Source organism: Sabethes cyaneus, chromosome 3 (assembly GCF_943734655.1).
Source record: "Sabethes cyaneus chromosome 3, idSabCyanKW18_F2, whole genome shotgun sequence".
NCBI classification, from domain to species: Eukaryota; Metazoa; Arthropoda; class Insecta; order Diptera; family Culicidae; genus Sabethes; species Sabethes cyaneus.
In genome coordinates this window covers 154,115,696-154,381,948 of record NC_071355.1, presented here as the reverse complement: position 1 = coordinate 154,381,948, position 266,253 = coordinate 154,115,696, and the positions used below count along the sequence as shown (strand labels likewise).

Here is a 266,253-nt window from a genome sequence, read left to right as displayed (position 1 = left end):
CTTGGTGATAATCATCTAAATATGTAGAGATAGATACGAAAAGCTTTAAGGAACAAACGAAACAAGCACTGATGGAGAACAAACCAACTAAACTATTTCTTTTTATTTCCTCTAGAAATCATTTTATTAAATTGAGCTTCGAATATAAGATGCTAGTATTTATAAACCCATCTAGATATAGCTAGTTCCACATGAAAGAAGCAAACACTTAAGTATGTTAACGACAGTGAAGTAATTGTTTTAGACAGAAATAAGATACATATTTCAAAGCGACGAGTTCGATTGTCTTCAATTAACGGAGCAACGGTGATAAAAACGTAGAGTATTTGTGTCGTCTGGATCGTTTAGGAAATGTGGAAAGATGGCTTCAAACTACTAGCTATCGGAAACAACACAACACAGTTGAATATTTGTATAGTGTAAACTAAATGATAGACTCAACATTCGATAAGAGCTGTGAGTGTATAACGAATGCACAGCGTTTGAATTTAGAAATGTCCCGATTTTTGGTTTTTTGCATCTAGGTCTCATCGTCATCTGATATATTGCCAGTTTGCGACAGTGGAAACATTATGCAGCTACCTGGCTAATGTAAATTGATTGTAAAATAGCGTTTTCATATATTTATTACGCTATTTGAATACGTAATAATAATGTAGATAATAAAGAATATCTATTTCAAAACTATTTATGTCGTGCCTATTACAATTCGAAAGAAATTCTTATTAAAAGTAATACCTTTAAAATTAGGCCAAACAAAAATAAGTGTAAATTGATCAAATTTTTTACCTAAATATCACATTAGTTTTACTTTTTAAGTTCCACTAATATAAATCATTAAACAAAATATTCAGCTAAGCTTCTGGTTGACCAAATTTGATTTGCCGGGCCTTTCGTTTAGCTTCTACCATCAGAATCTGTACAGCGTCTTCATCCACGTTGTTCAGTTTACCTCAAATTGCTTCTCACTCACTTCCAATAGTTCGAGTCGAGTCTTTTTAAGCTTCCTTTTGACGATAATGGCCAAGTTTGTCTTGAATTGGTGTATCTCAGGCAGGTCCTGCATGTTGTTGGCGGCATGCCGCTCTATGGACTTTGTTCCGTAATGACACGATACCAAATCCGACCAAAGCAACACGAACCAATCGTGAAAGCACTAGCCGTTTTTGAACGTTGTGTGTTTAGGAGCATCTTCGGCGGTGTATGGAGGAGAAGGATGAACCACGAGCTGGGGCAGTTCTTTGGGCGAACTCAGTTTCGAGAAAGTTGTTAAAACTGGAAGGGTATAATGGACGGGACATGATATGAGAATATCGAACAACAACCCCGCCAAAATGGCGTTGGTATCAGACGCAGAGGTGCGCAGCGTGCTCGATAATTAGACCAAGTGGAGCAAGACCTGGGAAGTGTGGGGCATTCTAGAAATTGGAGACGGACAGTCATGGACCGATTCCGCTTCGACGTATGAGTTAGACGGATGTTAATGGACGTCTGGACGGTTCTCCATCAAACGTCGTTTGTCAAACATATGATTTTTGACACAAAATAATCAGCGCAGTGGGTTCGACGGATTCTTACTACGAGGAAGGTTCAAAGGGGTAAAAGGGTACGTTTCTCTTACATTTGGAACGACAGCAGTTGTACAAGCAAAGCAAAGCCATGGGTATAAACGTCCTATTGAGAACTTGACTCTTGGAAATTAAATAAAAAGAAAACTTATCCAATTTAATTCTACTATGTTTTATTCTTGACAGATACGTATTTCGCCTACGACTTGCAGGCTTCCTCAGTGTCTGTTTTCGAACTTCAGTCAACTTGACCCTTCTTTATCGACAGATTTCGCAGCCGGTTATTAGAGTACAGGACAATTACGGGGCTAGTGCAACGATCCTACTGACTCTATAGCAGCACCTCCCATCCGAGATTCGAACGTACGACGACTGGCTTGTTAGGCCTGCATCGTACCCCGAAGCTAAATGGGTGGGCTATAGCAGTGTATAAATTATTGGATTTCAAAAAGGGAGAATAGGCTGGCCATTAATAAGGGGGAGGTTCAAAAGCGTAAAAAAGGTTTTGTGTCAATGTGTAGGGATTATCTAGAAGGCAGATTTACAAGTGGCTGGGGAATAACAAGAGGGGAACTGACTCTTACAAAGGGAGTAGACACATTCAAATGAAGAAAAAAGGGTGCTACTTGCATTATGAGAGTGCTCGTTACAATAACAGATGTACAAGTGACTGAAAGACAAAGAGGCCCCGAGTAAGATCGGGCAATCAGCTAGTTGTAAATAAAAATGCAGATCTACGTTAAAGTTTGTTCCAAAACGTTGATTATTTTCCTAGAAAGAGGTACACAAAGTTTGAAAGTAGTATTTTTACAGGAGTGGCATTTTATTACGAATTTGATTCGCACGGCACTGGAACACCTAGCATGTGTATGAATGTTTTTTATCCACTTCCCGTGGTCGGATTATTACAATATTAGAGTATCCAAATAAGCGAAATTATTTGAAAAATCTGAAACAAAAAATAGCGATTTTTCAAAATTTTAAGTCTTTTATGTCCTGTTGAGTAGTATTGCAAAAGCAGATAAAAAATATGAAGATGAAACATATGAATTTCGGTTTGGTTTCGATAGGCTGATAGAACATAAAAAATATTCACACATCTGTTTGACCAGGTGATTGCTCGGCTGATTGTGCTAATCCTATCATTTGACTCTCCGAAAAGCTCATCGAGTTCTCTTCAAACATATTCTCATTCAGTGGCTTTCTCTCCGTGAGAAATTAATGTGTGAGCATGAGTGTGCAAAGTTTGAGAGTGAGTGTCACGCCAGGCTGCTTCGCATGGTCCGTTTGAGCTATTGTACATTTCAGATGATCGCCGGCCGTTGATCTTGGCGGGAGGCCAGTTTGACGTTGAAGCCCTAGTGTAAAACAGTTCATTAAAACGAATTTGCCGTTGTTTCTTTATTTTCGCTTTTGTTGTACGCTGTGTTTTTCGCGTTCAATGGTTGAAGGGGTCAAGATAAGGTCCTTGCCTTGATACAGTACCATATACCATGTGTCTGGATCTGGACTCGGTGCCAGTTACGTTGTTATGTTTCAGTTCAGCGATAGGATTCGCGGGAAGGGAAAATCGAAAATGGCAAATCGAGATGTATAGATAGAATGTGAGTGAAACAAGTGGAAAAATTTAATATGAGGCGTGGAAGAGAAATAAAAATTAAGCCCAACGAAAGTGTTGCGGGAAAAGGCATTCAATGTGATATTGGTTTAGTAGTTTATTGAAGAGGTATATACAAGGAATGAAATATATCGTTTACGTGGAGCGAATCACTTATTAATCTTTTGAACAACATTTTGCTCGTTGCAACATTTTGGTCTGGGTCGATTGTCTAGCAGGAATATCACATAATTTGATGTGCATTATTTCTTCGGCGAAAGTTTCGCGAAAGCAAAAGCGACTGAGGCATCTATATGCGTTAAACTCTGCGAAGTCTTTTTGGATTCTCATAATAATATGTTCGTGATACACTAATCTACTGTCAGTATTAATTCATTAACTAAGTACCGCAGTGCATTCGAAGTGTTTACCCTATCCTTCACCGAGTCGTGCCGGTGTCTTCCGGCCAGGGGGACGGAGGCTGATTAATAGCACCATCCGTCGGTTACCTTCCTTTTGCCATGCACAGAGTATCACGAATGCAGTTACATTTTGATGCTCAGGTAAAAGGGGTAGAGAAAAATCACGCGGCGAATGTACTGCTTTTTGCGAAACACACGCATGCTGGAAGCGATGTACCTTTGTCGGGTGTTAATGATAGGGTTATTTTCTGTTGCATTCTCGTTACTTACCCGGCAACCATTTCGCCTTCTTGTTGTTGATGGTGAGCATCCTATTAATCATAACGAAATTAATTTGCGACGCGTGTGCGCACATGTGGATTTTTTTTTCTGCACGCTTAGGCGTAAAATGTAGGCTCAAGCGACTAGGAATTCTCTCAGCGTATAAACTAAGATTCTAAGAAAAAGCATTATATTTATATTAGAATATTACCTATCAATTTCCTATATTTAGACTACCTACTTTTGAATTTTTCCATCAATTTTGGATTTTAAACTAATATAAATATAAAATAAATTTAGTGATGGAATATTACAGTGAATAATTGACCAATATTTTTCTTCTTATCCACACGAGGTTTGAAATTAGATTTTTTCTAATAAAAATTGCTTTGGATCATGGTAGTAAAAATCAAATTTAAACAAGAATTTAAGAATTGCGTCAGACTAGTTTAATTTGTACTAGTAACAGGAAGTATAAGGTTAAAACTGAATCTTTCGAAAAATAGAGTCAATCACTTGAAAGAATTAACAATTTTTTCAGATGTTTAGTTGTCAAAAGTTGTTATAGAGTAATATTTGGGGCTTAAATAATCAGAGATTTCATTACTTAAAAACACAGAGGAAAGCAAAATAACTTTGCTTATGTCTCGATAATAATGGCTTTCCCAATACTAGTTTCCTAATAGCCGTACACCTTCCAATTATTTTTTGCCGACACAGCAGAAAACTCTGTGTTCAACGCGAATGCAAATTTAATATCTTGTTTCCCGGAGGACTATGATTTATAGTCGGTAGACATGTAAACATATTTGTTCGTGTAAACGCATCTATAAAAAATGCTTGGCAGTCACCGATCGGGAGCTTTGTACACTTCATTAATATAAAAACTGATTTACATGAGAGCCAAGCAAACAATGTATGCCAAGTTCGATCAATGCTTATTTCAACTTATGGTTTTTTGTCGACAGTATTCGCTGTCAGATTTGCTGATTTGTTAATTAATATTGACAGAAACAGTCGTAATCGTAACTACGCAATATCGCGAGTATATCATAATATTCCAATGTCCATATTTCATAAATATAGCTGGGCCCATTACTAGGTACATATATTATGGCACGAATACTTAACTACTTTACAATAAATGATATTATTATTAACCTTGATGATGCTATTCAATAGACTGGGAAGTCCCTTGGTTGGAAAAATATAACGAACTACGAACCTGATAAGCGTGCTTCAAATGACCCTGCTATCATCGAATTTTTCAATTTTTCCGACTCACGTCTTGTGCTATCCTAAGGATACTATTCACTTCTTTATTTCATTATTTTCTTCTTTCATTTCCGTCATTTAATGTTAAGGTTACCGTTATAAAAAAAATAGATCTCAACTAATTCTCTTACACAAAAATAAAATCGTCAACTGGAGTTTCGTTACATATAACAAACCCATTTTTGATGAATTCTTAGAGTAAAACCAAATTCCAGAACGTTTTGTAACAATCTAAATAAATAAATAAATAAATAGATATATAAATAAATAGCATAGAGTTAGGGTGAGTCATGCTGTTTCAAGTAGTCGGCTCTATTCAACTTGAGCTTGACATAATGTTTTCTAACTTCACTTCACGCAATCGCATCGCAACCACCGGATATTTATAGATTTTAATCTCAAGAAAGCTTACGAAAACGATGCAAAAAGTTAGGGGAACTGTGGGTAAGACGAACAGAGTGGGTAAGACGGACAGGTGGTTGATTCTACCAGTTAAGCATTAAAATTCGTAAATATTTTGATGGGCATCCAACCGTCTTGCTATCTCATGATGTCTGAACGTTCCCATCATCATTTAGAACTTTCAAATTTTGATAAAGTACAGAAAAACTGAAAATTGGAAGTGATTCTGCGTTTGGATGTAACTTTTTTGCCATCGAAATTAAGCTTTTTGAGTGGTTTAATTCTAAATTTTTAACCATAACATGAAGTATTTCGATTTTATACCTTTTCAAGTAACGTCTGCATTGAAATAATACGTAATTTCATTTGCGTATGAAAAATTGTGAACGCTTTAAAAAAATGTATAATGATGGGGTGAAATGGACAACTGCTAGTGTGGGTAAGATGGTCAGTGAACATATTATAATAAAATTGTGGATTTTGCTTCTTAGTGATATCTCAAGCATATAAACGAAAATTTAACCTGCAAACGTGAACTTCAAACAAATTAGCAGCGGCCAGGCATGAAACAGTATTTGGAATGCTTGTTCATATTGCCGCTGCCAAAAAAGTTTGTATTGGTTGCCTCTAGTGGGAGGGGGTGGACTGCCCCCTTCATTTTTTGCACGCTACACCACTATATTTTACATATTCAATTTGTTAAAGGTCAACAATAATAATATGCTTTCAGTTGGGGCGATTTACAACACCTGTCCATCTTACCCCCACACATTGTCCGTTTCACCCGCAGCACTAAAAAAACACACTTTTTCGGACCATTTTTAATACTCAAAATACACATTGAAAAACATGTTTTGCTAAATATTTCACTAGCTGCTTTTGAAAACAATATATTGAACTGAAGTAAACTGTATTTAGGTTTTATAAATCATAAGTTCTCTGTATTATATTAGCTGTTCTTCTTAACCTGTTCGTCTTACCCAGAGTTCCCCTACATCAAAAGCTGTTAAAAACAAATTTATTGTTCTTTTGATTTTACAGCCAGTAACAACTGTCAAACTTGCGTAGTAGGCTGTTTTCATCGAATTTAAAGGTTTATCGTTGGTTTTGCATTTTAACTCGTGTTAGTGTAGAAATAAACAAACTGGGGCGTATTGTCCAGGTGGGGCACATTATACATGTCCATCATCCTATTAAAGTTATCTGCAAAGTCTAGGAGTTGGCTACTTTTACTGAAGATCGTATTTCGAATCCCCCCTTCTAAAACGATGTTGAATAGCATGCAGGATAAGCCGCCACTTTGTCTCAACCCTCACCGTGTCTCGAAGGGATTCGAAACCATCCCTGAGATGCGCACGAATCGCTCAATCCAATGTAGCTCTGATCAGTATTTGTGTATTATTTGCTATAGCGGATCTCGATCGACTCTATCGTATGCTGCATTGAAATCGATAAAGGTATGATGCGTGGGCACGTTGTACTCCCGACATATAGGGCACTGTAGGGTATTTTCAGCGCGCTACTAAATTCAGCCTACATTCCCTTTCTTTTGCTACGCTTTCCCAAATAAAAACTTTACCACTATATTACAATACTGGAACGAATGTAGCATTCATAGGCTTTAATGTTCTTCTTCTTCTTCAGCAGCATACAGCCGGGGTGGTGTGTGGACCTGCCAGGTTACACGGGGAGTCTATCAACTATACGTCTTACCTCGTCAGTAGTCCGGGGAGAAAAGAGGACGATTCTACCGTGGAATTTCACAGCATGCTTCGATGCTTGAATTTGCAGCACATCCTAAGATCTACGGAATTTCGTGTCGGAGTTGCTGCTGTGTAACAATCACGCACATACAGTATGCACTCATTTATTGGTGCAATTGTTGCCTGGTATTTTATACCTGCCACACATCCCCCTTTCACTCCGGTAAAATGTTGTGAAATTGTTGTTAATTCATTTAACTAGTGACTTAATTATTCATCGCTATTTAATCTGTTTACTAAACAATAAATTGTGGATAATATAATATGAATAATTTGGGCCCGCTGTCAAATCTCCGGGTCATGTTATTTATTGCCTAGGGGTGGGTGTGGCCATCAAGCTCACACATTTTCCTTGCACTTCTCACCAGTACTAAACTTTTGACTCTGGCACCCACCATGACCACTCCGCTTTCCTTATAACGATCGGAAAGGCGCACGATTTACTCCCACATAAAAAAGATACAGCACAATACTAAGTCCTGAAAATTATCCGTTATCATGTCACATAACATGTAAGATGTAACAATGCTGAAATTTCCCTTTCTGGGATGCCAACGTTGCGTTCAAAGGCTTGTAATATTTCTGGCTAATTCATCATATCAAAGTGATCCGTCTATTCGATATCCGCCTTTGTTGGACGACTTTAACATTATACTAATCATGTTACCCACTTAATGACCGGATGGGGCAAAACTTCAACTTAATTCCGAATTAATTACAGACGAATTTTCCTATCATGTGATGAATAAGGTAAACCACTCCTACGACCTGAACATTCCCCAATTGCTGTTTAATGATAATATTCACGTTGTTGCATGTGTCATTACTCTTCAGTGGTCTGTCGGGAATATGCATAGCATCGCAAATAAGCTTAACCGACATCCGATATTTTTGCAAGGTCCAACTCAGTGAGATTTTTACAATTTATAAGCGCACATAGGCATTGATCCAAATATCCATTCGGCAGCTTTCGTAAATTGTAGATAAGGCATCCATGCAAACTTTGATCATGTGGTAATTTTGTCGGCCTTCATTTAATGCTATCGCGCACATGAATCCTATCAGCTTGTTTGAAACCATACGATTATTCATGTCTCCCGAAAATAGATGTTTTGGATCGAATTCGCACACTTCATTTAGGGTTTCCAATCATGCGACACTCAACCAAGATTAGCACTCCGTCAAGGCATCGAAAATTTTCCATAAGATGTTTCATGTGGAAAACAGTTACCTGATCCTTTCTTATTTCGCCAATCAGCCCTTTTAGAATTGTGCTACTTCAAATCTCATTTATAAACTTCATCAACATAGTCAGCAAATCCAAAAACATATGTATCTCCTCATCCAACAACACATGGCAATGTTTAAACTATGATACGCACAACAGAATGGAAGCGGTCAGAGCTTGTAGAACACCCCTAAAGGTTTGCCCAAGGTACCCGCTATTGGGCCTGAAATCTTCCCAGCAATGCTCAGTAACACGCCGGCTCATCTGAATATTGCCGTTCAAACTATTCAACTCGACACTGTTGAATTCAAACGAATTTCAATACTATAAGCAAACTTTCACCTTTGTCGATTGGTTCGCACACCGATGTTACTCAAACGCACTTTGCAAGACATGTTCCACTGAAGGCGGCAAATAAATTCAATATGCGCCGAAAAACTGCATCTTGTTTAGCAGTGTCAACCACATCCTCCAATTGCCTATTTCGTCACAATCGCTCAAGCATATGGATGAACACAAACGTCCTACACAAAACCAACCAAGTCGACAGCATTCATCGATTCCGATGCTGATATTTAGCTCCATCGCTCCATGTAGGTAATCAAACCAATCAAACCGAGCTGCATAAAATCAACACATAGCATCAACTTTATCCAGCTCTCTTGAACCGAACTCTTTTCATGTGAGGTATGGTTCTGCATTTGACAGCAATCCAGCAATTTTCTTTATTCATCCCGAATGCGACTCACTTCCTCAACATCATTGACGTAATCCTTCAAATCTCACGTTAATTCTAAGATGCTTCAATGAACGTCTCGTTCCATCACTTCTCTACTGTTTTTAATGGACAGAACTTTGATGGACGTCTCGTTATATGAAGTCTTGTTTATCGATTGATGACTCGAATGTCTCGCCCAATCGAGCTATTGGTTTTTCCTTTTCATTTGGTTTGAACTCAATACTGCTCAGATGGGCGTCTCATTCGGTCCTAGTCGGAACCAAAGGTTCACCGATGGACGTCTCGTAACACCGAACCATCTTCAAGTATCAGCGATACCGTGGTGTACGTCTCGTCACATCTATCCGCAGCGACAAATTACTATGCTGCACAGCGTCAACGCAAGTCGCCGGCGTTGGTTAAAATGACACAGCAAGCGTTGCATTAACAACGCAAGCAACGCTAGTTAAGAAAATTTGATTTAAAGAAAATCAAACGTGTTTGATAAAACTCCCTGCATATTTTCATTTCTTTTCTTCATATGTATCTTAAATTAAGATGCACAGAAGGTCAGAAACCCAACAGGATCGCCATTGTGTGGACCTGCCAGGTTACACGGGGAGTCTATCAAATATACGTCTTACCTCGTCAGTAGTCCGGGGAGAAAAGAGGACGATTCTACCGTGGAATTTCACAGCATGCTTCGATGCTTGAATTTGCAGCACATCCTAAGATCTACGGAATTTCGTGTCGGAGTTGCTGCTGTGTAACAATCACGCACATACAGTATGCACTCATTTATTGGTGCAATTGTTGCCTGGTATTTTATACCTGCCACACAGGTGGCTCGTGCTGTTTCGAGCTTATGTGTCCATGTCCGCCGGTCCGGCAGAACAAAGGGATGAAATCAGAGATCTCCACTGCTGACGGTTACCCGCCATGGCTTTTACCTGTCGCCAGGACAGGTTCTCGTCTACAGCCCGGATATCGTTGGCTAAGCTCCGTCGCCATGAGCCTCTAGGTCTGCCTCTTCTACGCTGTCCTTGTGGATTCCAGTCGAGTGCTGTTCTGCAAACCTCGTTCGCTCCTTTCCTCAAGGTATGTCCGATCCACTTCCACCTACGTTCACGAATTTCTGTGGCTATCGGCCGTTGATGACACCGACGATGGAGTTCGTCATTGGATATCCAATTGTCAGGCCACCAGGCACGAATAATGTATCGCAGGCACCGGTTAATGAATACCTGCAGTTTTTGCGTTGTCTCCGCTGAGACGCACCACGTTTCGCAGGCATACAGCAGTACGGATTTAACGTTTGAATTAAAGATTCGGGTTTTCGTACGTAGAGTGATCTGGTTTGAGCGCCAAATGTTTCGCAGACCTGCAAAGGCACCCCTGGCCTTCCTGATTCGTGTGGCTATATCAGTCTTGGTACCACCATCGGGCGTTGTTTGGCTACCAAGATATTGAAAGGCGGCTACCTGCTCAACTTGTTGTCCCGCTACTGTGTTCACCATAGACTTAGTTTTCGCTACATTGACTGTGAGACCTGCTGCCTGGGAGCTCTCGGAGAGGTCGTCTAACTTGCTCTGCATATCGTTTCGGCGTTGTGCGAGCAAGACAATGTCGTCGGCTAGGTCGAGGTCATTTAGCTGCTCCATCGTTAGAGGATTCCAAGGCAATCCTCGATTTGGTCTACTGTCAATTGCTCCAACTAATATCTCATCCATAACGATGAGAAACAGAAGCGGTGATAAAATGCAGCCCTGTCTCACGCCAGCAGTAACCCTTATGGGGTCGGACAAGACGCCGTCGTGCAAAACCTTGCACGAGAACGCCTCGTACTGGGCCTCGATGAGATGGACTAGCTTATCTGGAACTCCTCTACGCCTAAGTGCGCCCCAGATGTTTTCGTGATTGAGTCGGTCGAACGCCTTTTCGAAGTCAACGAACACCAGCAGTAGAGAGTCCTGGAATTCGTTGATCTGCTCCAATATAATGCGGATCGTTATGATATGGTCTACACATGAGCGGCCAGCACGGAATCCTGCTTGCTGCCGCCGGAGAGTAGCGTCGATCTTCTCCTGGATCCGGTTGAGGATTACCTTACAGAGTACTTTGAGAGTAATACAGAGCAACGTGATGCCACGCCAGTTACCGCATTCCGTTAGGTCTCCTTTTTTAGGGACTTTGACCAATATGCCCTGCATCCAGTCCACTGGAAAAGTTGCGGTTTCCCAAATATTGCTGAAAAGCTGATGCATCATCTGGGCTGACAAAGATGGGTCAGCTTTGAACATTTCGGCTGAAACACCATCTATCCCTGGCGCTCTATTGGATTTCATACTCTTGATGGCTGCTACAATTTCATCCAGCGATCGCGCCTCCGAGTTCACGCGATTTATTCGACGAACTGTAAGCGTCGTACGCTGCTGGTTTTGTTGGTCTCTTATATTTGAAACTCGGAAGAGTTGTTCAAAATGTTTAGTCCATCGCTTAAGCTGTTCTGTACGGTCAGTCAATAGCTGACCAGCTCTGTCCTTTAGCGGCATCTTTGGTATTCATCCTGGCACCACTAAGGCGGCGAGAAATTTCGTACAACAAACGGATATCACCATTGGCGGCGGCGGTTTCTCCTTGTTCGGCTAGGGAGTTAGTCCAGGCTCTCTTGTCCCGCCTACAAGCACGTTTAACAGCCCTCTCCAGTTCGGCGTATCGTTGACGGGCAGCTGTCTTAGCCGATCTGGTCCGCGCTGTTTCGAGCATTCGTCTCCATTCAACTCGGTCTTGGTCCACTCGTCGCCAATTTCCTAGTCGTCTCAGAAGTCGCAAATCGCCTTCGACCTGGTCGAGTCATCGTGCGCGTTGGGCCCCCTGTTCCTGGTGCCGGTGGGGTTGTTGAAGAGGACTATTTTCGTCGCACTGTCGTCCGGCATTCTTACGACGTGTCCGTCCCACCGTAGCCTGCTAACTTTCGCTAGATGTACGATGGGAGTCTCCCCAAGCAGTGCCTCGTGATTCATACGCCTCCGCCACTCTCCGCTTTCAGTTTGTACTCCGCCAAATATCGTCCGCAGAACTTTCCGCTCAAACACGGCAAGGGCGCGTCCATAAAGAACTACCGGTCTAATAATGGTTTTCTACATTGTTAGCTTCGTGCGGCGGCGTATGCTTCCTGGTCGAGCGTTTTCAAAGGGCAAAGTAGACCCGATTTCCCGCTTGGATGCGCCGCTGGATCTCCTTACTAGTGTTGTTGTCCGCGGTCACCAGCGATCCCAAATACACGAACTCCTCTACCACTTCTAGTTCGTCGCCGTCAACGGTTAATGTGTTAAAACTATTTTCATAAAAACGTAAGTAATAGGCTAATTTTTATTTAATAAACAATACACAAAAATTCCACTCTGAAATGAAATTATAAATTAATTTTCATTCACTAGTGATTTGCAGCATTTTGTTTTTAATTTTAGCCTAAAATGAGGTGCACCTTTTACACTAGTGCAAATGTACAAGGCAGATGCGCCTAGAACGCTAATATCATGTTGATATAGCTAGTTTTTGAGTGACAACCACTTGCATCTGGTGCTACTGTATGTGACGATTTAATGTACACTAGCGCCAGAATCAAGCTGTTGTCACTGCAAAACTACACGCAGAAAAATAAATTGTAAATGCAAAAGAATTCTGTATAAATTCAACAAAAAATATTGTAGACTGAAGGCTAACCCAGATATTTTTTTGATTCTAACTGTTTGACCTTTTAGTTCAACAATAAGGTTTGTTATTTCGAATAATAGTTAGTTTCTATCAAAGAAAAAATTGTAGAATCAAAAATAGGTATTTTTGGGTTTATAAACGATCTAGTAGAAGCAAAAGGAGTATGAATTCCGTTTAAAAAATATTTTTTTACACATATATCAACGTCTGTTGTGCAATGCTCCCAGCAAGTCTGAATATTTTAATGAACAGTGCAGCCGAAACGCATTTTTTTAAACTCAACATTCGTGATTTGGTGAAAAAAAATTCAACATTCTTGAAAAATCGTAGTAAATTCTAGAGTCAATAAAAAAATTGTCACTCGTATTGGGAAGAAGATAAGAAGGGGTATGATCTGATGGAAAACCTCTATTGATATAAAAATCTTGTCTCGAATAAATATAGTTTTAACGTATTACCTGAATATTGTTCAGGCTTCCGCTTAATGTCCGAAAATACCCACACATACCCTACACAAGTTTTGCCAGATGACAAAAATTTGGCCCATAGCTCCCAACCGCCCGTCTGGTTTCTCCCACTGCGATCTGGAATATCTCCGGTAAAAGGGAACCATAATTTATCAACTTATTATTTCATTAAAGGCCAATCTAATGTGATTCTTTTAAGACTAATTGCATAAAAATCGAATGAAAATAAGTGCAGATAGAGCCAAAAGTGTAACTGCAAGTACCATCATTTTTGATGTTGGGGACGTAAAGGTTAACTGGTTCCTTGCTCGTCAGTATTCGGTCAAGTTCTCCCTAGTTGAAGCACGTAACTCCTTGGAAGAAGGTAGGATCTCACCCAGTATTCGCGCGTAGTGTTCGACATATGACGTTCGACAAACGCTTACCTATTAAAAAAAATAGTCAATCAACAGCTTTACCTGAAAGTATCACAAGTCGGTAAACAGATACAGGTAGGTACACAAAATAGGTAATATTTCGGTTAATTTATTATTAGCAATATTTTTCATTTATACTTTGCCAAAAGAGAACGAGAGCCTAATCCTGTGTTGACCAGTTATTAAATTACAGTGCATAAGCAAGTGTTTTTATATTTTATTACTATAAAAATTTAGAGCTAGAGATGGCGCGCAACCCCACCCCCATGTTTAAGTTACTCATACTGGGGGACAGTGGCGTCGGAAAGTCTTCGCTGATGCTACGATTTGCCGACAACGATTTTTTGCCATCTTTCCTCACAACGGTTGGAGTTGACCTGAAAATACAAAATATGATGATCGACGGGACACGTGTAAAGGTGCAAATCTGGGATACGGCCGGACAGGAACGTTTTCGGACCATCACCAACACCTACTATAGGGGAGCTCACGGAGTGATTATCGTATACGATGTGACCAACGGAGAATCCTTTACGAACGTCAAGCGGTGGATACACGAAATCGACTCCAACTGTGATGCCGTCTGCATGGTACTGGTAGGCAACAAAAATGATCAACTAGGGCAAAAGGTAGTCCTAACTGAGGATGCTAAGCGATTTTCTGATCAAATGAAAATTAAGCTATTCGAGACATCTGCCAAAGAAAATATTAATATTGAAGAAATGTTTTTTGATATAACAAAACAAGTACTGATGCAGAAGAAGCGAATGTTACAGGGATCAACAGCAGATGCAGCTTCTGTTAAGCTGGAAGAACCTAAGACAAGGACGAAAAAGAATAAGTGTTGTTAACAATTGATTTTATGATATTGAACGATATTTTTTCACAGTGACCATTTGCTAAACTATATTGGATACGAATAAAAATTGTGTACGCTAAACATAATTTGAATCGAATTTAGTAAACTGAGAAAATAGTTAAAAAAACTAAACGTAACAACAGATGATTTTGTTTAAATCCGTGAAAAACAGAAAATTAAATTCAATTTCCAATGTTAGCTCAATCCATCAGAAAACTCTAATGATATATAAATAAATAAAACATAATTCAAACCAGCCAAATTTCCTATGTTTTTTCGTGCGACGAAGAAGAAAATGTCGACTAATCGTTTTAATTTCCGTCATTCATAAAGGCATTGTCGTTATTCTACACCAAGGAAAACTTGCCTGACCTGCAGAAATTTTGCAGAATAACATTTGTCTTGTCGTCCTACACAAATACATGCGTGTTAGCTTCGTAAACATTGTTGTGATTTTTAGTTCGGACGATGAAAAATTTTGATGGATGGATTTTAAAACGGTACGACGAATTTAACCCATTAAGCCCCACACTTTTCCCAGCAGGAATAGAAAGTTGAAACTTTCAGGAAAATTTTCTTTTAGGTCAACTAAGAAAAAGCCGCTGACATGTATTTTTAATTTTGACCCTGTGTCCCCCAACGCTACGTTGCGAAAACGCAACGCTGGGCGTTAAGGGTATACCGTTTTTGCTTACCTTCATTGTTATGCATATAAATGCTTCATACTTTTTAACCGTTAAATCAAATTTGTGATATTTTTTGTGATTTTGAGTATTTATAAAGTTTAAATGAACGACATAGAGTATTACTTGTTACGTTTTATGATAGATATCGAAACATTTGGGTTGGAGACCATCTTTGCTCTAGATGCATAGTATGCAGTTTGAATGCTAAATGCATGTCATCGCAGATGATTAAATGCCTACCAACACGTTCCAGAAAGGTTGTTACATTAAATTTGGGTCCATGAAACTGTCGTTGCCATCACTCAATTCCTCCAGATATTCCGGAGGCAAAGGTACTTTAACAATTTTATTACGCTCTCATTACAACGGCTTCTCCATCTGCCATCAGTGTTTGAAGCTGCGAATTCTATGTTATGTTTCCGGGATATTTTAAATAAGCGAAAGATAAGGTTTACATTCATTCGTTTACTAAAAGCAACAATATCAAATGAAACACCGCAACGAACGAACGAAAACAAACGTTCCCGTTGCAAATTTTGAATATCGTTACTTCCTAGCGTTGCGTTTTCGCAACGCAAAGCTTCAAACCTATCTTAAAATTACAAAAATAATCAAAATTATGAAACAAAGTTTTTTTTGGCAAGCAACCGATTCTTACTAACACTGATTGATAGGTCAGGCGTTAATAGAGGTAAAATAGAGTTTTATGAGCATTTTTCCTTAACCGTCTGAAAAATAGCAAAACCTGTTGTTTGTCACAGCTGTAATTATGTTACATGTAACATCTGATCTTTGAGCAAAAACAGATCGATTAGATTTTTTTCCAATCTTTCTTTGTTTCTTAGGGTCCAAGTTGATATCTTAAACCGGGCCTTCTCTAGAATCGAATGAAATTGCGTTGCGTTTTCGCAACGCTGGGAGGAAATGGGTTAAGAAATAAAGTCAGTTGCGTAATTTCAATACAGGCCGGACTCGATTATCCGGGGATTCGATTAACCGGGGATTCGATTATCCGGGTTTTTAGACTCGATTATCCGGGTGAAAAAAAAAAAAATTTTTTTTGCTGTATCTGTAGCTGTAATCTAAGATTACACTTGGTTCGACTCATGCACCTTCCAGTATTGGACAAAAGGTAGGAGTCAAAATGACTACTTGTCAAGCATAGCTACCAATACCCCCCCCCCCCCCCCCCCTTCCTTTCCGCTCTTCCCCACCTTCACCAAAAAATTTTCATCTTTCCCTACCGTCCCTTCATCAATTGTAGAACCATCGTTTCAAAAAAAAATATTAATATATATGTATGACCGCATTTCAAGGTCAAGACTAAAAACTTGAGATTAGTCTAAAGAAATTGTTGCTAACTAGTAAAAGGGGAAATAGGGGCTCAGGTTTGAAGGTTGTTCTTCTTTCTCTAACAAATAAAAAATACACGCACACCACACACACAAACACGCGAACCATATATACACACGCAGGCATAAATACACATACACTTACGCATATACAATATTGAGGCTCGTACAATATACGCGAATCACGGGAACTTAGGAGAAAATTTGGCTTTGGAGCCGGTTATAATTGGCTCCCAATATAGCTTGGTTCGATCAGCGAAACCCCCAACTTGGGTAAAGAGAAACGTTATACAAACTCAATAAGCGTTGTTTCAATGACCCTTCCATACCTGATTTTCTGCTCTTTTCCCACCATGCCTTGTCAACCCTGAGATACACAGATACCTTGATGTTCTAATCAAAAAGTTATTTCTGAGCGTCTTAGCGGAACCTCAGTGCTATGCTGCGTTGTAGAAGCCTGTAAGTATTAAGTAACAGCTGAGCACTGAAGAAGGCGGTTAATGTGATATTTTTTAATTATTCGCCAAGTGATTATTGTGATAGATTTTTGAAGCAGAATTTATTTCACTCGAGACCGTCCATATTGTAAACCTTTTAGTCGAAACCGCGTATTTACAGTTTTTGTTTAAAATTTTCAATGAACATTTTTGAGCACAACCTTTGGCTAGATGACATGGTCCATAAATTGCTGAGAATATTTGCCTGTAAATTCAATAAAAAAAAAACTCATTTCGACGATGCTTGGCTCATGGGCTATGATTTTTGCCTTTCTACTATATAAATATGTCTTCTATACCTATAAAGAAGGATGTCTGTCTGTCTGTCCGTATGTTCCTTATAGAATCGAAAACTACTGAACCAATCAGCATGAAAATATGCATGTAGAGGTTCTTTGGGGCCAGGAAAGGTTTTAGTGATGGTTCGAAACCCCTCCCCCCACTAAGAGGGGGGGCTCCCACACAAATGAAACACAAATTTCTGCATAACTCGACAACTAATCAAGCAAATAGAACAAAATTTGGCATGTGGGTGTTTTCGGTGACAAGAATTTATTCTATGGTAAATTGAGACCCCTCCCCTCTTTATAAGGGGAATTATAACTCCTCTCCTCTTTAAAAAGGGGGGCTTCCATACAAATTTCCTCATAACTCGAGAACTAATCAAGCAAATGGAACCAAATTTGGCATGTGAAGGTTTTCGAGGGCAAGAATATTTTCTATAGTAAATTAGGACCCCTCCCCACTTTAAGAGGGGGGGCTCCTGTACCAAAGAAACACAATTTTCCTCATAACTCGAGAAGTAATTAAGCAAATGGAACCAAATTTGGCATGTGGGTGTTTTTGGAGACAAAAATTTTTTTCTATGATGAATTAGGACCCCTCCCCGTTTTAGGAGGGGGGGATCCTATACACATGAAATACAAATTTCCTCATAACTGAAGAACTAATCAAGCAAATGGAACAAAATTTGGCATGTGAAAGTTTTCGAGGGCAAGAATATTTTCTATGGTAAATAAGGACCCCTCCCCACTTTAAGAGGGGGGGCTCCAATACAAACGAAATACAAATTTCCTCATAACTCGAGAACTAATCAAGCAAATGGAACCAAATTTGATATGTAAGTGGTTTTGGACGCAAGATTTTTTTCTATGGTGAATTGAGACCTCTCTTCTTTAGAAAGCGAGTTATGGCCCATCTCCCCTTTAAGAGGTTGGGCTTCCATACAAATGAAATGCAAATTTCCTCTTATCTCGAGAACTAATCAATCAAATGGAACCAAATTTGGCATGTGGGAGTTTTAGATGGCAGAAATTTTTTCTATGGTGAATTACAACCCCTTCCCCTTTTAAGAGGGGAGCTCCCATACAAATGAAATTCAAATTTTCTTATAACTTGAGAACTAATCAAGCAAATGGAACCAAATTTGGCATGCGGGAGATTTTGGAGTCTTGAATTTATTTTACGATAGTTAGAGACCTCTCACCCCTATGTACTCTCATACAAATAAAACAGAAATTTTTGCGAAACTCAAAAACTAATCGAACTCGAGAAATTCGAGACTCTTTCATAAAACATTAGTCAATACAAGACCACAAAAACTATCTATAGTAACACTAGATCATTCAGGACGAGACGGTCGCGAGTGTTGCCGGTGACCCGCCGTCGGAAGCGCCGCCCACTGGGGGGCTTGCAAAACTCGAGATTGTGACAAAGATCATCCGAGATTCATGATTTATGTACAACACAGGTTAATTTGTGGCAATACGAAGTTTGTCGGGTCAGCTAGTATAGTATAAAGGTATATAAATCACTCGGAAAACCGAAAATGGAAAGAAGGTCCTGCGGGCCGAATATCATATACCATTCGACTCAGTTTCGAAAACTGAGCATTTTCTGTGTGTGTGTGTGTGTGTGTGTGTGTGTGTGTGTGTGTGTGTGTGTGTGTGTGTGTGTGTGTGTGTGTGTGTGTGTGTGTGTGTGTGTGTGTGTGTGTGTGTGTGTGTGTGTGTGTGTGTGTGTGTGTGTGTGTGTGTGTGTGTGTGTGTGTGTGTGTGTGTGTGTGTGTGTGTGTGTGTGTATGTATGTATGTATGTATGTATGCGTGTGTGTGCGTGTGTATGTGTGTGTGTGTATGTAACGCTTTTAATCTCACTCACTTTTCTCGGAGATGGCTGGACCGATTTTAATGTTCTTAGTGTCAAATGAAAGGTCTAGGTGTCCCGCTATTGAATTTCATACTGATCGGACTTTTAGTTCAAAAGTTATGTATAAAAATACGAAAAATCTGGGACTTCATTATCTCATAGGTCCCTTAACCGATTTGAACAAAATTGATTGCATATGAAAGAGGACGCTTGCAAACCCTTAACTTCCAAATTTCATAACGATTGGGCTTATAGTTTGAAAGTTACATAAATAAATGTGAAAAAATAATATTTAAAACATATTTTTGTAACATATAAACATTAATTCAATGAAAAACATCACGCATATTATTATTTTTGAAAACTACTGCTGAGATCTATCAAACGAAACCGAGTTATTTGAAATCGAACGGTTCATTCAAAAGTTATTAAAACTTTAACACTCAAGCACCGTATATTAAACCGTTAAAATGTGTGAAATCAAAACATATCAATCAAATGTTGATTGTATGCAATGTGTGTGTGTATGTATGTATGTATGTATGTATGTATGTATGTATGTATGTATGTATGTATGTATGTATGTAAGTAAGTAAGTATATATGTATGTATGTATGTATGTATGTATGTATGTATGTATGTATGTATGTATGTATGTATGTATGTATGTATGTATGTATGTATGTATGTATGTATGTATGTATGTATGTATGTATGCATGTATGTAAGTGTGTATGTATGTGATGACAATTTGCAATTTTTAAATTTGCATTGAAATTCAAGGAAAGTGAGAAACATGTCAAGTTTTTGAAGCCTCTTAGTGGAATACGAAATCGCGACAGATACGTATACGCTTTGAAATAAGACACAGATGAATCACGACGTGCCGGCGAACTTCGTATATGTTGCAAATAAATATTAAATAGTGGGATTCAATCGAAAAGTTTTTTCTTTTCTTTGATTTCAGATTTCAATTGTCATTTTCTTCACTTGCTGTTACTCACACTCACAATTGTACAGTAAAAGCAAAAAGCGAAGAAAAGCAGTTAATTTAGGCATATAGGTATAGTGGTATATAGGCACAGACTGGTATTCTAGCTTTGCCCAGCTAGCTTCGAGGTACGATGCTGGTCTGACAAGTCAGTCGTCGTATGTTCGAATCTTGGCTAGGCGGTGCTGTTAGATACAGTCAGTAGGATTTTTTGCACTAGCCCTGTAACTGTCTTGTACACTAATAGCCGGCCGCGAAGTCTGTCGATAAAGTAGGGTTAAGTCTTAGATAGACATTTCAGCCCGCAGCTTTGCTTTGGTATTCTAGCTGAGGGCTAGAGTGGAAGGGAAATTGTATTTTGATTGGATGTTTGTGTGTTTTATCGAGTATAGTATTCCTGCATATGCGTGATTACTTTTATACTTTAGTTTATTGATTTATAAGCGCTTACCGTAAACGTATATCATTTTGGATAAAAAACTAAAAAGCAATTATGTGTGAAACTGCAAAAATGGGAATGTAAATCGACTAATTGCGTAATGGCATGTATTACTCATTTATGGGAATGAAGTGCAAGTTGAAACATAGTTTGACTACTGCGGAGGATAGTAAAGATTGACTCTCGTACAAGCCACTAAAGGAAACGAGGTGTGTTGATTGTATTCTTATGTAAATGATACACAGGGAACGGCGCTTCGTAGAGCCCATTGAAAAAAGATATTGGCGCAGGGAGAATTGTGTTCGGATTAAAACCCAATAGCCAGGTCCGGCTTTTTGAAGCGTTTGCCGCAGCACAGCCTTCCGGAGCGGTCGGTCCTACTGCGGATGCAGCAGACCAGGTAAATATCGTATGCAGCGGAACGGTTGCTGATTTTATCGGTGCCATCTAACATGAGAAATACATACATTTTAAATATATTGTCATTATGTTGTGTTTCCCGATGCGACCGACGCGACGGTGGCATTTCTCGATTTGCTTCCGCATGAACAAAGATAAATTCGGTTTTTCCTACTGTTTATTTTTGAATCCTTTTGAATATTCCCTGCGACAGATGCGAAGTTTTTGCTGTTAGATTGGTAAATTTTGTGGTCATTCAACACTGAAAAAGACAGAGAAAAGCGAATTCGTTTCCAATTAGATCATACAGTTTTAGTTTTGCACTTTTCTGTATTTATTAATTGGAACTATTAATATTAACATTAACACTAATATTAACATATCTTTTAAATTTATTTATATCAGTTGAGACACAATACTGAATCTAACAGAACATTATTTTTTCGTATCGTTATCGTGCAGGGCACAGGTTGGTACAAGGATCAGTATAACTTTCAATACATTTCACTATTATTTACTACTTCTCTCGTTTTGATCTCTTCGAATATAGGCGTAAGTGTAATGTGGTTGATTTTTGTTTATTTATATATTTTGAAGAATGAGAAATGATAGTCCTTTAAATTTACTCGTTGATAGCCACACACATATGAGATTCATACCGCATTCAATGAACAATAAGTGATGACTTTCATTAGTACCATTATTGATTTATTTATACACGCATTTCTGAACGTATACATCCAATACAATAAACGTCGGAATGATCAGTTTATGGAGTTTGCATGAAGCGTTTTCACATTGCTGTCAACTTAGGACAAATCGCCAAGGCGTACGTCTCTTGTTGTTATGTTTGAAATTGATAGATCTATCTCGTGTCCGTGTCTAGTAGCTCAACAGACGGAGTTTGATCCAACAGATTGATTACATTGAATTCTACAGCAACCGTTCTCCTTCTGGGTTCCCACCGTGGTAGCTCAGGTTCGGCTTTGATTGACGTGTGTATGTAGGAGATTTAGCTCTTTACGTCCATTCAAAATATAGCGGCAGGAACGAAAAATGTTTAACTTGGGAACATTTTGTAAAGTTTGCGCACAATTCACAATATTCATGCAAGTTGTTGATCGTAGTCCGGGATATTTTTAGTGAAGATATGGAACCCAGGAGCAAAACAGAAAACTGCAAAGAAATATATTACTACTTTGATATTCCGTTAGCATGCTCAAATTGGGACAGTCTGGAATACCACATACAATTTTGCTCAAAGTTGTCTGTCCTTAAAAGAACTTTTACTTACGGTATAAAATTTACAGTGTTCCCAGAGTTGTCCTTAAACACTTGTATATTTCTTTGCTAGAGATTAAAAATTAGGTTATTCAATAGCAAAATATCCCATTATAATACAGTTTGATATTGTTTTTATATTATTTTGCTCTTCGCTCCTGCTCGGGACATACAATTTTGCTCAAAGTTGTCTGTCCTTAAAAGGACTTTTACTTACGGTATAAAATTTACAGTGTTCCCAGTGCTAGAGACACAATGACACAATGACCAAAATGAATCGAAATAAAATAAAATTCTAAGTCATAAATGAAAAAAAAAATAAGATAAAATTGGGGGAAAGTCTTGGAAGCTATAGACACTAAGACACCGAAATTTTTACACATAAATGATATCATTGAGTTAAAACTAGTGCAATACAAGTTAATTCAAATAATGCGGTCGTAAAATTGAGAAACATTGAAATAAGCAAATGTTAAATTGACTACCAGCTCTCCTAGTTTTTAACTTGGTAAAAAAATTTAAATCAAATAAAAACACATACTTTTTTCAAACAGTACCAATTGTTATTTCTCAAAACAAGTTACTTCGTCGTTTCGTTAAGGTATGTGGTTTTTTTAGGAACGCCAGATCTATAATATTTTCTGGAAGAAAGGAAAAAGGCAAGATGTTGTAAAAAGACGCAATTCATTGCATTGCTGTAAATGATAATAGACTTTTGATTAACGGAGTACTTTTTATGACTTCACGCCATTTATGTAGACTTTGACGAAGTAATTTCGTTTTCGTAACTGGCGCATCAATTACGTTAATTGCGCTACCCACCGGTTAGACATACTTTACTTATTTTATTGTGTACCTCATCTGCTAGACTATATATTAAAAAACTAAAAAAACAACTTGCTTATGTTAATGTCAGTCAGTGATGACAAACTTGTAATTCTTCAGATTTATAACCTACCATATAAAGCATTGTTGTTATGTGAAGCAAGTTTCGACCTGCGCGCACTGCGGGATATTGGGGCTTCGGTTGAACCCATCCGTACGAGAGCGGGAAGTCGTGGCGGGCCCTGGCAGGAAACATTAAGACGCGTAATTGATGGAAACATTTAACCTCGGCACCGATGTGGTCACCTGCGTAGATGATGGTAATTATAAGACCACAAGTGTACGGGTGCGAAGCGTCACGGGAATCGGACTAGGTTCTGTTCTTTCTGAATTCATAAACAACTCAATCTACTCCGACCCTTTTGTGGCGGCTAACGGGAGCGTTTTAGTCTGCTCGTCGCGGAGTACGCAGAGCTTTTTACGGTCGACCTACCACAGGTTGGCGATTTGGCGAGTAATGAATCCGTTGGCAAACGGAAGTGAATTGCTTGATTTGGGCGAAATTACAGTGCCTTCTGCTTCAACACCTTTCAAATCGGATGGGATGGTTTAGCTTTAACTTTCTAGAATATCATGTTTTGTTTATGGCAATCAGGTAACTTTAAATGTTGAACCACACTTAGTGAACTGGCAATGTATTTGAATTTATTATGCACTTATTCGTAAAAATTAACTTCTAAACCGCGTTTTTACTAAATATTCAATACAAATTTAAATCATATGTGTTATTAAAGTTATTTTATAAGAAAGATAACATTACACTAGCAAATCCAGTTTTATTCTTATGCAAATTCTGCGGGCTGGAAATAAAACCTATAAGCATGAATTGGTATGTAGCAGCAGTATAATTGAAAGTGATGCTAGATAATGTGGTATCTTTTTTTGAATTGGATTATATGCATTCATTCTAAGCGGCTTACGCGTTTGTGGGTTGATCTCCGCTACTATTGCTCTCAATTTGGCACATTAATGCGTTGAAAGGTCCATGCATGAATTCCGTTTAGAATAGCCTCCGGCGCAGACGGATCAGTTGAGAGGTATGAATTATGGCAATAATAAGATGCGTAATTCGGTAATAAATTATTTTCAATGATATTGCATATTCTTTGGAAATAAGTTCTCTTATGTGTTCCATTCTGTCTCTTTCGCGTTTTTAGTTAGATGTTGTTCGTTTTACCGTTCGATAAGTCGGTGTGTTAGCGTTCTGTAGACTGACCAGTGCACGATAAATGAACAGCAGCATACATTCAACTTTTTATCAAAATCAATTCATTTTACGTATTCGGTTTCAAGTTCTGTTGCCGTATGCTTGGGTTGTGTTTATGTTTGCGTTCAAAAAGAATGTATAAAAGAAGCATTCTCTACTTTGGTCCTGGAACGAAGGTAGACAAAAAAATATCATCATCATTATGAACACTTTATTCACGTCGATACCAAAAAATTAGCAGTGGGTGGCTTAGACAGAAATTGAATTTACACTTATAAATTATACTTTCTTCATGGTGCGAGTCAATTCAATGTGACCACGGAACAAGGCTGCCAGTAGTTTCTTATTGTTACTTTAATTGAGTATGTCATATTAGAGTTATCTAGTAAATCTAATTGCTTTTCTTCTCTTATGCTCAGAAATTTATTCTTAGGTGTCGTCGATTCTGGTGAAATTGATCACCAGCGACCAGCAAACAACTTACTTACTTACGTGGTTTGACGTCCTAAGACAAAGCCTGTTGAACAAATTTTCTCCATATAACTCGGTTGAGGGCTACCGCTCTCCAATTCCTCGGACACCGAATACTCTCCGCCAGATCTCGCTCCACCTGGTCTAACCATCTTGCTCGCTGCGCTCCTGATCGTCTTGTTCCTACCGGAACAAGGCGAACACCATCTTTGCAGGGTAGTTGTCCAGCATTCTTGCAACATGCACTGCCCAACGTATCCGTCTTGCTTTGGCCACCTTCTGGATACTTGGTTCGCCATAGAGCTGTGCAAGTTCACGGTTCATCCTCCGCCTCCATACTCCATTTTCGTGTACGCCGCCGAAGATCGTTCTTAGCACTCGTCGTTCGAAAATTCCTAGCACTCGCAGGTCCTCCTCGAGCATTGTCCATGTTTCATGCCCGTAGAGAACAACCGGTCTAATAAGCGTCTTGTACAGGGTGCGCTTTGTACGGGGAATTAGTCTGCTCGACCGCAATTGCTTGTGAAGCCCATTGTAAGCACGGCTTCCGCTGATAATACGCCTCCGAATCTCACGGCTTGCATCATTGTCCGCCGTTACCAGTGAGCCAAGGTAGACATCGCCGTCGATCAATATACTACTGCCTAAGCGGCGTCGTTCGGCCTCGGTTCCACTGGCCAGCATGTACTTTGTTTTAGACGTATTTACCTTCAACCCAATCTTTTCTGCTTCGCGCTTTAGTCTGGTGTACTGTTCAGCTACCGCCACAGATGTTCTGCGGATAATATCCATCCATGCCGAATTGACTAGATTTGTTGAATATCGTGCCCTGCGTGTTGATATCCGCTTTCATTCATAACACCTTGTAGCGCAATGATGAATAGCAGGTATGAGAGACCATCAGCAATCCACCCGAGATCCGAACACAGCTCTGTGTACCATCCATCGTACATTTAATCAGTTTTATGAGCTTCCCGTCCATGATTTTCCATATCGATCGATGGTATCATATGCGGCTTTGAAGTCAACGAACAAATGATGCGTGGGAACTCTGTATTCAGGGCCCTTTTGGAGGATTTGCCGCAGTGTAAATATTTGATCCGTTGTAGACCGACCTTCGACGAAACCGGCTTGATAAGTTCCCACAAATCTGTTCGCAATTAGTGATAGTCGGCGGAAAATGATTTGGGACAGCACTTTATAGGCGGCATTGAGAACGGTGATCGCACGATAGTTCTCAGAGTCCAGCATCCTTACGACGTGACCGGCCCACCGTAGCCTACCGACTTTCACCAGATGTACTTTGGGAGTTTTTCCAAGTCCATGGCTCGTGATTCATACGCCACCACCACTTCACGCCAATGGTGGACTCCGTCAAATATGGCCTGCAGCACCTTCCGCTACGTCCTTCGTCAGCATCGTCACAGTTTCAAGTTCATAAAGAACTACCGGTCTAATAAGGGTTTTGTATATTTTCAGCTTCCTACGGCGGCGTATGCTTCTTGATCGCAGCGTTTTGCGAAAGGCAAAGTAGGCCCGATCTCCCGCTTGAATGCACTGCTGGATCTCCTTACCAGTGTTGTAGTCCGCGGTCACCAGCGATCCCAAGTACACGAATTCATATACTGCACCCTACCTCGAAATCCTTATGGTAGCGAAGCTGACCCTATGAGCTATACGAGTCATTGTATTAGCTCTATTTCAGAGTTCAGATAGAGAGAGATAGATAGATAGATAGATAGATAGATAGATAGATAGATAGATAGATAGATAGATAGATAGATAGATAGATAGATAGATAGATAGATAGATAGATAGATAGATAGATAGATAGATAGATAGATAGATAGATAGATAGATAGATAGATAGATAGATAGATAGATAGATAGATAGATAGATAGATAGATAGATAGATAGATAGATAGATAGATAGATAGATAGATAGATAGATAGATAGATAGATAGATAGATAGATAGATAGATAGATAGATAGATAGATAGATAGATAGATAGATAGATAGATAGATAGATAGATAGATAGATAGATAGATAGATAGATAGATAGATAGATAGATAGATAGATAGATAGATAGATAGATAGATAGATAGATAGATAGATAGATAGATAGATAGATAGATAGATAGATAGATAGATAGATAGATAGATAGATAGATAGATAGATAGATAGATAGATAGATAGATAGATAGATAGATAGATAGATAGATAGATAGATAGATAGATAGATAGATAGATAGATAGATAGATAGATAGATAGATAGATAGATAGATAGATAGATAGATAGATAGATAGATAGATAGAGAGATAGAGAGAGAGAGAGAGAGAGAGAGAGAGAGAGAGAGAGAGAGAGAGAGAGAGAGAGAGAGAGAGAGAGAGAGAGAGAGAGAGAGAGAGAGAGAGAGAGAGAGGGGAAATTTATTCGTCGCCAATTCATTAAGCGTCTCAACGCACGCAAGTCGGCTTCAACCTGTTCGTGCCATCTAGCACGCTGAGCCCATCTTTTCCTGGAGCTGGTGGAGTGCCTGCAGAGAACGAATTGCACTGCATAGTCGCCCGATATCCTTGCGACGTAGCCGGCTCACCGTAGTCTCTCAACTTTCGCCAGGTGTACGATGAGAATCTCTCCAAGTAGTGCCTGCAACTCATGATTCATACGCCTTCACCAGTCTCCGCTATCCATTTGTACTCCGCCAAAAATAGTTTGCAACACCTTTCGTTCGAATACAGCAAATACAAGTATATCTTCCGTAAACACAGCTACTGTCTCAAATCCCCTGAGGATTACCAGTCTGATTAGCATTCGTCAGTCTTGTGCGGCGGCGTATGGACTTTGAACGAAGCGTCTTGCGAAGCCTCCTTACTCGTATTATTGTCGGCTGTGACCAGAGATCCCAGAAATAAACGGACTCGTCCACCATTTCCAGTTTATCGTAGTCAATAGTCACTATCCGTGGGAGGCACACGTTATTTTCTCTGGAGCCTCTTCCTACCATATATTTGGGTTTCGACGCATTAATTTGTAACCTAATCCTCCTAGCCTCCGTTTTTAATCCGGCGTAGATTACATCCCGGCATCACAAGGTTTCTAGTAACGACGTCGAGGACATCTGCGAAGGCTAGGAGTTAGCTACTGTTGCTGAAGATCATTCCACTCGCCGAATCACACCTTCAACAGCGATATTGAATAACATACAGGACAGGCTATCTCATTTTCGCAATCCTCTACGCGAATCGAAAAGATTCTAGATTGCTCCGAAATAGTCACGTAACACATCACTCGCCCCAGATTAGCTTTGATCAGCCGCGTCGGTTTGTCCAGAAAAACATACTCGTGCAATATCTGCCATAGCTGTTCGTACTCTACTGTATCGTATGCTGCCCTGAAATCCTGGAAAATGATGCGAGGGCACTTTTGCTTTTGTTTTAAATTATGGTGTCTTGGTATCGGGTTCCTATAAAACTAGTTCATCTGCTATCCAGGCCAACTTTTGATAGATTTATTTCCTCGTCATCAGGAAATCATCAAAACATTTTGAATTGCGTTTTTTGTCAAGTTTGGTAGGGTGGGTTTTTGTTACATTGGTCGAACTACAACAATCCTTTCCTGTACACATCGCAATACGGTTATGAAACCGAAACACAGCGCTGTAAACATTTGTTTACAGCGGGTTTTGGCGCCACCTGGTGACAAACTTATAAAATCCCAAACGAAAGGCCTTAACCTACTGATTAACTTTGCTGAAGACAGTAACTTTCTATATAGCCAGGATTCCGAGATATTCCGAGATACAACGCGCGAGTGTCCGTGTTCTAAAAGTTGGCGCGAGTAACGGAAGGTTAACTACGGTACGAAATGGCCGGCAAAGTTGTAATTCATATGTACATTAGCAAAAAATATTTTTATGTACAGTTTTGGTTTATTGTGTAGTAGTTCTGAACAGCCCTGGATTCGCAACCGAATCGATTGTCGGATTGTTGTCGAAAAAAAGTAAAAGTGAGTCTTGATACCTTAATAACTTATCAACTTTTTAATGATAATAATGGTCTTATAATAATTTTATTGTCTAATTCAAACGTTGCACTTAGCTGACTGTGAAATGAGTGGATTACATGTGAAGCGTTTGATCAAGTTTTTCACTATGACTTTGTAAATAAAAATTTGAAAATTTTATTTGTTTGGTTAGGTCTCTCAAACATAATATGTCCATTAAAGAGCCCTAGTACCTACTGTATTTACTGTAGGTATGCGGATAACTGTATAGCTTGGACATTGTCGCGTCGACAGCAGCGGGATATCATATCTTTTTTACGGAGAACATTTTCTCATCTGTCAGGAATATCACGTGCTACCGGTTACCGGCGGCTGGCTGTGTTTTGATTTTATATGAGCTGTGCGGTATCGTGAAGAGAGGATTATCGACTGAAAACAGAGAGCTTTTTTTTAAAGGAAAAAGAGTGACTTTGATATTATGATGGAGGAGAGTGAGTTCTGCGGTGCCCATCAGCTACCTGGGAGAAGAGTACGATCAATCAAGTGGGCAGTTCAAAGGAAAACCTTTGGATTGCTTTTCTTTAGATAGTCGCAAGACTTTGGCCGATTCGGATGGTTGATGTTGTTTTGATAGTTTTTTTTGTTTATTTTCTTAACTTTTCGAGCAATCCTTTGTACACCGGGTGGTAGAGTGATCGGTTTGCGCCGTGCATTGACTGCGGTTTTTTTCTCGGTTTTCGGGAATGCACAGCGACTTTTCAGTTTACGCGGAAATCGCAAATTGGAGGAAGCATGGAGCGAGATTTCTTCTAGATCAAGTGAGGGAGTGATAAGTGTGGAAGATCAAAGGTGAAGCATATGAACATGCTCCATAAAAGTGTATCAAGCGAAGCATCAAGCATTTACGTGGTAAATTAAAGTGTGTATTTTACATCCAGAAAACGAGGTGTTTCGATATAGAGAATTTGCTGGAGCGCAGTCTCGAGTCGAAACGTAAAGTGATTTTACCAGTGGATTCCATCGACTGCAGGGGCTGCGTGAGAGGTCATGCCGCGGAACGAGATAAAGCGCTGAAAGTGAACCGCGTGCAAGTGCAGCATATCTTCGTTGCTGAATATTGCAAACACGACGTGGATGACGGAAAAGTATGAAAGACACGATTTGGATGAAATTAAAAGTTGACTTGATACGGCGGTTTTGCAGGAGCTAAGGGTGAGCACTTTCTACTTTTCTCTATGTTCGGTGTAAATCAAACCTTTTGATGTGATTATGATTTGTTCAAAATATAATTTCCAATATTTACACAAAGAAATCCTTGATCGAGCAATTATGTTTTGTACTTCAGTTCATGCTGTTGTGTAATACACTTTCCAGTCTATTGGAAAATAAACGTATTTTTCATGCCGTTATAATCAAGTTTACACCTGTGGGTTATAATCAAGTTCGCTCCGCTGGGTAAACTAATTATAACCCAGGTGCACCTTGTAAGTGCATCTGGTTTTTGTTCATACACGTCATGGCTCTGTTAAATACTCTCGAATAAAACATATACTAATGAGAATAAACAACATTGCATTCGTAGTTTTTTCTCTCTAAAACTTCGGAGATTTTGAATCTCAAATGTTCTATTGATCGGTAATTGAAACAAGCTGTGTTTTCTTGTAAGCCGAGTCACACAAATATGTACTATCGGTGAGGTAAATCGGACTTTAATCGTTTTTTCTGCAGTCTTATTCGTCCGAAGGTAACAAGAATTACAATATAATTACGTTAAGTGATTAAGTATTATTAAACAACCAGCTATTAGATATTTATTTTAATTATTGAGACGTTCGTTAAGTAACGGGTAAGTACTTGAGTACTTTATACTTTTGCCAACTTACAAGTGAAAAACATAATAACGTAAACAAACAGAAGAAAATAGTTAGCTAGTTGTTTAATCAATAAGCAAAAATGTTGATTTGTCGGTTTTCCTTAAACATTTATTGCATGTTCAATTCACAATTTACAGATATGTAACACATATAAAAGTTTATACCGCACCAGAAAGCGTACATTTCTGACTGCAAGGTTAAGGTTTAAGTTCACGTTCATATTCCGTCGGGTGAATGGCATCTATCACCGTTCAAAAGGAAGGCATCGGCGCCTTTCAGGCAGAATCTTTTGTAACTGGCGTTCGAGAGGGTTACACTAGAAACAGAAATTGCAACGTAGCAATAGGCTTCCCACTCTAACTCACTCGAATGGCAGTTGAACACGGTCGCAAGATTTATGGCCCATTCCGTGGATTCACTCGTTCATAACCGGGCCGTTTTTCCCGATCCGAATGCGGTTGCTGCTGCTGTTGAGGGTGGCGGCTGGTGTTCAAGTAATTTCATTTATTATTTTCCCATCATAAATCTACCACCACTCGTTTGGTTGGTAGAGACGAATCACCCAATTGCCGAGCTGCATTGCTGGCGGTTAACAGCGTCATTTACAGCGTGTCGGCTGACGATCGTATTCGAATTCGATTATTCCGATATGTAGGCTAGGTCCAGCAGCAACATGTTTTCGAACACATCTCTACCCTCCCGTGTTGTATTTAAGGAATTCATAAATCACCAGACATACGGCGTACGATCGTTTTGCACGCTTCTCTTTCGAAAAATTGCTGGTTTTCCTTCAGGGGGTTTCCACCCACCTTGCCGTAAATGTTTAAACGTTTCGCCGTCTATATCGCTGTTCTGATGTTGGAGATTTCTTTTTCGTCTCTCACATATCACGAATCGCCACAAAATATCACGGTCCGTCTTGATTCTTTCCTCGTGGCTATCACTAAAGCAGGGGGAAACGGTTCCAAATTATGGGTTGAGCCAACCATATATAAAATGATTGAGATGCTGGAAACGTTTCAGAACTAGGAAAAGTCCGTGGCGTCGCGTTTTAGGTTTTAAGTTCTTCTGCGAACTTTGCTTGAATTACTGTTAATAACGTAGGCTTTACTGAGGTTTTATTGAGTTTGTTACACTTCCCAATGAAGTCTAATTCTCAATACAGAACTATACCTTCATGATCATTGATGATCATTTTCATGATCAGAAATAATGATTAACTGCGACCCTACGCATTTTCTCTAAAGTAGGGGAATGTCCCCGGTTATGAAACAGGTTTTGTTTTTTGGTCATAGCTTTTGAACGGATTATTTAATTCCAAATCTTTTCAAAGCATATGAAAGATTGAAGACTTACGTATGTTTTGGCTAAAGACAGCATACATTTTTTGCTTAAAACAAAATAGTTATAGCGAAACTGGGAGGCATAGAATTTTTTGACCAAAAAAAAGTGTCCCCGGTTGTGAAACATTTCGAAAAATCCATAAAAGAAAATAAAAATAAAGAATAAAATAAAGAAATACGAAATGATAATGAAATATTACATTCATTTATTAACGCAAAACACCTTAAATGCAAAGTAATTTATCAATTTCTTCATTTAATCATCTAAATTGTAATCATTGTATGTAAAAACTGGAAGTTCGAGATCTCAAATATGCGGATTTGGCTCTCATGTGCCTGAAAAGTGTGTTGAAAATGTTTATGATCATTAAAATACTGAATAATCGTTTTTCTGAATTTTTCATAACCGGAGAACTTCACTGTTTCACAACCGGGGCGAACGACGAGTTTGTAAAAATTTTTGTAATAGTTTTTGAGTAAATCGTTTCATTTGAAATTTGTCTGTGTAATGAAATAGAGGTCCAAAACTAAGGTTATAAGCATTTTACTGCCTTTTTCTATTTTATTTCATAGACCAAAAAATCAATCCCAAAATATTCTAAAAAACTTTTTCGGGCATGCTTTTCGAACACATTTCCTACAAAACATTCTAAAAGCTGTATTTTGATTGTTGTTTGCTCAAAAGGTAGAGTACAATGAGACGATCCGTTGGTTGTAATTTGGTAGTGCTAATTTAATAAACACGTCAAAAACGATGGGTGTTTCACAACCGGAGCCGTTTCACAACAGGGGACAGTCCCCTATTCAAAACAATTATGGTACAATTATATGCTTATCAATACCAATGCCAACATTAGATTTCTGAAGCAATGGTCCAAAGAACATTTTTGATTTTGTTTTTAAGCATGTTCCACGGTATTAGTTATATAAGAGTCGAATAAACTACTCTTAAACAAAAAAGTTTGTTGGAGGATTTGTATCAAACTGTCATTACCGTGAACGCAGGTAATTCCGATGAATCAACTAAAGTAGTTGATTTTTAGAAGATTAAATCAAAAGCTACAGTTAATAAGAATTCATGTCCTTGGGTACGAAAGTAACCCCGTTGACTTTGTACCACTTTGAATAGTGGCATGAAGCTAGATACGGCCAGAAGATCGTAGGGCCCTCGTATGGCTTTGACAGAGGAAGCAGACGCTTCTGTAGACTCTCCTTGAGGTAGATCTGTCCGTTTACAGTCCCGGTAGTTACGAACGGAGCACTCCGTTTGCCACATGAACAAATCGCTTGCCAAATCATGTATGTATTTCTTGGAAAACTATGTAGAGTTTCTGCATCCTTACTTCCTTCGGGATATCAAATTTGTGCTGGGCGGTGAAGTACAGTAGTTCGGAAGCTGCCGGAAGTCCGCCTTGACGTAAGTCTCATCATCCATTATGAGAGAGTTGAGGATTTTCCAGGTGTTTGCGCAAAATAAATTCACGATGTTGCTTTTTGGGTGACGCCATTTTTTCCAATTTTCGAAAAACCGACCACGATAAAATTACAGTGTAAACAATACACTCTGAATTACTTCTACCCAAATTTTCAAGAGAAAATATCTAATGGGTAATTTTCTGCAGCGTTTTTTACGTGGTGCAATTTGATGTGGGACACCCTTTAGATGTTCCGCAGTTTAATTTTCGAGGTGACTGAAGCGACGAGAGTCGCTTATAATTTTCCCAGCTATTTTAGGTGATATTTACTTGCAGCAGAAAGTACGTAAATCCTTTTTAGACAGGCTAAGAAGTTTCTGCGTCATTGTTTTATTAGGAGATATATATTTCTTTGATTGTCGAGCTATTAAATTATTTTTCCATTCTAATGGTACATTCTGAGACCCAACAGAATGATTCTGGTCCAATGAAGATTTAATCGATCCAGTTTTTGCCAACTGATCCGCTTTTTCATTGCCTTTAATTCCACAATGCCCAGGGATCCAAAAAAGATTTACTGTGCTTTTTCTAGCCACTTGCTGAACCAGAACTTAACGTTAAACTTAAAATTTTGTTTGAAACTGGGTTTCAAATTGGATTTAAAACTAGACTTGTAATTGAATTTGAAATCGGAAATGCAATTGAACTCGAAATTGGACTTGCAATGGAACGTAAATTGTTCAAGTGGATGACTATGGACCAGAGATTTACTTCAAATTGTACCTGAAATATGACATAAAATCGGTCTTGAAATCGAATTTGGCATTGGACGTGAAATTGAAGTTGAAATTGTGCTTGTATTTGTGACTTTGAACTTGAAATTTGGTAAATTGGTAAATGGTTCTATAATACATAAAACAGACCCCGTATAATACGTAAAACAGACAGAGCCTCTTATCCAGCAACTCCTATCCCTACCTCCACGTGATATCAGCCGGAATACGAGCAACCTGAACAGAGATCGGGTACCCAACTCCGGTGGAAACTAAGGTCGTATACCAACAGGGAAGGAGGCACAGTGTTATCTCGACACTATAAGATGGCAGCCCCATCACGAGACTCGGTAGCGTAGGCTCCGAGTACGGCCACCTATCTAAACCAAACACACTTAAAAGATCTAGATAATTTTACTCGGAATATTCGGCATCGGAATAAGGCGACGAAATAAGGACATGGAATGGAAACTTGATTTCTGGAACTGCAGATCGCCAAATATTGTTGCTGGCGACAAGGGGCTGCTCGATCAGTTAGAACTCCAAAAGCTCGGTATCGTGGCACTGCAGGAGATCGGTCGCAAAGGCGACAAGGTGTGGAGGATCCGTGGCGGCAAAGCACCGACTTTACCAGAGGATGCCAGATCGCGTAATGGACTGGACAGCGATCAACGAGAGGATGCATGTTAAAGATAAAAGGCCGATTCTTCAGCTACACCATCATTACCGTGCATTGTCCATACGAAATTTGACTCGACGACGATGAGAAGGAAGCGTTCTATGCGCAGCTAGAGGCAACTTACGACAGCTGCTCACCACAGGACATCAAGATTGTTATCGGGGATATAAACGCTCAGATCGGCAGGGAAGCAGATGTATAGGTGATCCGGATCCATAGCCTGAACACCGGTTCGAACGATAATGGCCAGCGATTCATCAACTTTGCAGCTTCCCGAGGCTTGGTGATCAGAAGCACTTCCTTTCTCCTCAAAGTCACCTGGAGATCACCTGCCCAACGAACCTCATCGAGGGCCGGTTTTCCCCGAACATCACCAACGTACGCTCCCTACGGGGTGCGGATGTCGACTCGGACCATTATCTAACAGCAGTGCATATGCGCTCAAAACTATCGACGGTTTATACGTCACGACAAAGCCGCCCCCCTCGGTTAATCATTCGATACTTAGAATACTCGAGATGCTGAAAACTACACGCGCGTACTGGATGAAGCTCTGCATTTCTTTGTGGAACTAGATGCTTCGACCCTCCAGAACGGATGAAGTGCGAGACGCTCGACCGTCAACGAGGCCGCAAACGCGGTGCTGGTTGGGGAAACCTCGAGCGCACGAAATGATTGTTTTGACGAGGAATGCCAACAAGCCATAGAGAGGAAAAACAGCTTGGCGCCAGAAGGGGGACAAATCGTGAGGAGCTGGAACAACTTTTCCGGGCTAACGACACGCGCGGATTTTACAAGAAGGTTAACCAAACTCCCATACGGAAGTGTAACGCGCGCATGTCGAGAGCACGTCGAATGCGCACGTTACAGTCGTGCGTCGAAAACCAAATATATAGTAGGAACAGGCTGCAGAGAAAACAACGTTTGCCTCCCCCGGGCAGTGACTATTGACGGCGATAAACTGGAAGTGGTTGATGAATTCTTATATTTGGAATCTTTGGTCACCGCTGACAATAATACGAGTAAGTAGATTAAATGACGTATTCAAGCTGGAAATCAAGCTTACTTTTCCGTCCGCAAGGTGCTTCGATCAAGGAGCATTCGCCGCCACACAAAGCTAACGATGGACAAAACGCTAATCAGACCGGTAGTCCTCTATGGACTTCAGACAGTAACTTTGCTTACGGAAGACATACGTGTACTTGCCATTTTGCGGACTATTTTTGGTGGAGTACAAACGGATAGCGGTTTCAGGCACTACTTGGAGTAATACCCATCGTATCACCAGGCGAATGTTGGGAGACTACGGTGGACCGGCCACGTCACAAAGATGCCAGACGACTGTGATAGTGAAATCCGATCTCTTCATGAACCCCACCGACATCAGGAATAGAGGAGACCAACGCGCGAGATGGCTTAACCAGGTTGAAGCCGGCTTGCGTGTGCCGGGACACGCAACAATGGAGGACGGAGTGCAATCGAGAGGATTTCTTGATACGGCAAGAGCCACCCGGCTCTTGGCTGGTAAAGTGAATAAGTAAGTAAGTAAGTAAGTTGAAATTTAACTTGAAAAAGAACTTAAAGCTGGATTTAAAATTGAAGTTAAAACGCGACTTTTAATGGAATTGGAATCGAACATGAAATAGGATACGCAATTGAAAACAGGGCTTGAAATGTAAAATGTAAAAGCAAATGTAAAATGAAGAGTGTAAACTAGAGAATCTGACAAAGAGAATGGCCAAAGCAACTCAGTAGCTCGCGAGTATTTGCCATTATTAAGCCATCGACACTCGGTTTTGCTGGAATTTCCATCACCAATGAGTGTCGTTGGTTTAATGATGCAAGTTATTGAGGGATTTGGTCATTCTCGCAATTTAGCTTTCTCTTGTGTAAATTGCAAGTGTGCCATATTCTTTCGTTTCTCTTTTTGTTTCCAAATCGGCTACCCACAGTGAAAGTTTGTCACCATGTGTCAGTTCGACACAAGCAAAATATTCGTTTGTATCGGACGGCGTCAGACCCACCTCTTTCATGCACATGTATTAGTTGACTTTTTTGTAGTATTAAATCATAGGATAGCGCGGTTGTTTTTCGTTAGTGTATTTTGTAGTCATGCGCTGTTCCAAATGATCAAGAAAACTTGATCGGAGCAAAAGTTTAAATAAGATCAGAAAGCATTCGTTTTGCTGTATAATCGGAGGTATGACTATGCGAACTAAAACTGGATTTGAAATTACTTAATATTACTTATAATTTAACTTGCAATTGGATTTGAGGTTGGATAAAATAGGACTTAAAATTTTGCTTAAAATTGGACTGCCAGGTTATACTATGAGGAGTTGTTTTATATTGCACAGAATTTTAGAGACAAGTTGGCGCACGTGCACCAGTATGTCTAGTATGCCCGAGCATACAGAAACTTGAGTTCCTTATGGTTTGAAGCCAAGGAACCTTGTGCATCGTTTTATCGTCTATGCGCAAGTCCAGTCCAGCGGTAAAACCGGAATGCTTACCTTAATCTCATCATGAATGGCAATGAAAAATGAATTAATTGCAGCAACCCAAAAAAAAGTTTTGAAGGTTGCTCGGTCAAGCTTGGTCGTCATTGGCTTGGCCAAATAAGTATTTGGTGATGCCAGGTCGGTGTTATTTACTTTGAGCTGTTGATAACGAACGAAACCATCACTGGGGAATGGTATCGAGTTCAATTGATTGCATTGCATCACTCGAATACTGCGAGCAAAATGGCCAAAATTCGAGCAGACGCACAAAAAGATGATTTTACAGGATGACAATGCTCGTTACCAAACGAAAACACAAAGATACACTTCAAGAAGAATTATTCCGTTGAAATTAAGTAAAAATAAATGAATAGCTAAACAAATTTTAATAATAAAAACTGTTAAGGTTTAATTACGCACTTAATCGAATTCACCTACTTTCCTGTTTGTTTTGGATTTACTAAGTGTTTTCGTATGCTTTCGTACTCATTGGTAAACTTTCCTACCCATAAAGTTTTGCGAACGAAAAAAACGTTCGTCAGTTTCTCTTTGCAGGTATAAAGTAACTGATTTCTCAATCTCGACGGGTTTTTAGACGGAGTTTTCCTCTGCCACCATATTTTCATCAAAAATAGTTGGTAACGCTTCTTGTGGGTACAACCGAACCGGACAGGAAATTCATAACAAACGGCTCGTCATCGACCCTGGCAGGGTGCCAATTATGGTAAAATCGGGTGACTGAGTTTAGTCCGTCTGGCACGATTAGGTTTCTCGACTGTACACAGTGTGCTAGTCCGGTAGAGGGTGGCGGCTTTCAAAGCCTGTGTCTAAGCGGGTCTACGTTAATTTATCACTGATGTCTCAATACCCGACAGTCAAACATTTCCCAACGACAGCTTGTCGTACTTTTGCCATAAACCGGTAGTCGATTTAACCAGTACGCTTTGGACCGCCTAGTGACAGATTTCGAACAGCAAAATGCCAGCGATGTTCGATCCGCTGAATGATCGATCAGCTGAATCTCAAGCGAAAATGGGACCGAACGGGAAACAGGTTGATCAAGCAATTGGTCGAATCTCGCACCAATGAATTGATTAAATCCGGCCTCCACTCGAATCTGAATCCGCTGGCCGTGCTCATGTTACTGCCCACCGACAAGCGCATATTTTCGTAGTACAGCTTCAAATTGATTATATTTTGCGCGCACCCTGAGCACGGTAAAAGGGTTTTGTGGTAATGAGTTTAAAGCAAGGTACTTTTATCGCTCAATTACTATTCGCATTTAATTATGATCATTTTTCAACACTTTGGTGGTCACCAGAGGTAGTTAGCAGTGAAGGTTAGTGCATGCAAGTGCTGGACTCGAAAAACTGACAGAAAACTGTGATTTAAGGTTGGTTCTCTCGACGGTGGCGGTGTAAGCTGCAGGTTTCCACCGTGCTAGTTTATTTCATAGCGATAGCAAGTGTTGCAAAGTGATAGTAGACTGAAATGCCACACGCAACTTATGAGATCAACTGATATATATAATGCCTCAATAAGGCATTTTACACGATTCTGGTGAATTAAAATGCTAATGAAGCCTGCTAAATGGTGTTTGAAAAATTGGCTTGTATCTTGTAATAACGGACACGTAATATAAATCCATTAAACACTATTACCATAAGTGAGACGTTTTATTACTTAGCAAACACTTTTAATGGCGGTTATGAAATGGTTTAGCAGGTGACAATCGATAATAAACAATCTGCAGTTCTTTTAATGTAACGTGGCAGATGCTGTCTAGGTTAGTGTTTTCTCAAATTTCTAAAATGCGACAAGATGTCCATTATAAAGCCTTTAAGTTTAGCTAAGGTTTTCTAATGTTTCAAAGTCTAATCATTGCTATGCGTGAAAATAAGACAGACACGACACGAATGTCTTGTATTTTGATCTATCACTTTCCATCATATTGGTCTCGGAAATTGGTCGGTTTGACATTTTAGTTTTGGTGCTGGTTTTGCTGTGTATCATCAATCACATAAAGACAGATTGTTATTTCGGTTTTTAAGTACTACTTACCATTGGAATTATTTCGGAATCGCGTTGATTCCAGCTTTTTTAGGGTTCAACCACATATAATTTCAAGTTGTCTATAATATTTTTTTTCCTAACCTTACTGTTTAGTGAAATTTTATTACAAGTTCAAAGCCGGATCCAACAAAAGAGAATGTTTAATGTCGTTTCATTTTACATAAATACTCGATAGTATCCAATACCACATCGTCTTGAACTATTGATTGACACGCCGAGTAGAGAGGGGTAAAAAAGAAGTTTTGTATAGACATTTGTTATAACCACCGGTTGGTTTGATATCAGCATTCAACCGGACTGCAGGGTCTTTTCTATCATCGATAAAGGTATTTAATCATCGATCATCGTGTGTGTTTTGTACCTGTTTCCCTTTTCTACCTACCTTCTTATGTTGGTTTCAACGAGAAATGCTACGGAGCACACAAACAGGTCGTGATGGATCGGACACAATCATCAAATCTGTCACATGAAATAATAAGACCTGACAGTAAACATATTCGCGCGTATCGAAATCCTCCAATGACGTGGGATTACGGAGTAAGCCCGTTGAAAGGAGACTGACAGTTTCAGTTGGTGTGGGAGAATGGTTCACGGCGGTGCGGTGTGTTTAGTTTTTAAATATTTGAGATGTTTTGTTTTCAAATTAGGATCGTTTTTTTGTTTATACCTAGCTTGTTTTTTGTTTTGTGAAGTTATTAGGTTATTAGCGTGATTTGTTAATAACAATTAAATTAAACGTTTAATTATGTTTACCTCCTATCATTAATATGTAAGTACCTAAATGTGATTAGGATTGCCATTGAGCGAATGACATGCGCAAACTTTACGAAAAGGTGAACCAATTTCGTAAGGGCTATACACCGAAATCTGACATGTGCAGGGACGAAAGGGGGAATCTAACTACAAAACGAATGCGAGGTGGTCGACAGGTGGAAGCAGTTCCTCGATGAACACCTCAATGGCAAAGTTGCAGAAGGAGGCGAAACGGAAGTTAACCTACGAGTGCCCATGGAAGATAATAATGTCCCAGTACCTGATCTCCAAGAAGTCAAACGAGAAATGGTTGCTGAAGACCAACAAAGCCGCTGGTAAGGATCGCCTACAGACAGAGCTTTATAAACATGACCGAGAAAGGCTGGCAACGGCTCTATACTGGGTATAGAGCCTTTCCAATACACGATCGAGCACAGTAGAATAAAGTATTAAGACAACGGTGTTAATAGTATCACCAGGGCAAGACAAGACTTGAATACCTCAATGACCCATAATTTTCCGCTTTTTTCCCTTCAAGTCTTGTCTCATCTTGGAGATACTATCAACAACTTTGTTTCATTTCTTTCTTTTAGCGTTCCTCTACGTCTATTTCAAAGACTAACGTTATAAAAAATACGCGTTAATTTACATAATTTACACGTTTTTCAAATAATTGTTTGATAGTTACTTTAAAATTTATATTTAACTCGATGTGTATCAGGCAGGTGAGTTCATGAAGAATTTAACAAAAGTATTTTTCTTGGAAATTGTTTAGAAAATGTCAATTCCTACACATCACACGAATTATTTCAGTCTGTTGTCCCCTACGTAACTTGGTCTTGAGACTAAACTAGACGAGAAGTGAGAAATACCGATCGGCAAACGTACAGAACAAGGAGCTGTCAAAATTTTAACGCTGTGTTGATTCATCTATTTCACGTATGTAAATTAGGATGTCGAACAGTTTTGAACTGTGGACTCGATTTAACTTAGCCGTCAAGCAACAAATCAATTCAATTAATATCTGGTTTGGGTTGAATTTTGATTTCATGGGAAATTATGACGACGAAATTAAATGATTGAAATGTTTATATTCGAATTAATCTTCTTCGAAAATGTGTATGCCTTTTGTATTGCGACTAAATATTTTTCGTTATAAAGGTGTGTTATATAAGTATGAATCACGGTTTTTATGGAAATACGTACAATTTTATGAATTGCAGTTCCATATATATTGGATATGGATACTTGGTCATATAAATATGGTGTCTTTTACAATGTTGTGGATAAGACATTAGACTTTTTGAAGAATATACTTTTTTTCTCAAATTTATGCTATGCCAATCACAATGAAAAGTTAGACGATCTTCTTATTTATTCAGCACAAATTAAACTGTGTTGTACATAAATCGTGAATCTCGGATGACCTTTGTCACAATTTCGAGTTTTGCAAGTTTCTGGGGAGTTCATAGGTGTTTTAATATACAAATTTTCCTCACAGTAAAGTAGAAAACAACTCCCCCATTGCATAGCCCGATAAAATAAAGCGGATAGCATTTAAATATTCGCCATCATTACAAACCATTTCGCCGAATGCCATTTTGCGGAACACCAATTCTCGGTTGACCATAACGCGGAATATAGAGTTCCGCAGAATACCATTTCGCGAAAAACCTTACGCGGGATGTACCATTTCACGGAAAATCTTTTCGTAGAAAGCACCATTTCGCAGGGGTAACCCAACTGAAGGAAAGTAATAGAGGTCAGTAGATCTAGGAAAATAAATAAACCTAGATAGAGGTGATCTCTACGGGGGGGCTTCCGACGGCAGGTCGCCGACAACACTCGCGGCCAGTGTCCGTCTCGCCCTGAGTCAACTAATTTAACCATTGATAGTTTCTGGTGATCTTGTTATTTACTAATGTTTTATGAAAGAGTCTAAAATTTCTCGAGTTCGATTAGTTTTCGAGTTATGCAAAAATTTCTGTTTTATTTGTATGAGAGTCCTTATCCCCCTACCACAGGAGCGAGGGGTCTCAAACCACCATAAAAAAAATCTTGCCCCCAGAACCCCCCACATGCCAAATTTAATTCCATTTGCTTGATAAGTTCTCTAGTTATGAGGATATCTGTATTTCGCTTGAATAGGAGCCCCCCCACTATTGAAGGGGGGAGGGATCATAATTCCCCTCCTAAAGAGGGAAGGGGTCTCAATTCACCATAGGAAAAAAATTGTCTCCAAAAACACCCACATGCCAAATTTTGTTCCATTGCACAGTGGTCCAAACAGCGAAATACGTGATCGTTTGATATAGCGCCGAAACGTGAAGTTTTTCGCATATAGTGTCTTTAGAAACATTTCTTGGTATAATAAGCCCCTTCTTGTGAGAGAAATCTTTGGGTGATTAATTCCGTTACAAGTGAGATACGAAATTTATTTTCTCGTACATTCAAGATACAGGTTTGGTACTTTCAGCAAAGTTGTAGTAAATATCAATACAAACAACTTTGTCAAAGACACCATACTTGTATCTTTTCATGGAAATTATCTATGAAGCGTTATTCGTGGACAAACCCTTCATAACAGTTTTTAAGCCCTGGCTTATTCTGGTCAACTTCTATGTGTTCATAGTGTTCTAGAATGTTGTTTATCTTGCTAAAATCAACGTTTTTGTAGAACATTGTTATACGCGATTTTCTGCAGTTTCGGAGATTTTGAGCATTTTTGTTGAAAAATAGTACTAATTTGAGCCTCAATATTTCCCAAGGTGGCAAATCGTGGCAGACCAAACAACTCCTACTTAAAAGTACAACAAAAAACCTTTAAAAGCAAGTGTCAATTGTCTGTATCCGTTTGTATCCTCAAAAGTTATAGTTGTTTTAAAAATCCATCTCAGTCATGTTTATAGAACAATTAAAATGTACTTCGGATGCAATAAACGCCACTTTGTTTACGTTGACAATCTCTTTCTAACAAGTTGAGTTACCAGCAATTTTTTCGCCTATTTTCGAGTCGAAAATGAATGTAGACTTAAAATTATTTGCCGCAATTAATAAGAGCAAGACTTCCAAATAACTAACTTAAGTCTATTTTGTTCACTACCTTCGATTGGTGTCTTTTCAAAAGATCACACTCATAATGGACTAGTACCGAATGGCCGTAACACAAATGGTCGAATCACGAATGGCTGAAATCCAAATGGCCGAATTTCAACAACAGTCACAGAAGGCCGAATTTTCTCGGAATGACTAAATAACTATTTAATTAGAAAACACGAATTAACAAGCAGTTAACAATTAACTTTACTCAAACCAAAAATAAAATAAGCAACACATCTTTTTGTTGTACTTTTAAGTACGAGTTGTTTGATCTGCCATCATTTGCCACCTTGGGAAATATTTAAGCTCAAAAAAGTACTATTTTTCATCAAAAAAGCTCAAAATCTCCGAAACTTCAGAAAATCACGTATAACAATGTTCTACAAAAACATTGATTTTAGCAAGATAAACAACTTTCTAGAACACTATGAACATGTAAAATTTAACCAGAATAAGTCAGGGTTTAGAAACTGTTTTAAAGGGTTTGTCCACGAATAACGCTTCATAGATAATTTCCATGAAGAGATACAAGTATGGTGACTTTGACAAAGTTGTTTGCATTGATATTTACTACAACTTTGCTGAAAGTACCAAACCTGTATCTTGAATGTACGAGAAAATAAATTTCGTATCTCACTTTTAAGGAAATTAATCACCCAAAGATTTCTCTCACAAGAAGAGGCTTATTATACCAAGAAATGTTCCTAAAGAAACTACATGCGAAAAACTTCACGTTTTGGCGCAATATCACACGATCACGTATTTCGCTGTTTGGACCACTGTGCATTGGCTTGATTGTTTCTCGAGTTATGCAGAAATTTGCGTTTCATTTGTATGGATGCCCCCCTCTTAGTGGGGGAAGGGGTCTTTAACCATCATAAGAACCTTTCCTGGCCCCAAAAACCCCTAAAGAGGGAGAGGTCACAATTCACCATAAAAAATGTGACTACAAAAACACCCACATGCCAAATTTGGTTCCAATTGCTTGATTACTTCTGGAGTTATGAGGAAATTTGTATTTCATTTGTATGGGAGCCCCCTCCTAAAAAGGTTAGGGGTCCTAATTCATCATAGAGAAAATTCTTGCCTACAAACATACCCACATACCAAATATGGTTCCAATTAATTGTTTAGTTCTCGAGTTAAGAGAAAATTTGTATTTCATTTGTATGGGAGCCCTTCCCCCTCCTAAAGTGGGAAGGGGTTGTAATTCACCATACAAAAAATTCTTGCCTCTAAAAACCTTCACATGCCAAATTTGGTTCCATTTGTAGATTAGTTCTCTAGGTATGAAGAAATTTTTATTTCATTTGTATGGAAGCCCCCTCTCTTAAAGGGGAGAGGGGTCATAATTCCCCTCCTAAAGAGAGGAGGGGTCTCAATTCACCATTGAAAAAAATGTGCCTACAAAAACACCCACATGCCGAATATGGTTCCGTTTGATTGATTAGTTCTCGAGTTATGAGGAAATTTGTATTTCATTTGTATGGAAGCCCCCCCTCTTAAGAGAGAGAGGAGTCATAATTCCCCTTCTAAAGAGGAGAGGGGTCCTAATTCACCATGGAAAAACATTTTGTCTCCAAAAACATCCACATGCCAAATTTTATTCCATTTGCTTGATTATTTATCGAGTTATGCAGAAATTTGTGTTTCATTTGTATAGGAGCCCCCCTCTTAGTGGGGGGAGGGGTCTCTAACCATCATAAGAACCTTTCCTGGCCACAAAAGCCCTACATGCAAATTTTCTCGCTGATCGGTTCAGTCGTTCTCGATTCTATAAGGAACATTCCGACAGACAAACAGACAGACAGAAATTCATTTTTATAGGTATAGACTAGCTGACCCGACAAACTTCGTATTGCCACAAATTAAACTGTGTTGTACATGCATCGTGAATCTCGGATGACCTTTGTCACAATCTCGAGTTTTGCAAGTTTCTGGGGAGTTCATGGGTGTTTTAATATACAAATTTTGCTCACAGTAAAGTAGAAAACAAAATACCAATTCTCGGTTGATCATAATGCGGAATATAGCATTTCGCAGAATACCATTTCGCGAAAAACCTTACGCGGGATGTACCATTTCACGGAAAATCTTCGTAGAAAGCACCATTTCGCAGGGGTGGCCCAACTGAAGGAAAGTAATAGAGGTCAGTAGATCTAGGAACGTAAATAAACCTAGATAGAGGTGATCTCTACGGGGGGCTGCCCCCCGCAGTGGCCGGCGCTTCCGACGGCAGGTCGCCGGCAACACTCGCGACCTGTGGCCGTCTCGCGCTGAATTATCTAATGTTACAATTGATAGTTTTTGGTGGTCTTGTTATTGATTAATGTTTTATGACAGAGTCTAAAATTTCTCGAGTTCGATTAGTTTTTAAGTTACGCCAAAATTTATGTTTTATTTGTATGATAGTCCTTATTCCCCTACCACAGGGGTGAGGGGTCTCTAACCAACATTAAAAAAAATCCTGCTTCCATAACCCCCACATGCCTAATTTGCTTGATTACTTTTCGAGTTATAAGGAAATTTGTATATTTGTATTTGTACAGACAGACAGATAGACAGACAGACAGACAGACAGACAGACAGACAGACAGACAGACAGACAGACAGACAGACAGACAGACAGACAGACAGACAGACAGACAGACAGACAGACAGACAGACAGACAGACAGACAGACAGACAGACAGACAGACAGACAGACAGACAGACAGACAGACAGACAGACAGACAGACAGACAGACAGACAGACAGACAGACAGACAGACAGACAGACAGACAGACAGACAGACAGACAGACAGACAGACAGACAGACAGACAGACAGACAGACAGACAGACAGACAGACAGACAGACAGACAGACAGACAGACAGACAGACAGACAGACAGACAGACAGACAGACAGACAGACAGACAGACAGACAGACAGACAGACAGACAGACAGACAGACAGACAGACAGACAGACAGACAGACAGACAGACAGACAGACAGACAGACAGACAGACAGACAGACAGACAGACAGACAGACAGACAGACAGACAGACAGACAGACAGACAGACAGACAGACAGACAGACAGACAGACAGACAGACAGACAGACAGACAGACAGACAGACAGACAGACAGACAGACAGACAGACAGACAGACAGACAGACAGACAGACAGACAGACAGACAGACAGACAGACAGACAGACAGACAGACAGACAGACAGACAGACAGACAGACAGACAGACAGACAGACAGACAGACAGACAGACAGACAGACAGACAGACAGACAGACAGACAGACAGACAGACAGACAGACAGACAGACAGACAGACAGACAGACAGACAGACAGACAGACAGACAGACAGACAGACAGACAGACAGACAGACAGACAGACAGACAGACAGACAGACAGACAGACAGACAGACAGACAGACAGACAGACAGACAGACAGACAGACAGACAGACAGACAGACAGACAGACAGACAGACAGACAGACAGACAGACAGACAGACAGACAGACAGACAGACAGACAGACAGACAGACAGACAGACAGACAGACAGACAGACAGACAGACAGACAGACAGACAGACAGACAGACAGACAGACAGACAGACAGACAGACAGACAGACAGACAGACAGACAGACAGACAGACAGACAGACAGACAGACAGACAGACAGACAGACAGACAGACAGACAGACAGACAGACAGACAGACAGACAGACAGACAGACAGACAGACAGACAGACAGACAGACAGACAGACAGACAGACAGACAGACAGACAGACAGACAGACAGACAGACAGACAGACAGACAGACAGACAGACAGACAGACAGACAGACAGACAGACAGACAGACAGACAGACAGACAGACAGACAGACAGACAGACAGACAGACAGACAGACAGACAGACAGACAGACAGACAGACAGACAGACAGACAGACAGACAGACAGACAGACAGACAGACAGACAGACAGACAGACAGACAGACAGACAGACAGACAGACAGACAGACAGACAGACAGACAGACAGACAGACAGACAGACAGACAGACAGACAGACAGACAGACAGACAGACAGACAGACAGACAGACAGACAGACAGACAGACAGACAGACAGACAGACAGACAGACAGACAGACAGACAGACAGACAGACAGACAGACAGACAGACAGACAGACAGACAGACAGACAGACAGACAGACAGACAGACAGACAGACAGACAGACAGACAGACAGACAGACAGACAGACAGACAGACAGACAGACAGACAGACAGACAGACAGACAGACAGACAGACAGACAGACAGACAGACAGACAGACAGACAGACAGACAGACAGACAGACAGACAGACAGACAGACAGACAGACAGACAGACAGACAGACAGACAGACAGACAGACAGACAGACAGACAGACAGACAGACAGACAGACAGACAGACAGACAGACAGACAGACAGACAGACAGACAGACAGACAGACAGACAGACAGACAGACAGACAGACAGACAGACAGACAGACAGACAGACAGACAGACAGACAGACAGACAGACAGACAGACAGACAGACAGACAGACAGACAGACAGACAGACAGACAGACAGACAGACAGACAGACAGACAGACAGACAGACAGACAGACAGACAGACAGACAGACAGACAGACAGACAGACAGACAGACAGACAGACAGACAGACAGACAGACAGACAGACAGACAGACAGACAGACAGACAGACAGACAGACAGACAGACAGACAGACAGACAGACAGACAGACAGACAGACAGACAGACAGACAGACAGACAGACAGACAGACAGACAGACAGACAGACAGACAGACAGACAGACAGACAGACAGACAGACAGACAGACAGACAGACAGACAGACAGACAGACAGACAGACAGACAGACAGACAGACAGACAGACAGACAGACAGACAGACAGACAGACAGACAGACAGACAGACAGACAGACAGACAGACAGACAGACAGACAGACAGACAGACAGACAGACAGACAGACAGACAGACAGACAGACAGACAGACAGACAGACAGACAGACAGACAGACAGACAGACAGACAGACAGACAGACAGACAGACAGACAGACAGACAGACAGACAGACAGACAGACAGACAGACAGACAGACAGACAGACAGACAGACAGACAGACAGACAGACAGACAGACAGACAGACAGACAGACAGACAGACAGACAGACAGACAGACAGACAGACAGACAGACAGACAGACAGACAGACAGACAGACAGACAGACAGACAGACAGACAGACAGACAGACAGACAGACAGACAGACAGACAGACAGACAGACAGACAGACAGACAGACAGACAGACAGACAGACAGACAGACAGACAGACAGACAGACAGACAGACAGACAGACAGACAGACAGACAGACAGACAGACAGACAGACAGACAGACAGACAGACAGACAGACATTAGTTAAGATTTATTATTTAAGTAAACGTACAAATCCGTAAGTGTATATTCTAAATTGACCGGGAAAATGCGCAAGTGTGATTATTGCTAAAGTCAGTTGGGTTGTAGCGTGAGACCTGCAGTTGTCCTTTTCACTGTCAATTGACAGCGAAGTCTGCCAAATATGGGGTAATTTTTTGTAAGGTCCCTCATCGAATTTCGATTTCTGATAACTTTGTGATATTGACGTTCACAAATCATTATATCATATTACCTACTCATTCCTCAAAGCCAATACTAGAAAAAGGTACATATCTGTCTGGTTCGTCATACAAAATCCTGATCAGATCCAATTATTTGAAATCTCATTTCAATCGAACTGAGGGCCTTCAGCAGATAATTTCCTAATTCCATTAAAGGAGAAGAGAGTCATCAGAATGTCAATCTTCAATTCACTTATTGATGGAAATTTTATATATTTGTTCCATTTTGCAAATACAGCAATATTGTTCATGCAGAAGTAATTGCAAAAATTCGGCGTGATTTAACACATTTTCGCAAGTTTTAGTTTCATGTCTGCGAACCAATACCTACCTCTTATAACCGTCAATTTTCCAAATTCTCATCACGATTTTTCATCCTTACGCTCATAACCGTGCGATGGCAGAAATGGCCTAACATCTCCGGCACCGCTTAGTTTTGGCACGAAGTCAGTTTCGATTGCTGGTTACTGCTTTTATATCGGCGATACAACTCGTGGTTGCATTTTTTTACCTGCGGCCGTTTAATTTTAAGAACCATTTTACCACTTTGCTTCGTTCGTTTCGAGCGGCGAAGGTTGTCTGTAGCCCGAAATGAGTGCGTGCGCTAAACACAGAGTGTGCATTAAGTACACCCGCAAGTGGTTCTCACGCCATCCCTTACCGATTGTTTGGCACATCATCGTCGACGACGGATTATTTGAGGAAATTTGTACAATTGTGTTAGCTTTACGCTCTGGCATTAAAATTATCAACTGTTTTTGAATATACTCCATAGTGACGATGATAACACATTTGTCGGTAATTGTACTAGTTTAGATTGGTGCTAAAAATTCTCGGGTCAAATTTGGCTGAAATCATTATAGATTGCTTAAGACACTTCAACAGATTTTCAAACGATTACGTCAAGGAAAAAAATCATTAGAATTAATTCTGCAGATTTTGAAGAAGAATGCAGCACTAAGGATGTCCCGATCAAAATTTGGTCAAACAAGAATGCGTGTAAATTGGTTAAATTTGCTATTAAGGAGAAAATTTCAAGAGTCGCTCGGTGGTGTAAAGAAAATACACTTGACCGGTATTCGAGAGTTCTGGCTTCGAGCCCATCCTGCCCTAATTCAATGTATTTTACTTTATTATGTTTATAAAAATTATATGTCGATCCGACCTGAGGACGTGAGTAAAAAATATCATCCATTCATCATCCATCATTGTCCAAAAATTAAAATAGAAAATAGTATTACTTTTAAGGAATTATCTTTTGGAAATACACCTTGCAGCAAGAAACTTCTGTAATTCTTTTTAGCATTACGAATCTTCCCTGACTTGGTTTCGAACATTTCTGGCTTTAGTTTTCAGAAGGTCGTATAATAAACCCTTTTGCATACATTATGCGACCTTTTGAAAACTAAAGCCAGATTTGATCATTATATGATATTTTACTATTTTTCTATTTAAAAGATACTCCTTTTATAGCATTTCCTACTAATTTCAGATTTTCTGCAGCACCAGCAGCATCTATCGTGCTCAACCTGTCCACTGAAAAACCAACAACGATGCTCGAAGCTCTTAGGCGGAATTAGCTAAAAGGGTTTGTGACACAACTGTGCTATTTTACATGTTCATATGTTTATAATTTGCTATGAGCAAAGAGCGAAAATGAGTGATTATTATAGTGTGTCTTGTTGCGATCAGTGAAATTGAGAAACGATCGGTTTTAAGTTTGCATCCTCGTCCTGCTACGATTTAGCACTTAGTAATACGTTAGTGAAACGATAATTGACGGCTTTTAGTAGAAAAAAATAGCTTCACCTCCTTCAAGAAGCTGTTTGTTCAACAGGGTGTTGTTTTCGAGTGAATAATTTAGCCTCTGGAGCAGCAGCGAAAAATATTTCCTGTAACGTGGAGATATTTGTTAAGCGGAAGTTTTGAGGTAGGTGAAATAATATTTTATACTTATCTAAACATTTTGAATATTCAGAGTTAATGTATGTATTAGTAATTATGAATGTACGTTTATTTTCTGGTTATCTGTATGTTAACCGGCGTCGAATCATAGAAGATTATATTTATTTCAAAATTTTAATAAATTTCTAAAACTAATCTAATGGCAATCAATAATAAGACATGATAACATGATATTTCTTGTATAGAAAAATATTTTATATTAAATAATACTATTATTGCATAGTGTTTGATGGCTATAACTATCAATTACATTATTAGATAATTATTTAGTAAACTATAAATTGAACGGAACAAGGCGATTAACTGTTCAATTGTATCGATTTACACAGTAGGGTTAGACCTTATTGTATGAAATTTGAGCTCACCTCGAACATACCACACAGAAGGGCATAGATCAAATTATAGTACTTGATCCTCCGCAAGTAACTGTGATCGTCCGGTCCCACTGCTAAGTATGCCTTTTTCTCCACTGCATTGGTTTGCGCGGTTGATCGAGTTTTCCATTTCACTGGAAAGAGGTGACACTGGCTCAATCCGTGCGGCGTCGAAAGGGAATCCGGTCCGATGACTAATCACGGCGGGCTGACGAACATAGACGATGCGACGTACGGATGGACCGGATTGGAATCCGTGTTACACGCATCGTCCCGACGTGGGTATTGATGTCTGGTTGATGGCTGGATGGTAGGCTTCTCGTGTGATCTGAGCCGGTATCGGTTCCACACGATCGCACAGGGACAGCATTTTCCCGTTGCGTCGCATGACGTTGCTGATAACAGAAGCTCCCGTGCGGAAGACGCGCAGATAATCGAAAGTAGTATCTTATTTGTAAATTGACACTTTGATATTTAACTGACAATACAGCATCCTGCCTTGAGGTTGAAAACCTAACGTTAAATGCTTTGCGATAGCTCAATGAATAAAAATTTATTTGCAATCGTAATCAAACTGTTCTGGTTACATACTTAAAGAAACTGGTTCTCTTGATTTCACTTATTAACTATCTCTTAAAATTTTCAACAAACTTTAATTTCAACTCCCTATCAAATATCCACAGTCCCTATCAAACAAGCCGAAGCCGCACAATTGTAGCTTTTTCATCAAACGTGAAAAACCCAACAATAAGAGCATTAGCATGTGAATGAGCACACAAGTTCGAGCACAAGCAATTCGTGGAATGTTAATGTAGCCAGTTTAAAAGAAAATTTTTCGATAACGACATATTTGTCCAACATTATCCTACCATTACGCTCGCTGGTGGTGTGATCTAGCCTTGAGAAATGTTCGACTTGACCTCGTATTCCTTCGCAAAACATTTTATTGCTATCGGAGTATTTTTTTCAGCATTCGCTGCCTTTCTTGTAGCGTGATTATCGGGGCCGCTCTTTCGTCAGTTACAGGTTCAACTTCAATCCTGACGAGATTGTTGGCCAACAGTGCGCCGATAAAGTAGTGTTCTGTACATATGGTCCTGCTTCGTTTACCGCATCATCCGTCGATTCGTGAGCCTCCTCCGCTTGTGTTCTAGACGTTCATCTGACTACTCTCATCTTGGTGTGCTTCGCATTTCCTTTGGCTCTCCGGAAAGGCCAACTCGCCGCAAAGCAACAACCCATTATGTGGGTCCGTATGGGATAGCTGCAGTAAAGGAAAAAAATACCTAAGCACTATATGTATACATGCACACCGAGGTTCGCTCCGTGGAAAGCCTACGAGGGCGAAAATAATGATATTATTGAGATGCGATCTGGTGTGTTGCTTTTTCGTTAAAGTTGTGTGTTCGCGAATAGAGACGATCGTCCGGTCAGCCAGCGCTTTCTTTCCGTTCGTCACGGTTTTTCGTGGACCGATTACCTTTACCGGTCGGTTAGTTGCACTGGAAACAATCGATGATCGAACTGTAACTTGATGGGATATTAACAATAGCCGCCGGATATTCGTGAGATCTTCGGCAGGGACTTGCCGTACGTCTGCATCGATCGTCGCGGCAAGTTCTGCGCGCTGCTCACAATAAATACCGGCGAGATTATGCATGGATATTCATTTCCTTTAGATAAGATTGATGGATTTAATAGCAGGGTTGTTTCTGAAGTATGGTTTATGGGTACCGATAAGGTAAGAACTGTTTTCTCGCTAGTGTGCACAACGACAGCATGTGCAGCAGTTTGTTCACCACGTAGGAACTAAGTGCTGCATTGTAGCAATAAATTTGTTTTGAAGTTAGCTCATAAGCTGAGTTAGAAAATTTCAATTTATTTATGAGAAACAAATTGCAGTTGTACCGATAGTGACTTTGTTATTCTTAGACCATTTATTTTTTTACCTCACTTTTTGATAGTCATGGTTTTCTTTGCACGGTATTAGCATTTAATATAAGACCTTCATCGCACTAGTAATAATTAAATTGTTTTGGTTTTTAGTTCTCTGTCCTTATTATGAGAAACTTACACCTGACCTGCCACCATTTGCCACTTTGGGAAATATTTAAGCTCAAAGTCATCAAGTCAAAGTCATATTTTTCATCAAAAATGCTCAATATCTCCGAAACTTCAGAAAATCACGTATAATAATGTTTTACAAAAACGTTGATTTTAGCAAAATAAACAACTTTCTAGAACACTACGAACACGTAAAAGTTGACCAGAATAAGTCAGGGTTTAAAAACTGTTTTGAAGGGTCTGTCCATGAATAACGCTTCATAGACAATTTCCAGGAAGAGATACAAGTATGGTGTCTTTGACAAAGTTGTTTGTATTGATATTTACTACAACTTTGCCGAAAGTACTAAACCTGTATCTCGAATATACGAGAAAATAAATTTTTTATCTCACTTTTAAGGGAATTAATCACCCAAAGATTTCTCTCACAAGAAGGGGCTTGTTATACCAAGAAATGTTCCTAAAGACACTATATGCGAAAAACTTCACGTTTCGGCGCTATATCAAACGATCACGTATTTCGCTGTTTGGACCACTGTGCATCGTAGTAAAATCATGTGGTTTATTGTGATCATAATATCAAAGAAAATAGAAAGTTTACCCAAGTTTTTGTCCAATGTTTCTAATTCTCTGCAACTTACAAAATTGTTTTACTAATCATGAATACAATATTAGTGAACATAGCAAAAATTTTCCCCGATCGCTCTGTGTAAGTTGTTGTTGTAGTTGAGTTTATTATAGAGTGGTTTAACCGACAGGTCATTCACCACCTCTGTGTAAGTTAAATCCCGTTAAGTCGAAAGGTGAGAATAAAGAAAATACTGAAGATAGAAGAAAATACTGAAGTTTTTTTTCAGATGCGACACGGTATTGGTTATCTGTTTCCGTTTTAAAAATGTATTGCAATAATTAATTTGAATTGATAGACACATGTACAAGCAGTACAGGTTGGAATTTTATGAAAATAATTGAAATTGATATGTGTGTATACACGAAAATATGAAAAATTTTGAAGGTTGATTGCTCTGCGAATTATGAATGATTTCATCGTGATCGCCTTACTTCACAGGCAAGGACGGCGGTTTCGTTTACTTGGAGCAGGGAGCAGTTAAATACACCGTCGGCTTACTTAAGCAAAATCACGAATACTTGCCTCTCAGAAATAGTGTCAGAATCTCCTCGACTCAACAGGCCGAAAATTCTTTTACGGCGATTTAATCTAGGTCGATTTGATTTGATCTGTGTTGGAGAAGTACGCCAGAAAAAGGGATAAAGTTTCATCCTAACAAGTCGAAGATTTTTCTTTGCGTGCAACGATTTGATCTTCTGAGCTTGGCAAATATGCCAGAAGGAATAAGAAAATCTCCAAGCCGAAGATGTTCGGCTCGCTCAATTTCCAACCTAGCGCCTCCACACAAATCTAAATCAAATGATGACGATTGATGGCCTTACCTGGAAATGCTTCATGTATATACTGGAGCAGCTAAGCTAGGAGGTGCGTACTTGAGTGCCTGTACCTCATGTGAGGGGCGGCTCACACAGCGTCTGTCTCGGAGCGAGCGGCTGATTATGAAATGCAGTATCCCGGAAGCTATACCTAAGATGGCATACCCATCAGGGGGATGTAGGTATCGAGACCCCAAAAAGATAGTATACCGAAACTCACATTTACAACGAACAACGAAGAAGTAAATACAGAACGGGTCAATCGGTATAGGACACGGCAAGGAACAAGAAAACGAGTAATGGATAAAGATTGGAAACTTGGTATCTGGAATGTTCGAACTCTCCATGAACCGGTACGAGCTGGAGCGCGAGAGCTGCATCGACTCGGAGTGGAGATCGCTGCTATATAGGCAGTTCGATGGACAAATTTCGAAGAAGGGTAGTTCCGTGCAGTAGACCCTACTGTAGGCATTTCTTTCAAGTACCACAACTACTACAGTGGCGGTAGAAAAGCAGAATATGGTGTCGGTTTCGTAGTGTTGGGAAAGCAAAAGCAGCGAGTTCACCGGTGGAGGTCCGTAGATGACCGTATATGTGTGTTGAGAATGAAAGGTAACTACAGCCTAATGCTCACCGAGAAACGATAAGTCCGATGATGCTAAGGACGAGTTCTACGACAGGCTCGAGAGGACCTATGGAGAGCGCCCATGCCATGACGTGAAAATCATCATCGAAGATGCAAATGCGCAGATCGGGAGGGATGAATTCTTCCGTCCAGTCATTGGAAGTCATAGCCTTCATCTGTCGACCAATGATAATGGTCTGAGGCTCATAAATCTTGCCGCGGCCAGAAGAATGGCCATCTGTACCACCTACTTTCCACGTTTGAATATTAGGAAACACACCTGGATGCATCCAAATGCAGACTCTAGCTCTCAGATCGATCATGTCTTGATTGACGATCGACACTTTTCGAATATCATCGATGTACGGTCTTTACGGGGACCAAATATCGACTCTGACCACGATCTCGATCTCGTAGTGTGTAAGATTCGGCAAGGCTGCCGAACACGGCGAAGACTCGTACTGAGAGGACGCCGCGTTGCAACATTCAGCGGTTGACGGCAGATGGCGTGGCAGTGGGTACGCCTGGAAGCTTGATGAACGAATCACAGAACAGCAGGTAGAAGGAGAAGATATAAGTGGGCTGTGGAGGAACGTCCATGGTGCCATCGAAACAGCTGTGTGAGAGGTGGTAGGCACGACGCATGGAAGACAGCGTAACAGCTGATTTGATGCCGAACGCCAGAGAGTGACACGTGAAAAGAACCAGGTCAGGAGCCGCATGCTCACTGCGGCAAAGCGTCAAAACAGATAGAGGTACAGAAAGACTAGAGTTGCGGAAAAAAGAATCCATCGTCTAAAGAAACGCGAGTACGAGGAGCACGTGCTTGCGGGTGCAGGAATTTTGCCATGTCTGTGAAGTGATAGTGCTGGCAACCTGCTTTCCGTCAAAACAGTCGTAGCAGGTAGGTGGAAGGAGCACTTCCAGACACTGTTGAATGGTAAGGTAAACGGAAATCAGCAGGGACAGGATAAGAATTGTAAGCGATAGCCAAGCTATGGAGCCACCAACACAGGAGGAGGTTAAGAAAGCAATCAGTGAGCTGAGAAATGGTAAGGCTGCTGGGTATGACGGTATCCCGGATGAACTTCTAAAAGCGGGGAGCGAGCAGCTGTACCAAACAGTCCACCGGATCATTGTTAGGATCTAGGAGGAAGAACAAATGCCGGAGGAGTGGTTGGATGGCCTCATTTGCCCAACTTTTGAAAAGGGGCATCGACTCGAGTGTAAAATCTATAGCGGAATTACATTCCTCAATTCTGCCTATAAGGTGCTCTCCTGTATGCTGTTTTCCAGACTGAGACCCTTAGTGTAGTCCTTCGTCGGAGAGTACCAAGCTGGTTTTCGAAAGAGTCGCTTTACGACGGATCAGATGTTTACCCTGCGTCAGTTACTAGACATGTTCCAAGAGTACCACTTGCAGACATATCATCTGTTTGCGGACTTTAAGGCGGCGTACGATTCAGTCAAACGAAATGAGCTAACATGGTTTTCCGATGAAACTAGTTACGCTGATTCGCTGCGACGCTGGATGGGTTCAAATCATGCGTTAGAATAGCGGGTGAGACCACAGCCGCTGTTGTGACGTTGGATGGTCTGAAGTAAGGGGATGCACTCTCTAACCTGCTATTTAACATCGCCTTGGAAGGTGCAATACGAAGAGCAAACGTGGACGGAAGTGGAACCATCATCACGAAATCTCACATTCTACTTGACTTTGCGGATGACGTCGATATCATCGGAATCAACAGTAGAGCAGTGGAAGAGGTCTTCAGGCCTTTAAAAAAGGAAAGCGGCGAGATTGGGGCTTACCATTAACACCGCCAAAACGAAGTACATGACTGCTGGCAGGGAACGTGGGAGACCAAGCGGTGTTGGTGTCGAGGTGGAGTTAGATGGGGAACGATATGAAGTAGTGGAGGAATTTATATACCTTGGCAAGGCACAAATCTTGCACATGATTGTGAGGAACGTGCTGCTCGAGCCAAAGATGCTGATACCTTGGCACACTCCTAACATGTGATAATGATGTAAGCCGTGAAGTGAAACGACGAATTGCAGACGCGAATTGGGCTTTCTACGACTACGTAACCAGCTGTCCCCTAGTTTGCAAATTCGCACAAAACTGGCGCTCTACAGAACACTAATCCTACCGGTGGCCGTTTACGGACATGAATCATGGGCGCTTAAGGAACCTGGTCGTCGAGTGTTTGGGGTTTGTGAGCGTAAAATTCTGCGAACTATACTTGGTGGCAAAATGGAAAATGGAGTGTGGTGCAGACGTATGAACCACGAGCTGTAACAGTATACAAATATGCTGATATAGTGAAGGTAGTACAGTGTGGCAGGCTGCGGTGGGCTGGGCACGTGGCCAGAATGCCCGACGAAAGAGTAGCAAAAACTATTTTCAGCAGAGAACCAGGAAGAGTCCGTAGGCTCCGAGGCAGACCCCGCACCCAGTGGGTGTGTGCTGTCGAAGACGATCCCAAATGCAGCATTTTGTACGGTGATCACTAGCCTTGAAGTAAAACGAACTTTTTATAAAGGTAGCTTTAAGTTGGCAACAATTTTGATGTGTGGGTCGAAACAGTGTTGCATTCTGAAAATGTCACTGCTTGATGCCCTTTATGAACTGGTGGAACTATTGGCACATTTTACCTCAAAAATGATGCCGGTTAGAACGTAATAGTTAATGATGAACGCTGTCCTGATTTCACCGATTTTGAACTACAATTGAGTACATTCAATGAGGACGAGCTTTAGTTTCAACAAGATAACACAACATGCCACACCGCAAAGAAGGAAGATTCTGCAAACGTGTGAATGGGTCTTTAGTATTACGGGATTTAACACGAAAAAGACTATTTATTGTGGGGCTATGTGAAGTCTGGTCTACGCCGATAAACCTGTATTGAATTTCAATTTAAAATTCTTTGTTTCTATAAAAAACTTGCTTTGCCATATTGGTAAGGCCAGTCTAGGACAAGGAGTGACTCATAGAGTCGATGGGAGGATTCGTAACACCCGTCGCTAAAATTATCGAGTACACTGTCGGCTGATTGCGAAGTTTGTCGAATAAAAATAGAAGGACTAACTGTAAAAATAAAATGCGACACTAAAACTTTGCACTGGTTTGCTATGATGAGCAAGTTTATTTAAATTTACTTTGTAGTATATTCAGTCGATAAATGGTAACGCTGTTATTTAAAAGCCAATGAATCTCGGAATCAGAATGTTTTAGGCAAATTCCCAAAAATTTAAAATTACGAACGTTACGTTAGTTATTACTTTACGTTCGAGTTTAAGCACGAATAACTCAGCGATGATTTACTGAATTTTATTAGACAAAAATAAATAAACAGACATCTCTCTCGAAAATTAAATAGTAAGAAAAAAGATTTAAAATTGCTAATTTCTACTTGTTTCAGTTTTAATTGGTTATTGTAGTAATCATGTTGTAATTTATGAACGGAGCATAAAAAGTCTTTGTTACAAATTTCATGTTCCTTACAAAATCTAAATATGTTGTTCCCATGTGAGGTCAGTGCTGTAGCATAATTCGTTTTGGTTTAATTTGAACTTGAGAACATTCCTAGTTTTGTCTCTATAATTAACTCACCACACACCAAAAGAGTGCCGCCAATTTACAATGGTTTCATATTTAAAATACCTGCCTATATCTAATGGCATCGAATCAGTTCGTACGCTAAACTCCACCGTTAATGATCAACGCTCCACAGCAAACCAAGCGGTTGAAACCAAATTGGTCTCCAAGTTCGATTCTCACCTTGCTTGTTGGAACACACAGGTGCTGTAATCGCAGAATTGATTTTAGTTTTATTTGCTTTGAATCGAAAAACAGAATAAAGAGACATTCGGGATTGTCTGTTGGGCGAGAAGCGTCTGACTAGAAAGGAGAAAAATCAATTTAATTTTCGTTGGCGCTAATAGCTTCCGGTGAGTGTTGCTGTTTTTATACCTAGGCCCCCAGACACGGTTTTGTGTATACGTAGGCTACAGATGGACGAAAGCACAGGCCGCAAGTTCTTCTCTCTATTCTAGCGGCCCGACTGAGCTACAATTATCTGCTTAATGGAAAGATGCTTCCTACGAATAAAGAGTGTCTGGAAGGGCATGATGATAGAGCATGTTTACTGGAAGGTTTTTATTGCTAGCTACTGTAGTGGGTCATAGAATTCTGAATTATTTCATAGGATTAAACTGTCGGGTAAAGATTTTATACACGAAAAACGCAGCATTTCCTTAGAAGTAATTAACGTCTTTGCTGCAAGGTGTCTGTTTTGTAGCTAAATACGTTGTTTACTTGCTATTTATTTTTAGACAATCGACTTTTTTTATGTAATGGCTCACGTACATAACGAACAGTAAACACTGCAAATATTGACCGTTACAATTGACGCAATAACACTGAATATTTAGCAAACCATGGTGAAGGTATAGCGTGTCCCACAACTGCTCAGGTAGGTATCTTGAGGGCCAACTATCGATCCGATCAACTCCGGTAGAATATATTAATCGGAAAGCGTGTCCGAGCTGCATTAGTCTCGAAAACCAATCCAGTCACTTTTTGCGCCCCTGTGCAAGACATTAAACTGTCTGGATTGAAATCGGAGTAAAATTATGATCAGTTCGTGCAGACGCGTATTGGTACTTGCACGTATTGGGTGCAAGAGAGACCACTAAATGTCAATCACGTCAATCTGCGCTGCATTCATCAGGACTGGCGGCCTTGCTGACAATCAGTCGCAGCGAAATCACCGAATACGTTTCCAGTCATAGTGACCAAGCGGGCAGGTCGTTTCTGACGACCGACGACGGTCAAGCGATCATCATCGTATTTGTGCAGATTTTGTTGGATGGGCGGTTTTTTTTCCCGGAGGAGTTCAACGTGCAAATGGAACGGAAGCAACGAACCCCTTTTTGGAGTGAATTTTGTTTTAACAATTCAAGAGATAAAAGGTAATGAAAAACTGGGCTTGGGCTACCATCGGGAATGATAAGTGGAAACGTCGGACCCGTAACTAAACGCGTTATAATGTAAACATATGTAAAAGTGAAATTCACATTAACGGTTTCGTCTTTTCTTGCAGTGTGATATTTTTTTTACTACCAGGAGATGTTTTTGCCGTGCCAGTTTCTTATTGCCAAATGTTGAGTCCGATGAGAATTGTTTCTTTCGTCACTTTTTACGATGTCGATGTTATTAAATTGAATTATTTTTTTGTTTCCTGGGCCAAGTGCTTATTCGGTTGGTTGCAGGAGGTTCTCTCCGTTGCAATGTCGAAAAGTAGCTAATGAGACAATATTTAATCAATTAGCGTGAAGCACCTGTACAGGAATACGTATATACGTCGGCTTATATGTGTTATATACCTGGTTTCATCTCTTCATGTTTTTCTTAACCGACGATGCCGCCCATCAATGTCGAAACGACGAACGCAACACATTTTACGAGGGTCATCTAAAATTAAAATTATGTCTTTATACTAATTATTCCAATTTGAAACGGCAATAAAATTCGGAAAGGGAAATGGATTGCTCCGGTTGGAAGTCGGCGCATCGCGCAGTCACAGCTCAAGCTTCTCGTTTCGATGGTTACGCACATAATGTGTTAATTTTTTATCAAGACTGATAGTTCGCTTCCGGTATTGGAAACATTTCTCGTGTTATCCGTTCTGCATTTCTGTTTATTGGCAGCTTCAGCTTCTGGCGGAACTGAAACAAGATTTGTGAGTGCCTTCGGACTGACCAAACGGGACATCGTAGAACATTTAGCTTCGTTAATGAGCGGAACCTTCAGGTAGCCGGGTTGGCTCACTCCGAAATGGTGTTCCCTGTTGCGAAATAATTGCTACACTATTTGATTTTCCAGCGCCGGAGTTTTTACACAGATGTGTTTTGGCATTGGTTGTTTTTGTTACTGGTGGTGTTGATGATGATCAGGCTGTTGTCGTCAGAATCGGTGTGGAAGTGAAAATTTAATTACTGTAATCTCTCCGAAGAAGGCGATAAGTGGCGCCATTCACTCACCGCGCATTACTTTGGAACTGTGGCAATGCGCTTCTTGTTTGTATTACATTTAGACAAAAGACATTTAGAATTTAATGATTAACTTCATAATTATACTCCAAGCAGTTCTCGAGGATTGTAATCAGTATAAATTTTTTTCCAGTTCATTCAATTTCCATTTTACGTCAAAATACATTTTTGTTGTTGTGTGGATATCTATTAGTGCAGGGTGCGATAGAGTGCAGGGACTTGGCCGAAATAACGACGGAACAGGAGTTGAGAAGTGTACAGAAGGATCAGCGGGAGTTAAGCAACATACCATTGGTAATCCGGTTGAGAGTGGCTTACGGTGGAACGCAGACCGTGATAGTTCGTCTTTCGACGGCAGCAACGCCCTAGCTGCTGAAAAAGAGCCAAATTAAAGTTGGGTGATCAGTGTGCGTTCTAACAGACATCCCTCGCATGGCCAAGGAAACGGAGCGATGCTTCAAGGGCTGGGGCTTCGGACACCATCAGACTGTCAATGTTCGAACAGGTCCAAATCGTGTCGGAAATGCGGCAAGCGATTGCGCTAAGCCGCCGAAGTGCATGCTTTGCAAAAACGAATAGAGAAATGATTACACGATGGTGAGCTTCCAATGCCCAGCGTATAAGAAGACGAAGCAGTGATGGAGGTAACCGAGATTAATCTCAATCATTGCGACGCAGCACAAAATCTGTTGTGACAGTCGACAATGGAAACAATGTGTGACGTCGCAGTGATTGCAGAGCCGTACCGTATTCCACCCGGAAACGATAACTGGGCAGCCGACATAATAGCGATGGCTACGATACAGTCAATGGGTAAGTTTCCCATCCAGGAAATGGTATCGAGCACATATGAAGGTTTCGTGACAGTTAAAATCAACGGGATCTCTATATGCAGCTGCTACCCACCACCAAGATGGACCATGGAGCAATTCCACCAGATGCTGGATGCGCTCATCGGGTGAACGTCAATCATCATTGGAGCAGATTTCAATGCTCGTAATCAATGGCATCAATGGCGTAACCTTCGTCAGTCCGGCGCTAATGCCGAGCATGGACTGGAGAGTATGTGAGGATATTACACATAGTCATCATCAAGCGTTCAGGGGTAGCATTGGTCGGCGAAATTCGGTGGTTACACAAAGAGCTAAAACCTAGGAGAGAAAATAACGATAGCTTTCGACAAGGAGCTCTTTGTTCAGGCACTCCAGATGGACAGTGAAATACCGATCCTGACTGCGGACGAGTTGATGAATATCTTAGCGAAGATATGCGATGTTACTGTGCTGGTAGTCCGTGATACTTAGCAACCTCCGTGCTAGTTGTCTCAGCGCTAGAAGACGCGTCCAGAGAACCAGAACTGCAACAGATCAAGAAGAGCGTAGCGTGGAGTTCAGACTAGCCAGGGCTGAATTGAAACGGGAGGTAAAGCTGAGCAAAAGCAGTTGCTACAAGGAAATATGCCAGAAAGCTGAAGCCAACCCGTGGGGTGGCACATGCGTACGGCATTGTGATGGCAAAGATCGAAGGTCTTTTGACAACTAGGGAGCTATGTTCGGATAAGCTGAAGGCTATTGTGGAATGACTTTACCCCACGCACGGCCCTACGATGTGTCCACCAATGCCGTACGGTTTAGAAGAGGCGGATAACGCTGAACGTCTGCAAGTTTCTGATGATGAGCTATTGGCAGTAGCTAGACGACTGAAGATCAAGAATGCACCAGGTCTGGATCAATCACCAGGTCTGAAGGCAGTGCTACAGAAATGTGAATGGTCGCTTCTCGGACGGGTGGCAAATCCAGAAGCTAGTGCTGTTTTCTAAGCCAGGAAAGCCTGCAGGGGATCTAACGGGCTGGTACCGAATGGTCGAAACACAAATGGCCGAATCACGAATGGCCGAAATCCAAATGGCCAAATTCCAACAACAGTCACAGAAGGCCGAATCACGAAAGGCCAAATCGCGAAAGACCGAATCACGGAAGGCCGAATCACGAAAGGCCGAATTTTCCCGGAATCCCTAAATCAACAAAAATTTAATTGATCACTTTGTGAGATCTTACACATTTTGAATAAATTTTTTCGTCTATTTCTCTTCGCGAATTTGAAACATCCCCCTGAAAAACTTTTAAAATTTTCCCCTCTATTGCCTTTTGTTCCACTCACTGCTCTGTGATGATCCTCGTCATTGATAAGTGAAGGAAAACAGCTTTTCGTCAAATTCTGTGCCTTAGTTTCAGAAAAATAAGACATACTCTGCGTCTTATTTTTTATTTTGGTAGATAGAGCATAGGTGATTGATAGTTGTTTCTTCCTCAAAGCGTGGATGATTTACGTTTATTATAGGGTGCGAGGCCTATTGATCGTGCCAGTAGCAAATGTTTCCTAGATGATTCAGGGCGAGACGGCCGCAGACCCGCCGAAACCACTACTATTTAAGTACATGACACATTCCAGCGTTACGAGACACCATGAGCAACCGTTTTTTCGAAGCAAATTTGTTCATATCTTACCAACAGTCTGACGAATATCTTTCAAAATAGGTGTTTTGAGATGCTATTTAGTAGTACTTTCTCAATACGAGGGCGAAATATTTATTAGAATAAGCATCATTGAATAGTGGCGGAATACTTTTCGTTACGGGACACCATCACAGAAAATGCGTATTCTGAACATGATTCAAACATTTGTAAAACTCTGCTCTGTTTCAAGTTTTTCAAAGTCGACATGTTCCGAAAATTTTTAACTGAAGGCAGCCTGAAACTCAAAATGTAAAAGTATATTCAGGTTTTGTGTTTAGTTTTTAAGATATAATAAAAATCATTTCGTTACGGGACACCATGCGCTGTTGGGCAAACGGTATTCTGCAAATGGTGTCCCGTAACGGAAAAAATAAACTGCATTATATGGTTTATTTTCTCTAGATTTCTGTTCAGGCCGTCATATTTTCTATATCTGGTCTAAATTCACTATATTTTGTAACAATAGTGTACTGGTTTGGTGTGTAATAGTCTGGTAATAAGACATACGTAACGAAGTATATGTAAGGTAAAGTTTACTTCCAGGTAAAGAGAAATACTCATGTGAGAACTATACTGAAGTATTATAATGAAATGCTTGCCTAATCTTAGGGTTTGGACACATTAGTAATTAAAATGTAGGGGCTATGGATTGATTATGTACCGAGTTTTCCCCATTGTTGACTAATCGCCCCCTCCCCCTATGTAAGATTTTGCATGATATTGTCCAAAATAACAAAATTCAAAAATTTGATTTGAAAAAATTTAAAACGGTAAATGAGGTTCGTCTTGATGCGAAAGGTATGCTTTATTTGCGCAGCACGCCAAAATGGTATTAAATAGCAAATATTCGAAAATTAGGTATTTTGTTTTACTTCAGACGTATCAGTTAACGTATCATAACGCATAAATTTAAAAGTTTTTAAGCAACTCTAGTATTTCATGCAACATTAACAACTCATGTTGCGAACTATAACTATAACATAAGTTTCTATAAAAGACTAATTTTGCCTATTCTTGAAAATAACTTTGTTGATAACTTGCAAATTATTCTACAGTCATAAAACAGTTATATAAAATATAAAAAAATAAAACAGTTGAAAAGGGTCGTGAAAACTTTCAAAAAAGAAACGCTAAAAAAAGTAGCTGAAAATGATGCCGTTCGAAGTACGACACTTACTATGCATTTTGCAAGCTAAAAATGTTCTCTGGGGTAGGCTTTCTTGCTAGTGTGCTCAGCGAAGTCACTATAATTGCTAAAAAAGCTGACTAAACAACTTTCAGAAACGGAATTCCAAGTTTTTAGACTATTCAAGTATTTTAATGATAAAGTATTCAAGTAAGTCGCAATCGGCGTTAGGTATAAATGTCTTTAAGACTTAACCCTTCTTCTTTATCGAGAGACTTTCTTTCTTTTTCATTAACTTTTTTTTTTGTTTTCGGGTACAGTGGGTTGTTAGCCTCAGGTCCCTATCTCACTGTCGTGGCTGCCATCTTAAGGTGCGAGGAAGCCACTCTGTCCCCTTCACTGTTAGCCTACAGCTACCGAGATTGCGTACCCCAGCCGGCAACACGTGGACGTACGGGTAGAAGTTAGTAAACAGAGGTTATGGAATGCACATGTTCACCCTTTGCCAGGAGCCACCCTTAGTCGAGAGACTCTACAGCTAGTTATTAGAGTACAAAACAATTAGGTTGATTTGTCTATTTTGGATAGGCTTTACGCGTACTTTTTTTTGGTCACTTCTATTTGATTTTGCCGAAAATGTCCAAAATAACGTACGCGCAACGTCTGCCCAAAATAGATAAATCACTCTACGGGGCTTGTACAACGATCCTACTGACTTTGGCAGCACCATTCAGTCGAGATTCGAACATACGGCGACTGGTATCATACCTCGTTAGGTATTACTCATCAGGCATCACACCTTTTTTTGCGGTGTCCACCTTTCATATAATGTGTCCGTTTTTCAGTACAATGTCTAAAAAATGTGATTACTAGGTAATGTTTTTGATGTTAAAGTATAAGTTTTGAACAAAATTTAGTAGTAATATGGCTGTATCAAACAGAGATACTTGTGTAGATATTGAATTTTAATCTTGAGGTGCCCGTCTTTACCGCACATTCCTTAACCCTCTAACGGGCAACATCGTAAAAACGATGTGATCAAGCTAATGACTGTTTTATCATGAAAGTACACACAAAAGAACCTTAAGTTCTGATTTTCATGCAAAAACAATTATCTGGAGGAGCGCCAGGTTAGAAAAAGTCCAATTTCTCTTTTTCGTTTTTCATGTCTGACGCTCTACCCAGATATTTTTTCAATTTAAATGCATTGCAAAATTGATATAAAGCATGAAATTTACTCATAGAAAAATTTTAAGGTCAATCATTTCGTTCTAGATGTGCTTTTTCATCAAAAGTAAAAAAGGAAATATTCGTGCATTAATTATTTTCGAAATTTTTCGGAATTTTTGTTTTCGAAAAATGATAACTTTTGAATGCATAGTCATAATGTTGTGATATTAATATCAAAATGTCAAGAAATCTGTTCTGAACACATTTTGCATATTGTCAATTTAAAACAAATTTTGTATGCGGCTCTGGAGCTCCAAAAGCGAAGGCCGTCTACAGACGGCCTTACCCGTTAGAGGGTTAATATTACAATATATTATTATATTGTAATCATATTTATACATACTTATAGTAAATACATATTTACTTGCATTCGGTCATCAAAATAATAGATTTGTTATCGTCGATAAAGATTTGTTGAAACATGATGTGATAAGTGCTTTTTATTCAATTACTTTTTGCCTTAAAAAAACGTTACGGGACACCATTTTGAAGCACCTATTTTATTTTACATAGAAATGCTTATCAAAAGTCAAGCACAGCGCGATTTTGATTGTACATATATGATTAAAGAAAATCCATAGTTTCAAAAAATTTGGATTTAAACTCTCTGGTATATGGAAATAAATGCAAAATTTTCGTTACGGGACACCATTATAAAAGTACCTGTTTTTAAAGGTCGCTTATCTCGAAAATGCTTTCATTTTCCAAAAAACTCTGTATGAACAATATGTTACCCTAGTAATGAAACATGTTTTCACGATATACAGTTTTAAATTATTTTGGCTTAAAACTATTGACAGAGAATTAATTGCAGCCTTGCCTAAATGATGAAAAAATCTATATTGTTAACCTCCCACTTGTAAGGTGCATTTTAGCATGAATTGTCAATAAACAATATGACAATTCAGGATTTTTGTAAGCTTTATAGTATGTTTGAATATACTACGTCCAAATATTTTTAATATTACTACTTTGACAATTCGCTCTCATGGGATAGATGCGCTTGGAATGTGTCACATGCATTTTCCTAGGTTTACCGACTAGCAATGTTGCTATTCATCGATAAAAGTACTGATTCGGTTCGAAACACATTCAAAGGTGATTCCATAACGTCAAATTCTCTGGCAATGATTTTCTAGCTGAGAATTATTTAATGAGAGTGAGAGAAAAGCGAATTACCACTCACTCTTTTTCATGCATGATTTGATCGCTAGTGATGCAATCAAACACGAATAGCTCGTATTTGGCTCATCGCGATGATTTATCAATTTTGGAAAACAGGCAAAAGCGCTTTCGGATATTGAATTATACCGTCAAAAAAACTACCTAACACTTATGTTGGTTTTTCACCTGAGATATTTGGAATATACATTTTTGCGACATAATACATAAATGCACTTCAAAACACCAACGTTCTTCTACACCCAGAAGACTTTTAATCTCATAAAATTATTTTAACATGTTATTTATAAATTTTCAACATTCACGTTAAGTGCAGCATAAATCTTTTTTTCGTGACAATGACAAGCACCAGCAACGTTTGCAAATGTTTACAAGATATAAGCGATTTATCAGACATGTTGACAGGATCAAATTTTGAACAGTGACCGACGGTATTTTTATTATCCATCCACCAATTGATAATAATAATATTGCACCAGGTTTGCATTTCATTGAAACTAAATCTTGAAACTATTTTGTTTGTCCGTGTGCCGCTTAAAGTTACTGGTTGTGTATGGCGTCGCAAGTATATGTTGACGTTTGACAAGTTCAAAATTATTATATGTGATACGAATAACGTTTTATATTTGAACGAGCAATATTTTTTTTTGTAATTTGCCAAAAAATATGCTTGTTTACGTTTCATCGCAAAATACTTTCTTGGTTGGATGACAGCGATTAACGATGATTAGCGATGAGTGTGAGACAGAGATACCGAGCGAGTATTTGCGAGCGTAATCAATTCATATTTTGCTCACCAGTTTTTGCGTTGGCGATTCATCGCGAGCAATCAGGATACGATAGAGTTGCCAGTTGATTAAATTCAAATCGCTGACGAGCAGGTGATGAGCCTTCATCGTGATGAGAATTTGCAACATTGCTGACTAGTAGGGATTATCCCTTAGTTAAGTCCGAACGAGCGGCAACGAGTAAGGACAGCATATACCCAACATTTGTGCAGGGAATATGACGTTCGGCCATTCGTGTTTCAACCTTTTGTGATTCGGCCGTTCGTGATTCGGCCATTAGATATATTATGCCATTTGTTATTTCGGCCATTCGTAGGTAATCCGATCTAACATCATATAGACCGATATGTCCGCTGGATTCATGCGCAAATCTCCTAGAAAGAATTATCCTAAACAGGCTGACAATGTATACGGTCTGCCAAATGTGCAGTTCGGATTTTGCAAAGGGAAATCCACTGTAGAGGTAGACGCTGTTCGGGTAGTAGTCGAGCGAGCCGAACAATCAGCTAAATAGAAGCGAAGAGGAGATTATTTTTGCGGATTACCTACGAATGGCCGAAACACAAATGGCCGAACACGAATGGCCGAAACACAAATGGCCGAACACGAATGGCCGAAACACAAATGGCCGAAATAACAAATGGCATAATATATCTAATGGCCGAATCACAAAAAGCCGAAAAACGAATGGCCGAATGTCATAATTGGCCGAAAATATTCACGGGCTTGCACAAACATTGGGTACATGCTGTCCTTACTTGCTACCGCTCGTTCGGACTTGACTAAGGGATAATCCCTACTAGTCAATAAACCTAGGAAAATGCATGCACCTAAATAGAAGTGATTTCTGCAGGGGGCTGAACCTTCCCCCCACACCCGGCAGTAGCCGGCGCTTCCGACGGCGAGTTCCCGGCGAACAGTCGCGGCCTGCGGCCGTCTCACCCTGAATCATCTAGAAAACATTTGCTACTGACACGGTAAATAGGTCTTGCACCTTATAATGATCGCAAATGATTTGCGCTTAGGGGAAGAAAGAACTTTCAATCGTCTATACCCTATAGTGAATAGTTGTGTTGCTTATTGAGTTTTTTGTTTGATTAAAGTTATTTGTTAACTGCTTGCCAATTCAAGTTTTTTATTGAATAGTTATTTAGGCATTCCGAAAAAGTTCGGTCATTCGTGACTCGGCCTTTCGCGATTCGGCCTTCTGTTGTTTAATTTCGGCCATTCGGTACCAGCCCGTGTTTGCTTTTTATAGTAGGGGAAGGCCACCATCACTTCAAGGACTATACACTACCTTTTTGAATGCATCTAAAGATACAAAAAATTACATCATAATTACAATAGCTTTTTATAGCGTACAAATGCGCAGTTTTTCAAGGATTGTGTATTACGAGAAGTTCATTAATAAAATATAACCTACCAGAGTACCCGGCGCGCGTTGCTACGCCATTCTAAAAAGAGGGTAGATGCATAATGCTGAAGATTTACTTGATTGTAATCTTGTATAACCTATCTGTGGGTTGACTGTTAGTGACACCTTGGCCTGGTTTGTCGAATATCAAAAGAAGTTGCATTTGCTAGCGATTATATGTATTCACATTACACTATTACATAGTATGACGCTACTCAGGCCAAATGTTAGTCGGTAGTGACAGTAAAGAAGCTAACTCGTTGCTGCTGGCTTACCTGAATATGACTGCTATACGAAGAATATTAATATTGCCTCGAAACCTTTTCTACACTTCAGTATCGTTAAGTGCCAATCGGATTGGATTCTTCAGCTTTGCTACGACAGAGAAGCTAAACCAGATGTTGTAGGTGATGCAAAAGTGATAACATCCTGACGTTAATTAATACAAAGCAAATGCTACTTTAATAGTCAGCCATAAAAAATCTGTATTCCACGCAGCTTCTTCAAGACAACCGAGCATCGACTATCGACTGCGCGAATAGTGGTTTAGCAAGCTTCACACCGAGAGGATGGCGTGCAAATTGCAGCAAGTTTCAACTCTCGCAGTCACTACTGGCGGCAATGATGGCAATTGTTTTAATCCCACCAATTGATTAAAACCATAAAAATTACAATCCAAATTTATCGTCCGTCTTGGGTGGTCTATGGAAATTGATTTCAACTCGGTCAGACGAAGCCAATTTGTTTCAGCCATCACATATTTCAAAAAACCGATCGCCGGGCATGTGCATGCAGCACTTTGGGACTGGCCTGACCACACATTGACTAGCTGGTTGGAGTTCTCGCATGTAAAATTATAAAAATAAAACTTTTAATTTGCAATAAAGTCAGTGGGGAGTAATAAAGTGTTGATACTATACGTGGTGCTCAATATCCATGTATTATTTGACAGAATGTTCGCACACTACTAAACAATTATCATTTGTTCAATTTTGCATTCTTCGATTTTTTTTTCTTTCTTCTAGTCTTTTAAAGAATAGTTAAACTTGCGATGAGAACAACTTGTTTTAGCTTAACGTTGTTTTTTATTTGTGGTAAAGAAAATGTCCAGTTCCTGCGTTCGAAACAATTCTTAGTTTAATTGAAATACAACCTGCGTATGAGCTAATTGAAGAAGACAGTCAATTACGGAGCCAAGAAAATAAAGGGAAAAGCTATATAAAACAAATGCATTAAAAGGATGTTTTATAGTTCTCTAATTAGAAATTATATCGGGAAATGGTGAAATTAAATGTTACAATAAACATTCACGTTAAATGAATCATCTTCGTTTCCTTCGAAGGATGACAAACGTGTAGTCGAAACTTGGCTTATGATGTAAATAAAAACTGTTGCTTGTGAATATGTATGTGTTTTAACATGCACATAACGAGAATATCTGCAATGTCGTGTTTGAACCTCAACCCTATTCGAAATTGTATTGAGACTTTGATATCGAAATGAGGATATTTCTAGACAAATTTACTCTACACCTATTATTTCCGGGGTTATTCCTTGATTATAAGAGAACTGCACGTTTTATATTAGGTGGCTACTATAAAATCTGGAAAAAATGTTTGAAAATGTTAATCAAAAGCTTTCTGAACTTCTGATCACCGCTGATAGGTAGCCAAGTATTTACAAAATCGATTACTTAAAGTACCGCCGCTTAGAAATAAAACGTCCCACGACAATAAATACTCAAAAGCAAACCCATACAAAATTTATTTGCTTCACAAAGCGCAAATCTTCTGGCATCAAGCACTCTTCACCTTCTAAAGTGGCAAAGACGGTAAATAAAATTGTTACTTAATTACACTACTTGCCCCTGAGTAAGCACTGGCAGTCATACGCTGATCATCGTAATCACCGCGGGAAGTTTACAAGCGCGCAAACGGCTTCTCAACGGATTGAACGGTGAGATTCCGGGATGACACGAGCCGGCAAACTGTTCTGATCATCTGCAGCGCGAGCACCACCGGCATAGGAAAATCTTTACTATTTTCACGGTGGTGGAACAAAGCTGAGAGCGCTTTCCGATGCGATGGGGGAATTTCATGGAGTGGAGCCCAACCTGTCGGGAGACAAGCTGTTAAATAATATTCATTACCGATCATTAACGCACGTATATGGCGAGCATCGCGGCGCGACCGAGTCCTCACCATTCTTTCGCAGCGGGCATTGCACAACACAAGGAAAAGCTCTAGCGTCATAACACAGCTCACATACGTTTAAACAAGAAAGAAATAAAAGAAATTTATTTCTTGTTAGACCTTTACTATTGCTATGGTACGCACAACAAAAATCTAGTAAAATGAATGGCGTGCCGAACGAATCAAATCATCAAATTAATAAAAATCTAATTAGATAACGAGTTACTATGATTACGGCCCATCTCCGGATCCCCGTAATGGAGCAGTGTTGCTAGAAAATCCATCGAATCCCACGAGAAGAGGCTACGTTTATGTGCACTAGACCTGGCCCTAGCGACCAGTAATGAACTATCACTGGTGGTGAGCCTGAATGTGGGTTACGAGATCGCTGCCGACCAGTCCTAGCGGTAATTTGTCTAGTGTGCAACTATATTAGGAAGAGGCAGCAATCCGCCCATGACATGTGATAAATTATGCATAGGGGTATTTTTCACTTAACAAGTCATAGGAACACGTTTCTAGCTGTTGCTCTAATTGCAGCTAGCTAGAGTGTTTGTTCAGTCTTTGCTGAATAATGAAAAAATATAATGGATTTTTTTCAAACCAATTAAATTTAAGTATTGTACTGGTTTCGGCTGTGGATGGTATTTAGGTTGGATATTTGGCTTTAGCAGTCTACGAAAGTAATTTCATACGATATTTGTTGTATATATCTAATTGTATATCCAGGATATACAACAAGCATCGTTTGAAATCTTTTCGTAGACTACAAAAGCGAAATATACAACCTAAAAAACTAATTTTATGGATTTTCAGCCGCTTTTGCCACGAAAGTAAAGAAAGTAAGTTCATTTGTCATATTCTTTGTAGTATTAATTTTTTCGTCCCATCTGCTCAATTTGTCTTTTTATTCCACGTTAATCACTTCAAATCATAAAAAATAGAAATAGTATTACAATCCGGGTATGAAATGGGGAGAGTTCCCTGGAAGGAGTGTCAAATATAGCTCTGGCTCTCTTAAGTCTCTTCCCAGCGCCTCCTCGAAGATCTAAGTCAATGATGACGATCGAGGGCCGTACCTGGAAATGCGTCATGTACATACTGGAGCGGCTAAGCTAGGAGGTACGAATCTGAGCGCCTGTTTCACTGGGGCGGGGTGGCTCAAACAGCGTCTGTCTTGGAGCGAGCGGTTGAATATGAAACGCTGTTTCCTGCAAACTACACCTAAGATAGCAGACCCATCAGCGGGATGAAAGTATCAGGACCCCGGTACCCCGGTACGTACTGCTCGAGCCTGATGCTCGAGATGCTGATACCTGATACTATGATCCCGGTAAGGTAGTGTACCGAAACCCTCATTTCGAATGCCAAATTCCGGAGAAAGGGAGTTCCGCGCATTAGACCCAATTGAAGGCACTTCTTTCAAGTACCACATTTTCTACAGTGACGGAAGTAGGACAGAATATGGAGCCGCTTTGGTAGTGTTGAGAAAGCGAAAGCAACGAATTATTCGGTGGAAGCCCGTAGATGATCGTATATGTATGTTGAGAATGTTTAATTATTGCCTTTATTAATATATACGCATAATGAGTTCTACGACAAGCTCGAGAGGACCTATGACGAATGCCCAAAACATAACATGAGATGCAAATGCACAGATCGAGAGGAAGAAATTCTCCCGTCCTGTCATTGGAAGACATAGTCTTTATCTCTCGACCAACGATAACGGTCTGTGGCTCATAAAAGTCGCCGCGGTCAGAGGAATGGCCAGATTTTCACATAATCTATTTTCCACGTCTGAATATTCGGAGGCATCCAAATGGGGACTTTAGCTCTAAGATCGATCATGTCCTGATTGACGGTCGACACTTTTCGAATGTCTTCGATGTACGGTCTTTTCGAGGACCAACTATCGATATAGGTGTGATGAGAAGGAACCTCTGTGGTGCCATTGAAACAACTGCGAGAAAGGTGGTAGCCATGACGCGTGGAAGACAGCGTAACAGTTAGTTTGATGCCAAATGCCAGAGAGTGACAGATGAGACGAATCCAGGCAGGAGTCGCATGTTCACTGCGGCTATACATCAGTACAGAGAAAGGTATAGTTAGGTTAGGGCGGCGGAATAAAGAACCCACCGTTTGAAAAACCCGAGTACGAGGACCACATGCTCGCCGGTGCAGAGGAGAGATTCACCAGCAAGGACATATGGAGTTTCTACAAAACGGTAATGTGCAGGAATTGTGCTACGCCTGTGATTTGCAATACTAGTGCTGGCAACCACCTGCTTACTGACAAACAGCGATAGCAGCAAGGTGGAAGGAGCACTTCTAGATGTTCTTGAATGGAGAGATAAACAGGAAGATCAGCAGAAACAGGATAAGAATTGTGAGCGATGGCCAAGCTGTGGAACGACCAACACAGGAGGAGTTTAAGAAGGCAATCAGTGAGTTAAAAAACGATAAGGCTGCTGGGAAGGACAGTATTCCACCTGAACTTCTTAAAGCGGGGAGCGAGCTGCTGTACGAAGCAATCCACCAGATCATTTTCCTTACTTTCAAAAGAGGACATTGACTCGAGCGTAAAAGCTATCGAGGCATAACGTTGCTCAATTTGCTCAATTCTGCCTATAAGGTGCTTTCCTGTCCCATCATCTATTTGTGGACTTTAGGGCGGTGTACGATTCAGTCAAATGAAACGAGCTGTGGGAGATAATGCTAGAACATGGTTCTCTGGCGAAACGCAGATTCGGCTGGATGGATCAAAATCATGCGTCAGGGTAGTGGATAGACCTCAGCCGCTTTCGTGACGTTGGATGGACTGAAGCAAGGGGATGCACTCTCTAACCTGCTATTCAACATTGTTTTGGAAGATGCAATACGAAGAGCAAACGCAGAAAGGAACGGGACTATCATCATGAAATTTCGCATGATTCGTGGTATTGCGGATAACGTCGATATCATCGGAATTAACCGTAGAACAGTGGCAGAGGCTTTTAGGCCTTTTAAACGGTAAGCAGCGAGATTGGGACTTACCTTCAGCACTGCCAAAATGAAGTACATGGTGGCTGGCAGGGAACATGGCACCAATGGCATTGGTACCGTGATGAAGCTGGATCGGGAACGATTGAGGAATTCATATATCTTGGTATGCTCGTGACATGTGACAAAGATACATGTGACATGTGACAACGCGAAGTGAAACAACGAATGACAGTCGCGAATCAGGCTTTCTATGGATTGCGTAGATAGATGAAGTCCTGTTTTTTTTTTTTTTGCAAATTCGCACAAAACTGGCGCTCTAAAGAACAATCCTCCCGGTGGCCCTTTACGGACATAAATCATGGACGCTAAAGGAAGCTGACCGATTAGTGCTTGGGGTTTTTGATCATAAAATTTGTCGATCAATACTTGGTAGCACAATGGACAATGGAGTGTGGCACAGGCGCATGAGCCAGAAGCTGCATCAAGTATAGAAATATGCTGATGTAGTGAAGGTAGTACAATGCAGTGGCTGCGGGCGTGGCGGGCGTTTAGTAAGTGCCCTAACGACGACCATGAACAATATTTTTATTACCTAATTTTAACAGTGTTTAGGAACTCAGTAAGCTGAAGGTGATTTTTCATGAACAATTGGTCGCTGAAACCAAAAATGAGGTCAGAAAAATTTGAAGTGGAATAGTTTTTGAGATCTGTGCAAAATATGATATTTTGCTAAAAGAAAGAAAATACATGTACAGAAATGATCAAACATACCCTGCGGAAGTTAGTGAGCTATGCTGCACTATATTCTATACTATAAGCAAACAATTAGAAATTTTATGCTATTCTATAAACCAATTTACGATATTCCTGAAGAGCACTACTGGTGTGTTTCACACGGGTCTTCACTATACAGGTTTATTTTTTTGCTGCAAGACGAGCAGGACATCCGCACTTTATAAATCCGCTCTTTTTTATTCAATATATTGAATGTTTCAATCAACTAAACTAGCGGCAAAGCTTCTATTCTCGTTTTTACAGCGTTCAATAAAGCAACGAAATGTGATGGTGAATGTACCGCTCTTATGCTCCATGTCGTGCAGCTCCTACATACATACAAATCAATGTAACTGTCTCATCAGAATTCGATCAAGTAAAATTTTCACAATTACTATGCATATTGACTGTGATCGCTGCCGCTGCCGCTGCGCCGTACAGTAACCGGCATATTATCGCCGAGGTTAAGAGACCTGCTGTGTAATCAAGCATTTGTAAGCCATCATCAATTTTCCACGCAAAGGGATCATTAGGGTGGGCCGCGTAGTATATGTAATGGACCAATCAATACCTTCAGTGTGTTATTTGTCGAAACATTCAACTATCTAAAATGCATAGTGTTGAAAATGTTACAATAAACAGAGTTGCTACGTGAATTACGAAATTTTCCATAAATATTTAACGTATATAGTAGCAAATCGAAGAGTCTTGCAAAACTGAAATATGTTATGGGACAAAAGTAAAAACTAAACTAGTTTTGAATCCAATAGTTCAACTTGTTGAATATAACTAGCGGCTAACATTATTTCTGTGGTTACACAAATGCAACTATCATTCATCTACCTATAAAAATCATCATAAAATTCGTTGAATCATTCTATGTTTTTTTTCTCTCAGAATTTCAACCACCCTAATGATAGAGTTCGCCAATAAAAATCTCGATGAAAGATGATTCAGCGGCCGGCGCTGGGCCTGCGCCGTTCGTTATGCGACCATTACAATAGAAAGTGTGTGTACTTTTCCAATCAGACACGCTCGATTGCTTGATGGACTGACGGTGGTACGGTGGCTCGTTGCCTCGGAAGCTCTCGAACAGCTTTCTGGGCAGTCAGTGACGGCCAACAGGGGGAGACGGTACTATTTCTCAGTTAACGCGAAGTAGCTACCCGTTGTTAGCTGACCCCCGTGTAAATTGCGGGTTTTCTAATTATTTACAGTTAGTGTTGATTTAATGTACTGTATTTTACGGTTACTTTGCTATGCAATGGTTAATTTTAGTGGATTGTAAAAGCTCAACCCCCGACCGCAGTATGCATTATTTAAATATACGGCACTGTTCGAATCTCGGCTGAGAGAGGAGAAACTGTTATTGTCAACAGGATCACGGCAGGTAAAGGGTGTCCTCGGTAAAATTGCAACACACAAAATTAATTCGCAAAATTCGAGTTTTTATCCGATTGTCATCAAACTTTCATGGCATCAAATGAAACAATTTAACTTAGTTTTAGCGTTTTTATTTTATTAAATTTCGCCTCCGTATCCGAATGCCGGTACTTTGGCCTTTACTCCATCCATGTGATCTTGCACAACCTTAAAATCGACATGGTTTGTATATTTACGCATACTTTCTTCATTTCTTCATCTGTTTTGACTTGCTTCAGAAGATTCTGCTTCCTAATAGCCTAGTATTTCTCGATTGGCCGCAGCACCGGTGTATTTGAGGGGTTATGATCTTTCCACACTAAATCAACATTATTTGCCTTATGCCACTCCAGCACGACCTTTGCACAATGGCATGAAGTCAAACCCTACCAGAAGATCGTAGGATAGTTGTGAGACTTCAGAAGAGAAAGAAATCGCTTTTGGAGAAACTCTTTCAAACACACCTGTCTATGTTTATGGTACCTGGGGTACTCCGAAAAGTGTACTCCGCTTTCCACATGAACAAATTGCTTGTCAAATCAAGAATTTCTTGGCAAAGTTCGACATTTTCTGTTTTCAGAGGTTCTCTGGAACAGCAAACTTAACCTTTGCATTAGGTAGAATTGGGGATTCCCAACTTTTTACCGACGGCACGATGTGACAGATTCTGATTTTCGATGTATTTGTGGAACTTTTTCGCAAACAAGCTGTTTTTTCGACGGCATTTTTCATATATTTGCGCACTTGGTAAAAAGACTCACACAGTATAAACAATGCACTTTGAACTTTCTCTACGCAAATTTGCAGTTAATTATACTCAACGGTTCAAAAGTTAGAGCAATTTGAGTGTGTTGCAATTTTACCATGGTCACCCTAGTCCGACAGCTGGTACACTAACACTAATAGTTGCCTGTGAAGTCAATCGAAAAGAAGTAGAAGGTCGATATCAAATCAAAATCAAATGCAAATAAACGTGGGAGAAAATAATAACAGCAAACAAAAAACGAGATATCTCATCGTATCGAAAGTAGCCTTACCCTAAAGTGACCAGATTTGAATGCGGTGAATGCGGGACGTATTAAATGGCTTATTTGCTTGTCATTCGAAAAATTAGGGCTGATACCAGCATGTTTCGGTGAAAATACTGAATACTAACCGCTGTACTGAACGGCGAATCCGCCTCGGAATGGCTACGAGCAGGGCTGTCATTCGCTCACACTATGCGCCCAATGTTCCAATATTATGCCTTGTCGCACAGAGCGATTCGGCAACACACCTCTACAGCTAATATGCACACAGCGTACGAGCGAAAGCGGAGTGGGAGCGAACAACAGCACTCGGTGAAAATCGCCCAGTGAGTGATCATCCAAACAGCACTTGGTGCTGCCCTTTGCCACACTCCGTGCGGAATTGCGCAAAAAAATTGTTTTGTATTTACAAATTTTCTGCCCTTTTAAAAGTGAAAATACACGCTGCACTGAACAACTAATATGGTCTATGTTAAGTTAGTACGGATCAGGCACCGCAACAGTAAAAATGCTTTTTTTTAATCACACCACTTCAACTGACCCAGCGCAGGGTGTACAATCCAGCCGCGCAGAGTGCGGCTCTTGGTGTGGTAAAGCACGCAGCAAATTTATCACTCTGCGTTTGCGGCTGCCTTTTCTTGGTGCGCGTAAAACACGAAAGAGCGTGTTTAGCAAAAGAGACACTGAAGGGAATTTGTGGGCGAACACACACCGCATGGCGAGTGTTGTGTTGTTTAAGAATGTGTGTCTTTTGGTCTGCGCTGCGGTTTATGCCACCTCTGGCTACGAGTGTTACCGAGCAAGTGGGGAGCCCTACATAATCCTCAAACAATAAACAAAGGCTAGAATCCGGTTTCGCGGGCTACGCGGCCGGGTGATGACAAAACCAGTAGAATCGAGGGCGAAGATGAAGAAGAAAAGAAAGAGTAATGAAATTTTTTTATCTCAGTGCGCCACTAGGCCTCACGGGCAGCTGATTCCTCAGGAGTTATTTAACTCGCGAGTAAACTTAGCAGAAAGACGATGCGAGTATGTGCATGCGCGAGTGTGTGGGTAGTAGAATGTCTGCACACAGTACCGGCGGCTGTTTCTTTTATGTCTGCGTATGCGGCGTAAGCGTTAAATGCTATGTCTCTCATACTCTTTCACGTGTGTGTAGGCATGGTTGACTTCTCGCTCGCTTCGCAACGTTGGACGAAACGCGATACAGGTGTCTGACTCGATGATGAATAAGAATCAGAAAGGCCGATTTCAACCAAATGCGGTAGGGTTTGTAGCAGATTTTAGATTGGTTTTGGAGATGGGTTCGTGATAAAAGATCATGACTTCGCAAGGGATCTGTTTCATTGGCATCCGTGTGAAAACCGCTGTTTTTTGACGGATAAGAATTCGGATATACCCAAAGCCGTAGGTGCCTCACTAAGTGGATTATGCCCTTCATTAAGACCCATGATACCCTGCCGCAGTTTCATGCTACAATGGACAATGGACTTCAGTTCATCTCAAAAGAGCTGATTGCACCAAATTGTCCCCGGGTTCGTGCAGTATTGAAATACTGGGTGATAATGAAGCAAAAGCTGAAGATGAACAGAACAGTCACCAGTAACATAGTTTCCTATGTTTCATCCTTAGAAACTGTTTCGATTAAAAAATAATCAATGCGGGACAGTTTCCGGGACGCTTAGTAATCCGGGACAAGCCTTCCAAATCCGGGACAGTCCCGCATAATCCGGGACGTCTGGTCAGCCTACCTTACCCCCAGTTCCGCCCTATTGAGAACTACAGGGGAATCATGAAGAGGAGACTCAAGGCAAAGGGAAAAGTTGCTCATGCATCTCAGTTTCTTTTGTGTTTATCGCTAATCGCAATATAACGTTTGACACCTGAACCAATAAATAGTTGGTAAATATTGTTTTTATTTATTGCTTTCATGGTGCGAAATTTAATTTTTTCGAATTGAAATGTCGCAAACAGGGCTTTTCATAAAGCCCTATAAATGTACCTTTATAGGGCTTTAGCTTTTTAGGGCTCTCGGATGACTGGTAGTAAGATGCTATGGAGAGGTATAGGAAATGTTTGTTTTTTCTCAAAGTTAGGCAGAAATCATGAAAATTAAGTATAACAGAGTAACTATACCACAAATAAAATATAATTAGTGATTGTTTTTCAGGTAGGTAAAGATTTTGATTTTACTACCACTAGAGGAGAGGAGATTTTGATTTTACTACCACTAGAAAAGCGCCATCTCTTGAAAAGCAACGGTTCGTATGGTGTCCTATTTTGCTTGTACAACTAACTAACAGGCGCATTGTCGTGATGATCAAGCAGTATTTTCTTCTTCAAATGCGGTCGCTTTTCGGCGATTCCGATTTTCAATCGGTCCAATAATGATGAATAGTATGCTCCGGCTATGGTTTTACCTTTTTCAAGATAGTCCACGAATATTATGCAATGTGCATCCCAAAATACGGAGGCAATAACCTTTCCGGACCATTGTTACGTTTTTAGACGCTTCGAAGCACTTTGGTCCGGTAAAACCCACTGTTTTGCCTGTTGCGTTGACTCAGGAATGTAGTAATGGATCCAGGATTCATCCATGGTTATGAATCGGCGCAAAAACTTGGTCGGCTTACGCGAAAATAATACCAAATTCTGCTGGGAAGTTGTCATACGAATTCGTTTTTGGTCCACTGTGAGCAAACGCGGCACCCACCGCGCGCAGAGCTTCTTCATGCCCAAAACTGAATGCACGATGTTGCCCACGCGTTCCAATGACATGCCTACAGCATTAGCTACCTCTCTCAATTTCACTTTGGGATCATTCAATATCATATCATGGATTTTTTCGACGTTTTCTGGTGTAGTGACGTCTTTTGGGCGCCCAGATCGCTCAGCATCAACTGTGCTCGTACGGCCACAACTAAACTCGGTAAACCACTTATGAATCGTTCCAATCGACGGTGCAGAGTCCGGGTAATACTTATCCAGCTTGGCCTTGGTCTCGGATATCGTTTTCTTGCGTGGATAGTAGTGTTTGATCAAAACTCGAAACTCAAACTTTTCCATATTAAAAAATACTCGGAGGTTAGTTGTGATTCTCAGTGCTGTAACTTGTAAATGCATAAACATAAATGGCTGAAGTTTTGACAGGCGTCATTTGAAGGATCGAGCTCGACAAAAATGCTTTTCAGGTTGTTACGATACCGCATATATGGCAACACTGCCAACATCGCTTATGACGTTTATGTTGGTTAGAGGGTAAAAGAGGAGCGAAGATAAATAAAAAACGCCATCGCAAAAGTGCTCTGAAAAACAAATAGAAAGTGTTTCAAAGCTAATTCTTAATAATATCGACTATTTACCATTTTCAACGTGCGAAATAGCACCGGGTTCGCGAAACAGCGCCTGATAAGTGGTAGAAGTTAGTGTTTTGAGTGATACAGCAACCGTCGAAATACTAGTAGCCTGGGATACTTACCTGTAAAGAATAATCAACGTAACCAACCGTAAATCCGTTGTAAGTAGTCTAAAACAAATAAAACAAAAGTGTAAAAAAGTATACTTACCTGGTTCAATCCGTTCATAGTATCTACAACCGCGAAAGATAAAGTAGGGTAGCACACCCTAAGTTGACCTTAGGCAGAAACGTACTTACCAAACCGTAAGTTGTAATAAATTGTAACGTGAAATAAAATAAAGAAATTAGAATATTAATAGGTATACTGCGATCGGCGTTGTATAGGAAGAAGGTGTAAAGGATAGACAGTAAAACCACTTCTTGTAAGTCGAATGTATATTTTCCATAATTAATCTAACGCAAATATAATATTCTAGTTTGAGCATTACCGAAAAATAATCGGTTGCTACAAAAACTGGTTCATATCCGAACATTCTCAAAAAGAAGTGACTAAAACCGGTCATAAGAGATGTCGGACGTACCCCGTGATGCACCTTCCGCTCCTAGAGCTACATCGGAGAGCGAGTTTCTGGACTTAACTATGACCCCGTGCGAGATTTGCGGCCCGTCGACGTGTGACGAGCAAATGATTGGTTGTGACAGTTGTGCGAAATGGTTCCATTCCCGTTGTGTTGGAGTCACGGAAGATTCGGTTCCGGAAAAGTGGTACTGCCAAAGTAAAGCTTGTCAGCAGGAGTACCACAAGCAGCAAAAAGATGCCCAAAGGCAGATTCGCGGTAAAAAGGCCGTCGAAGAGTCTGACAAACCCAGTGCCGCCGTACGCAAGGGCATCTCCGACATCGAACAGAGGATGAAGGAGCTGGAGGAGAAGCGAAAGCGGCAGGACAAAGAGCTAGAGGCGGAAATGCTGCTGCAGCAGATGGAAAGTAGAATGCAGCGCGACTTCGAGAGAAAAAGGTTGGAAATGGAGATGAGATTGCGGGACGAAGAAGAAGAAGAAAGGAGTGCTCTGCATGAAGAGATACTGCAGAAGAAGAGGATGCAGATCGAGCGAATGAAAGCAAGTCAGCGGTCATTCGAGCAACAGGTGGCCGATCTCGACAGAGAATTGAAGGAGCTTTCTGTCATCAAAAACCCGAAGGTGGCCGCGAAACAGCCACAAAGGGTCTTTCCGAGCGAAAGCAAAAACGAAGCGCTGAAGCAGGATCAGGCGAACGCCAACAAGTTGGCTAGAGAAAGGGACGCAGTAGGGGAGTTCGATGACGATGAGTATGATGAGGATTCGGACTGCAGCCAGCACACCAATCCGTTCAGTGGCAACAATACACCGCAAAATTGCACGAAAGTGGGTGATGCCAGCCGAAACAGGCTTGGTAAACAAGTCGGACCTACACGAGCACAGCTGGTGGCAAGAAGCGGTTTGACGAGCAAGCTTCCGAAGTTTTCGGGCCATCCAAGGCAGTGGCCATTGTTTTATGCTTCCTACAAAGCATCGAACGATGCCTGTGGCTACATGAATCACGAAAATCTGGTTCGGCTGCAGGAGTGTTTGGAAGGTAGAGCATTGGAACTGGTGGCTGGTCAGCTGCTTCTCCCCGAGTCGGTTCCAAGAGTCATCGAAAAGCTCGAAAAGCTACGGCGGCATTATGGGCGTCCGGAGCAACTGCTTCAAGAGTTCTTGGATCAAGTCAACGAGCTAGAACCACCAAAACCTGACAACTTGAACAGTTTCATACCGTTTGGGAACACGGTGGAGCAGCTCTGTGAGCATTTGGAGGCTGCGGGACTTCGGCAACACCTCGTCAATCCGTTGCTAATCAAGAGTCTGGTCACAAAGATACCGGACCGCGAGAAGCGAGAGTGGGTACACTACCAAAGGCGGAATGCCGGTGGAGAACCAACACTACGAACGCTAACGGATTTCCTAATGGAAATAGTCGACGATGCCTGCGATGCGAACGTTGACGTGCAAGATACACGTAGTTACCAGTCCAGAGGTATTCCACAGTCTAGAATGGAGATGCCGGCCGAGAGAGGTTTGCTACTCAGCCACAGTGACGTTAGCAGTTCGGGTACTATTTCAACCGAACAAAAGGAGCTGAAGCCTTGCAAAGTATGTCACAGTACTGGACACCGCCTGCGGCACTGTGATAGTTTTGGGAGAATGACGTATGATGAACGTTTGAGGGTAGTTACCCGCGGGAAACTGTGCAATGTGTGCCTGAACGAGCATGGCGGTCAGTGTAAATTTCGGATACGCTGCAACATTGACAATTGTAGAGAGCGTCACAATCCGCTAATGCACCCCATTGGAAGCGCAGGGGGGATGAACGTGCCGGACAGGCGGACACCAGGACATCTGATGACTGCGTACAGAGACGTGGTACAGTGAACTTGGCGGTATTAGAGAATCTGTAAATCTAGAAATACCAGATGTTACGGGCGGGGGTGTTACGATACCGCATATATGGCAACACTGCAAACATCGCTTATGACGTTTATGTTGGTTAGAGGGTAAAAGAGGAGCGAAGATAAATAAAAAACGCCATCGCAAAAGTGTTCTGAAAAACAAATAGAAAGTGTTTCAAAGCCAATTCTTAATAATATCGACTATTTACCATTTTCAACGTGCGAAATAGCACCGGGTTCGCGAAACAGCGCCTGATAAGTGGTAGAAGTTAGTGTTTTGAGTGATACAGCAACCGTCGAAATACTAGTAGCCTGGGATACTTACCTGTAAAGAATAATCAACGTAACCAACCGTAAATCCGTTGTAAGTAGTCTAAAACAAATAAAACAAAAGTGTAAAAAAGTATACTTACCTGGTTCAATCCGTTCATAGTATCTACAACCGCGAAAGATAAAGTAGGGTAGCACACCCTAAGTTGACCTTAGGCAGAAACGTACTTACCAAACCGTAAGTTGTAATAAATTGTAACGTGAAATAAAATAAAGAAATTAGAATATTAATAGGTATACTGCGATCGGCGTTGTATAGGAAGAAGGTGTAAAGGATAGACAGTAAAACCACTTCTTGTAAGTCGAATGTATATTTTCCATAATTAATCTAACGCAAATATAATATTCTAGTTTGAGCATTACCGAAAAATAATCGGTTGCTACAAAACTGGTTCATATCCGAACACAGGTACTTATCAGACTACCAGTATATTAGGCGAAAATTCAGATGCTATTTAATTCTCCGTGAGTAATGTAATAGTCCGTGAGTGCATATGTCATCTGTTTGCAGCGGTATGAGCGAGCAAAACACGATGGAAAGTTTATCGACTATATCTAAGCCCCATTACCACTGGTGGGGTCCAAGCTCAGATTTTGTTATCAATTTACCCGCGTTGACCAAAATTAAGATCTTAGAATTTATCTCCTGTGAAGGTGCTACTCTCAGTTCAAATATTTTATTTAAAGTTTTCATCAAACGGACTTATGTAGAATCGTAAGTAACAGTGGAATCTTTGGCTTACTAAAATTTTGAATAATTTAATATCGATTTAAGTTCCTCTTAACTGTTACACCCGTCCTAACAAGCTTTTTATTTTTAACGTGTAACAATAAACATGAGCCCTCGTGGAGGTGAAATTCCGTTGATTGAGTGGTTTCTACTGCGTATCTAAAGAACTCTGCGCTGTAAGACAATCCCTTGTAATTCTAAAAATGAGTAATGCGATACCCCGATGTACCTGCAGCTCTAGATAGCACAGAAGGAAATCATGAAAACATCAGATTAGATCATGTCTAACAACCGCACGCTTTGCGTCCGATCGGCTGTCTGGCGCTGCCCGAAAGCAATTCGAGCTCGCTGTCTTCATTCATCTGGTACAGATATTTTCAACCGCAAACGCAGCCGGTGAAACCATGAAACTTGTTTGTTCCTTAGAACCACCCGTGAGATGAAATCTCGATAAATATCTTCCTAGCTGCCCCCGAACTCAATGAATATGCACGCAGTTCGGAGCAGCCGAAAAAAAATAAAACTGTTCAAAAATTCCAATTTCCATGAAATTTCAATTCGGATGATAATTTATTGCTAATCATTAATGCGGCAATAAGCAATTTTTGATCGGAAATCGGATACTAACTCCTATAGCTAAAGTCAGACCGAGTCGTGAATCTTTATGGAGAAAAAGGTTAACTTTCATCTCCAAAGTTGAACTTTAACTGTACTCCTATCACCGATTGAAAAATTTTCGATAAAATATGATACAGCCTAGAATACTAAAGATTTTTCAAGACGAAATCAAAGATAACGGAATAAAACCGTAGCTATTTTTAAACCAGCATCGATATCGGAAATCTTGTTGTAAATCAAACGCTCGAACAGGAGTTCATTAGAAATACTACCCCGTTTGAAAAAAGACAAGACTTAGTACTATCTGTTTTGTTTCCAAAATAAAAATTGATAATATTTTTAACAATTACTGTTAAAAAGTTCGCTATGTTATCGCTAAAACACTATCATTCAGCATCGGTAATAAACTGCCAAGTAGCTAAAAATAAAGGACAACTTTAAAACCCATTAATAGCATCATTAGCTGCATCGTAAAACGGTAAGCTGTGATAATTCAGCGTTGATTTACGACCTACCGATCACTTTTCCCGCGTCCATAATGGTTCTGTCAAAGCCGCTTTGATGCCGGCCGCATATCCGCAACGCCGCCGCCGACGACCGTGTTGTGAAACGGGTGACCCCACCGGACGATTCGCTGGGAAAGAATTCCTATCACCGGGCAGTGATCGTCCACACGATGCGAAGAGTTGCTGATTTTCGATGCCGTTTTTTTGGGGGGGGGGCTTTGAAATATTTGGAAAAAGATCTTTGGATATATATCTTTATCGCTGCGTCGCGACGGAGCGTTTTGTGTGGTCTTTTTCGAAAGAAGATTGTATAACACATCGTTAATTTGAGTCGCTCCATTTGTTTCCGATCATTGGTTCTGCTATGTTTGCTTCTGGAATTACATATTGATTGGACTCTTAGTTTTAACGAGTTCTTTATTTACGTGACGTAAAACAAAAAATCATGCGGAAAAGATGTTAAGCGGATATCTATTGCGATAGTATCAAATGTTCACATTTAATTTAAAACAGTGCAATGTGTAATGTTGAATTTATCTTTCGTAGGATAAAATCGAGCTCTTTTTCAACAAATTATATTTCACTTGAAGTGTGAACCGCCGGCCGGTTGCAAAACTGGTTTTCACACCCTGTTCTTAGCATAATATTTTTTTTTGTAAAATGTTAATGACACTTCGTTTGTGTGGAAATGAACATGAAAGTGGCACTGATTTGATAAAACGCGACCAGTTCATCTACTGCAGCTGATTCTGTTTAAGAAAGATTTCAATCGCAAAGCCAAAATTGCTCTTTTCGCCGCCTTCATCTAAACTGCGATTCCTATCGGACGAATTAATTTGCGGTGATATATTATGAAGACCATTTTGATACCACCGAACCGGTTTCCTTATCGCTCCTGTCCAATCGCAAAATTTATATATGCGATGGAAAGAAGAACAACTTGCCATTTGCGGAGAAATGCATCAACGTAGTAGAATATGTTCAGTTGAGAAGTCCGTTTTACTTTCTTCGCCGCACAGGTAGTGGCACGTAGCACACGTCGCAATCGGCACAGAAGTGATAATTTCCTGGGCAGTTTGTTTTATCGTGACGCAAGGAAATCCACAGCAGCATTTGAATGAGGGACCCGGACCAGTATTTGGAGGACATTCAACTGAAAAATAGAGATAGTAAAAAGATTCTTGTTATTACGATAAACTCGGTGTATTTTTATGATAAATGTTCCTCGTGTGATGTTGCTTTTACGTACAGACTTACTCTAAAGCAAGAAATGAAGAATTATAGGCTGAACTTTCTCGAACCGGAATTTTATTTTTTCATGTAGATCTTTAGAACATAGACTAGAACGGACTAGATTAGCAAGAGCGGATTATCCAATCAGTGGAGATCGCTAGCTTATCCCATTTTTATCATCTGTAATGACAAAATGATTTATAATAGAAAATTTTGAATTATAACGATTTCCCATTCGGGATGCATGTTGTTAAACATCAACTTCCACCACACGACAGGGGAGAACAACAAAACCATGCACCATCAGGGCGAGTATTGAAATATGTATAAAATTAAGTCAGTTAACCAGCCAATCTAAATTCCATTCCACATTTCGAATACCGTGAAGTTCTGCAACTGTTAGTCGCAGTTTCCAACTGTGGCAGCTCGGAGCAGTTTCACAGGCATGCAGGTCTCGGCGCGAGAATAAAATAAGTGAAAGAAGCCTCCGAACCAACTTGTTTGAATAATTGTAACAAACTCGAAGAAACAATTTTCCTGTCACGATTTCCATGTCGGTCGAGATTTAATGTTATAAGTGTTATTTTCTCCTTTTATTTCCGTGGTTCATCAGCATTTGACTTTGTCGATTGGTGGGAGCTTTATCCCGTCTCGCCACTCGGTTCGATCGACGGCTCAGAATATTGCAAAATTCTTCTCAACTGGTCGATACGAGCTGAAGCTGAACGAAAACTGCATCAAATATGTTCAAGTTGGATTTGCTTGCAAGTTTACTCCCTTTGTTGTTTCATTCTTTTCATTATTCTACCATGAAACCTCTATCTTAGTTGCCGGTTGCTCAGGTAGGTTGCGGTATAAATGTTTTTTTTTTCTTGAGAGTAAATAGCGTAATTGCCCCACAATGACCATCATGAACTTGGACCTCCATTCGACCGATCGAATAGTCGAAGTTTAACATGTTGTCTGTTTGCAAATACTTTACCAAGGTAATGAATATCCATAGTTGACATAGCTTCTATACATAGGAGAAGAATTGAGCGCCAATAACTTTATTTGTAGTTTTACAGCCACGTAGCCAGGGGGGGTGCCCTGGGGGCCTTGGCCCCCCCGAAATATTTTGGCTTACATTTAAAAAAAAATTCAATGCAGAATAACAATACACCCAATTCTTTTTTTGCACGGATTTTTTTTACACGGATTTTTTTTGCACGACTTTTTTTGCACGGTTTCTCGAAATAACACGGTTTTTCTAAAATTTCACCAACAACAGTTGTACACCCAATTCTTTTTTTACACGGATTCTAGTACGCGGAATTTTTTTTGCACGACTTTTTTTGCACGGTTTCTCAAAATAACACGGATTTTTTTACACGGTTTCTCGAAATAACACGGTTTATTTTTGCACGGTTTTTTTTACACGGGACGCATCCCCCGTGTAAAAAAAGAATTGGGTGTACACCAAGCTAAATCTGTAGCACAAGTATATTTTTGAAGAGTGCGCCTTTGAATAACAATATAACCGACATCGTTTTGTATCTCTCTTAGTCTGTGAAACTTCTCAACTATGTAGCTCTCCGTTACTTGGAGCATTCGGCATGAACAAAGGCGACAAAATAAGGACATGGAATGGAGACTTGGTACCTGGAACGGCAGATCGTTAAATTTTGTTGGTGGCGATAGAGTGCTGCTCGATTAGTTAGAACCGCGAAAGTTTGGCATCTGGCACTGCAGCGGAGACATGTCGCAAAGGCGAGAAGGTGTGGAGGATCCGTGGCAGTAAAGCCCAATTTTTTCAGAGCAGTGGAGCGACCAACGAGCTGGGAACGGGCTTCCTAATGTTGGGCAAAATGCAGAATCGCATAATGGGCTGGAAAACGATCAACGAGAGGATGTGCGTGTTGAGGATAAAAGGCCGTTTCTTCAATTACACTATCATTGACGTACACGAAGGTATACCCGACGACGAGAACGAAGCGTTCTATGCGCAACTGAAGGCAACGTACGATAGCTGCTCATGATAGGACATCAAGATCGTCATCGGGGCTATGAACGCCCCGGTCGGCAGGAAAGTAATGTATAGACCTGTGATTGGGCCCCATAGCCTGCACACTGACACAAACGACAACAGCCAGCAATGCATCAACTTTGCAGTTCCTGAGCACTTTCTTTTCTCACAAAGATATCCACAAAGCCACCTGAAGATCACCTGACCAACGAACTTCGGACCATATTCACATCGAGGACCGGTTTTTCTCGAACATCACCAACGTATGCTCCCTATCGACTCGGACCATTACCTAGTAGCAGTACATGTGCGCTTAAAACTATCGACGGTATATATCTCGCGACAAAGCCGCTCGTCTCAGTTAAACATTCGGCAGTTAGACAACCCGCCAGTTGCCGAAAACCACGCGCGCGTACTGGATGAAGATCTGCCTACTTTTGTGGAGCTAGATGCTTCGACCCTCGAAAACGGATGGAGTATGATACGCTCGGCCGTCAACTAGGCCGGTCAACGAGGCAACCATGGTGCGAGTGCACGAAATGATTGGTTTGACGGAAAATGCCGACAAGCGATAGAATTGTAGGAAAAAAAGAGCTTGGGAAAACTATCTAATCATATCCACGAGAGAGAATTTGGCCAAGAATCGGCGCGGAATGAGTTGACCATGATCCTGAGGAGGAAAAAGCGTCAGAAGGAGGACAGAGATCGTGAGGAGCTGGAACAACTATTCTGGGCTAATGACGCGCGCACGTTTCACGAAGAGATAAACCAAACTTGTGAGGGCTACACACCTAAACCTGACATATGTAGGGATGAGGATGAGGGGATCTAATGATGAGCACAAATGAGCACGAGGTGGTCGACAGATGGAAGCAGTATTTCGATGAGCACATCAACGGCGTTATAGCAATAGGAGACGCAACGGAAGTTAACCACGGAGTGCCCACAAACGACAACAGTGTGCCGGCTCCCGATCTCGAAGAGATCCGGCGAGAAATTCGTCAGCTGAAGAATAGGATTATCGGTCTGATTAGCGCTTTGTACATCGTCAGCTTTGTGCGGCATATCCTCCTTGATCGAAGCGTCTTGCGGAGGGAAAAGTAGGCTCGATGCGAGAGTGCCAGAAGCTAAGCAGTTTTTAAAAATATTGTAAACATTCTTCTCACCAGCAAACTAATTAGCAGAAATCATATTGTAAGCAAACTTATGAAAACCATTAGAAAGTTACTTGTGTTACATGAATACTTAGTTAAACAAATTAATTAATTAATTCGAAAGAACATTCTGTAACATAAGCATTAAATATATTTCTTAAACTAAAGGTTTTCTGCATACTAACTTGACCTACCTCCAGAGGCGAGTGTACCTCTTAAGTTTAAAACTTCTCTAATAAAAAAATGATTTGGCCCCCCCCCCCCCCAAACGAAAATCCTGGCTACGTCACCATTGTAGATATTCTAGAGTTAATCTTTTTCGGTTGACATAATTTTATTCGCGACAGTTTAACAGTCAGTATGAAGGCATCTGCAGACGAGGCAACAAGCGATAAGCGATAAACCTGTCTGTAGGGAACACTCTAATTTGTACATATGAAATAGCGACTTTTTATGTTTTTATATAGCGCCCAACTATATAATTTTCAAGGATTGTGTCTTTGGAAAAGTAAAAACCAGCAAAGCCTTGGATATAAACGTCTTTAAGACTTACTTCGCAGCCGGTTATTAGAGTACAGGACCCAGTAATTGACAGTGCAATGATCCTACTGACTCTAGCAGCCCCGCCCAGCAGAGATTTGAACATACGACGACTGGTTTGTTAGATCAGCATCGTACTTAGAAGCTAACTAGACTGCAGAAGTTCATTTATAATATTGCGGAGTTTCCACCTATTTAGAGTCCCACGCGAAAATTATTAGCGTGGTTATTTTCTGCGTTTACCACACATGTTTGCAAATTAGCAATTTGAACCATCAGTTTTTCGTTATTGTCTCCCCACTGCACCCCTCCTTGCTTGACAAGCATAGTTTCAGTGTATTTAGTAAGCACAGGATAATTATTATTAAAAAACGTATTTGCGTAGGACTCGTAAAATTGCTGCAAGGTACAATATATAGCCTATCTTTCTGCACCGCTAGGGTAATAGCACAGAAAAACAGACATAACTCTTGGAGGAAAAATCAACAAAAAATATCGTCTCGCACATTTTTCCTGAACACTACCATCTATGATCGACATTCCTAAATATTAACTTACAACAGGAACTTCGGTATTCTTCGAACAAGCAAGTATTTTTATGGTGCTTTCCCCTCCTTTCGTTAAAAAGCGCCACTTTGACGAACCCAACAACCAACAATAAATTTGAGATGACTGTTACAGCGTGCGACGAATTTGAGAGTGAGTGTTATGTCTGTTTGTTTGGAGAGGTTCGCATTTAATATCGTTGGCTAGGTTATGTCGCCTCCGAGCCTCTGAGTCTGCGTCTTTTGCGCTGTCCATGCGGATTCCAATCAAGTACCTCTCTGCAGTTTTTGACGTGCCAGAGGCAGCGCTATCGGGTGAGGAAGAGTTAAACGAAGTCCCTCTCGAGGAGGCTAGGATTAAAAGATTAAGGATTAAAGCAGCTATCAACAGCGCATTGAAAAATGCTGAGAGGAGTCGACGCAACGACTTGTTGGACGAGGAATACCAGATGATGTGAGACGTGAAGAACGTAACACAGGCATCGACACTGCAGCACGGGACCCGTCAAAACGTGGAACAATATAGACAGAAACGAGACTCCGAGATAAGAAGCGCCGCCTAGAAGAAAACAGCAGTAAAGATTTCAACACAAGTCGGGATGGAGAAATCTTGTCGGATGATTGTCGGATGAGTGATCGAATGGTGAAAGTAGCACTACAATGAGCACTTGAATGGTGGAGAGGCAGAATATCAAGCTGGCAGGGGGAATGATTACATCAGTAAGGTGGAGCTTATCAAGATGGGTCCGGATAGGTTGGCTACCTATCCGCACTGGCTGATATTCAGGATCTGAGAAACAGAACAGCTATCAGTGAATTAGAAGGTGGGTGCCCCATATAGAAGAAGACCGACAAGTTGAAATGTGGGAGCTACCGAGCGATCACATTTCTCAACGCCGTCTACCAAGTGACATCCCGCATCATCTTTCGCCGTCTTTCGCCGCTAGCTAGTAGATTTGTGAGAAGTTATCAAGCCGACTTTGTGGATGGGCAATCGACAACGGACCAAATCTTTGTGTCGCGCAAATCCTCCAAAAGTGACGCGAATACCAAATCCCTACCTACCACATATTCATTGATTTCAAAGCCGCGTATGATACTATCGACCGTGAAGAGCTATGGAAAATGATGGACGAAAACGAACTTCCCGGGAAGCGGACAATTCTGATCAAGGCCACAATGTATGGTGTACATCATGCTGTGTAAGGATATCAGGCGCGTTACCAAGCCCATTTGAAACATGCAGGAGACTTCGACAAGGTGTTGGTATTTCCTGCCTCCTATTCAACATCGCGCTAGAAGGTGTTATGTATCGTACGGGCTTCAATATGCGGAACATGATCTTTAATAAATCAAGACCAAGGATGGAAAAAATCACTTCTAATGATCAAGATCAGATTCATTGACATTACTACTTTATGGCATAAAAAGATCAATTTTTTCCCAACGGAATCCAGAGATATGGGCTTTTACATCTTTTCATGTCGTAAAACAGGGTCGTTTCACGGGGTCTTCGGGAGATTTTTCTTGGGCAAACTTTCAACCCTTTTGTACGTCTGGTCACTGGGCGTGTGCGAAGCGAATTTTTAAATATCACGTAGAGAACAACTGAACCTAATGGACTTTCATTACCATATTTGATGACACAAAAAAGCTTGGTTAGGCAGACCATACACTTTTTTTAAATTCTTTTGATAGGAGAGAGGGGGGGGGGTAACTTTGCATGCATCAAAGACGCTTACTTGTAGCACTTTTTTTGTTTTATTTCGTATATCACTGTTCGGTATCGGAACCAGGAACGGGACCGGAACTGACGACTGGAACGGAAACTGGCAATCACGATGGCAGAAACGACGCGAACGGGTCTAACGACGGGCATTGGCACTGAGCAGGCACGGGCACTTGTAAGCCGTATCGAGGGCGGCAACTCGGCCGTGTAACGGGTGGCCTACCGGGAGGGTCCGGGAGTGGTAACGTACGCACTATACACCTTCGCGAGCAACTTCGCACTGTCGATTGGGGTTTATAACGTTTTTTCGCGGTCGGGGCAATTCCTAAAGCACCAGTCCCCGGATTAGTCTCACTCAGCATCCAAAATGGCGGCCACCAACCTAATGCCGCACTCGCGGGATAACTGCAGTTTTATTCTTCTTGGGACTGGGCTTTCTAACGTGAACACTACACTTACCCCAATCGACTGATCCGGTCAGGAATTAACGTTCGTGTAGTTCTTCTGGCGGATCGTGCTACGGATCTACAAATCCCACTAAACTGTTCAATTACTGAAACGTGGTTCAAAATGACGGAACGACGCTGCCGCTGATCTTCACTTCCACGGACCGATTTTTATCAAGCAAAAAGACCTCGTTTACGCCATCGTGCCGCTTTTTATACCCTCTTGCGGTCATTAGTGTTCGTGATCGCTCCTCTCGATGACTCAGCAACTCGATGACAGTTCTTACGGCGGGCTAACAATATTAAGTTGGTGTCCCGAGCAAAACTAATTTAATGGTACTTTTATGGTAAATGTTGCATGCAGATTTTTTTTGATATTTTTGTGTAATTTTCTTGATCCTAAAACTGATTCTAAACCTAACTTGAACCAAAACTGAACTCAAAACTATTGCATGCAACAAACAAATAATTCAACAAAACTGAATAATTCTAATAAATAACACTAATATTCGCGGACACCAACTTCAGGCTAGCGAACACAGAATAAACGTCTCTCAAACATGCAAGCATGGAGGATCGACGTTTATTCTGCCGTCAGACATTTACTAACAATATTAACAACAAAAAAAATGACAATGTTTCACAGGGCCTAATTCAAGCTGGCCCAGTGACCAAAACGTATTGTGATCACAAGGTAGATCAAAGATCCACTGACGACGTGGCGTAGGCAATAATGTTATCGAAGTGGAGCTACAGAAGCTACCAGACAAAATATGATACGTGGTTCTAACTCCTTGAGAAAGATGTTAAATACATCGAAACGTCGGGCATAGAATAAATAAGTGTCGTTTTGCTTTGCCGTTTGACTGTCCTGCCGCAAACATAAGGTTGGCAATAATGTTGATATCGAGAGGGACGAGTTTGAGATGGTAGACGAATTTGTATACCCCGGGCATTGGTAACGTCAGATAACAACTGCAGCAGAGAAATACGCAGATGTATTCTTGTCGGAAGACATGCTTACTACGGACTTACTACGGTTTCACTTCTGTACTAAATGTATCATATACAAAACGCTAATAAGATCGGTAGTCCTGTACGGGCAAGAAACGTGGACAATGCTCGATGGAGACTTGCAAACTCTGACCTTTTTCGACATGTACCTAGGGTCATCTCTGGTGGGGTATGTGAGAAGGGTGCAAGCAACAATCATAAGTTGGTGCAGCTCTTCGGCGGATCCAGTATCCAAAAGGTCGCTAAGGCTAGAAGCTTACACAAGGCGGTACATGTTGTGAGATTGCCGCTCAACAACCACACAAAAACGCACGCAGACAAAGTCGAGGAAGTGTGGGATACTTAAGAAACTGCGAAAACGAACAGCCATGGACCGAGTATGTTGGTAGAACATTGCTATGCAGGTGAAATCCTGCCACCAGGATAAGTAACTAATATATAAAGAAGGGTAATGTTTAATGCCGGTTTAAGCTAACGACTTTGCTTTTCTTCTTCTTCTTCTTCTTCTACCATCAGAGAGTTGGGTGACTCTTGTCGTATCAAGAATCCCTTTTCACTGTATTCGATTGACCGTCTCGACTCACGCAAGTCGGTTTCTATTTGGTCGAATATCTAGCACTTTGAGCCCCTCTAATCCTGGTGCTGGTGGTTCTTGAAGAGAACGGATTTTACTGCGCAGCCACCGTAATCTCCCGACTTTCGCCAGTTGTATTTCGCCTATATTTCATGTTTCATACGTCTACGCTACTCTCCGCTATCCGTTTGTACTCCGCCAAGAATAGTCCGCAATACTTTTCCATCAAATACGGCAAGTGCATGTATGTCTCCCGGAAGCAAAGTTACTGCTTCAAATCCGTACAGGACTCCCTTATTAGCGTTTTGTACATCGTCAGCTGTGTGCGGCGGCATATGCTCCTTGATCGAAGCGTCTTGCGGAGGGAAAAGCAGACTCGACTTTCAGCTTAAATGCGTCATTGAACCATATTACTAGTATTATATACGAACTCATCAACCACTTCCCGTTCATCGGCGTCAAAAGTCACTGTCCGGAAGAGGCAAACGTTGTTTTTTTAAGGAGCGTCTTCCTACCATATAGGGCTCGTATGGGTATTTTCAGCCTATTTAGCTTAATGAATTACGTCGAAACTATATTTATTCGAGACAAGAGATTCAATTGAATGGATAACATTTCATGAACATCTGAGTGCATTTTGGTCCTAATAAAACTTTATTGAATTTGAGTTATAGCCGCGAGAAATGATAAGGGTGCTGCGACTATTTTGGTGTCTGTATGGTTTAAATTTCCAGCAGGCCGAACGCGCCTGTATAGTACAAACCATAACAGTCATAAAGCAATCCCCCGAATAACTCAATGGGCGGTACTGCGCGAGCGCCCACCGTAATTTCTTAGTTGTGCAGTGGGGTAAAGTGGGTTTTTAGCATATTGTTGAGCATGCCATAGGCTTATCACCTACCAAAAACCAGCTATATCTATTAGAAGAAACCTGAGAAATTGCGATGAGCAAACATCACCACCAAAGGGCGTACTCGGTGGATTGCTGTATTTCAACAGCAGACCAAAAGGGAATCACATGGTTTATATATCGGTGCTTTTGACGTAGGACTACGTCTTTATTTACTATATTGAGACTGGGTAGCACTTTGTGAAAATAGAAGTGTAACGTTTGAATGAAAGATTTCAAACGCTAATAACTACTAAACTACTGAATGAAACTGAACAATTTATATGTCGTTGGAAAGATAAAATGACCAGCAATTTTATGGAGGGGGTGAGAGAGAAATTTTAAGGAGGGCGTAAGAGAGGGGGGGCTCTTATACAAATGAAACATAAATTTCTTCATATCTCGAGAACTAATCATGTAAATGGTACCAAATTTGGCATTTGGTTTCAGAAGACAATAATTTTTTCTATGATGAATTGAGACCCCTCTCCTCTTTAGAAGGGGGAGATCCCATACAAATAATTTATACAAATTTCCTCATAACTCGAGAACTAAGCAAGCAAGAGGAACCAAATTTGGTATTTGGCGGTTTTCGGAGGTAAGATTTTTTTCTATGGTGACCCCTTCTATTGAGACCCCTTCCCTTTCCAAAAGGGGGGGCTTCCATACAAATGAAATACAAATTTCTTGACTCTAGAACTAATCATGCAAATGGAACCAAATTTAGCATGTGGGGGTTTTTCGAGGCAGGATTTTTTTCTATGGTGAATTAGGACTTTTGCCTTCTTTAAGAAGGGGGGATCCCATACAAATGTAATACAGATTTTCTCATAACTCGAGAAATAATCAAGCAAATTGAACCGAATTTGGCAAGTGGAGTTTTTTGGAGGCATGAATTTATTTTATGATGGTTTGAGACCCCTCACGCCTCACCCCTGTGGCAGGAGGTCCCTATCCTCATACAAATATCAAATATCAAATCTCATACAAATAAAACAGAAATTTTTGCATATATGCTATATTTTCTGCTATGTAACAAGCGGTAAGCTGTGAAAGTAAACTGGTAATACCTTCTCGGAGCAAAACACAGTGAATCGACGCTGCTAACTTACGTGCCTGTTGCCAAAACAGATATGTTGTACAAGCCAAAAGAGAAGGACATTCGAATGACGCGTCATACTTGTGAGGAACGTGCTTTGGCTTTAATGTTATTTGAAACCAATGGCCCTTTCAAAGGCCACCAGCGAGTTAAAATAAGATTATTGAAACATGTCAAACTACGCATAATCATATTTAATACAATAATCTGTTGGCTGGTAATTCATTACATTTTCAACCTTTATGATGCACATGTGATTTTTAAAAGAAATCTCTATGTCTCAATGGCTGCTAGCGTTGTACTTATGAACCCCTGCCCACGTATTATTAAAGCCACCATTGCATTCGATGATGAATTGAATCTGAATATTTCGCTCTTCTCTTTTAAACAATCACTTAAACAATGGCACTCACAGATTTTTATAAACATACATATGCCAGAAATACAGTTTACATTAGTCTTTGATCTAATGATCTGATATAGTCCTGCGTCACCCTTTCGTACAACCCTTAGGGCTGTATACCTTGCAGTTTTTGTAAAACATTCCTATTAGGAACAATGAGAAAAACAAACATACCGTTTGTGGGTAACGTGGGTAACACTGAGATAATGCTTTCGCCATGTTATTGTTTATTGTAAATTGTAAATCAATCTATATGAATTGAATGTAAATGAATTCTGAAGTGTAAGTTGAAATTCAGATGACCAAGATTAATCCTTCATATGAATATATATGTAAATATGTGGAAATGATCGGAATTTTTAATCATATTGGGTATCTTTTATAAACACAATACACAACACGACCTCTAAACTATTCTTTATAACCAAAAAAGAAAGTATAAATTGAATTGAAATATGTGCCTCAGTATTTAATATTTGTTTTCTCACTCTTCCCGCCTATTGGGGAATAGTGAGATAAAAGGACACCTTCACAATTGTGATTGTAACTAATCTAGCTTACAACCAAAACGACTGTAACTTTTTTTTTCAAAAAACTAGAAGGATATACCTTTCAAATGGATTGCAGAGCTCATTGGCAGTTATCATCAAAAAAATTTTAAAATGTTTGGAAGAAAAGTGTCTTGCTGTAGACTCTCCCTCCTCTATAATATAACTACAATGTCATAAAATATTGTTTGATATCTTGTTGTGATATTCATTCAAAACAAATTCCAAAAATTTCGAAATTGCGCTGAATTCAATAAATTTTTTATAAATAAATATTGTTCCATGGTTAGAAAAATGATTTTTTTTTGAGCAAGAAACTAATTTTTACCTTTGTCATCACGGATATCTTATGTTTTTGATATATCAAGCTATATTTGAGGTAAGCTTAAATGTTCAAATATGCAATTGATTTCTTCGGACGCTTATATTTTAGGTTAGTCGCTGTCAGTCCTTATATAGCAGTGGAATATTATAACTTGCAATCTGTACTCATCATTTTTGAACGCTACTTTTTGGTTTTTAAATTAATTGAATTTGGAACACAATAATTTTATCAATGGAATGTATTTTTTTTATAACAGCAACAACTACTGTACTGTAGAAGGGCAAATCCATGCTCTTATTTCACACCCCGGCATCTCGATAAACCGGTCCTCACCATTTCCGACTGAATAAAATGCATTTGTATTCCTAACTGATCTCACACGTCGTCGGTTAGTTTCCAGCAATTCATCATCACCAATGGACAACAACAACTTTGGCTTCCCGGTCTTATCTTTGCAGCTGGCAGTCACAACTTTTACCTCGTTTTGTTTATGATATTACTGGGAAACCGATTGAAATGCATTCAATTCCAGATAAAGAGAAGCTACGGTAGCCAACATACCAGCATGCCATCGTTGTCATTCCCTATTACCTTCCGCAGTCTGATAAGCATATTATGTCTATTTTCAAAATGTACGTAACTGGTTTAAAAAAAACTGTTGCATAAGGTAGATGAGTGCAAAAGAATTAATTTGTCTTGTTAAAAACTTCAACATTACATTAATTTTACATATTCATTAATTTAAATCGGGTTCCTATCTTTATTTCAACTAATTTTGTTCAAATGTACAAACCTCGAACGTTAAATTCTATTGCGCTTAATCAAGTCATATTTTTAATGAGTAATTTCCCTGCTAATCCAGTTCTACTCTGTTCGGAACAAAACGTATCATATTCCACGGTGCTACCGCGTATGCGTTTCCAGTAATTTAATTCAATGGAAGACAATCCTAAATAACCCATTGACTAGTTTTTCTCCTTTTTCTCAAGGGGTTTGCGGGCTACAGTTCTCGACGGAATAGAATCATCATCTTAATAGCAGTGATCTTTATAGCAACTGCAGCACATGGCGCGAGACGCCGATTTCGTATGTATTTATTCGTGTTTGTCAATAGAGCGGTTGAGCCGGTGCGGCGTTGTTTTTCTGCTTTTTCTTGTTGTTGATTGTAACATTTTATGCTTGCTCCCACATCGGAACTGTCTTCAATTAGTTCACGTTGAAAGGTACAAGGCAGAGATTATTTCCACCGTGAAAAAGCATAGACTCGGTTAGCATAGATCATCAACTACTTTACGACGCGGTTGCCGGCCTTCGTCGCTGAAACACTTCTGCTTCAGTTTTATTTTTCTTCGCGCTGGATACCACATTAAATGTAGGTACTTACTTCAGTCAATCGTACTTCGTGAAAATGGAACTTGACTGTTGTTGTAGTGATTTAAAATTCTCGTTTCATTATTCTTTTGATTTTCTCCGTTCCATTGTGATTCGGAAATCGAACCCGTTTGTTTTAATTCGAGTACAATCAGAACTAAGGCAACATAATCGCACGGTTCTTTAGCTCGCACCAAATAGATGGAGTATTCAGTACAGGTACTGCCTCACTGTAGGTATATCGCTCAAGAAGCAGTAGTGGTAGCAATTGTGGAGTTGGAAGGGATAAAATGGTTAGGTGGATTTTATGGAGTGCTCTGGGTTGCAAATGTTTTACCATATTTATAAACCGCTCGCTCCGGCATGAATAGTTGGGACGACGCGATGGACTAATGGAGCTTCCCTTTGTTTCCGTTCAGTACGAATAACTCACGCCCCTTCGGATGGTTGCCAAGCGCAAAAACCATCGACTAGCGTGTTATTGTTACTCTATTTTAGTTGAACATCAGTCATATTTGAAGATATACTTACTTGATTATTTTCTAATATTCTTTGCATAGCAGAAGATCTTGTTTTATTCATAAATAGGCTAAATTTAACTTTGTTGACGTTTACTGTTAACCACTTATTCTGGATATTTGAAATTGTACTTCGAATATTTCAATCTAAAATTTGTTATGGAGAAATTTTGCTAGTGTGACCACTCTTGTTCTCTAATGTACATTGAAGAGGCCTTTCTTATGATCTTGGACCAAATTTCACTTTTTTAAATTTTAGATAAGTTTAGTATTTCATTAGTTAAAAGGAAAAAAACTATGGTTAGACTACTAAGTCATTAAGCAATTAATTTTGTGTACTTCCACGAGGGTAAGTTTGCTCATTCAATACCAATAGCCGAGTTGATCCGGCTCACTGTGCGCTGAAAGGACCCATACTTTACGTTACGTTAATGTAAAATAAATGAATGCTGACGTGACGATACAAAATCGCATCAATTGGATTCCCAATGCCTGATGTTAAACCCCGCTTGGGATCGGGAGCATTTGCGAGTAGCCCACTGATGGCTGCAACTGGTCAAACAAATGTACCTACCTAGTTCCAGCGTGTCAGGCTTTGTCAAGCTATTAGACTGACTGACGGTTGATCGTTGACCACTGTTCAACGTTAAGTACAGGTTTTGACCATGCCCATCTCTATTGTAGTAAAGAGAACCAAGATCGATTAATGACAGGACGGATTCACCGCACACTCCCTTTCTCTTTCTCTCCTTGTACGACACGAGTACCGGCGTGTAACAATCAAGCAGGAGCACATAAACATAAATATCTGAGTGGTGGACGATGACTCTCGACTCGGAGTCCCACTTGAGTTCGTACAGCCATTGTTCGAATCGGGATGGAGTGGTTAATTTGCGGGAAATTTCCCGCTGATGGGCTGAGAAGTGCGGTTGATTGAAAAATTATTTTATTTCACTTCGGCGAATCAATCGACTGGTGAGAACCGTAGTGCAGTAATTATTATTCAATTTTTCACTAGATGATGTACTTAGGGATATTGATCTACTACCGCGCGCAACTGTTGGTTGTGAAAGTTAAGTCCAGTGCACAGGGGTCCAGCAGCGACAATTAAGTGGAAAGTTTTTTGTGGTTCAAAATGGCTCCCAACAATGTTCAACAAAGTTTTTCAACTCTGAAAGATAATTAATGTGAAATTAATTACAATTACACAATTAATTGAAAAGTTCCAGTTTGGCTTGTAAACACATAACAAATAATAACTTTTTGTAGAAAAGAGATAGAAGGATAATTTCTTCGACAAAGTTGTAACTAAAGATTATATAAGTAACTTTTCCAAAGACATAGTAGGCGTATTTTTTATAGTTTCTATCTCACAGGGCGTTTTATATAAAGACCTCTCAAAAATCACTACTTTCGCTAATTACTACTGGTTTTATTGCATCATAATGTTTTACAAAGTTGTTTCTCTTATCAAAAGACATATTTTTCTAGGACATTGTATGTTGAAAACTCATACGTATAACGAGCTGTAACGTTTTGCCTTTCTACTATATAAATATATAGTATAAAGGTATAGAAATCACTCGGAAAACCGGAAATGAAAAGAAGGTCCTGCGGGCCGAATGTCATATACCATTCGACTCAGTTTCGAAAACTGAGCATTTGCTGTGTGTGTGTGTGTGTGTGTATGTAACGTTTTCAATCTCACTCACTTTTCTCGGAGATGGCTGGGCCGATTTTAATGTTCTTAGTGTCAAATGAAAGGTCTAGGTGTCCCATAGGTCGCTATTGAATTTCATACTGATCGGACTTTTAGTTCAAAAGTTATGTGTAAAAATACGAAAAATATGGGACTTCATTATCTCATAGGTCCCTTAACCGATTTGAACAATTGCATATGAATTGATTGCATATGAAAGGGGAGCCTCTAAAAACCTTAACTCCCAAATTTCATGACGATTGGGCTTGTAGTTTAAAAGTTACATAAAGAAATGTGAAAAAATAGTATTTAAAACATATTTTTGTAACATATAAGCATTAATTCAATGTAAAACATCACACAATTTATTATTATTTGAAAATTACTGTTGAGATCTATCAAACAAAACCGAGTTATTGAAAATCGGACGGTTCATTCAAAAGTTATTCAAACTTTAACACTTAAGCACCGTATATTAAACCGTTAAAACGTGTAAAAGCAAAATATATCAATCAAATGTTGATTGTATTCAATGTGTGTGATGTATGTGTGTATGTATGTATGCATATATGTATGTATGTATGTATGTACGTATGTATGTACATGTGTGTATGTGATGACAATTTGCAATTTTGCAATTTGCATTGAAATTCAAGAAAAGTGAGAAACATGTCAATTGTCTGAAGTTTTTGAAGTCTCTTAGTGGAATGTGGAATACGAACTCTGAAATTAAAGAAAAGAAAAAACTATTTCCGACTAAATTCCACTATTTAATATTTATTCGCGACAGATACGTATACGCTTCGAAATAAGATACTGATGAAGCCTGCACGTTGTAGGCGAACTACGTATCTGTCGCAAAAAAATATTAAATACAGTAGGATTTCGAATTTGGCAAGAAATGCGTGTCACCTATGTTACCAAAATCGAAACCGTGCTAAGATCGAGATCTTTTTTTGATATGACAAAATCTTGAATGAAATTGACTAAATGTTATTAATCAACGATTGCTACCTTTTTATGTCAAAAAATCCCCCAAGAGCTATCCGTGCGGTGCAAGTAAGTTTTTGGCGACCTACGGTAAGACGTAGTCCTACGGCAATAAAAATATTATTGTTCGAAACATTCTATAACAGCAAACTTTTTTTCATGAACACACTTAGGCCAATAATTTTTCGTTATTTAAAGTAATGCGGAAACTGACTGATATTTAAGCATATTTTTGGAAGTAAAATGTTTTGTGTTGCCAAAAACGGATATTTTTGTTGCCAAAAGCGAACCATGCCAAATTCGAAATCCCCCTGCAGTGGGATTCAATCGGAAAGTTTTTTCTTTTCTTCGATTTCAGATTTCAATTGCCATTTTCTTCACTTGCTGTTACTCACAATTGTACAAGAAAACCAAAAGGCGAAGAAAAGCAGTTAATTTAAGCATATGTAGGTATAGTGGTGTATGGGATTAAAAATACTAGTGAGTTGATTTTTCCAAATAAACTTCAAACGATTTCAGTGCATCAATAGATGCTCTTTCCAATCAATAGATATTAGAGCTTAGAAATTTTATATGAAAAATAGGAGGAAAACATTGTACGGTAGTAATTTTGTACGATTTGTTTTCGTTAGTGACACTTTAAATGACAGAAATCTTATGTCATGTATCATATTTTAATGAATAAATCGAATTGACAAGCACTGGAAATCATATCTCCCATTTTCAAGCATGTTTATGGCGCAGCTTTTGCACTATTCGACCTCATCTTGTTTTCCTGACCCTCTAACGGGATACATTGTAAAAACGATGCGATCAAGCTAATGACTATCTTGTCATGAAAGTACATTCAAAATTTCAGTTATTTTTTCTAATTCAGGTATATGTATTACAAAATTGAAGCCAAGCAAACTAATAGTAAAATTTTGAGATTAATCATTTTGTTGTAGATATCCTTTTTCTTCAAAAGCGAAATATAATAATTTTTCTGAACTCTTGTTTTTCAAAGATACTAACTTTTGAACGCATGGTATTAATAGGGGAACTGTGGGTAAAATGAACAGGGGGGGTAAAATGAACAGGTAGCCAAATTGCCAGTAAACCGATTAAAATCTGTACCAGATCAATAGGTATCTTCTCCTAGAAGTATTTCAAGCTGTTTGAGACAATATGTGGTGATCATAAGCTTTCTAATGTGAAAAAAATTGAAAAAGTAAAAAATATTTGTTGAAATCTGACGCTGATGGTAATTTCCACTAATAGTATATAAGCTTTTTTGGCGAAACAAATTAAATTTCGACTATTGGTATCATTTAGTGTTGTTTGCTTATCACTGTCCTGCGTATCTGTCGAAAATTCCAAATATTTTTATCAACTGTTTGTTTATAATAAACACTAGAAAACAATTGGTGTTTTGGGGGAAAAATGAACACTTCACTATGGGGGCAAAACGAACAATGTGTATAATGATGTTTTATTTTCCATATATCAGCAGCCAGGACCTAATTACAATTCAATCAATAAAAATGATCGAGTCTCTCGAAAAATAACAGAAAATGACCGATGAAGCGAGTTGGAAGTCAAGCATTGTATGAACGTGGTGAAGATGCATTATGTTAACTTTGTGGAGTCTTATTTTAATTTTAGCAGCCTTGTTGAATATCTACAGCTTATGTAGAACAATAATAAGGTAAAATAATGTTTAATTTATCCAAACTGCATGTTAACTTTAGTTTTCTATGACATGTTCATTTTGCCCTCACTGCATGTTCATTTTACCCACACGAAAAAAATCAGGCTCGAATGTGACACTTTCGAAAATAAGGAATTTTTCATGACAAATCGTCCTTTTTCAAACATCTTTATATTTTGCTACGTGGAATATGAATCCAGCTTTCAATTCATGTAGTGCGTTCAGCATTTGGTTGGTTCCTGGGGAAGCAAATGACGACATTGCTAAGGGTGTTCATTTTCCCCCCAGTTCCCCTATGTTTTAAATATCAAAAAATCTGCTATGAACACATATTTCATATTGTCAATTCAAAACAAGTTTCGTATGTGGATCTGAAGCCCGAAAGTCAAGGCCGTCTGTAGACCCGTTAGAGGATTAATTTCTAATTTTATATGTTTATATATTCATTCAAGCTTGCAAAAATTATCTTTTGTGTTTACATTATGTTTCTATAAATCACGTAAATATTATAAAACTAAATAAGGTGTTCATCGAGTAACATAAATGACGCTTACAAGTATTTCTGCACCCAAGGAAAGAAAATATAATTATCGTACGCAATACGTTGTGAATTTTACTGACACATAAGGATTTTGAGGAATACAGAATGGATATTTAAAAATATAGTCAAGTTAATTATAGATGTTCCTGAGAAATTAAATAATGATTATTGCGTCAGTAGAAAGGTTAGGTCACGCCGCAAGGTGGATTAATTCGGGTGTTGGTTGTTAAAGTTGGTGAAAAAAGGTACCTAACTATTTTTTTCACAATCATTGGGATCTGATACATCCATAAAAAAGTTATGGTGGCATGTCTGGAGTCATATTTGGTTACAAAAATTTATTGAATTTGGCAAAGATTTAAAATTTTCGAAATTTCAAATAAACGTCAAAACAGGGCATCGAACAGTATCTCAGAGTAACGTTAAAATTTTATGACGAACAGCTTTGCCGAACAAAGTATGGACGTATGTTCAAATCTCGCTGAGGTATTCACGTTTATCTGAAGGCGGGACAAAACATATTTTCGCAATTTTCAAATTTTAGTAATTCCACGTGAAATAGGTAAATAACTTTATTTATAACGTATTTATTCTTCTACGTGTTTGATAGGAAGAAATATGCACCTTCCACAGAATTTAGCCCCATTTAGGCTCAAAAATCACTTTAAAAAAGGGCGTATTTATTTTAATAGGTATTATGTTTGAAAAATCGTATCTCCCGAAACTAGGGTTGCTCCAAAATTATGCCTAAGCGTGAGTTGTAGAAAATTAATTTTGAAACCTGAAAAAATAAACACTGAAATTTTTTTGACCCTTTTTGTACTGTCAGAGGATGGTAGAATCAGCCAGGTGTATTCAGACAAATTGAAAGGTAATATTTATTCTAGTTGTTAACTTGGTAATATAAAACGGATAACATTTGAAAAGGGCACGTTTAAAATTAAAAAAATAAAATATATTAAACTTTTTTTCTTCAAATATCTTAAATACGGCTGCATTTAAAAGCTAATCATTATTTTGAACACGTGTTGTCAAGCACATACGAAGTTGTTCTTCAAATTCAAATTACATATATGCATAATGAGAAATATAAGAATAATAATAAGAAATATAATAAAAATCTTAGGTTACAAAATATTCATAAAAGTCGTTGTTCTACAAAATCCTTTGATAAATGTTGCACCATTTTAGAAAAAGTCTCAAAATACATCAAATCACCACTATTTTTCCGAAAAAAACTCGAAGTTACCATTTCCTGTATATTTTAATTTTACATTTTTTCCTGACTTTAGAATATAGTGAATTTTTTTTCAGTGTTTATTTTTTCATGTTTAAAACTAAATTTTATCAAAAAACTCACGCTTAGGCTTCATTATGTAGCAAACCTAATTTCAGGAGATACAATTTCTCAAACATAGTACCTATTAAAATAAATACGCCCTTTTTAAAAGTGATTTTTGAGCCTAGATGGTGCCAAATTCTTTGGAAGGTGCATGTTTCTTCTTATCAAAAACGTAAGTGACGTTTAGAGTAAATAGTTCAAGTTTTTTCATTTACCTCTTTCACATGAAACTGCTAAAATTTGAAAATTACAGAAATGTGTTTTGTTCCGCCTTCAGAAAACGGTAAATATCTCAGAGAGATTTAAAGATACGTCCATACTTTCTTCGGCAAAGTTGTTCGTCATAAAATTTTCCATTTATACAGAAAAGCTACGTTGCTCTGAGACACTTTTCGATACCCTGTTTTGACGCTTATTTAAATGAAATTTTAAAAATTTTAAATTTTTCCCGAATTTAATAAATTTTTGTAACCAAATATGACTCCAGACATGCCACCATAACTTTCTTATGAATGTATCAGATCCCAATGATTGTAAAAAAATATTTAAGTACCTTGTTTCACCTACTTTAACATTTCTAAAAATATTTTTTTGAATTTACTCCTGAAAAATGCCATTTTTTTTTCATAAAACTCAAATGTGCGACCCCTAAATCGCGGCAACTTATGTTGACGTCATATAAAAGTTTTGTTGTGACACCCTAAGATATCATTTGAGGGGTGAGCCCCCGGGTTTTCTGACATAGTGATATTTTGGGACACTCTAATCTACATCCTTAACTTGGTCAAACTGAAGTATTGAGATGTGTTATGGTATAATCTAGATTGATGTCACAGAAACGTAAGACTCGTTCCATATCATTAATGTACATAATGAATAATAGGGGCCCTAATACACTCCCCTGAGGTACACTTAGAGTGTTCCTCACGGAATCTGAGATAAGAGAAGCGTGTTTCAAATCCAAAAACACTGCAACAATAGTATCTCCACATTCTCTTTTCATTTGGATAACACCAAATTCAATGCAGTTTCACAAGAGTGAACTTCCCGGTATCCTGATTGTTTTGGTATAAGCAAATGGTTATTATAAAGATAATGCAACAGCTGGTTTTTCACAACAAGCTTCAAAATTTTCTCTAAAATGTGCAACATATTAATAGGGTGAAACTCTTCGGCTTTAATCGTCCCAGCAATTTTTTTGATCGAAACAACCAACGATTCTTTCCATACTTGTGCCCAGTTTGAAATGATTCATCTATAAGGCTGGGCACGTCGTGGTTAATGATATCAAAGCAATCTTGTACGACTCTAAGGCTTGTTTGCGCTAAAATCTGGACACCTCAATTTTACAATAAAACAAATTTGCTAGAAGTTTAATCCATGAAACAATTTTACATCATTTATATGTGTATCGTTAATAATTATCAAACAAATTACTTATTTGGTCTGCATGAAAAATTGGCGAATTTTGGAGTTTACCCTTGCCATGAGGGTCAGTGCAGACTTGTTGGCAACCAATTTAGCAGCATTTGTCCAAGATTTTCGAAATTTATCTATATTTGTTGCTTGTTGTTTGTGCTGGGACAGCTCTCTCTTCACCAAAGCCCAATACCGCTCGATGAGGCGTAACTCTGGATAGTTAGGTGGATTCGCCTCCTTCGGTGTAATATGGACTCCATTAGCATCATACCATTCCAAAACATCTTTGGCGTAGTGACAGGATGCCAAATCAGGCCAAAACAGCGAGGGTACATCATGGCTGTGTAGGAACGGTAACAATCGTTTCTGCAGGCATTCTTCACAGTATATTTCCTTGTTAACCGTTCCCGTAGTGATGAAACTTTTGCTTGCTCGACCACAGTTGCACATGGCCTGCCATACTAAACATTTTTTGGGAAACTTGGCTTTCTACTTTGTCCTAAAATGCTCTGCAACACCATTCCGTTTCATGGCAGTGTAAAAAGACATACCAGGAAGCTGTTTAAAGTCTTCTAAGACATACTAAGTATTTTGCTTATCATTACGGTTTGGCACAGTCCTCACCTTGAAAGACTTCATGCCTTGTCGTTGCTTAGAAGTGTGCACGGATGTTGGCGACATTTTTGTTTTACGAGCAATGGTACGTACCGAAAGATCTGGTCTCCTCCGTAATATTTGTTTTACCTTCGCGTCCTTGTGGTGGTTCTTCAGATCCGTTTTTGTTCCACTTCCCTTCTTCCTAGCTGTTGTCAAGCGAGTATCGATCGATTTTAAAACACTGTGAACAGTGTTTGGAGAAAACCAAGTTTTTTGGCAAGTTTTCTTAACGAGAGATCCGGATTTTTATTGCGACCGCACACAATTGCTTTTCACACCTGCTCTTCTTTCGACGCCATTTTACGCTGAGCGCTTGTAATATAAACAAGTGTTATTGTGCCTTGCAGCAATTTTACGAGTCCTATGCAAATTCATTTTTTAATAAAAATTATCCTGTACTTACTAAATACAATGAAAATATGCTTGTCAAGCAAGGAGGGATGCATTGGGAAGGCAATAACGAAAAACTGATGGCTCAAATTACTTAATTGCAAACATGTGTGGAAAACGCAGAAAATAACCACGCTAATAATTTTCGCGTGGGACTCTAAATAGGTGGAAACTCCGCAATATATTTTCAGAAAGAACAGACATAGGTACGTCTACCACTCTGCAAAATATTTCACTCATAGTTAATGTATTTCTGTAGGTGTGTGTGTTTAGGGGTGTTCAAATTCTGTCGCGAACAAGCCTTAACGTTATCGTTATCAATTCCAGTCGTTTTTTGCAAAAAAAACAAATATTTCTAATTTCTAATAATGTTATTGGATAAACGTTAAAACAACAGTTAGTGGCAATCGGCTTTTATTTCATCTGGTTCATCAACTAATTCAGTAGATTGCCGTTAGAAATACTGCTGTTCGAACAAATCTATACTTCATAAAATTTATTTCAATCACCTCAATTCAACAAATAGAACTATGTATACAAGTTTATCTTCCTGGAAAGTTTCCAGTGGAAACATTCATTGCCTGTCTTATGATGCTACAAAATATAAGTTATCCTTTTCATCAAACTGACGATTTTATTAAGATTCAATTCATTGCATTAATCCAATGTTAATTTAAGGTAGTTTCCTGCAGTTTGGGGAACAGGTACAGGCACTTTTGTCGGCCATATTCGCGCATTAACTGAGATTTAGCAGATAACGTTATAACTTTGCGTGAATTAAAGAAAATATTCCATAAGTAGTAAGCAGATTTTATTCCCACGAATTATGAACATGTGGAGAGAAAAGCAATATAATAATTGCAACATCACGAAATATCGTGGATCATTTTACGGTAGAGTTTTGTATTGTTGGCAAGAGTTGCTTCGTAGCTTATGTTTTTTGCCATAATAATTGGTCCATATATTGCAAACATCGACTCAATTACTATAGGAAAAATCACATAAGCCCGTTCATTAATGCATAAATTTTAACATTACCTTAAAAAGCGTAAGGCGTCCATTCTCACGTAAATATCATGCTTCATTCGGCGGTAATGTACCGACAGCCCTGCGGGCAGCCAACAGCGTACCGGTCGACAGTATGTCGGCAGAATAGCAAAGATAGCAGTAGGCAGGTACTAGGTACGCATACGGTACAACATAACTACATGCTTGCATGCTGCGTCGGAAAATACATATCTTCAATTGGATATTCCATCATTGGGGCATGTCGCTGGAAAAAGGGGCGGCTCCTTGCATTGTTGTTCATTGCGATCGATGCTGTGTGGCGATCATTCGCATGTTTGCTGGGATTTTGCACGTCAATTTCTACACATTGTTAATTGTTGCATGCACATGCGTTAACGGTGCAGAATATTCACAACAAATGGTGATAGACCCCGTTGGTATGGAAAATCGTGGGAAATTAAAATGTTAAATTAAGAAATTCGAATTTGATTGGCAATGCAATGTAGCAGTTGTAATGGAGAGATTATCACGGCAGCAAAGGGTATACCTACTCGTGGCAATAGTAAGCTAATTAAATTTAATGCCACATTTTACCTGGTGTATTCAATTGTGGTCACTAAAGTTAGCATCTTAAATCAACTTGATCAACTTCAGACCTGCCAAACATCAACAGAATTGTAATATTACTTTGGATAAAATATTCCATTCCACCGGTGTAGTCAATACAGAAGAAACCTGTGAATTTATGGTTAATGTTTCGAAGCCATATCGTTTAGCGAATAAAAGGCATAACATTACAGTTATAAAACTTAATTTCTAATTATAAAGATACCCCATTCTGGTCAATGTCAACCGCCTAATAATTAGATCCGAAAGCATCCATTTCACACGTATATCAGTGGAAATGACATGAAATATCGTTTCGGTTACCTAATAAACCGCTCATTAACACGTATCTTCACGATCATTTTGTTTTGGCATTCATTCGATCCATTATAGATGCATGAATTGAGATGTTATCCTAGCGTCAGAATAGATAAATTATCATTCGAACCGTTTCCCCCCAACCTGTCTGCACTAGTAAATGAGAACGTCATGCTGTGCCTTTTTTTTGGAGAATTCACGGAGTCCCGGTTCAGAGTTGGGTGTCCGTCGGTAGAGCACAGCTTGTTGTTTTCCGAAAGCAATAGGAATGATTACAATTAATTATACAGCGAAGCAACGGTAGGGTTATTTTGGTCCGATCAGTATGGAATCTTCATGTATGTTTGTAACTTTGATATGGATATAAATAAGTTAAATTGGTAAAACATTTTAATTAGATCTATACCGGTATGATATCCAACAGTTTGGGACTGAAATTTGGTTAATAAAAATTTACCATGCGGTGCAGGAATTGTTGATATTTTGGTCCAGCCAAAAACTATTAGTAAAAATCAACGAAATATCAGCGGGTGCGACATCATAGGCACTGTGTCGACAAAAGCGGTAAAATCAATTTTACCGCAAGCAAAGTCATGGCGCTACATTCTGACTAAATTAGGAGTTGTGTTTTTCTTATTCGACAGACTTCGCAGACAACTAATAGTGTACAGCACAATTCCTAGATAGCACATGATCGTAATAGTTACTTACTTACTTAGGTGGCTTGCCATCCTAAGACAAAGCCTGATGAACAAAGATTCTCCATGTAACTCGGTTGAGGGTTACCGCTCTCCAATTCCTCGGATACCGAGTACTCTCCGCCAAATCTCGCTCCACCTGGTCTAACCATCTTGCTCGCTGCGCTCTTGGTCGTCTTGTTCCTACCGGATTTAAGGCGAACACCATGTTTGCAGGGTAATGGGTATGAAATGGGGAAGGCAAATGAGGAAGCGTCCAACATAGCTCCAGCCATCCCAAGCCCCTACCTAGCGCCTCCACGTGACCTTACCCGGTAATGCTCTATTGAGTAGCCAAGCTAGGAGTTGCGATGATGGGTGGTTCCCGGCTGCTTGATCTCAAAACTGCGGATTTGGATAATGGCTGAGCCACACGACCTTGTTAGTAGGTAAGCTTAACATAAGTTATTTTAATTATTTGTTTCGTTTTAGCTCATGGAGCAAGCACCTCCTACTGTACAGTGAAAACTCGGGCCGAAGAAAGTTTAAATAATGCTCATGGATACCAGAAGAAAAATTAAATTAATAATGGAAGCACTCATGTAAACTCGAATGATGCAACGCTATTCCATTCGAAGGACTGCTGGTGAGATTGTTCTATTTTTGTCCATATATCTTCATATCTTATATATAAAAATGGAAGTGAAAAAGTTCGACCGCGCATCACTTGAGAACGGAGCGTCCGATTTGAGCCGTCTTTTCTTTATTGTGTTGGTTTCCACCACCGCTATGTTTTTACGGCGAGAAAAGTTGAAAAATTTACTCGGAAGATAGGAAAACTCGAAAAATTAGTTTTCCATATAAAACCCGCAACGCATTGTATGCGCCATGTCGTTGGCTACTATGATCATCGTACGATTTTTTGCATCACCGTTGTCGTATTCAAACAAACACGTGGTTAGAATCGCCACATCTAACAATGCTATTAAACATTTTGGAGGTTTACAATTTCAGAAAATAACCAATCAATAGGTCCAACTTATTAATCAACCTAAACTCAAGCCTAAAGTGTCAGCAATAAAATTCGTTAATTTCATTCATTCGTTCATTCATATCAAATTTATGAAACAAACACGAATCATTTTTATTCCTTTTTACATCGGATGCGTAGCCAGAAGATGCAGGTTAGCAAAAGGTTTAAGCACTAAATTCACTAAATTGCCACTTCCCAATCGTCAAATGAAGAATACATTTTTCATATGTTAACGGATTATGAGCATATTCGGTTTAACTGAATATCAAGCTAATAAATCAACAGTAAGAGCATATGATTTAGAATTTTAAAAAAAATAGTGAACAAAGCAACTATTATACATCGTATTTAAGGGATCAGTCCCGGCGTAGTGGTTAGCATTCACGCCTTTCACGCCGAGGACCCGGGTTCAAATCCCAACCCCGCAGAAGTCACGAATGACCCAAGCTGGTTAAAGTGACTATAATCAAAACAAAAAACAATCGTATTTAACTTTCAGTCGATTTCATTTCGTATTAGACTCTTTAGAAGTGTAAAAAGGTTTATAAAATGACGCTTTTATGTTAAATTGTTTTAGTGCGTGAATTACCAAAGGAACAATACAGCGATCAATTGATTTTTTGGAATAATAAAATTTAGTTTGTTTTGAGAATTGAGAATAACAGTTATCGAGATTCAGCGATTCCTTTGGGTAATTCTTATCAATAGATTTATGAATCAAAAAAAAAAAAAAATCTGATGACTATTGATATTGAATACATATCAGAATATAAAATTGGCCCTTAAATTATCGAGAAATTCCAAAGTTGCAGCAGACGATATTAGCCGTCGTACCAAATTTTACAACAAATATATTAACATCCAGTATTACTATTTTTAACCAGCAGAGTTTATAAAACAAGACTCAATGCAACTACCACAAACACGACTGTTGATATTGCGGGGATTGGCAAACCAACTTTTACACCGATATGCATTTCTTACTAATGACTTAATACAGTTGTTAAATTTAGACATTCTCTGAAATCCCAGCGTTTAATAAACCAAACGCAGAACTCCTTAGACAACGGCAAAACTTGACTTATACCCAGAAAATATCCCTTTTTCTAAAACGCAACAGGAGTTCATCTGAAGTTTACATATCGTATATTTAGCCCAATTTGTGGCAGTACGAAGTTCGCCGGGTCTTCTAGTAATGTATATTCATATAACTCATATCTTATTACATTGCCATATACCATCATTATCGTAAAGGGGAAGGAGCATCAGGGTATCGAATCAATCGAAGTCTGTATGAGGGATGTGGTAACCAGCCTAAGTCATGTAAGGTCGGAGAGGATTTTGACGCGTCCTTCTAGCACACAAATCATCACGCAAGATAAGTTTCGGCGAAGGCGAAGTTATGTATCTAGAAATCGGAAGTCTATGCTGGAAGGAGTGTGTCTTATATTCCCGTGGAATCATATAAGCGACATTGCTTATAGACCCACCCAACCCCGTTTGGGCCTTCACAAACAGCATTGACATGAAAGTTGCTAGGTAGATAAATTCGATTCTGCAGTAATTCTACTTGCATACAATGGGAAATCCTTGAGGTGATGGTGGCTAACCCCATACATACATACATACAACACCATCTTTGCAGAGTAGTTATCCGGCATTCTAGCAACATGCCCTGCCCATCGTATCCGTCCAGCTTTAGCCACCTTCTGGATACTGGGTTTGTCATAGAGCTGTGCGAGTTCATGGTTCATCTTCCACTTCCATACTCCGTTCTCCTGTACGCCGCCGAAGATCGTTCTTAGCACTCGTCGTTCGGAAACTCCGATCACGGCTGGTATCATTGTCCGCCGTTACCAGTGAGCCAAGGTAGACAAATTCGTCGACTACCGCAAACTCAACACCGTCGATCAATATACTACTGCTCAAGCGGTGTCGTTCGGCCTCGGCTCCGCTGGCCAGCATGTACTTTGGTTTAGACGTATTTACCTTTAACCCAATCTTTTCTGCTTCGCGCTTTAGTCTGGTGTACTGTTCAGCCACCGCCACAGATGTTCTGCCGATAATATCCATGTCATCGGCAAAGCAGACGAATTGACTGGATTTGTTGAATATCGTGCCCCGCGTGTTGATATCCACTCGGTTCATAACACCTTGTAGTGCTATGATGAACAGCTGGCATGAAAGACCACCACCTTTACGAAGCCCTCTGTGTGATTCGAATGAACTTGACAATTCACCCGAAATTCGAACACAGCACTGTGTTTGATGAGCTTCCTGGGGAAGCTGTTCTCGTCCATGATCTTCCATAGCTCTTTCCGGTCGATGGTATCATATGCGGCTTTGAAGTCAACGAACAAATGATGCGTGGGAACCCTGTATCCACGGTCATTTTGGAGGATTTGCCGCAGTGTGAATATTTGATCCGTGGTAGACCGACCTTCGACGAAGCCGGCTTGATAAGTTCCCACAAATCTGTTCGCAATTGGTGATAGTCGGCGGAAAATGATTTGGGACAGCACTTTATAGGCGGCATTGAGAACGGTGATCGCTCGATAGTTCTCACAGTCCAACTTGTCGCTCTTTTTATAGAACGGGCAGATAACCCCATCTTTCCACTCCTCCGGTAGCTGTTCCGTATCCCAAATTCTAACAGTTAACCGGTGCATACAATCGGCCAGATTTTCTGGTCCTATTTTAATAAGCTCCGCTCCGATGCTATCTTTCCCAGTTGACTTGTTGTTCTTTAGCTGAATGATGGCCTTCTTAACTGCGCCTATCGATGGGGCTGGCACCTCTAAATCGCTTTCCCCGCCGCCATGGGTCTCCGTCTGGGCGCCATTTAGGTGTTCGCCGAAGTGCTGCTTCCACCTATCGGTCACCTCACGATCGTCCGTCAGAATACTGCCAGTCTTATCCCGACACATTTCGGCTCGCGGCACATAGCCTTTGCGGGATCCGTTCAGTTTCTGGTAGAACTTTCGCGTTTCCTGAGAACGATGCAGTCGCTCCAACTCTGCATATTCCTGCTTTTCCAGGCAGCGCTCTTTCTTCCCAAAGATTTGGTTTCGCTGCATCTTCTTCTGTTTGTGTCTTTCCACGTTCTGAAGTGTGGCACTGTGCATTTTGGCCGCCTGCGCAGCGTTCTCCTCATCCATCACCCTCCTACATTCATCGTCAAACCAAGCGTTCAGCTGATTCCGGGCCACATGCCCGATGGAGCTCTCCGCTACACTGCTGATGGCTGTTTTGATAGTGTTCCAACAGTCCTCGAGTCCAGCTCGTCCAGCTCGTCCTCTTCGGGCAGCGCAGCTTCGAGTGAATGCGCGTAGTTTGCGGCGACATCTGGCTGCTTCAGTCGCGCGAGATCTAGCCGAGGCTGGCGTCGGTACCGAATGTTATTCACAGCGGAGAGTCTTGGGAGCATCTTAACCATAACTAGGTAGTGGTGCGAGTCAACGTTAGCGCTTCGATAGGATCTGACGTCGATAATGTCTGAGAAGTGCCGACTGTCGATCAAAACGTGGTCGATCTGTGATTCTGTCTGATTTGGTGACCTCCAGGTGTACTTATGGTGGATTTTGTGCTGGAAAAAGGTACTACGTACGGCCATGTTCTTGGAGGCGGCAAAGTCGATAAGTCTTAGACCCATTTCAATGGTTCGCTGGGGTGCGCTGAACCTTCCAATCGTTGGTTTGTATTCCTCCTCCTGGCCGACCTGAGCATTGAAATCCCCGATGACTATCTTGATATCATAATTTGGGCAGCGGTCGTATTCACTCTCCAACTGCGCGTAGAATTCATCCTTGTCATCATCGGTACTTCTGAGGTGAGGGCTGTGCACGTTGATGATGCTTATATTGAAGAATCGGCCCTTGATTCTCAACCTCCACATTCGAGGATTGATTGGCCACCACCCAATCACCCGTTTCCGCATCTCGCCCATTACTATGAAGGCTGTACCCAGCTTGTGTGTGTGTGTTGTTGATCGTAACAGAAAGTTCACATTAAGTCGGATGCATTTCAATTATACATTTGAATTGCATAATGATTAGATTATGTTAGAGCAGAGTAAACAATAAGTAGTTTAGCAGTCGGGGGTCCTCATATACAACAAAGCGGTATAGATGATTGTAATATTAAGTTGTATCTTAATCATATATTCAGGACTTCACAGGAGTATTAAGTTGCGTGTTCTACACGGAAAGAAATTCGATTCCGCTGCTATGAATAAAATCATGAAATCATGAAGTTTGAATTACTGTCAAATCATGACTGAACTGCCATATAAAGATGCACAAAATCATGAATAATAGTTCATGATCTTGCGTTGCGTTGTATTGCAGGAAGTTCATGATATCATGATTATTATTCATGGTGTATTTTCATAAAACATAAGTTAGAAACCTGAAATCATTAGTCATTTTGCTCGTTTTGGGGAATAAATTTTTATCCGTGTAAAAACCACACAAAACCATTATAGACAAATGTCAAAAATTTTCGCACGTAAATTTCTTCCATTTTGGTACTTATTTGTTCATACATGTTGTGAAATGAAATGGTTTCGTATTTCTCAGTTATAACCATGATATACAAATCAAATTGTTTGCTGGTTTGCGGGGCTAGTGCTACGATCTTTACAGCAGCAAAATATGTTTCATACTAGCTGATTGCTCAATCCTTACTCGGGCAGCCACTTGTACATCTGTTATTGTAACAGAAATTCTCATAATGCAAGAAACAAACCAATTCCAACATCTCTACTACTACTACGTTGGATTTACGTTGGATCCTGTAACTATTTTTTATATTTGAAATACATCAACACATTATATTCTAATGAGATGCAAATTTGATACTCTGGTATCCATCTCTATTGAGACTATTTTAATTTTTCTACATAAGCAACTTATCACAAATCATAACCATAACTTTTTTCTTCTACCCTACAGATACCACTTCACTCTCCCGTGCAGCACAAAATCACCTGTGCAGCCAACGCAGTAGTGACGGAATGAAGCGAGCAGAATTAAAATTGTCAAACACCAGATAAAGAAACTTGCTCACGGTCGGTCCAGTCAGCAGACGGGCAGGATTGGGTTGATGGAAATAAAATGAAACAAAAGCCAACGGATTCCAAACGACATTTTTCCTCGAAAATTGTATAAATCCCTCGTCCGCGTCCGGCGGGCCATTCCTCCTTTTCGGCAGACCCCACCAGGTCCACCATCGCAGCAAAGTGCGCGGAAGAGTGCACGGCTTTCAAAACCAGTTCCAGCCCCGATGCGAAGTTGACATGGTGACATGTTGCTGCCAGACCAAACGTACGAACAGGCCAACATCCATCAGGACTACTTACGACCATATGATGAATTTAACCGAATCATCGATCTGAAAGAAATCGATGTCAAACGGCTGCAGCGCAACATTTTCGACAGTGACAACGGCGACGAGCTCATGGTGCTGACGAATAATGAGATGAAATTTTGTCAAACTAGTCGACAGAGCGGTTGCAGTTCGGTGCCAAGCGGCACCGGAGTGAGCGGAGGTGGACCCGAATCCAACGGGTGCTGCGGTGGTGGTGGGAAAAGTCCTGGACAGGATGACACTGACAGTGCTATTTGGAGCACCCGAGAACAATGGAAGAGTAAGCATAACAATGGCAGAATTGTATCGAATGCCTCTGTTCGTGAGGGAGTGAGCGGTATGCCAGGTAGCGGTAGTCCCGAGGAATGGAGGGGTCGAAGAGGACGACGACATCAACGATCGCGTCGAGCGACGAATGACAGCAGCTGCAGTAGTCTTACTAGTGATATCCAAACGGATCTTGGAAGTGATGAAGAAGCAGAAGGACGTCGAGAGAATCCATCGCGGGGCCAGAGGACGAATGTGGACGAACAGGAAACCGATTACGACAAGACGTCGGATTTTTTCAACAACATTCCAGAGTTTCAAGGTGAATCTTTGGGTCCGTTCAGCTTGAACAATAAGAACGATTTGAACATCCGAACCAACATCGATATCCTGCGAGCTTGCGAACTGTTCCTGATGCGCAATCGTATCCGGCCGGACTTTTTCTGCAAGTACAAAAAAGTCATCAAGTGAGTTTATAGCGGAGCGAATCTGATGTGTAGGATCTAATTAATCGCTTGTCTGTTTGTTTTTAGTGCCTCCGTATCGGCACCTTCGTCGTTTCCACTGTCGCGGACGAGAACCCCCGTTGACAGCACTGCTCGCAAACCGAAAAGTCTCTCGCCACCGTTGCACCGACCACCATCGTCACGACCGAATCTCGGACAAACCCTGACCAAACCTGTCATCGCGGCTACGGTCGCCCCCGCCGTTTCCGCTGCCGCAGTGAATGCGATCTACAGCGTACCGAATCGTGCCGCCAAGCGGAGACGATTTATTGTGAATTCAAATACGGGTAAGTAGCCTGATTTCATTTGTCGAGAAACTCGCTTTAATGGATATTAATGGCCGGTGGGCACCGTGTGAATTGCTTGCATCGTAGCAGCAGCAGCAGCAGCGGGGATGTCAGTTAGGAAATAGATTAGATTTTTTTTCAGTTTACCCTGCCCCATAACACTTTGACATTTCATAACATTTTGTCTACAAGATAAATTTTTTGTTTGCATAATAGGGCCCATTAGTTTTTACCTGAGACGTTTCCCCCCCTTTTGATTAGTTTACCTTGTATAAACTCCCTTTTAATCCACCTTACACCGAACGAGATCTACGTTTTGCTAACATATCGCTTCAATTTTTCAACTTCAGTAGGAATAGAAAATCGCATTTTAACTAAAAACAACTTGTTATGCTATGTCTGTAAGTTCATGTAAGGAGAAATGAGTCGTCATTGATTCTGTAAATTTCGAAAGCAGTTTTTTTGTTTAAAACAAAAACTCTTTTCATGAAGATATATAGTCTATGTTCAGCCAGGCAAGAAGAATGCAGTCAATAAGTTTCTAAAAACAGAGCGTCTGTTTTGGGGCCAAAAACTGCTTCCGAAATTGGGCTTTCCGACAAAAAGTTAATGCCTAAGTGAATCACTTTTTACGCGATTTTTTGTTTATTGTTCAACAATGAGGCAGCTTATCGATCTTCATTCCATTCCAAAAAAAAGTCCACACAAAAACGGACGTATTTTACGCAATTTCGCAGAAAACGCATCGCTTACATAAAATGCGACTTTAGCATATAGGGTAAATTAACCATTAGTAAACTCTTTAGTGATTGAGTTGTGTTTTTCTATGAATTATTTTAATCTGATAATGCTAAACACCCAACCGATGGCTCCTAATGTATAAGTAACTTTCAATTAAGCCCCATAAATATTAATTTATGTTCCAAATCTCTACATTTTACATGTTTTATGAACCAGATTGGAATGTTAATTTTCCATTTTAATGGAGCCTAATTGTTTACAATAGGATAATGAGCGGGTCCAGTATAAGAATTCCACTGTATTTTGCAAGGAGAGGGTCCACTAAAGGCGACATTTTTTGCATTGTTAACCGTATAATGGACCCTCACTTGTTGAAAATGTCAATTTTAAGGCATTTGTAATCAAAAGCAGCTAAAATTTTTTAAACTAAAATGTGTGTTATTCGAATACTTTCTGCCACATGTCATATATCCTCCGAAATAAGAAGTACTAGCTAATAAACACCGAAATTGTACCTGAAGTCCATTATAAGTAAAAGGTCCACTATAGGCTAACTTACCCTATATTCTAAAAGCTGACAACATACTGAAATAAACAATAATTTGTTGAAAAACATATATTATACTTTACAATTAGTTTTCTACTACACTATTAAGGATTGCTTGCAGGTAAGGATAATTAGTAGCTTTTAGTAACCCTAATATGTTTTCGCCAGGTTGATTTTGAGAATTTACATGAAGTAAGAGAGTTCAATTTTTCCAAAACTAATTTCTCTGGGTTTCAAGAATTCCTCTTAACTATCACTGCAATGATCTCCTAAACAGTGAAACTGACGCTATAGCACAGTGGACATCTTCCCGAACACTTATACAGCAATTCAGATAATTTGCTTCATTACCTTGCTCCCAGTCGAAACTTCCTTGGTCTAATAGTCGTTTACAGGAATTAACCTTCCTAATGCATTAGAAAAAAGTTACATATTATGCATTAAGGGTCGAAAACGACCCAAGTTTTGAAATTGCTCTCATTCATCCATTTTCAATCCGAATTTCGTTTTCTTTACCTCGTTTGAAAGCTATGGCCAAAAACTAGCACCCAAGGTATGTTGGGGAATATTTGTTGACTGATGGCCACTTCTGCGTCGGTTCCGGAACACCCACTACCAGGTCCCGGGGAACATTTTTATATTTTGAGATAATTCATTTTGCGGCACATCAAATCACATTGGCTTGATAAAATAAGATTAATGGAAGTACAATGGGAACATTTTGGACCCAAGCGGCCATTTCCTCATTGGTTCTGGAACATCCGGTACCCGGTTTTTGAGGACAATTTTAAATTTTAGGATGATTTATCTTGCGACACGTCAAATTACATCAGCTTGATAACGTAAGACTATTGAAAGTATAATAAAGACTTTGAAGGCAAATGGCTACATCAGCATTGGTCCCGGAACATCCGGTACCTGGGTTTTGGGGCCATTTTTGTATTTTAAAATAACCCATCTTGCGACACATCAAATCACAACGCCTTGATCAAATAAAACAGTTACAAGAGCTATGGGGACCATTTGAAGACAAATGACCATTTCATCATCGGTTCCGGAACATCGGGTGCACGGTTTATGAGAACATTTTTGGATAGGATAATTCTTGATGAAATAACACTAATGGAAGTACAATGGAAAAATTCTGGAGCCAAAATTACCATTTCACCATCGGTTCCGGACTATCCGGTATCCGGGTTTTGGGGACATTTTTGGATTACAGGGTAATTCATCTGCCCCGAGTTACCCCGTTTTACGGTTCATTATAAATACCGAGTACCGGATTATATGCGACTGACGCCCCATTATACTTCCATTGTTGTTATTTTATCAACGCGATGTGATTTGAGGTGCCGCATGGTAAATTATCTCAAAAGCCAAAAATGTCCCCCGAAACTGGTACCGGATGACCCAGTACCGATGGTAAAGTGGCCATTTGGCTTCTAAATGACATTGTTTTACTTCCATCAGTCTTATTTTATCAAGCCGATGTGATTTGATATGTCGCATTATGAGTTATCCTAAAATACAAAAATGTCCCCAAAAACCGGGTACCGGATGTTCCAGGACCGATGCTGATGTGGCCATTTGCCTTCAAAATGTGTTTATTATACTTTCAATAGTCTTATGTTATCAATGAGATGAAATTTGACGTGCCGCAATAGAAATCATCCTAAAATTCAAAAATGGCCTCAAAAACCAGGTACCGGATGTTCCGTAACCGATGGGGAAGTGGCCATTCGGGTCCAAAATGTCCCCATTGTACTTCCACTAGTCTTATTTTATCAAGCCAATGTGATTTGATGTGCCGCAAAATGAATTATCTCAAAATATAAAAATGTTCCCCGGGACCTGGTAGTGGGTGTTCCGGAACCGACGCAGAAGTGGCCATCAGTCAACAAATATTCCCCAACATACCTTGGGTGCTAGTTTTTGGCCATATCTTTCAAACGAAGTAAAGAAAACGAAATTTGGATTGAAAATGGATGAATGAGAGCAATTTCAAAACTTGGGTCGTTTTCGACCCTTAATGCATAATATGTAACTTTTTTTGCTGTGGCTCTTCTAGATGTCGCTGAAAGCTGAAACTCCCCCACAATGCTAATTTTCCAAAGTTAGGAAATGTCAGAAAATTTCAAGTCTCTAGCTCGTACCGTTACTGAGTATCAAGTTTTGTAAGTATGCCGATGGGTCGAAAACGACCCCAATGCACTAGGAAGGTTAAATTCGCAATTCGCTAATCGACGCGGTCCCCTAACAAAGCGGGAGTTCGTTCTTGCCAGTAATAACTCCAGGTGCGCATTATGTAAACAATCCGATTTAACGCTACACCCAACACGCTTCAGGTGTTTTGCAGCATGCTTCTGGCAGACGAAACTCTAATAAAATCTACCACCTGAGACCTCAGCTGAGGCAGAATTCTACAAAAATGGCCAAGAACAGCTAGAAACAGCACTTTATTGGATAATTTCTAGGATTTGGGAGGAGAAGAAACTACCGGAGGTGTGGATGGATTGCTGTAATTACCGCGGTATCACGTTGGTCACCGTCGCCTACAAGGTACTCTCCCGGATTTTGTTGCATTGTCTATCCCCAATAGCATTCTCTACGAATTCTCTCGTAGAGCAGTATCAGTCGGGCTTTATGGGGGCCCGTTCTACTGTGGATCAAATTCCTGCGGCTCAATTATTCTTCAGCTCACCGATTTCTCGCCAGATTCCTTCAAGATCTGGAGCCGGCACGTTGTTAGCGTTTATAGGTATCCCTGGGTTAACTTCCGTTCCGCCTCCTTCTGCTATATCGCCATTGAGATTCCCATCGAAGGACTGCTTCTGCCTGTCCGTTCGCCTACCAGTTAGCTCCGAGGTATGATACTGGTCTAACAAACCAGTCGTCGTATGTTCGAATATGGGCTAGGCGGTGCTGCTAGATAGAGTCAGCAGGATTATTGCACTGACCCCGAAATTGTCCTGTACTCCTGTACAGCCGGCTGCGAAGCCAGTCGATTAAAATCAAGTCCAAGAAAGTCTAAGATGGTCAAGCCTAAGGCTTTGCTTTTTTTGTGACCAAGTTTCCCTCTTTGTCCCTACACAAATTAGGCTTTGGTGTATGTTCTTTACAGGATTGATTCAACTTCTCAAATAACTTGCGCGTATCATTAGCTCGGAATAGTTGTTCTAGCTCACGACAATCGCTGTCTTCCTTCAGGCGCTTTTTCCTCCATGCAATGCTTAGTTAGCTATTCTAAACTATTTTTTTCCACTTCATTTCTTACTGTCATTCACCGCCATACCAGTCATTTCGTACATTTGAAATTTCTTCACCTGGCACCGAGATCGGCAAAAGGAAGGTAGAGCTTCACCTAGTAGGCTCGCGTACTCCTCAGCAACTCGGGGTTGTCTACTTGCCAAGTATTAACGCGAGGATGGCATCTTTGTCGCAAGGTATATACCGTCGATAGCTTTCCCTAGTAGCACAATTGTTACAAACAGTTTGTAGCAACCGATTTGTGGTAAATTTTAGTCATAAATGAGTTGTTGCAACTAAAAGTGCCAAATACGTGCTGCTTGGGTTGAGCGCACATATACTGCTATTAGGTAATGATTTGAGTCAATATTCGCACGTCATAGGAAGCGTATATTAGTGGTGTTCGAGAAAATCGGTGAGAATCGGTGACAAGGGGGTTGTGTGTATGTCTTTGCGAAGAAAGAAAGTGCATCTGATCACCAGGCCTCGGCAAACTGCAAACTTATAGTCCAGACAGTTATAGCAGACTGTAGACTGTTATAGTCCATGCATGTCGGTGTAGGTACAGACTGTGGGACTCGAGCACAGGCGTATATTTATATAGCTTTCCTGGCAACCTGGATGTTCATATCCTCAATGACGATTTTGATCTTTGAGGGGACGGCCAAATCTTCTAACGAGCGAGAACAGTTTCAAGCTTTCTTTGAAAAGGTATTGTACTGTATGTAAGTAAGGGGTTCACTTACGGCTAGACTCGAGCATGCAGACTTACCAGAAATCCCAGGGGGCGGCCTAACTGATCGACAATAAACGGAGCAACTATCCCCGGACGCTTGGCGGCTCCTGGTGGCTCGGACCGGGGTCGACGACGGGAGAGTAGCTTTATTGGCACTTCACCGGACACTAGTAAAAACCGTGGTGGCTCGGACCGGGATCGACGACGGGAGGGTGGCTTTTTTAAGCACTTCACAGGACATTGGTGAAAACCGCGTATTCTGGGGCGATTTTCTGGCACATTAATCTCCCACTTGTACGGACGGGTATCGTGGCACGGATTGGCGGAATTAAATCCTATCGGGTTTGAACACGGTCACACGATGTTCTCGGCACTTCTCGGATAATTATGTGGCGGGGACTTTTCCCGGGCCACGCACATACTACTCGATCCACCAACGATGGGGTCTATAATCACTTTTTACCGCCACGTGAAAACCGCATGTAAAACTCCAAACCGACTCAAGGAGCGGACTTTACGGCACGTTCGATCGACTCGCTTCCCAGAACTCCTAAGCCTCGATCCAGTTGCTCTCCACTGGTAACTCCCTCTTGCGGGCTTCAGCCGAACTCCCAAGCGTTACGCGATCTCTCTGCTCCCGCTCGGTCGGTATAATGAAGCCATTGGTAACCGCGGCGTCTCGAGAGGGAGTTTTATTTTAAAAATTAACAATTATTTCCTACCTCCTAACATGCAAATACAAAATACAATTTTTACAATAATTTACATTTACTATGGGACATGGTCACATGTTACATGTATTGAAAGGCGGTTGTTTGTGTCGGATTTCCCGCGAAATTTTCGCAATTTTATACACGTTTATCGCTAGTTCTAGTATTTATAGTTTGTGCAAAGTGTAAATTAAAGCTTTATTCGGCGTTTCATAGTCGTAACAACGCTATTGGAATCTAATTGAAGTGATTTTCTGTGATCTGCTGCTACATAGTTTTGTTCGATTTGTCTGTTTACATTCTGTATAGCAGTATTGGGCGATACCCCACCGTTAGATCGTTACCCGCTTTATCGATACTCGCGCACGGCCAGAGTTACTAACAGCATACTTATCGGTGTTCACTTAACGCGATTTAATTTTACCTTTAAAATGACCGACTGTACCGCTTGCGATCGATGTGCAAAAATGATAAAAAAGGAGGAGGACCTCTTAAAATGCATGGGTTTTTGTGACCAAGTTTGTTACATTAAGTGCGCTGGTTTGAATGCTAATTTTATGAAATTCGTCCGGCCAAACAACAATTTGTCCTGGATGTGTGACGAGTGCGTCAGGATGATGAAATTCGCACGTTTTAAAAGCACCGTTTCGTCCTTGGGAAACGTGATATCGTCCGTCGTAGAAGGGCAAATGAACGGAATCTCGGAGCTGAAAGACGAAATCGTGCGGAACAACAACGAGGTAGCCAAACTCGCCGATAAGGTCAATGCGGCAACCCCGATGCGAATACCAGCTCGCGATCGTCCCGCTAAACGTCGTCGCGGTGACTTGGAAACTCCGAATAAACCGACTACCGGTACCAGACTCGTTGAGAACCCCGAAAAGCTTGTGGTCAGCTCCCCACCCAAGGTATTCTGGGTGTATCTCTCACGTTTCCACCCCTCCGTAACCTCCGAGGTCGTCGAACGACTTGTTCGAGATGGCCTACAAAACCAGGATCCAATTCGCGTTGTTTCACTGGTGAAAAAAGGGGCCGACCTTCAATCGCTCAACTTCATTTCTTTCAAAGTAGGCATTCCTCTGGCGTACAAAAATGCGGCCTTGAACCCTGATACTTGGCCACAGGGAATTGTATTCAGGGAATTTGATGATGCTCGAGCGAATTCAGCGGTATGGCTGCTCCCTATCGCCCCCGCTCCTTCCGCTACTCCACTAGTTGGACCCTACGATGACTCCGGTGCTGGTTCATCATCTGTCACTCCAATGGCGCTATCTCCAGTCCCTTTAGGACTCCCTTCGACTGCAGATCTACAGCAGACTCCTGCAGTAGACGGACCATAGTTTCCGTCACACCGACGATATTAAACTGCACCAAGTTCCCACCAGCCGACTTTTGTCAATCCGACGCTACTGCCATCTTCAGACGACCGCTTATTTCATCAAATAGCATGACACTGGGACGTTCTGTTGTTAGTATCATGGATGCCCCCGACCCCCCCACCGTAGTCGCGCTACTGCCGCCAGCGCTCATCAGTCGTCCCGGTCCTACGTGTGAGCGTGGGGAAAGGGGCTTCCAAAACACTCTTCACGGCAAGTACACATTTGTAAATACCCTTGCGTCCGCTGACCCGTACCGTGTATCCAGTACTACGCACTTGCATGATCCGTTAGCAGTACTTACTGAACGAAACTTCGCTGACGACACTCCGACTGCTGGACTTCGGATATTCCATCGGAACGACCATGACTTCAGCTTATCACCCGGTCCGGGACGCCTACCACAACGCGATATGGAAACCCCTGATCCGCTTAGCTCAGTCGAGCCCGCCGTAGACACCGAATTACAATCGCAATTGACTCGTTCCTGCCACCCAAGTCGTCCCGGCCCTGAGTCTAGTGCTGGTGAAGGGGTTTTCCAAGCCGCCTTCCATGGCAAGTATCCTATCAGTAACGGTATCCATCGCTCTGACGCATCCTCAATTCCCAGAACATCAACCGTAACAAGTATTGCTGCATCTGCCACCACGGATGTCCTGGTACTGTCAAAACGTTGGAGGAATGAACAGCTCTCTCGCTGAGTACCAGTTAGCCTTCAGTGATTACTGTTATGACGTATACGCCCTCACCGAAACCTGGTTGAAACAAAATACGACGACAAGCCAGCTGTTTAACGATTCTTACTCCGTTTACCGACAAGATCGGTCGCGTTCAAATAGTTGTAAAAGTACTGGAGGGGGCGTTTTGTTAGCTGTTCGCTCAGGATTCAAGTCCTGCACAGTTAATCCTCCCAACAGTTCGGCAGTTGAACAATTATGGGTCGCGATTACCACTGTTGACGGAATACTCTATCTCTGCGTAGTTTACATCCCTCCCGATCGAGTCAACGACGAAAACTTGATGGGCAACCATCTTGAAGGTATCAATTGGGTTGTGTCGCAATTAAAGCTTAGAGATAAAATTGTTATTTTGGGTGATTTTAACTTAAGCGCGATCTCTTGGCAGCGTAATTCCCACGGTTCTCTGTTCCCGATCGCCTCTCGATCGTCCATAGGCATAGCCCCGCGAAAACTGCTTGATACATATAGCACCGCTGGACTTAAATAGATGAATGGGATTGAAAACGAGAATCATCGGACCCTTGATCTGTGCTTCGTTAGTGACGAGCTGTGCGTAGACTGTACGGGTACAGAAGCTCCGGTACCACTCGTAAAGATCTGCAGGCTCATCCTCCTTTACTCCTCCTCCTTTAGATCAGGCCACAGCAACGCTTCCTGGATACTTCCGAAGGCCTCTCATATGAGTTTAGTAAAACCAATTTCAACGCTATGAACGATTTTCTGGGCCACGTTGATTGGGAGGAGGTTCTCCGCGATCACGACGCTAGTCTCGCTGCATCGACCATTTCTAGCATACTGGCATATGCTATCGACCAGTTCGTGCCCGTCAAGTCAAAGCGCGTACCGCCTAAACCAGCCTGGACGAACGCTGATCTCAAGCGCCTTAAAACGATTAAACGTGCAGCCCTTAGACGACACAGCAAGTATCGCACTGATGCCACGAGAATAAGATACGTAGAAATAAATACTACCTATAAACAACTCAATGTTCACCTGTATAACGCCCATCAGAACAATCTGTAACGCCGTTTCAAGGCAAACCCAAAAAGTTTTTGGCGCTACGTGAATGAGCAACGTAAAGAATCGGGATTACCCTCTACGATGTCCAATGGTCTGTTCGAAGCCGACTCCGCCGCTAACATTGCCGACTTGTTCCGTTCTCATTTCAATAACCTTTTCACCAATGAACATCTCGAACCGCAGGATGTAGCTGTCGCCATCGAAAATGTTCCTCGACTTTCTGTACCTTTGTCGCAGTTTGTTATCTCCACTGACATGGTTACGTCAGCTGGAAAAAGACTAAAATCATCCACGGGATATGGCCCTGACGGTATCCCGTCAATCATTCTGAAACGCTGTATGGAGACGCTAGCGGCACCGCTTGCAGCGGTATTCAACCTATCTTTGGCTACAGGAATTTTTCCAAACTGCTGGAAACAGTCATATGTTTTTCCTGTCTCCAAAAAAGGTTGTAAACGAGAAGTCTCGAACTACCGGGGTATAGCTGAATTAAGTGCCACTTCTAAACTGTTTGAGTTGATTATTCTCCAGGAGCTTGCCCAGAGATATAATCATTACATCTCGTCGGATCAGCACGGATTTATGCCTAAACGATCTACAACAACCAACTTGACTTCCTTCACTTCGTTTGTAACACGCCAAATTGAGGATGGTCATCAAGTGGGCGCGATATATACAGACTTATCTGCAGCATTTGATAAAATGAATCATCAAATTGCAATTGCCAAATTTGATCGATTTGGCATGAACGAACATTTGCTACTCTGGCTTCAATCTTACCTATGTGGTCGTAGCATGTTTGTGAAAATTGGTGATCACATTTCTTCGCCATTTCCTGTTTGTTCTAGTGTTCCACAAGGAAGCCACCTAGGACCGTTTTTATTCCTGCTGTATATGAACGACGTTAATTCCATTTTGACATGCGCGAAACTCTCATACGCTGACGATCTAAAGCTATACCATACGATAAAGCAATCACTGGATATGAGTTTTCTGCAGGAGCAGTTGGAAAACTTCGCTAAATGGTGTCAAATTAACCGATTGTCGCTGAATGTGTCTAAGTGCTCGGTAATCTCATTTGGACGAAAACATTCACTATTCCAGTATGACTATGCCTTGGCAGGCGTACGTTTACTGCGTGAATCCACAGTTAAGGATTTGGGAGTTTTAATCGATGCAAAATTAACTGTCAAGGATCACATTTCATTCGTGGTGGCAAAAGCTTCTTCACAGCTGGGCTTTTTATTTCGTTTCGCGAAAAAAATTAAGGATATCTACTGCCTGAAAACACTCTATTGTTCAATTGTGCGACCTGTACTGGAATACGCGTCTCCCGTCTGGTCTCCTTATTACCAGAACGAAATTCAACGCATCGAAGCTATTCAGCGAAAGTTCATCCGCTTCGCTTTACGTCATCTCAGATGGACGGATCCACGGAACTTACCAGCTATAAAAACCGTTGCATGCTGATCGGCGTGGAATTACGAGAGGAAAGACGCAATGTGGCAAAAGTATGCTTTATTGGCGATCTCCTGCAAACAAACAAGTATAATTTTAGACGTGTTTTATGTTAATAATCTAAACAGATGAGTATTGTAAATACGTTACTTAGTTATTTCTGTCATTGGGGTGATATTTTACCTGTTGACGTTAATAAAATAAAATAAAATAAGATTACATTATCAATGTGCCTATTGAAGGAGAGCGAACGGTCGAATGTTACACCCGGGTCACGAATATATTCCCTGCGCGGCATTAATCTATTTTGGTACCCGTAATCGAAGATCACGGGGTTACCTTTTCTGGTGAATGTCATTACTGAGCACTTGCCTGCATTTACTTTTAATCCACGGTTTTCGCAGTACCTTCCAACGTGGCCTAGGTCGAGCTGCAATTTCAGGCAATCTTCCGTGGACTTGATAGGAAAGAAGATTTTTATATCGTCTGCATAAATTAGAATTCTTGCGTTGGTGATATTATCAGGCAATTTGTTCATTAGAATCACGAACAGCAACGGTTCAACGTGACTATCTTGTGGCACTCCAGAATGTACGGTAAATGAGCAAGATTTGTTGCCACGATTTTAACAAATTGTACTCTATCCTTCAGATACGATATCATCCAGCTGTACAACGGACCTCGAACGCCAAACTCTTCAGCTGCCTCCAAGATGCTATTAATGCTAACGGTATCAAATGCTTTGCTCATATCGGTATATTTGTCATGCCGAACCGTCTAGACGTTCCGGAGTTATGGTGGAACCTATTCACGTCACGTCCCCACTCCCCTTCCTGTCGGCTCCTTCCCAGTCAGCTCCCCCTTCTGTAACGGAAACGAAACAAAGGTTTTTTTTCATATATCCCTTCCCTTCTTCATCCCCTTCTTTTCTCATAGTCACTTGCATAACTGTAATCGGTATAAATGCAAGAGAAATAATTGTGTGCCATTATTAGTATTTTTGTGTAATTATTGTATCAGCTCTTTGTTGTTTTGTATCCTTTTTATTTCTTCTAGTAGCTTTACCTATCATCAATTCATTATCTTAATAAGTTTGGAAACAGGCAATGATTTTTATGATGATGCAAATAATGTTTTGCAGTATCCTAGAAAAATCCTTTCTGGAAAATTTTCCAAAAATTTTTTTCTGTATTGCTCGAAAATCTCTTTGCAGTTTCATAAAAAAAAAATATTCTAAGATGATTGGTTCGAGAGCTATGAATTTTGAAAATGTGTTCAGAGAAAACAGAAAAAAATCATTAGAGCTCTTTTAGCAACAATGGTGATCACGAAGTTTTCAAACATTGTTTCCACATGTAAACGTGTGTGAAAAAAATTCATAAAATGCTAAAATGCTTCTTCCCAAAACTGTATTTTAATTTGGCCTTAATATCCAGTTCTTACGCTATAGAAAAACAACGTAAAACTTCAAACTTTAAACGAAAAATGGGGTACGTTCGTCAGTGTGTTTCACTCTACACACTTCGAAAAAATCTTGCACTTTTACGTCGTCTGACATGCACATAAATGGAAAATCGCAAATTATATAAAATTACGTGTTATTTCTCTTAAAGGCTTGTTTATTACGTTTGATTTGATGTAAAAATATATCTTTAAAAGCGGTTTAGCCAGTTTATATTTTATTTAATGGAAAAATATATCGGATTTCAGTTTACGTTTACGTTCAGTTTAATGTGAGGCACACCGGTTACGACGGGACATAATCTTACCATCTTTTGAAATGCTCAAAAATTGAGTTATGAACCATACCAAGCCATTGACACGCAATGTATCAAACGTATTTGGTTATGAAAACCAAAAATATTGCTAAGATCATAGACAGAATACAGAGAGGAAACCACTACCAACCACCACTTCTTGGCAATTTTTGAATTGTTATATTCTAATGGCACATTTATTTCAGCTTTCTGCATCCATAAATAATTCGTTTCTTAGTTCCACGATTAACTAGCATGACCAGTATTCCATAAATTTAGAATAGCTTCCGGTTAAACAAAAAATAACAACTTTTTAAGCAGTATCTCTTTGACCTAGTATGCATTACACTTTCATATTGCCTTTAAGTCTGATTCATAAATCTTAAACGCGCCAACATATTTATGTTAATCAAAATTGAATTAATCTGATAGTCTAGCCGAGCATCCAGAGGTTTTCAGCAGGCTAAACTTTCCGACTAAACTGCTTAAGGCGCAGGTCAACTTGCCAGACCCCCGGATAGCAAAGATCATGGTTGAAGCATAACCCGCCAAACGCTAATGAGCGTTCAGTTCAAAAACTTGGCCGCGAGTGAAAAAGCGAAACCGGTACCGGGCAAAACATGAAGAATTATGAACGAATTGTATACAAAGGCTTTCCGAAGCAAGAAGACAACAGCTAGGGTGGCAAGAAGGAGTGATCTGTCGAAAAACTGTTAATACTTTTATTCTTAAATTATCATATTTCGGCATGATGCTCCCTACTTTCGTAAGCCCTGCTTGTCTCCGCAAGCGGCAAGGCTAGTTGCCGACGTATGACTCGTTGAAAATTCCGACAAGTTGGTCGAGCGGTTCGTCGCCTCTGGCGCATAATTTGTTAATGCGCTTCCAGCGAAAAAGAAGCAAATCATCAGCGTTTAAGAAAATAAATACGAAAATGAAAAATGATTTGTCGGGGCTCCACATCTGTACTACCCAGTGGGTATTTCGGCCAGCTTGGTATTAATTGAAAGCGTCTGGAAAACAATAATCGTCATAGACGAAATTTAAACAGACTTATATTTTCAGAAAGGTAACAAATACTTGTCGCCCTTAGATAGGGTCGGAAACCAGTATGCTAATGTTGATAATAGCATAACCAAGTTTAGTTGATATGCAAAAGTAAATTGCGACCAATTAATCAGTATTACTCTACATAAAATCTTGCAAAAAAAAAACAGTTTTATTGAATGTCGCAGTTTGCTTGAATTTCTACCTTATAGCATTTGGGTTGTCCTGTGAAAATGATAATGATAATGATATGATCACGCCTCCGGGTATAGCTGCTCGTGCCTCCTGTTCGTTTTTCAATGAGATTTCGCGGCACATTACATTGATGCCATTCTATCTCCGATCGGTAGCTGGGGGGCGTCACCGTCTGCCAGCTTGTCAAGATTACTTTATCGCATCGCAAGTCTTTACTCACGATCGCGATAAGAACAACCAACCACACATCAGTGACCTGCATTTTATATCAGCACCAATCAGGTGCTAAAAATGCCTTTATTACAGGTTACGACGATAATAAATTGTTGGACACGATATGGTTACGCCAATTACTTTCAGCAGACGATAATTTATACCACCCGACCGTTGATTGATCTGTCAGAAATCACGCGCTTCTGAATCATCAACAGCCAATCGCCGGTAGCTGCTGCAATGCAGAATTCCTGCAGCAATGACAAGCACCAGTGATGAGAGCCTGGAGCTTTCAATGGAACACACCGTTCATAAATAAGCAGTAAAATTCACAGGATTTATTGGTGTCGGCGAGATGATCGTAAAATTCTCATGTACAATCTAAATGAATTAGATCACCGGTGCGAGAAGAGATTTTATTACTGTTTTATTATATGAAGCAAGAGCTCATTGATAAGATTTACGTTATTCAATACTGGAATCAATTATGAAGGCAAACAAAGTAAATGACTAGTTATCTTCAAGGAACTGTTATGACTGATTTCATTTATATTATTCACGCATCTTGCAACACTTGTATGCTCCCGGGAAGGCCTCAAGGTACGATGTTGGTCACAGTATACTTAAAAATGGCTGGAATGTACTATTGGCGCCAGGTGGATCGTTAGTCTAGTTGATATTCAGTACTCAAATTGCGTTTGAGAGATAACGGTAATAAAATATGTGTATGTAGGTTCCAAGAAAAGTGGTCCGCAAATTTATAAAAAACTAGTGCTGAGTGTCCGATCTTGCTGGGGATCTAAAGCCTGACTTTATGTGTTAAACGATACTAGAAGAACTAAAAGTGGATGTCGCCTGTCATTTTAAAGTTTAAAATGATAAGCAATTGTTTATAGCACCATTCATTGTGATAGATTGATTTTAAGTATAATACAACTAATATGTGGACAGCCAGCTAAAATATCAATTAACCAACGTCATATGCATCTTACTAGGTCCTTTCGACACTCTACTTTACAGCTATTTACCGGACATCCTCTATGGCCGGACACTAGGATTTCTCAAAAACAAAGTTTTATAAAAATATTCGGAAAGCATGTAACAATAGTCAATTGCAAGATTTCATGGTGTCCTAATTATGACATCTTTGTTTGAAAAGGTAAACAAATGAGACCTGTCGAACTGTTCAACCAATAAAATAAAGAAAATCGAGTAAATTTCAATAAAAAGTACAAAGGTCCATGCCTAGTGACACGGGCGCAGGCTTGAAGTAGGACTACGAATGTAGCGCAATTCGTCTCCCAATGCTAAAGCCGGTAATTTTTGTATGAATTTCATATATAGATGCTCAAGTTGCGCATTAAAAAATTGTGTTCTCACATGTGAGAAATTCATAATTTCAACTCTTCAGCTAATTTATATGGTGGACCTGAAAAGGTCCGTTTGTTAATCTCTAATTCTCAAATTTCTGACTCGTAGGGTCCATTGTCAACTTTCGTCCTTCCTTCCTTAGTGATGTCCGTTAATCGTTCGATTAATTCAACTAATCGAATAACACAAGGAATATTCGAATAATTTTTAATCGAATAATGCCAGCTGACTCGTAGGGTCCATTGTCAACTTTCGTCCTTCCTTCCTTAGTGATGTCCGTTAATCGTTCGATTAATTCAACTAATCGAATAACACAAGGAATATTCGAATAATTTTTAATCGAATAGTTCAATTAATCGATTAGTGCAGACAAGGCTCACCGATTAATCGGTAATCGAATAATTGAAAATTTCGGACATCACTATTCCCACCAATTTAAACCCTTCTGCTTCCGCGACCAAAATTTGGGTTTTCTAGCTTATTTAATATTCTATTATAGCAGCTTATTGTCAATTGCAAGTAAAATTGTACCATCCAAAGTGCGATATAGCTCATAAAGTGCTATTTTGCATTAAATCTTTTCGATCTTCGGCGCACTTTTTCGTTATCTGCCAAGCAATAAGTGCGCCGAAGAGACCGAAACGATTTAAGCTAAAATAGCACTTTTATGAGCGATTGCGCACTTATTGATTGGACAATTTTCCTTGCAATTGACAATAATAGATCGATGTTTCGAATCCAACACGGTCGGCGTAATTTCCACTCCACACCAAACAATAATTGGCTGCTGCCGAGTTTTACCACCTTTGCCGCGTCCGGATCCGGACAGGGAGATAAAATCGTAACTCTCATTATTATTTGTAACCCAAACAACGCGAAAATGATGCCGTTCGCAAAATCAATTCAACTGCTTCATATACTTATTCAGTAGTTCTTAAAAGAACTGATTGTTTTCTACCAGCTGTTAATAAAACAAATCGAAAAAATTTACTGCTTGGCAGCAGCTTTTTTCAAACCGCATTCTCCGTTAAAACAACTTCTTTTGGCTTTGGAGTTTTCGGTGCCTTTGTTATGGTCTACTTTGACTTAGTAATCTTGCTTCTCGCTAGCAAGTTTAGTAGGCGAAGGAACCGGAAGCGCCAGTTCTTTGTTTGGACCAGCTTTCTCTTGTTGAAAACTAACTTCAAAGCCTTTTTCACGAATGTATCCAACCTTGAAACGTCACAATTGTAGCTGGCGGCGATATACTTCTAGACGGCTTGCAACGAGGATCCGTTGACTCTTCGGTTTATTGGCGTCTCACTTAGTGAATTTGGATGTCTTCGTTGCCTTATTCCGGGGAAGCAGCTGAAGCTCAACGATTTTCGAGCGGATTCTATAGAGCGTAAATTAAATACAATCAAACTTTGATCCCTTTGATTCAAAGGGAATTTAATCCATAGCTCTTCTCCTATATATTTCTGTCATCCGTGTTAGGGAAGCACTGGCGTGAGAAGGCAAAAATTTTTAGCAAAAATAAAATTAAAGCAACGTCATGAGTTAGAAGACCGCATGGTGAGTCACCACATATTTAACGTTTTATAGATCAAATCAGAAGAAATTCTTCATGATTTAAAGAATCAGCGACATTTGGAAATTTAATTAAAGAAATTTAGTATACAGAAAATTTTCATCTCTTCATAAACAAATTCGTTCGTCCTAAAAAGGACGGGTTGTGGTAAATTATGTGGTTGAAAATCCGGCCAGCAGAATGACTTGAATGTTTGAAACAACACCTCCCAGGGCAATGGTGACAATGGTTACCGAACAGAGCATTTTCCATTGGTTCAAGTGTTCAAGCTCTTCCGCTCCCGCAACCAAATATTCTAATACAGCTGATAATAGACCAATGCTCCTGTACCAACGCGTTCGGCGCACTCTACACCAAACAATGATCCGCTGCTGCTGCCGCTGCGCTGCGTTTTACCGGTTTGCCGAGTCCAGTGAGGGAGATATAACCGCAACTCTCTGCTGTCTGCTCTGTACCGTACCGATGTCAATGCGAAAATGATGCCGTTCGCCGGCTTACTTCTGATTATATACCAGAGCAAACGGCAGCAAGTTGTAACAAAGGCGGATCAACGTAGGGCAGAGAATCATAGACACGAAAGAAAGGCGGTACAACGAAACCGTACTCCGTACATTGTTTGAACAAAACCGGTGTCCGGTGCTTCCTTAATAAAGAGCTACCAGTTTCTGCAGAGCAACCTAATATGAAGCATCGTCTTCATGCCACCGAAAACCAGTGGAAAGGCCGCAAAGCGCGATAGGAAAAAGAAGAAGAAGCCACGCCACTAGGAGAGCAACGCTATTTTCTTTCATTTATTGCCGACAGGGATGGCACGGCAACGGGCATGGCAGATGTGCTGTGCACTCACAGTTGTGTGTGGTTGTGCCGGGTGAGTTTGTCAAGCGCATCGTCTCGGAAGGTACCAAAGTATACCGGCCTATAGTAAATGTATCTGGTCAGGCTTCTGTAACTATACAACAATTAGCCCTTTTTAGGGCCTAATATATAAATGAAGATGCAATTCGATTTTCTCACTAAACGCTTAGTCTCGAATTACGAAGTGGCGCAGTTTTCTTTTGCCAGATAATGTGGCTTACTCGTTTCATGCTTTTAGAAAGAATCTTAAATTCGTATTACTTTGCATGTGTAGGTATATGAACAATTTTGTTCAGAAATATTCTTCGGAAGGTTTGTCTTAATACAGTTTAAACATGTAATTTCTGACGGGCTCATACTTCGAACGCTCATACTAAACTGCCAACATCACTTTAAAATGTGAGAAAAATCTTTTTTACTGCTTCGTATACTTTTATTCAGTAGTTCTTAAAAGAACTGATTGTTTTCTACCAGATATTAGTAATGCAAATCAAGGAAATTTACATCTAGGCAGCAGTTTTTTTCGGGCACCTTCTCCGCTGGAACGACTTCCTTTGACTGGGGCTTTCGGTGCCTTTGCTACGGTTTTCATTGGCTTAGTAGATTTTTGTTCGGGGGCACCAGCATATTTACTCCAGTAGTACAGTTTTAATCGGATCCGCCTTTGCAGCAGTTAGCAAAGATAAATTGTTTTCGTCCGTTTTATCAACCTTGAACAAATCGGAAGCGCCTGTTCTTTTTGTTTGGACCAGCTTTTCGACAGCTAATTTCAAAACCTTTTTCACAAATGTGTCCAACCTTGGAACGTCACAATTGTGGCTAGCGGCGATTTACTTCTAACGGCTTGCAGCGAAGATCCATTGATTTTACTGGGTATTGATAGCAGCAAAAACCATATCGTTCGCTGGCGGGCGAGTCGGTTACTTCTTCGGTTTGTTGGCGTCTTGCTTGGTGAATTTGAATGTCTTCGATGCCTTATTCCGAGCAAGCAGCACCCACTGAAGCTCAATAATTTTCGAGCGGATTCTATAGAGCGTAAATTAAATACAATCAAAGGTCAACGCATAGCTCATCTCGTATATATTTCTGTCATCTGTGCTAGGGAAGCATTGGCGTGGGAAGGCAAAAACATGAAAATAATGAAATAATGAATATACTTCTAATATTTTCTCAATTATTAAACGTCTGTTTGGGAAACATGGAATCTATTGTATTGGTATGGATTTTTTGAAAAATTTCCAATCGATTGATACCAATATCTCTAGAATCTGTTGACGGATGATTGAGTTATAAGCGTGCAAACCATAACCACTTTTCGTTACATGTTCCCTTTTCGTTTTTCTAAAGTGCACCCCAATATAGAAATCAAAGAAGTAGTCCTACTTCAAAAGTGTAGTTGCAAATGTTTTTAATAAATAAAAGATGCAATATTTCTGGACGTTGGCTTGCTAAACTTGTTTTCCGAAACAGTTTAAATTTGACATAAAAATACAAAATTTTGATGAAAAAACTTGATTCTTTTAAACTGTGTCGTGTTCTCTATGGCCAGACAGACAGCACACAGTTCTGGAAATAATTTTCCAGAATCCTGTACAGCGACACCGGCACTTGGACGTTCCGAGGCGAGTTGGCTATGGAGTCCCAGCTAGCGCTATTAAACGCATTTCTCACGTCGAGCGTGACAACTGCGCAATAGCGGATTGCCTTTTCGGAAGCCGAATTGGTTCCTTGACAGACCGTTTGTAGCCTCAGTGTACTGTATGAGTCTGTTCAGGATAACCCTCTCCAGCACTTTTCCGGCAGTATCGAGCAGACAGATCGGCCTGACCTATATGACGAGGGGACACCCGGAGGTTTTCTCGGCTTCGGCAAAAGGATCAGGTTCTGTCGCTTCCGTCTGTCCGGGAAGTGGCCATCTTCCAGGCATCTACTCATTACTGGCCCGAATAATCCGGGAGCCTCTATAATAGCCGGTTTAATGGCCATATTCGGGATTTTGTCTGGCCCTGGTGTGTTGCTCACCTTTAGGAATTTAGCGATCAGAATGTTTGTTTGTTTGTTTGTTTAAATTTGAGACCTTTTAACCATATATGGTCATTCAGGTCTGTAGGAAAATTTATATTGTGTTACAATGCTTTCGTTAAATATGCGCTTGCAAGTTTGCTGCTTTCAAAAATTCAACCGTTTTCTTTAGAATGCTGATATCGTCACCCAGTATTTCTTGCAAGGATGTGCCTAGTTTACATCTTTGTCTTTCTGCGTCGTAAAATCGGCAGCCGACAAGAATGTGTTCAACCGTTATTCTGGTGCCGCAGCGTGGGCATATCGCAGGGTCTTCTTTCTTCGCAAAGTGGCCATGTGATAGTCTGGTATGTCCGATTCTTAGCCTTGTAATCACTCGGTTAATAAATCTGTCGTTTGAGTATGATGTTGTCCATTAGAAGGGCGTGTTTTTGATTCGCCTTAGTTTACTGGTGCTACTGGCCCATATATTGCACTAGCTGGTGATGATCTGGTCGTTTACTAGCCGTTTGAAGTCCTCAAAGGGTGTTTTAATGTTCCTCGTTCGTAACCGTCACTTCCTCCCCAACCTCTAAGCCGCCGTCGCCCACGTTACTTTGGATGTTCAGCATGGAGGTCGACCATCCTACGCTATGGTCTGAGATATTGGAACGTCGGCCGTGGGACGACTCAGCGACCTGAGGTCAGGGTCTTGGCTCGTGGCGCGGAAAAAGGCCCTCGATGATCCGCTCCGGCATCTCTGGCGATCGCTCTGCGGTAAGTGCAGCAAGTGCTACTCGACATTCTGCCCTGCCTTCGTTCGATCGAGCTCTTTGCATAATTCACCTCGTACGAAAGAAGGCTCCGCGGAGTTTCGCAATTTCTTCTGTCCACCAGTGAGCCTGTGACCTACCATACCTAGGTCGGTTTTTCCTAGGCATGGTGGCGTCACACACTCGCGACAGTACCTCAACCAAATGATCAGCTTTCGGATCAGACAAATCGCCGCACTCTTTTCAGATCGCTTCCACAAATACTTCGGAATTAAAGAATGATGTCTTCTATCCACGGGTGGTTGGAGTGTACTCGCCGCCTGCCGCCTCATTATCTGACCGACCCCATAACGGATCGCCTGATGGTCACTGTGAGTGTAGCCTTTACCCTCCAGTCTCTTATCAGACCAGGACTGCCGAATGTCACGCCAATGATAGACTCCGCACCATTCCTACTGAAGGTACTTATGGTGCCGACGTTGGCCAGGTCTACGTTGAGCTTTGCCAGAGCCTCAAGCAGAATCCGAGCCGTATGGTTCGTGTGACGGCTTCCCCACTCAACTGCCCAAGCATTAAAGTCGCCCACCACAACCACCGGCCTTAGACCAGTCAGCACAACTGATACTTCGGCCTACCATTCGCGTAAACTGCTCGATAGACCAACTCGGCGGAGTATAGCAACTGCGGTAGAACACTCCACCCACTTTGGCACACAACCTCTTGAACCGGGAACCTGCTTGTCATCCATATAGCCGCCGTCCCGGACCCATCCGACCCAGTTGCCGTTTCCGGCAGGGATGCGGTATGGGTCCAAGATGATGGCAATGTTCGTCACCGACTCTGTAACTACTTAGTACAACAGCTGCTGGGCCGCGCAGCAGTGATTTAAGTTTAGTTGCATTTCCTGCACTACGCCCGTGCTCTAGTCGCCGGCGCGCCTGCCGGGCACTTTGGGCCTCCTGTTGTGTGCTTAGCGTCAGGCCGGTACATATCAGGCACTTGGGCGGCCCAGTACAGTCCCTCGCTATATGGCCTGCACCGGTGGCTTCTGTCAGGCCCCTTCCAACTCCAGGACACAGCCCTCGCTGAAAGCACCGGAAGCAGGCCTTCGGCTGCTGGAACACGCTTAGTGGTCATACGGACCATCCCACCTTCAGCTTAGCCACTTTCAGGGCTGCATTTCCGTGGAAGCCTTATAGTTGCTACCTGGGTTCCCATCGGTCCCTTACGCAGAAGAACTGCCTCGGTAGTCACCACCACATTACATTGCTCCTTGAGAGCTCGTGCTAGTTCGCTCGCTTGAGTGATCTCGTCCAGGTTTTTAAGCTGGAGAGTCATCTCAGGCGTAAGTGCGAGAATCTTTACGCTATCACCAACGACCTTTTCTGCCAGCACTGGGTAGGCAGAACCTTTCTTAGTGGCATCTTTTTTGAGCTCAAGGATCATGTCGCCCGTGCGAGAGCTGCGGATACTCCGTACATCCGCGCCAAGACCCTTCAGCTGGTCGTCTCCTCTCATGGTCTTTAAAACTTCTGAATATTTCGGTCCCTCAGTTTTGAGGATAAGGGCATCGCTTTTGTTCTCCTTTTTGTGACCACTTTCGGTGGACTTCAATCCTCCTCTTTCTTCCTGGCCTTCTTCTTTTTCACTAATTCCCACTGATTGTTGGACGCTAACAGCGTCTTGTAACCCTCAGTGGGTTCTTCGGTTGGCTTGCGACCCTTTGCGATGAAGCGCTTCTTCGGGCCCATAGGGGTTTCTTCTCCTGGGGACTGCCTTGCACGTTTGGTGAATACCTTGTTGTCGTTAGACTGCTCCGTAGTCGCAAGGGCCACGGTGTGGTCAGTCATTGACGGGCAGGCATCCGCTTGTGCAGACCTCGATTCAAACGCCTTCTCGGTCTCTTTCTCTGCCACTTTTACTCGCGCTTCGAGTTCACTGTGCTCCTTCGTCGCAGCACGCATGGTGCTCCGAAGCATAACCGGACTTTGTTTCAGGTCCTTCGCCAGGGTGCTGCGACCTGCCATGAACTCGATAATAGCATCGAACTGATGAGACGCCGCTACCACCCTTGGTAGCATGTCTCTCTTTCCTTCCACTGCGTTTATTAGTGACGGGCCGTTCATCGCTGCGTTTGGCGTACATACAATTGGAGCGACAGATGTGCCGCTTTCCTTTCCGCTTACTCTGGCGCTTCTACTCGTATCCATCGGCGGAGATCACTGCATACCACCTCTTGCGAACGGATTATCTAATCCGTCCATGCTCACGAAAGTTAAGTTTGTTTTGTTATTATTCATATAGAATCCTACGAGTTGAGGGGAAAGAAGAGTCCGCCGCATCAGAGCCCCTCATTATGCGGTAAGGGCTGATTACTGTGGGTGGCGCTCTGGTACTCCACACGATTTACGAGATTTCGGTGATTAATTGTTTTACCGAAATTTTAACCGGGGATAAAATCTAAGTGTGTACCACTATCTTGCTTGTTCATGACCTGTAGAACTTTTAATATAATGAAAACCCCAATATTGACTCCGGATTACTCGATTACGGATACAAATCAAATTATATGAATCAGAAACTATATGAAAAAACTACAAAATCCAGAAGATTTCATTTGTAATTTTGTAATTCGGGATTGAAATTATATTTTTTATTTTAAAAGTACTACAGTTCTTAAACAAGCAAAGTTACTATATTCGGTAAAGTTGTGTATTTTTACTATTTTTACAACTTTATAAAACATGAAAAAGACATACAACAACTACGCAACTACAAAAAGAGCTAAAACAGAAAAACTGGGTTCAATGATTCCACAGTGGTTCGACACATCATTGTTTGAGTTTTGAGTGGGAAAACTTGGTTTTAGGTTTGTGAAACCTTTGAAAGAGTTTCTTGAAATTTAAAGTCTATCGTTTGGTGGAATTCAACATTTCAGTAATCCTCCTAAAAGTGGAATAAAATATTAAAGGAAAACAAATCATTACATTGGCGATCCATTGCCAAATTTAATCCTCGGGTGAGTTTAGAGGTAAAGTATGAGGGAAGATGGACAGAATATATTTTGTTGCGCGGTAGATATATTTGGAAGGAATTCCAAATTCAAGTGCAAATTTGCTGCGGTTGGCATTTGTTTTGAGTCGCACTGAGATTTTTCAGGTAGAACTTGTTTAAACATTTGGGGGCAGCGTGTTGCTGGGCGTAATAGTGTTGTATTCATCGAGTTTCGAACGTTTTACATGGAAAGAGGTAACTACAGCAATCCCCCTATAATGAACGCTAATAGGGACCGCCTCAGAAATGTTATGACAAAAGGATTTTTCGATATCTGATCTCGTGAAAAAGTTCCGGTAAAAGCAGGTGCATCGTTGTACGAAACTTTAAACGTGTTTCTCTCGATATCATGTTTTTTCAGCTGACGGTACGTGTGTCTCAGAATTTAATGGTCTGATTTGACTGATTTTTTTTTCAGAATGTAAAAACGAGGTAGCTAAATTGCTACGCAACCGTTTTTTGATAGCTCAATTTTTGATTTTTTTATGAGCTCTCAATTGGCGACTTTTGTTGAAAAAAAAAACGCATTTATTTTGGAAAAATCGTCGCCATTTTGGTAATTTTTTGAATTTTCAAAAACCCCTACGTAACAATTTAGGTATTGACCTAAAGCTTTAAAATCATCCTTGAAATCCGAACTGTTTTCTAGAGAGCATCCACGCGTCCTGCTGTCACCAGCTTAATAATCACTATTTTGGCATTCAACAAATTCAAAATACAACATATAATTTACAACATATACTTATGTGGGGGAGTTCAAGGGCATATATTTATTTTATGATGGTTTGGTAAGTACTCTCATACAAATAAAACAGAAATTTTTGCCTAACTCAAAAACTAATCGAATTCGAGAAACTTTGGAATCTTCCATAAAACATTAGTCAATAACTAGACCACCAAAAACTATCTATAGTAACACTAGATGATTCAGAGCAAGACTGCCGCAAGCCGCGAGTGTTCCCGGCAACCCGTCGTCGAAAGCGCCGGCCACTGCGGGGGGGCAGCCTCCTCACAGAAATCACCACTGTCTAGGTTTATTTGTTTTTCTAGGTCTACTGACTTCTATTACTTTTCTTCAGTTGGGTCCGAAGGAGCGATAGCGAGTAAGGAGAGGATCACTCCTGCAAAATGGTACATTCTACAAAAGGGTTTTCCGTCAAATGGTACATTCCGCGTAAGGTTTTTCGTGGAATGGTATTCGGCTACCAGCTTTATTTTAGCTGGCTATGTAACGGGAAAAGTTGTTTTCTACTTTACTGTGAGGAAAAATAACAAATTTGTATATTAAACTACCCATGCTTTCATTGTCAAGTACTGTCAAAATGAATCATATAAGGTTGAACTCCTCAGAAACTTGCAAAACTCAACACAGGTTAATTTGTGGCAATACGAAGTTTGTCGGGTCAGCTAGTTTTAAAATTAGAATAATTTAGAAATTGTACCCATGTAAATGTAAATGTAAATAATTCCCAATTGACCTGAAACAATATGATGTTGAAAGGTTTAATTTATGCAGGGGGAGGATGTGGCATACTGGTATTTCCCAAAGTGCGTAATGTGTGTTGTCTACACGAAAGTTACGGATTCGCCGGTAGCGTGTAACGATTAACGAACAAGGAAAGCAGTTGACAGCTTTCTGCGTATGACGAGATGGAAAGTCAATGGGTGCTAGATGGTAAAGGATATCAGATCATCAGAATTGACAAAAACATAGTTTCGGTAACTTAAAAGATCCATTAATCATTTCGGTAACCATTAAAAATTTGAAGAAAAAGAAAATGTTCTGCTAGCTTAAGATAAAGTTAGCAGCAGAATGTCCGCAAATGGTATTTTCGGGCATTCACTTAATTAACCATAAAATTATTTTCATAATCAGATAGCTTTATTTGCACCGGTTGAACCATTTCCGAACATTCCGCGGCTAATTTCGTCTTAAGCTAGCAGAACATTGTTTTTGTTGTGTAACCTATGTTCTGCTAACGTTGCACTTCCAGAAACATTTTAGAAAAATCGTAATTTTTAGGCCTCCCAACTATATATAACCCCTTAAATATATAGTAACGAGGCCTAAAAATTACGATTTTTCTAAAAAAAAATTCTAGAGAAGTCCTTTAAACTAATCAAAGTAAAAGTTTGTTTAGATTAATATGGTAGGGTAAGGTGGTTCAGAATGCACCGTTTAAGCAAAACATCATTTTGCAGAGCAACGGCGTGTTTGTTCCACGTTTTTCATCTTCTAGAAGACTTTGGGATCTTTTTTACACTTAAATGAAATTTCCTGAACAAAAACCAGTATTGTTTTGGTATTTTTGACGATTTTTGGCAAGAGTCAAAATCATTATGTGAGGCAGAACGCCAAAGCCCGTGGACAAAACGCACCAAGTTTGCCCACCTAGGCGTTAAACGCAACCAAAAAATTTACCATTCAATCACGTGTTGGATAAACTCCTAAAACTGGGCTGCCGAAATGACGAAAGCGTTCGTTATAGCGTTCATATCTCAACATAATTGGCAATAAAATTTAATCATCTACTTTTCTCCAACTGATGTGTGATGAAATATTGTAAGTTAAACAATCTACAATTAGGTTTAAGGCAAATTCTAAGTCCTATACAATACATAATATTGCTACATTTTTAATAAATAATCCGAAACAAAAGATGTACTGCAAATTAAAAATATTTTATAACTGTTCGATCCCGCTGTGATGCATTCTGCCCCTGTTTTGTATTTTGAAGTTTTTTTGCAATATATGTGAAAAATATGCATAGTTAATGCCGTTTTTGTGATGAATCATCGAGTATGACAGTATATCAATTAGATAGACTGTATTTTTTTTATGAAATTTGCATACCGGCTAGTGGTAAAAGCTTAAGAGAAAATCGTGATTTCTTACATGTGGAATGAGATCGCGGATAATCGCTTGATTTTATTGGATGTGGCTATGTTTGATACTTTTACATGCTACATAATTATGAATTAGCGTGTTTTACACCAAAATAAAATGCGCATTCATAATTTTACCAAATAATTGCCGCGTTTTAAGCAATTAATAGCATGGGCCATTCTACCCCCACGGTGCGTTCTGGACAGTCCTACCCTAAATTTTTTGGTTGCGTTTAACGCCTAGCTGGGCAAACTTGGAGCGTTTTATCCACGGGCTTTGGCGTTCTGCCTCACATAATGATTTTGACTCTTGCCAAAAATCGTCAAAAATAACAAAAAAATACTGGTTTTTGTTAGGAAATTTCACCAGGAGTAAGTGTAAAAAAGATCCCAAAGTCTTCTAGAAGTTGAAAAACGTGGAACAAACACGCCGTTGCTTTGCACAATGATGTTTTGCTTAAGCGGTGCATTCTGCACCACCTTACCCTATATTTTCAAGATCACACGGTTTGAAGCGAAGGCACACACCACTTGCACACGAGTTGTCTATGTACAGGCGTGTGACTAGTCGCTTGTCGCTCCGTTTGTAGAGTGGTATTATCTATCTATCTATATATATAAAAATGAAATGCTGTTCGTGTGTCCGGTATAGACTCGCAAACCGCTCGACGGATCTTGATGAAACTTGGCATATACATTGCGTATGATGTGAGGAATGTTGTTAGCATGGTTTTGTTCAATTTCTGAATGTGAAAGTTTTCAAAATTTCGAAAATACTGCATATGGAACAAACTTCATTTCAATCGCATACATTCACTACTGTCGAAAAAGCAAAAACATCAAAGCAATCTCATGTCAACACCAATTAATTTGTTGAATTTTACAAACCTAAAATCAAAGCTTTTGCAGCATTGTCTGTATTTTACGAAACTTAACATAACATTTTAAAACTATGCCACCCAAAAGGACTAATCTTGGTAGATAAAAAAAGGGAAACGAAGGAAACGGTATAGACTCGCAAACCGCTCGACGGATTTTGATGAAACTTGGCATACGCATTACGTCTGATGTGAGGAATGTTGTTAGCATGATTTGAGACCCCTCCCCCTCTAGAAGGGGGGGCTCCCATACAAATGAAACATAAATTTCTGCATAACTCGGGAACTAATCAAGCAAATGGCATCAAATTTGGCATGTGAAGGTTTTTGGAGGCAGAAACTTTGTCTATGGTAGATTGAGACCCCTCTGTCTTTTAAGAGGGGGGGGGGGCTCCCATACAAATGAAACACAAATTTCTGCATAACTCGACTGTTAAACAAGCAAATGGCACCAAATTTGACATGTGGGACTTTCTAGAGACAGGATTTTTTTCTGTGGTGATTTGAGATTCCTCCCCTTTTAGAAGGGGGGCTCCCATACAAATAAAACAAAAATTTCTGCATAAACCGACTGTTAATTAAGCTAATGAGACCAAATTTGACATGTGGGGCTTTCTAGAGACAGGATTTTTTTCTATGGTGGATTGAGACCCCTCCCCTTTTAGAAGGGGGGGGCTCCCATACAAATGAAACAAAAATTTCCTCATAACTCGACTGTTAATCAAGCAAATGGAACCAAATTTAACATGTGAGGGTTTCTAGAGACAGGATTTTTTTCTAAGGCGGATTAAGACCCCTCTCCCCTCTGGAAGGGGGATCTCATACAAATGAAACACAAATTTCTGCATACCACGACTGTTTATCAAGCAAATGGAACCGAATGTGGCATATGGGGGTTTTTGGTCGCAAGTTTTTTTTCTACGGTAGTTTGTGACCCCTTCCCCCTCTGGAAGGGGGAGGGGGGTGGCTCTCATACAAATTAAACAGAAATTTTTGCATAATTCAAAAAGTAATCGAGTTCGAGAAATTTTAGATTCTTCCATAAGACATTAGTCAATAACAATACCACCAAAAACTAGATGATTCCGTTCATACGAAAAGATAGAATAAATTTGGAACAAAATTGTGAGAAAAGGTAATAATTATTTTAAAAACCAAATTGAAGAAAAAATACATTGTTGAAATGTAAATATAAAGTAAAAAATGTTAAAATTACTCTAAGTCTATGGTTTCTGACCAGTTTTCAACTGTTTTCAAATGAACTTCACTGATATTTATTGCGATTTTGACAGCCTCGCTATTTTAAGGGTTAGTAATAAAACTAAAATTGCTACGTGGTTTCACTTTCGTAGCACTCTTGTGCAACGTAAGAACTATTGAACAAATAAGAACAATAAGTGATAGTGTCCAGTATATACTTTACATTATCAGTTGCTACGTGGTCTCAGAAATTTGCGGTATGATTTAGGAATATCTTGGTTTGTCAAAAAAGAGCTGTTGGTTGTAAGATTACAATTACCTTCAGCATTATGCATCTACCCCCTTTTTAGAATGGCGCAGCAACACGCGCCGGGTCCTCTAGTATCTTAATAAAGAAAAAAATATCCAACAGAGACTATACACTTCAGAGGCGACAAGGCACTCAAAAATCGCTTAATTTTGAATCAAAACGGAGAGGTGTCTCTAAAAGATACTCTAAGAGTACCGCCAGCGAGCAGTAGAGGGTCTCCATGCAAAATACACTGGAATTCCTATAATGAACCCGGTCGTTATCCTATTGTAAATTGCAAGGGTCCACAAAAAGAAAACGGACATTCCAATCTGTTTTTAAAAATATGTAAAGTTTAGAGATTGGTGAATGACCAACTGGTTAAAACCACATAAAAATAAAAAAAAATTGCAACATAAATTGATATTTTTTAGGCTTAATCGAAATTTACTAATATTGTAAGTGCCATCGGTTGGGTGTTTAATGTTACCAATTTAAAATAATTCGTAAAATAAGATAACCCAGCACTAAAGGATCCACTGATGGTTAATTTACCCTATGCTTAGTCTTTTGTCGCTCCAAGTAGGACTGTGGCATTTAGAAACATGTAAGCGACTGGTGAGCATCGCATATTAGACGAGTGCACTCTATAGGTGCCCAAGCGTATTCATTGCTTATTTCCCTTTTGGGAAATAACATCATTCGTGCGGCCTATTTCTAAACGGAACAAACTTTAAATGAAACTTTTGTTTGTTTATACACGAGCTTTTATTGCTTACAAACAAGTCAAAGCTTTAAGGCATCGTTGGGCTTCTGCCCACGGAGCTTTTTACTGGCCAAGCTTTTTAGCTGCTCATAGAGCTTTCTAATATGATTTCGAAAAAAAGATCATAAACTTACCTACTTGATTTCTTACCTACTCATATATAGATATAGGTACTTTTACTAGTTCATGTATAAAGATCGCAAAGAAGATAATAATTTTATTTCAATTCAATAAAAGAGTCATGAAAGATATAAAATATTTTGTAGTGGCAGCAGAATTACGAAATTGTAATGCAGCACTAACATTAATTAAATGATATCTTATTTAGTGAATGTATTAGCGGATGGCATGGTTTCAGGTTTACATAATGTATTTTAAAAGTGATGGTCACTCGCACTCTAACTAAACAATAACTATGAAAAACCGTGTCAACAATACGTGTTTGCAGTAAATTATCGAGTGGATAAAAACGATTGTTTAATAATTTTACACAGTTTTTGAGTGAACCCGACGAGTGGTGATCGTTTACAATTATTTACCCTAAATCATCGTACTAAACTTCCACGACATGACGGGTTCCTTGCTGCACGATTATTGAAGTCTTTTTCCATCTCCAGTGGACTCTGATTGGAATGGCGCAATTCGTTGGTAAAGCTCTTTAGTCGAGCTTTTGTTTTACTGTGTAAGTGTGAAACGGCTGTCACACTCACATAGCGGAGTATTTGGCCAGGCGTATCTTCATCACTGCCGGTTTACGGTAACATTTCAACGTTTGTCCTTACATTTGGATGATTTTGGCATTAAATTCTTGCGATTCGAAAAGAAAAAGCTAGGAAAGTTTATTGACGAATCAACTAGCTATCCCTATCTTTGTCGTTACAGTTTTCACAGTTGATGTAAAGCGAAATGTACACTTCATCTCATATGTTGTATGAAGAATGTGCTTCCCAATGCCTATCAAAGCTTGGAAATCTCGCGTTCAAGCAAGTTTATTATTGTTGTTGTTATTGTTCGAATTATGTTGCTACAGGTATCTCGTTGGAATCATTATTACGCAAACCAGGGAAACCAAGCCAAAATTTATCCACTACACACGGACCACAAGTGCATTGGAAAGCTTCGCAAATGTATCATTAAGCGGCCAGTGCCTTTAGGTTTCATTCTTACTGCATGTTTGTGTTAGTAGTAGTAATATGACGATGTACCTACGGCCAACTGAAGGGGTCTGAGGTGTCTGAGTTAAAGAATTGTGCCCAATCGGGAAGACGCAGGGATAAAAAGCATGAATAAATCATTATTTGTTACTGTTCTCCTTGCATCAAAGTTAACAGTCATCGTAAAATAAATTTTCACAACTTTGGAGACCGAGTTAGTTCAAATCACAATTCAAAACATTTTGATGCTTATAGTTAAAATCTAGGTAATGTTCAAAATTTTGAAATGTTACACTTATTTTTTAAACTAGCAATCTTTTACAATTAGTAAAAATACATGATAAACCAATAGTTCAATTTAAATATTTCACTACTTAACTACAAATAATCTTGACTCACTGCTGGGTGTCTGCGCCATCACATAACTTGAAAGCTTCATTAGAGGGCCATGTTTATTTACATTCCTGCTTTCATTCTATCCTCCAAGAGCTGACCTCCGTCCGACAAAAGAGCTTTTACTTGTGCCACCGTCCACCGATCGCCACCTTGTTTGTGGCACCTGAGCTGAGCCCTCGCTGGCTGGTGTTTGTGCAATGATCCATGCTTCATGCACGAGCTGGTGGTGGTGGCCAAGTTCTTTGCCTTTTGTGGTTGCTTTCGTGTGCAAGATCTCCGCCGCCAGGACTGGTTCCGAGGCATGATCGGCGCTTTCTTGGCTTCAGTTTTGAGAAAGTTTTCGGCCGAACAAGAAGTGTGTATAGTGCTGTTGGTTTCAACATTATTATTTCATGAATGGACCAATCATCAGGTTCATAATTGTGAGTGATCAGTACAGCGGGGGCTAAAAGATTGGTGCAATTAGGCAGAACGGTTGTGATTGGCAACGTTAAATGAACGTTGTTTTAGGAGGATAAAGATTTCAAGCACAGTTTCGATAGCATAACTTGCAGAATGAGCATGTTTCGCGGTGATCGATTGGCAAAGATTGGATTACCTAGTTTCGTGATCGTCTTGTACTGCGAGATAAGGCTTGACAGAGCACTGTAGAAAACTATCAACGGCGAAAGGCGAACAAGGGAACAACCCAGGAAGAAAATTATCGTTTGAGGGTTTCTAGCAGAAGTATAAATCATAGGCTCCAGCGGAAAAAAGAAAATAAATAAGGAATCGTGGTGGATCTCGCGCAAGGCACGAAGAAGAAGAGGAAGTGACGGCAAGAAGTAGTTTTAACAGGCTATAACAAAACAACACACCTATACACGTGAATATACCAAGGGAAGTGAAGAGTTGAAGAAACCCGAAGTATTCGTGACGAAGAAAAACAGCCAACAGAAGAATAATCTAAAGATGAGAAGGTGTGGAAGTGGTATGAATTCACATACTTTAAAGCAGAGCCCAAAAGTAACAGAAGAGCCATAACTGAACGAAGAATCGACTAACCGATAATTACAAGCAGTGTAAAGTGCCTCGAAAAATAAAAAAGAAAACCAGCGCTACGAAACAAAACAAAATAAGTAAAACAGGCGATAAAAAAGTTGATTAAAATTTATACTCTCCTTTTTGTAAACTGTTTAATTGGTCATTTGTGCAGAGCGCCAAGTTTAAAATTTGTTACTACCTTAGCCTCCTTCCCACCCGCATTATTTTGTTGTTGTACTCCTGTCTGCATCGGCGTGTGCAAAGCGTCTCGGCAAGTTTTCCAGTTCTGTGCGCGCATAACAGCGTATGACAATTAAGCGTTCATAAATTAGATCACTCCAAAAATGGCCACCCTGGGCCTCTCGAAGGTGTTCATACTGGACAAGTATTTTACCGAGCTGCAAAAGTTTTGGGAAACCGAGAAGAAGTTGCAAGGTAAGTATTCGTGTGCTTTTCACGGCCATAAACAACGACAGGTTTCCGTTTCATCAGTCCAGCACGGTCTGAGTGGACCTCTGCTGTGTTGCCCCCTTGCATTGCTCGGAGATGTGCGTCCAAAACAGTCACCGCACACCTGGAGCTGAATCCATTTGGATGCCGAGAGGCGTCAAGACCAAACTCGAATTATGACACGGAACCGTTATGATCCACAAGCTACGCATAGGCCAAACAACCCTTTCGGAATGTTTATAGCCGAGAGAAAGATGTAGGCATTCAGTCGGGAGATTGGAGAGTCATTCGAGCTAACCGTTGCGTTCGACCGAGCCGATGCTATTGAGCTGTTTTTGATAACTTCTTAGATTTCTCTTCAGTGTGATGATGTTTGAGAGATCCGATTGAAATCAAGCCCGCATTGACGTAGCTAGTGGCTTTACAATTTTATTGTTCGGATCGATATAATTTTATATTTTTATCAAACAATAGCAATTTGTTTGTGGTTATAAAACTGGTTGCTTTGGGATACAATCATTTTTTTAATGTACTATAACTCTAACGGACACCATCGTAGAAACAATGGGATCAAGCTTAGAGGAAAGCCCCCTAGTACCGAATACTTAAGGGATTTAACGTTTATAAAATCAACGTTTAGTTTAACTACAGTTTTTACTCACTGTGAGAATCGTAACTCAAGCTAAATAAAGTGCGCCTAAGTTAATTTTCAATCGTATATAATAGGTGTCTGTCTGCGAGTCTCGCCTAATCTGATATCATCGTATATAAATACTTATTTATGATCACGTATATCGCCTCCAAAATAGTACGGATATGCCAGTTTTGCGCATCAAATACGATTTATTAAGATACATATCTGTACGTCATGCTGATTTTTAACATTTTTATACGTATAAAAATTGCAGCTGGGGTGTTGGCTACGGACGTTTCAAATATTGTCTTGTGCATTGAACCGTTTATGGTTCTTTCGAAAGGTGAACTGGGTTCCATGTTTTGCTTACCTAAAGTCAAACATTTTAGTTTTTCTTCTCTATATAATATTAAGCACTTGAATCTGAAAACATTTTTATATAATCGATTAAAGAAATAGTTTATGTATTTCACCGAGGCCCCAAAAGCTAAAACTCAAACAGCTCAAACTTTGACAATGAATGAATGAATAAAAGTCATTGCGAATTTTTTATATTTTTCCATCAAATAAAACTTTTCTACAACAAATCAACCCTGATTGAAAAATCTACGTGCATTCAAAGTTACCCTACATTATATTATATTGCATGAAGACTTAAAATAGTACGTAATATATTATACGATTCGTATAAGGTGCTTTTAAGTTCATAAAAATAAACCTGAATTCTCATGATTTTTTCGAAGTGTGTATTACAACTACAACTACAACTACAACAAAAAACTTTATCTTGAAATATTCCTACTCTTGTAACAATGAGTTTATGAGTTTATTTTTTCAGATTATGAACGGTGTTTCAATAAATATTGGGTCAAGTAAGAATGCATATAAATTGATTGAATTTTCTATTAAAAAATCAATATAAGTTTTCTTTTTGGATTTGAATTGGCATAAAAACAGAAATAAATATTTGACTAAGCTTCCGGCTAAACTAACCAACTCCGAATTTTCGGGACTTTCATTTTGCTCCTGCCGTCAGATTCCAGTACACCATTCGTCTACTTTGTTCGCCAAGGAACACAGAACTTTGTTTTGAATCTGGCCAAAACAGCACGGAATTTGCGTGTTGCTTTCGGAAAGCCAGCAGACGTGAACGTAAATTTTCTGCTTAAAGTACTCAGTTGCAATGAAAATGTCGTCTTTTAAGCCACATATATTTGGGAACAGATCTGTAAAACTAGAAATTTCCACAGTTTCATATACTTGAAAATGTCTGCCACCTATTCGCAGGAAACTGTTTGAAGCGTACTTCGACGAAAGTTGCATACCACGCAATTGAACTTCGCCTGCATCGCTTTGTACAGATTCCGGGGTCGTATTTTATACGTCTTGTTTTGTTTATCCCGACAGATTTGGATTCACTATCGCCTTAAAAGTGAACAATCTGGCTTATTTTTTAAGTCGATAAATGGTTGTAAACGATACTCTTAGCTTGTTTGCAATTTCTCGAATGGAGAGGTTGTGGTTCCACAATGTGTATCTCGCACCGAACGAATTTTGAATTCTGATATTTTATGATGGAATATTTATTCAGAAAACAAATCCCGTATCAACAGAAACATTAAAAAAATCAGAACAGCATATCTTTATAGAACTATGAACACCAATTGATTGTAATTTATGGATTCAATATTGTGTCTACAGCTTCCGTATGCAAACTTTTGATGTAAAAGTACGTCTCACCGCAGAGTGTCATTCTAAAATTTATATTCTAGTTACCGTCATGAAAATATGAAAGATTTACCGCCAATAATATCTGCCAATTGTGTATTTTAGCGGTATATAATTTTTTTCATATTATGATAAGACAGTATTTCGATGAACACCTCAACGGCGATATATCAGAATGCGAACTTTCCGCATTCAAGCTCCGCTTTTTGAACGATCATTTGACTGTTTTTTGAATCCAGTCAATCAGCCGCTTCCGCTGCTGCCGTCTTACAATTCATGCGGCATATCAGCAAAAGCAAACAGTCGATCTCCCGTTTTGCTTTGCGCTTTAAGAATATAAACTGCAAACTGACTGGAAGCATACGGTGACGTATTTTTTCGTATCTCTTTTTGTCTCCAAATCGGCTGCTCACAGTAATAGTTTGTCACCCGGACGTCGGTCCGACGCAAGCAAAATATTCGTTTGTATTGGACGGAGTCCGACCGACTTCTTCCATGCACATGTAGTGGTTGTTTTTTTGTAGTATTGAATCATACGATTGTGCGGTTGCTTTTCGTTAGCGTTAGGTGATTGCTAGTCATTTGACTGTTTTGCAGTCATTCACTGCTCCAAACGGTAAAGGCAACTTGATCGAAACGAAAATGTCAAAAAGCTTTAGAACGCGTTCGTTCTGCTGCCTGAAATCGGCGTTTGACTGAGCAAACTGCCAGTTGTGTTATGCATAGCGTTCGTATTCCACCTCTAAACGGACGGTGTGAACTTGAATGCGTGTTGGTGTGACTGCGGTAGAAAAAAAGGATCGGTCGAAACCCTGCCTCGGAGTACCTACAAACCACAACAGCGTACAGGTTCCCGATCTCGTAGAGATCCGAGGAGAAATTCGTCAGCTGAAGAATAATAGAGCCGCCGGAAAGGACCGACTCCCGGCAGAGCTCTACAAAAAAAATGTCAAGAACCGCTATCAACGGCACTTCATTAGATAATTTCTAGGCTTTGAGAGGAGGAGAAACTACCGGAGGAATGAATGGAAGGTGTAGTCTGTCCCATCTACAAAAAGGGCGACCGGCTAGACTGCTGTAATTACCGCGGCATCACGTTGGTCAACGTCGCATATAAGGTGGTCTCCCAGATTTTGTAGCGTCGTCTATCCTCAATAGCAAGAGAATTCACAGGGCAGTATCAGGCGGGTTTAATGGGGACCCGTGCTACTACGGATCAAATTTTGACGTAGGACTACGTCTTACGGCAAGTTTTGAGATAAGGTGTCATTCCAAAAAATCGAAAAATGCGAGCGTCACGAAAAATGAAAGGTTTTGAGCGCTAATAGCTCAGCGGTTTTCCGATCGATTTTCAATATTCTTACACCAATCGATCGGAAAATCTTCTAAGAATTGACCCAAATGAAGAAAAATATGGATTCTTGATGTTGAACTATTGAAAAATAGAAAATAATGAAAATATGTTTTATCAGAATTCTCGCTTCGTGATTGGTTGAAGATTCTTTACGATGATCTAAACCTATACCAATTTGATATCTGTGCTTGGGAAATAAGCCAAAACATGTGACAAAGTTTCCTCATTTCAGCAAGATTTCTTAACACCGCGGTTCAACCTAGACCATTTTGATGTCCTTGCTTGGGAAGTACGCCAGAGAGAGTAACAAAGCCCCCTCGTGCCAACAGATTTCTTACGAACGCGATTAAACCTAGTCCAATTTGATGTCTGTGTTAGGGAAGTGTGCCAGAAAAAATGACATAAGTTTGTTGTCCCAACAGATCGCAAATTCTTTACTGCGAGACGAGTAATTCTAGAAGAATTTGATATCTGTGTTGGAAAAATGAGCTACAACTGTACTGTTCGGTTATAAATACGCATGCTTGCCGTTTCATTAGAAGTGTAGTGAAAAGATGTGCTGTTGATAAAATAGGATTGAATTGGTAAAATCCTTTCAACGTGGGAAACCATGAATAATAAAAACAATCTTTAATTTCAGTAAGGTAGCATGAAAGCAATAGTTTGTGTTCTTGATTTTGTTAAATTGTTTTCAAATGCACAATTTTTTGAGAATTGAACGTATGCAATGTTACTACTTTGATAAATGTTACATACAACGCATGTAGCATGTTTATATGTTGCATATAGCATGTATACATGAAGAATCGATTGATTACAAGCATGAATACATGCCACTATCACTACAAAGAGACTTACGTAGTCCTACGTCATTTATATATATATATATATATATATATATGCGGTCGTGTCTTGTACACAACCCCTCTGATTTTTGCTCTCCGACAAATCCTCCAGAAATGTCGAGAGTACGACGTGCTCACGCATCATATTTTCGTGGATTTCAGGGCAGCATGCGATACAGTTGAACGAGAACAGCTATAGCAGGTAATGCACGAGTACGGATTTCCGGACAAACTGACGCGACTGATCAAAGCTACTCTGGAGCGAGTGATGTGCAACGTGCGCGTTTTGGGGACACTCTCGAGTCCTTTCGAATCACGCAGAGGGTTGCGGTAAGGGGATGGACTGTCCTGTATGTTATTCAATATCGCTATTGAAGGTGTGATCAGACGGGAGCATGCGCCGCTGCACAAAGCTTACGATGTACATAACGCTAATCAGTCCTCTAAGGACTTGAGACAGTAACTTTGCTTACGGAAGACATGTGTGCACTAGTCGTATTTGCACGAAAAGTGTTGCGGTCTATTTTTGATGGAGTACAAACGGAAAGCGAAGAGTGGCGGAGGTGTATGACTCACGAGCTACAGGCACTGCTTGAAGAGATTCCCATCGTGCACCTGGCGAAAGTTCGGAGACTACGGTGGGCCGGCCACGTCGCAAGGATGCCGGACGACTCTGCAGTGAAATCCGTTCTCATCAAGAACCCCACCGGCACCAGGAACAGAGGGGCCCAACGTGCTAGATGGCTCGACCAAGTTGAAGCCGACTTGCGTGTGTCGAGACGCGCAACGAATTGGCGACGAGTAGCCCATGCTACGAGTAGCCCACCGAGTACAATTGAGAGGAATTCTTTTTTTTTAATGTTATTTATTCTTAATGTATCTGATCCCTCGTGTTGCCACCTTACAGACCAAGCTTTGTAGAATTAATTAAATACTAGAGGTCTATTTCACAGATGTCGAAAAATTTGGCTAGTGTTATAAATTTTACAATTTTTAGATTTAAGCGCATCTAATGTATTACTGGGCACTTGTTTTTTTATTAAAAGCTCCTACAGCTCTCCCCGATTAACCTCGTGTCTTTGACAGTTGAAGATCAGATGGTCTGGGTCTGGTAGTTGTGCACCACTTGTACACGATGGATCCTGGACGATGTTATTTCTCCAAAGATGCGTTGGTAAGCGCGAGTGGTTGGAGAGTAGTTTACTACAGATTACAATTTCTCGGCGATTTAGTGTTAGATCTTGAAACCACGGTTTATTGCTTACTTCCGGCAAGAGGCTATAGCAATATCTACCCATTCGGCCTGTATTCCAGTGTTGCTGTCACCTGCTGGTCGCCGCTCGTCGATAGGGATAGCTGAATCGCTAAATGTAAATTTGTACGTACAAATTGATAGGAATTCTTGATACGGCAAGAGCCACCCCGGCTCTCGGCTGCTACAGTAGAAGTAGATAAGACATGATGACACTATATCGCCACTTGCAGACTTTTTTAAATTTATTTAAATTTTTTTATGATACGATGATAGCTTATAAGTAGACCACTTTCCTTCTCAGCTCGCCTTAGACAACGCAGTGAATAGATAAACTATGGCCCTTTGACGATACAGGTTTCATATGGGAAATGTCAAAAGATCGGTCAAAATGAGGAACTCTACCAGAAAGATAGAAGAGAGGGAGAGAACTTCTGACATCATGTTAATCAATCGGCTTAGTAGATATCTGTCAAACAGCAAATCGTTCTATTTTTAATTTTTATTAATGTTTTATCAAATATTGACTTTTTTTCATGTGTGGACTCATTACTGCGACCAGTATAGTTGATCTATTGTAATATCGCCCGGGTGTTTGCTGTATGACCTGCACTGCATTTCTTTTTGCTATAATCGCTATTGAGTGAGCGATATGCTTATTTTAAATTGTATGCGTGCTTGCGTGTATTGGGGTTTACCCTTCCTTCAAAGCTTGATCTACTTTATCCACTTATTCCTCGCTGCCAGCACTATCCCATATTATAGCCGTCCCTGGCGAGGACTCATTCGTACCTCTGACCAGTACACTTAACTATAGGAGGGACATTTGCACTGTCAAGAGGCTTCAGAGGGTAAATATAGAATTCAGCACGAAGGAAGGGTAAATGGAGGGGCCTGAGAATAAACCCATGCTAAAGTCACTTGACATCGAATGGCTTGATTCTACTAAGATTCGAACCCACGACCACTCGCTTGTCAAAGCAGACTCGGTAACCTTGCGGCTACGGAGCCCCCCGAAATATTGACTTAATTGAAATAAACAAAGAATTGCTAGATTCAGAAAACGACGGGCTATCAAATGAGGTAAAAAAGCCACTCTTTTGGGAAAATTAAAATACCCAATTTTGAATGAATTTTCATGGTTTAGTTACTAATCGAGTTATAATAGATGTAGCAACTAGCAATTGTGTTTTCTATTATAATTTTCAATCACTAATTCAATTACTTTTTCTATCACTAATTAGTGATAATTAACGAAATGTTCAAGCTCAAATATCCCCATACATTTTTTTCATGAGCCTTTCTTCATAGGCACGGACGACTGATAAATACACCTAGTGATGTCCGAAATTTTCAATTATTCGATTATCGATTAATCGGCGAGCGTTGTCTGCACTAATCGATTAATTCAACTATTCGTACTAGTGGTATTCGATTAGAAATATTCGTATACTTTTTTATTAATTCGATTAATCGAACGATTATGAACGATTAGCGGCCATTATTCGGGGATTATTCGCATTCATATTATTTCCTTTGAACTATTCGATTAATTCAACTACTCGTGCTGGAAGTATTCGATTAAAAATTAATCGAATATTTTTATAGTTATTCGATTAGTTGAATTAATCGAACGATTAACGGACATCACTAAATACACCATCTGTTTACTGTGATTACCTTTAGAAAAAAAAAGTGACAGAATTTTCCCGTCCCAACAGGTCGAAGATTCTTTACAACGATTGAACATAAACGAATTTAATGTCTTTGCTTGGGAAGTACGCCAGAAAGAATGACTTCTTACAACTGCGATTTAACCTAGACCAATTTGATGTTTGTGTTCGGGAAGTGCGCCAAAAACAATGACAAAATTTCTTTGTCCCAACAGATAGCAAATTCTTTACGGCGAGATGATTAAACCTAGGCGAATTTGATATCTGTGATGGAAAAGGGCGCTACAGCTGTAGTGTTCGGTTGTAATATAATTCCATATGTATGCACACGTTTGTAGTGAAAAGAGAATGTATTGTGTTGTGGCAAGGATGTGCTACTAATGAATCGAAATCGTAAAATGTTTTCAACTTTTAGGAATAATGGAAGGAATGGAGGAATAATAAAAACAATCTTTGATTGCTGTAAGGTAACAGCACTGTTTGTTCTTGATTTTGTTACATTGTCTTTAAATGCAAGATTTTCGCCAGGGTAACTAAAATATTATCTCGTGGTTTGGTTTGAATATCTTTATCAAGGCTCAAAATGGCATTATTTGAATCTGTAAATTCATTACATGCTATGATCTTTTTATGGAAAGATTCGAAGAACATCAACTGAAGGATGTTTCCATGCTGGAAACTACTGGGCTATAAACAGCGAGTTTGGAAGACGTAAATACCCAGTGATTGGTATCTTTTCTCCTCTGCTGGGCTTAGCGCTCTTTCATTTTGGATTGAGTAAGAACATTTTTTCCATTATTTTGCACAATATATTACTGTACAGTCCGCAATACGCGGAGCCTCAATAAGCATCCGCAATACGCATTTGATGAGAAGAACTTAACACAGGGAAAAAAGAAATTCAATACAAAATGATGCTATAACGGGTGGCAACTAAAATTTTGGAATTTTTTCGCGGCCCTTATGCTCAACAACAAACGAGCTCAGAGAGGAATGAGAGTATGTATGTGTTAGCTCTCTCTTTCCTTTTTTTGTTTTGTTTATGCTTGCCCAGTTTTGCTAAAAAATGGCGTCGAAACAAACGAACTACAAAAGAAATCTCGGCAAAAAATATACGGTACAACATTTAAAAAGCAAATATGTTGCGTGGAAGACCAGCCAAAATTATGGACGCAGAAGGACATCGTTCTCTTTCTTGTTTCTTCAACGACAAGCCCTCTGGTTTGGCTATCAATAAAGATACACCAGACGAATGTTTGATGAAATTTTTGATTCGGTTTCTACAAAAACATCATGCAGATGGACAATACGTGTTTTGACCGGTTAGAGCATCATCGCATCACGCCAAAAAACACAATCGTTCTTGAATACCCATCCGATCCCATTTTTACCCAAAAACCACGACCCGAAAAATCTGTCCCAGTGCGCCCAGTCGAAGATTTCTTCGGAATTTTGAGTTCCTTGGTGTACAAAAATAACTGAAGAGCCACGAATTGCAAACAGTTGGTTTGTAGAATCAAGAGATGCTTTCGCAAAGTTGACATGATGTCAGTGCAACGCTCCTGTTTCGACGTCAAACGAAAGCTTCGCCGAACAACCGATTACGGACCGTTTTCATATGTACACTAATTTTTTTTTCAACAATGGATAATGTAGGTATCTTTAATTTCGGTCAATCAGAACTTCTTCATGTTTCTTTGTCTTTTTTTGACAGCTTTAGAAAAAAATTCCAAAATTTTAGTTGCCACCCGTTAAATTCGTGTTTTTCAAACTTAATATGCATTTTTCTCGGGGAAAGTAGGCAACTTATTGGAATAACCTTCTTTTTTATAGTTCCTTAGAGAAGACTTTTGTGAGCTTTGTAAACAAAACATTTTTTGAGAAAGCAGAGAAAAAAGAAAAAAGCTCGTCGAAAAACTTAAATCTAGTCTAGACTAACCTTGTACCTATTTTTGTATTGCCTTTGTAATCCAGAATAATGATAATGTCTTCTAGTAGTCCAAAATAGTGTCCACATGGCAACATTATCAAATTAAACTGAAATCCTTGTCTACGAAATTTCAGGACATTGCGAGAGGTCGTCCAACTATCGATCCTATTTGAATGAAATCCGCGTCGATTATATTTACTAATTCTGAGAGGTCGTTTGCTTGAATGTGTGCACATTATTTTTCGAAGCAAGGTTCAACAGCAAACGGCTGAAAAAAGCCTTCATTAAATAATTTGCTTCACCTGCTCGATTGAAATTGAAGCCAAATTTGGTTTTCGTAACACTATTATTTTAATGAATCAACCAAACATGTGCTTCATCAAACGATCCATGCATATAATAACCGGTCCCCAACTACCAATTCAGTTCAGCAAGATAACGATCTGACTTGATCGTTTGGTGCAGTAATTGATCGCAAAAGAAAGCAGACGTTTGTAAAACTTAGAATGTCCGTAAAAATTCTACCCGTCTTACTAGGCCGTAGCTTTTGGTGAAGCTGAAGACTGAAGGCGTTTCATATCGGGACGAAATACATACGTACAACTAACCAACCAAGTTCTTTGGAACATGCAAAAACAATTTCTGAAAAAAAAGCTTTCATTTGATTGATGCAGACAAGCTACAAATTATGCGTTGGCTCGATAGAAGGCAAAAAAAAGGGAATGGCAAACCGCACCGCACTGCCGTACGTAGAGTTGTGGTCGATCCTGTAATTTCTGGTTTGGTCCTGTGGTTGTTTTGGTGCCGCACGGCTATGCTAGACAGCTGCATGGATGGTGCAATGGTTTTATTATATCTAATTCCCTGTACAGCCAATGTTGCGCAAGGCTTCAATATTCGGTTCACGCATTCAAGCTTTTCGACTGCGTGAGTCAATTGATTTGTTTGTTTGTGTTAGTTTTTTTTTTATTCTAGGTTTGCTGGAATGATAATAATAACTGAGACTTGAAGCAACTACCTGTACTTGTTTTATTTACTTGTACCGTATACGACTTATTTTGATGTCTTTGTCAAGAAAAAATAAGTTGGCTATATTTATAATGTAATAAACATTCCAATTAGTGCATGGTTAACTGACTACAAAAAGTGACCGAGAAAACATCACCGGCGAACCGTGTCACTTAGCTGAGACTTGATTATACATCCTAAACTATCTCTCCCCGGGAAAAATGATGACTAACTAGTTGTAGTCAATTTTCTCCGCTCGTAATTTCGCTTTATTTTACTCAATGCGATTTCTGTGATGCGAAGCGGCTGCAGCGCAGTACGGCAGCTGATTATAGCAGTAATTGTTTCATACAATTGCATGTTTATTTTAGCCACAGTGATAAATCGGAAAAAAATCAAATCACCAAGCTCGATTTAATTGGTGGCTCTTGCAGTCCGAGTACGGTGCACTCTGTGTAATATTCGTAGTACAGAAGGTATCGTGTGTTTCTAATTTTGAATGGCAGCATTGAACGTGTATACTTCACCATTGATGCCTCTCACTTTGCAAAGGTCGCATAAAAACGCCATTCAATGGTTTCCTTTTGTTCGCATACGGTTTATGCGATTGAAAAACAATCGTCTTCTAATAATAATTTGAAACCACCGCTTCCTTTATTAGGCTTCTCGAAGCCGGTTCTGCTAAGGTGAGCATCATCGGGCTCAAAGTTCTGTTAAGTTATAATTTTATGTTCTATTCACTCTTTCTTACCCTCTTTGCGGAGTTAATTCTGCTTTCACATCAGGGGCCGAGCTTATTCGAAAACATCGTCACGGCTGGGTCCGGTTTCGAGATCGTTCAAGGTTTGTTTTGTTTCTCTGTAGCTCTCGGGCTCGGGCGTGGAACGGTACCAAAGGAAGAGAATCTGAGGGATCAGCTTTGCTCAAAGCTACATTCGTTCCTCCGCACTAAACGATACACGCCATTCGTGGCATGCGATTTTAACGGTGCAGGCACAAAATTCTCGTTGAAAATTTATTTCTGCGTTTTCTTTCCAATAATTTTATGCAATCAATACGGGCTGCTGCCTCACTACAACAAGTAAGGTCGCATACCTTTTATCTTGTTCCACAAAATTTGCATCGGTCCGTTGAATGCTAAGCTTACACAATTGTAATTCCAAAAGTAATAATTTGTACAATAAGCGCACTAGCCGAAACTCAATTTAAAATCATTTATTTTTTTCCGATTGCATACGAATTGATTAAAAAATCAGAGGGGTTGTGTACAAGACACGACCGCATATATAGGTGACGCAGGACTACGTAAGTCTCTTTGTAGTGATAGTAGCATGTATTTATGCTTGTAATCATTCGATTCTTCATGTATACATGCTATATGCAACATATATACATGCTACATTTATCAAAGTAGTAACATTGCATACGTTCAATTCTCAAAAGATTGTGCATTTGAAAACAATTTAACAAAATCAAGAACACAAACTATTGCTTTCATGCTACCTTACTGAAATTAAAGATTGTTTTATTATCCATGGTTTTTCTACGTTGAAGGGATTTAAGCTATTCAATCCTATTTTATCAACAGCACATCTTTTCACTACACTTCTAATGAAACGGCAAGTAGTGATGTCCGATTTTTCCAGTTAATCGATTAGTTAATAATCGATTACTTTTTGGGCGGCCAAAAATCGACATCGATTAATCGGCGCTACATAATCGATTAATCGAAATAATCGATTGGTTACAACCTTTACGTCTTCGACACCAAAAATAAGGGTACTTGCAGTTACACCTTCGGCTCTATCTCCGTTGTTGTTCAATCGATTTCTGTTTTAATTTTCTATCTCTAATTTAACTATCTATCGACAGAGAGTACCATCACAAATAATGGTAACTCTTCGTTTTGATTCAAAATTTAGTGGATTTTGAGTGCCTCTTCGCCTCTGCAACCTACAGTCCCTGTAATGCAATCACAGCATTTTTAAGACAATGTTGGATGGTTATTTGAACGTATTTTGACCCAATCTAAATACTCCGTTATCGGTTCCATCGGGATCCAAACTGGTAATTTTCAATTTTTTCTAGGAACGTGTTAATGGGGCATAAAATCTGGTAGACACGAGGCGTAGTCGGTTAAGCTGAGTAAGTTAATCCAAAAGTTTCCACAGTAAATTCGTTTTTGGACTAGGTTTAAGTTTGCACTAGTCGTAAATTAACAAGTATATAACAACTCTTTGTAAAAAGAACGCTACACTACATATTTTAATAGCGCATGGAGCAAATATCGTATGAATAAATTCAGCTCTTTTTTCAGCAGGCGAGCATCAAAAGTTCACGAAATTCAACTCCGCGTTTTTTGGTTTTTTTGTATAGAAAAAGAGGAAGAGAATTACCCAATTTTCTAAAAATTCCTTACAAAGTTCCGTGTCTGACAGGCTGACAAATTTCAAATTATCTTTTGACGGTGGCACGGTTAGTATCTAGATGAAGTTTAGTTTGGTTTTCAGCCTTCAGCGTGGTATTTAAACCGGCCTACTACGGGCAAAATGGCTGATCAAAAGCAAAGCCTGACTCTATCTAGCAGCATCGCTTAACCGAGATTTGCACATACGACGACTGGTTTGTTAGATCAGCATCATACCTCGAAACCAACTAAGCGAAACCAACCAATTGACTGATCGCGTGTGGTTAATTTAGTAGCTAAACGCCTGCCACTGTTATAAATTAAATTTGTAAGAAATTGTCAAACAATAAAATTTTAAAAAATCCGGCATAATCAATCGGCCAGCTAATCGATTATCTAGTAATCGAAGCATAATGCAATCGATTAAAAATTAATCGATTATTTTAGCGGATAATCGATTAGTTCGATTAATCGAGACTAACGGCAAGCATGCGTATTCATACAGAGTCGTATTATAACCGAACAGTACAACAGTAGCACATTTTTCCAACACAGATATCAAGTTCGCCTAGGTTTAATCGTCTCGCAGTAAAGAATTTGCGATCTGTTGGGACAACGAACTTGTGTCATTTTTTCTGGCACACTTCCCTAACACAGACATCAAATTGGACTAGGTTTAATCGCGTTCGTAAGAAATCTGTTGATACAAGGGGGCTTTGTTACTCTCTCTCTGGCGTATTTCCCAAACAAGGACATCAAAATGGTCTAGGTTGAACCGCGGTGTTAAGAAATCTTGTTGAAATGAGGAAGCTTGGTCATTTGTTTTGGCTTACTTCCCAAGCACAGATATCAAATTGGTATAGGTTTAGATCATCGTAAAGAATCTTCTAACCAATCACGAAGCGAGAATTCTGGTTAAACATAGGTTCATTATTTTCAATTTTTCAATAGTTCAACATCAAGAATCCATACTTTTCTTCATGTGGGTCAATTCTTAGAAGATTTTCCGATCGATTGGTGTAAGAACATTGAAAATCGATCAGAAAACCGCTGAGCTATTAGCGCTCAAAACCTTTCATTTTTCGTGACGCTCGCATTTTTCGATTTTTTGGAATGACACCCTATCTCAAAACTTGCCGTAAGACGTAGTCCTACGTCAAAACTGGAATATTCTTTTCCTAAATAAGCTCCAAACATCATAAACTGAGTAGAGACAACCGCTGCAATACCGTTGGTGTTGCTGTGGTTGTTGTTGTTGTTGTTATTGTTTACCCTTGCTCTGAATCGATAGCAGCAGCATGATACCACCGTGCGGCACCCTGCAAAACTTGATTTTTATGTTTTCGTATGCCCATTTTCCTCGCTGCTTGTTTTTATTATTTTCCATCTTCCGCACTTTCCGGGTCGCGTTTCTACCGCCGATGTGCCTCTAACTATGCTCGTTTCAAGTTTTATTGAGTTTTTGTGCATTTTGCTCAAGAACTGAAGGTATTTTGTGCATAAATACAAAAGGAGCACAAGAAGAAATGGAAAAACGAGTCTTCTTAATCTTGCTGATGCTCGGCTGCAACCGCCAATGGTCGAGATGGTACTGCGCGCCGAGATTCCACAGAAGACTGCAACGTGTGTTGTCCGCTGCCAATCGTAAGCGGCGAACCCGAATGGACGACGTAATGCTGTTCTGCGCGTTGTTTTCTACTCAGTAGTGGTGGTATTCTGGAATTCTATGCTGTCAAGCTTTGTTATATGTTCAACTTCGCTTACAAATTCCTTTGTACGAGGTGAAAACAGTTTAGGAGTGTTTTAATTCATTTTATTTATTCAAGACTTTGTGCGCGTCGTATCGAAAGTTGCAACTTGTTCCTGCAAGCTTCATAAATAATTCGGATAAAACCTGTGTTTAAATGGCACAGTAATATTATCAACTGTCCTTTTTGGCCTAACCCCCCTCTAATTTAATAAGAAGCGAGCGTCAAATGCCACAGCCAATTTTCGCGGATACTGGGATACTGGTTGAGCCGAGGGAGAATACGAGTACACCCGTAGAAGGGAACAATAATGTAAAATCGTGACAGACAGTTTTATTTTATGTGCGCGCGGTGAAAGACACCATAAAACAGCCTTTCTGGTATTTTCCTTCTTGCTGCCATCGTGGAATCCAAATGGCACAGCCCAGGCCATGGTTGGCCGAACACCGACGAGCGATAGATGAATTGTTTTGTGCAAAAGCTCGCCAAGATCGGTCGATCTTTACCGGGGACCCCAATCTGCCGGAGGCTGTGACTGCTGGAGAGCTCTTTTGTTGTTTTACTGTTGATTGCATAGAGCCGGAGCCATATCGATTCAGCTCGGCCAGCAGAGCAGACAGAGAGGGGGCAGGTTTTCGCAGACGAATGGCAAACGGTGATGGTTGTCGAATGGAACGGAACGGGATACTTTAACGGAGTGTTTATTGAAAAGTATGGCTAGCTCAACGGCCCAATAAGTGTTCGTTACCGTGCGGCTTTGCTGGTTTTCTTGTTCGTGCCTCTAAAAATCACCTGATGTTGACGGGTGTTTCCAACGCTCTGTGTGATTTAGGAAAGTTCACTAATGCCAGGCAGAAATAATTGGCCAAACGTTGCTCACAAGAAATGCGTTTACTTCATTTACTTTGTAATGTTGCCATTTATTTCTGTGTGCGGTTGGATTATTGAACGTCCTATAACAACTGACGGATTTAACAATGAGTGTCTTCAATTGTGTATAAATAATTTAGAATTATGAAAGAATGTTCTTTTTTGGTGTGTTCACATCTCTAAATAAAGATATCTGCAATTCAAACTTTTAAAGCCACTTTGATTTTCACGTTATCAAAAATCCCCCAAGTGACCTCGATGTACGGTACTTGTCCAACAAACTTACGCTCAAATCTTAACTGGGAATGACTGCTGAAGTCAAAAGGATTGTATGTATGTATGTATGTATGTATGTATGGGGTTAACCACCATCACCTCAAGGGTTTCCCATTGTATGCAAGTAGAATTACTGCAGAATCGAATTTATCTACCTAGCAACTTTCATGTAAATGCTGTTTGTTAAGGACCAAAAGGGGTTCGGTGGATCTATAAGCAATGTCGCTTATATGATTCCACAGGATATAAGATACTCCTTCCAGCATAGACCTCCAGTTTCTAGATACATAACTTCGCCGTGTAAACTTATCTTGCGTGATGATTTGTGTGCTAAAAGGGCGCGTCAAAATCCTCTCCGACCTTATATGACTTAGGCTGGTTACCATATCCCTCATCCAGTCTTCGATTCATTCGGTACCCTGATGCTCCTTCCCCTTTACGATAATGTTGGTATATGGCAATCTAATAAGATATGAGTTATATGAATATACATTATATGAAGATATATGGACAAAAATAGAACAATCTCACCAGCAGTCCTTCGAATGGAATACAGTTGCAACATTTGAGTTTACATGAGTGCTTCGATTATTAATTTAATTTTTCTTCTGGTATCCATGAGCATTGTTTAAACTTTCTTCGGCCCGAGTTTTCACTGTACGGAGGTGCTTGCTCCATGAGCTAAAACGAAACCAATAATTAAAATAACTTGTGTTAAGCTTACCTACTAACAAGGTCGTGTGGCTCAGCCGTCATCCAAACCCGCAGTTTTGAGATCAGGCAGCTAGGAACCATTCATCATCGCACCTCCTAGTTTGGCTACTCAATAGAGCATTACCGGGTAAGGCCACGTGGAGGCGCTAGGTAGGGGCTTGGGATGGCTGGAGCTATATTGGTCCTCATTTGCCTTCCCCATTCCCATACCCGACTGCTGAAGTCAATAGGATTGTGCACTCTAACTACTGGTTATAAAATCTGTCAGGTTCTGTAAACAAAATTTTGTGTGTTATTTTTGATCGTTGTAGACATCATTTGATTCATAACGTATCAAACCGCACTTGTCAAACCGCAATAAATCTGTTAGTTTTATAGAGCTATTAAAACGGTAACACCCTGACCTAATAGTTTTTTGTTGCTATTATGAAGGATTACTAAAATTCAACACCAAAATCATTTTTTATGCGAGATCATATTGCCATATTTTTGTATTTTGTTATAGCTCGCAAACAAAAATTCACCAAAGCAAAGTGTTTTGCAGAAAGAAAGTTATTATCAATCGGTTTTCCTGTCAGAAGAAGCAACTAAAATGATTTTGCTAGAAATTGAGATTGACTAACTGAATATACTTATTTTATTAAAACAGCCAGTTTTCTAAAATTGAAAAATTTCAGTGGCGCGTTGATTTTATCCACCTATTGATATGATGATCCACCTATTGCGCGATAAAATTAAATGCGCACATGCTGCAAACCAACGAAATTGCTTAAAATATATTGAATATTCTATGGGATATTTTATTATGGTCGGTATAACCCAAATCGATCAGAATGATCTGACAGTGAAACTTTATATTTGCTGCTCACGGATGCATTTTCAAGTTGATAAAGCTGGCGAACTTATTTAGCTTTTTTTAAAAAAAATTTTGACTCACTTTGACCGATCACTTTAACTCAATTTTGATTCATTTGACAGTACACTCAAGTAGTTTTTTTACACGGTTTAGTTTTTTGAGTATTAAGAACGAGGTAACTTAGAGACCATTCATTTATTTCTCAATACATTTGGGAGTAGCTCGACATTCCCCACGTAGATTGTAAATAGTTCCTTAGCTGCACCGTTTTCGAGTAATCGAAAAAAACAAACCGTGTAAAAAAAGACTTGAGTGTACCGCCTCAGCCGAGCAAAATTTGAGAAAGGCATATATGGGACATTTGTAGAATTAGTTATTATCTACAATTTTGCTGAAAAAAGTTTTGCTGTATCTTTTGTAGTTACGGAGCTACAATGCTAGTACCTCATTATTAACTAAGTGAACGTTCATTTAGTTACTAATGTGGTACTAGCATTGTAGCTCCGTAACTGCAAAAGATACAGCAAAACTTTATGTATCAAAATTGTAGATCATAACTAGTTCTACAAATCTTCCATACATAACTTTGTCAAATTTTGCTCCGCTGAGACGGTAGTGTCAAATGAATCAAAATCGAGTCAAAATGATCGGACCATCCCTGGCGAAAAGCTTTATTAAAGTATGGCGATGGCTATCAAGCAATGAAAGCTTAACCGGTTTTATTGCTGCCTTCAGCAGAGCGTTATAGAGGTTATGAACGCATTCTGAGAAGTGGGCGACTTGGTCTGCAAGCAGTTTTATAGCAGTCATCAGAAAGTGCTGGTGGAGCTCATAGTTATATTAGCGGTTATATGAAATTGGTTATGAAAACCGCTATACAATCGTAATAAAACTTGGAATTGTTAATTGGGCCCCTTGCACAAAATAAAAATATTTAAGTTATAGTTTCAGGTCAATTATGAAGATTACTATATTATCCATGGTGTGTCTATACTCACCATGATATTATCTATGCATTGTTCTTATTTGTTTTATTGAAGTTGACTTACTCTCATATGCCTCGCCATTTTGTTATGTGACGCATAGTCGTTTCAGTACGCAATTGTTTTTGAACTAACGTGCTGGTGCTCGTGTTATTCGGAGTCAACCTTCTTAGGCGTTGAACTTGGGTTCTTCCCGATCAAACATTAATATGCGTTGGTCTTGGGCTTTTCCCGTCGGGACCTTAATAAGTATTGACCTTTGATCCTTCTTGGTGCAACTTTCCTAAGCGTGTTATTATTTATTTATTTTTTTCAGTTTGGCTATGAGCTAAACTCTGCGCAAACTATTTCTCATTTAGATTCTTACACAGGAATGACACTTCCAATTCCAACGTATACAAAAAAAGGTAACCTGCATATAACGAGTCCAAGCTGACAGCTGCATCTATACGAATGAGTTCAAGTTGACAACATTGTCGAATATGCTGAATTGTAAAATTTTGTTTGTTTTTTAGCATCACACAGCCAATGTCAGGTGAATTTCATTTTGTAAAATCGTTTCGCGTTTGCCGCCTTTTTATGTGAGCAACGATAATATGATGTCATGACAGCCGCCTGGATTTTTATTTGTTTATTTGCTACTAGCACTGGCACTTGTTTCGAAATGTGAAAAAAAATCGATATGCAGATATCGAAAATTTGGTAGTTTCGCCCAATTCGCTATGTGCGCGAAACGGTGCTGCCACCTTCCAAAGTTTGTTCTATTTGTGAAGTCGGTGCCCAGGTTTGTTAAAGAGTGAAAAGGATAGACAAAACTTTGCACCAAATCTTCACAAACTTTCCATTTGGCAGTTCCATGAGAGTACAAGCGATCGATTTATGCTTACATAGCGAATACGGTCTTATTTTGGCGGCCTGTCATGAACCAATGCCGATCCCGGCGCTGGTACTTAAAGTTAAAACAAAATAATCTGCTTCCATCTAAATTACCTTTTTTCACAGAAGTGCTACTTTGAGCGAAAACCTCACATTCCACTTGTGGATCAGCTCTAAATCAAGTTCTTCCGGCAACTCGAAATCTAAGTCCCACCTTCCATCTAATATCGTGTAACAATAAGACTCTGTCCAGAATTCATCCTGGCAAGATCGCCAATCTGGCACCTGACCAAACATCCCAAGTAACAACTCTAAAACGACTTGGATTTGACTTCAATTTTGTATGGGTTTTATTGCGGTATTTATCATTACCGCTGCTTTTATTATAGAATTACCCAATACCAAGAGGATCCTTTCCTTTCCTCATTTGGCAGCTGTCTTTTTGATATTTATAAATTTGTTTGGAGACAAATTTGGAGACAAAAACTTTAAATATGATTATGGCCTAACATATTTTGTAATAAGGGTGATTTTTAGCATGTTTAGTGACGAAACCTATATTACTCATTTATATCTAAATGAGTTGCAACTATCAGAATCTGTTACAAATTAAATTTTTATTGTTATTGTTTCTTGATCAATTTGTTACTAATTTGTAACAGATTATGTTATAAATATCAAACTGAAACCTTGTTATGGCCTCCTGATCGGGAATAGTTATAACTGTCCGAATACTCTTTTGGCTGCATTTTAACGCAATTAAAACCATATGGACTCTATCTTCAAAACGGAAAGCTTTTCCCCTAATTATTACTATACATCAAACTAGTCTTTAGTTAAACATTGTTTTAGAAAATAGGTGTTACCGTTTTTTGCAAAAATACTAAGCAATATTATTAAAAGAAAAATGTATGCGCTGCTGTCTGAATGCATTTTTTGGCTGACTGTATGTCAATTTTAAAAGCGTGTTCGTTTCGCTTCGAATGAGATAAAAAATGCAGCTAATTACAGCTTCCAGAAACATCCTGAAATCACTACTTTCTAAATCCTTGAAAAGTAAGCATGAAACCGACACAAACTGCAATAAAATGATTGCTTACATGAGGGAAAATTCAAATGACTCGCAAATTGTTACTTGTACACACTTCCGTGCTCGAACAAACCATTGCAGTGCAGTGGTGTAACAAATTACTATGAGTGATCACCGCATAAAAGAAAAATTGCAATACTGCCATAAGTGGAAAAAATCCTTCAGTTTTTGATGGCAATATACTAGCAATTGCCTTAGAAATGATTAACGGCATAAAAGAATTTTATGATGTTTTATATTAAACTGTGCTCCAAATGATTGTGATTTATGCAAATAACATGTGATTTCAACGATCTGGAGCGCCACTTTAAAATGGTAAATGGGCCACAGATAATTATAATCAGACAAGGTACATTGGAATGAATATCATTCTAACTAATGCACAAATAAAGACTGTATTCGAAAAAAATTGAATATACTAATTTGTTTGTAACATTTAACCGTATGAGAAAAAATGACTGAAATTTTGATTGAAAGTTGTTAACTAACTGCCTATGCGGCCCTATCGCTGACCCTTCCTTACATTGAGGCAGAGGCCTTAGAGTAAACCCATGCTAAAGTCACACACCGAATGGCCTGATTTTACTATGATTCGAACCTAGGACCATTCGCTTATCAAGGCAGACTCAGATAGGTATGGCTACAGCGCCCCATGCCAAATTACTACATACTTGTAATTTGGATTTGGATGGTATCTCATAACAGTCGAATTCATAAAAAATGATCTCACTCAGTGGTTGAAAGCTATCTTGAACTAACTACCACGTCGGCCATACCAAAGCTCTACGAACAAATAATTTACGATCATCTGTTCGTAGTGGTTGCAGAACGTATTTCTTTCTGCCCAATACACATTTTTGAGGAAAAATCTCTTACCACAAAAATTTAGACATCGAAGGACCGATTTAATTGACTAAGAACTTATCTTAACTGAACTTATCTTACGTTAACTTATCTTTCTCACAAAGAATTTAGTGTGTGAAAGTTAAGGGAAACGTTTTCACTTCGTTTACTGTTATTTCATTAGTAGCACAAGGTAGTCATTTGGGTCCGTTGTTGTTTATACTGGTGATTAATGGTTCGCAGGATATATTGTCCAATGCTACAGTTCTGATATATGCAGATGATGTAAAACCCAGAGCAATGCTCAATTATATCTTTTTCCCGAAAATTACGGCAAATCGGGTTTCAATACTTCTACATCGGAATCGTCCTATCACGTAAATAAACCATTCGTGACCTAGGAATCATAGTTGAGCGCTCACTTTCGTTTACATACCACATAGACAACGTTAATGAAGATTGTTTGAAACTATTCACTTACGTGAGACGACACGGCCGTGACCTTAAGAATCCGTATGCAATATTAGCGATATATTTAGGTCCTGGTGCAAAGTTAATTGGATTTTGCTAGTGTTGTGTGCCGTCCTCAATATGTAACCTATATACGACGAATAAAAACAGTGCAATAAAAGGTTGTGCATTTTCCTTCCCTTGCGTAATTTGAGTTGCAATGGAGACAAACTGCTGCCGACCTCTCTAGTGCACTCTAATCAAACGCTGGCTGCCTGGTTGCACTGCAATCGCAGCTAAATTGTGCTTCGGAATCCTCATCGTAACAGAAATTACTCCCAACATAAGCCAACGTGTGGTCTTACGAGCGTTTTTAACGATTGTCAGCATATGAGGAATGTTACCATTGCAGCAGGTAATATTAAAAATAGGCTTAGTACCTATATTAGGAGACAGCTGCATTCCATTTATGTTTTTAACTGTTAGTTACTAAGTTCATTATTATGAAGTTTTTTTTATTGCAAAATGGGCTTACAGCCTGCCATGCTGCATCAAAATCCAGACACCTCCACTAATTTATCATAATTCAAAAAGTCATATTTCCAATTTACTAGATGTAGCTATGTAGATGACTTTTCAAATATATTCAAGATCGTTAAACCATAATTGGTGGTTAAGCAGGCTAATTTAAATGTAACGTTGCTGATAAACAGTGTCTTTTCCTACGAGTTTTGTAAGATTACCAAAAAATAGTAATTTCAAACTTTACGATTTTATGAACTTGTTATAACAAGGAAACTAATTTCCTTGTCAATAGAACATGTCAATAGAAATACCTTTCCAAAATGGCGGACATTTAAACATAAAAGTAAGGTTTTTAGCCGACAAAAAATGACTCTAAACATTTCGAAAATATACAAAAATTGCAATATCGAAAAAAGGATGGGTCAAACACTAGAAATTTTGGTTGGCTTTGAAACAAAAAAAGAATCATGAGAATTTGCTGGTCCGTTCTTGAGATATTTATGGTACCGATTTGGAAAACCTGGTTTCGAGAAAAACGGCGTTGAAGTTTTTATTCGCTGTGTAATCGCTCCAGACATGCGCGGTGCAAATAGCTGTAACTTTGTCAATTTTTGGAATTCATCCAAACGGCTTCAAACACATATGGTCAAAATGTTAATCTTTCGAAATAATCAGTAAAATAAATTTCGATTTTTAGAAATTGAAAAAGTACTATGCCTTTACGTCACCGACATCAAAAATGAAGGTACTTTCAGTTACACTTTTGGCTCTATCTCATCCGATTTTGAATCGATTTTTAGGCAACTAATCTTAAAAGAATCACATTGGCTTTTAATGAAAAAATATGTTGATAAATTATGCCTTAATTTTCCCGAAGATATTCCAGATCGCGGTGGGATTTTTTTGACGCCATAAGTAGCAGAATAGCAGATAGAATAAAACTAGAAATTCCTCTTAATTATATTGATAATTTTAACGATATACACTCAAACCTCGTTTGAGTACGTCCACTACTGGGGGGACGTAAAAAACTTGGTAAAAAAGAGGACGTTAATTCATATTTCGGACGTAAACCGAGAGCGCGGTAACTCAAATAATTCGTATTTAACCAAAAGCAGTACTTGAAAAAATTGACAGCCCTGCATGAAGGCGAATATAAAAAGCATTCAGCGCATACTGCTTTACCCAGCCTGGCAATATTCTTTTACTTGTCAGCCCATGGACATAACTACTGAACTGCTGACAGTGTTTGTCTTTCTTAGTTTCCAACCCTTCAAAACAATTCATCCATGAATTGCAGTGCTAAATGATTGGTTGACTAAAATATCGAGCTTTTTTTTTGCTCTTGACTTGTATTTTAGGTCTTAAAGTTAAGTTTTTTTAAACTGCTTGCTTTTTAAAATATGGGGACCCGTGCTACTACGGATCAAATTTTTACTCTCCGACAAATCCCCCAGTAATATCGGGAGTACAACGTGCCCGCGCATCATATTTTCTCGAAGATATCAGGGCAGCACACGATACAGTCTACCGAGAACAGCTATGCCAGATAGTGCACGAGTACGGTTTTCCGCACAAACTGACGCAGCTGATCAAAACTGGCCCGGATTAAGTGATGTGCTACGTGCGTGTTTCGGGGGCAGTCCTGATTACTTTCGAATCGTGCAGAGGGTTGCGGCAAGGGAATGAACTGTCATGTGTGCTATTCAGTAATCGCCATTGAAGATGTGATCCGACGAGCGGGTATCGAAACAAGAGGAACAATCTTAAGCAAGAGTAGCCAACTCCTAGCCTTCGCAGGGGACCTCTACATCATTGTTAGAAATCTTGGGACGACGGAGGAAATCTACGCCAGACTAAAACGGAGGCTAGAAGGATTAGATTACAAATCAATGCGACGTAAACCAAATATATGGTAGGAAGAGGCTCCAGAGAAAGCAACGTTTGCCTCCCACGGACAGTGACTATTGACGGCGATGAACTGGAAGTGGTTGATGAATTCACATGTTTGGAATCTCTGGTCGCCGCCGATAAAAATACGAGTAAGGAGATCCAACGACGCATTCAAGCTGCAAATCGAGCCTAGTTTTCCCTCCGCAAAACGCTTCGGTCAAGAAGCATATGCCGCCGCACAAAGCTGACAATGTATAAGACGCTAATCGGATTGAAAGTTCTCTACAGATTTGAGACAGTAACTTCGCTTACGGAAGACAAACGTGTACTAGCCGTATTTGAACGAAAGGTGTTGCGGACTATTTTTGACGGAGTACAAACGGATAGCGGAGAGTGGTGTAGGCATATGAATCACGAGTTCATACAGTGTCAGTGTCAGTGTCAGTATCGAAGTCTGTCTCTCAATATATGCCGCAGCTCTTGTCTTCTTTCGGCACTTTATTCCGACACTTTTCGATGTTTTATAGATGTACTGGTGGGTACAGTTGAACTTTTTTGCTGCATCCTGCCGGCTTACGAAATCCTTGTTGTTGAAGGCACGAGAAAAACAAAGAAGTCCTTCTGCGCCCATAATTTTGCCTGGTCTTCCACTATCTTACATACTGTAACATTTTCGCTTTTAACCTTTCGTTACTCGCGTCAACTTCGATTTATAGGCATGCTAAAACCTAACAGAATTCACTCAAATACTAATGCCACTTGGTGAGAAACTTTTTCCACCGTTTGAAAGCTCTGGGTCTACGGATCAACTTGGCTGAAAACAGTAATTATCTTTATTGCTGGATTCCCGAGACATACCGAGATAAAGTTAGCGGTTCATAGGCGTTGTACAACAGTGCGAGTAACGGAGGGTTAAAATGTTGTATCGTATACTCTTTGCCGAAGTTTTTGTGTAATTCGTAGAAATGTACAACGCGCTGCTGAAATTCTTCTTGTTTTGACGCCAATTAAGGCCAAACTTGGCAAGTATTAACAAAACAAAAAATACTGGCAGAAAGAGGAGAGAAAGCTAACACATAGGGTAAGAATGCACCGCTTAAGCAAAACATCGTTTTGCAGAGCAACGGCGTGTTTGTTCCACGTTTTTCAACTTCTAGAAGACTAGTTATTTTTGACGATTTTTGGCAAGAGTCAAAATCATTATGTGAGGCAGAACGCCAAAGCCCGTGGACAAAACGCACCAAGTTTGCCCACCTAGGCGTTAAACGCAACCAAAAAATTTACCATTCAATCACGTGTTGTATAAACTCCTAAAACTTGGCTGCCTCAATGGCGGAAGCGTTCGTTATAGCGTTTGTTACATACGCTTGTTTGCTGGGATACAATGGGTTCATATCTCAACATAATTGGCAATAAAATTTAATCATCTACTTTTCTCCAACTGATGTGTGATAAAATATTGTAAGTTAAACAATGTACAATTAGGTTTAAGGCAAATTCTAAGTCATATACAATACATTTTTAATAAATAATCCGAAACAAACGATGTACTGCAAATTAAAAATATTTTATAACTGTTCGATCCCGCTGTGATGCATTCTACCCCTGTTTTGTATTTTGAAGTTTTTTGCAAACTTGGGAAACAAACCGTTGAACGTTGGTAAAATGCCACGTATTGACGAATGGTATCTACATTCGTAGTTCTAAGTCAACACGTCCGTGTCACTAGCACAGACCTTCGTATTTTTTCTTAGAAAATGCGTTAGAACTAAGAAAACGTTGCACCAAGCAGAAACTGCGCTACGAGATCGCGCCTTCTGATCAGTGAATCTGTAAAAGAAAAATTTGGAATTGCAAAAACTGCGCTAGAAAATACGCTAGAAAGGACACCCAGCCTGTGCTTTCAAATAATGACGAGAAAATTAAGTTGTAGCACGTTAATGCAAGTGCAGAGGCAAAATATCAGCTGGTTTATTGATGGTAGGTAGGGGATGCTGTAAATAAAACATCTTGGGATGTCAGAAGTGCTTACAAACTCACTTCCAGATCCAAACGTTTTTTGCAACGTGAGATTATGAACAAATTCTATTGCTAAGAAAAATAATAGCTTTAGGTATATAAAAGAAATAATTTTTTTCCATAATTATCGCCTATGAAATACTTTTTCTATTAAACACGTGGCATTTGGCATAAAGTGATTACATATTTAATGCTGCTTTTTACAATTATTAATGTGTTGTTTACTTATAGGTAGTTATAGATTTCTTAGATAAAATATGAGAAAGTTTTTTCTGTCCGGAAAATGATTCAAAAGTGTGCGGATTTGGATTCAATTCTCATGGAGATTTTATGAACACGACCATGGTGAATCTAGACAGCACTATACTCTCCATGAACACGACAAGCCATTTTATTTTTCTTATTTTTCTTATTTTAATGACTTGTACTGAGTGTCTATTCTGAAACTGATATTACTGCAACGTGAAAGCTTTGAATTTGGCTACAATCCAAAGCAATTGTCGTTATGTAGCGAGATTGTTATTTGCGGAGCTTATTAAAAATGTGACCTGCTTTGGTGTCCGGATCTTAATGCGAAGCGCAATAAAAATCTCGCTGGAAATAGATAAAAATAAAATTCCTGGCACAACATTGCGATGGAATTTGACCTCATTTTTAGTTCGAAAACCCTGTAGTAGCATACAGGATAACATCGGTGTTAGTGCTATGATCTTATTGACTCTAGCATTCTCTTTCACTCGAGAATTGAACATAGGACGACTGGCTGTTAAACTAGTGAGGATATCTGACAGGTAATGAAACTAGCTACTACTTTAAAATTTAAATTTTTAAACATTTTACCAAATAGACTTCCAGTTAGTCCGAAGTTTCGACACTGGTCAGTCTAGTCAACGTATCTTCGAATCTCGGCTGGGAGCACTAGCCCCGAAATTGTCCTACATTCTAATAGTTGACTGCAAGGTCTGTCAAATAAAAACAGAAGCTCAAATTCTAGTGGAATGCAACGGAGTGCGCAGCCACGCTTTATTTTTTGCCATCTGCCTGTAACCTCTCAATATTGTCTAATCCCAGCGGCAGCATCATTTAGCTACAGATATATGCAAACACACTTTCTTTTCGTATCGGGAGAAACTTTCATCGATTGGTATCATCGTTCGGTCCCTTTCGCACCTGTTTTCTTCTCAATGCCTACCTTCACCGGTACAGGCACAGGTGATAGACAATTCTGAATTTGATTGATTGTAAATAAAGGCTCTCGTCTATCTGCACCTTTCCAGCCAGCGCAAGCAGACACAAGCGGACGAACCGGGGAAAGAGAAAATGTTTTATAATTTTATGCTTCACGATTTTCGTCAGCATCTCCTTCGCCCAGTCAGTGGATATTAATTATTGAGGAATTTGGCCCAGGGCTCCGACCTATGCCATGCGCTGAACAGGCCTAAAGTCGAACCATATAAATAAAATTTTTCGTAACTTTTGATAGGGCTGATTGCGATCGTACAATCAACGAACTTCTTGGCCTCATAATGGCGTTCCACCCAGTGAACTCATTTATCCTCCCAGTTGCCATTTAGCTAGCCGTAGCCACCAATAGAAAATCATATACCTACTAGCGCATGGATGGTGATATTTCGATTTCTTTACATTTTGTGGATGGACACAGAGGCGGCCAAGCGTATTCCAAAAATCTTCACCAACAGATCGTAACGGGTTTTTTCAAGTGTAATGCGGCTCAATAGCCACGGGCGATCGTCGGTATATTCCTATGCTTAGTATAGCGCCAAAAATGGGCCAGGGCATGATTGGTCTAAAGTAATGTACGATTCTGTTGGCCCAATGTCAGCCCAAGGCGGCAAAAAAATCATGTTGCCAGGTTGTAAATCTGGCTGGCCTATAGCAAGCGAGCAGGTTCGTAGCTTAAAAATTTCTCTTCCCCCGAGTGACACTGCAGAGCAACTCGATGAGAAGGTAGGCAATTTGAATTAAATTGCCTCTATTAACCACGCTCACAGTTGGAATGGAAATTCACTGTGGCTGTGCGATTTCTAGGTCATGTACGATCGTGTCCCGGGAAAAGGAGAGTTTTCGGCGAAAGCTACGAAACTGTAGTTGAAGAAATTAATAGACGAATTATTTGCATCCCCTATCTTAAAATAGTTTGACAAATAAGTTTAAATTTATAATTGTTACTATAATCCAAAGTCACGTGACACGTGACACGTGACGTGATTGCCCGACTTTCAACAATTGAAACTATTTCAACCATTCCAGCCAACCAGTATGTTTCTGACGAGTTCCAGAATTAAACAGTTTTTGAATTTACATCTTCCAATTTGCAAGGAAATTTATTTTTATTGTCACTTTATACCTACTCCCAAAAGCAGTAAAGTGAACCAGGCCGGCTCGAACCAGTTGCAATTTCTTCCGATTTCATGGTTAGGCCCATTCGGAAATGGCAGCAGCTTGGCGGATTTATGCTGCCCCGGCCATACCATGACGCATCCAACAGGGATTGAATTCGAACTGGTTTTCAGGCTCGGTTCTGCCTCACCAACCAGAGATGTGTTCAGCACAAAGCGACTCACAGAGGCAGAGGGGAAAGACAGATCGCAATTGCATTCACCTATGAGATTGGAAAATATGTGTGTTCGTTCGCGATTGTTGCGAACTTTGAACGGCCGATCTGTTATATTTTAATGTTGAAAAAAATCTCTTTCGCTTAGAGAAGTTTAATGCTTTCGAGCAGCTCAAATTTGTTTAGATGCGGACAGAAACAATCGTAAAAGTGCAGCATTTTTCCTCAATTTCAATACATATCATCTGCTGTCCAGGTCAAGAGAATGGTCAAGTTGTTTTCGTTCTTCGAACGCTAATTTATGAGAGGTAGGATTGTCTGCTTCAGAAAAAGCGGCTTGCGCTTGGCTGCGGTGGCAACAGATGCTGGCCTGAGTAAGCGACGAAATGTGCAAGTTGTAAGCGGGGAGTCTTATGCCATCATCATCGGGATACTGACCCGAAGAGACATAGTATAGTGTGCTGCATAACAAAAACATGCAATCATGCAGGAATGATGATGGTGGACGAATGCGCGGCCTGAATGAAATGAGCATTTGGGTAGAATTGGGAGGAGTCCTCCGCAGCGAAAACACAGCGAGGTCCAAAACCAAAAAGCGTTTTTACCACATACGGTGACTTCTGAGGAGGTATTAAATTTGTTTTACACGTTCGCTGAATGGCCAACCGTCGTCGGCAACTGGCCCGAAATAATAAAGGCAATGATGATGATGCTGATGTTGATGATATTGGTGACTACGATCGCGATGACTGAGGATGAGAAATAAGTGAAGAATCTGGAAAGGAAGTTATTTCGGATGCTCTCCCCTTGCATGGAGAGAAAAAAAATCAAGTTCAAGGCAACGTGGCACGTCTGGTTTTCATAACAAGTGCTGCTAGTAGAGGATTACCACAGCAATGAAAAACTAATTTAAGCGTTCAGCTTGTTTCAGCCTATTTTAAGCCTTGTAGGTGATTGGCCCAGAAACTATAAGCTATAAATTAAAAGAATTGATATAAAATTTCTAATTCTGTCTCAACGTATCAAGTGATCCTATCATACGAATTCAAATTTATTTTTATTACATCTTAAAAATAGTTCACGTAACTAGTAAAGGACATTGTCCTAATGGGTGTATCTAATACGATCGTAGATTTTTTTATGCGGCAGTATAATTTAATGGAATACTTCTCTCCTTCATCATATATCCTATAAATATGCCAAAGCCCACCAGACTAATTTGCTGACAAGAAGCTTCAACGTGTACGCCGACGAAAGTCTGGGGGACCACCAATTTGATTCGTGATTATTTTCGAACTCGTGCGTACAAATGATTCTCGATAAACTGACAGCCAGACACTCTTATGCGCATATTATCGTTTTCCCCCGATCGACGAAACAGGACAACCTGTTTGCGGCTTTCGGTCGGTCGGTCGGTCGGTCGGCGGCGGGAATGCTGAAAAGAAAACCTGTTGTAACTCTGCCTTAAAGTTTGTCAACCAAAGCGAATTCGGAAAGGCGCGCGCGCGGTCCGGTCGCCGCGAATGTGTCAATGGAATCACGGATCGGAGCTCGCCCAGTGAGTGACCTGCGCTGGTCGGTGGCGAGAAACCTGTGCCATGCGAGTTTTGATATCGTACCTGCTGCGCGCCTCATTTATACCTTTTTCAAGCGTTAAGCCTTTCTTTCGCAGCAAATACCTTTCTGTGGATAAAAAATAGCTCTGCCCCTAGATTTGAATTATTTCGTTTGAGCGGAACCGGTAGGATCCGTTTGCTTGTGTTTTTGCTTATGTTTATGTTGACAGGCTTCAATTTCACCATTGCGTATTAACATTCCTTGGTAAATATTGGTAGCGAATTTCTTTTACATGGCTTTGTTCATTTTCTGGAAAGTTTTGTAACCCTTTGTTTTCTATAATTAATAGTTTATAGGTTAAATATTCGGCTTTTGCAGTCTCAAAATAATATTTGTTAATAATATTGGTTATTTGTAGTAAATGATGCCAATAAAACAAATATTTTCGTAGATTTCCCTTGAAAAAGACCGAAGTCAGCGGCCGAAACGTCGGATTTACAACAACAAAACAAAGAATGATTTACAATAAACCATCGTTTTGATAATATTTTAATACTGCAAAAATCGAATATCCAACCCAAATACCATCCCCAGTCGAAACCAATACGATAAATTAACAGTTTAATTCATATCATTGAACTGTCCAACCATTTGTTTTGTCCACTTCTGACACTATAAAGTTCCGAAAAGGAGTAGATCGAACTCCTTAATGGTTCTCCGAGTGAGATTCGTGATTGTATATAATCACGGAGTTTGATTTTGGTAACATTATAGACAAAACAGTCTTTCGTATGGACATTTGTGCTGTATGCTGTTGCCACCGAGTTCGCGAAATTTCATTATTACCGGTATCGAACGATACCGGACGAAATTTACCATAAAATCAACTGTAGTTTATTGGCAGTCTACTATAAAATCTTAGGTGAATTTTTGAGCGATTTTGATAAATTTCGGCATAAGTACGAAATTTCACGGTACAGCAGTCCCCCGAATAAGACGGTAGGTGGTGGTGTACGCCCACGGCGATTTCTTAGTTAACCCTCTAACGGGTAAGACCGTCTGTAGACGGCCTTCGCTTTTGGAGCTCCAGAGCCGCATATAAAATTGGTTTTTAATTGGCATTACGCGAAATGTGTTCAGAACAGATTTCTTGACATTTTGATACTAATATCATAACATTCTGACCATGCATTCAAAAGTTATCATCTTTCAAAAACAAAAATTCCGAAAAATTCCGAAAATAATTAATGCGCGATTATTCTCTTTTTTTCTTTTGAAGGAAAAGGACATCTAGAACAAAATGATTGACCTAAAACATTTTTCTATGATTAAATTTCATGCATTATTTTAATTTTGTAATATATCTGAATTGAAAAAATATCTGGGCAGAGCGTTAGACATGAAAAAAGAAAAAGAGAAATTGGACTTTTTCTTACCTGGCGCTCCTTCAGATAATTATTTTTGCATGAAAATCAGAACTTAAGGTTTTTTTGTGTGTACTTTCATGATAAAATAGTCATTTGCTTGATCGCATCGTTTTTACGGTGTTGCCCGTTAGAGGGTTAATCAATAAAGTTTTGGTCAACAAATAAAGTCCATTAATCAATAAAGTTTAGGTAAATTATTAGTATGCTAATATAACCTAGTCAACTACCAAAAATGAACTTTATTGGTTAATTAACAACTGAGATATCGCGGATTCCTGTATCTCGCACAGTCTCAGGGGTACCTGGGGTAATAAGCACCGTCGAGGCAAAATGCACCCCCTTCATTTCTAAACTAAACACATTTTTATCTAATCTAATCTAATCTCACACTAACGCAGCCAATACTTGAAGGCATCCTGGAAAATGACGATTGTCTGAATCGATCATTTTTCTTGTCAACGGCCAGGCTTACTGCGCAGCATGTACCGCAAAGAGAATTTCAAAGAATAAAATGGAAATTATAAATGATACTTAATTCCATTCAACTCTTTGAAATCGAAGGGAAAGAAGGAAGCGTGGACCTCCCATACCAAACGCTTCCCGTAAAGATATTGGTGTATTTACAGTTTACGTTATACAGTATACAGTATACAGTCATTGGGAGTATCTTTGCTAATAAAGGTTAAGTGATACTCCGCACCCTCGGGGATGAACTTGTGGTTTTTAGACCAAAAGCCAGGCTGCAATAGGCCAAGCTTATAGCGTCTTATTTTGCTCTCTGAAAAGAGTCAAAACAAAACAAAACAAACAAGCAAACAAAACAACTGCAAAAATGGAAGCGAAATATGAAGTAAGATGAATTATTTGGTTAGCTACTTATTCTAACTCGTATATTGTATACTAGCTGACCCGACAAACTTCGTATTGCCACAAATTAACCTGTGTTGTACATAAATCATGAATCTCGGATGATCTTTGTCACAATCTCGAGTTTTGCAAGCCCCCCAGTGGGCGGCGCTTCCGACGGCGGGTCACCGGCAACACTCGCGACCGTCTCGTCCTGAATGTTCTAGTGTTACTATAGATAGTTTTTGTGGTCTGGTATTGACTAATGTTTTATGGAAGAGTCTCGGATTTCTCGAGTTCGATTAGTTTTTGAGTTTCGCAAAAATTTCTGTTTTATTTGTATGTGAGTCCATATCCCCCTACCACAGGGGTGAGAGGTCTCTAACTATCGTAAAACAAATTCAAGACTCCAAAATCTCCCTCATGCCAAATTTGGTTCCTTTTGCTTGATTAGTTCTCAAGTTATAAGAAAATTTGAATTTCATTTGTATGGAGCTCCCCTCTTAAAAGGGGAAGGGGTCTTAATTCACCATAGAAAAAATTTCTGCCATCTAAAACTCCCACATGCCAAATTTGGTTCCATTTGATTGATTAGTTCTCGAGATAAGAGGAAATTTGCATTTCATTTGTATGGAAGCCCACCCTCTTAACGGGGAGATGGGTCATAACTCGCTTTCTAAAGAAGAGAGGGGTCTCAATTCACCATAGAAAAAAATCTTGCGTCCAAAACCACTTACATGTCAAATTTGGTTCCATTTGCTTGATTAGTTCTAGAGTTATGAGGAAATTTGTATTTCGTTTGTATGAGAGCCCCCTCTCTTAAAAAGGTAAGGGGTCCTAATTCATCATAGAAAAAATGGTTGCCTCCAAAAACACCCACATGCCAAATATGGTTCCATTTGCTTGATTAGTTCTCGAATTATGAGGAAATTTGTATTTCATTTGTGTAGAAGCACCCACTCTTAAAGTTGGGAGGGGCCCTAATTCACCATAGAAAATATTTTTGCCTCCAGAAACCTCCAAATGCCAAATTTGGTTCTATTTGCTTGATTAGTTCTCGAGTTATGAGGAAATTTGAATTTCATTTGTATAAGAGCCCCCCCTCCTAAAGTGGGTAGGGGTCCCAATTCATCATAGAAAAAATTTTTGTCACCAAAAACACCCACGTGCCAAATTTGGTTCCATTTGCTTGATTAATTCTAGAGTTATGAGGAAATTTGCATTTCATTTGTATAGGAGCCCCCCTTCCTAAAGTGGGGAGGGATCCCAATTCATCATAGAAAAAAATTTTGTCTCCAAAAACACCCACGTGCCAAATTTGGTTCCATTTGCTTGATTAGTTCTCGAGTTATGAGGAAATTTGTATGGAAGCGCCCCCTTTTAAAGAGGAGAGGAGTTATAATTCCCCTTATAAAGAGGGGAGGGGTCTCAGTTTATCATAGAATAAATTCTTGTCACCGAAAACACCCACATGCCAAATTTTGTTCTATTTGCTTGATTAGTTGTCGAGTTATGCAGAAATTTCTGTTTCATTTGTATGGGAGCCCCCCCTCTTAGTGGGGGGAGGGGTTTCTAACCATCACTAAAACCTTTCCTGGCCCCAAAAACCTCTACATGCATATTTTCATGCCGATTGGTTCAGTAGTTTTCGATTCTATAAAGAACATACGGACAGACAGACAGACAGACAGAAATCCTTCTTTATAGGTATAGATTGAGCAGATTCAAAATGGCATCCGAATGTAGTGAAAATCTGCAAATGAAAAGCCATCACTATATACATACTACCTTACAATCCGCGTTACACTCCACAGTCCTGACTATACCAAAAGCCCTTCTATCAACCACTCACACTGCACACAACTTACTAACACCAAAACACGTCGAATTACACAAAATCCAACCATCGCACGGCATTTCGTACCGCTGGTCAAATCAATTAACGTTACAGCCTTTCTAAGCTAAACACATTTTAAAAACAAAAAAACTAATTTTGACAGTTAAATCGATGTTTGCATTGGGTACCGTGTCAATTTGGCAGTTCTTTCTAATAAGGAAACGTAAATAATAACAAAAATATGTTTTCTATCAATAAGCTATAACTTTTTGCTTCATTTCGCTAACACTGTTTAACTGCTCTGATAATATTAATAGCCGGTAAATGTTATAATTCGATTATTTTTTATTCTGATAAAGCACCAGAAGTTTTGATATTTATTACTTTTGTTTTAACCAAGAACATTTTTTGTGTAAGCACAGGGCAAAATGCACCCCGTTACTCGAGGCAAAATTCACCCTTAGCAAACATGCTTTATTTCCTTTGCTTCTTTTTAAAAATGATACTACTTCCGAATGTCTAATATGTTAGTAGGTACTGTTAAACAACTGCAGTCAGCACTGGAGGCAGGCGATTAAATACTGTGTTTCAAAAGTAATGCTACTTGGGTACACGGGATGCCAAAGAAAACACACCTCCAATAAATTCATCTTCCTTCCCTCGCTTAGGAAGTGTAATTACAGCATTCGGTGAAAACTAGAAATGACATTGTCAGTTAGCACGTACGAGTTATTTTACAGTTATTGAATTCATTGAATATAGTCTCATTAATTAATGCAAAACATGCATTTTGCACCGGCTAGTTGCGTTTTCAGACTTTTGCCTCGGTATCAAAAATCACTTTGCACGCCTTTTTCACAAAAGTTTTCAGCACGATAGCTATAAAAACTTTTAACTAATATTCATGAGATTGCGCTCAGTATATAAGATTGATATTGGTTTTAAGCTTTAACAAGAAAAAAATACGAGTTCCTTAAACGCGCATATTACCTCGGGGTACCCTATATGCTGTTCTGTAACTGCTACAATCTATTTGTGTCTTGATTGTATTTTCGTGTCATCTATTAAAGGTGGGAATGGTATAAAGTTACATATGACTGGTTTACCCCAGATGTGAGATTTCCATATTTATGTCTACAAAACTGTGTAAACATCCATCTTATTCAATACTACTACTTGAAGATAGGATCAGAAATTAGATTTACTGAGTTCGGTGCTTGCCAAATTACAGAACACTGACCTCTGATTAATAATAGAGATTGTGTTTGTATTTCTTTGATTTGATTGAGCTTGTCCATTGTTAGCAGCAGCACTGGCTTATGCTACGTAAAGATAACGAAACTTGTCTGCTGTAAAACTTTAACGCTAATTTGAACAATGCACTGTAAAGTAGGGTAGGTGATTTTATCTCGCCGCTGCACCGCTGTGGGCAGTATTTTCCTACCTGTCCCCAAATGAACTTATGCATCGAATGCGATTTTGTCGGATTCTCATTTGTAACTCCATTATACATATGAAAACTTTAGCTGGGTGCATTCGATCAAAGGGGAACAATAGAAACTGCGACCGTGCTCACTCGTTAACAAAAGTAATTTCTAGAAAAGTGGATAGGTAATTGTAATGCAATAATCATACTATAGCAATAAACCATACACTGCAGTTATTACCACAGTTTTCCGTCCAGTGATTAGAAGTATTTTTTACAACCTCGCTTTTACTCAGCAGTTAGTAAGGTAATTTGTCAACTGTTGTCAACCGTCAATTGTCCTTCCGTTTTTAAAATAATAATTGAAAATGTCAATGTTACCATGATCACAAGTCGTAGTCACAACTCCTGGCTATGACTGGTAACATTGATATTCTGAAATATTATTTAAAAAAAAACGGGATTTTTTTTCATTGGATGCTGACAGCGCTATGGCTGGTACGCTTAGAAAACATGATTTATAGTACGAAAATGAACACTTGTTTCACGAATTCTTTCGTTGTTTTCTGCCACGGAGTAGATTCGAAAAATGTTTTGTACATTCGTACGAATAAATGTATTTTGAAAAATGATTCGTGCATTATACGAATGTACGAAAAAATAACGATAATACCGACACCTATCGGAAAACAGTGAAGTACCTTTTTTCTCCAAAAAATAGCTGACCTGATCGAGAATCTAAGTTGAACTCATTTGTTTGTTGTGTTTCCGTACGAACAGCCCACGACGGCGCAAACCACAGAACCACGACTACTGCATAGCAGATCATAATTGGACACCGCCTCTACTTCTTCTTCTTCTTCTTCAGCATAGAGTCGGGGTGGCTCGTGCTGTTTCAAGCACTCGTCTCCATTCAACTCGGTCTCGGGCCACTCATCGCCAATTTCCTAGTCGTCTCAGAAGTCGCAAATCGCTTTCAACCTGGTCGAGCCATCGTACATGTTGGGCACCCCTGTTCCTGGTGCCGATGGGGTTGTTGAAGAGGACTATTTTCGTCGCACTGTCGTCCGGCATCCTTACGACGCGTTCGGTCCACCGTAGTCTGCTAACTTTCGTTAGATGTACGATGGGAGTCTTCCCAAGCAGTGCCTGTAGCTCGTGATTCATAAGCCTCCGCCACTCTCCGCTTTCAGTTTGTACTCCGCCAAATATCGTCCGAAGCACTTTACGCTCTAACATGGCGAGGGCGCGTATGTCCTCCACGAGCAGCGTCACGGCTTCAAACCCATAAAGAACTACCGGTCTAATAAGGGTTATGTACATTGTTAGCTTCGTGCGGCGGCGTACGCTTCCTGATCGTAGCGTTTTACGAAGAGCAAAGTAGGTACGATTTCCCGCTTGGATGCGCCGCTCGATCTCCTTAGTAGTGCTGTTGTCCGCGGTCACCAGCGATCCCAAATACACGAACTGCTCTACCACTTCTAGTTCGTCGCCGTCAACGGTTACCGTCCGTGGTAGACGCGCGTTTGTTTCCTTTGAGCCTCTTCCTTCATGTATTTGGTCTTCGACGCATTTATTTTTAGTCCAATTCTTCTAGACTCCGCTTTCAGTCTGGCGTAGATTGCCTCCGCCGTCGCAAAGTTCCTGGCAATGATATCGAAGTCATCTGCAAAGCCTAGAAGTTGGCTACCCTTGGTAAAAATCGTGCCTCTCGTTTCGCTGCCGGCTCGTCGGATCACCCCCTAAAGAGCGATGTTGAACAGCATGCAGGATAAACCGTCACCTTGTCTCAACCCTCGCCGCGTCTCTAAGGGACTCGAGAGTGACTCAGAAATGCGTACGAAATACATCACTCGATCCAATGTAGCTTTGATCAGTCGCGTCAGTTTGTCCGGAAAACCGTGTTCGTGCATTATCTACCATAGCTTGTCTCGATCGACTATATCGTGTGCTGCTTTGAAATCAATAAAGATGTGATGCGTGGGCACGTTGTGCTCCCGACATTTCTGCAAGATTTGTCGGATAGTAAAAATTTGGTCCGAAGTTGCGCGAGCCCCCATGAAACCTGCCTGATAATTCCCTACGAAACCTTGTGCTATCGGTGACAGCCGGCGTAACAGGATCTGGGAGAGTACCTTGTAGGCGGCGTTCACCAGCGTAATACCGCAATAGTTGCAGCAGTCTAGCCGATCACCCTTTTTGTAGATGGGACAAACCACTCCTTCCATCCATTCCTCCGGTAGCTTTTCTTCCTCACAAATCCTGGAAATAACCCAGCGTAGAGATTTGCTAGCGTTTTTCCGCCATGTTCTTAAAGCTCTGCTGGTAGGCGGTCCTTCCCAGCGGCTTTATTGGTCTTCAGCAGCCCGATTTCTCGTTTGACTTCTTGGAGATCAGGTGCTAGGACATTCCTATCTTCCATGGGCGCTCCTAGATTAATTTCATTCCGCCTCATTCTGTGGCTTCACCATTGAGGTTTTCATCGAAGAACTGCTTCCATCTGTCGACCACCTCGCGTTCGTTTGTGATTAGATTCCCTCTTTCGTCCTTACACATGTCAGGTTTCGGTGTGTAGCCCTTCCGAGTTTGGTTCACCTTTTCATAAAACTTGCGCGTGTCATTAGCTCGGAATAGTTGTAATTCTTCACGATCTCTGTCCTCCTTTTGGCATTTTTTCCTCCTCAGAATCGTGGTCAACTGGTTCCTAGCTCGTCGGTATTTGGCCAAGTTCTCTCTAGTGGCAAATTAAATATTTAGATAATTTTTCCAAGCAGTTTTTCCCCTCCACCGCTTGTTGGCATTCCCCATCAAACCAAGTATTTTGTGTACTTCGAGGCTTAATATCTAGTGCCACGGTAGCGACCTCTTCGATGGCCGAGCGTATTCTGCCCCAACTGTCTTCGAGGTTTGAAGCCCTCTTCCGAGGAGCAGTGCCTCATTCAGTATTCGCGCGTAGTTCTCGGCAGCTTGCGGGTTATGTAGCGCCTGATGTTCAGCCGAGGAGGGCGGCTTTGACGTGTCCGGTATACGGTGGACAGCTTTGAGCGCACATGTACTGCTACTAGGTAATGGTCAGAAACAATATCCGCACCCCGTCGGGAGCATACGTTCGTGATGTTAGAGAAAAACCGACCCTCTATGAGAACGTGGTCAATTTGGTTCATTGTACGTTGGCCAGGTGATCTCCAAATGGCTTTGTGGATATCCTTGCGCAGGAAAAAGGTGCTTCGGATCACCAGGCCTCGGGAAGCTGCGAAGTTTATTCATCGTTGGCCGTTATCGTTCGTGTCGATGTGCAGGCTATGGCGTTCATATCCCCGAAGGCGATCTTGATGTCCCGTGACGAGCAGCTGCCGTACGTTACCTCCAGCCTCGCGAGGAATGCTTCTTTCTCATCGTCGGGTCTACCTTCGTGTGGGCAGTGCACGTTAATGATGCTATAATTGAAGAAACGGTCCTTTATCCTCAATACACACATTCTCTCGTTGATCGCCTTCCAACCAATCACGCGATCCTGCATTCCGTCCAGCACTACAAAGCCCGTTCCCAGTTCGATGCTAGCGCCACCACTCTGGTAAAACTGGGCATTTCCGCCACGGATCTTCCATATCTTCTCTCCTTTGCGACAGATTTCCTGCAGAACTACGATGCCGAGTTTGCGGGGTTCAAGCTGTTCAATCAGCACCCGCTCGCAACCTGCGAAATTTAGCGATCTTCAGTTCCAAGTACCGAGTCTCCACTCGTCGTCCTTGTTCCGTCGTCTAGGTCGATGCCGAATATTTCATTAAGAAATTGTTTGAATTTTATAAGTTATTTAATTTAGGTGTGTAGCCGTACTGGGGCAACACTACCGACTCTCGCGATGGAGCTGCCATCTTATAGTGCCGAGACTCACTATACCTCATTCCCGGTTAGTATACGACCTTAGTTTCCACCGGGGTTAGTTACCCGATCTCCGCTAAGGTTGTTCGTATTCCGCACCACGAAGAGGTCGGAATGGGAGTTGCTGGATAAGAGGCTGATGGCCACTATGGGGTCTATGACCGCATTATCCAGCCATTTACCAGGGCTTACCAGACACCTCAACCTCCCAGTTGGCTCCGAGGTATGACGCTGGCCTAATAAGCCAGTCGTCGTATGTTCGAATCTCGACTGGGAGAGGCTGTTAGAGTAAATAGGATCGTAGCAACTGGCCCTGCAATTGTCCTGCACTCTAACAGCAGGCTGCGAAGTCTGCCGTATAAAAACAGAAGGTCAAGTTTCAATAACGGAATGTAGCACCCAGGCTTTGCTTTGCTTTTACCAGGACACCGCCTTTAGTTTCTGATAATAAAGAACAGAAGTTGGCGCTACATGCGCTATGCGTGAGAGTATGCTTGAAACTATCAATGTTTCCCTCTAGAATACAACAGATGTCGTTACTTTGTAACGCATGTTGTACGTCTTGGAAAGAGTCTATTTTGCGCGACAATAAATTTTCTCAGTGCAGCAACAGTACTCTCTCATGCATCTCAGTTTCTTTTGTGTTTATCGGTAATTGCATAATATAACAGTCGACACCTGAACCAGTAAATAGTTAGTAAACATTGTTTTAATTCATGTTCATGTTAATTTCTTCGAATTGAAATGTTGCAAACATATTCAGCTCCCGGCTCTCGTACGGTATCAAAATCACTTTGCCGGGCTTACGGAAGAATGGTAGTAAGCTGCCATGAAGAGGTATAGAAAAAGTTTATTTTTAACCTAATAAGGCAGAAGTTATGGAAATTAAGCATAACAGAGGCACTGTATCACAAATAAAGTAGGATTAGTAATTGTTTTTAGGTAGGTAAACAATTAGGAACAAAATGCAGAAGGCTCGTGAGGAACGACAAAATAAGGTGTGAAAGTCTCGGTCTGTACACTGCCGGAAACGTCTGCTTCCTCTGTTGAAGCAACACGAGGGCCCTACGATTTTCTGGCCGGATCTAGTTTCGTGCCACTGTTCGAAGGATGTCTTGAAGGATGTATTAGACCTTTGCAGCAATGTATTTAGAATGTCAAAATTCCCTTCAAACCGGAATTTATGAGCAAATGCCGAAAGGTAGCTCAACAACGACGACATTCCCTCACTTATACCGTTTTGTTTGTTATCGAATCTGTGTAGCTGTATTGATTTTATACCTTTTGACTGTGTTTGTTGGGTTTGCAGTAAAATTGATAAAACGATTTTCTTGTGCTTTTGACGTTTCGATTTATAATAAATCTTTTTCAAGGATTAGAAAAATATCGCCGACAGATATTTACGAAATGATAGAAACAATATTTTTCTAAACACTATGTATGGTCAGTTCTATAAGACTTGTGCTTACGTAGCGAATAGTACAGTGTCTATAACTAAACCGGTTTATCATTTAATGCTTCTTATTTTATACACTGGCAGATAATAGATTATAGTTTGTTTGTTTAGATGAATAGTCTTTTGACCACATTTGTTTCTAAACAATTTGTTTGTTGATTGCGATGGCAATGCGGCAATACAATGTGGCTTTGTGTCGCAATGCAACATGCCTTGCTTTTCATTTCCACTGATGTGTTTTCAATTGGAGGTTTTATTTTATTACTAAAACTGTTTACAAAAAGAAGCCATCTTATTGTCTAGAGCATAATGGTATTCCTGCTGTTGTAGTCGTCTGTTCTGTGATACCCTGAAAATTCTACCCCTACTATATTCAACTATATTACTACAAAAGTTCAATTCAATGGACTAAGTCCCCCCTTAAAAAATCAACCTATTGTTGCAAAATCGAACGTTTTCTGACAATCTCGAAGTCATCGCATACTAGCCTGACCGGACGACCCAGATTTCGCGGGAGTTTTTGGATTTACCAGTGAATTCTAGGAGCTTTTAGGAATTTTCTATTTACGAATTATGGTTGAAACAAGAGTATTCAACTAAAAAACACAAATGTATTACCTACAAACGCAATTTCTTCATCTTGTTTATGTAACATAACTATAAATGTCTCTCTGTGTTTTCTATTTTATATTATCAGCATTATAAAGCTGCGTCTAGTTTAACAGTCTATGAATTATTACTGCAAAATTCTAATTATTTTTTCCTTTTGTTGCAGGTAAGGAAAGCACACCGTTTATTTTACTGTGTGGTAAGTCTTGATCACAATAGATAACAGTAAATCAAATGAAAGTTTCCAGCGCTGAGTCTATGTCAGGCTCAAAAAATCCTGAATAGTTTAAAGTGAAATTAGTCGTCATAGATTCTGCAAACTTCAAAGGCAGTTTGTTTGTTTGTACAAAAATTCTGTTCATGAAAATATATTCGCTGTGTTCAGGTTGGTAAGAAGAATGCAGTGAATACATTTCTATAAACAGAACCCCACTTTTGGGCTCAATAACTGCTTCCGAAATTGGGCTCTCTGATGAAAAGTTTATGACTGCTAATTTCCCGTTAAAGCAGTGGTGTCCAGTCATAGGGATGGTGCGGGCCAAATCTGATCGCCATGAATACCCCGGGCCGCAATGACCTCTGGTCATTCCTGGGAAAAACTCAGTGTAAAATATGCAGCAGGGAAAACCATTTTCTAGGAATCACCACAAGATTTAAACCAGAAAGCATACAGATCCACAAAATGAACGCGGTATTACGACTAAACAGAGTGACCCCTGCGGCATTTATTCATAAGTCTACCATCACTCAAATCATTCCGCGGGCCGCACGAATTATCTCGAAGTGCCGCAATTTGGCCATCACTGGTTTAAGGCAACTACAATAAACAGGTGCAACATATTTGGGTTTGAAAAGTAAGTTCAAAGAAAATCAACTGATTCCAAAATTAAAATGAATTTCAATACGTTTGAAGTTAGAATTGGCATGAAAGTATATCTTACTGTAACTTTGAGTTACATGCCAGTAACGTGATTGTCATTATTTGTCATTCTGCTGCTATTGAAGAAAAACACAGAGAAGAAGAATAAAAGTAGAAGAATGGCTTGATTAGAACAATAAGTTGTTTTGCAGTCGTGCGTGTCTTCATATGACACATTCCGCCGTGACGTTACAACGTTTTGACTTTTCTTTGCACAGTATTTATGTTTTAGCTGGGAAAATCGTTGAGAAACCCCCCAATATTATTATATATTTGGAAAGAGCATAAAATTTCCTATTAAAAGTGGACAAATTAATAGCATTTGCTTTGCCCAGATTGTTTTGGAAAGCAAATATGTAGCGTGACGTTACAACGCGCCAGAAATACGTCTTTTGGTTCTTCTGTTAAAAAACATGAAAATTCTGCTCTCTTTCAAATTTTATCTAAAGATTTTCTTCTATGATTTGATAAGAGATGAATACTGAACAACTTGCCGTTTTCAGAATTCCGATAGTTAGTGAAGTTAATTTTTAAACAGCTTTTACTTTTCGTGACGTTACAACGCTCTGCTTTGCACAGAGAGGGTCGTAGCTCCGTTGTAACGTCACGAAAAATCTGTTCATTTAATATTCGTTAATTATCGCTGTTGCTGCCCTCTGTACATGAGGGATAATCCAAAAATGTGTTGTTAATTTGTCTTTCACTATTTCGCCTACGTAATTGTGGGGTTGTTCACAAATTACGTCGCGCTGTGGGAGGGATGCTAAGAAAGTGAGACATAAGTAATAGCAACGAAACCTTAAGACATAGCATAATAGTTGCTTCAGAAAAGTTTCTTCATTTAAAAAGTACTTTCTAGTGGTGAAAAAATATTCGGACATTAGGGTGTCCTCAAGCAGATACAAAAAATATTTTCTCTATTTTAAGTCAGAAATGGTTGCTGTCTACAGAAAATTTGTAGAAAAACTAATTTTAAGAAACTTTGTTGAATGCTTAAGATTGATATTTCTTACATAAAAAAAGTTATAGAGCCAAACTCTTAGGGACACTCTTAAAAAAAATTTTTCGATCTAGCTCTTTAATAACCCTTCGTATGGCTTACAAATGTTCTAAGAAATTGGTAATCTAATTAAATTGCACATTTTTGTCGAAAATAGTAGAGCACTATCTTTTTCCCTTTAGAAACTATCACTGGCTTTTTTATTTTTATATGTACTCTTTAAGAGGGTGTATCTCGGGGGAGAGCAGCTATGAGCAGGTAATCTCATTTGTTTTTTTTGTTTTTGAGTTAATTTATGTTGTATTCCACCATGTACAACTTAGGGTAGACGACTGTGGAAAATCTAAAAAAAAATATGAAGGCAACCGTAGGTGAACATGTATAAATAAAAGAAACAAGGGATAGCTCCTTAAGGAAAAAAGATAGATTTCTACTATCTTCGACGAAAATGTGCAATTTAACTCGATTACCAATTTCTTAGAACATCTAAAAGGCGTACGAAGCGTTATTGAAGAACTAGATCGAAAAAAATTTTTTTTTAGGGTGTCCCTAAGAGTTTTGCTCTATAACTTTTTTCATGTAAGAAATATAAATCTTCAGTATTCAACGAAGTTTCTTGAAATTAGTTTTTTTACAAATTTTCTGTAGGCAGCAATCATTTCTGAATTAAAATAGAGAAAATATTTTTTGTATCTGCTTGAGGACACCCTAATGTCCGAATATTTTTTCACCACTAGAAAGTGCTTTTTAAATGAAGAAACTTTTCTGAAGCAACTATAATGCTATGTCTTACGGTTTCGATGCTATTACTTATGTCTCACTTGTTTTGAATCCGTCCGGCTGCCCGCCGTGACGTTACAACGCGAGCTTCAATCAGTTGTAACTTAGGTTCTACTTAACTTATCATCATTCTTTAGGCACCGTTTTAAAGGTATTTTTGAGTACAAAGAGAATACGGATTATTAGATTGTTCGAATTTGTACTTTTCTTCGAAAGCTAAAAAGTACACCTTTTTCGTGACGTTACAACGCAAAAAAATGGCCCTATTTCATCCACTTGAAATACAAAATAACTGCAAAATTACATCCAAACTATTTTTGGAATGGATTCAGCATATATTCCTTTGTAAGTTGGTCGAAAACAAATGATATTATGAAATGTTTTGGCGCACTGTAGCAGTATTTTTAAAAATATCACGAAAAATCATTTATTTCTTGTAAATTTTAATTATTTTCGATACACGTTTTAAATAACTTCCGAAAATGCTAGAATATCAGTCATGGCAGTTTTGAAAGGTTCAAACATTGCCCAATCATGAAAAAATATTCAACAATACTAAAAGCAACTTTTATAAAATGTCTGGTTGGTATACCGGCCCGCGGAATGTGTCATATACAATTCATGACTGTGAATTATAAAGCAGGATAGACAATTGCAATATTTGATTATATCTATATCATATATTCAGGAGTATTTAGTTGCGTGTTATAAAAACTGCGCAAAATAGAATTACAAATAGTTGTCAAAATTTTCGCACATATATCGCGTCCACCAAATGTACCAAAATATATGTTCTTATGTGGCGTGAAATATAATTTTTTCGTTCAGATATGATTTCGTATACCTCAGTAGCAATCGAGATATACAAACCAAATGGTTTACTGGGCAACGTATAATTCAGGGGATTGCTGTACATTTTTATGAACCATGATCCAGAAATGTTTCAAGTAGCGTAGAGTTTATGGCTTCTTCATGTATGGCTCCAGCTCCCTATTTCAGCTCTAAATCAAATGCAAAAATATGAAGCTTTAACGGGAAACTAGCAGTCATTAACTTTTTGTCGGAGAGCCCAATTTTGAAAGTAGTTTTTTGGCCCAAAAGCGTTTATAGAAATGTATTTACTGCATTCCTTTTACCAACCTGAACATAGCGAATATATTTTCATGAACAGAATTTTTGTTTCAAACAAAAAAACTGCTTTTCAAAATTTGCAGAATCGATGACGACTTATTTCACCTTAACTTTAGGCTATGAATTGGAGCGAGTAATACTTCTTTGTATATCCCAACGGAGTGCGGAGTCAAATAGGTATCTACAACTTTCTTTTCAAACAATTGCGTACGTTTTTGCTGTAGTAGAAGTAAGCGACCCTTCGAGTGGTCCGGCTTTGCTAACAGCCAGCCAGTAATGAAGTCCATGAGGAAAATGAACCGCTGCTGACTGTTTAGTTAGTGAAGTCGAAGAAAAAGAAACTGCCAAAATTATGAACCACTCGCTCGCCTGCACGACAGGCATCTTTCGGCCGACGCGCCAGCCAGCCTTCGCACCAAAGCGACGGACGCCATGATAGCGAGTGCTGCCGTCCTGTGGTGGCTGATGATCATCGCGGTCCACTGGAGTTTCGCCACAGCAGCAGCCCATCGCCAACGGCTCGACGGACGTTGCTCAGCAGGATCGTGCCGACAGAGACAGCGCATCGAATGGAAATGAGGTGCGGTAATGGCACCGGTTCAACCTATTCCGACATCAATGCTTCAGTGAGTCCTACTCCCGGCCGTGGTCTGGTAGGGTTTGTTGTGTTGTTTCGGCTCCATGGATTAACTGTATTAATAGATTTTAGAGATTGTGTGGGGGAAATGCGGGAGTGCGTTGAATGAGGAACGGAGGAAAAATATATTTTTCCATGTCTTCCAGGTTCATTGCTTCCAGGTCTTCATAATATGCCTTAATGAATTAAAACTGATAAAACTGATAAAGCTACTTTAACATTTCTTTGAACACTCTTCTCTAAATTTTAATCCATTCAATGCATTGACATTCAAAATTAACCTAATAGTTCTGTTTCATGGATCATAAGGTTTTGCCATTAGCTAAGTCACGAATTAATGAGATAGATTTCGATTTCCGATCTATACGAGCTGTTATTTCCAGTGTATCTTTGAGTCTTTATCAAAGCATGCAAAACGTTCATTCGAATATTTTGAACGAATTATTTTTTAAATTTTAAGAAGTTTATTTGATAAATCAGTAACGTTCAGTTATGGATGCTCAAATAGTATTTTACCTTGGTTTTTGGTGTATTTGTACGATTGGAACCAAGCCATTTTTTCCTCTTTCTTACAGTTTTCGACCTTCATCATTTATTGCACGATGGAATACTGCTCCACGACTTCTCTTTAAGGCTAAATTTGCATAAATATATGTCTGACCGTTGAATTCTCGAACATAGCCATGCAAAAGATATTGTGTGTTAGGGGAGGGTTTGAACTTGTTCCCGGAGAAATCTCGAAATGTGCTGTGAGCATCATTAAAGATTGATGAAATGGATCATTAAAACTTTAAGTAATTATATATATTTTAGTTGAATTACAAATAAATTGATATGAGCAAAAATTTAATTAGAAGGTTCACAGCCAGAAATGGGAAGGTCCAAAATATATTAGATTTGAAAAATGGAGTTTAGTTAAAATAAACTTTCCGTGCAGACTTACTTGTATGTGACAAACAGTGGGTATTCAAGTTTAGTCACAAGACTTTGTTCTTTTAACAGTAAAAGTAACATCATATGGTCTATTGGTCTATCAAGGTTAGTAGTTAATCATCATGGACGATATAATGAGGATCTCCGCAAGTGGAAAGGAAAATTCCCATCATCGTTGCATGCAAGTTGCAACACATGCTTTGCTATCACCACTGAACCATCCGTCCGCACAGTCAACTGACAATCATCATCAAGATGAGCATCGGAATGCGATGAAACCGACATCCGTGATAAGCAGAGATGTTGACGTTCCTACCTGTGCGATCGTTTTCGCCCGGTCTGCAGGTCTGCAGTGTCTGGGGATGAAGTAGAGGGGGTAATGCAATGCCGGTCGGGTATAAACAAGATCATCACATATGATCAGGCGAGACAATCGGTTGGCGGAGGTGACTGTCAACTCTAGCCATACTGTCTGCTTTATAATGATTGCAAACTTTTACACAACAGCATGCATAGGAATTTGAAAAATCCTTCCGCACGTGTACCGCACAGTAACGTGTTCGACGCAAGTGCGTTGGCTTTTAATCGCACGATTGATAGCCCTTCTTGTACGAAGGAATCCTTTAATCAAACCGCGAATGGAGAGATTAATTATAGGTCGTCAGAAGCATTTATCTTTTTGACACGTACATGCAAAAGCGGCTTTCCACGTTTGAGCCAGCACTTTTTCGACTACCGGTTGGTTGAGAAGGCCACGAATTCATTTATAACGAAAATTGTGCGTGTCGACCCATTCGGCGAAAGTTCACGGTAAAAACAAAACGGAGAGGTAAAAATAATACGTATAATTAGAGCCTGACAAATCACCCATGATGAATTGAGACAGGTTAAGTTGGTGGCACGCAAAGTCATACAAAACTTGCGTTAATACGTCGGTCGTAACCTAGCAGCATCAGCTTCTTGCCGTGCCGATCTACTGGTTGTCCACTTCAGTCCTAATAGGCTCCATTTGTATTCGTGTCAGGACCGTGCAGTAAGATGTACGGCAAAATCGAATACCCAGATTGCATCGGATTGAGCCCGTTAAATTTTCAATGTAATATTACTGCAAGCGAAACCTAAATAGGTATGCAATTGAGAATAAATGAAAGAAGCAATTATTACACTGATTTTTTACGATGCTCAGAGTACTCAGACTATAATGCGGTTCTAGCCTGAAGATATAAAAACGGAACGGTTCAGCATCATTATAAATGCTTTTTTGCACGCTATCGTTTGGTTATATATAGTAGTATGTATTGAAGAAACCCCAAAAGCAATTGCACGACACGCATATCGCTGTTTGGTACAATGAAGATACTGCACATCTTTGTTATGAACCCCGAGGGATTCAGATAATGGAGGCATTAAAGTGGAAAAAAATATAAGTACAGCCTAAGGCGTCCAGCAGACCACAGTCGGAGCAGGTTAAATTCGTTTTATTTGTTCCAAATGTACGTAATATATGTAAAAGTTATACCACCTATTGTAAAAGAATCATGATCAGCAAAATGATTAAACTTAAGACAATACTTGGATTAATTCGAAAAATATGGAACTGATAGTGAATGTGCTTTATTTTCACTCTGTAATCTATTGTTTTAATAAAATTCATAGTTCATAAAGCTATATACGGTTTTGCGCTGATCTGTCCTGAAATGGAATTATTTGTGGAATTCAGTTTGCGCTTCAGAAGGAGCTAAAAGGCTGTGTGGAAGTGTTTAATAAAAAAAAGACAATTTGCAGTTTAACCCCTTTCTTTGTTATGAAGTCCGGAGTGATTCGCGATTGGGGCTCAACTAGTAAACTGTAAACAAATCGTTTGATTACACCATCAGCCTTAAAAAGACTGATAATATCCTTGGCAAGAATCCTTTCTTCTGTTTTAATCGTTAGAATTATTTAAAACAAGTTTTTAGTGATGGGCGATAGAAGTGTTTAATCAAAACAAAAGACAATTTGCAGTTTAGCCCCTTTCATTTTTATGAAGTGATTTGCAAATCGTTTTGTAAACAGGCGATAGTAAAGAGCGAAACTGCGCTGTTTTTAATACCCAGGCGCATTGTAAACAGGCGAAACTAAATAAAAAAATCAAAACAAGGCGAATCAGTTCTGGACGAATCTCATTGTCAAAATACTTTGAGGCTCATTCCAAGGGGTTCAACTATAAAACTTGCAATTTTATGCAGTATTGTTGTGAAATTATAAGATTGATTTATTCTACACCAATTTATGTCTATAAACTTGATTTTTGTAACTTTTATTTAAATTACGACTTGAAAATGTACTGGCAAATTATCACAGTGATATTCCTCATTGTTTACACTTTGCGAGTTGCGCTCTTATTGCAAATCACTCCGGAAGTAACAGGCCTATCTGCAAATCGTTTTGTAAACAGGCGATAGTAAAGAGCGAAACTGTGTTGTTTTCAAAACACAGGCGCATGTAAACAGGCGAAACTAAATAAAGAAATCACAGTAAGGCGAAACAGGGCTGGGCGAATCTCATTGTCAAAATTTTTTGAGGCTTATTTCAAGGGGTTCAATTGGAAGACTGAGATTTTGAGTTTGAATGCACAGATTTAATGCAGTACTGCTGTGAAATTATAAGATTGCTTTATTCTACACCAATTTATGTCTTTAGACTCGATTTTTGTCACTTTTATTTAAATTACGACTTGAAAATGTACTTGCAAATTATCACAGTGATATTCCTCATTGTTTACATTTTGCTAGTTGCGCCCTAATCGCGAATCATTCCGGATTTCTATTCTGATAACCATGCCGCTATAGAAACACTTTGGGCGGCTAAAAAACTGTCATCGTTTGCCACACTTAACTCGGAGAACTAAGCATTCTGAATGTCGTGCATCTAGTATGGGTTCTGTGATGTCCTGTGATTCGTTCACCATCTTACACAAACTGACTAAATAAAACAAAGATTGACTACTCATGCCATTTACGCGGGAAGCTGTCAACCGATTCGCTTACTTTCTCTCTGTACCTGTTACACGTTACCGGCAACTACCCAAAAAATGTGTCATTAACACACATTCTTTTGGACTTAGTCGGCTCTAGTCGATCGATTAAACATACTGACGAATCAGCAAATCCACTTTTTAATCACTAATAAGAGTTGTTGCAATAACCGGGGGATTCAGCCTACGCAAACCTACTAAATAGGGGGAAAAGTAGAAGGGATTTTTTATCGGGCTTGTATTACTTTAATAAAAAATGCCGCCACCAAATACGAACCACCAAGTACGAAAAACTTTGCAAAATAAACGCCAGTTGAAGCAAAGCACCAGTTTGCATTCGGAACTTCATGCGAATAGCCAATATAATGAGTTATAAAATACATTCCATATTTATTACCTCTAAAATCACAACGAAGCTTTAATTTGACCAAAAGATCGCTAATGTGATGTCCTGCGGTTTACCATTTAATACAAATTGATCACTCATGCCATTTACGCGGGAAGCTGTCAACCGACTCCCTTACTTTCTCTGTGTGCCAGTTACACGCTACCGGCAACTACCCACATATTACACATTCCAGACAAATCCTCTAATGTGCTATAAATACCTACATGATGCTTCAGGTGCAGGAAATAAATCGAATGATAAGAGTGCAAGTAAAGTCGGTAATCTTTCCTGCATCTGCATTACCAATTGCGACATGTTGGATAAAGCAAAAAATTCGATTATGAAGTTTATCCGAATATGAACATTATTGAAAACATCTTGGATCATGTTTCACTTTTTTTAAATTTTTTTTTAATGAGGTTTTAACCAGTTGGTCATTCACCACTTGGAACATATTGTCAAACAAAAAGTTTCACGAGGTTTGAACCGTAGTCATTTATTTTGTAATAATTTAAGTGCGTATTTGCTCGGATTCGAGGTGAACATTCTCACAACATGTCCCGCCCATTGTACACTTCCAGCTTTCGCTACTTTCTGGATGCTGGGTTTGCCGAAGAGCTGCGCCTGCTCCTGGTTCATCCTACTCCTCCACCCACCCAAAGATGGTCCTAAGCACACGATGTTTGAAAACGGCTAGTGCTTTCAAGTCCCGATCGAGCATTGTCCACGTTTCGTGCCCGTAAAGGTCTACGGTTTTATTAGCATTTTGTACATGACGCACCCCTCTACTACAAGAGGTGAGGCTTTCTAGACCTTAGAGTCTTGTGGAATCCATAGTAAGTACGGCTTTCGGTAAAAATACGCCTACGTATTTCTCTGCTGCAGCTGTTATCGGACGTCACCAACGACCCGAGGTATCCACCACCTCGAACTCGTCCCCGCAAACTTTTACACTATTGCTTATGCGAACTCGATCGCTTTCGGTTCCTCCTGCTAACAGGTACGTGGTATGAGCTCTTGCCTCGGAAAGGCGCAGAAACCCAGAAGGGGAAGCTGCCAAAGCTCCGACTCCTGGCCTGGGAGTCGTGGAGTGGGCACGGAAGGCCTCTTTTGCTTCCGATTCCCAGGGTGTTATAGTTACGGAGAAGATTTTGGATGTGTGGACTGACCTGACAAAACGTACCTTTCACTAAATTTTATTCACCCGAAACATGGACGGCGTGGCTGGTGAGTCGACGGTGTTCTTGCCGGTTATCCGTGTGTTAGAAAGTCTCGTCTCGTGGTTCGTCTTCGAAGAGGCCGGACGTAACATGGCGGCCTGGGGGCGATGAATTCTGGGTATAGGCGTGCTGACTGGGGATTCGCCAATGAAAGATCCCACTACGCGCTCGAACGGGGTCAAGCTGCCGAATTACTAGTTAATGCCGGGGGAACATCGATAAATGATGACGGAATGACGTTTTCCGGGACCTCGTGCTGACTGGCTATTCGCAATGGAAAATCACCCTTTTCTTTTCGTCAACTCGTTGGCTTTCGGCTCGCCGTAGGATAACTATAGCGGCTCGTGCGACTAACTACTCGTTTCACTACATGGCAAACGATCTGTCCACTATCGCTACTCGATCAGCACTCCCGAGCTGCGCCTCTGTTCACCAGCTCGAGATCGTTCGGTGAAACTCCCCACACTGCCGACTTCCTGGCTCCATCCAACAGCTCAGTGCACTGGCTCACCACAGCTCTGCAGGTCAAAATGCCGACCATGCCGTATTCACCATCCCGCGTTTGCAATACTAATTAAGCTATCTGGACATAATTTGGGCCCTATATTGCCACACAAAATAAAGTTACCGACGAACGGTAACAGTGGTTTTAGACTTATTCACCACTAATCCAACCTTCTCTGCTTTACGTTTTAGCTTAGTACTAGTAGTCGTCAGCGAAACAAATAAATTGGCTGGATTAATTGAAGATTGTGCCCTGCACGTTAAAACCTGCCCGTTTTATAACACCTTCCAGTACGATGTTGACCAGGAGGTAGGAAATACCAGCGCCTTGTCGAAGTCCCCTGCGTGTTTCAAATGGACTTGATAACGTGCCTGATATTCTCGCACTGCACATTATACTGTCCATCGTGGCCTTAATCAGCCTTGACAAAGTAAAGCCATGAGTATAAACGTCCTAAAGAACTTGACCCTTCTTTATCGACAGACTTCGCAGCCGTTTATTGAAGTACAGGATAATTACGGGGCTAATACAGAGATCCGATTAACTCTATAGCAGCACCGCCCAGTCGAAATTCGAACATACGACGACTGGCTGTTGACTTAACTAACTAGGATTCCCAGGATACTCGTTTTGGTTAATCATTTTCCATAGTTCTGCACGGTCGATGGTATCATAAGCAAGACAACGCCTGGGTGCTAATTCCGTTATAGAAATTTGACCTTCTGTTTTTTTATACTACAGACTTCGCAACCAGCTGTTAGAATACAGGACAGTGCGGACAGTGCAGGACAGTGTCAGTTCTACGATCCTATTGACTCTAATAGCATCTCCCAGCCGAGATTCGAACACACGACGACTGGCTTATTAGACCAGCGTCTTACCTCGAGGCCAGCTGGGAGGTATAGGATAGTATCATAAGCGGCTTTGAAATCTGTGAATGGGGCGACTATGTAGGGACTTGGTATTGGCGATACTTTTGAAGCATCTGCCGCAACACAAATTTTTATTCCGTTGTCGATCACCCGTCCACAAAACCGGCTTGATACATTCCCACGAATTTGTTTGCTTGCAGCGATAGATGGCGAAAGATGATCTGAAAAAACACTTTATAGGCGGCGTTGGGAATCGTGTTCACACGGTATTTCTCACGTTTCAACTTGTCGCCCTTCTTGTATGGTGGGCATCTTACTCACTTCTTCCATTCCTCCGGTAGCTGTTCTGTTTTCCAGATCCTAACTATCAGCCGGTGCAGACGGGTAGCCAACCCACGCGGACCCATCTTGATACACTCCGCAACGATGCCATCTTTCCCAACTGCTTTGTGGTTCTTAAGCTGCTTGATGGCTTCGATCACTTCACCTATTGTGGAGGTCGGTACATCACCATCATCCACTACTCTGATGTAGTCATTCTCTCTGCTGTCTTGGTATTCCGTCTGTGCGCCATTCAAGTGCTCATTGTAATGCTGCTTCCACCTTTCGACCACCTCACGTTCATCCAACAAGATCCCTCCGTTTTTATCTAGACATGTTTCGGCTCTTAACACAAAACCTTTGCGGGATGCTTTCAGTTTTTTGTAGAATTTACGCGTTTTCTGAGAATGATACAGCTGTTCCATGTCCTCGCACTTAATTTCTTCCTGGTGGCGATTTTTACCCAATCCCGCAAAAAGTGGGTTTGCTGTCTTCGGTTCTGTCTATATCGTTTCACGGTTTGACGGGTCCCCTGCTGCAGCACCGTAACCCGCACTCCATTCTTCTTATTTAACATCCTCTGGCATTCCTCGTCGAACCAGTCGTTACGTCGACTTCTCTCAGCGAATCCAATGAAGCCTTCCGCAGCCGTATTTACAAGATTAAAATTACAAGGTATCTAATGAAAAAATGTCATCAGAGAATGATTTTTTTCGCACAATAATCGGGTTATGGTGGGGAACGCATCCAGCAGACATCATAATGTTTTACCAATACCAGGATTGCTCCTTTCAGAATCCCGAGTATGTATTCCTATTTCATAGCAAAGGCGATTTCTTTACCAAGTTATAAGTAAACCGAGGCTATACCTAGTTCTATAGCCAAGGCATTTTGTGCGAATCTTCTATAAACTTTCTCCACACAACTCCTGTTCGAAGAACCCCAGGGACTCTGTGCGATTCGTTTTCGTTTTGCTGTGAACACCCATATTATAAACTAATACTACATCGTCTTAGGTTGCATGTAATAGAATCATGTGAATTTGAGTGCTGTTTTAGTCACTTTAACAGCTTAGGTCATGCGTGACCTTTGCGGATTTTCGATTTCAATCTGAGTCTTTGGTGTAAGTGGCGTGAATGCTGATCGCTGCATCGTGATTGTTCACGGACTCAAACGAAGATATATCGAGCGTTCTCCCTTTGATAGATCGCTTCTGGGATTTGTATTCTCGTATGCTAATAAAACGTGAGATTTGGAATCTTTTAATGGTTGAAATTTTTTAAAGGTATGTCGAACTCTAGAGCCGAACTCGTTTTATGACTGTGTCCTCGATTATCCGGAGATTTGATTATACGTGACTCGAATATCCGAAAAAACGGCTCGATTATCCGGAAGTCATAATATTCGTTTCTTTATTTTAAAAAAGTATGGGAAAACTCCGAATTCAATCCCATTATGTGGTTCATTCAATTCAGTCCGTTTAGGTTTAATTATTTTTACTTGGATTATTTTTATTTTTATTTTATTAAAAAAATATGGCTCGATTATCTGGTGTGATTTTTTTCGTTATTCCGGATAATCGAGCCTGACCTGTCAATCCTCTCATCTCCGAAATTTATAACTAATGACATAAGATTGCAAAGAGACGATGAGGAATTTTCATGAGCATGTGAATACTGACCCACTGAATTCGAATAACATGGCCCCAGTTACTTTAAAATACAAATACCCTTCAAATCAATTTATACATTAGATTGCAAGAAACTTTTCTACATTACTCACAAACGACTACACATTAATTTCATTTATTATTTTTACTTACCGATTTACAGTTAATTAACGCTTTACAAGCCTATATAATCAATTTCGATCGCAGTATATTCGCACAGCATTAGATGACTATGCACAGTTCATTCTCAGGTTAATCATAAGAACAAGTTTAGGCCAAGAGTCTAAAACGTTATCATTACCCTCCAACAGACAGAAACCGATTCCGCAACAGTGGCATTTCCACTGCGTGTCCACCGATGACGGAAAAATAAAACATACACGCAGATAATTGCCAGGTGCCACGACATCCAGACCAGCAATTACCTCTTGGTAAATGATGTTCACAACTGACGCTGATCTTAATCTTATTATATCATTAAAATTCTCAAATAACACCACTGACGACGAACGGAATGTCAACTGCTGTTGGCGCAAACCACGTCATCCCGCGAAACAATCTGCTCCAGTTTGAGGTTGCGGCGATATCCAGTGGATTGTCCACAACAGTTGGGGCTGTCACTACTGATAATATTGGAAAGGATTTCATACTCCGAAGCTGTCAAACTGTCTCTTTCTGCGTATTCGTCATCCGTTTACCGTTGACATGTAACAGAACAGGTCTCCCGGGCTAGGTATCAATGGCACATTTTCGTTGACGGTAAAAACAAAACTCGAAAAAAAATAAAACAAAAAAAACTCGCGGCCCATTTTGGGGGCATTTCCCAGTGTCGATCCGAAGGCCGTCGAGGCCAACCGTTTCCCGTTATAATAATCACTCCGTCAGCTTTCTGACTTTTTCTTCGGGTGAACCCCGTCATCATTCTGAGGCGTTTCGGTGTGGTAAAATTACGAAATAATTGTGTGCGTCAGAAATGAGTGGTTCATTTTGTTTTGGCCGGCTAGCATAAACCCAGTTTGCAGTTGAGATTGTTCTTTCTGCAAGGGTTTTTTATGGTCGCAAGCAGTGCCCGCTAAACAGATATCACCAATGCGACAGCGAGGCACATTTTGCGGCACCGCGAGCTTAATGAAGCGGACCACAGTAAACCTAAATTGGTACCTTCTGCTGAAAGAAATCATTTCAAGTTGGTGGAATACCGCAGGGTATGGTGTTTGCTGTGAGAAAAAAAAATGAAAGTCGTAAAAGTACCTGTGTAATTCAATGCATTGAAATTAAAATGATGGTTGTTACGGTAAAAAATTTATTTTTAAGTAACAAAAATAAATATTTAGCACATGATAAAATCAAATGTGTGTAATTACTAGAGTCAATGCAGCGAATTTTATTTAGATTATACAGCAAAATGAAATAAAGGGAAACCTTATTAATTCGAAGGAACTGAGATCGATGATTACTATAATTTTCACTATAAATGCTAGGTATAGAATGTGTACGAGCAGAGAAAGTCAGTCACTCACTTAATTGTGACAGCAAAAAAATTAAAAATTAAATGCAGAGTAACGGAATAAACTGAGAAATGTATCAATAACTCAAACTGTTGGTCACGATATTCCATAGAGTGACACCAAAAATTGCCATCGCCACCGAGAAAAGTCAACAATGCAGATGTTTAAAAGTTCAAGTTCCTTTAGCTCTATAACTATGCAGTAACGGCGTTGTAGTTCGTCCAAAATCTCGCATTCTACGAAGCGAAGCCATTTGAAGCTCTATTTTCTTAGTTTCTAGTCGAAGTTCTTGTTTTGTAGCCTTGTTCTTTGGTGCTATATTATTTGAAATTTATTGCTTTTAAAATGTGACTTTCCGAGCCTACCTCAACCCACTGTCTCGCCAGAAGCTCGTTATGAACAGCATGTTTAGATTGACACGCTGGTACAAGGAAAATATAGGAGCTCCGCTAACGTGGACGCTGTTTTGGGCCGCTCCTAACATAAAGGATATACATTTGAATGCTCAAAAAAACCCCGTTATTTATCAGTTCGTTCCATCAATTCCGCCCGATCTTTGCTTAGGTATTCGTAACCATCATCAGCAGCATGGAACTGGGGTGGCTCCTGCCGTGTCAGCCACTTCACTTCGCACCACTCGGCCTTGAGCTCGTCGTCATCTTCTTGTCAGTCGTTTTGTACGTCAGTCTTGATCTGGGTGAAGAGAACAGATTTCGTTGCACTGTCATCCGATACCCTGTGACGTGGTCGGCCCACCGTAACCTCCCGACTTTCGGCAGCTATACACTCAAGTTTCTTTTTACACGTTTTTTTACGATTTTCGAATTAACGTGTTTTTATGACGAGTTTTGAATTAACACTGTTTTTTCAGAGATTTTTTAAATTCGAACGGATTTCTCGACGACTTTTGGCAGACATAATGGACATTAGATAATCTACCGTTAGCTTGCAAGATGTCCAATCGACTCAAAAAGAAACGCTGTAGAAAATTGCCCCCTACCCAAAACGTTGGGTAGAAGTAGTTTAGAGTGTATTGTTTACACTGTACTTTATCACTGTCAGTTTTTCGAAAATTGGAAAAAATGGCGTCACCCGAGAAAGAACGTCGCGAGCTGATTTTGCGCAAATATCAGGAAAATCCTTAACTAGTTTATCGGAACATTGGAAAACAACTCGGAACCGTGCACTCAACTGTGAGTCGTGTGGTTAAACGTTACTACGAAACTCTGAGCATCGCACGGAAGGAGAAATGCGGTCAGAATGGATGTTCTATTAGTGATCAGGATCACAAGCGTGTCGTGGAAGCATTTGAGGAGAATCCCAAGTTAAGCGTAAGGTGCGAGTATACGGTTATGGTATTGACGTTGAATGCAATAAATTTGCCAAAAGCTTGCTAATGGGTTATATTTTATTGTCTGAATGTTTGAAAAGGATCGGTCGAATAAGTAATTTTCTACAGCGTTTCCGTGGAGCAATTTGATGTGGGACACCCTTTATGAAGCATTGCATAACGGGTGAGTCGGATTACCTTAGTACGAATGGCCAAATCCGAAACACAAACGGACAAACAAACATTATACCATAATAGATTTAATAGCCAAATCACAAATGGCCAAAACACGAAAGGTTGAAACGCACATGACTGAATCGCGAATGGCCGTATGTCAAAGAAAATATACGTGGCCTTCGATCTGCTCAAATGTTGGATATATTGCAGATTGCAAGAAAAATCCTCACATTGCGGTTATCTTGACTGTTGAGCCAAACCATCAAAAGATCACCGCAGAGCTGATTTCTGCAATTTAATACATGAAAATTTACTAAATCAATTGATTTTCATCAAAACCATGCTACAAAACTGTTATTTTGTAGAACTGCAAACCATAAAACCTAAATTTTAATATTGCGTTTATCTCGCGGTTATCTCCCGAGCGCGTTATCACTGCCGCTGCAGGCGGATTTTTCATAACCGCCGCAATATAATGGCCTTAGTCATTGCCGCTCGCTTGTACTCAACTAAAGGATAATCCATATTACAGTGTGACACATATATATTCGAACAAGAATCATTTTATGCTTGCAACGGCATATACAATTAATACAATCAAACTAATACCATGTGTGTGTCATCGTGACTTTAGTCTTATTTGACGTAGTTTCATTTTCGTATTGTGTCTCGCTCGGTTTACACGTACACGTACGACCGTAATGTTCGAGTTACGGTCGTTGATAATAAATAATTTCCGAAACAGTGCTGCATGCAGCTCTATTATTCGTGACCTAAAAAATCTCGGCATAAAAGGAGGATTTGCATACTATACAGTAACAAGATTTGTCGAGACGGGATGCGTTGAAAACCGTAAAAACCCGAAAGAAAACGAGGCGTTAGTACTGTAGAGGTCAAAAAGGCTGTTCGAGAGCGAATTCGTCGCAGTTGCGATCGGTCCGCACGGAAAATGGCAGTTGAGCTGAATATCAACAGGGAATTTCTTCGTCGAATTTTCAAAATGGATCTGGATGTGGAAGCATTCAAAAAACGTAAAATCCATTAATTAACGGAAGTAATTAACAAAAACGGCAGGAAAGAAGCAAACTGCTGCTCCGTCGGCACGGTGATTTTGAAGTGAGCTTTTCTGATGAGAAGTTGTTTGTTCTTCAAACCCCGCATCATATTCAAAATGATCGGTTGTGGTCGGTTTCGATCATCGACGTTCCAGACCACAAATGGAATGTACCACGATACCAAAATTCATCAGCGGTTATGGCATGGGGAGGCATTTCAAAGAAAGGGAAACTTCCTCTTGTATTTATTGAAAAGGGTGTGAAAGATAACGCAAAATACTATCTAGAAATGGTCTTAGAAAAAAATTTGATTTCTCACGTTCGGGGAATGTATAGTGAAGAATATTACTGCTTTCAACAGGGTGGAACTCCTGCCCACACTGCAAATCTTGTGAAGACTTAGTGCAAAACCAATCTGACGGATTTCATATCGGAAAAGGAATGGCCTCCAAGTTTTCTTGATTTGAACCTCTGGATTTTTGTGTAGGGTACATGCAGCAGAAGCTCAAGGATTATAAATATCATAATTTGGATAAATTTAAGTAAGTTATCAACAAGATATGGGATGACATTTCCATGGAAGTATTGCGTGCCGCGTGTAACGACTTCAAAAAGCCTACACTTCATGTGGGGGTTTCAGAAGACACGATTTTTTTCTGTGGTGTACTGAGACCTCTTCTCCTTCTAAGAGGGGGGGGGGGGCTCCTGTACAAATGAAATACAAATTTCCTCAAAACTCTAGAACTAATCAAGCAAACGGAACCAAATTTGGAATGTAGGGGTTTCAGAAGGCAAGATTTTTTTCTATAGTAAATTGAGACCCCTCCCCTCTTTAGGAGGGGGGCTCCCATACAAATGAAATTCGAATTTCCTCATAACTCGAGAACTAATCAAGCAATTGGCTCCAAATTTGGCATGTGGGGATTTTTGGAGGCATGAATTTATTTATTTTATGATAGTTTGAGACCCCTTACCCCTGTGGTAGGAGGATAAGGACTCTCATACAAATAAAACAGTAATTGGTCATTCATTACCATTTCAACCTTTATGATGCACACAAGTGATTTTAAATGGCCAGGCAAAGGCAATGTGCGGGCCAAACGAGATCGCCCCATGATGTCGCGGGCCGCAAATTCCTCTGGCCATTCCTGTGCATAACAAAATGCAAAATATTCGGCAATAAAAATCATTTTTTGGGAATTACCACAAGATTTAAAACGGAAAGCATTTGAAACTATAAAATGCACGAGGCATTACGACTGATTTGAGTAACGCCTGTGTCATCAAAAAAGTTATTCATAAGTCCACCATCACTCAAATCAATCCGCGGGCCGCACAAAATATTTTGCAGGACCGCAGTTGGGCCATCACTGCATTAAATGAAAAAATGGATCTGAATATTTCGCTATTCTCATGTTTTTGTTCGAATAGGGGACTGTCGTCGTGGTTGGGCCACGTTTTGGAATTCGCCCATAACTTTTGTTTCAAAAGGAATTTGCGAAATCTAAATACATCGTTGCAAAGGTCTAAGAATAAGGTATATTTCCGGAAAGTTTTGAACTGATTGCTTGAAAAATAAAAAAGCTATAGGCATTTGCGTGAAGACAAAAAATGTTGTCATAGTCGGGCCATGTTGTACAGGTTGGGCCACCGCAGAAAATCTAAGACATACGTATTGAAATTCTATATAGAGACATGAAAAGAATGAATTCCGTGAACAACGGCTCGTATAGGAACAAATAACCTATTTTTAATTGCATTTTTGCGAAATTTTGGTGATTTTGTAAAATCAATATTGCTACAATCGTCTTTTCCGAAGTGTACAACTACAATGCAAAAAACAACAAAAATCTAGGTTTTTATCGTATTAATTTTGCTTTATTTCGTCACATTTTACGTGACTGTCATTCTCTAGCGATTACTGCGCTTCTGTGCTTAAAATTATGGCGGCCCAACCATGACTACTCAAGTGGCCCGACCTGTACAAATAACGCTTTTCTAGTATTTCACCCTAGCCTTCTCAAACATCTTACTGGAGGGGGTTTTTCTATAGTCGTCGTGTGCAGCACAACGCACTTCAAACATTTTCAAAATTTATCTCGATAATTGCATTTCATGAATCATTTCTTGAAGAAAAGTTCATTGCGTGCGGAAAACTTTTTTTGTAAGATTTCGTCACTGAATTCAGCACGGGTGTTTTGAATACTCAATTGAAACTCACAATATTGTGAAAAGTTAGCTATCACAGTAAGAAGTTTTACAATGATTGTATCATAGATATCATGAGTTACTGAAACTGTAAAATCGTGATGGCCCGACCATAACAGTGGCCCGACGATAACGACAATACCCTATATATGTATCACACTGTAGTCAGTAAACCTAGCAATTGCATGCATGCAATAGAGGTGGCTTCTACGGAAGGGGCTGCCCCCCGTAGTAATGTTGAGTGATCCTTTCACGAGCTGAATTAACCCTAGAGCAGGTGCGCTGGAGTACTGAGTACACGCGCGCGGACAACATTATTTTTCGACCACTTTATTTCTTTTTGCTATATTTTGCCATCATTAAAAAAAGGAAGAGTAGATGTACGAATACAACCAAAACCCGGTGTGATTTGAATAAAATTTCAATGATTTTTCGCGTATTTCGAAAACGCGTTTTACGTGTTAAAAAGCTAGCTCCATTGAGTGAGCGCATAAAGTAGGGTAAAGAACTAGTTTTAAGCAGTCTAAGCGGGTCACTGATTGTTTTACCTTATTACAAGCGATGGGTTGGCTAAGTGGGGGATATCAGCATACCAATCTTCTTGCTATCTTTAGTTCTTCAAGCTGTTACCATTGGAAGACACTATTGTTGAGCTAAACTTTTGATTTTTCGCTTTAAAAGTTGGAGCGGTGGAACTAATTTTGAACACACCGAACCCATTTTCACCCGCAAGGTGCTATTTTAAGCAATCCTAAAATCTGAATTTTTTTACGTCCCGTTAAAAAATCCCCCGAACTTTTCCCCCTATTCAGTAAGTTCGCGTTCCTATCCGCGACCTACTAATCGGCATCTGATGCGTAATCGGCATAGCGTATCGGCATAGATGCGTAAAATGCCATCTGTCTAAATTTTTTATCGGGGCATACACTCATCGCACCGTTCGGCAAACGGTATTCGTCGTCTCTTTCATTCTCTGGTTTTCTTATGGGAAACTGCGAGTTTGACGTCTCACTCGCTGTTCATAAGGATGGTGGAAGAACAAAAGAGGCAAACATAGAAGTGCACACGATCTAACTTTAGAACAGTGCTGTCAAAGCAAATAACATTGAAACACATCGTTGCTTCATTAAATCACTGAGAAAATCTTCGAGAATTATTGAAAAAGCTGTCTTTTGTGTTGTTTTTAATAAAGAAAAATTAATTATGAACATACATTTCTCACGTTTTCACCATAGCAGGTTTCAGTTAATTTCAAACTTAAGGGGAAACCGAAAGTGGCTCAAAGATGGCTGGGTAAATGGCTACCATTCGAAGCATGTATTGTTTTGTGCCTTAAAAATGCATCTGTATTGGCAGAGCACGCTTTCGCCACGTAATCAGTGCTTCCAGCGCGGTTATAATTTCTTAAAACTTGTAATTCAATTTATCGATCTGCTATGTCTCAATAAACGCTCAGCAAAACATAATTGCTAATGGAAAATAAGTTTAATTGATCATATAGATCATTAAGTGTTCATAAAACGTATAATCTGGAATTAGTTAATAGATATTTGGTTGCGCACATATTTCGTTGAACTAGCGATTTCCGGAAAAGCAGCAACACAGTATCAAACTTTCGTCACATCAATGAGCTTTTAAAGAGCTTTCAACTTTCGCCGCATCGATGAGCTTAGAGTGAAGTAAACAAACAAAACGCAAACGCAGGAATCAAAAACGCAATCCGATGCAAGCGGATTAATTAAACATCCTAGTGATCCTACGCATTATTCAGTTGCTGCTGTTAATTTTGATTGAATCGGAATGCCTTGATAAAGAAAACAAACACTTTTTCGCGATGTTTGTAGTCAGTGCGGTTGGCTGCGGATCAGCTGTTTATGTTTGCAAGCTCCGCTATTTGACATATATTACCAATACTGATACAATATTCAAATAAACGTTTAGGTTTTTGACGAACACATGAGATGTACAGTACAGTATTTGTCACACTAACACAATAACGTTAGCCACTTTCGGTTCCGCCTTAAAATTCTTATTTCCAGAACCGAAACAGTGTCGTGGCAACACGATAGTTCATCAGTTGTGCTACAGCTGCTGCCACTGGTGAACAGGTTCCGTCAATTCAGAATTTGTTTTCAGTTTTGTTAGAAAATAATAAAACTTTTGGCTAGTGACAAAGCCTTAGATAATAGAAAAAAAGAGACTGAATAATATGGTATGTGACAATTGAGTGCTTGACTTTCAGAGTGGTTGTAATCAGTGCTGAAAATTTGATGAATTCGTTAGTAGCGAGGTGGCGATTGCTGAAGAGCAGCTGAAAAATGTACGACAACAATTTTTAATTCATCATATTTCTTGTCGGAAACCCAGTAAATTGTGTTTGTGTGAATCAAATGTATGGTTAAGTGATTTGTGAAGATGATCCTATCAAAAGATTTTGAAAATATGAATAAAAAGTGCATTTTCGGATCATTTATGTTCAACTGATTAAAATAGGTAACACTGCTTAACTCGTTCCTTACCCTACCACTCAGTTGCTTGCGACAAAAGCTCACCCTTCTAACATCCTGGGACCGACAATGTAGTTCGTGTCGTGACGGTGAGAACAGCAAATGGAATCTACAAGCGGCCAGCAAGTCGAATTTGTCCCTTGCCAGATGAGAGAATCTCCAGCGACGATGAATCTAATATGAACAAAATTACTTAGGTTGTTTTAAGGGGACATAAACGACTAAAAATTTTGAAAAAATCATTATTTTTTTATTTCAGATTTTGATTCTGCAGTCTTTTCCGTTTATTTTGATACTAAATTTGTAATTAGGGTTGCCAAGTGGCCGGTTTTTCACGTGCAAAGCCGGTGGCCGGTCAATCCTGCAAAAAGGCCGGTTTTCCGACATTTGAAGCTGGATTTGTACTTTTTACCTGATTTGTTAAATTTTCTAATGAATTTATTAGCCATCCTGAGCAGTGGATCATTGAAAATAGCCAGTTTTGCAGTGACAATACTTTGCTTCTGGCGGTAATATACATTAAATCGTTCACTAGCACCAGAAGCAAGTAGTTGTCACTCCGAAACTAGCTATCTTCAATAATTCATTCAATGTTCGTTGTGGTTTCGACTGCGATGTCCTACCAGCAACCATTTGCTTCTCCACTACTGGCTGATTATCGCATTTACACGGGAAACTGTCAACCGACTTCCGGCGGCTGACACAACCCTCTCCCCCCCCCCGCCCATTTTTTGAAGGCAGGACCGACCGGCCGGTTTATGTAATTTTCAGACTTGGCAACCCTATTTGTAATGATCCGACCACTGGAAGTGGCCGAAAAACGATCATACACATAAGCATTCCAGTGCGGCGTGGAACAACTTCGGTGAAATAAAACGCCGCTCTTGGAAAACCACGATATTCAAACTTTATGTACCTTTTTCTCAGAAACTACACAACATATTGGAACAAACTTTTTTTTGTTGTGTTGGTAGTAGCTTGGCAAAGACTTTTATAACATTTGAGGTTTGTAAACGAAACACAGCCAGAGATAACGAAAAAGAAGACAAAATTTAATTTTTTCAAGCATCTTTTCTTCTTTTTTCTCGTTTTTCTCAAGCTGTGTTTTGTTTACGAAACTCAAAAGTTATAGAAGTCTTTGCCAAGCTACTACCAACAAAACAAAAAAAAAGTTTGTTCCAATATGTTGTGTAGTTTCTGAGAAAAAGGTACATAAAGTTTGAAAATCGTGGTTTTCCAGAAGCGGCGGTTTATTCCGCCGAAGTTGTTCCACGCCACACTGGAAAGCTTATGTGCATGATCGTTTTTCGGCCTCTTCCCGTGGCCGGATCATTACAAATTTCGTTTCAAAATAAGCGGAAAAAACTGCAGAATCAAAATCTGAAATAAAAATATTATAATTTTTTCAAAATTTTGGTCGTTTATGTCCCCTTAATGTGTTTAAGTTATCCAATTATTGTTTGTCTTGCCTAATATTTAAGCAGTTTGTTTGAAGCTAGTTCAAGGGGCGCCGGAATGTTGAATTCAATTTAATCACACTAACGTTAGATGAGAAAGAGCCACAAATTATATCGAACGTGCAATTTTATCATCAATAGCTAACAAACACGATCCCGAATCATGAGAGGAAATTAATAAGATGAGATTAGGATTGTAATGATAAGTGCAGTTCAAATAAATCAGTAGTTTCTTGATGGCCAACACTCTAAGACGTCCCCATTGTGCGTTACTTAATAAATGCTTATGAACTAGGAATAAATGTTCTTTAATGAAATAAATCGGATATTAATTGATTGGTGATATATTCCAACGTTACATCCCGTGCTAATATTCTATTCGATTGGTATCGTTCTTCGAAGCGCTCTACATATGCGCTAAAGTGGCTCTCTTGCATTAGAGGCTAAGTGAATACTGCCATTATCGTAGGTTGATTTTGGCTATATGCTCTGGTTGGTAAAACGTGGGGAATTGGCTTGATCCTGGCCCGCAAACGTGAACCCAACATTTTATGGTAAATATTTTATGCATAGTAAACAAAACCGCAATTTACATTAATAAACTGCTGCGACAGAGACAAAATTGATCTTCAAGCACAATGTATCCATTTCTTTGATACGCTGCGGAAATATGAAAGAAAATTCATATGGAATTTTTCGCAATATAGGGTAAAGAACTAGTTTTAAGCAGCCTAAGCGGGTCACTGATTGTTTTACCTTATTACAAGCGATGGGTTGACTAAGTGGGGGATATCAGCATACCAATCTTCTTGCTATCTTTAGTTCATCAAGCTGTTACCATTGGAAGACACTATTGTTGAGCTAAACGTTTGATTTTTCGCTTTAAAAGTTGGAGCGGCGGAACTAATTTTGAACAGACCGAACCTATTTTCACCCGCAAGATGCTTTTTTAAGCAATCCTGAAATCTGATTTTTTTTACGTCCCCTTAAAAAATCCCTCGAACTTTTCCCCCTATTCAGTAAGTTCGCGTTCCTATCCGCGACCTACTAATCGGCATCTGATGCGTAATCGGCATAGCGTATCGGCATAGGTGCGTAAAATGCCATCTGTCTAAATTGTTTATCGGGGCGTACACTCACCGCACCATTCGGCAAACGGTATTCGTCGTCTCTTTTATTCTCTGGTGTTCTTATGGGAAACTGCGAGTTTGACATCTCACTCGCTGTTCATAAGGATGGTGGGAGAACAAAAGTGGTAAACATAGCAGTACAAACGATCCGACTCAGAACAGTGTTGTCAAAGCAAATAACATTGACACACATCGTTGCTTTATTAAATCACTGAGAAAATCTTCGAGAATTATTGAAAAAGCTGTCTTTTGTGTTGTTTTTAATAAAGAAAAATTAATTATGAACATACATTTCTCTTGAAAGTATTGAACCACGTTTTCACCATAGGAGGTTTCAGTTAATTTCAAACTTAAAATTCTTATTTCCAGAACCGAAACAGTGTCTTGGCAACACGATAGTTCATCAGTTGTGCTGCAGCTGCTGCTACTGGTGAACAGGTTCAATTCAGAATTTGTTTTCAGTTTTGTTAGAAAATAATAAAACTTTCGGCTAGTGACAAAGCCTTAGATAATAGAAAAAAAGAGAGTGAATAATATGGTATATGACAATTGAGTGCTTGACTTTTAAAGTGGTTGTAATCAGTGCTGAAAAATGTGATGGATTCGTTAGTAGCGAGGTGGCGATTGCCTTCAGCAGCTGAAAAATGTACGTTTTTGGACAACAATTTTTAATTCATCATATTTCTTGTCGGAAACCCAATAAATTGTGTTTGTGTGAATCAAATGTATGGTTAAGTAATTTGTGAAGATGATCCTATCAAAAGATTTTGAAAATATGAATAAAAAAGTGCATTTTCGGCTCATTTATGTTCAACTGATTAAAATAGGTGACACTGCTTAACTCGTTCCTTACCCTATCAAAAAACGGATGCATTGTTCATTTTAATCTTCAAAGTAAGCGTTCAACTTTATTTTCATGAGTCTAGTTTTCATACCAGTTTTAGCATTTGTGGCCTATGCGGCGAATTTGTGCCTATATCTAGATATTCATACCAGTTTGATGTTACGAATTGCGAATAATGCACAAATTTCCCAGCAAAACGGAACAAGTCAAAAGGCGTTTCTCTGCAATGATTTGTTTATCTGCGCTTTATGTATCTTAATCATAGTGTAGCACGAGAATCTGCTATCATTTCCACGCACTTTATCCTGCTATTTGTTCTCTCGTTTGCAGATGCATCCTCGTCGAATGAAGCCGTTCACTTACAGCAGAAACTGAAAAGTCTGAGCACTGAGCTGGTAACGTTGCGGAGTCGCCTTCACACTGGTGGTCAGACAACGCCAGCGACAGCAACGGGAGGCCCGAATGGTACCGTGCCCGTCACCAGTCCCGTAGCTGTAGTCACTTCAACCACAACGCCAAATACAAACCCCCAAACGCTTGGTGGTCACGGAACGACGGCCACCGCTAATCTTACCAGTGCCGGTACGGGAGCCGGAGGCCTTGCGGCGACGACAGTCAGCGCGAACGGAATCAACATTCTGTCACACCTGAACGCTGCCAACGGTGCCAGTTGCAATAACAACATCACAAACAGCAAGGTAGAGTATAGCAGAAACCCCAAAATCAATCATCACACCATTTTGCAATGAAAAACTTGCTCACTTATGCTCACTATATTGCAATCACCATTATTAGGCCCGTTTCGAATAGTTTGATTTATTTTAAAATCGCTAGTCTTAATGTGACCTATTTTCCATTCTTCGTGAAGTAGACGGTTGAGCATGTTTAGCCATAAGTAAAACGACGTTCTCTCCATCTGTTTTCTTCTTCTTCTTCTTCTGCAGAGTCACATGATAGTGGCTGCGGCACAGTGCATACCCCCAACAGGCAACACGTTGAACCACCCAGTCAATGCTTTACCAATAGTTTCACCGAGAAATACCTCGATACCGTACCCGCTGCCGCATCACAACAGTACCGGAACGATACTGGTTTCAGGTAAGCTAATCCCGGCCGGAGTTGCCGTCTGTCTGTCCTCTTTCCTTGCTGCTGCACCAAGAGGGAGTTCCTGGAATGGAAAGTTGGTCGAATTGAAATCGCAAAGAGACTTTATAAGTTTGGTTGATTTCTTGAAGCTCTTCTATAGGTAAAGGATTGTGTGAAGCAATACACGGACGAAGTTTAAGAGCAAATGCTACCTATTACCGAAACTTAAATGGATGCTAACTAAGCACCTGAGAATACGCTTTGGTTGGGAAGCAAAAACCTAAGAGTGACGAGTAGCACGCCATCAACATGAATTGTTGGAGTGATAAGTTCTATCTGCCGACAAAGCTAATAATGCAAGTTCGTGTTGGCTGCAAGAGTGCATGAACGAAACCCTTTACCTATGAATTAGCTGCTCATTAAAATGAACAATATTTGCTATGCCGTTAATTCCGTTGTTTGTAAAGTTTGGGGGAAATTTCTAGATATAAGCGGATCCATAGATCCGCAGAAATTTTAAAAATTCGTTGAATTATCGATTAATTCGTAAATTGCCAATTCTGTCAAATTTTACTCAAGGGACTTTAAGTAAAAACTTTGTTGAAATAATATACTGGTAATGTGATAACAATAAAAGTGCTAAGCATTGCGCTGGTAAATATATAATAAACCTACTTTACACATTCAATTGCAGTCTGCAGAGCAGAGCATTCTAGTTGTCTCACACAACATTTAGCCTCTGTCTTAGACTTCCAGCAACAAAATTACAATGTGAATAAATGTCAATCATTAACATTCGCTCCCAATTGTACTTGCGGATCATTTATGGCCACCATGCTACATCCTGATTTGCATCATTCTAGCTCGAGCCGGTTATTGCTCGCCAGTGCCAGTGCCAGAATAGGCAGCACGATAACGTAAATTTGAATCATTAGGAGCGTTGATCTAACGGAAAATATGCACGGTAGCAATTATAAACCTGCACGTGATGATCACCTGGCAAGACACCTTTGTATCTATTTTCAACCTCAGCACTCGTAAAGCTCATTATAATTTTCCGGCGATCTAAATGTAAGATACTGCGGAATGGCAACTTGTTAAAGAGACTTTTCTTTGAATCAGGCACAATCGAAAGAATGAGTTTGTTGTAGTTTATGTAGTTGTAATGTACATTTATCTTCTCTGACTGAAGTGAGCGGATCAGTGCAATTTTACTGACGTGGAGTTTTACGGACTCAACCTAGATAATTTCCACTGATAATATTTTATCAATGGAAATACATACAATGCTTTCCCAATTCTGGTCTCTTCTGCTATCATATAATTTTGTTTTGATGAGAGCAACAACTTTTTCTATTTGCATGGACTGTTAGCGCCAAACTATTTTTAGCTTCTTATGGAAAAAATAAATGTTGCCGTGAAGGAACGAAAAATTGGATGAAATGAGAAAATATGATTATAGACTGCAAAGAATACTTAACTTAGCAGGTGGATTTTGAAATCAAAGCTATAGATTACCGTTGGAGTGATTAATAATAAGTTTTAGTGAAAATATGTGACCACTAAAACAATACTCACAGACAAACAGACATAACACTCGTTTTCCATTCATCGTACCAATTAAACCGTCATTTCAAATTTGGGATTAGTTGGGAATGTCTCCGTTTTGGTCAAAATGGCGCTTTTTGACGAAAGAAGGGGAATTCCCCATAAAAAATACTTGCTACTTCGAGGGATACCCATATTGCTATTGGATATTTGGGGATGTCGATCATAGATGGTGCTAGTGTTCAGGCTAAATGTGAGATATGATAATTTTTATTGATTTTTCTTCCAAGAGTTATGTCTGTTTGTCTGTGCAATGCTCTTCGCTGTGAAATTGTATAAAGAACAAATATAATATACAATATATGTGTGAACGAAAGAAAACTTACTACATAAACTCTCTGTTGGTAAATTGCGCGGTGGTGTAATTGGAAACATACTCGACCGGGAATCGAGAAGTTGAGGTCGCACCACCCTAGTTAATTATTTTTCACAGTGTATATATCTTATTTTTCCAGTACCTACATCAAGTTTTTCGTTTCTCCACAATAACGTAAACTATACCCATGAGAGTTTAAGTTGATAACTTTTCAAATACAGCATGGCTCAGTCAGCTATTGAATAATTTTTTGCAACGGTAGGGTAGTTGATTCAATAGTTGTGGTAGTACCAATAGTTGCGCTACTATTAATCATTAACGTATATTTTCGTCAATGTTTTTTACCTGGAAACCTAGCAATGTATACGGAACAACACAATTAAAGGAACACCCAACTTAATTAAGGGAACATTAGCGCAACTATTGGTACAATAAAATTGAATCGAAAAATTCATTTTTTTCTTCATAAAGCTTCTCGTTTAACGAAAGCAATTGTCTTGCCTTGTAACAAATACCTTGTATTTGATAAATTTATATCCTACAAGCATTAATTGAAGCATATACCTCAATAAACAAGAAAAAAGAAATTACTTTGTGCTTAGCTGCGCGACTAATGGAGCGTCTACCCTAGTCTTTCCAATACACAGTTGGAATGGTAGAGGAAAATAATGGAAACAAACGTGTTTTATAGTATCCCATTATGACCAGCTTCAACCAGTGGATCCTTTAGGTTGGTAAAGAGTACCATCCCGAGTAGTGGCGAAAGGCAGAATAATATCAAACTGTGTTATGGAAATCGAATAGCTTCACATCAAAATGTGGTTTTGTTTTGGCTGACTTAACAAAACCTAACAAAAATAATATCAAAATTTTGCTTCATCAAGACCATGAGAATAACTACTTGTGTTATTTGAATAACAAAGCAATAACATGACCGTATCCAGAGTCTGGATATATAAAATATGTTTAGTATTATCACAGACAAACAGACGAGACACTCGCGTTAATTCCATCGTCCAATCAAAAACCACTCATTTTTCAAAAAAGCATGTTTCGCAACCATGCAACGCAGTATAAAACCATGCAAATGTAAAAACCCTACAGCATAAAACGCTGCAAATGCAAGCTACTCCGCAACATGCATTACAGAGGGTGCTAGTGTGCAAGCAAAATGTGTAGGACGATGGTTTTTGAAGGATTTTGTTCTATGTGTCATGTCAGTTTGTCAGTGGAATTATTGACCCTGTAGTGATCAAATTTTTCTTCGCCATGAGCCTCCGGGTCTGCCTCTTCTACGCTGTTCTGGCGAATTCCAGTTGAGTGCTTCTCTGTAGATCTCGTTCGCTCCTTTCCTCAAGGTGCGTCCGATTTACTTCCACTTTCGTTCCTGTAATTTCTATTGCTATCAGTCGTTGATGACATCGACGAAGGAGTTCGTCGTTGGATATCGACAGGGTCGGCGCTTCCCTTAAGCAAAACAAGCAGCTGCTTGGAGTGCCACTCCGAGGGGGCGCCGTTTCGCCTGTAAAAACTGTAACGACGTAAAAAAGCTGTAGCTGTATTTATTTAATAATAAGTGGTTAATCTAAAGCTTTCTTCTTTCTCATTTAGCAGCATAAATCCGGGATGGCAAGTGGTGTATCTAGAATTTCTCTCCGTTGTATTGGGTCCTGGGCTATTTGCCGCCAATTCGTTGAGCATCTCGACACCAACAAATCGACTTCAACCTGGTCGAGCTATCTAGTAAGTTGGGTCTGTCTATTCCTAAAGGCCCTCATACATGTACGAACATGTTGGCCGAAAATGTTGATGAAAATTCATGTTCGGTCAACACTCTCGCCTGTGTATGAGCGCCACGAACCAAGCAGGCAAAAGAAGATGGGCTTGTCGCTCGACCTGAATGACCCGCCAACATTTTATTCGTTTCCGTTTCCATGCGCACGTGATGGGGCCCTTAAGGCCGATGAAGGTCCAGAAGAGAGAAAATTCACTGCACGGTCATCCGGTATTCTTGCGACGTGACCGATCTATCGTACTCTCCCAACTTTCGACAAGTGTACTTTGAGAATCATTCCAAGTAGTGCCTGCAGTGCATGGTTCAACGCCTACGCCATTCTTCGCTTTCCGTTTGTGCTCCACCTCCTCCTGATGAAAATCTATTCGCAACAAAACACAACAATCAAATATTCAGATAAACGTGGTGGGATAGTGGCATTATTTGATGTTAAATTATTTAGCAATTTTTCGGGAGAGATTTTCGAATCTGTTCAGAATCCGCAAGCAGCAGATTCATCTTCGATGAAGTAGCAAGATATGAGGACGAAGTTTCTAAAGTAACAGGAAATATGAATCGAACTTTTTCGTTTTTGAAGGTTAATCATTCTAATAATGGGTTTCAAGAAACCGACAATTATTTAAAAGAAATGGCGGTTGACTGTGACCAGCGTTGCGAAGCCCGCACTTGTGTGGGCTAATTTTCTCACACGCGCGTATTCGTTCTAATAAACACGCCGGCATTAGCATTCCTTTTGGATTCCCGCTCTTGTTCATTCATGCACTGCAACGACTTTTGCGAGTGTGTATTTAGCTAACAGCCACGGGCGTCGCTCTCGCATGTCGTTGCAGCCTGAGCAACTAATACCGATCACTCGCGAGGACTCACACTCCCAACCGCGTGTAGAATCAAGGGCGTAAGATGAAGAAGAAAACAAAAAGTAATGCAAAATCTGTATCCCAGTGGGCCGCTAGCCCTCACGGGCAGCTCGAGAGTTGTTTGCCTCGTGAGTGGTTATGCAGAAAGACGCTACGAGACGGTGCGTTTGCGAGTGTATAGGTAGTAAAATGTCTGCACACAGCAACCTCGGCTATTTTTCATTGGTTCTGGGGGCGCCATTTTAAGAATTTGCGTGGAGCGACAAATTGGCAAGCCCCGGTCCTGGATATCGAGTTGCCAGACCACCAGGCACGAATGATATATCACAGGCATCGATTAATAACCTGCAGTTGTTGCATTGTCTCCGCTGAGACGCCCTACGTTTCGCAGACATGCATAGGAACCCCTGGCCCTTTTGATCCCTGTGGCTATATCAGTCTTGGTACCACCATCGGGCGTTGTCTGGCTACCAAGATATTGAAAGGCTTCAAACTGTTCAAGCTGTTTTCCCGCTAGTCCGCAGTTGGTAGGATTGTCAGTGTTCACTACGAGGACCATGGTTCCATGGTCAACGTGTGCTAATATAGAGCCGGGAAAAGCCCATTGTCAACACATATCAAAATTGGCCGAGAAAGGAAAATATTCGTTAGGGTTAAGTCAGAAAAAGCCCAAGGCCAACACCTATGAAGATTGAATCGAGATGAGTCTACGGCCAATGTCTCAGCTTAAAACGTTGAATAAGTACAATCTCATGACCATTGACATCAGGAAGGAAAGATTCACAGCCGTACAATATCAATGACCAGGTATGGTAGATGTGCTGGGATAATAGTGTCCTAACAAAGATTTTACGACAAATAGTATTTTCTATTTTGGCTTGTGATATTATCGGAGAGCGATTATCTCTATAGGTTATGATCTACAATAATTGACCTAGAATAATACATATTGAATTGTTCATTTTATTCATGGGGAGGATGAGGCATCCTGGTATTTATGCCATATTGGAGGATTTGCCCTTGTGTAATGTGTATTGTTTACACATTATCTGCGTAGTTGCTGGTAGCGTGTAACGGGCACAGAGACAAAGTGTCGGAGCCTTCCCGCGTAAATGGTGTGAGCAGTCAGTGGTGTGATGGCAAACCACAAGATAACACATTCTTTACTATTTTTGCCCGAATTCGGGAACTTTCGCGAATAACTCGTCCAATTTCATAATTCATCAAGACTGGGGTTAAAAATTATTCCGGTATAGCTTTTCGAAATAATTTTGTCAATCTTTTGAAATTTGTTTGAAACATATCGAAACCAAAAACAACATGTTTTCCAATCAAACCATCATCATCCTTGTTTTTAGTGATTTTTGATTGTCGTAGACATTTTTGTTTTTGCTTAGGTACAACCTAGGTTCGCCCTAGTTCCAATCTAACGGTTGTCAAAACTTGTTTTGTTCCATCCCGTTTTTCATTCGTTCACCGTTTGTTTTTTTTCCGTTCATCTACTCTGTTGGAGGAAGATCGACGAGCGGAGAAAGGCGAAAGCCGGCATTGAGCGAGCGCGGACCAGATCGGCTAAAGGGCTAAACAGAATGCTGCGTCAACGCGTCCGTGAGCGTTATTCTGACAGTTTTCCCATGGGTTTGCTGTCAAATTGACGTTGACGGATATGTTGACGCAGTACTCTGTTTGGGCCTTAAGACAGCTGCCCGTCAACTATACGCCGAACTGGAGAGGGCTGTTAAACGTGCTTGTAGGCGGGACAAGAGAGCCTGGATTAACTCTCTAGCCGAACAAGGAGAAATCGCCGCCGCCAATGGTGATATACGTTTGTTGTACGATATTTCTCACCGCCTTAGTGGTGAATACAAAGATGCCGCTAAAGGATAGTACTGGTCAGCTACTGACTGACCGTACAGAACAACTTAAGCGATGAACTGAACATTTTGAACAACTCTTCCGAGTTTCAAATGTCAGAGACCAACAAAACCTGCAGCGTATGACGCCTACAGTTCGTCGAATTATTCGCGTCAACTCGGAAACACCACCGCTGGATGAAATTGTTGCAGCCATCAATAGTATGAAATCCAATAGAGCGCCAGGAATAGACTGTATTTCAGCCGAAATGCACAAAGCTGACCCATCTTTGTCAGCCCAGATGACGCATCAGCTTTTCAGCAATATATGGGAAACCGCAACTTTTCCGGTGGACTGGATGCAGGGCATATTGGTCAAAGTCCCTAAGAAAGGAGACCTAACTGAATACGGTAACTGGCGTGGCATCACGTTGCTCTATATTACTCTCAAAGTACTCTGTAAGGTAATCCTCAACCGGATCCAGGAGAAGATCGGCGCTACTCTCCGGCGGCAGCAAGCTGGATTCTGTACAGGCCGATCAAGTGTAGACCAAATCACAACGCTCCCCGTTATATTGAAGCAGATCAACGAATGCCAAGACTCTCTTCTGCTGGCGTTCGTTGCCTTCGAAAAGACGTTCGACCGACTCAACCACGAAAAGATCTGGGGCGGACTTAGGCGTAGAGGAGTTCCCGATAAGCTAGTCTATCTCATCGAGGCTCAGTACGAGGCGTTCTCGTGCAAGGTTTTGCACGACGGCGCCTTGTCCATTCCCATAAGGGTTACTGCTGGCATGAGACAGGGCTGCTTTTTATCACCGCTTCTGTTTCTCATCGTTATGGATGAGATATTAGTAGGAGCAATTGACAGTAGACCAAATCGAGGATTGCCTTGGAATCCTCTAACGATGGAGCATCTAAATGACCTCGACCTAGCCGACGACATTGTCTTATTCGCACAACGCCGAAACGATATGCAGAGCAAGTTAGATGACCTCTCCGAGAGCTCACAGTCAATGTAGCGAATACTAAGTCTATGGTACTGAACACTGACAATTCCACCAACTTCACAGTAGCGGGACAACAAGTTGAGCAGGTAGAAGCCTTTCAATATCTTGGTAGCCAAGAAACGCCCGATGGTGGTACCAAGTTTGATATAGCCACACGGATCAGGAAGGCCAGGGGTGCCTTTGTAGGCCTGCGAAACATTTGGCGCTCAAACCAGATCACTCTACGTACGAAAACCCGAATCTTTAATTCAAACGTTAAATCCGTACTGCTGTATGCCTGCGAAACGTGGTGCGTCTCAGCGGAGATAACGCAAAAACTGCAGGTATTCATTAAGCGGTGCCTGCGATACATCATTCGAGCCTGGTGGCCTGATAACTGGATATCCAATGAGGAACTCCATCGTCGGTGTCATCAACGGCCGATAGCCACAGAAATTCGTGAACGTAGGTGAAAGTGGATCGGACACACCCTGAGGAAAGGAGCGAATGAGGTTTGCAGAGAAGCACTCGACTGGAATCCACAAGGACAGCGTAGAAGAGGCAGACCCAGAGGCTCATGGCGACGCAGCCTAGCCAACGACATCCGGGCTGTAGGCGAGAGCCTGTCCTGGCGACAGGTAAAAGTCATGGCGGATAACTGTCAGCAATGGAGATCTCTGATTTCATCCCTTTGTTCTGCCGGACCGGCGTACATGGACACATAAGTAAGTAAGCTCTGTTCTTCCTCTTCTTATCTTTATACTCCTTTTCGATCCCGTTTTGTCTCTTTTTCTGTCCACACTTTCTTTCCTTGTTGGTCCACACTTTATTTCACGTTTTCTTCCTGCATTTCTCTCATTTTTCTTCATTTCTCTTGCGTTCTTTTTCTGTCCAGTCTACTTTTTTTGCCTCGTTTACTCTGTTTTTCTCTCCCGCTTTTTCTTTTTTATATTTTTTCTTTTAAGTTTAGTTTTGCTTCCCATCTTGACAGGTGTTTTGTCCTATTTTTCTTTTTTCATGCCTGCTTTTATTCTTTTCTTTCCACCTATTTCCCCCGTTTGTTCGGTTTTGACCCGTTTTCCTTCGTGCTCTTTTTCGCTTTGAAGTAGGACTGCGTCTTACGGCAAAGTTTATGATAGGGTATCATTCCAAAAAATCCAAAGGCGTCACGAAAATACGAAAGATTTTAAATTATGAATGGATTTTCTTGATGTCGAAATCGATCGACTCATAATAGATGTAGCAATTATGTGATTTGAACTTTCTTTTTCAATCACTAATTAGTGAAAATTAACGAAACGTTTCAAGGTCAAATATCCCTATACATTTTCTTTGTGATCGCCTTGCTTCACAGACAGGAACGACAATTGTGTATTTAATTGCTTTCTGTGATCTTGATTACTTTATTTTTAAAGACAAATGCAACAAAACCCCCTCGTCCCAACAGGTCGAAGATTCTATACGACGTTCAGAATTATAATATTAATTTGATATTTGTGCTTGGGAAGTACGCCAGAAAAAGTGATAAAGTCCTCTCATCCTAACAAAATGTCCTAACAAGATGTTCTGAAAATCGACAGTTATAAAAAAGTGAGCGACTAACCCTATCTTTTGACCGATTGTATCCACTTACTGCAAGAATTAAATTCATTTCAAGAATCAATTAATTCCACACAAAAAGCAATGGGTACACGGCACGGTAGTTGTGAAACTCTGTTTTCGGACGAAGAATTGTTCCTGCTCAGGATCACTACAACCAACAAAAAGATTGGATGTACGCAGCACATCTTTCTGATATTCCCGAGACAAACTGTCTGTTCAAAAGTTCCAGGATTTTTCCAGGGTGTTGGTATGAGGATGTTCCTCCAAAAATTTAAAGATTTCATTGCTGTTCATAGATCCTGGTGTTAAAAGCAATACTAAATATTACATCGATAGTGTTTTGAAGAACTATTTGCTTCCTCTCGTCAAAAAACACTTCAAGAATACACCATACTGATTCCAACAAGATTCTGCACCGTCTCACCCAACGAAAGCTACACAGGCTTGGTGTGAGGATAATTGTCCGAATTTTGTTGCTTCGAAAGAGCAACCTGCCTCTTTGCCTGATTTGAATCGTCTCGTCTTCTATGCATGGAATTATGTACTAGGCAAACTAGTGAGCGGATATCAGGATATTGTGCGAGCCAGTCGTAACGCTTTTCAACAAAAATTGCGACTGGTAATTAAAGCAATAGGAGAAAGATTTGAATTGGAAAAATTTAAGACAAATGCTATGGGCATACTTTACACAAAATACACTCAAAATTAAAATTGTTGCAAGCGTCTTAAGTTCGTGACCATTTACTTTACTGACAGTTTTTACTACTCAGCCTGTATATATCTCACGGAACAGTTATCGAGTTGCTGGAGTTTTGGGTTTATTCAAAGTACTTTTTTGTTTACGTTTGCTTCTAAACAGCTTTCTCCCAGAATAATCAATCATAACTTTTCAATGACAAACAATACTTTTCTTCAATTCGAACCATAACAGCGTTCAAAACTTTGCAATTTAAATTCAAGCAGAATGTTTTTCTATTTTATAGACTGTATTTTTAGCTAAATTGCACTACATAATGATTAGCAAATTGAAACTGCCATGTGCAATCAAAGTCAACAGTAAAATTGACAATCATAAAACCAAGGTCCTAGACCTGTATAGTGACCAGTAGCAACACGTTTTATTTTATTCCGGAGAGCACCGACATTGATTGCAACGGTAGCAAATCGAAAAATAACAGTCGCTCTTGCTGCGGAATTGCCCAGTTAAAAACAAATTAGAAGCTGCCGTGATGATGGTTGCCTTTCCTCGTCCACTCCACCAAAGGAGTTTTCATCCGCTTCACTGCATTGAATCCTGCAGTTTACTAAACCAGTAAATGCTTTCCGATGAACGGGTGTTTCTTTCACTTTAGCTTCGCGGATCACTTAATTACCAACTGACATGGTGACGATAAAAAGATGAAAAGATCTCCAACCAGCCTAATTTGAAGAGTGTCCGCCTTGCTCTATGCACATTCCCTGTTTGATCTAACGGCTCTAACACATGCACGGTTGAGTTAAAGATGCTTGGGATGTGGATTAGCATATTTGAAATACAGATGTGACCTATCACGATAAAGGCGGCGCATCGATCGGTGAACTGGCCGTTTTAACGATTCCAAGAAGCCTTATACTTAATTGCTACAGCGGCTCCACTGACTGTTGATTTTAGATCTAGTCGGGCCAGTGACTGGTATCGTTTGGTCATAATGGAGAGCACGAGCGCTAGAAATAGACAAGTCCCAAATGAAAGAAGCTAATATGATGCGTTTGTTGAAGAATTAGGCCAATAACAAGTTATTGGATGTTTGAGAGATTTTTATAATTATTTTTTCTGTTATTGTAATTGAAAAATTCTTTTATTTGAAGAACTTCGGCGTGTTCAAACTCTATGGTCACTATCGGATTCATACATTGACCTTCATCATGCATTGTAACATTGATGAATGAAAACGATTGAGCGGAATACATCATAAAACATGTGAACCATCGCGGAGTAACCGGATCGTCGTGTCCGAGCCCGATTGCAACTCGCACGGTTCGCACGTGCGTCCAAGTCTGCCACCGGGCAGCGCTTGTGGAATATTAATTTGTTCGCAAATCTCTTGATACACCTCTTTTTGCTCGTACTTTTTTGTACGGATTTCGTTCAGTCCACCTCACCACACCGCTGCTGCTGCCGTTCCATCGCGCCGTTTCACCCACCATTCTTGCAGATAACGCGGGCGAAACCTATTAACACGCGCATTGCATAATAGTGCGCGGGTACGGGTGTTACTTTCCTTTTCAATTGGACAAGGGAAAACAATCCCGTGGCGAGCGGTCTTTGAATGCTGTGTTTCCATTGTAAATGTTGAGTGTAAATATTTGCCGGTACATTGTAAGATATTAGTTGACAGATTAAATTATAAAACACTTTAGGTAGGAGGAGTACAGTAGTTGTATTTAGTTGGTATTTCAATTCAATTGAAAGTAAACTGTCGGAAAATTTTTGTGATTTATTAATTTTATTGAAAAACATCAGATTATTTTTCAACTAGTGTAAACGCAGTTTATTCAACTGAAATATGCTCTCCGATATGAATGACCATGCAAATATGTCCAATATTTTGTTTTGCAGGTCAAAATATGATAAAATTGAGTCACAATTTTAAATATGTTAATCTGTCAATAAGTTAGATTTAACTAAAATTTACCTAAAACCACTCAAAATGCCCTTGAAGTGTACAAACTTAGATTCCTCAGCTGTAAGAACTCCACATAACTGAATACATTAGATTTAATATTGAACTCCCCATCAAAAACTAAATCAGTCAATAACCGAGAACAATACAGAGATGAATTAATTTCAGTTCTATTATCACTCAGTCAATCAAGTTTGAACGAATCAAGGTTGAAGAGCTAAAGGGCGTTACAATTAAAATTTAATCGACTCAAGCTTGATGTTTTTCTTTTAATATTTCTCTACAGCATAGAGCCATGTATCAAGAATTTTTTTTTTCATTGTACTCGGTCCTGGGCTACTCGTCGCCAATTCGTTGAGCGTCTCGACACTTGTTTAAGTGGCTTGCCGTCCTAAAACAAAACCTGTTGAACAAGGTTTCTCCAGTTACCTCGGTTGTGGGCTACCGGTCTCCAACTCCTCGGACACCAAGTACTCTCCGCCAGATGTCGTTCCAACTGGTCTAACCATCTTACTCACTGTGCTTCTGGTGGCCATCTTTGCAGGGTAGTTGTCCGGCATTCTAGCAACCTTTTTAACCACCTTTTGGATACTGGGTTCGCCATAGAACTGTACGAGTGCATGGTTTATCCTCCGCCTCCATATTCCGTTCTCCTGTACGCCGCCAGAGATCGTTCTTAGTACTTGTCGTTCGAAAACTCCGAATACTAGCAGGTCCTCTTCAAGCATTGTCCATGTCCGTAGAGAACAACCGGTCAAATAAGCGTCTTGTACAGGGTACACTTTGTACGAGGGTTTACAAAAAAATCGGACATAGCCTAACCTTAAGCAGTTTATTCAGGAATTCGGGAGTTATTTTCAGTTAAAGGCAATTCAGATTGAAATTGAGTGTTCGTTGATTGACAAAAAAATCGAATTGAAATAAAATAAGACAAATATTAAAATTTTGCCGCTCAGCCAAGTTGGAACTTATCAAAGGCTTATTTTGCCGCTCAGCCATAGTTGGAACTTATCAAAGGCTTATCGCCTACCAAAACCAGCTGTATCTATTTGAAGAATCCTGAGAAATTACAGTGAGAAAATAGCACTACCCAGGGTCCTATTCGGTGGACTACTGTCCTTCAAAAGCAGATCAAAAGAGAAACAGATGGATAACTTGGTAACGGATAACATGTCGGTATTGCCTACATACCGGCTCATGGAAGATAACTAGTTTCGCATTGACAACAGCTTTCTTGTGGCGCTAGTGTACATTAAATCGTTCATATACACTACTGTCCGAGGGGTAAGACACTTCATAATATTATCGTATATTAATATACTAGCTGACCTGACAAACTTTGTATTGCCACAAATTAAACTGTGTTGTACATAAATCGTGAATCTCGGATGACCTTTGTCACAATCTCGAGTTTTGCAAGTTTCTGAGGAATTCATGGGTGTTTTAATATACAAATTTTCCTCAGAGTAAAGTAGAAAACAACTCCCCCCATCGCTCAGCCTGATAAAATAAAGCGGATAGCATTTAAATATTCGCCATCATTACGAACCATTTCGCCGAATACCATTTTGCGGAACACCAATCTCGGTTGACCATAACGCGGAATACAGAGTTTCGCAGAATACCATTTCGAAAAACCTTATGCGGGATGTATCATTTCACGGAAAATCTTTTCGTAGAAAGTACCATTTCGCAGGGGTGACCCAACTGAAGGAAAGTAATAGAGGTCAGTAGATCTAGGAAAATAAATAAACCTAGATAGAGGTGATCTTTACGAGTGGCTTCCCCCCGCAGTGGCCGGCGCTTCCGACGGCAGGTCGCCGGCAATACTCGCGGCCTATGGCCGTCTCGCGCTGAATTATCTAATGTTACTATTGATAGTTTTTGGTGGTCTTGTTATTGATTAATGTTTTATGAGCCTAAAATTTCTCGAGTTTGCTTAGTTTTCTAGTAACGCAAAAATTTCAGTTTTATTTGTATGAAAGTCCTTATGCCCCTACCACAGGGGTGAGGGGTCTCAAACCATCATTAAAAAAGCTCCTGCCTCCAAAGCCCCCCACATGTCAAATTTGGTTCCATTTGCTTGATTACTTCTAGAGTTATGAGAAAATTTGTATTTCATTTGTATAGGAGCAACCCCCCTCCTCCTAAAGCAACGAGAGGTTTCAATTCACCATAGAAAACATTCTTGTCTCCAAAAACACCCACATGTCAAATTTTGTACCATTTGCTTGATTAGTTCTCGAGTTATGAAGAAATTTGTATTTCATTTGTATGGGTGCCCCCCCCCCTCCTAAAAAGGTAAGGGGTCCTAATTCATCATAGAAAAAATTCATGCCTCCAAAAACACCCACATGCCAAATATGGTTCCATTTGCTTGATTAGTTCTGGAGTTATGAGGAAATTTGTATTTCTTTTTTATAGGAGCCCCCCCCCCTCCTAAAGTGGGGAGAGGTTTCAATTTACAATAGAAAAAATTCTTTTTTCCGAAAACACCCACATGTAAAATTTTGTTCCATTTGCTTGATTAGTTCTCGCGTTATGCAGAAATTTGTTTCATTTGTATGGGAGTCCTCCCTCTTAGTGGGAGAGGAGTCTCTTACCATCATAAGAACCTTCCCTGGCCCCAAAAACCCCTATATGCAAATTTTCACGCCGATTGGTTCAGTAGTTTTCAATTCTATAATGAACATTCGGGCAGACAGACAGAAATCCATTTTTATAGGTATAGATTTGTATGGGAGCCCCCTCCTCTTAGTGGGGGGAGGGGTCTTTTGCCATCGAGAGAACCTTCCTTAGCCCCAAAAACCTCTACATACAAATTTTCACGCCGATCGGTTCAGTAGTTTTCGATTCTATAAGGAACATATGGACAGACAGACAGAAATCCTTTTGTATATGTATAGATTGGGCCCTATTAAAGCCCTATAAATGTACACCTTTATAGGGCTTTAGGTTATATTCATGGGTGGGAACGGTAAATATATTAAGGGAAAAGTATAATATATTTTCGACAGTGTCTTGCCTCTCGCTACTGTCTACTGACCTACTGTGAATATACGTATTATTGCAACAAAAAGATAATCTACTATTTTATTCGTTTATAACGCATGTGCAACTAATATCGATAACAAACGTTTTTTGTAAGTTGTGCTTTTGTTATTGCATTCAACTTGTGAAAAATTGCACAAATAACAATTCAGTTTCACTATAAACGCATTGCGTACTACTGGCACTTGAAATATAACGTTTAACCCTCTAACGGGCAACACCGTAAAAACGTTGCGATCAACCTAATGACTATTTTATCATGAAAGTACACACAAAAAAACCTTAAGTTTTGATTTTCATGCAAAAATAATTATCTGGAAGAGCGCCAGGTAAGAAAAAGTCCAATTTCTCTTTATCTTTTTTTTCATGTCTAACGCTCTGCCACAGATATTTTTCCAATTCAGATTTATTAAAAAATTAAAGTAATGTTTACGCATTTACTCTTAGAAATTTTCGTAGGTCAATCATTTTGTTCTAGATGTCCTTTTCCTTCAAAAGTGAAAAAGGAAATAAAATATTCGCGCATTAATTATTTTCGGAATTTTTCGGAATTTTTGTTTTTGAAAGATGATAACTTTTGAATGCATGGTCAGAATGTTATGATATTAGTATCAAAATGTCAAGAAATCTGTTCTGAAAACATTTTGCACATTGCCAATTAAAAACAAATTACATATGCGGCTCTGGAGCTCCAAAAGCGAAGGCCGTCTACAGACGGTCTTACCCGTTAGAGGCTTAAGTACGTTATTTTTAGTGATCAAAATTAACGATATTTGCGATACAAGGGCGATATTTTTCGAAACCTTTCGAACCAACACGATCCCGCGAACACAACGCATATTCGCAGTGAGTTAGGTAACACAGTAGCACCAGAAGCAAATGGTTGTCACTCAAAAACTAGCTATGTCAACATGATAGAAGTGTTTCAGGCACATCTGTCTCGCATATTTGTAGTAGTGTAAATAGCTGAAATTAAAAACAAAATACTACAATTTGTAGTGAATGAAAATTGATTTATATTTTCATATCAGTGGGGAATTTTTGTGTTCTTATTCTTAGTGACAAATTAATCTGTACATGACTTGAACTTGAACAAATCATTCTATTGGTCAAATATTCCGGTTATCTCTGTTACAGTGAATACAGATTATTACAGTCAAAAGTGTTTTTTACCGAAATTTCATAAAATTGGGTTAGAAACCTTCAATTCGCTCTCGGTTAGGTGCGAGAATACGCACGTCCTTGTCCTTATAACAATATTCGAGATAGAAGAATTCAGCGAAATGTTGGGAAACAAACTAAATAACAATAAGAATAGTTATGCATATTAATACTTTCTATTTCATAGAAACAAGTGGTCAATTTAAAATGAAATTTAAAAATTTAATCCAGTAGTAATATAACCGGAAATAAATCACAACTGTACCTAACATTCTCGACCATCCGGCCAAACGAGATCATTGTCAACGGTAACGATGCAAATAAAAATAAACGGGAATTGCAAGCAAACCTTCATTTATGTTGAAATCGGAAATTGGTGACGCTTACCACTGCACAGTGAAGTGATAAATGTACTCTTATTGGGATTATATATGAGCAAACATTAACTCGCGCCGTTATAATCTCTTTCTTGCCGGCCCGTGGCGCAAATAAACTCACGAATGTCGGACGTTTCGCAATCGAACGGAGTTTCCTTTTTGTCAGTAGTAGGAATGGAATGCGAAATGTTTGCGCGAGAAACCCGTCCCTCTATATGTTCATTGAGAAATCTCTTGATTAGGTATTCTTACTTATGCTTTTCACTACGACCAACTTTCATTACAGGTTCGGAATAACAGAATAGCATCAATCGGAAAAGCTATTTACGCACTGTTGTTATTCTATGATCAAAACTATATAACTAAAGAAATTAGCTTTGTAACTTCTCAATTCATGAACGTTAAAAATATCATTTAAATTCAATCTTTAATGATTAAACTGGGCATAATATTAAATTTCTCTCTTTTTCATTCTACCCAGATACAGCCCAATGTGGTGGTGGTGGCGGCGGTGGCATAACGGGTGGTGGAACGCTTCCGCGTAGGACAACCGTAGGCTTTAATACCAAAGGCCAGAATCTTCATGGAACGACGGGAGCGGCTGGTATAACCGGCCATCACCTGAATTCTACGAACAGTGTAGGGGTTATTGGGGGATCAGGAGCTGGTAGTAGTCTAACCGGCGGAAGCATTAACCATCATTCGGTGCCCGGTTGTCGATCCGGTAGCAGTGGCGTTGGTACAACCGGGATCAACGGCACGACCGACAGCAAAACTGTAAAACTGGAAGACCTGATACACTTACCGGGGCCACTAACTGAAGACGCCGTAATGCGGACACTGCAAACCCGGTTCTCCGACGGGAAATTCTTTGTAAGTAGTAAACAACTTCGTTCATTTTATGATCCTGCAATTACATTTGAGTTTTACGTTGCATGCAATTGCAATGCACTGATTGCTTTTCGAACTTTCCAATAGGTAACTTTACCAATGGAGGCTACACGCCTTGAACAATAGTATTGTTTTCAAACCGAAACAGTGCCAACAGCTACGGTCGTGAATAGATACAGTGTTACTGTTTTCCGTATTGTTATCATAAGAACACTGCAATTTTCCGCCAGCCGCATATTATACTTTAAACATCTTGCACAACAAAAATTGTTTATGAGTATGTTTTGTAACCTTAAAAACCTATCGTCTGCTCGTACAGAAGCAAAATCGATTACCTGAACGATTTTAATTGACGCTAATTCCTATTCCGGCCAGCTGGTGCATCGTCACTATTAAATCTCTCTTCCATCTGGTGGCAATTATCCGGTTGTTGTTTATACTCCGTCGAACATTTTACGCTGAACAATATTCATCCAATAACCTCGCCGATGGAGAAACAATTTTGCCAAAAATCGTTACTAGCAGAAATACGAGGCAGCAAAAGCAGCAAATATTTACACTACACGGTGGGTTTGATGAAGTTAATTCAAAGAAAGTTGGAAATTTTTATCATAAAATTGAAATTGATAAAAAAATTAACTGAAATACACTTTTGTTGCTTACGTTTGATGGTACTCACATGCACTTTAGTGAATGAAACATCCGTAAAAAGCTTTTAAATTGAAAGTATTGATCCGCCACAAACTATCTACCACACAATTCCCTGCAATACGGCAGGTGCACGTCTGTCTTCTTGAATCAATTATGTCCTAGCGTATGAAATTTAATATGTGATTTCAACGGAGCCCGGGTCATAATGGGTGAAACAAAGTTACGGTCTCAAGTTCGTAAAACACTGCCGATCCGATTAGCGTTTTGTATATCGTCAGCTTCATTAGGGGGTGCATGCTCGTTGATCGAAATGTCTTGCGGGGGGTCCCAAGGTAGTCCCAACTTCCAGTAAGAATGTATCGTTGTATCTCCTTACTCGTGTTGTAGTTAGTGGAGACAAGAGAATCAATAAACTTTTCAACCACTTCAAGTTCATCGCCGTCATTCTTCATGAAAGGCGAATATTGTCTTTCCTTGAGTCCCTACTTCTTATAGATATGTTTGGATTTGGCGCATTGATTCTTAGTCCAATCTTTCTGGCACCCGCTTTTGGAGTGGCACAAATTACCTCCGCCGTCGCCAAGTTTCTAATGATAACGTGCCACTCTGTGCCACTCCAAAAGCGGGCTTAGAAACTGTTTAGAAACAGTACGCCTAGAAGTTGGTTATTCTTGTTGAAAACCATGCCACTCGTCTCGATTCGTTGGATCACAGTTTATCCGGAAACCCGTATTGGTGCATTATCTGCCTTCTCTCGATCGACTGAATAGTATACTGCTTTGAAATCTATAAAAAATATGATGTAGCACGTATGCTCTCGATAACTGTACGTTGTACTTTCGACATTTCTGATGGATACGTCGGGGAGTAAAAACTCTGATCCGTATTAACGCGGCTCTAAATAAACTGTCCTGCAAATTCTTTTACTAATTTTGGTTTAATGATGGCGTTTTGGTCATCGGGTTACTAGTAAACTAGTTTATTTGCTGTCTAGGCCAACGTTTCAAGGATTTATTTCCTCTTCATCAGGGCAAAAACATATGAAGAGGAAATAAATCCTTGAAACGTTGGCCTAGACACCAAATAAACTAGTTTACTACTAACCCGATGACCAAAACGCCATCATTAAAACCAAAATTAGTATCGTTGGTCAAACAAGTCTCTCTACAATTCTTTGACTGTTGGGGATAGACAATGTAATAATATCTGAGAAAGCACCATGTAGGCGGTCTTGATCAAGCCAATCACCGATCATCATACTACTGCCCAAGCGGCATCGATCGGCCTCGGTTCCGCTTCTGCCGATAATATCCATGTCAACGGCAAATTGATATCCGCGTGTTGATATCTGCTCACCTTGTAGTATTATGTTGAACAGTAGGCATGAGAGACCATCATCTTGACGAAGTTCAGATTTTTGCATAGTTCTTTCCGGTCGATGGTATCAAAAGCGGCTTTGAAGTCAACGAACAAATGAGTGTTTATTCACGGCTCTTTTGAAGGATCTGCGGCAGTGTAAATATTTAATCCGTATGATGAAGCCGGTTTGATAAGTTCCGATAAACTTGCTGGTAATTGGTGAGAGTCGGCGGAAAATGTTTTGCGACCGCACTTTGCAGGCGGAATTGAGAACGGTAATCGCTCGATGGTTCTCACAGTCCAACTTGTCACCCTTTTTGTAGATCGGGCAGATAACCCCATCTTTCCACTCCTTCGGTAGCTGTTCCGTATCCTAAATTCTAACAATTAGCCGGTACATACAAACGGCTAGCTTTTCTGGTTCCAATCAAATATATATTTTTCGCTCTGATGCCATCCTTCTCGTCTGATTTATTGTTCTTATTGTTTGCTGCATGATGGCCTCCTTTACTTCGTCTATCGTTGGAGCTGCTGTTTCATTCCCGTTTGTTACACCATATCCATGGCCTGCTTCCACCTTTCAATCGCCTCACGATCGTCCGTCAAGATACTGCCATTCTTATCCCGACACATTTCGGTTCGCGGCACAAAGCCTTTGCAGGATCCGTTTTGTTTCTGGTAGAACTTTCGCGTTTCCTCAGAATGTAGCAGCCGCTTCACAATGCGATAACTGAGCAAGTCAAGGTCCAGGAGATTTGCGGTCTTCTGCAAAAACGTTCGATTTGAGTGCTTCGATAATTCCCTAGAACAATGTATTCTTATAAAATGCAACTAACGAAAGCTAAGTATAAAAAACTAATTTTTAAAGAAATTTTAAATAATATGCTCTATAGTTCAGCAGTCAGCACTCGATAAAGATAGAAATTTTATTTCTTTAGCAAAGTTGCTTACGTTATTTACAACTTTTTCGAAGAAACTGCATCTCTATTTCCTAACACAAAAAAGTTATTTTTTTATGTTTATTATACAGTAGGATTTCGAATTTGGCATGGCTTGATTTTGACATGGTTCGATTTTGGCAATAAAAGCACTGACGAACTGACAAACATAGTAGAAAATTCTTCAAAATCCATCGTCCTACACATTTTGCTTGCACGCTAGCGCCCTCTATTATGCATGTTGCGGAGTAGCTTGCATTTGCAGGGTTTTATACTGTACGTTTTTTACATTTGCAGGGTTTTATACTGGAAACTCGAAGCAACACTCGAATGCCACGGTGTGGCTATGTTGCGAAACATGCTTTTGTGAAAAATAAGTGGTTTTTGAATGGACGATGGAATTAACGCGAGTGTCTCGTCTAAAAGTATTCATTTTTGGCAACCAAAACATTTCACTTTCAAAAATATGCTTAAATATCAGTCAGTTTCCGCATACATGCTTTAAACGACGAAAAAATGATGCCCTCAGTGTGTTCATGAAAAACAGTTTGCGGTTATAGATTGTTTCGTACAATATTTTTATTGCCGTAGGACTACATCTTACAACAGGTTGCCAAAAACTTATTTGAACCAGACGGATAGCTCTTGGCGGACTTTTTAAACATAAAAAGGTTGCAAGAGTTGTTTAAAAATAGTCAGTCAATTTCTAACGCATTTACATTCAATTTTTTCATATCAAAAAAGGGTCTCGATTTTGGCACGGTTTCGATTTCGGCAACATAGGCGACACGCGTTTGTTGTCAGGATCGAAATCCTACTGTAGTAAACGATGACTAGCGATGACGGGCATCTTCATACGGACAACAATGCTGAAAACCATAAACGATAAAATGAAAGCAAAAGATACTAGGAAAAAAAATCCCACTTTACGCCTTTTTGGATTTTGGACCGCTGTGCGCTCCAACTCTGTATATTTCTGCTCTTCCTGGTCTAACCAGATCTACTGTTATATGTAAGCGTTTTATTTCATGTGTGTGTGTGTGTGTGTGTGTGTGTGTGTGTGTGTGTGTGTGTGTGTGTGTGTGTGTGTGTGTGTGTGTGTGTGTGTGTGTGTGTGTGTCCATCCATCGCGATGGATCGCCCGCTGACCGGCAGCGCTTTTATGTAAAAAAAATTACTTGCATCCAAAAAGTTTGTTTCTGTAAATGCAATTAATTTTAATCCTGCAGATGGAAGGTGATATCTCTATTATTCATCCAGGGACCCATTTCTAGAATGCGTGGATATACACGTCATTCCGAGGTTGCCTTTATAAACAATTTTTTTAAATATTCATACTTCCAGAATAATTTTCATATAATTCTGCTAAATGATTTAAATTTTGATCATCTCTACCATAACGCCAACTACATGTCAAATAAAACCACTATTCGTCAACAAATATCGAAAATAATTTTCGATAATTGGCATCTGGAAGAATTTTATTGGGGTTGATTACCCAGGTAACCAATAAGCATTAGTGTAAGCAGTAAATCAATCGTTTATTAGCATCCCTGGCGTTTTATACTGCAGGTTGCTGTTTATCAGCCTTTTGACTGCATAACTGTTGTAAATTGGCATCCACAATTCTATTTAAATTCTTCTTGTCGGTAACTAGCTGCAAATAAGCATTGCCAGCACTATATGAGAGCTAGCAGTAAAGTAGCCGCATATTTTGCCAAAATAGCATTTAAGTAGCATTTAAGGCAACTTAAATGCTTATTGGCTTGCATTTAAATTGCATTGGAAATGCTTATTGGTTACCTGGGTGTTTTGTTTCCATGACATGTGATGGGAAACTACTTTACCTTTGAAAATGTTTACTTATCTCTTGTCAATCGACATGATCAGCATGCCACAGAAAGCCAGCAACACTAAACACTACACTCGCGCAAACTGCATCAATAAATACTTTGTTTGAACACTACAAATTTCTAGAATCGAATGTAAGCGTTTTATTTCGTCTGTAACCAAAACGAGGCCCCTGTCAAGACACTATAGTTTTGTGGTACGAATCGCATTACGCGAAGACTAAAACCAATCATGCCGGATTTCAATTGGGACGAACATCAGTAACTTGATTGCATCTCATTGAGTTACAAAGCGTTGGAAGTTTTGTTTGTTTATTTTTATTTACGACCCGAAAAGGTTAAAGACCCTTTCGGTCGTTCAAAGCCTCCGATAAATTCCAGTAGTTCCGCATGTGTTGCCTAATACTAATGATTAAGGCACAAAAGTTAATTTTAGCTGCTTTTCACGTTAAAAGCTTTTTCATTTTATCTTTATGGCCGTTAGTTTCTGTGATTCGACGAAGAAATGGACAAAGTGCCAAGGCATGATCCATAAACGCTTACCAGACCTATGAACCGCAAACAAAACAATACATTAGGCGAATTGTCAATACTAATTCCCAGCAAACAAAGCGATTACTGCAACATAAAACATTTGTTTACAACTTCAACGCGCAATGGGAAATAACAATTATTTTGAAGTTAAACAGTAAATTAGTGGTTTGTGTATAGAAAAGCAATAACCTAAACAACAATTTATGATCAGTGTTTTGAGTAGCTGCGTAACTGGTAACGTATCATGAAAAAACTGGTTGATATCGTAAAAATTTACACAAAGTTAGCATAGCATAGCATACACAACCGTACACACCATGGGTGGCTGATAAGGTGTACCCGTAAGTACACAATACACCCGGCCATGTCCTTACGATTGTAGAACATCTACTTTAAGAGGATGCGTTAGTTGAACACCTACTTTAAGAGGATGCGCAAAAGCTCACGCAATCTTCATACGTGTAATATACGATATGAATATATAAGCGTAAAAATAAAATGAAATGGGACACATATGAGCAAAAATAGAACAATCTCACCAGCAATCCGTCTAATAAATTATTATTGCGTCATTTGAGTTTCCATTAGTGCATCTAATATCCAATAATTAATTTAATTTTTCATTGTGACATCCATGTACGTTATTTAAACTTCTCACGGCCAAAGATTTCACTGTACAGTAGGAGGTGCTTGATGAGCTAAAACGAAACAAATCATTAGAATAACATATTAGACTCACCTGGCAGTGTGGCTCAGTTGTCTGCCCATAAGCGCAGTTTTAAAATCAGGCAACCGGAACTACCCAGCATCGCACCTCCTAGCTTAGCTACTCAGTAGAGCATTACCGGGTATGGCCGCGTGGAGGCGCTAGGTAGGGGCTTGAGATGGCGAGAGCTATGTTGGTAGCTTTCTTGTTTACCTTCCCCATTTCATACCCTAGTAAAAATTTACACAGAGTTGATAAAAAATTAGAGCCAGTTTCTTTCTTTAGAAGTGCGCGAAATTCTACAATGCAATTTCACCTTAGCAAAATATTTCGTCCGGTTTTCATTTAACATCGAGCTCACCGTGCCCATCCATTAGACGTTTTCTGCATTTACGCTTTGAAGCCGAAAACGCCGATAGCTTCCATGGCTGTCTGCAAAATTACTAGCCACGAAATTAAGCCAATTACACCGGAAAGTAAAAGTGAACACCGGTTGATCGGGAAAGTGTAGTAGATTTTTCCGTGAAGTCACTCGAAAATGAAACTTGCTTGAAGCTGGAGCGTGCACTTTTTTTTCTCTTTGATACTGGCATACTGATGTGGATATTTGGCAACAATAGAGAGAAATTAAACGGCACCGAATTCGTCAGCCAGGTGAGAGTAGAGAAGGTAGCAGAAAAGGCAATAGAGGCTTCGAGAGGTTGTTTTCCCGGGGATGAATTATAAATAGTGTTGTATATTTAATACTGCAGATAATGAGAATCCCTTGCATGCATAAATACAGCATTCTTCTTCAAATTGCATTTTCAATAGACTATTACACTCAAGTCATTTTTTACGCGAAGCATACATAAAAATAAATTCGTAAAAAACAACTCTAATGTATGAAGAATTTACATTTAGTTTCCAACGCAAATCAAGGCAAAGGCAAGAAAAGTAGAGTATATAATTGGACCGTCACACTAGAACAAATAGACGATGATGGAATTATACATTTATTAACACAACGAAGCTTAAACCGTTTAGGAAACGAGTTTTGTAATGACACTCATATGAAACATTTCGTTTAATCTCTTCTAGCTGCACTAATTTAAAATCCCCGAGCTGAACCACTTCGGAGGCTTTGGTAATTTACACATAATAGTTCATGAGCAAAAGCATTCAAAAGTCTATCTGCTTTAAGGTCGGTCCAGCTGCTGGATGGAACTTCATTAACGTGTAGCTGCTATGTACAAAATAGTGTATATACTAGCGGTTTAGGAAATTACTGGGGCAAGAACTGGTTTTGTTATCACATATTTGTTAAATATTTCTTCGCTGCACCTGGATTTACGAGTTCATAAGCTTAGATGGCATTGATTCCTCAATATTTCTTTGTAAATTAATCTTAGATGCGGTGGTATCGCGGTAATCGAATGAAAACTCACGTTGTAACAAGGTATATTACAATCCAATTTCCATTGGAATTATATTTGATTGAATTCTTGCTAATTGGACCGATTTTATTTCTGTACAAACATGTTAGTTCCCTTTGCTGAATGCCCACAACTAAGATATCGTCCATAATTACTAATAATTGCCGATTATCGCAGTATCATTTCGCGAAGCAATTTTTATTTCCTTTGGGGCCAAGAAAACGAACTTAGCTGAAATATTCACTCATTCAATCGGTTTTCCTTGCCTACCGCTGAAGCATTAAAAACCATGCACGTGCACCAGGTGAAATAGAAAACCAGACCTTTAGTATCCACAGGCTTTATATCAAGCCTATGTGTCGTTCGATTTTGTATGTGCTCTAGCATTGCCAGCAGGGATTGAGTCGGTGTGTATATGCTGTGCAGAGGCTGCCGTATTGCAACAGTTATGCAACAAGTCGTCTGCAGGAAAATCAGCACTAATGGCAGTCGACATTGTGTAGAAAAAAAGCTATATCTTTGCTCGTGACATGAGCAGTGTCGGTTGAAGGGAATGTTTATTTTTTTCTTCCGATTTACAACTACACTGGGTGAAACAATTTTGCTGTTGACTCAATGCCGTGCTCAAGTAGTTGGTACTTTTTGTTCAATATTTGAATCTTTTTTCTCAGGATTTCATTCGCAAGCGTTTTGCTTCCTCATGGTTCAACGCAGCAAAGTTACATTATGATGTTGATGTGTCTTTCACCCAACCACCAATAAAGATTCTTCAATTGAAATTTTTTCTTAGTGAGCCTCATTCTACTGGGTATTGTAAATTATCAACCAAACAATTATTACCGCACAACATACTGATTGACTGCGTTACTCGAGCCATGGTCAAACAAATTAGAAACATTGTCTTTATTTTAATTGTCTAAATGAGAAAAAAATCGATCATAAAGTTGGGTGATGGTGGAATAAACATCACGCGAATAACCGACCGCGAAATGTGTTTGATAATTGGCTCCAATTAAAATCAACCAAACACTTTGACCGGAAATAGACGAGTAAGAGGTCGAAGAAAAATATGGCGTTTACTGATTTCTTCGATCTTCTGTTGATCTTGTACTGATGCGTGCGAAGACACACGTGCAATAATAATTAAGCACTTAATTAATTTATGTTGTGAATATAGAAAGACATACTGTTATTGAATTGTCCCAAATTATACGAATCTATTTTATTCGAAAATCAAACGAAGTGAATATTTTCGGAAAAGTGACGTAGCCAAAGCAGGGCAAATGAAAATGATTGTCAGTTTTTTTGTGTTGCAGTATGTCTTTCTCTTTTTTTACCGGAAATCGGTATTGCATCTATTCATGGTGCATTAATTGGAATTAATTGCCAATCTTTTCGGGAGTTTCACTACACTTTGTTTGGCTGATTATGGAAGCTCGGTTGAAAATTTGTTCCAATAGATATAAATATTCTCAATCCAGGCGTGTAGAGGAGTCTTCTATAAGTAGAGACTAGCTGCAGGTTGAGAACTGTAGGGTTTATTTCTAATTTCCGTCGTAGTAAGTAAAGCCATTCTAATTTTCATCGGTTGTTGGATGGATTTAATGAATACTTCAAAAGTTCTTGTGCTGATTTAACTAAAACACACTTACCTTCCGATCCGTGAACTTTGAAATCACTGAAAAGCGATTATTAAAGCATATTATTTAAATTACGCACTGTCTTTATTTCTTAAATTCGTCGTACCGTTTTAAAATCCGTCCATCAAAATTTTTCATCGTCCGAACTAAAAATCACAACAATGTTTACAAAGCTAACGCGCATGTATTTGTGTAGGACGGCATGACTAATGGTATTCTGCAAAATTTCTGCAGGTCAGGCAAGTTTTCCTGGCTGTAGAATAACGACTATGCCTTGCGTGAGCTATTTTCATTCATGAATGACGGAAATTAAAACGATTAGTCGACATTTTTTTCTTCGTCGCACGATAAAACGTAGGAAATTTGGCGGGTAGGATTTCTTTAATGATAAAAAGCATTCAAATAGATCTCAACTCACTTTGATTGATCGCGTATGATAGACAACAAACTAAAATATTAGGGAATAACTAGTTTTGCATTGTGTGTCATAAAAATGCTGATATTTTTAATAATTTGTGTTGGAAAGGACGGGAATATGTAATTTCGACGATGCAGCAACATACTTAAATAGCACCTTATATCTTAAAAAATAAAATCTAAACTTTTGCTTATATTTAAGTCGTTTTAGACGAGTTTTTTCGTGTATTTGGTGGGAATTTGGTCCCATTCGTCCATCAAGTGCTTTCTAAGACCGCTTTTGTTAGAAATCTGATGGTTTCTAACTTTTTTGTCGAAATATTCCAAAAGGTTTTCAATGGGATTGATGTCTGGAGATATTGTGGTGGAGTATCAATAAGTTTTGAACATTTGTAAAGTAATCATGTGCGTTTCTGAAGTGCTTTGTGCTTTGGGTCATTGTCTCGGTAAAACTTGAACCACTGACTAAATCCCGTTTTGTTGGCACTTGGCTGCAAATTTTGCTTTAAAATGTCCAAATAGATATTTTGATCCATTATATGCCATCGATGAAGACTAAATTGCTAACACCTTTAGCAGACATACAACCACATACCATCACTCCACCCCCGCCGTGTTTAATCGTTCCTTTCAGATTTTTTACATTTAGTTAACCATTTGGCGTTCTTCATATATTCTTCATGCCTCTTATTTATTTATTTATTTATTATGACTGATGTTAGGATCTGCCCATTATCGATATTTAAAAAAATTGTTACATAGTTATTACCTACTAATTACAAATAATTTACATAAAATATTCCAAGATTATCTCTAATTTTCTTCTTGGTCAATTCAACATTTATAATATCACGATGATTGTTAAATGTGGCCATCATTCTATACATTGGCTCATTTCTGGTGTAATTTTGAACTCTATTTGTCAAACGAAAAGGTCTAACAGTTTTTAACGACGAACGTCCATCATTCACGGTCACTTGGCTTAATAAATATGGCGGATTATACCTACCGGCGAGTATGTCCTTTAAGAACAGAGCATCTGTTGTACGCCTTCTGCTCTCCAAGCTTTCCGTTCCAATCAATAAGCATAACGATTTATAGTTAGGCATCTCTCCGGTCCATCCTAAATTCCGCAGGGCATAGCGAATAAATTTCTTTTGGATTCGCTCAATTCGCTTTTTGTGCACTTCGTAGAATGGTAGTCAATTACACTTGCGTACTCAACACTACTTCGTACCAAGGCATTGTACAATGAGATGCAATAGTATGCGGATCCTTTAATTCTCCACTCAGGCGTTTGATCATGCCAAATAAAAATTTGCTTTTGCAACAACCTTTTCAGTATGCCGGATGAAGTTAAGCTCGCTGTCCATTTCTACCCCAAGATCGCATACTTAGTCTCTTCTTGGTATTATTTCACCTTCCACGGAATAATCAAATAGCAATTTATTTGTTTTTCAGGTATAGGACACCAGATTACACTTCTTCATATTAACTTTTAGGCCGAACGTTTTGCAAAATCCGATGAAATGTTGTACACTATTCTGAAGAATTCGACAGTCCTTAACAGATTTCACCGGGAGAAAAACCTTCACATCGTCAGCATAAATTAAGATGTAAACTCCAGGGAGAAGTTTCGGGAGCTCATTCATGACTGTGACGAAAAGCAATGGCCCAAGATGACTCCCCTGAGGGACACCAGACAGATTCTTTATATAGTCGCTTATCCACCTCAGATTTATACCGCTTATTCCATACTTTGGCAGCAATGTTGCGATCGCATCAATATTTATTACGTCAAATATCTTAGACATATCTGTGTAAATTGTATCTACTTGCCACCCATCCACCATCCATTACGCAGTTCTCGAAACAAATTTCTCCAAATTAGTTACCGTTGAGCGTCCTTTAAGGAATCCGTGTTGGAAAATTGGTATTTTAGGTTCAATCTTGCGATACAAATGCTCATAAACCATGGATTCGAACATTTTCGGTATGGCCGAGAGAATGGCAGTTCCTCTGTAATTTTCAACTAGTAATTTGGAACTTTTTTTATGAATTGGTATGATGTGCGATATCTTCCATAGTTTTGGAAATGAACCTGTTGCTAAAGACACACTGAATAAATTATGCAATGGAAATAAGAAGCCCTCCATACAAGTTTTTAACACAGAATGCCTCACCTGTTCTATTCGGTAGAAATTTTAGGGTTCTATTCGAGCTTGATTCCTTTGAAGAATGAGTGCACTTCTCGCTACACTCGTTGTCGTGGATATATCGAATTTGGTCAACATGACGTTTTAGATGTTTTCTTTTGTAAACAATGTCGTAAATAGTGTAGATCTCCTAGATGAGCAGCTACAATTCCTGCGATCCACTTGTCCACTCGTGGATTTCACGATAGGCAGTAAACGTGTTATTCCGATGTGAAGGAACGAAACGATTAATCAAACGATGCTCGTTATTTTTCCGCTATCTTCGTGCTGACATCCTGTGGTCTGACGAGATCCAACCGAGTTCGGTTTGACTGAAGTTTTTGGAGCGTCTTAGGAGAATACAAAATCTGAAATTGAAGAACAGATCATCCTGTCCATCGTTGCGGTAAGAGCTAGCAGGAGCTCGTCGAAGTCTTTTGCGAAGACGGTGATATCGTCGTAGAAGCTGACGACGTGATCCAGTTCTTGAAGAATATGCTGCCCAGGGCCCTACAACGTCACCTTCAATTGCATAGCGTCACTCAACAATGAAGTAGTGAAGCTTCGGTTTCAACAGAAGCAGCACCAATTCAGTTTCAAACTGGCTTCAGTCAGCGTCAGCGAACCGAATTTCACTTCGTCATGACTATCCGTTTCAACTTTTCATTTGTACTTTTCAATCAAATATTCAGAAAAAGGCCTGCAATTATGAATGCAAATAAATTGAATTTGAGTAACATTTCCTACAATGTAACGCATATTAAAGTTAACCTTGCCAACGTCGACAAATCGTGCCTGACTTTCTGCCGTCGTCAATTGAAACAGCTTCCAACTTCAACTGAAGCTTGGTTGAAACGTTCTGTTCAACAAGTGAAGCAGGTCACTTCATGTAAGAAGCGAATGTAAGAGAAAGTCAGTTTCATTTATTCGTTTCGACGATGCCGGGCCCTGATGCTGCCAAATAAATGCGTTGCAGTGTTGAGGGTGAGCACATGACGGAACTCCTCGTCGATTGGGAGATGAGTGTAGGCATCCATTACGTCCAAGTGGCAAAACAAGGCGGCTCTTTTGATGTTGTTGAAGATCGTTTCGATTTTCGGTGATTCCGGAAATTACCGGTGCACAGTGGTCCCAATGGTATCAGAACACGCGTTTTTTTAATTGCGCCGAAATGGTTGATTATACTGGTTAAGTATGTCAGAGAAATTTCTCAGCGTTAAAAGCTCTTTCATATGGCATGAACGATTATTTGATTAATCCCCTTAAAAGTAAGATAAAAAATTTATTTTTTGAACAGTAAGAGATACAGCAAAACAAAGTTCTACAAAATTTCTAAAAAGATTATTATGAAGAACTTTCCCAAAGAAAGTAACCTTCTAGCTATTATAGTTTTAGAGCTAAAGAACAATTTTTGTGGAGACTTTACACGGAGTAGTTCACTTTCCAGTCCCCTAGTACCTCTCTAGTCTTTCGTGGAACGTCGCTGAAGATAGTTCAAAGTTGTTCAAAAACTTGGACAAGTTAGTTGCCTAATCCGGAGTAAGTTCGGTGCTCGTGAGTGAGTTGACGGACTGATCTGCAGAGAACATTTGGTTCAATTTGATGCGATTAGCAAAGTGAACAATTCATTCGCGCCCGAAAAGAGAGTCGGATTCTCCGGACACGACGTACAAGTTTAGTCTGCGCGATGTAGATCCGATGGATACTTGCACAGGAAGACTACCAAGGCACTGGATGCGATGTCCAGTGTAACTAGAAAATTGCCGATCTGCTGGCAGTAGTGGAAACTTCGGCTTGATGGTTCGTATCCAGTATCCAGCTCCATTTGCAGGCGGCGGCCATCGATTTCGACATCGATGAGTTTCTTTCCGGTGGATAAGACTTTGAGCACTTGATGAAGTGATTGCACGAAGTCGGCTTCGGAAGTTAGCATTTCTTGGGACTCCATCTAATCGGTAGAAGAGTTCTGAGATTTCTCCGAACGGCAGCCCTTAGATATGTGACCTTTTTTGCCGTAGGCGTTGTTAGGATGAGCTTGCGTTCGTTGTTGGAAGAGTGACAATCGTTAACGAGATTGAGGCAACTTGTTCTCGGCTTTTCATAACCAAGTTTGTTGGTAGCTTCGGGATACGCTGGTAGCGGTGTGCCGGTATTGGTCTCTCGAGCCGTGCTCCGGGTCGCTTCCAAGGAGTGTGCGATGCCGTACGCAGTGTACAAAGTTTTCGGTTTTTTTGCGATGATTTCGTCGTATATACCTCTTGCTTCGAGCCCATGCAAGAATTGTTCAGTGAGCTTTCGGTCTAGAATATGGTCGTTTCCGCAGCAGGCAGCAGCCTGCTTCAGCCGGAGGGCAAACTGCGTGATGGTTTCGCCCTTTTGCTGAACAATGCTCCGGGTAAACTGCGTGATGGTTTACAAGGGTCGTGCAGAGACCAGCGTAGGGAATCTATGCTGGATCACGGGTAAAAATGAGAAACTTCTGGGCGTTATTCAATTCGGTTCGAACCCCATGTAGACTCGGGTAAAATTCCCATGTTGGGCTTCCGGGGTGGTACTCAGCTGTAGCACCCATTCGAAACGGTTGAAATGATCGGCAACGGTCGTTCCTTCTGATGATCGGTACTCCTGTGCAGGGCAGCTTTCGGCGATGGAGCAGCAGCGTCTCCTGCCGGAACCTGTAGGGTGTGTGCGGCTCGGCACTTCTAATCGATGCTCGGAGGGCTTGTGCAATCATTACGGACCGTGCCTCCATAAACTCGGGATTCGCGGTAGCCATTTTTGACCGCGAGAGGAATGCGCTTCGGTGCGTTTCTAACCTTACTTCTTTAGCGCGAGAAGTTTTTCGACTAATCCAATTCTGACACTAAGTTGTCGGGTATGTGGGTGATTAGTCGAAAGGAGAAAACTAAACGGAACGATTAACACAAAACATAACTTTTATTAACTAAAGAAATCGAGGAATTAAGAGACGCGCGGTTTAAAATCTTTTCTATACCTAACTAATGACAGGTTCACGAGTACATATTCAGAAAAGTTTGTGGAATAAAAGCAAGTAGAATGAATACATAATACGTGCCAATGCTTAGACAGTTTTTCCAAGCTATTTGTTTCCTCGCCATCACTTGTTGGCATTCTTCGTCAAACCAATCATTTAGTGCACTCGAGGTCTCTTCACCGAATACCGCAGTTACGGCCTCATTGAAAACCGAGTGTATCCTGCTCCATCCGCCTTTAAGGGTCGAAGCACCTTTCCACAGAGGCCGGTAGAGTTTCATCCGTAGGTAGCATATGTTGGTGATGTTCGAGAAAAACCGGCCATCGATGAGAATATGATCGATTTGGTTCGAAGTTCGGGGGTCAGGTGATCTCCAGGTGGCTTTGTGGATATCTTTGTGGGGAAAGAAAGTGCTTCTGATCACCAAGCATCGGGAAGCTGCAAAGTTGATGCATCGTTGGCCGTTATCGTTCGTGTCGGTGTGCAGGCTATGGGACCCGTTCGCTGCTCTGTACATCGCTTCGTTGTCGATCTAGGCGTTCATATCCTCGATGACAATCTTGATATCCCGTGGCGAACAACTGTCGTACGTTAGTTTCAGTTGCATGTAGAACGCTTCCTTCTCACCATTGGGTGGACCTTCGTGTGCATAATGTACGTTTATGATGGTTTAATCGAAGAAACGACCTTTAATCCTCAACATCCAGGATCACGCTATCCCATATTCTGCCCATCATTGCCTTACCCGTTCCCCACTCGTTGGCCGTTCCACCCTTCTAGTAAAATTGGGACGGTTGGAGCTACAAGCTCCTTTAATCATAGTCCCATTATGAAGTTTACAGATATTACTGCAAATTTTGCTTAACATCAGCAAATAAGCTACGATCTATTTATTACGTTAAAAGTGAGATTGGATATATTGCATATAATGTGGCACAAAGTTTCAATTTCAAAACGTTAGTAGGTAGAATGTGTAGTAAAACCTTTAATTACTGTGGAGTTGTAAAGTTCAATTCCTAAATAATTTACTTTCAACTTTCAAGATAAAGAAAAAAAAAATTACCATTTGATCTATATCCCGTTTAGACGCTTCAAAACATTGCACAAATGCATTTCAATTTCAGCACAGGAGTAAAGCACGTTTTGATTTTAGCTTGGTAAATTTGCCTCGTTTCTACAGTTCCACGAATAACGAGGATTGTACTGATTAATGCGTATAATTATGCCAACATGTTTGGTTTGGACCGTAATGATAGCAATATAAACTAAGGATTTTATTCTCTAATGATTCGTAGCTATAAAAAGGTTCAATAGCATCTTTGGTTGCCTGTGATAGGTTTCAAATGTGCCGATGAAGCAAACAAATATAATTTCCATTCAATGTCAGCTGTAGTGGCTATCAAAATACATTCCAATGGCACTTACAGCTACATCACTTTGTATGGAAAAGTTGCATTACGATTTGAGACCTGTTGGTAAAATTAAAATGTTTTTTAAAGCTACTTAGTGTTGAGCTTGTCTTGCTTTGCTGATATCATACTACTCTAGTTCGAGATTGATTATTAATAAGTAAACTTCCACACGAATTTTGAATAACTCTGAACTGTATTTATCAAAGTCTCTAAAGTAAAAAATCTAAACCAAATCCAACACACTACAATGTTTTTAACCCTTATGCTTTCAGACCAACGTTGGGCCAATCCTGCTCTCTGTGAATCCGTACCACGACGTGGGAAATCCACTGACCCTGTCATCAACCCGCTCCGTCCCGCTAGCACCACAACTCCGCAAAATAGTACAAGAAGCCGTCCGACAGCAAGCCGAGACGGGCTATCCGCAGGCAATTATTCTGTCAGGTAGCAACTGTTTTCGTAGTTCAGTGAAACCAATTTAATCCATATCATGTTTTGATTTCACAGGTACATCTGGATCGGGAAAAACACACTGTTCAATGCTACTGTTGCGGCAGCTGTTCGCTGTGGCCGGCGGTGGTCCTGAAACCGACGCTTTCAAACACCTAGCGGCAGCCTTCACTGTGTTACGGTCCCTAGGTTCCGCCAAAACGTCCACCAACTCCGAATCCAGCCGAATAGTAAGCCAGTTTTCAGCTTACTTTCTGTTGGAAAATGTTATTTTGTGAAACCAATTTCAGGGTCAATTCATCGAGGTACAAGTGACGGATGGAGCTCTCTACCGGACTAAAATACACTGCTACTTTCTGGACCAGACACGTGTCATACGGCCGTTGCCGAACGAGAAGAACTATCACATCTTCTATCAGATGCTGGCCGGGCTGAATGCAGAGGAGTGCACCCGCCTCAATCTGGAAGGTTATTCTCCGGCCAACTTAAGGTATCTGCAGAACGGCGATATTCGGCAGGACGAACAGGAAGATGCAGCCCGGTTTCAGGCATGGAAAGCGTGCTTGGGCATCCTGGGAATTCCCTTTCTGGATGTTGTTAGAGTACTGGCAGCAGTTCTACTGCTTGGAAATGTGCAGTTTGTTGATGGGCAGGTGGGTGTTTTCTTACAACAATTTTATTTGAGTGGAAATTAAAAAAACAGACACCAGTTGTTACTTCAATATTTTGGTTTTCATCATATACTATATACACTTGGTTATAATGGTCGTAATGAATAAAATTGGTCATAAAAACTGCAATGTATTAAAACACAAATTGTTGCTTGGGTCAGCGTCAGTTCAGGATTCCCAGATTATTCTAAAATTACTATTTCGCGAGCGAAAAAAGTTCAACAAAACTTTTTTCGCCTTGGCCTTTGGCAATGCTAGCATCAAATGGCGTTGGTGCGAAAGAGAAAGATCGTAATTTTGAAAATTTTAAATATTTTTTAAATAACTGGACAAAATAGTTTTTCGAACACATCATTGTGTGTGCCGACCATTTTTAGCTTTTATTTCCGGCGAAACCACTGACGTACAATTTGTACGGTACAAATAGAAATAGAATCCAAGCAATGCAAACGTTATCCAAATTGCTTGCAAGCTTGTGAGATTACTTGCTTACAAGCGTGCTATCCAACATGTAAACAGAAGGAACAAGAGAATAAAATGGGAGAAAAAAACGTTAATCGAATTCGATTGTTCTACCTGTATTGCAACAACTGAATAAACAAAATTTGAATTTAATTCATACGGCGCTGGTTAAGGAATTTATATCGCGAACCAAACAGACAAAGCTGACAATCTGTCACAGTCGCACTCACTCGCAGCTTCATAAGAATAAACCCCAGTTTGTCGTTTTTGGCTGCGTCTCCGCCTATCTTTGTATATACTATACGTCTTTACTTCATACATACATACATACACTATAAATAGAATATCCTGCTCAATGAATACACACTTCAACTATTGTATCGATGGCAACTTACACTCGCCACGCTATCACCGAACTGCTGATCATGAGTTCCAATCTTGTGGTTTTTCAAAAATTTGCTATGATGACTATTGGCTATATGGGTAATTTACGGCTGATTTTCAGTGATAGTTAACTCTTAACGTCTGAGCAAATTTTTTCATTTAATTACCTACCTCTGCAGCTGACGCGGTAGTTTCACACAAAAACATCATACATTTTATTTTATTACTATTCGCTGCATCGAAGATAAAGTAATAACATAATAACCTTTTTTATTTTACTGTCAATGACCAATAACCTATTCAAGTGCTATGCTTCCTAATACGTTTTCATTCATGAAATATATAAAAAAATAAGATTTCGATTAACTTTCACTGTTATTGTTAAGGGTCATATGCTGCTATCCAGCAGGCAGCAAGTTTAATTGTTACGTTTGGCTCTCGACAATTACAGCTGATTTATTTTTGTATCTTTTATATTGTATTGTTAATTGTCAAACAATTATTGCGCAATTTTTGAACAATAGCATAATTAAACCGTAAATGTTATTGATTTCATTTACAGGGACTAGAGGTGGAAGTGAACGGTGAAACGGAACTGAACGCGGTAGCCAATCTGTTGGGTGTTCCACCGGCTCAGCTGTTCCGCGGACTAACCATTCGTACACACAACGCACGTGGTCAGTTAATAAAATCAGTCTGCGATGCAAATATGTCCAACATGACGCGAGATTCACTAGCGAAAGCGCTCTACTGTCGAACGGTAGCGACGATCGTCAGGAGAGCGAACAGTCTGAAACGGTAAGTGTGTTAGCCGCCACGTGAGCTGTTCAATGTGTGTTTTTCTAAACGGGATATTTCTATTTCACATCAAATAGATTGGGCTCAACACTGGGAACACTAAGTTCTGATAGCAATGAATCAGTGCACAATCAGGCGGAGGTTGCGAGTCAACATGCGTCCACTATCGGTGGTGGCAACGCTGGTTCGAAATCGATGGCTGCCCTAAACAATGCTGTTCGACATGCCACCGATGGATTTATAGGTACGTCGATTGTTGCTATAAAATTCCATTTCAAACAATTTAAACGACGTTTAAATCGCATGATTATTAATTATTGTTTTATTGTAAACAACAATACTTATTTAAAAAGCCAAAATAGTAATAAGCAAAAGTGTTGCAGTATTCCAAAAATAAAGCAACGGGTATGAATCTGCTTTATCAACATGAGCTCAAGTTACTTGCGTGCAATGTTCCATCCAAGTTGTGTTATGCAAGCCGAAAAGCTTTCAATCGGTGTAGCTACCCACTTGTAGTTTACTTTTACGTGATGCGATAAATACAGCCACGATTCGCTCGTTGAAAGCCCGGTAATTGGGATGGTCGTTAGTTGAGTGTTTGCATGTTTGGCCATGCCTCAACTAAAAACCACTTTAGTGTCAAAACTCATTATCAAATTTAAATTGTTGTTTGAACGTCATCTCATTTCAGGAGTCAGGAAATGTGGGACGAAATTTTAATTAATATATGTGAAAAAATTACAATTTGGGCGAACTAAGGTGCTGCTTCTATTTTGGACAGTGCATTACGCGAACTTTATTTCGGACACTTCCATTTCATTTTATTGTAAATTTTAAAAACAGAGTACGCGAAACGCCCTATCCAAAATAGATTTCCGAATTGTTTCCTTTACTTTAGTGGTGACGGTCCGTTAGCGGTTCTGCCCCGAACGAATTATTGTCCGTCAAGCAATGATCGATGATCGATCTGAGAGCAAGAGTCTCCATTTGAACGCCTCCTGCTGTGTTTCCAAATATTCAGACGTGGACGGTTGATGCTGCAGATGGTCATTTCTCAGTCGGCGGCGAAATTAATAAGTCTCAGACTATTATCATTATCAACAGTTGAAGGCAATGTCTTCCAATTACTGCACGGAAGAACTCTTCCCTCCATGTTCTGCCTTTCTACCGTTGTAGTAGATTACTTACTTAGTTGACCCTAGGTCGCCTGTGTAGCATAACTTCTTCATCTAATTCGGTTCATGGCAGCTGATCTCCAGTTCCGCGGGCATCCAGTACTCGCAGGCTTTCGCTCCACCTGGTCTTGCCACCACGCTCGCTGTGCCCCTCTTCGTCTTATTCTTACCGCATTACCGTAGAATAGTTGTCCGGCATTCTAGCAACATGCCCTGCCCAACGTATTCGTTCAGCTTTAACTACTTCCTGAATACTGCGTTCACCGTAGAGACGCGCGAGCTCGTGGTTCATTCTTCTCCTCCATACACCGTTCTCTTGCACGCCACCAGAGATGGTTCTTAGCACCCGCCGTTCAAAAAATTCCGAGTGCTCGTAGGTCCTCTTCTAGAAATGTGCACGTTTCATGCCCGTAGAGGACAACCGGTCTAATTAGCGTTTTGTCCAATGTGTACTTTGTACGGGGGCTCAGATTGTGCGGCCACAATTTTTTTTTGGAGTCTCTCACAGTCTTATTCTCACGGTTGGTATTACTGTCCTCTGTTGCCAGTGAGCCAAGGTATACGCACTCGTCGACTACCTCAAACTCATCCCCGTCGATTACCACGGTACTGCCCGGTACTGCGGACCTTGTCGCGCTCAGCCCCGTCCGCAAGCATATACATTCACACTTATTCTGCGAGTCACATGACTCAATACGACAATTGTCACTCGCCGTGACTCGCCACGGCGAGTCGAGCCACCTCGGTTGTCACCTAGGTAACAAACCGCTATCACCTAAGTGACAAACCGTGTCACCTAGGTGACAATTGTCAACTGATTCGCGGCGACTCCAAATAGTCACGTCACTCGCCTCGCAGAATAAGGGTAATTATTTTAGACGTATTTATCGTCAACCCAATCTTCTCTGCTTCGCGTTTTAGTCTGGTTTACTGACCTTCCACCGCCTTAAATGTTCTGCGGACAGCTTCCACGTCATCAGAAAAGCAAATAAAATGACTGGATTTATTGAAAATCGTGCCCCGCATTTCGATCGCCGCTCGTCTTATAACACGTTCAAGCGCAATATTGAATAGCAGGCAGGAAAGACCATCTCCTTGTCGTAGTTCCCTTCGAGATTCGAATAGGTCCGACAATCCACCCGAGATTCGAACAGAGCACTGGATCCCATCCATCATTGCCACAAGTCTAGTAAGCATACCGTTTTTTAGGCATATCCGTTTTCGTCCAGAAATTCCCATAGCTCTTGTTGGTTTACACTATCATATGCGGCTTTGAAATAAATGAACAGGTGATGCGTGGGAACTCGAAATTTGCGGCACTTCTGGAGGACCTGCCGCAGGGTGAAGATTTGGTTCGTTATAGACCGTCCTTTCATGAAGTCGGTGTACCTGTCGGCAAGCTAGCAGCAAGCGTCTAATGGACTCCCCGATGACAAACACCTCAGGGTCGGCACACTTCATATGAATTTCGCGGGGATAAGGAATTGCTTGATTGAAAGTCATTGGTTTTTTAGCTTTCACAAGCTTTACTTTATATTGTCTTCTCCCACTTTCTTAAACCTAGCTAGCCTTCTATTTTCTTCACTTCCGGGGCCCCGTCGTACCTGCCTGCAGTCGTATTCCTTCTGTTCCTCTCCTCGAATTCTGGCAATTTTCACTCCGATTTCCATCTTCCTCTAACTTAGCGGGTATCTAAGTTGCCGGACCACGGTTATAGCGATCGGTGGTTCTGAATGGCGGCGGTGACGATGTGTAAAAGTCGGAAGTACGAATACCATTCACAAACGGCGGGAAGTCTAAGCTCTTGGCGAAAAAATGCGGCAATGGCAATGTCCTTTGACTCGAAGACCTCGATGGTGGAGGCTTGTATCGGCCACGGGCGATGATGATTTGAATGTGTCCGAAAATTACGGGGTTCTGCAGGTTAATGGATAAAATACCCGCATTGGCGAGATAGCTAAAGCGTATAGAAGGAATGCCGGGAGGGGAAAGTTTATCTGCTGTCCATATATGTTTCACTTGCAATGGCACTTGATCTTTGCAGCTTAACTGACTGGACACTGTACTTAGAAATGGAGTCATACGTCTTCGCACTATGGCTTTCTACTGGATAATGATCATTCGAAACTGATTGTTTTCTAAATTTCGTGCAGGTCATTCCCTTTAATCCCCGCTCATTGCCCTCGTTTGTATATAAATATTTCCATATCTGCTCGCCAATCATCAAGTATTTCGCCTCTAATCACCCATGAGCCGCCCGCGATTTCGTCTTCTTTCTACAGGTGGTTGAGTGTGGAAATACGATGGAAGGTAGGTGGGCTGCGTGCTTTAGGGTATTAATACTAAATATTAACTGTTCTTGTGGGAAGTTCGTTGGTATGTGGAACGATCAAATCAAACTACACCTGATGTTTTGAAAAATTATTTGAACGATGACAAAATAAACAATTAATCCATTAGATCTTCGTGGCCCAGGTTACCGACACTTACCATGGCTAACAGCTGGCCAACTTGTCCGGGCCCATTTTAATAAATTCCGCTCCAATGCCATCTTTACTCGCTGCTTAGCTGTTCTTCAGCCACTGGATAGCTTCAACACCAGCGATGGCCAAACTGCGGCCTAATTTGACTTGCATTATGCTTATACCGTGACCACCACTGTTCTACACCTTCGCTTATCGATGAGCACTATCACTTGCACACCATTGTGATGTTTTCACCGTAGTGCTATTTCCAGGTAACCAATAAGCATTTCCAATGCAATTTAAAAGCAAGCCAATAAGCGTTTAAGTTGCCTTAAATGCTACTTAAATGCTATTTTGGCAAAATATGCGGCTACTTTACTGCTAGCCCTCTTATAGTGCTGACAATGCTTATTTGCAGCTAGTTACCAACAAGAAGAATTTAAAAAGAATTGTGGATGCCAATTTACAACAGTTATGTAGTCAAAAAGCTGATAAACAACAACCTGCAGTATAAAACGCCAGGGATGCTAATAAACGACTGATTTACTGCTTATTTTAATGCTTATTGGTTACATGGGTTTACACCTTTCGATCACCGTACGGTCGTCAGTCGAAATAGCTTCATCTTTATCTTTGCGCATTTCGGCCCGCAGCACAAAACCTTTGCGAGATTTGTTTGTCTGATAGAACTTTCGTGTATCGTGAAAGCGGTACAGCTGCTCGAGTTCTTCGCACTCCTTTTCCTCCTGGTGGCGCTTCTTCTCGAGTTGATTTTGACGGGTGGCTCTACACAGCATTTGTACCCGCTATGCGTTCTTCTCATCCAATATCTGCAGGCACTCCTCGTTAAATAATTTGTTACCTCTATTCGGTGCTACCCGGCCTAAGACGTTTTCCGGTACGATGTTAATGGCTGTTTTCACGGCATTCCAATAGTCTTCAAGAGGCGCTTAATCCAGCTCACCCTCTTCCGGTAGTGCGGTTTCAAGAAATAACGCTGAGATTTCGATTTATGATTACGTCTGGTTGGTTGATTTCCAGGTGTACCGATGGTGGAGGTTATGCTGAAAGAAGGTACTACGTATGGCCATGTTCTTGGAGGCGACAAACTGGACAAATCTTAGGCCATTTTCGTTCGTTTCTGGGTGTGCGCTGGACCGTCCAATCACCAGTTTAAATTCCTCCTCCTTACCAACCTGAGTATTATAGTTCCCGATGATGATTTTGACATCATGTCTTGGGCGGCGGTCGTGTTCGCACTCCAGCTGCGCGTAAAAATCGTCTTTCTCATCATCGGTGCTTCCAAGGTGAGAGCTGTGCACGTTAATTATGCTAATATTAAAGAATCGGGCTTTGATTCTTAATCTGCACATTCGTGGGATGATCGGCCACCACCCGATCACCCGCTTCTGCATCCGCCCATCACTATAAAAGCTGTGCCCAGCTCGTGTGATTGCCGCAGCTCTGGTAGATGGTGTGGCCATCCCTATACGTACGTTCCATCGTTTCTTTCCAGCATACCTATGATGTCGAACTTGCGGCGCATCGCTTCTTCATAAAGCACGTGGGTACTTTCGAGGAAATTTGGCGACCGACAGTTCCATGTTCCTAATTTCCAATTAGGAGTTTACGTTGCCTGGGCCTTTGCCGATTGTTCCAGTTAGAGTTATTATTACTTACATGGTCCTTTGCTTCGGTTTTTAGTGGTTCAGGCTTGCAAGGCCCGCAACCAACCCCTCAGTATCGCCGGAAGACCAATGCAGCTCGAAAGCGCCCTCCTTCCCTGTCAGCATACGACCTTGGTTTCCACTACTATCAGCCTGCTGTAGCCTGTAGTAGATGTGGCACTTAAAAGAAGTGTCTGCGATAGAATCTACTGCGTGGAACTCCCTTTCTCTAGAATTTGGCCACCGAACTTCCTGAATAGCAGCGAGCTCCACCCCGAGTCGGTGTTGCTTTCGAGCAAACAAGCTCGTGCCGGTTCATGGAGAGTTCGGATATTGCAGATACCAAGTTTCCAATCGTTATTCATTAATCGTTTCTTTGTTCTTTGTCGATTGATCCGTTCCATATTTCCATTTTCATTATTCGTGGTGAATGAAAGTTTTGGTATACTACCTTGATGGGTTCGCGATGCCTACATCCCTCTTATGGGTCTGCAATCCTAGGTATAGTTTGCGGGATACAGTGTTTCATATTCTGCCGCTCGCTCCGCGTCAGACGCTATTTGAGCCGCCTCTCGCCTGGGGAACCTGCGCTAAAGTTCACACCTGCTAGCTTAGCTGCTTCATGAAGGATTTCCAGGAATGGCCCGTGATTGTCATCGTTTGACTTAGATGCTCGAGGATGCGTTAGGTAGAGTCTTTTTATTTAAAAAACTATGGAGTGCAGCAAAAAACTTGTTCCTTGTCATGCATGTTCATTAAACTTGCTGGTTTGTGATGCAGAATTAAGAGACGCAATTTCTTACTTCGGAAGGATCCAAGCAGTCTATAGTTTTATTTATTGGCTCTAGTGGTGCAAAAATATTGAAAATCGATCAGGAAGCCTCATCAGATCACAACACCTAATAGCTTTACGAGCAGCGGAAGCTTGCATTTTTAGATTTTTTGAAATGAAACCCTACTATCCTGCAAGATAGAGTCTTGTGTCAAAATTTTAATAAATAATATAATATAATTCCAATCTGCCAATGATCACTGACGAATTGATTAATTACAGGTATATTGGACATGTTTGGTTTCGAGGAACCGCGTCCCGCCCAGCTGGAACATCTATGCATTAATTTATGCGCGGAAACCATGCAGCATTTTTACAATACACACATTTTCAAAAGTTCAGTCGAGTCCTGTCGGGAAGAGGGCATCATCTGCGATGCCGAAGTGGATTACGTGGATAATGTGCCGTGTATTGATCTGATTTCGTCGCTTAGAACGGGCTTGTTAAGTATGCTGGATGCGGAATGTTCCGTTCGAGGTACAGCCGAAAGTTACGTTGCCAAGATCAAAGTCCAGCACAGGAACTCGGCACGTTTGGAACAGCGAGCTTCGGAACCGTATGATCCCAGAATGTTCGCTATTAGACATTTCGCCGGACGAGTCGAGTACGATACAACGGATTTCCTGGATACGAACCGAGATGTGGTCCCGGACGACTTAGTTTCGGTGTTCTACAAACACACGTGCAATTTCGGATTTGCGACCCATCTATTCGGCACCGAACTGAAAGCTTTGTACGCCCAGGAAAATGTTCCGCGAGGTTTGAGCTTCAGAATTGCTCCTACATCACATACCGATCTACTAAATGGAGATGAGCCTGTTTCGACTCTGACGCAAGATTTTCACACCAGGTTGGATAATTTGTTACGAACGCTCGTCCATGCTCGACCGCATTTCGTTCGCTGCATTCGAAGCAATACGACGGAAAAGACGGGTGTTTTTGACCGTGGCACCGTAGTACGACAGATTCGAGCTTTGCAAGTGCTCGAAACGGTAAACTTGATGGCCAGTGGTTTTCCGCATCGGATGCGGTTCAAACAATTTACCGCCCGATATCGAATGCTTGCTCCGTTCCGGCTGCTAAGGCGTTGCGAAGAGAAAGCTCTAGAAGACTGCAAGCTGATTTTGGATTTTGCACTGGAAAACCCACCTGAGCTGGATGGTTCGGTGACGCTATCGTGGGCACCGGGTAAAAGACATATATTCCTAAGCGAAGGTATCCGACAGCATCTGGAGCACTTGCGGACGGAAGTGCGAATGAAGAGCGCCACGCTGATTCAGGCCACTTGGCGTGGGTGGAATCTACGGAAACGGCTGGGAACGATTCGAAGGTCACACGATATTAAACTAGTGGGTAGCAGCCTGCTGGCGATAAATAAGAACAACGGTAAGTTTTGCATGGCTTCCTTGAAAGATAAAAGATAAAAAATGGGTAATAAATCTTAATGAATTATGATAAACAGTTTCTAAACATAAATAGAAATGTTAAATCTTAAATGAAATTAATATTTATGACCTAATTTTGATCGGAATTAATATAAGAAAATGATTAATAGAAGATAACAAGAACTAACAAAAATGAAAAGAAACAGTGTAACATTTTAACGAAAACTGAAATAAACGCGAAGCAAGAAATGATTCGTTAGCAAAAGTTGAATAAATTATCATTACTATAAAACATTTTTACATTTTAGCTACAAGACCACCGACTTCGGGACCAAACACGAACGCAAACAATACTGGAACAGCGACGAGGCCACGACCACAACCGATTGCCGGTACGCCTCCACCTGATCCCAATGAGAAATGCGATTCGAAAATAATTGCTCAGACATGCACCCTTTTTGGTCTAGATTTGGTATGTGTTTCAGTACGGAAGAATTGATTTGTTATAATGTTTCAAACTAATAGACTTCTGTATCCATTACGCAGGAACGTCCTCCTCCAGTGCCTCCGTCTCGTTCGTACACCGTCACTGGAAATTCTAAGCTCGGTTACCCACAGACTCGCATAATGAAGATGAACTTTCCGGAGGACTCAGCCGCCTCGAATGTGGGCGAACAGCTCCGCAAGGGCGAAGCCGTCACGGTTACCGGAGCCTCACACCGCCGAGGCCACCTAATTGTCGAGCACAATGGCATCAGTTTGCATGTGCCTTTCCAGTATATGGAGCTGGTTAAAACTACCACTTCGCCAGCGCCACCAGCAGCATCCGCTGTCAACATTTAACGACAAATGTTAAATGTTCGCCATCACGTTTCATTACTGTTATTCATTACACGGTTCTACCACAGGGGGGATGTGCTTCATCGCATTACGACTATTGACATCACTATGTTCCTAAAGGCAAAGGCATGGTATAACTGGAAAAAATATTAGTTTGGTTGATTAAACGTTTTGTTTTGTTGCAGTTGACTGCAAACCCGAGCAATAATCAACCGTAAACCAATCTATTTGGCTTCATAGATTCAATTAAATTAAAAAATCGCAAATTCTTTTGACATCGGTTGAACGTAAAAATGATTGTATTGAAAACATTGTTATGTCAAACGTCTGAATGCCATGTTGTGTTGTCCCAACCCTAACCACTGTTATTATAAAGCAAGCATACCCATTTATACTATTTGTACTGTCCCAAGGTCTTCCAATCGCATAATGCAACGTCAACCACAGGTTTATTTAATGAAAACGTTATCAATTAAGGTTTACATCGATAGCATTTACTTGAGTATAGTCTATAAGGCGCATCGTTTATACAAAATATTATACTTACCATTTTATCATGTATTTAATGCAAAAGATAAAAGTACTACTCATCTCTAGGACTGATAAGAACCCACAGGAAGGTCAATTACAGCTAGCTGTAAGGAAGAGACTCTTCACAAACTGATTAAATAAATAAGTGAAATACACTTTATAGAAGCGTTGATTCTATGAGGATTCTAAAGTGCCAACCTTTGTACGTAGGATATTGACGGATCATAAAAAGTGGAAACCACACACATTTCCATCATCAATCTGTCTCCGTTTGAAAACAGATTTATCCGGAACGAAAGAACTGCTAGATAAATCATTCACCCAGAAATACCAGCAGAGATGAAATAGATTTATTGCTTAAGCACAAACTCCTAGATGTTAAGTTACAGTGAAGTATTATTCCTTCCTTGATCTGGATCAAGCAGAGAAAGGAAGAAAATTGCAATTATCCTTGCCATGTACATAAAAAAATACAGTTCAGTTCTTTTGCACGTGCAACTCACACAGTGACCTCGTCGGTCGACTCGCTCATCCCAATCGCGGAAAACAACCTTTCCGTGCATTATTTCCACCAGCAGCTTTATTCGAGCAAGCAAATTAAAATTCTTCAGGCGTATCATCAAAGTGTACCAGTGAAATAAAAACTAAATTCTAAAAGGTCGTTGAAATGAAATAAATAATATTTTCTTATATTACTCAAATGATATACTTTTACATTTGTTTATTAACGAAAGAACAACTTCCTCTAAGTTAGCAGTAGAAGACTGAATTGTTGGTAGCGTATGATATATAAGCTCATAATTCAATCCGATGTTTATTGCTTTTTTCTGGTTTCAATCACTTTGAAAGAGCTGCTGAAAAAAAGAACCATTCTCTGGTAGCTGCTGAAATATGCTT

At 40.1% G+C, this 266,253-nt stretch overlaps 2 protein-coding genes across 2 annotated transcripts; both read left to right on the top strand.

Annotated features, from left to right (window-relative positions):
- The first annotated feature begins 14,079 nt into the window (after positions 1–14,079).
- On the top strand, positions 14,080–14,685 carry LOC128742496 (ras-related protein Rab-35-like). The gene has a single exon (XM_053838877.1). The coding sequence runs from the start codon at positions 14,080–14,082 to the stop codon at positions 14,683–14,685; it is 606 nt and encodes a 201-aa protein (XP_053694852.1).
- Positions 14,686–118,564: 103,879 nt separating this feature from the next.
- Positions 118,565–266,012, top strand: LOC128740293 (myosin-G heavy chain). Its single transcript, XM_053835831.1, has 13 exons — positions 118,565–119,361; positions 119,428–119,687; positions 219,666–220,033; positions 220,280–220,433; positions 237,175–237,566; positions 253,969–254,140; positions 254,204–254,376; positions 254,437–254,799; positions 256,226–256,461; positions 256,539–256,705; positions 262,823–263,986; positions 264,294–264,457; positions 264,532–266,012. The coding sequence occupies exons 1-13, from the start codon at positions 118,565–118,567 to the stop codon at positions 264,826–264,828; spliced, it is 4,707 nt and encodes a 1,568-aa protein (XP_053691806.1). The 3' UTR covers positions 264,829–266,012.
- Positions 266,013–266,253: the final 241 nt, after the last annotated feature.

Bases quoted from the DNA above. Each gene is read 5' to 3' on its own strand.
- LOC128742496 (XM_053838877.1), top strand. From the start codon at position 14,080: ATGGCGCGCAACCCCACCCCCATGTTTAAGTTACTCATACTGGGGGAC.
- LOC128740293 (XM_053835831.1), top strand. From the start codon at position 118,565: ATGTTGCTGCCAGACCAAACGTACGAACAGGCCAACATCCATCAGGAC. The intron at 119,362-119,427 runs GTGAGTTTATAG...GTTTGTTTTTAG, and splicing joins AAGTACAAAAAAGTCATCAA to TGCCTCCGTATCGGCACCTT. The intron at 220,034-220,279 runs GTAGAGTATAGC...CTTCTTCTGCAG, and splicing joins ACAACATCACAAACAGCAAG to AGTCACATGATAGTGGCTGC.